At 40.3% G+C, this 258,796-nt stretch overlaps 3 protein-coding genes, 1 long non-coding RNA gene and 1 pseudogene across 13 annotated transcripts; 1 reads left to right on the top strand and 4 right to left on the bottom strand.

Annotated features, from left to right (window-relative positions):
* Window positions 1-30,969: 30,969 nt before the first annotated feature.
* TNFRSF11A (TNF receptor superfamily member 11a) lies at window positions 30,970-59,631 on the bottom strand. Its single transcript, XM_037381077.1, has 10 exons — window positions 59,306-59,631; window positions 46,721-46,802; window positions 46,140-46,265; window positions 45,444-45,587; window positions 44,229-44,322; window positions 43,763-43,857; window positions 42,783-42,890; window positions 40,817-40,869; window positions 38,412-39,240; window positions 30,970-34,233 (listed from the first exon to the last, which is right to left on the bottom strand). The coding sequence occupies exons 1-10, from the start codon at window positions 59,363-59,365 to the stop codon at window positions 33,854-33,856; spliced, it is 1,971 nt and encodes a 656-aa protein (XP_037236974.1). The 5' UTR covers window positions 59,366-59,631; the 3' UTR covers window positions 30,970-33,853.
* A 1,840-nt stretch (window positions 59,632-61,471) lies between these two features.
* Window positions 61,472-66,068, bottom strand: LOC119144130. Its single transcript, XR_005102969.1, has 2 exons — window positions 63,672-66,068; window positions 61,472-62,429 (listed from the first exon to the last, which is right to left on the bottom strand). It is a non-coding gene; the product is annotated as an uncharacterized LOC119144130 (long non-coding RNA).
* A 1,381-nt stretch (window positions 66,069-67,449) lies between these two features.
* On the bottom strand, window positions 67,450-146,481 carry RELCH (RAB11 binding and LisH domain, coiled-coil and HEAT repeat containing). 6 transcript variants are annotated; one of them, XM_037379055.1, is made up of 29 exons: window positions 145,782-146,479; window positions 130,801-130,890; window positions 122,531-122,602; window positions 122,367-122,422; window positions 122,135-122,248; window positions 120,111-120,314; window positions 119,928-120,019; window positions 118,622-118,930; window positions 114,171-114,246; window positions 113,701-113,796; window positions 106,181-106,293; window positions 102,081-102,171; window positions 99,087-99,158; window positions 98,134-98,274; window positions 97,288-97,452; window positions 96,268-96,415; window positions 93,388-93,544; window positions 92,707-92,830; window positions 91,589-91,637; window positions 91,075-91,154; window positions 90,199-90,305; window positions 89,516-89,615; window positions 85,062-85,144; window positions 84,071-84,134; window positions 82,315-82,453; window positions 81,229-81,345; window positions 80,161-80,249; window positions 75,619-75,689; window positions 67,450-69,252 (listed from the first exon to the last, which is right to left on the bottom strand). In XM_037379055.1, the coding sequence occupies exons 1-29, from the start codon at window positions 146,275-146,277 to the stop codon at window positions 69,132-69,134; spliced, it is 3,636 nt and encodes a 1,211-aa protein (XP_037234952.1). In that variant the 5' UTR covers window positions 146,278-146,479; the 3' UTR covers window positions 67,450-69,131. The 6 variants fall into 6 exon arrangements, 5 of the variants coding, with proteins under 5 accessions (XP_037234952.1, XP_037234953.1, XP_037234954.1 ...); XM_037379056.1 differs by lacking the exon at window positions 85,062-85,144 and adding an exon at window positions 84,317-84,399; XM_037379057.1 differs by lacking the exon at window positions 145,782-146,479 and adding an exon at window positions 131,140-131,384.
* A 197-nt stretch (window positions 146,482-146,678) lies between these two features.
* PIGN (phosphatidylinositol glycan anchor biosynthesis class N) lies at window positions 146,679-253,596 on the top strand. Of its 5 annotated transcripts, XR_005103152.1 has the most exons (30): window positions 146,679-146,752; window positions 162,466-162,725; window positions 166,660-166,781; window positions 167,951-168,049; window positions 172,835-172,941; window positions 178,899-179,023; window positions 180,254-180,384; window positions 184,197-184,313; window positions 189,013-189,053; window positions 190,977-191,036; window positions 192,113-192,205; window positions 194,081-194,136; window positions 208,312-208,390; window positions 210,658-210,840; window positions 214,147-214,283; window positions 215,312-215,411; window positions 215,541-215,633; window positions 217,023-217,114; window positions 222,608-222,719; window positions 228,675-228,783; window positions 232,427-232,529; window positions 234,998-235,100; window positions 236,627-236,713; window positions 239,303-239,358; window positions 239,831-239,906; window positions 241,218-241,291; window positions 244,204-244,246; window positions 245,891-245,943; window positions 250,573-252,833; window positions 253,193-253,262. XR_005103152.1 is itself a non-coding variant. In XM_037379974.1 (29 exons), the coding sequence occupies exons 2-29, from the start codon at window positions 162,499-162,501 to the stop codon at window positions 253,314-253,316; spliced, it is 2,802 nt and encodes a 933-aa protein (XP_037235871.1). In that variant the 5' UTR covers window positions 146,679-146,752; window positions 162,466-162,498; the 3' UTR covers window positions 253,317-253,596. The 5 variants fall into 5 exon arrangements, 4 of the variants coding, with proteins under 4 accessions (XP_037235871.1, XP_037235873.1, XP_037235872.1 ...); XM_037379974.1 differs by lacking the exon at window positions 250,573-252,833 and having other exon boundaries at window positions 253,193-253,596; XM_037379975.1 differs by lacking the exons at window positions 146,679-146,752; window positions 250,573-252,833 and adding an exon at window positions 146,801-146,819 and having other exon boundaries at window positions 253,193-253,596.
* LOC119145709 lies at window positions 209,824-209,971 on the bottom strand (annotated as a pseudogene).
* Window positions 253,597-258,796: the final 5,200 nt, after the last annotated feature.

Below are 258,796 nucleotides of genomic sequence, written 5' to 3'. Positions count from 1 at the left end.
GGTGTTTCACACTGGAGGAGTTCTGGCTTTCCACTTCTGAAGAATGAGTAGGTTGCCTTGAAATAATGACATTTGTGGAAGCTCTTTAAGTCTGATATGTATTTATTAGGATTTTATGGCATATAAGTGGGATGGCTTACAAACTGGGATATATGAGAAAAAGCATCACGAAATTTATTCTGTAAAAAAGAAGTAATTCAATGAATTAGTTGAGTGGATACCTCCTACAGAAAAAAAAAAAAGAAACCTACATAAGCTCTTTTTCCTACTGAAATTAATAGCCCCACTTCAGTGGTTTTTAAAGGACCAAGGCATCAAATTTGGTGTTTAAAGTCAAAATCTCAAACCCTGAGCAAACCTGAGGTAGGGGACCGTTGTACAGAAAATAGCTAAAGCATCTGCGGGCACTGAACACCAGTATGGATCCTTGGAGCTACTGGTGCAGCCCATGGGAGGGCAGCACTGCCCTCAGCTCAGCCAGGCTCCAGCCTCACCCCCTGGGGCATCGTAAATTCCCATGAAAGGCCTTCCTCTGGTTGGGTGCTGTGGTTATTTTGGTGGTAGTGCCCGGTCTCAGGAGCAGCTGTGTTTCCTTTTCGATAAGGAAGAAGAGTAATTTCTAAGTGGAGGATACAGAGCATCTTCTGTATGTCAGCGGGTGCTCACCTCATTCCCACTCCAGTTCAGCCAGGGCACTCCAGCATATGCCTAGCTTGAACTTGCATGTAAAAGTGATGATGTTTGTGCTTTGTTTAGCAAAGAGAGATGTTTCATCTGGCTGAAGCCAAAGCCTTTTTTATTTTATTATACTTTTTTTTATTTGTCCTCTGTTACAGGCTGTCCTTAGTAATTGAAGACAAGTGAAGGGTCACAAATTACCCCATTTCACCCTGCCTCCATTTCATCCCTACCTCAAGGGATGTTTTCAACAAGATATAATTACCATCCACAATCATCTACTAACTCCTGAAATAATAGTTAGCCATGCCTAGCTTTCTTTAGCATGTACGGAAAGAGCAATCAGTATTTGAAAGAGGAATACCCTTTCTTTCCCAGGAATCTGGAAAGTATTTCAGGCTCTGAAGAACTAAAAAGCCTGGCTGAAAAATCATCGGTAAAAGGCTGGTTTCTAATTTAATACATTTAAAAACTTTTCTGTCAAAAAACCTCTTAGCATCTTCTTCTCAATTAAGCAACTCCAGATTTACTGACTAATGCTTAATCCCATTTTTTCTCCTCTCTGTGCCATTTTATTCACAACTGCTCTTCCTCCTTAAATACTTGCCATTGGATATCAATGAGCTTCAGATGCCTTTTGATGACCTTTGAATGTCATTCTGTTAATAAAACTGCTCTTAGCCAAATGATGTTTTCTTGCTGTGACACGTGCCAAATCTCTAAGTCCCTCCACCTTGAGCCATACTTTCCACTTTTGCAACGTTGCCCAAACAAGGTTGCTCAGTGTCTTTTCTGAAGAGGTCCTAATATTGCCTGCTGCAAGCGAAGACATCACCTGTAGAAGTCAGGCTGCCTCAAGGACAACGTGGATGGAGCCTGGGGTGCCACCAAGATGGGCAGAGAAGATGCTTCCAGAGCTGGCTGGCATGGGACCAGTGTGGACTACCATGTTTCCCTCAGGTCTCTATTCAAGAACTCCCTTTTCTTCTATGCTAGACCTGAATCATCCATTTTAGTGATAAACTCATTTTACCATGACAAAGTCTTCCTCTGTATTTGTGCAGTGGCCAAGGCATTGATTGAAGCATCTAGAAAGTAATAAGATACATAATAAAATAGTAATTAGGAAATCCTCCTTTAGTCAGGGACACATGTTGCTTTCTATATGCCTGGTGTACTTTGAGATACTAAAAGAATAGCAAACTGTAACACTTTGAGTTTGCCTGAAGATGATGAAAAAGCCCCGGTGATAGAAGGCTTAAATTGGAAAACATTGTGAGCACACAGTCCACAATGCAGCATTCTTATCTATCTTGACAACCAGCTTTATCACCTCCCAGAGAAAAAGTAGCAAAATCAGTTAAATCAAATGAATTACTGTTGCAGCCTTTTGCAGGGTCCCTAAAAAGGCACTCCTGCTCCTTGGGAAAGGATGTGCTGTGCCTGCATTTTAAATCATGTCAAGAGTTTAACTTTTTACCAGTTTAGTTACTAGTCAGTGTCAGAAACCAGTTGCAAGTCCCTCCAGCTTGAGCCATCCCTTCCGCTCTTGCAACATTTTGCCCGATTTTTTTTTTCTCTTCCTTTGCCATTTTAAAGGATCTCTGGGGATTACCCTTCTTCAGTCCTGAACACCCTATTTAAATACTTATATAAACAAAAAATCTTTGAAATGCAAACATCTAGCTTGCATATGTAGCTTAAATCCAGTATCTAATGAATCCAAGGGGTTCCCAGCTCCCTCAGTTCCTATGGACATCAGACTCTGACTATTTAAAAATTCTATTGTCTTAGGAGCTCATGTTTTTTAAGCACTTAGAGAGCATAGAAATGAACACGGGAAAAGCCAAAGGAATGTCACAGAAACATGTATTTCAAACTGCAAGTGCCAAAAAAAGTGAACACTTCTTTTCCTTTTAAATAAGCTTGCAACTATAAGAAGTGGGGGGGGAAAATGTTGAAACCGATTTGAGACATGCAGTTAACAAAAGGTTTCCTCTCACTAGATCTCTGGAAATGCTTGGCCTTTTTTCCCCCATCTGCAAAGTGCTTTTCAAACATTGTTTACCTAATCTTAACCCTCTTCTGGAGGACTGACGGGAAATCACTGTGCTTTTTTTCAAGGTGTAGAAATTGAAACAAACATGGCTAAGCCTCAGCATTTAGGTATTTATTCCCAGTGGGTGTAATCTCTTCGGCAATTCCATCTTCAGGACTGATGGCTGGAGGCAGCAATTGGAGGGGACACGAACAGGGAAATTAGAAAGTTTCCAGAGGAAGGGATCTTTAACGGAGAACAGGGCTTGAGGGAGAAGGATATGTAAGCTGGAAAGATGCTCAGGAGTGGGAACAGTTATTTGGAAGCCCCATAAAATGTCTAAGAGGTAAAGTAATATACGTAGGCCTGGCAGAGCAGGGGGAGGTGAAGATGGTGCCTCAGAGGAGCATGCACGGGAAGGAAGGGAAGGGCGAGTTGGCTGTGGATTAACCCTCTCCTGTCTCTCTTCCTGTCTCTCATCTGTGAAATGGACCTAATATTTAGGCACATTTCCCCAGGGAGGGGATGAAAGCACTGTGAAAGCATTGAGCAAAGGAGGGCGTTTAACGACAGAAGTGAGAAACACAGCTGCACCTCATTGCCTCTGGTTAGCCAAACCCTGACCAAGCGCCATCTGCCATTGCAGCTGCAAAGACATATACACTTAGTACACCTTCTAGCACTGTCAGTTCTCTTGTTTTGTCGTATGCCAAAATATTTGTTCGCCATAAAGAGGCCTGCAGGTCAAGAAAACCTTAACAGCATATCTGAAGAATACACACTTAACCTGCTGTGCAATGTCATCAGAATAGTAGTGGTTTACTTGTTGGCTATAAAACCCGGTAGGCAAGGGCTAATAGCTTGCTTCCCACTGGCTCATCTCTCCTTGGCCACCTCAAAGCTTTAGCCTGAGAAGCATGGCAGAATTGCTCCACAGTGTGCAATTAATTGCAGATTAAAAATACAGCTTCAGGAACTTTGCCAATGAGATAATGTGAGACAACGCTCTTAGGTGCTCAAGTAGACTGATTTATCCCTAAGCAGTACCTGCCCTTTTAAAGATGATCAGAGCAGTCAGAACATTTGACTTTAAAAAAAAAAAAAAAAAAAGGAAACAAAAGCAAAGCTTTTGAAAATTATCCTGCATTGTATTCAGTATGCATTAGTGAACGATGTCAGACCTGAAAAGTATTGTTTTTCATAAACAATATTATTTACAATAAATACTCTGTCAAATTGTATTGTAAGGGGTGCAACAGAAGCAGGACATTATGTTAGGAGTTCACTATTCCTAACCCGCATTGCCTGACCATTTTACTGCACTGTAGCCATATAAAAAGGAGCTTAAAATGGAGGTGAGGTGATTGGAACCAATGAGAACATCCAACTAAATGAATTTGCATTGAAAAATGTTGTTTTGTCAAAGCTGAAATGGTTTGTAGGGATGCATTAGTTGTGATGAAATTCTTGATAGTCTCTGAAAACTAGCATTACCTTCTTTCTGCTGACCAGGACACAAACAGAAACAAAACATTCAATCTTGCAATAAATGCTTCAACACAATTTTTTTCTCTTGCATAAAAATTGTTTTGAAACCTAATGCAGCTTGATAACACATTTCCAAACAGTGGGAGGGAATTCATGTCCTGAGGCTAGCTACAAATTATAGTCATGTCTTCTTTAAAGCCCATTTACATGACTACAAGGGTACAAAATTGCTGTTGCATAAATGAGACTAACTCAGAACATGGGGAGTATCATCTCAAATGGAGCTTGCATATACACCCATAGTATAAGTCTTGTATACTGTTTGCTTTTATAGCTGTGGCTTTCTATAACAAGAAGCCTATAAAGAAGACCAGCATAGATGTCATTAAGGAACAGATAATAAAATGAGAAATAAAATGAAAGAAATAGACCCTGCCCCATCCTTTGGATCATCATTTTACATATCAGAACTCCTGTCCTTCTGGGAAGTCCATAGAAGTAGCAAATTCTGGATACTGTTTATTCTGCAAGTGTAATGGGCATGTATATTTTTGGTGGAAAATGCTGCCTATTAGCCTCATGCTGTCTTTTGCACAAGGGAGGGGAAAAGTCTTTCAAACTTGCATACCTCAGACTTCACCGGAGGGAAAAGTAGCTAACAGGAAAGTAGGTTGCACTTTCAGGAGGCAATTATGGAGAACGGAGTTGAAAAAAGTACAAAATGGCCAGGTTTCAGGCACACCGAGGGAGACAAGTTGGAAAGGCTGTGAAGGAGAGCAAGGTTAAGAAAAAAGCACAGGACCAGAAAGGCTGCCAACAAATTTCTAGTGCTCAGGAGAGGGGCCTGAGAACTGCTCCAATGTCTGACCCATCCACATTCCTCAACTGTGTAAGGGTGCAGGACGATGGTGTCAGCTGCTGGTATTTTCCTTATCCCACTGCAAACTGGTTCAGGCAGCTGAGTGAGCAAAAAGTTTTTAAAGTTTTTTTCAACTTGGTAATTTCAGTTTTATATCTGTTAATTTTCTGGTTTGCTCTTTGAACTGCCTCACCATCAGACAAACCTTGTGCTGGGACAAAGCGAGTGCCTGGCTGGATCTATGCTTGTTCCAGCTCTGATTTAGACCAGCTTAAACTGCCATGGAAATACACCCAAGAAGTTTTCTAAGACAGGCGTGAAATCTGCAGGCTTGGGTCAGCGTTAGTTGCTTTAGAGCTATTGTAGCTGTACACTGGGAATCTCTTCAAGTTCAAAACTTGGTTTTTGCAGAGACCACCAAGCAGACATCACAGACATAATAGTAATTAGATATCACATTTGAGCTTACTTAAACTAGCAAATGATTTGGCAGTGGCCTCATGCCCTATTACACACACTTTGAACTATTCAATCTCTATTTTCAATGTTCTTTGCTTAAATCTAAGCAAATCCAGAGTCTTTCCTGAATCCCAGCCCACCCATAATACTGAAAGATCCGAGAATTTTAAATATTTTTATTTTTGCTCCCTTTTCAGAGACATTAATGGAAGACCATGGATATATACCACATTTGTATGTGCCAATGTATGGGTAAGTTATCCTGCTGTACTTAAAGAGCTGCAAGAGGCAGAGTTACTTGATTTGGATGTTATGAACGCGTTGCCATTCCAAAAGGCATCCATTCCCTTTGGACTAGCACAGTAGAACTTATTGCATCCTTGTCTGAATAACCATTTTCATCCGCCAGCAGGCAGGGAAGAGGCAGCTCTGACACAGTAGTCCTCCAGTGGGACTCAAGAGCAATTGGTTGAAAGCAGGAATGCTCACAGATGTAGGAAGGCTGGCAGAAGCAGTCAGGATAAAGCGGTATGGATATGCATCAGAGAAAAGCATAGACTCGTTGAAAAAATTGGTGGAGGTAATGGATATAACCCATGGAGATGAAAAGTGAAAAAATACACAGGAAAGAGGGATGGGATACTATCACAAAGTTGTTCAGTCCTAATCACTGATTTTCACTCACATTTTAAGCAGTGCAATATGAGCACAAACTGGTTGGCACCACTCACGTTTGCTGGTTTTTACACTGATTATTGACTGGTGTAAACATAAGTGGCTACAAAAAATGCACGGCTAATCCACTAATAGCACCCAGAAAAAAAATAATTATGTCCCTACGAAACCTTCCGTCATAAGATCTTAAAACAAATTGCAAAAAGCAGTATGGGAAAGCTCAGAGCATCTAAGCCAGGCAGGCTTTTTTTCATCTCATGTTGCAGATAGCAAGTTGAGGTGCTGAGAGATGTTAAGTACCTGGTTCAAGCTGCAGAGTATGCACAACTCATACCAGTAACTCCCTACTTGGACTTAGCAAAATGAGAACCCTCCATCCCTGACATAACAGCTTGAAACAGGGAGCAAGAAAAGAAAGATGCTTTGACCAAATTTTAAGCTTAGTTTTAAGTTTGAGTGAGTGGCTAACGGGAATGTGAAGAAATGGATAATGAATGTGTCTGCATGTAGGGAAAGCAGCAAAGGAAGGTAGGCTAGGGAAAGGTGGTGGGATTAAACTGGTGAGGTGTTGCTCTACTAGCTGTGACAATAAACCATCCAGCAAAAGCATAAAGGAAACTACATGGTGTTACTGGAGCGTAAGCGTACGTGGGCTAGCTCTAATCCTGCAGCTCCAGGTAATGAGAGCAACAAAAATGCATCCGTGTGGACTAACAGAATGGACTAATTGGCAGAGACTTGTTGCCTTCCAATACATCTAATCCCACTTGGTACCTGAGGGGGTTCCACCGCACAGCTCTGGGTGGCAAAGTCAGCCGTGCATAGCTACCTTGCGGATCTCCGCGTGACACTTCATCGCCCAGCCGAGATGTGTTCTCAGAAATGGGCCCAGGCACTGATCTGGCCAGAGAAGTACTTCACTAGGCTGTGCTGATGAGAAAATCCAGACTTGCCAAGCAACAATTAAGAGAAATGAGTGGGTTTTTCCTGTCTTTGAGGAAGAATCCTGGCCTGTCATTTTTAATTAGCCAAATTATAGCTGCCATTGTGTTCTGCAGCTCATTAAATACTAGAAGCCTGCTTCAAGTATTGTAGGGAAATTAAAGAGACAGTCTTGATAAGTTCCCTTCTTTCCATCAGAAAAATTTTGACTTCTCTTCTTTCATGACACTTCACTGAATTAAGCCTTTGTTTCATCCAAGCTCATTTTCCCCGTGTTACACCTTTCTAGTAATATCTAAGGATTTCGATAGAGTGGTGGTGTTCTCAGGAAGAAAAGAAAAAAATAAAATAAAATTGATAGATGGACAGGCCTCTGCTACCAGCCATGCTGACCCCACTCTTACAGCCAGGGTGGTTGAATACTGCATAGCTTTCCCTCAAGATATCTTGCACATGTCTTCATATTCTTTTGCTAAAGACATACAACTACATACTCCTAAACTGGAATTTCCCCTCCCTTGCTGGATTTTGTGGAGTTTTGATTAGAAATGAGGCATACACAACTGTTGTAATTTTTTCCCTGCATAATGATTTATCTATCTACTGGAGGCAGCTGTTGTACAGGCTATAGTTCAAATATAGTGTATTACAGGAACACATTCTACCTTTCCACACTGATCATATTTTTTCTTGCTTTGCCATTGCTCTAAAGAAAATATAAATCCAAACCTACCCAGATTATAAATAATTCATATGAAAGCAAACATTTATATACAAAACACAGTGGAATAACCAACGAATAAAAGACTTCCATGTTTGAAATCTATATTAAAGTCTTACTTTAAAGCTGTAACAAGGGTTTGTAATGGATAGATTTCAACTGCTCTTACTCTTCTTAAATATTTGATTACAAAATCCCTTTGGGATCTCAGTTAAGGGTGTGGATCCCATTGGACTCAGCATAAATCCAGAACAAAAGGATGGCCAGTTTACAGCACAGATATAAGGCTAAATGCACTGGACAATAAATAGGAAAATGCATGGAACCTATGAAATAATACTGATCTGTGTGCGATGTCCTGGTCTCAGCACCCTGGTGGCTTAGCCCTTTTCTTTTCATCAGCACCGTCAAAAAGCAGGGTGCTTTAAGGTAGCTAGTGAAAGCAGTTAATAAAATAGCCTTGTGCACACTGTCAGTAAACTACATTGAAGTGGGAAAAGTGGCATCAAAGAAAACCTGACGGTGTTCATTCTATTAGCTGTTCAGAAAGTGTAGGTGGCAGTATCTAACAGAGACCAACTCAAGGAGCTGGCCCTTTGGATGGTGACAGGGATGGTGTTGCTCAGAGCACGGGCACAGGAGAAGGCAGAGAGAGAAAGAAATGAATCCAGAGTCAAACTCAAGGGGAAAGGCTAAGTGGAAGCAGTTAGAGAGGTGGAAGATGGACAACATATGGCAATAATATTGAAGGGAATGGAAATAAAACGCTGTGCTGTTTAATATTGGAAAAAGAGCACAGAGGAGAGAGGTCAGGTGGGGCAGACATTGAAAAGAAGCTCAACTCTTCCATTACATTTGAATCTAAAGAAAGGAAGATGCACAAGAAAATGCATGCAAGGACACTAATCAAGGATGCTCCTACATTGCATAAGGTCCTGGGACAGCATAGCTGTGTCTACGTGGGACACTCTCGCCCCCTGTATCTCTGGAGCTTTGCCCCTGTCCCAAGTATATTTCCAGGGTCTGTTATGAAAGACAAACATACTGTTTACTCTCTCTTTCGCTTAGAATTACCAAGTCACCCTGGGAAAATATAGTTAACTTTTATAAAATCATCAGCATGCCGCTTGGTAATTTTAGTCCCGTCTAACCTCTGCTATGCAGTTAAGAACTGCGCCACGTGCTTCCTGTTAAAGCAGAACATTGTGTCCCACCTTGAAAGACACACCACGTTCCCATGTCTGCATTTAATGGGCCAAAATAATAGGTCTGATGGGGCAGCAGATCTGAGCCTATACAACTCCAGCTACTTGTTTATCAGTCCTGCAATGTGCAAATAAGGTACAGGCTTGTCAATAAAATAGGTTTCAATTTAATTTTCTCCAAGGCAAAAAAATAAAAAAAAGAGACCCAGAAAATAAAAAAAAGATTTTTGGCGCCTAAATGTCTATCTGTTCGTTTTCAAAATCTGCTTTTATTTATCCTCTGGTTTTCATTGATCTCTGGTGGTAAACGTGCCAGCTGAGAGAACTTAGTTCTAACAGACAGTTTTTCTTCCCTCTGCCAAAAATGATCAGGTTTCCTCTGTCAGCTGTGCTTAGGAGCCTTCAGTCAACTTGAAATATATCTCAATTCAGCGGATTATAACCAAATTAAATACAGCTTTGCTCCAAAATATTTTTATTTTTTTTAAGGTCTTTGGAATGAATTTTCAATCCTTTTCTCTCTAAAACACACATGTTTATTGACAGCACGTGTCAGTTTCTGAAACCCAATGCAAGTTTCTTACTGCACCTTATTACAAATCCTTCCTCTCATCTTTCTTGGCCTAGCATCTCCCACCTGCCCGCTCTCTCCTTCCCCTCCGGTTTCCAGACCCAAACCCTCTGTCACCCTGGTGGGGTGGTCACCTCTGTCTCCAGCGTGGGGCAGGACTGCTCCGAGCATGCCTGCAAGGCCTTATCGCTGCATCACTCCACAGTGGTTTTCAGCTGGACTTTGCATGCTCCTTGGCCACCTCTGGGTTTGCTGTTCAGGGGCCTCCCAGCCCACCAGCAGTATGCAACTAAATGGAAAAAGGTGGAAAAGGCTTAAAACAAAACCACTTCCTCCTTGCTGCTGCCGATGAATCCCTTTTCCTAGGCTGTTTCCCCCAGCTTATTTCCTCCCGAGCCTCTCTGTGTGCATTTGAGCATTTTCTGACCGCAAGCATCTCAGTCAGCTCTGTCCTGTCCTAAAGAACTGAAAATCCCTTTTACGGCATAAGAGTTAATTCAGCAGCAAATCCCAAGGAGCAACTAATTTAAACATTGTTTAATTAAGAGAAAGTGCTTCCTTTAGCCTACGTTCCATGCATCCATATACCCCAAACATACACTCAGTGGTTGAAATGGCTTGCAATAGCATACAATAGCATGCCATATTTGCAGTGTGAGTACTGGCATTTCTCATGTAAAATGCTGGGAGTGGAAGACTCCATACGAGTGTTTCACCATCTGCATACCAACACTTCTGAGTCTTCACATGGGGACTTCTGAATTTCCCCTGTGACTGACATATATAAAGCATGGGTACATGCTGGAAAGAAGGCACACGTCAAGAACTTCAAGTGCTTCTACCAGTGCTTGCTCCACTTGGTCTCTGTTTTCTCCCCTATCCTTAAAGCTCCTAACCCATTTAAATCAGGAGGGTTACATTTTAATGGTTCAAATCAGCCAGCATGTAAAGCAATGGGTAAGCTGAACACTGATTGTGCTACAGTAAGTCAGGAGTTACTTGGAGGTAATTAACTATGACCTAGTCTTTACCACAAAGGGGAAAGAAACAGTTACATTAGCAGTTCTATTACCATTATGGTCTGGTTGGTTAATATTATTAGTAGCACAAATCAAATTAATTTTATTCGGTAATGGTGAAATAATGCCTCTATAAATAATGCTTAATACCTTATACAAAAATATTTAAAATTAAGAATAGGATGACACTTTACCTTTCCTAAAATTAAACTTCCTGCCATTACAGAAATTTTAACGTACTGTTGAAAGACAGCAAGAAAAGCAGTACAAGTATTGTTAATGTGTTAGTAAAAACTTCCGATGACACCACCAAATATTTCACTTTTGGGTGGGAAACATGTTCAGCTCACAACCTGACTGTCTGCATCTGGTTGTTTAACACCAGCAATCTAACATCCTTCGGTAGAGGCTAATGGGGCTTTCTGTATGCAAATCTCCGTGGTTCAAGTAAGAAAGTGAAAGTGATTTATAGTACATGCAGCCGGGTGCACTTGAGCATCACAGGTTGTCGAGGCGAGCTGAAGCCTGAAGCCTTGGCACCGGCAGAGCTGGGTGTGGAAGGGGTCCCTCACCCCTTGGCTAGCAGGGCTGATGAGCAGGACACCCCAATCCCGGCCTCATGGCAAGCGGTGGGAGGGCTGCTGCTCCCAAGGAGGAGGAGGATGTGGGACCAGACGGCGGTTGTTTAGCTTGGCTGTCCTCGCCTCCCACAGCGGCCACTCTTTCTGGCAGCATCCAGTCATTCCCACAGTAAGCCTGGTCTTAGCCTGGGATGGTTGTGTTCCATTATTACTTTGGATGTAGCTGAAGTTTTTCTGAGGGGCTCAAGCCACGGCACAGGAAACACATATTTCAGTTTGCAGCCCAGGACAGAGCAGAGCAGGATTTCTCTGGCAGGAGGAAGGCGGCAGTCATTTTGCCATGAGCCCATCTCCTGGCTGGATGGCGAGGGGCAGTGGCATTGCTCTGTGCAGGAGCCCACAGGAATCTCCTTATGGAAAGCCTTTGGCTGCCTGAGACCCCGGAGTCGAGCCAGGTCCCCTGGAAATGAAAACAACTGCTTAACAATTTTGTAGCCTTCCTTATGTTTATTTGTAAAGTACTTTGTGACAGGTGAGTTAACATTAACTGCGTTCCACAGAGAGCAGAAGCAGACAGAGGTGTCCAAGAGCACCTGGCAAATTAATGGCAAAAATGTAAAGAGAAGCTGGGGCTTCTCATTCAAAGGCCACGTTCAAAAAAAAAAAAAAAAAAAAAAAAAGGGAGGGGGAGGGGCAGTTGGGAAGAAAGAAATCCATAGAAGGCAAGAAAAGTACATTCATCTGTAAAAATGTTTTCATAGGAGCATTGTCTGAGCTGTGACTCCAGCTAAAGTTGTTTAAGTCTGCAAGCAGACAGCAACTTTGCAGTGGGCTTTCCTTCCCTGAGGAACCACATCAGGAAGAGCCATTTGGACAGAAGGAAACATGGCTTGGATGTTGACAACCTGACTTCATTTCTTATTTCCAGGTGACTTAAGCCTTCAGAGGTCTATAGCAATTGGCTCATAACTTGTTAATGATGTGGGTGGGAAGTCACCACATCTCCATTTTGTCTAAGAGATGTAGAAGACAAATTAATAGTCTGCTTCATTGTTCCTCGAAGAAAAAAAGAAGGGAGTATTTTTTTCCATTTAAAAAAATGGAGAGTCTCTTAAAGTAATATTTTATAAAATTTAAATAATGGGTAGAGTTATGTCCTTGCTTAAAGCCCCATAACAAACAGCACATACAACCCCCTCCCCTGCCAGAAAAAAACCTGCAAAAAAATGCAGCAACCAACCCAATGCAAAGTACCATCAGCAATGGCTCCAAATTGTCCAGGGAAGGGCTTGTCAGAATCACTCCTAGAACAAGAGTCTGTAGCTGCTCTGCTCTTTTTATTACCAGAGTCTGACAGCAGTAGAGCAAACCATGTTTTTATTACTTGTTGCACAGTTCCCCTGTGGCAGTTCTGTGTGTAGCCATCCTTGTTAATTTACTTGTGGAGATACCATGTCGTTCAGCTTAACTGCACCTTTGTAGTGCCAGAAATATGCCTGTAGAACCAAAAGAATAACTTCATTAGCTCAGCCAGCAGAGGGAACTGCTAATCAGCACTAATTGCTCATGCAGGCCTAACTTACACCCTACCGAGTTCAGTAAATACCCAGTAAGTGCTGGTACCTCGTGTTTTCTGCCCTGTGTCGGACTGCAGATCACCCGGCCTGTTCCAGCACCATGATCTCCTTCCACAACACTCCCCCAGGCCCCTGCCTCCCCTCACCTTGACCTTACGGCTTTCTCCTGGGAAGAGGAGAGTTCTGACACCGGTTTTGCACAACGGCATTTTTGTGTCTTTCTTACCAACTGAGTACTCAGCTGAGTTCAAATCCTGGCTAAAACACACAAAGTCTTGCCCCCACCGCCCCCTTATTCCCCTCTAGTTCCGCTCACATCCCAGATATATTCTGCTAAACAGCAGCAGCTCATATTTAGCTACAACCCAAAGCCAGAGGCAGGTTTGACCCACACTGACAGGCTTTGCAACTGCGCTGTGAGCAATGCCACAGCCAGTGCTCCAGCAGGTGCTGCTCCTCCAGAGCTCCCCTGGTAACTTCTCCCAGCTTCCCATGCAGGAAACACACATACAAAGTGAAAAATACTCTTTGCTGTTAGCATTGCTTACTAAGAGTCACTTGAGAAGCACCGTGGTTATTAACAGCTAGTCAAAGTATGGTTTGTTTGCATCCTCTTCCCTGCCTCACCCCAGGCTGAGCCAATGCACTTCACATCTTCCAACATAAAATACTTCCTAGTGATATTAATTTGCTTCCAAGAGGGCAAACCAGAGCAATTTCCTATGCCATTTGTGATAACAATCCAACTTGCTTTACCCAGTGCTCATACTGGTGTTTTACTTCCCTGCAACAGGTAAAATAAAAGGTGCTTGCAATACCTCCTCCCTGTCAACAGCTGTAGTTCCCATTCTGGCAGGAGCAGCCCAGTCACCAGCACAGTCACACCAGTTAGAGCAGGAAATGAAAAAGCCTCTATCAAACTCAGGCAGCCCAAAGGGCACCCATCAGCTCGAGAGCAAGGCAGGCACGCAGCAGAAATCTCATTAAGTAGCTTCTGATGATCTCAGATCTTGGAGTTCACCGAGCGACGAGAGGAGCTAAAGGCAGCTCTCTCTTACAGCAGCCACCTGCGGGCCACCAGCATCACTTTAATGGCCAAGGAGCAGCCAGCGCGGGCTGTGTCAGCCACACCTCAGCTAGAGAGGCCGTATAGAAACCCGTATGGCAGCTCCTGGACACCTCACCTCCTGCACCCTGAACAGCATAAGAAAAAAGCTTGGGGAGCTGAAGACCTGGCCTGCTGCATTCACGTAAAGTCAGCAGGGGAGTTTTGTTTGGAGGAATATAATGAATTAAACTGGAAGAGGTCCAGGATTCAAGTTACACTAATTACCGGTTTAAAATTAATGTAACATTAAACACCTGCTTCCTTCGATCCTGAGAAAGGTGTCTTAGAAGGGTGTTATGTCTAATTTGTGCTTTTACAACCTTGAGATGAAGGTGCTTTTACCATGTGAAATTAATTGCTTAGGAGCCCTCCCTGGGCCCTCACATGGAAATCAGAGCCTTTGAAAAAATGAAAGACTGAAAAGACAACAGCTGTAAGATGAAACTCATGACGGAATAAAGGCAGCACCTTACAGAATTAATTTTACTTTCCCCTGTAATACATCCATGGTTAGCTTAGCAGTTTTCCATCTGTTTAACCCTTCCTTTTCCATGACAATATATTTTTTTAAAAAAACAATTTTTTTCCAGCCTGACTTATTTTTCTTTTCCATGTTTGAAACAAAACTAATTTAGGCACACAAAAAGCTGTCAAAGCTTAGAGCTGACGAACCTCATCCAGCCTGCCCCAGTCTTGCACTCTTCAGGGGAGTGTTCCTCTGTCCTGGGGTACCTGTGTGGCACAGCACCCACCCTCCTCCTCCAGGCACAGCTGGCAGCAGCTAAGCAGCAGCCCTGCCTGCGTATGCTGCCTGGGAGCAGAGACACCTATGCAATGCTGCAGCTGAAGGAAAATTGTTTGGGAGGGTTGCGTGCTCTAAAAAGCCCTTTGAAGGTTTCTGGGGACACCTCTGCAGTCTGGTGGCACAGCTCCCACCCATGGTGTGGCAAAGCGCACGTTCCTCTCCTATGTGACCTGGCATGCAAGCGCCTCTCTGTCCATCACATGGCCCCATGGAAGGGCAGGGAGGGGAGACATAACCATTCCTGCACACAAGTCTTTAAAAGTTCTATGATCTGCACGCAGCCATAACACTTGGGAAATCAATTCCCTTTGGAACTGGCTTACAGGTTGTAAATATTGCCCACCCGGAGTAGTTATCCTAGAACAGTTATTTTGGGACATGTGTAGTTACTGTCAGTCTTATTTATTGCAGCTCGGGCTTCCTGCCTTTTCGATGCCTCCTGTGTGCTGCACTGCATCTACGGGGAGACTCATTCTGGTCTTCCAGCTTTTGGGGCAACATGGAGCAACTGCCATTTTACAAAGGAAAATAATGAAACGTAAGAAACATTTTACTTTTCTCTTTGCCAGCTCAGCAGTATCCTTAATCAGGTGGAAACAGGGACTAGCTGCCTAGTATTTTGAGTTTGACAAACTTAGCCCTGAAAATAGCAATATTGTTGACGTTTTAGAAGTCACTGGGTTCTCCATGGGTCAGTACTTAGAAAGTGGAAACCGTCTGACTGACTTGCAAGCATTTTCTTACTCCAGAAAAATGGATCATGAGATAAATCCTCCTCATTCTGCTCGTGAATTTTTCCCAAACTGAATAAAATCAGGTCATTATTTCCAGCTCTGTGCTAACTGTAAACCTCCCTTGCTTCCCACTGCTGCACCCTCAGTATGTTGGGGCCCCTGAAGTACCTCCTTGACAGAGAGGCCAAGCACCCCCCCAGCCATTGCTCCAGGGGAAGGGGAGCGGGGAATCACCCCCTCCCACCCCCAGACGCTGGGATGTCAGCAGCCCCACACAGGCCAATAGGTTCGATCAGAGGAGGTGGCAAATTACAGAGCTGAGAGGGAAACAGCCCCGAGTGGCTAAACTCAGGCAAAGTAGTTACAACACTTAATTTTTGCACTTGTTGATGATATTTCAGTGCTTTCGTCTGTAACATCTGGTTGCCTTAGATACATGAGGTAACTACGGCAACTAGATATTACAGGGAGAGGGATAAGAAATAGATCAGCATTACTGAATTTGGCAGGCTCTAAAATAGCTTTTCTGTAGAGGCAGGTGCAAAAGGTACAACAGCATTGTGGGGCAGTGAATGACAAAGGTGACCACGGCAGGAAGATACCCTAGCATTAGGCTCTGTAAACATCTGGGTGCATTACCCCGTTACATGTGCTTGCAGCAGGATTACTGGACAGACGGTATTAACAATATTTGTGATGCTCAAAGGGGGATGCTCAGTATTTGTATTGGAGCTATTTTCACAGTCAGCCATCCCATCCCATCCCATCCCATCCCATCCCATCCCATCCCATCCCATCCCATCCCATCCCATCCCATCCCATCCCATCCCCATCTTCCTACCACTCCCCCCTTAAAAAAAAAACAAAAGGAGGGAGCTACAAGTTGTCCTCCCCAGATATATGAGGTGAAAAGACTGTGGTAACCAGAATCACTGCGAGCCTGAACACACCCACATCCTAAATACCACTTTCATGGCACAAGTGACACCACGCCTTGGTGATGTAATGTACTGTGGTGCCACAAAACAGATCAGAAAATGGTGCACAGTTGTCATTTACTGATTATTTTGGTGCTTTTCAGAATAATTAGATAATCTGTTAGAAGGCGAGCAGCTTTCAAGCTGCGTATGGTGGGTTGTCATCCCTGTAGAAAGTCATTAAAGTGCACTGAAACAGCCCAGTGACCTCTTTGCTCTAGACAGTAGGGAGGAGTGGGTGTTCCCAGATTTGAAAGTGAACCATCCAAGACTGCCAGAAAGACATGTTTATGCCCTAAATGTCTGTCTGACTTTTTTTCTGGCTCGCAGGAAAAGCTGTGTTAATAAATCTGCATGAAAAGCTGGATCCGCATGCTGTCTGGCTATCCTTCACCAGGATTATTCCTACACAGAAATTTTCTCTAGATAGCTAGGGAAAAGCCATCATTTCTTATTTGACTCAAAACTACAGACATTTACAGAAGGAAGCCAGCACTACTGCTCCATCTGATGCATTTCATTAAAAATACCTGTAAGATCAGGGTGTTACAATAGCTAATGAGCCCCAGCTCTGCAAATGAAAGGCATCATTCATTAATCCTGGCAACATTGTCTTCCCGACCAGAAAGGGCGCTGCCTTATTATATTGCTTACATATGAATTTTGAGTGTCTAAACCAGAAGGTCCCCACCTTTTCACCTCAGCATGCTCCTGGAATGGAGTCTTCACAGAGGCTTGTTTTCCTTAGAATGTTTTCCTCATTAAATAGGCTAGTTGGTAACTAATGTAAGGCCATATTTTTCCCAGCAAATTGCCCTGTTGGAATTCTTCGCTATTTATCTTCAGAGACGTGCACTAGTTAGATGAACAGAAATGAAATTCAGTCTCAGTAAATGTAAAGTAATACACATTGGAGGAGTTGTGAGAGCATTTTCAAGTACCTTAAGGGCTCTAAATTAACTATCTCAATTTCATAAAGCGACCCAGGTGGCAATGCACAGCTCAGTGAAAATCATTGCTCAATATGCAATCAAAAATGCTCACAAGATATTGGGAAGTTTAAAGAATGGGCTGCAAGTTTAAAAAAAAATAAGTATTTTAAGACCATTTCAAATGACCAAGCACTGGGCAGACTCAGGTATAATATTGCGTGTTTACTGGTCAAAAGATTTCAGAAAGGTATTGCAAGGGTTTGGAGGAATTTCATAAAAATAGCAAATAAGAAACCTTTCCAATCAAAGGAGCGAGACTGTATTCTTCAGGAAGCAGAAAACTAGGAGGGGACCTGAGGGCAAGCATGGGAAATGAGAAATGACCTGGAGAAGAGAGAACAGCAGCTTCTCCTTTTCCTTCTTTGTAATACAAATAGGGAATATTCAGCAAATTAAAAGCTGGGAAGTGCACAACATAAAAAAAGGAAATACTGTTACACAGACTGTGCAATTCAAATCCCTGAGATTGCTGTGAAAGCAGTCTAAGAGGTTACTGCCTGGACACCCGTTCCTATTTTGTACCTACATTGCAGTTGCTTGAAGGACCATGTGCTGGATCCTTGGTCATCCTACATCACTGGCTGAAACTTTGGCTTGAAACCTGAATGAATGTGGCCACGTAGCAAGATGTATGAGGTCTGGCAGCTAGGAATTGGGATACGTGCTCCACTCCATTATGGGGTCGAAAGCCATCAACAGAGGGGTGGTAACAAGTATATGAAAATAAAGAGCTGCAGCTTCTGGCTCTGTGAATATAGGTCAGAGTTGCAAAACCTTAATCTACAGAGGAAGTATGAATATCAAAAACATAATGAGGTCCAAGCAGGATTACAAGTTGTGTGGGTTCTCTGAGAGCCCTCAGAGTTCACCTAAATTAACTGACAGAGAATTTAGCTCTTTCCATGTAGATGCAAATGGGACTAAGCAGCGAGACCTTCTGAAAACACAGTGACCTTGTTAGATGCTTTAGAAAATTTACAAACTTTTCCCACCCAATGGACAACGTATGGCCAGGACTTTTCAACAGTGCTGCAGCAAGCTCACCTCCACTGCCAGGCAATTGAGACACTATTAGCTGGGCAGTGTTTGAAATGAGAGGGTAGGTAGAGGAACGGGGTCACACCACGTCAGCTTGGCACAGAGGAGCAGTCACTGTTTTGGGAGAGGCAATGATAACAGTAGTGCATTGCTTTATGTTAAACAGTGATGTACATACGCAACACATCACTATGTGTTACACAGTGATGTATATATGATAAACAGTGAGCATCACTAGGTGTTAAACGGAAAACAGAGAAGCAATCTTAAGCCAGACAGAAATGTCTCAAAGTCAGTTGGCTTTTTACCTGTGAAGAAGTCCCCTTTTGACAGCCCAAACCCATCTTTTTTCTCCTGTAGAACTGCTGGAGGTGATTCCCTCACCACCACCAAATTGGCACGTTAATGTAGCCACTGAGGCAGCTGTAGACAGGTGAGGGCATAGTTCCTGCTGTGGGCAGGAGGGGTAGAAGGGCTGTTAGTAAAGCAGGTGTTTGGTGGAGGAGCAAAAATTTTGGGTGAGGAAACATGACTTTTACTCAGAAAGTAAAATACAGGCTTCAATTTTGTGAGGCCTTTACAAGAGCATTTCTCTTGACATGTGCCAAAATTCCTATGTGATCCAGTCACTTAAGCAGGGCTGCTAGGTGCAGAACACCTAATGGTTTCAAAAGGGAATGTCGTGTTTGGGCTGCTTGCATGTGCGTTGGGCTTGGCTGTGTGCATTGCACCTAACAACTTTGGTACTGTCAGCCTTAATAGGGGATAAGCTGCTCTAATCAGACACCTGTTTAGGGAAGGAAAAGACAGTGCTCTTTGCAGACACATGTCTTTTTCACTGTTAATCTGAAAAGCGACATTGATTCTTTTCTCCGTAGTGGAGCCATGATTACTTCATTTATATCTGCTGAGGTCTATGGCAACACCTTTTGTAAAAAGAACCATGAATTTTGACAGCTGACTTGAAAACTAGTATGGGGACAGACAGAAGATGACCTAAATCTACTCAAACCTCAGCAGACAAGGTAGTACCCTACTGGGATGAGGGTTTAAGACCTCTGTATGAGCTCTCTCTCAAGGCTATACACCCAAGATTAGGCTTTTTTCTTTATAGTGCCATACACGGTACTTTGAACACTGTACCCACCTTTGGTCACACCCTGATTATTCGGGACATTAAGCCTCTGCTTCAGCCTACAGGGGCAAAAGGCTTGCTGTGATGGGACCCAGTTTTTATAGAACTGACTTGAACATAAAGCCAACTGATTTTTTCTCTTTTAACCTACCAGGCATCAGCACAGAACTAAAAAAACCCTCCTAACGATTTCTTTTTATACAACTAAGTGTAGCAGTCTGCAGTGATCGCTGTATGGGCTCTGAACAAAACAGCCAGCGCATCAGAGGAGGAGTGTGGTGGTATCTCAGGCAGTGCCTACGTGGAGATCCCCCATGCTCCTCTGCCAGAGCAAGGGAGCCACTAAATGCTGCAAGGTGTGACTGGTTTGGTGAGTGATTTAGATGCTGATGGTTGGTTTAAAGGTGGCTTGCTGTGTAGGTAAGAAGGGGAAGTGAGAACATGCGCTCAAACCAAGTGTGGTGTAACCAGGCCGCACATTTACGTGTGCTGCCCAGTGTGCTCCTGCCCCGTGGAGGACACACCTGGAGACCCTCTGCTGGGCACAGCCATGCAGCTGAGAGGATGTGTTGCTACTGCACCCTCCAGTGAAGTTTCTCCTCTTTTGGCAGGCAGACTTCAGAAATGCTAGTCCTTCTCCAGCAGCACTGATCCTGAGGGCCATGTCAAACAGGGGCCTGAGCAACCGCCAAAGGCTGTGACAGCTTTGCTGGAGCCAGAGGAGCCCTTCTGGCCACACCCCTGACTCTCCACCTTCCTGGGCTGGTTCTCTTTGCCCTTTCTGACTCTGAGGCATGCTGCTGCATGTGACTTGACCATATAATCCACTGTATTTGGGCTGACTTCCTTCCCTCTTTGCTTCTTTCTCCAATAACTAATTCCTTGGCCTGTGTAGCCGGCAATCCTCAGCCTTTCATCTCTTCATCCATCAGGTATCTCACCTTTTCCTCTATAACACTGGGGGTATCTGATGCCTCTCCCTCTGTCTCACCATTTCTCCTTCTATTCTGCCAGAATCCTCCATGGCCATTAAGCATTTGAGGCTCAATAGCTTCCCATGAGACATCAAATACCTCACCCTGGGTGTCAAGGAGTTAGGAAATGAGAAAAGATCTTCAGCAAGGAAATATCTCTGGTGCCTTTGTAAATCTATATGCATGTAACCTTGGGGAAAACAGATGTTGTGGTTTAACCCAGGCCAGCAGCTAAGTACCACACAGCTGCTCCCTCACCCCCGCAGTGGGATGGGGAGAAGAATTGGAAAAAAGGTAAAACTTGTGGGTTGAGACAAGAACAATTCAATAATTGAAATAAAATAAAATATTATAATAATTATTATTATTATAAGGAAAAGGAGAGAGAAAGAGAGAGAACTAAAACCCAAAGGGGGGTGGGGGGGAAGTGATGCACAATACAATTGCTCGCCACCCACTAACTGATGCCCAGCCAGTTCCCAAGCAGCAATCAGCAGGCCCCAGCCAGCTCCCCCCAGTTCATACACCGAGCATGATGTTTCATGTTGTGGCATATTCCTTTGGCTAGTTCGGGTCAGCTGTCCTGGCTCTGCTCCCTCCCAGCTTCTTGTGCATCTGCTCACTGGCAGAGCATGGGAAACTTGAAAAGCCCTTGATTTAGAGTAAAAAATTTAGCAACAACTAAACCATCAGTGTGTTATCAACACTGTTTTCATACTAAATCAAAAAACCACAGCACTGTACCAGCTATTAAGAAGAAAATTAACTCTATCCCAAGCCGAGACTAGGACAACAGAGAAAAAGTTGCTTCAGAATGCATGCATGTTCTTTAGAGTTCAGTGCTATGTATGCTGTTATATTACTTATCAGCACTGCATCACAGCGTTCACTCTTTAACCAACAGTATGTAAAGCCTCTGCTTTGTTAAAAGCTGTCATACTCAAAACCAAGTCCTGCTTATCTGAACACATTGATACATATATACATAGATCTGAACACATAGACACATAGAATATCTGAATACAAATATTCTGTTTTTTAACAGTGTGTGATAGCTACTAGTGCAATGCAAGTCTATCAGGATATTACTAGGTTGCCAATATTTACTTTAAAAACGTTACTTTTTATAGTAGCTGTGTTACATTTCCATGCAATTTTTTGTCTCAATACACAGCCTTTGTTTATAAATCAATAATCTTACATTAATGCGTTCCTTTCTGGGGTATATGTGTACTCTTCACATATAAGCTAATTTTTATCCATACATTGCACTTTATAGAAATGGCAGTGGGAAAATACACACAAGTGTATTCCATCTTTAGTACAGTAAATGTCATCATTCAGACTCAAAAGTACAGAGGTTATAGTAGTTATAAATAGAATTGTTCTCTTTGTGTTGAGTTTTTTATACAGAACACAGTTCTCACTTCAGGGAAGTATGTCCAGGTTAGATTCAACAGGCAAAACCTACTTCCATGTCATAATTTTCAATACAGTAAATTTCACAGACTCTTTTTCTCTGTTAAGAAGGGTTTTTTCCCCAGAATTTCTAGTCTCTAAGGAAGCTCAGAAATGAGAAGGCTTTTAGGAAAGGATTTCAAATGGAGGCAACTCTTGCCCCAGTACAAGAGTCAGATAAGAAAGCTTTAATACTAGCTCAAAACAGTCTTTGACTTCAAAGGTTTCATTTCTAGCTGGCACAGGACTGATAAAACCAATCATTTCCTCTTTAGGTTTTGTTTTCTACTAATTGAATGTCTGTTCTTGCAAAGCATGTTAGTGAGCGAGCGGCACACAGTGCTGGCTGCAGCCCAGCTCGCTGAGCTCCTGAGTTTATCCATTTGATAAAATACATAATTATGTGCAGTGTGTGTGTGTGGCCCAAGGTCCCACTGACTTTGGCAGCTGATAAGATCTCATTTTAAGACCATCAGCATCTGTTCATAAGCTATTATTCCTCCTATTCTGATTTCAGTTACATTATTTGTGTCTGTTTATCCTCATTGGCTAAGGATTTCAAAGCAGCCTCAAGGATTTAGATAAATTTTCCATTTTGTGTCCATATTCTTTACACTTCCTTGAAGAATTCCAGTTACCCTATTTACAGACCTTTGTTAAGCTCAGTGACAGCAGCCTTTTGGGCTTATGGGACAAAACTGAAACATTTCACTAAGAGATCGGTCAATGGGTGAAGCAGATTAAAAAGGTGTAATTGAAGAATATGGGAATAATATATTCTCTGTGTATACAGTGGCCTGAAAACAAGAACGCAGGCTTGAACTGTGGCAGCGGTGACCTAATTTAGACATTCAGAAGAATTATTTAGCAATAGAGATAGTGGCACGTAGGAGTGTTGCTGTAGGATGCCGCAGTGTTTCCACCTTCAGACTACCGGCAAGGGCAGGTCGGGTTCCGCAGGGTGTTCTGCCTTGCTGTGGCTCTGCAGGACCCTCGGCCTTGGTGGCTCTGGGGGCCAGGCGAGGCGGGTGCTGCGGGGGGCGAGGGCAGGAGGTGGCGTCAGACCGGAGGGCTGGCGGCTCAGCTGGCAGCACCTCGCTGGCTCGCTGCGCAGAGAGCGAGCTCTGCCTCTGCGCCCGCTTGCCGAGGCGATATTAAAGAGCTAGGCTGGGAGGCCGGGAGCCTTCGGAGAGAGGGGTCGGACACCGAGCGGCCCAGCCCCGCTCCCCGCCTGCCGCCGCGCACAGGCCGCCGCGCACAGGCCGCCGCGCACAGGCCGCCGCGCACAGGCCGCCGCGCACAGGCCGCCGCGCACAGGCCGCCGCGCACAGGCCGCCGCGCACAGGCCGCCGCGCACAGGCCGCCGCGCACAGGCCGCCGCGCACAGGCCGCCGCGCACAGGCCGCCGCGCTCCCTCCGTGCAGGCCTTTCCCTGGGGCGCCACCTAGCGGCACCGCCTGCAGCTGCCGGGAGGGCAGAGGCGGGCGGGCGGACAGGGAAGGCAGGCGAAGCCAGGCAGGAGGGCAGAAGGCAGGCAGGCGGGCAGGCAGGAGGGCAGAAGGCGGCAGGCAGGAGGGCAGGAGAAGCCAGGCAGCTCCCAGCAGACTGGCAGGAGAAGCCAGGCAGCTGTCAACAGGCAGGCAGAAGGCGGCAGGCAAGCAGAGGAAGGCAGGCAGGAGGCCAGGAGAAGGCAGGTAGGCGGGCAGAAGATGGCAGGCAGGCGGGCAGGAGAAGGCACGCAAGTGCTGGTGGGTGGGCAGGAGAAGGCAGACAGCTCCCAGCAGGCAAGCAGGAGAAGGCAGGCAGGCGACCAGGACAAGGTAGGCAGGTGGCCAGGGCAAAGCGGGCAGGCAGGAGGAGACAGGCAGCTCCCAGCAGACTGGCAGGAGAAGGCAGGCAGACAGGAGGAGGCAGGCAGCTGTTAACCGGCAGGCAGAAGAAGGCATGCAGGCAAGCAGAAGGCAGACAGGAGGCCAGGAGAAGGCAGGTGGGAGGGCAGAAGAAGGCAGGCAGGTGGGTAGGAGGTGTCAGGCAGGTGCTGGTGGTTGGGCAGGGGAAGGCAGGCAGGTGGGCAGAAGGCAGGCAGCTCCCAGCAGGCGGGCAGGGGAAGGCAGGCAGGTGCCAGCAGGCGGGCAGGGGAAGGCAGGCAGCTGCCAGTGGGCACACAAGGCCTGCAGAGGCACCGGGCAGTGCAAAGGGAAGCAGTACGTTTCTGATGCATGCCTATCTAACACGTGAGAACAGCAGTAAACCTCACAGCTGCACAGAAGGGTGTATATGTTATGCTGACGTCAAAGGAGTTGGAGTTTTTCTGTGGTTTGGGGGTTTTCCTCTTGATGCCGTTCTCCTGCCTCAGAAACCAATGTAACTCTGTTTTACAGGTGGAGGCTGGAGAAACAGAAAGGTGCCAGGGCTAGCGTAGAAATCTCTCGTGACAGGGCAGGGGCAGCCAAGGGTGAGCTGGACCGGCACCTCTGGTGGCAGCAGCAGCTCCAGATTTAGGTCATTTTCAAATGGCTGGCTCCCAGGTGGACTGATCCAAATGCAAAGACTGGGCTCAGTGAGCCAGCAACAAGGTACTGCCTTTTCTGCCCCTGTGTCTTAAGAATCAGTCACCTTCACGCACTACAAGGATGGCCAAAGCCATAAGTATCACCACAGTGTGCTTCAGGAGGGATTGCTTGGCTGACTCTGAACTTGAGGCGTGATCTAAATGTTAGGCATAGTCTAATCTCCTATGTATACACATATACACAGCTGTTAAAGATGTTCCATGATCTACCCAATGGCAAAAAGTAATCTGCTTATTTCTCTGCAGCACATTTAGGAGAAAAGCATTTTTTTTGATCTCTCACACAGTCAGAAGTCCATAAGCAATCATACATGATACTGGCACTGCTCAGAATAGTTGGCATTCACAAAGGCATTTTTCATGCACGCTGGTTGCAGGGAATACACACCACACTGGGACTTTTAAGTTTCCATTTTAGTCACATTGCTTGAACATGAGAATGAGTCACCCACCATACTAAAAACCATGACCTTTGTATTTACACCAAGAAAAGGAATGATAATCTTAGGAGAGGGAAAGAAAACTAGAGAGAGAGAAAAAAAAAGAATCTGAACCCCAACCCAAGCATGTCTTTGCTGTTTGAAACATAGTCAGCTGCTGTCATTCAGATGCGAAGTAAAGACGTTGCTGCGATTGGGTCAGTGGCATTGCAGTCCCTTAAGCAGGCATATTGTGGTTACAATAAAGCAGGGCAAAGCTTTGTGTGTCTATCCATCCAGTAAAGGAACCATATGAGATTTCTAATTAGAAATAGACTCCATCTTCAATTTAGAGCAATCCTGCCCTCCAGCCATCTCCAGAAAAAAAAAAATATGCTGTGAGGGAACAAAATGGTGGCATGGAAGAGAAGAGCGTTTACTGTCAAAGTAAGCAAAACATGGAGATCCAAAAGCAAACAAGTCTTCAGGACTTTTTAAAATAGTTAATCAGACAGAAATCTTAAGTCTTTTTTTCTCATGTTCCACCTCCTCCTAAGGAAGAACAAAAAATACTTAACTAATTTCTAGTATTTTTCATCAATAAAGTACCATCTGTAACAGAGTAGATGAAAGTATAGTGTGGTAGACCTGAAAGGGACCTGACAAAAAACATGACTTTGATGAGAACAGACTTAAAAGTGTTTCAGCATTTAAATATAGTAGGGCAGCCTGAGTGACAAAACCTAAGTAAGCATTGAAGTGGATTTGTTTTTACATGCCTCCCTTTACCATACTCAGAGCATCCTTTCAGACAAAGGGGACAAAAGCCTTGCAATGATTATTTTTCTAAGTGAAGACAATGAACTGGACAGGCTTCTAATGTATCCATGAAGTGTTGCCCACTCAGCAGACAAGTTGGATCCACAGAGTGAGGATGAAAAGAACGGGGGTTGCAGGAAACATTTATGAGCAGCCTGCTGAGATGATCATTAGAGCCACTTGCATACATCCCATTCTTCGATACATTCAAAGGGTGTTCTCAGAAGGAAATCTGGCTGTGCACCAGCAGGCAGCTGCATTTTTAAGTGGACACCCCTATTAAAGAAAAATTTTCTGTGTTATACCATGAGCTCTACCATCTGTTGTCTAGCTCATTTATCACCAGCTAAGCTTGCGAAAGACCCAATGAGGAACTGAAATGATTCAAAAAGCAAATGTCCTTGGGGAAAGTGTTCTGTATTTCCCACAGGGAGCAAGAACTTGTGTGCTTTAGAAGTGCCTACAACACTAAAAGAGAGTGAAATAAATGTCAGAACTGATCAAAACCAGACAGAATAAAGCAAGCAAGCTGCTTCATAAAGGCTAAGTAATTGAGATCTGTAATGGCAGGCTTGCATGCTGAAAACCACCTTCTAAATCCTTATTTAAGGTGCTTCAAATAATTGAGATTTCATTTAAATAGCCTGCCATTAAAATCCAGTGAAGATCAATAGGAACAGCCTATTAGGGCAGCGGTTTCTGCATTTGAAATGGTTAGTCCTCATGTGCTGCCTATGGCCAATTTAACTTCATTTTGTATAGACTGATTTTTTTAAGACACACACAGGGCTGATGTCATCTCACAGAAACCCTGGCTCACTTGCTGGCTACTTCTTCCCCTGCAGGAGAGAGAGGACCAGGTCTCACTGGGTAACACCTGGTACCAAGCACCGGGGATGGCAAAGCCTCTGGGATTCTGCTGCCCGGCTTGCCTCCACCACAGGGGCAGGGGGCATCTTCAGCAGCAAGTTGCTGTCTCCTCTCACCATCCCCACAGGGCAGTGAGAAGATGGACCATCTCTCTTTCAGCCTCCTCTCCAGCCCTTGCCTCTCACCCTCTCCTTCCTACACGTGGGAAATCTGAAGGCCCATCTCCAGGCACAAGATAAAACTTTCAGACCTATAACCAGACAAAGGCATAACTCGCTGAAAGGTGGGGGTTTTTTCTGTCATTTTAGAAACTGGTTGAGGCAAAATAAAAGCTCTATTAGACAAAAGTGACAGCTTCCAAGCTTTTGAGGAAGGACAGAAAAGGTGGAAGAGAAGGAGGGGTTATGCTCTATGTAAAAAAGCGATTTGAGGACATGGGCAAGAGGACAGGTCAGCTGAGTGCCTTTGGGTCAAAATCAGAGATGTCACCATCAAGGGAGTGCTTGTGGTAGGCTGCTGTGGACAACCTGATAGGGGAAGAGAAACAGACAAGATCTTCTTGAGACCATCTGAAAGACTGACAATGGCAGCCTTGGCTGCAGTGATAAGACCGTAGAGTTTAACATCCTAAGGAGTGTGAAGAAGGTAAGTAGCAGAATAAAGCCCCAGAACTTCATAAGAGCAGTATCCCAAAAGAGTCTGGCTTGGAAGCCAAAGCTGTTCAGTATTGGGAGACTTTCAGAGACAGCCTTCTTCAAGCACAGTCCATCCACCTAAGCAGGAAAAGGAACCAGCATAGCAAGAAACCAGCCTAGTTAAACAGTGAGCTGCTGAGAGAACAGATGCAAAAAAGGAACATGAGAGAGATGGAAAAGGGAATAGGCTTCCAAAGCAGAATATAGAAATACTGCTCGGGTATGCAGAGATGCAGAGAGGAAGACTAAAGCCCAGCTGGAGCCCAAACTGTCAAGAGATGTCAAGAGTAGCAAGAAAGTACTTACATACTGTATGTACATTAACAAGCAGGCCAAGGAAAAGGTATGTCCACTGCTGAGTAGGGTTGGAAGTTAGTGACAAATGACAGAGGAAGACTCGACGATTTTCCTTCGTGCCTTCTTTACCTTGATAGTAAGGTCAGCCTCCCGAGACTCTATGGAAGCAATGTCAAAGCAAACAATGAGCTGCTGACAGTGTGAGAGCATTGAGTTAGCTAAGGTATGTGTTGGCTTCTCCCAGTTGCTGCCTTCTCCTTCATGCCTGGAAATAGCTTCCATGAGGACCTGTTCCATAATTTTTCAAGGGACTCAAGTGAGGCTGACTCATCTGTAATTTCCCAAATCTTTTTTTCCCCCTTTTTGTAGATGGGTGTAATATTTGACCTTTTCCAGTCACCTGGGACTTTCCCTGGACTCCATGACCTGTCAAAGATGTTAAAGTATGGCTTTGCAGTGAGGCCAACCTTCTTGGCAGCCTCAGAGGCATTCTGCCCAGTGCCATTCATTTGTATATGTCCAGCTTGTACAGGTGGTCCCCAACACTCCTGAGCTCCTTTGCTTTCCTTGGGAACCTTTCTAACAGTTTCCTGGGAAGCTGAATTCAGGAGCGATTTTGTGCATGTTCATCTGCAAATAATGTACAGAAATCTGAGACTGTCAATAGAAACATGATGCAACAGACCTGTTGACTTCGATGCAAGTAAAAGCTACCGCAATGCCCAAGGATCAATCAAATGGTCAGGCAGGCTAAGGAATGAGCCAGAAGGGCTGTGGTAATCCTCAGCCAAAATAAAGAAACCATAAGCCAGCTAACCAAAAGAAGAAGAAGAAAAGCAGTGATAAAACACAAATGATTGAACACTCTGGCACACTTATCTACCACAACATATTTCCTTAATGCTTTCTGTATGCTGCCATTGCCTTGTTCATAAGCCAGAGACAACAGTAACAATGCATTTTCCCCTATGTTCACGCTCATGTATGCTCACGTTTTACAGAAAAAAACACAACAGAAGTTTGAAAATGTGACAAGAGTGCTGGGCGGCCTGAAGGCAAGACCAGAGGGCTAGCAAATCTTGCTGCAGAGATGACAAATCACTTGGTGGCTACAACCAACTTTGATGCCTTGCAGAAGGAAAGAACAAGCAACTACACTTACTGAAGTGAGAGCAATGGCAAATGCAGGTACATGTTAGGGTTTGTCAAAGGGGGGGATCCTCATGTACCCCAAAGGTACAAACCTTCAAAGAGGCCTTTGAAGGTACATGTAAAAACTGCACATTGCCCATCTAGGATTGCAGCCTTGATTGCTGGATAGAATGGGTTTGAATAACATATTCAGCTCAAGTATTATTATTATCCCATACATGGTGAAAGTGGGAAGGAAATAAGAAGGTATAAAACCCCCTACAAGAATAGGAAAAAAGGAGAGAGAGGATTTTCTCCTGCACCATCTCCTCACGTAAGGACATCACATGGGATCAGCAGCACCACTAAACCCAGACATTCTGCCTCTGGATTTGCTGGGGGGAATGCTGCTTTTTAATTCCCCTTACAATATTTTGCTAACATGGATTCAGCAATCATATGTAAAGTAGTACCTTTTACCATGGAATTGGGTTAAGTAAATTGGGATGTTAAGGAGCTGTTTGTATGTGTTTTGTTTTCTGCTTCAACCTTCCCACTCAACAAGGTGATTAACACCGCAGCACAAAGGCAGAATAGACTCCAACGGCAGAGCTCTGAGAGAAAACCTTTATTGTATAGTAGGAATCACTCTTCATTCTGGAAATCAGGATAGCACCAGGCAAGAGGAAAAGAGGAGAAACACATTTCATGACAATCTTCCTGTCTGAAATGGGACTCATTCCCATCAGCACCTAGGATCGCATGCCCCTGGCTTCAGCAGTGACTGGGACTGCCACAAAATTACCAGTTTGATTTTTCCAGAGATAGCACTGCAACTCAGCCAAGGTGAACATGAATTGTTGGCTTTTAGCGTTGTGGGGAGCAGGGGCTGGGAATCCTCACAGGTCAAATATCGCCAGGCAGAGCTCTTGGGTACCCGCATCTCCAAGACAGAGTGCTGTAAAGCAGTGCTGCCAGCGTGTTGCCCTACCACGTCGCTTTCAGGTCAGCATCAAAGTATTCCTGATGGACTGAAAAAGGCAACAGCCATTTGGAAGGAGGTTTGAAAAAATAGCTTATGAGGTTTGGAGTCATTCAGCATTCCTTGCAAGAAACCCCAGACAACTTAAATATACTTCCAGTTTTCCAGTGACTGTTATTAAGTGTCTATTAATAGTATATATTACATACTCCAGAAATAACTTCTAAACATGAAGAATTTGCAGCCGTTTTACCATGTCCAGTATCATGTGCTGGCAGAAGTGAAGTATCTGACAGCTGTAGATGGTTTTTAACAGTGGTGGTGAGGGGGCACTGTTGCCTAATTTGAATGGAGACATATATATCTATGTATAAAATACCTGATTAGCACAAAGACATCCTTTGGCAGGGTTCTGTTTTATAATAGACACAGGGGTATAATTGCTTAGATACCATTGATATGATAAAAGGAAGGGAACCCGAATGGACAAGTAGAAATTATGACATTTTAAAGTGATGCTATTCCCAGGTATGCTGTATGCTTTGCATGGTGATTTCCAGTCTCTGTGTGAACATGTAACAAAGTACACAGATTAACAGCAGTTATTGTCTATATTGGTTTTTAATGCCATATTGTTTTCCATGGGGATAGGAAAGGCTGCTCCAGTGCCCTTGTGCAAAAAATTGCTCCTCATTTTTCTGTGGTTATATGCAGAATTACTGCTGTCCTCCCGGCCTTGAAGTAGCTGAGTTTCAAAAGCACCTAGTATATACGTCATGAGTAAAGCATGTTGTGATTCCTTAGGCTGAAAGACTTGTAAAAGCACATACTGTGCAGGAGGAGACTTCAGGAATGAATTGGAATCAATGCCCAGTTCTCAGCAGTAAAGCATGACCACACCGGATCTATGATTGTTCCTGTTCGGTTCCATGCGTGCATGTGAAGGTGCTTGTGCATTATTGTGGCATACTGAGGAAGAGAAGCACTTTTTGTTAAAACAATTCTACATATAAAAAATGTTACAAAAGCCTAACCAGGAATGTCTTTATATTCACATTTGATTATTTTTTTGGTCAAAGTAAGTATAGGCATACAATAATGTATTTGATTTTCTCTGTTAATTCAAATAAAATCTTCACTTTTTCTTAAGTAGATCTTTAAGACTTTTATTATCATTAATTATGTGTAATACAATAGCAGCCAGAAGCCTCCAAATTAGTGCCCAATGCACAGGGCCCTGTTGTACAAACAGATGTTAAAAAAAACCAGCCCCAGCTCCAAACTGATGACAAATGAAATCATGAGAATAAAGAAGTCCCTTTGGGGTTCATGTCTGAGCAGCTGGGCACAGACCCAGGGAACATGCAGCATGCTGATGAATGTGATATGGTTTCTTTGCTTTTGGGTAGATTCTGGAGGAAGGAAAAGAATCTCATCTGCTGGTGCATCGCATTTCCCATGAGGGAGCAGCCACAGCACTGAGATCATTATGACCCATTTCTTCACGCTTGCTGATGATTCTAGTTTCAATCTTTTCTCAGTAGGATCCTGAAATTCAGAAAGTGAAAAGCGTGTCCTTACTGAGGACACATAGTAAATGTCCATTGTCTTCTCTGAAATCAGGATTTTAAGTCTGCTCTCTGGTGGCGGACACAAATCATGGAAAGAAAGAAGCTGCAGAAGGAGAAGGAGAAAACAGCAGACTGGCAGACAGGTATTTACTCAGAGCTAAGCATAAAAATTCAGTTCCTCCTGCCTTGTAAATGGGGCTGTTGAATGCTCCCCAGTGGGGCTGAGGTCCTAGTTGAATGCTTTCCAAGAAAATATGACTGAAAAAATGAAGATGAAGGGAGAAAATATCTGCACCACCTTGCATGAAGGTGATGGTGGCTCTGCTTCCTTGTCCCTATTGCACCAATGTCTAGAGGATAGAGAAATAGGCCAGAAGAGGCTGGAAAGAGGTTGTAAAGGACAGGAGCAGGAACGACAAAATACCACAGATAAGAGATCCTCAGTTACACACCTTCAAAGAGGCAGAGGTAGCTTGGGCTGTCACTGAATGGGACCACCTGCCTGCCTGGATGAGTCTAGGTTAGGATGGTCTAGTTTTCTGAAGGCTATGCAAAGGTGAAATGGAGACTGGCTGTTCATGCACCCTTTATGCCAGGCACTCAAAAGAGAGTCTTGCACGTTTGTACTGTACTTTACATCACAGAATATAAATAAAGCAGAATTATTCTCCTGAGAGGTGAAGGTGGCTAAGCCCATTCTTTTGTTTTGTGGATGAGAAGCTCATCATGACACAGTGGTCACCTTGTCAGCTTTATAGGTGCTCTTCACCCACACAGCATTACTGTTGCAAACAGAGTAGCTACACAGTGAACCCCTCAGCTTTAAAACCTCCGCACGGAGGAGCCCTCCCTGCCAGAGACCTTTTCCATCTGGACAGATGAGATCACACTAGATAAGAGATCCCTTTGCTGTCTGGCAGGTAACACAGCACTGACCCTCCTGAAGGCTCAGACTGAAGATAGCCTCCTGCAGTGCTCACATGTGCAGGAGAATGTCAGAAAATTACCCCTTGTCAAGAAATCATTTAAAATATTATCTTTTCCTCTTGGGAGTTGCTTGAGATTCTGTTCCCTTCACCTTTCTTTCCGCAGTGACTACTGGAGGAGTCTGCAGGGTATGTGACCTGAACCAAAGCCAGCTGAGTAGCTGAGACTCCCTTCTAACTACAGCTACCATCATTCTTTAAATCTGAACCTTTGGTCCCATTGCTTATCAGCTCTCAGCGTGACAGTGGCTACACTTTGATTTCAGCTCAGACAGGCCGAGCTCTGGAAATAGCTTCATGCTACCTAAGTAAAGCTCTTCTTACTAATGAAAATATTGAAGGGAATGACAAAATTGTTTGGGCAGGTGAAGGAACATGTATGTGTTTGACCCTGACCACGTTCTCCATCTTTGGGTAACCCCTCCCTCACCTGTCACTCAGGAAACGTCCACAGTGGGTTATCATAGACTCTTCCTCTACCTGCTAGCAGCTCTGCGTCTTAAATTTCAGTGACGTTATTCGTGCAGCAGCATGCTGGGCACATGTCACTCATCTTAAGAGGTTTGACCTTCTCTAGTGAGGTGCAATAAGGCAGAGGTGAATCAGGGTCCAAAACAATAAATGCTGTTTGCTCAGGATTAATCTGATATGCTTTTAAGGCATATCAGCTTTATTTTGCCTGTTATTGTGTGCTTGGAGCACCATTACACCTGTTCATACCCATAAGCTAATAAGGGGCAGACCAGGATCTTTAGTCTGGTGCTGGTTTGAGACTGGAGTGTCTGCTCACTTGGGGAAAGATGGGAAGGGCTGGTGCCACCTGCCTGATCACCACAGGGAGGCAAAGGTCGGCAGTGGCACTAAGCTCAGCAGCAGAGGTGGCACCACTTCCTTCCATTACCTTTCCTTCCATCCCTTCCACCACCAGAGGCACTGAGGAAGCCCAAGACCCAGCAAAATGGGTGCAGCTTAGTCACAAAAGGAAACCCCCAAGGCAGAGCTCAGGGGTCCCCCTCTCAGTGTGGTCCTCCGCCATGTTGTTCCCTCTCTGGGAGCACCCTGCACACCCAGCAGCAATGCTCTCCTCCTCACAAAGTCCCCAGCCTGAAGGACTTCCTCAGCTCTCCTCTGCGGCTTGCTGGGGAGAGGTGCCAGGGAGTGGGGGGCAGGTGGGGAGCCCACTGCCCCGTGAGGGAGAGGAGAGAGCCCTGCCGCTGCTTCTGCGATGGGGGCAGCACACCCGGCCTCACACATGCGCCTCTCCCCACCAGTAACCTCCTCAGTGAGAGCACCACCACCAGCATGTGTGCCACAAGGGTCCTTTCCAGCTGTAAAATTTCCCCAGAGACAACCAGGGACAGCAACAGTCTCTGAATTTGTCACGACACCTGCGACTTCAAGAGTCCCACAGCCGCCCCAGGCCTCCTCGCAGGCTGCCTGTCGGCGCCCCGGCCCGCAGCAAGGACACCGGCTCGCCTCAGTTCAACACTTTCTCTGAGAAGTGTCCCAGCTTCCCTTCCTCCTGCACTGGCTGCGAGGCCTGGGCACAGCAGGGTGAGCCCTGCTCCTGGGCCAGGGGTCTGGCAGGCCACCGCGGTGCCCCGCTCCCCGCCAGCGGGCAGGCACCCTGCAGCTCCGCACACTTCTCCTTGTAGTGCTGGGTGTTGCCAGCAAAGGTCTCACAGCGGCTGAGGTTCTCCTCCTGCACCGGGCTGCCCACGTTCTCCTCGCTCAGCCCCGAGGCCGTGGCCCCCTCCTGGGAGTTTTGGCTAAGGTAGACAACAATGATGTCGCCCTTGAAATTCATTACTTGTCCACTTGAGATAAAGGTGGAGTTACTGTTTCCAGTCACATTTCCTGGGGAAGGAGGGGGGAGAAAAGAAGACACACGTGATTAATATTTTCCCCTCACGAGATGGATGCTTAGTGCAGTGGACTTAATCCACTGTGATGGCTTTACTCTTGTTCCATTATTTTTTTCCCTGTGACACGAGAATGATTTTATAATCAATGCCTTCCACTGGACCTTTTCATTATTTCCATTTTTGCCTCCTCAGGACGAAGCCTGTCATTCACAGGGAGCCTGTCTAGAAGGCTTGGAAACATTTTCTCTCTCAATCGTGTTCTGGGAAGCAAAGGAGAGCGCGACAATCTCATGGTACCTGTGCTGCCTGATGCACAAGCTGCACCCAAACTGCCTCTGCCTGCAGTTTGTGAGGAAATGGTCACTGTTTCCAACTATGAGGTTCTTTTTTTATTTTTTATTCCCAGTCATCACACTGGGGCTTTTTTCCCCTTTGGTAAACAATCAATCCTACTGTGTGGGCTAGGTAGCAGGCTTATTGAACAAATACTGAAAGACTTAATGTCAGATGTGCACTCACGTGGTGTCAAAATCACACAGAGCTCAGTGCCTCACGGATTTACTTGGATATACACTGACTCCGGTGAAGAGACTGAGTCTGTATTAGAGCAACCTAATGGAGTTACGGTTTAAGTCAGTCTGCCTGTGGTTAGAGATTTTGCAGTGCAAATTCAATCTTTCTGCCATTCAAGGACTGCGTCGCTGACTCAAGTGACAGCAGGACCAGGCTCTAGGGGTTAATAAACTTCCCTCAGAGCAGAAAGAAAACAACTGAGAGCAAACTTTCAACAACAAACTAACAAACTTGTTAGAGTTTGAAAATTAAACAAACCGAATCAACCAAGTAAAAAGAAAAAATCTTCCTAGCCTATGAACACGCTTCCTAAGAAATGTTTTTCCTGCTGTGCTTACTTAATCATTACTTGCAGACTGATCTGACACCTTTTAGACATTTTGTGCCTTTCCTTATTAAGTTCTTCAACACTTCAGACATTCCCGTTTTCATTGCAGCCAAGCATGGCCCAGACCAGAGAAATGCTGTTTTTCTAGCAGCCACGGGTGATGTTTGCACATCAGCAATGCACATTGGGCTCCAGCTGTGCCGAGTTAGGACCTGTGCTTGCTTGTAACCGAGTCTGGGTAGCACTGCAGTGTCCCTCTAATAGCCCCCCCTCAAGCAATCCTATTTATTTCAGCTAAACCACTGTATTGCTAACTCTTTGCTTTCTTTGCAAGTGTTGTTGATTAATGTGAGGTGTCAGTAAGAGTTTTCTCTGTGGGTGTTGTTTCCCTGCCAGTTTCTTCCCCTGTGTTCGATTCAGTTCGGCTGTTTGCCATCAACAAATCTCTTAGGCATAAGGGGAGTACAAAAATAACTGTTTGCCTTTATACAGATTGCCTGTCACTCACAAAAGGTACTGCAGAGAAGTTTACCAATGCTCAGTGTGATATCGAGCATTTAGAAATGTATGTGACAGTGGGGAGAGGAAAAAAAAGGGGGGGGAGGGTAGATTAACACACTTATAATATTTAGTTGTATGTGGCTGGAAAATCTTCACTGCTTTCTGAAGACACTGTGGTGAAACAAAAGGATAGTTGAGGCCCAAAAGCACAGAAGATTGACACAAGAGTTTCCTGGACTTGCACTAAGAAATGTGCTTCCAGCCTGGAAAGTATCAGAGGCACCTTCAGAGGATAAGTGAAGGCATCGTTCTCTGAAATGGTTCAGCCTTTTGATCTCTTCAGGCTACCTGATGATATTAATTACAATGACAGATTAATTTTTGTGGTAATTATTAATTAGGAACTGGAACAACACAGGCAATTAATTTTCTCTGAGCCATTTAATGGCCTCTAGGTGGTAAGAACTGTTTGTTGCTGCCAAAACTGGGCTGGTTTGGAATCTGAAGTTGAAAGGCTCTGCAAAACTGTTCCTAATCATGAGTCACCTAGGTTTTCCAGCACTCATGCTTATTCTGTAGACCTACACGACTTGAGGTGGTCATGAACCAACGCTTCATGTTCTGACTGCCTCCAGGCTTGTGGGTTTTGAAAGAGCACTTGAAGGCTTACCTCCACCTCTGGTGACTGGCCCTGTCAGTGGCACCTGTCCAGAGATTTACTTTGGTCTTCTGCGGTTGTTTCATAGGAGAGACAGAGTTTGCAATTTCTGTTGTCATTTTGAGTGTTAGGGAACTAAAACCACAACTTCACAGAATCACCCATGGCCTTTCTTCCCATTTGTCATCCACCCTCTTGTACCTTTCTGTCTTAGCATGACTGTGCGCAAAGCCTGGTAGCTTCAGTTGCTTTGAGAAGGTTTACAGAAAGTTGTTTTGCATAAACATTTGTTCCATCTGGGCATTTCACAAGGCCCAGCAAAATGGCTGATGCTGTTGCAGCTCCAAGCGCACCCCCAGCATGGCCGGGGTGCTTCAGTGTGGAATCTATGGCTAAGCCCTGTCTCACGCTTCTGCAACCAGGCATTACCAGTGGGCCATGGACATTCTGTGGATGGAAAAAATACCTCTGCCAGCAAGCCACATTGCCTACAGATTAACTAACCCACATTTACGTACTACCCATAGCTCAGTCAGTACCTTCCGGCAGTTTTGCCTTATAAAACAGCAAATCAGGAACACGGTATCTGTGCTCAGGTTTCACCAGATGGCACTATAGCATGCACATACCCGAAGGCACAGACACAATTAAAATCCCGTATCAAGAGTTATTCTGCAGATCTAAGATGGCACTTCCTAGCACATTGCTTAAATCCAAGCTCTTCTGTTTGCCCTGTTCTGTAGCATTTTCTCTTCCTCTTCATGTCAGATTTAGAAAGAACAGCAGTACTTCTGCACTTCCAAACACGACTTGACTTTCAGTTGTACCTCAGAGTCACCTTCCAACAATAAAAAGATCATCTATGTTGTCTTTACTACTGCCGAATTTTGTACAGACCAGGCAGTGAAACTGTGTCAGGATTTCAGGAAACTGAAGCAGCAGAAAGAGTATCTGCTCTTAGAAAGATGAGCACTACACACTCCCAGATTCCCACAGGGCATGCATGTTGAGAGAGGAAGGGCCTTCAAAAGTGTTGCTTTTGGGCTTTGGCAGACTGACAAGAATGTCTCCGTAAGAAACTTTAAGGCAACACATGGTTTCAAAGAAGGGCAACTGCTTATGACTGCTGTGTGTATTACAGTAATACTTAGATGTCCCAGTCAAAATTAAGGTCTCATTACACTTGGCAGTGCATTGGCATAAATAAAAATAGAGCATCTGACTTTAAGAGATTATAATCTAAAGTGACTAATAACACATGACAGGCGGATTGCAGACTTTTATACTGAAAAAAAGTCTGAGGGAGGGAGATTTCATCCAGAAAAGGCTCATCACTTCCCTTCTGCTAGTTTTGCTTCAGCGATTTTCCCCCCTGCTTTTATTTGACAATTTCGTTATGTATACTCAATTAGTAAATTGGTAGTCAATTAGTAAATTGGCGACAGTGTTTCAGAGTTGTTTAGAGGACAGAGCACTTGTGTATGGAGAAACAATGTCTGTATGAAATTATTTTTAGGTGAGTGCTTAGGTCCTAGCAAATTAAAGCAAAGAGAAAGAGCTAAAAGCAGAAAATTGAACATAATCTCTTAGACCCAGTTGTGGCCACCAGGTTACAGCTCCAGCTGAAGTTTCACTGACCACCATATAAATGTAACTGGACTTAAACCTAATGGCAAAAATGTGCCTTCAGACTGTTGAATGGAAATTTGTCTGTTGGAGCGTTGTGCAACCTTTCTTGACTCAGTCTCTAGGTCCCTACACTCTCCTCCTCCCAAGTTTTCTCCAGTACAGACACCTGCTGTCACCAAAATACTTCATTAACAGAACCGCCTGGCCTCTACAGTGACAGCCAGAAGATGGGTTCTGCATTGCTGGTTAGATCAGGGCAGGACAATGGTCCCTCACAGTGCTCATACTACTTGCAGACTTCACTGCAAACCAAATGTCGTTACTATTTCAGTTTTGTTTTTCAGATTAGCTTCAGAGCAATTAAGTGAAAAAGCATCATTTTGTTCTTCTCTCCTCCTAAATCACACTCTCCAAATAATACTGAGCTAGCACAGAGAACAATGACGTATGACTGTGTATGGGTCAGGCCTAATGGGCTTACCAGATGCTGGAGGAAAGTCTGAAGTGCTGCTGCTTGTCCCTGAAGTGCTTCTGTTTGTGTTCTGGTACTTCATGTTGGAACTATCTGAAGATGCACTTTCCATACTATGATCACTTGCTAGAGTGCTCTGACCCGCAGAGAGAAAATTCAAGCCACACGTGCACTGTGCATAGGATCCAGTCTCTGGGGAGGTGGAAGCACTGTCAGCCACAGCACAACAGGGTTTGCTCCACTTTCTGGGAGATTCCCTGTACGAAATGCCACACCTCACACAGATCTTCTCCAAGTCATAGTTTGTTGCAAAATTATCTGTGTCTTTGTTGCCTGTTTCCTTCAGGCAACTGTGGGCATGTTGGCAAGATTTCTGAAGAAGTTTGTCCATGGTGGGGTGTGCCCCATCTGTGCTGGAGGAAGGGTGAAAGCCTTGAGAGACTGATATGTCCTCTGTGCTCCCAATCCCTGAAAAATACTGATTTAGGCTGTCATTCTCCCCTGCCTCCATTGGTTCTGAAAATGATGAAATGGTTTTACTGGCAGTCCGACTCAATAAAGAATCAGCAGTATTGAGATCCTTATCCATGTATTCATCTTCCATGGGAACTGGTGGGAAGTGGTCATCATCAGTCTCAGTTACCACAGAAAACCCTTCGAGGTTCCCTCCTGCCTCACACGGTGCTGTGCTGGGGCTCCCGTTCCTGCAAGGAGCGTGACCACTGGTGCAGCACGAGTTTCCAGGGGCAGGCGAGCCAGTGGGGCCCAGGAGACCCATGACTTCAGGGACAGCAGCATTTGTGATGTTCACGGTAACAAAAGCATCTCTGGGGGGCTCCTGGAAGAAATTAAAAATAAAAGCTTGTTTAATAAGTAGATCAGCAGAAGGTTATTTTCCAGACAAAGAAGAAACAGGCAGATCTCACTTCTTCCTCAGTATGGAGCTGCTGAGGTTGAGCAGCACTGCTGTATTGGAGTCCTGAAGTGTAATTCTGTTCTGCTGTGAAACTGTGACCAACGATGCTGGGTTCAGCGGTGCTCAGACAAAAGTCTGGTGGCCTGGGTGGCAATAGTATTTAATTTTGGGAGATGACTATTACTAGTTCTTAAGAGGGCACTTAAGAGTTTATAAATCTAGAAGAGTTGCTGGATTCTGCTATTCCTTATGGACCATCAGTAAGACCTACCTAACTGCTTGTAAGGGTTTGGAACCCCCCCCACTTGTCTGAAGGGCTGTTCACCTGTGAAGGCCTTACTGGGAACAGAATCTTTTTTATCATTAATGACTGAAGAGAACTGGAGAACTGGGTTGATTCAGAGGGCTCAAGACAAGACAGAAAAAGGAAGTCCCATGGGTAAGGCTGCTTTAACCTGGAAAATGTTAAGACAACAAATGCAAAGCCCATGATGCCATGTTGCCAGTACTTGTCAAAGTAAAGCTAAATTTTTGGTTGCAGCTCCAAAAAAATTAAGACTGGGAAATACTTCAAGGGTTTACTTTCAGTTCATGCAAGCTGTGCTGTAGATGGGTATTTGGGAACTGGTATCTTTCACTTCCAGAATCTGTTCGGACCTTCCAGGACAGAAGAGAGAGTGTAAATGCTGCAAGCCTGTAGCTGCTGTTGATTCACTCCTCTGTCCTGGAGGATCTCAGCAGCTGCTGATGCGGGAAGTTGCATGAACACTTACGAGACAAAAGAACTGCCTGCTCAAAAAAGGTGGGTTGGTTTGGTATGTTTGTTTTGCAGCAATGGAATTTGAGTCTTTCAACAGCTAAGCTAGATAGGGTAGCAGGGAGAACAGACACCTGGGACACTTCAGCCCATGTCCACAGTGTGCAGCAGGCACTGCACATTAACTTGAACCTGTGTCCCTATTTGAGTGTTTCAAGCATGGGATCTGGTGTTCTTCCAGAGCAAAACCTCTTACTTCTTTCACATGTGAAGGCTCTGTGCTTAATGCCTTGCATGTCTGGCATTCTTGGCATTGCCCCAAAGCCAGGTTTCTCCCCTGTGAGCACTCTGGTATGTAAAAAGGTGCAAATTCAGCTGAAAGTTTTCCTGCTCTTATGATTTAGTAAGGCTTTCTCCTAGGCAGTCTCAGGCGTTCAGCAACCGGTGGGCTCATGTTTAACTTTCTCATCATAATTATTTAATCATCATGGAGGCTTTTACCACTGTTAAAACTGGCTGAAACCAGAGAGCAGGTTCAGAAGCTATTTGAGAACAGTGATTTCATATGTCTCAGATTTACAGAAAACCAGACTGAAAAAGCCAAAGTTGCGAACATTTGTTGAGGAACTCAAAACTTATTTTCTAGCCAAACATTAATGAGGAGTCTGCTTCAGGAGGGATGTCAGGAATGCCATGAGGAAATGTAAAACAATGAGAAAATGCTAGTGTCTTTGACTTTACCTTTGTTCCTTTTATTTGGCTGCACACTTCGTTAGCCCAATTCTGTAGATCTGCTGTAGGGAAAATATAAAGAGAGGCTGTAACATATAGCAGGCACTGAAGTTAGCCACAGACCTAAACACCCACAGTCATTCACAATCCGCAATATCAAATTAAATAGAAACCAGCGAGACTGTTTTTACTGACTGTTCAAGTGTCCCAGTGTTGGTCTAGCTGAGGATTCATTGTAACTGGAACAGGGATGTATTTCTGTGGAACAAATGTTTCCAAGCTCCTAAAATAGACCATGGTTAAACTGTGTTCCACATCAAATGGGGTTTCTTTCCTGGTCATATGTCACACCAAGCTATGACTGGCCCAATACCGTCCCGCTTGCAGCCATACGGTCTGTTTCAAGAGAAGTCACGTGGATGGCCCAAAGGCCGTTCTCAGACAGGAGTGAGGAGCCTAGAGAGAAGAGGGTAAGCCACTGAAACCATGGGATGGTAGGCTCAAACACAGCGTATTCCACTTAATCAGGGTGTACTTAATGGGGAAATGCACTTAATCAGAGTATGTCCCAAGGAAAAGCTTTAAGTCCAGCAATGCTTTATGGTAAAGACTGCCACTTAACGGAGTTAGCAATTCCTGTTTTGTCTTTATACTTTCAGGAGATTTTGTAGGGCTCAGGTCTCACGTACATTTGAAGCTTATCCTGGTTTTGTATGTCTGAAGATAGATCAGCTATGTAGCCACCGCCAGTTCCCAGCAATGACTCTCTTGCTCTGATGTTCAGCCTGCACATTTACCATCAGTCCCCACTGCAAGCTGGCAGAGCTTCTTCCTGAGCCTGCAAGTCTCTGGGCCTTTAACAGTAGGATTTAACATGCAAAGGCAATGAAGGACTGTCACTGCAGAGCAGCAGGGCAATAGAAATGTCAAATAAAGAGCATTCCCCCCTAACCTGCTTTGCATCGTAAGTATTTGGTTTGCAAGGAGAGTCACCGTTTCCTCCAGCCCATCCCAGGAATTCCAGATTTAGCACAACCCATGTTTAGTGTGGCAGAGGCAGCCCATTTCTAAAACACAGGCTGAAACATACTTTACAAGAGAGGGTTGCTGTCTTCCCCTCCGCAGCATCCAAAACATTTCATAAATTGCTAGGGCTTGGAAAGGTGATGACGGAAAAAGTACACTAGCAAAGGCTTTCCATGTTTAGAGGGGAGAAAATAAAAAACGAACAGAACAACATGGGTATGTCCTTAATTAAGGCTATCTAGGGCTTTAACACAGAATTGAGTAACTGTTGAAGGTATTTCTGTTGTATTAATAATATATTTAGTACTCCACTGTTATACAGTATGCCTTTGCTATAATTTTTCTAATTTTCTACTTTTACTGTTTATTCTATTTCCTTCTAGTATTTCTTCCTTCACACGTCAGAATTTTGGCCTTCAGGTAAAAAAAAATTGCCTCCATCATGTTTTCAAATACACATCAGGCCTTTGTCTTGAAATCCGTATCTTAACCTGTCCAGATGCAGGTTTCAGGGGAGGAGAGAAAGTGGGAGGAAGGAGACAGGAGGTGGCAAAAGCCCCCTGTGTGTGTCCCTGCTTCCCTTCCGCCAAGGGCCAAAGGGCCAGACGGTGCAGAGCAGCTGTGCTGCTATAAAGGGCCCAAGCACCAGCCCTCCTTCATCCACAGCTGCTGCATCCACCCCAAAAGTGGTCACCCCGTGGTCCGGGCTGCGGAAGGATACCAAGTGATATGCATTATGCATGTGTGTAATATGCTGCCTGCCTAGGGGAAAGAAATTTGAAGCCTGGATTTGCGCTGTTAAAGCATACCCATATGGAAGAACATAGGGATAGCACAGAACTTCCAGAATAACTCCTGAGTTTCTTAACCTGGTGGTTATCCATGAAATCAGAGTGCACAGAGTACCACGCAGTTGTCACATTCATGAATATCATTAGCTATCATGTACCTGTCAGCTTTTTTCCCTTATTCTTGTAGTATACGATGAAGATGACAATGCCAATTAGTGCCACAAAAAACAAGATGACAATCAACACGTATAAGATCCTGTTTGCTCCTGCAGGATGTAAAAAAGATAGTGCCATCAACATGCAGCGTGTAGTCAGCAGTATGACAATCCTTGTTCATTTTACCCACTTTTGACAGGAGAGGGTTTTTCTCCTGTTTGATTCTCAGTTTCTATAATCAGGACAACAGCTCTAGCACCCATGCTATTCTGTAACAAGCAGCCATACTGAAGGCACCTGGTACCAAGCCATCTCCATAAAAACCAGAGTCTTGGCGTCTCAGAGAGGTGTGATCCAGTGATGCCCCTCTGAAAGTCCCCTCGCAAGCTGCCAGCATCCCACGGGCTGTGCCTGCTCTCCCTCAGGGGTTGGAGGACATACGTCTCATGGACACTAGAGAATCCAGCTGGCAAAATTTGTCCATTATCTCAGGTTATGAATGATGACCGCATGCCAGGCAAGCAGCCTCCCTGGTATCATACCCATACTGGAGAAGGAAGTGGGCAGTGGGCGAGAAGGAAGAGCTACATTCAGCTGAGACTACATCCATAGCCATAAAATAGCAATGTAGACAAGCTGCTAGCCTTTATACAGATTAGTGAGTGTATGGAAATCAGCAGGCTGAAAAAACGAGAGAGCTGTAACTGTGATGGAGGTCATGGGTATCACAGCAGTGCTGCTTGCCATGCAGTTTCCGTGGGAAGGTGTAAAGCTCTGCTTAGCAGTGGACATGGGCCCTAGAGCTGCCAGCGTTAAAGTAATCTTTAGAGGTGGGATTTTCCAAGAGTTGTCTTGGTCTACAGCTGCTCCCCCTAGAGTCGCCCACAATGGGAATGAAGTTAAACCAGCCAAAATCCCTAGTAAACACATTCTTCCTCCTCCCTGCTACTTTTTAACAGATAATCTGTGCAAGGACACATACCATCTTCTGATGGCTCAGGCATCTTCCGTTCTGCGCAAACTGCATCTGACTTGTCAGTTCCAGGCACATTTTCTGCCATTCCTAGAGCTGTACAGCTAAAAGAGAAAGACAAAAGAGGCTAGGCTCTCAAAGAGGAAGCTTGTTGTGACTCCTACACTTATGCAGAGTAGTACTTTCTGTTGTAACATACAACATTTCTCCTGCATTTCTCCACACTCAAGAGCCTCAGATACCTTCTTTATTTTCAGCTGTGTCAGCTCAGCAGTTCTGTTGTTACCGCTCTCTTTTGCTCCCCCCAAGGAGATTTCAAGCTTCAGTGTGAGAATGCCTTTATCGCTGCACAGCCAACAGAGATACTCCGTGCACTCTGCAGAGAGCCTGAAACACCTCACTGAAAAATGCTTTCGCCCAAGCTTCTCCCTGCCTTCTGGCTAGTGGGGTCCTTTTACCATAGACAGGGACTTACTTGGTCCAGGATTTACACTCGTCGGTGGATGAAGCGACCTTTGAGAAGTAGCCTCTGGGACATGGTATGCACATTGTGTCCTTGTCTTGTTGCACTGTGTGTAGTAAAGGAAGAAAAACTTCATAGCTGAGTTTCCACATGTTCCTTTCAGATGAGGATAAGGTGATTATGCTCCCCATACCCCTGCTCCACACCCCTCCCCCAATCCCCCCAAAAGCTTGCCTGAAGAGAGAAAGATCTTAGATTACATTAAAGCAGCAATGACAGTCACATGTAAGCAGAAAGAAGTACGCTAGTCCCACATGAGCACTTCTCTACATGATCAAAAGAAGAAATGACCAGGAGCCATTTGCAGTTATTGTAAAATAACACACAGCTATAATATCCTCCTCTTTTCATTAATTTCCTCATATTGAAGCTATCACAGACAGCGACGCTAACTGGCATTGTCACTTCTATGAAGCCACAGTAAATAAAATGCTGTATCAGGGTTTGCTAGACTGGAGGAAAAACAGCACTGTGCTCCAGGCCCATGGAGCATTTCATCCTTCATTATTCTATTATGTGCTGCATTCTGGGGGTTCCTCATGCTTGGCACAGCTATTCCCAGTGTTTATTACAACTCTGAACTTCACTGTCTTCTATTTTCCACCCACAAAACACCTGCATCTTGTGTTTGATCAGACAAGACTAAATTAAATGTCTGTAATAAATCTTTGCAGTAGAAGTCATCTAAAACAGAATACTTGCACTACGTGAAATGTGTTAATCTTTTTTAACTTGCTTATAACATTATAAAATGGCAAAGTCATTGGACAAAAATGTATTTCAAATCTGACCTCAGGAACAATTCCCAATGGACTGCTTCTCTGAATACTGGAGCCATGTATGACCTAGTGACTCACAGCTAGACACCTCAGCAAACATCAGAAATGCACTGAACACCTTGCAACTCTTGCTACGTTCACGTGATATCTTGCAAAAGTCACTTGATCCAAGATACTATTTAAAAGATAGAGGCAGAAGCCTTCAGAATGCAAATAGTCCAGGAAGGTTATATGCAGTAGTAACAGCAACTCAGATACACATCTTCTGTTGACAGTCATCTGAGAGTCCAAAGTATCCTCTGTAATGTCACAACTCACACAATGCTGGCCTCATCCTGTTGGCCTGAGCTGGACTTTTCACTTTGTACGTCCCATTTCTGTATCTTACCAGGATGCTCAACTCCGAACCCTGGAGCACACACAGTATTTCGTTGACAGCAGTCACAGTCTTCGTTCCAGTGGTAGCCCATCGTACAAGCACACTGACGCTGGAATGTGCTGTTCCCAGGGTTCACTTCTCTCAAAGCTTTCCCTTAAAGAGAAAGCAGATGGGAGTAAAAATCTCTCTGATAGTAAGCTTCAAGTTTCTGAACCTCCTGCTCTACTTATTTGCTTTGCTTCAATGCCAGATGCAAAACAATTTATGCTAGAGGAAATGTTCTTTTTCAAGAAGCATGGGAGACACTTGACCAGCATGGGGCTCCTCACCGGTTGCACTCCTGAGCAGTATTTTTCCTTGTAGGTGCTGTAGAAAATAAACAGAGCTTTTGCCAGGGTGAGACAAACGTGTTAGGGGAAGTCAATGCACAGTACGCTGGGAAAAAGGACAACCTTTAAGATGCAACTGACAGGAGTGAATGGCTCCAGTGAAGATAATCATTATGAGCAGCACAGAGACCATGGTCCTGGTGCTCAGCACAGCACAGAATCTCTGCTGTCTGGCGACCTCCCTCTCTGCCAGGCTCTTCTGCAAGCCCAGCCTCCAGTGCTGGGCACCTGAACAAAGCAACTTCTCTAGATCCACTTTTCCAACTTCGTGCTTCACTAATTTGGATTAAAAGGTTCCTCAGTAAAAACAACTCACCTTGATCACATATTTTATGTAGTAAGCATTTATCTTCTTCATTCCAGACATCCATATACTCGTTTGGGCCACACGGTTGGCACACACTATCAGAAGTATCAGTGCATCTAGCAGACATATATTTTCCTGTGAATGAGAGAAGGACAAGTAGATCTTGCAAACCAACTGTCTAAAGAGCTTTGGGAAAATAACATGTTGGACTAATACTGCTGTACTGCTGTGGACAATCATTTATTCCTGCCACCTTTTCAGTTCCTCAGTCTGGCCCGCTTTTAGCATGGCACCAACACATCCATGAAGCTTACAGCCTGGAAGCAGTCCTGTCTACGCACATGAGAATCAAGCTGCTTTCTGCCTCCCACAGCAGTTGAGTGCTAACCCAACAAAATAGCTGCTAAGGCTTTTGCTGAGGTCAGCAGGACGACTCCTGCACTTGAAGGCGCTTTTAAGCCTGAAATCATGCACCTTCAAGGGTATGTGCCAATAGATTAGCAGAGTTGCAAAAGCAAGCTGCCTTACTGACCCACAAAACTGTTTCTAATGAGCTTTTGTGAAGCCGGTACAGCCCAGGGCTCACATACCTGGCTCACACTTTGTGCAGCACCGTCCAGAGTATTCATAGTGTTGTTCGCTTTCACACGGTGGAGTGATTTGTAGTGACAACTGGAGCAGAGAAGGAGAGAGAGGACATGAGAACCAATATACCTGGACACCTTCAGGACTACCTAGTCACAGTCCTGCAGAAAGGAGGAAATCTTCTCTTCTGTATAGCATTTTGGATAGCTAAGCAGTAAAAATTACACAACATTTATTACTTCAAAGGTGGTTTGTAGACTCACTAAGAATGTGTACTTGTTGCTGTACACACAGAGACTCGTACCACAGCCAGGTGATAAATAAATAACACAATCCTGTAATTTGTCATGAACTTTTGGCCTGCTATATAACCTTTTCTTACAGTGCTATATTATTTGAATTCTATGACTTGAAAACAATTGTACAGAAAAAGAATTGGCATAGAGATACTTCTGTAGTTTCTTCCTCAGACCAAGACCTGGGCAACCGACAGTTTTAACGTATAGTATTAAGCAAACGTAAAGTGAACAACTTATACTCCTAAAAAAAAAGTTCCCAGCTTCCCACTGGGATACACAATACTCCCAGCTAGCCCCGGAAAATATTGAACTTTAATTTTGTAGCTTTTTATGGCTCTCACTGTGTCCTGCAGAGGGGGTGTCATGGAACTGAGGCAGCCATCCAGAGAGATGATACAATTACGCCAACAGCTTTTTGCTTCTCAAAAAAAACAAAACAAAACTAAAACAAACCACCACCCCCAAACGACCTGAAACTGCTACATGAGAGGGCATCTGCAAAGCAGGTAGCAGTGCTGCCTCTAGCTCTGACGGGCCTTTGCATCCCCTCCCTGCTCCTGGCTGCCTGTAGACAGCGTGGTCCTGCCCGCAGCCCAGCACACACGGCTGCCTTGGCCAGGCTTCAGGGCACGGCTTGTGCTGGGGATCCTGGCCAGCCAGCCCCACGCTCAGCCCCTTGCTGATCACACTTCGGCTGCCCAGGAGTCTTGTGGCAGCGGTTTTCCAAACAAACACACCACCTTAAAACCAGTCGTTGATCTTGCGATAGAGAAGATGATATAAAATTTGGCCTGTACTTGGGAAAAGCTGCAATAAAGCTTCTGCTGCTGGTTAACGGGAGCTTTTGCCATTTAACAGCATATGATAGCCCTGTGCCTCCTGATACTGGTTTCCATTCCTCTGCTTAGTGTTCTCCCCTTGTTTCCCCCAAGTCTTTACTTCTCCTCTTTCCTCCTTTTTTTTAGTTTCAGCAATAGCAATCTCTTTAAATAGAAAATACTTTTCCCTAAGCACCTTGTCATCTTCTAATGCTCGGAAGGATCTTGTAACGCAAAGATGACAGAAAATCTTTTTCTTAAAACAGCACCTTTTGCCTTGGAGTTTGAGCCATGGGATACACACCAATGTGTTTATCAAAACTGCGCTAACTGTGTCTGGAACAGAATAAGTACCTCAAGTCAGAGGTCTTGCGTTTCTGTATTTTTTGCAGGTTATAAACAACTTGTAGCCATTTTTTATCATTACCACAATCTCAGATCAAATTAAGAGTCTGATCTTGCAAGAAATATTCTGTTGTGTCATTATTCCCTTGTCTTTTTCTTTGCCTTCATTAGCAGCACCTTTCTCGTGATCAGATTGTATGTTTTTTGGAACAAACATTGCATTTTGTGTTTGCACAGTGCCTCCCAGGAGGGGCACAGTGTAACGATCGGTGCTGGTGTGGCAAGAGGCAATCTAGGAAATGGAAAGTCAGGCCAGCCTGGCAGCTAACAGTGACAATACTCAGTGTCCCAGGGTAAAAGCTGAAAACACTTCTGTAATCGAAAGAGCTCATTTTCTGTAATGCACTTCACTTGGCATCTGCTAAAACACTAAGATGGCCAGCACAGGGTTGAGGTGATGTTGTGGGACTGAGCAGCAGAAAGGAGGTCTTGAGCAACTGATTCCCTATTCCCAGCCATCCAAAAAGGCAATAAAACTGATAAGGCCAACAGGTCCAGTCACTCGCTTTTTGTCACAGAATGTCCTCTTCTTCCTCGTTTGCTCCATTTTGATAGTTCCTCTTTAGAAAACAAGGCTAAAAAATTACTGAAGTGTCAAACAAGGGCAAAGTCATCCTTTTTAAGGAAGGATATGCAAATTTGCTAAAGAGCATTCAGCTTAAGGGTCTGGAATAATTTCTGAGAATTGCAACTCAGCCTGAGGAGAAGCAGCAATCCCCTCGTGCTGGGGCTAGGGGAGCCAGCCAATTGCTCAGCCACTTTTGGAAATTATTTCATACCTCCATGCTTTACTGTATAAAGAGGGCTATTGTTACAGTATAACTCACAGCTGCAGTTGCATAAATCCATGCCCTATGTCAATAAGCAGTCTCTTCTGGGACCATATCCTTCCCCTTTCCACATAAGCCAACGCATTCACAGAGCTGCAATACTCCCTCCTTTCATTTATGCTCAATGGTGTAAAGACACGTGCCCACATGAGTGCCTCACGTGAGCCCAGCCTCCTCGTGAAGGCAAGAGATTTTGGCCTGGTATGGACTGGCTGGACCTACCAAGCAGGAGAGCTGGAGGGAGAGAGGACAGAAAGGGAAACAAAAGCAACCTGGGGTTTTCTTAGGGTGGGAGCCAAACTTGGGCCTTTTTGCTAACACAGCCCTTTTGAAGTCGGGTTATCCCATGTTTAACCCTCTGCCAGGGGATTGCGCTTGTCATCATCAAAATGTACGTCAGCTTCCTTTGGGAGCTGAGCAGCAGTCGTGCTGCTGGCAGCACGATGACCTGACACTTCACCACCACCACCACCACCAATGCATTCCCACCACTGTGTCCTTCGGAGACGGGGAAGTGCAATGCATTTTGCAGATGAGGAACTCGCACCCGGAGGCTGGCTGGCTTTACAGAGGTGACAGGAAACCAAACCAAGTCTCAAGTTCACCCTGTAACCCCTGGAACATCCTTCCTCTCATCGGGTGCCGGCCAGTGGGTCAGAGTGATCTGGACATCACCAAGCTCTTATCTAGAGATAGAAGGGACCTTGATGAATGAGAAGGTGTGAACCTCCTCTGAAGTGATTAAATGATCAAAAGAAGAAAAAAGATGAAACCCAGCCTGGTCATTTCTTTAATGGTCTTTCTGTTGATGACGCTGCCCATTAAATCCCACCACTGTGCATAAATGAGTGCTTCAAAAAGCTCTAGGTATACCACGTAAATTAAATTTGTGACTTAAAAGGTGTGCAAAGCACACAGATTTGCACCAGTCCCTAAAAAAATCGTCACCTTTCCTGCTTGATTAACATTACCTCAGAACACGTATATCTGACAGGGGAAGAGTCCAGGGGACGAAAGACAAACCTCCTCTGGGCTTGGTGGAACCAGCGCAGTAAAGCACGCCAGCACCTGCTCACCTTTAAGCACATGAGTAACACCACTGACTTCTTTGTGAAAACAGGCATGCTCATGTCAAGGTTTGCAGGAGGACTGTGTTTTGGTGTCAAGCTGCAGACAGCTTTTTCAGCTTCTTTTGTTTTTTGCCTATTTGTTGAAAAGGACGCTAAGCAAGAGTGTGCTTGTAGGGTGGGAGAGCTTCGATGACTCAGAGCTACAAAGCACCACTGTGTTACTCAGAGCTTGAAAAAAACACACGCACACGCACACAGGTGCTTCTGAAGGGGAACCAGCAGTATTCAGATTCCTGTCTTCAGGCTTAAGGAAATATTTATTCTCGGTGCCGTTGAGCAATCGGATGGCAGCAGAAGCTGTGTGTCATGGATGCTAAAATTACTTTCTCGCTCAGATGAATATTCAGACAGACATTTTAGAGAAGATAGAGTTGCATGGGCCTCTTTCCTTTAAAAGAAAAAATCTGGAATAACAAGCTTGGGGGTTTCCACAGCCTTTTTCCCATGTCACTTCTGAACAAGAACCTGAGGCCTCAATGAGGATTGCTCAGCAGTGATAATCTTCGTTTTGCAAAAATTTAGATGTAAAGGGACACATCAAGGGGTAACTATCTTAAGATGACACCTTGTTCCTCAGTGTAGTTGTTTCTGGAAAGTATTCAAGTCATCTGTCTTAATTTCACTGAGCAAAGCACATTTTTTTTCATTTAGTATTACAGAACCAAAGTACCTATGGGAGAGACAGCTACGGTCTGTCCTACCTCCCACACTACTGGTTCTTTATACTCTGGAGCCTGAGTTTATTCAAACCGCTTCCTTTTGAGGTCCTTAGACTTGCCTCCTGTACAGCTGTAATATTCCTGTGGATTTGGGGCTTTATTTGCCTTCATCAAGAGGAGCGAGGTTTGACCAACATTTCCTGATCTGAAGCAGCCCATGCAAGCACAGCACCCCGGTATCCAGCTAGGACGGCCTTTGCCGTCATCTGCTGCTTTTTCTCCTTCAAATATGAGCCACTCCCTCTGCTCTCACAGGTACCAATTTTGGCCCTACATCCTTCCAGCTTCCCACCTGCTTTGGGTCAGAAGTATTGCTAAGAAATCTTCGATTTCTTCAGCTTGTTGCCAGTTTCAGGGGCTTGCCTAAAACGTTATTTAGGAATAAAAATAGAATCTGGCTCTTGATGGGCACTGCTCCATGGCTGGTGCTCCCAGGCACTCTACTGAGGTGCATAACAGCAATGTGCACAATGAACGGCTCTGGAAATTTTTACAATTGTGAGTTTATAAGGGGAAAGAGGAGTCTTATGTTAAAGATTTAATCATAATCACATGGATACTGAATGCAACAGTTCCTTCATAGACAGTATTCACTGTTGATAAAAACTCAATCAAAGCATGACAAAAGTCACAGCTTTACAATTCCAGTTATTTGCTTGCAGGTCTGCAATCCATCACAAAAATCTCAGATTGTGAATGAAATGCTTTTGGTGATGTCAACTTTCCAGTGACCAGTAAACCACATCACAGAACTACCACCACGTGGTAAAATACAGCCGGGAAATGGCAACAGCTAAAAACTAAATATTTTTTCACTCTTAAAAATAGGTCCTTGAAACCCTGCTAGAGCCTAAATACCTAAAGAGGCCAGAAAGAACACGAGGGATAAAACCAATAATAAAGAGGTCAAGAGAACAGTGTAACTTGCAGCCAGGAAGCGGGCAAGCAGTGGTAAATGCCCCATCCTGACCATTCTCCTTGCCCCTCCGTTTTAGCACGCAGCAAAAAGCCAACACCTGAGCAACTGGTGCTGCTCTGCCAAACCCAGCAGAGTTATTTCTAGCCAGCGGACTATGTGAAGGAGAAGTGCCACACTGACCGCTCTGGCAGCGGGGTGGTGGGGGTAAAGCGGAGAGGAACCTCAGGTATATCAGATGGGAGATGACGGAGGTGATAGATGGCAGGGCTGAAACAGCTGCTGACTGAACCTGTGAATCAGCCAGCTTTCTTCTGCGGACTGAAAACTTGCGATCACGTGCACAGCATTCATCATTCAGAGATAAAGTCATCTTCATACAACAGCCAGAAGGGTACATCTAACATTTTCGGTGACTGAGCAGTCAGTAGCGTGTGCGTGTTGCTGGCACTTTGGTGCAAAACCTCGTGCTTTAACCTGCATGTCCTCACTGCCACAGCCATCCAAAGACTAATAGCTACTAGGTAGAATATTTTAAAGATGAATCAGAGAGCAAAACCCAAAAGCTAACCAAACCAAAATATTTAACAAAAAGGCTTGACAGCAAGACAACAGTCCATAACAAGCAGAAATAAAACCTGCAGAATAACAACATTACAAAAACCAATACTTAGATGTGCTTGCACAAAGGCCTGCAAAGGCAAATCTCTTGTAGATTAAACAGGTGCAACAGCAGTACTCCATAGGAAAGTTTAGCAGTCTTGCCGCCCCCGGTACAGTCTTAACGACTTGATATGAATAACTCCACAGCTATTCATGCTTAATTAAAATAATAATAATAAAAAAGGCACTAAAAACACCGTCATTTATAGGGACCATGCTCCTCTTGCATTTTAGTTCAGCAGATTATTTTTCTATGCTTCATCAACTGAAGACAATCTTAACGAAGAAATGACCATGAGAGATTTCTTGGGCCGGGATATTTCTGGATGCCAGATTAGGAGTTCAGCGAGGACTTCCTATGCTCAAAAATCTGTATGTTTATGTACCCTTTCCTTCCAGCATGCTTCCAAAGTGGAACATAAGGTATTAGTCTCTTATGGTGTGAGACCCTGCAGTCCTAGCTGAGCTGCTGGGGAGGATGAGAAAGCTTGTAGAGAAGAGGGGAAGCCTGCTTTCACTGCCTGATGCTCTGCTTTGGCTTCATTCTTTTGGATTGTAGCATTGCACATGGAACAAACGCTGAATTTTCTGCAGGCAGAAATACAAAGGGCAGTGGTAGGGCTGTAGCCCGTACCTTGGATGATGGCCATATAGAGGGGGTGCATACAACACCCACAGACCATTCTGCCTTGGTGTGAGTTATAGTAAGAACTGCATGATCAGATCTGCACCTTTTCCAACATGAAGCAATTGCTTCCTTTATTAAAGGGTTCAGGATTGGACTAAAAATTCGTTCATTTACTCTTTAGGTGTCACCACAACGCACCAGCTCTGCTGGGGACTGTAGGCCAGTCAAGTCAGTGGAAATATTCCTCCCTGATTTGAATAGGCTTTGGATCATTTCCATAACCAGCCTGTTTTACTTCACATGGTATTGCAGGGGAGAATTTTTCTTCCTGTGAGAATAGATTCAAGGAATCATCTTATCCTTGCTACTGAACGATGAAAAGTTACTGAAGAACATGATGCTTGTAAGGCAAAAGTATTCGCTGTGGCAAAATAACATGCTCAAAATAGATTCCCTTGCATGCTACATAAGCAATTTTTAGGATTTCATATGAACCTAGTAGCACATTTTTCCCTATCTGTATTCCAGATTAATGGGTTGCCTAACAAAGCCTCACAGTATTTTTTTTTCCATACAAGACTTTTTTTCGTTTCCCTCAATTTTGACCACTGACTAAATATATTCTGGACCCATCTGCAGTCACAAATGTTGTTCTTTGTCATTCTTGAACAGATCCTATATACTTTTTTTTTTTCTTTTGGAGTAGCCGCAAAGTGGTGAGGGTGAGTGACCTCATTTTTTTTTTTCTTCCCCCTCCTTGGCTAATTGGTTCTTGCAGGGTGGATTAAACCAGCCAGCTTGGCTCTTCTACTGAACACTGCCTTTCCTGGTCTCTTTTATCTAGATTTTAAGAGGGGAGCAGCCAGCGGGTTCCGCAGAGCCGAGAGGCAGCTGAGGGTCTCAGCCCTCTGCCTGCCCATGGTGCTGCCATCCTCTGCCGCAGCCCCTGCTCCAGCCTCTCCTTCGGGGACTTCATGGGGAGCCACCACGAACACATTTGGCCAAATAGTGCAGGGAATGTGCTTCCACCTTGAGGATGCTGGTGGGGTTGTGGCCAGAAAAGGACCCTGGGAATAAGGGTAAGGGCTGGATGCTGCAGCCTGTGTGATGGCAGCTGGGCTAGGGGGGGACATATCCCCTCCCTCCCCGGGCCTGTGCAGGCCTCTCCTGTGACTTTGGTGGGAAAGGGATGGGGCTCTGTCCTGCAGTGATTAACGACTCTTTGGCTTTGTTTGCAGCCACGACATCCCAAGTGCTGTACAAACTCCAAAGAAAGCCAAGCCCTCTGCTCAGAGAACTCACGCCCTGAGAAGGCAAACAAACCAGGTAACCATGGGAAGCACTGTGAAGAGCAGTTGAGGTGGCTGCACAGGTATGGGACAAAAGCCAGGATGTCCTGGAGCACTGGGCGTAAGTCAGTGTCGTTCCTCTGGTGTGGTGCTAAGCTCTCTGTGAGACACCACATCACAAATATGATTGCACACTGCGGTGACACACAAACACAGAAAAATCAGGAAACTTGCATTTCCCCAGAGCTGAACTGTCACGCCAAAGCCTGCTGCTGTGGAGAAGACACAATGGCAGTCTGCCCTGGGTGCCAGCACAGCCTGCAGCCCAGGATTCCCCCCTGTAGCCCACCTGGCAGCTTTCAGCCGTTGCTGCTCATGGAGGTCCAACAACAGTCTTTCTTCTACTACATAAACTTTTGACCATTTTCAAAGAAGAATAATAAAAAGGGGCAAGTTCTTGCAGGTAGGCTATTGCGTTGTACAGACTGAGGCCTACCCAAGTCCATAGTGCAACCTAGTTAAACAGCCCTTAATTTTTATATTGCATTTATAACACACAAATATTTGCCCTTTTGCTTTCCATCAGTAATAATGAACCATTCTCAGAGCAGCTGCTTCTCCATGCAGGCAATGCTAACCAATGCATCCTTTAAACCAGGGGGTGAGCAGCTGCAGCAGAAGCCAGCACTGCCTGGCAAGTTGAGTTTCCATTGAAAGGAAGGGGGCAGTCTGTACAAGAAGTGCGCAGTTGCAGCTGATGTGATGAACCAGCCGCCCCTGTTTCCCTCTTCTCCCCACTGCCTGCCTCCAGTAAGCTAAACCAGCATCTGAAGCAACCGCCTCCTCCAAGTGTCCAGCAGCCCTCGCGCTGCAGAGCAGCCCCTTGCAGCGCAGGGCACTGGATGGAAGGAGGTGTGGATTCTGTGCTCACAGCATGTGGTGGCAGGAACCCTCCTGGATCTGGTTCCTGCAAACACCTCATACAGAGAGCAAGCTGGCAGGGAAGAGCAGGAGGAGGACAGCCTTGCAACACGCGTTACTTTTCTGTTGAGTCTACACGTGTACCTAGTACAGCAGGGTCTTCCACCAGTTGAACTCCAAAGGACAGATGGATAAACATAGCAAAGCGACTCAAATATACCTTTAAACAGTGTTAAAAGTATAAATGCCAGAGGGCACCACTTTGAGGTGTTAATGATTTTCTGTACTGTTGTTACACACGCATCCCTTTTAATGTCTGTTTAATGTCTGCACTGGTTCTTGCAAAGCGGTCAAATTAGAACCCACTTTTCTGAGTCTGAGGGTGCTTGGGATGACAGTAACAGGCACTTAGAGAGATTAACTGTGGCCCTAAGGATCTGTTTCTGTTTGACCTGCATTTTTTTTTCCTCCAGCACAGTATGAAGAAAGCCCTGTGCCGTAAATGACATAGGTCAGTACCCTCGAGATGGCTGATAAGCTTTGAATTCTACTGACTTGTGAAATGTGGTGAAGGTTTGTTTTGGTCCCGTTTGTGGGAAAGAAAAATTTGCATCAGGAAGATGATGCTTAACATGCAAAAAGAAGAAGCAGAGGTTTCTTAAACTGTAGATTGGTTCAGGTTATATGCATTATATTCCTTTTATACGAGGTGCTGTAAGATTTTTCACATGTTCTGGGGGAAACTGCAAAGCAATGAGAAACTTTCCAGTTTCTCTTGCAGATACTGTTCCCGCCAGGGCATTTTGACAAGTGAACCAACTGAATTACAATAACTTTGAAACCTATGCTGTATAACAGAATAAATCCAGGAGTTCAGATTACATACTGTAGAAGTTTTGCTCTACTGAGTGATTCCTGTGGCCCTGATCAGAGCAGGAATACCGGACCAGGAAGAACCCATGATATAGCACATCATGGACATTTTTATGCTCTTTTTTCCCCCTCTCTCCATAAAGACTGTGTATTATAGGAAGTTTAAAAATAATCTATTTTTTGGCCAAAATTTTTCTGTATTACAAAGAATTCCAGATGCTTGCAGTGAGAAAACTTTCCCTATGAAGTAAGTATTACGGGAAAACCCCAACCCATTGCCACACAAGGGAAGAAGAGTCCTTTGACATTAAACCAGGCAACTGCTTTATTGCATATTTACAAATGCACATTCTCACAGGCTTTAACTCCCACCTGACAGAAACACTTATGCCCTTCACCGATGACAAGCAAAAAAAGGGATATAGTGATTCCATACAAAGAAGCTGAGCAGATCATGCCTCAGAAAGCAAAATACCACGTCCTCTGACAGGCTCTCGGCCCTAATTTCCAAGGAAAGATCATCTTGCGGCTGAAGCACAAGACAAGGAGGGCTGAGCTCTGCTCCCAGCAGTTCTGCTCCATACTTGGTGTGTGACCTACAGCAAGTCACGAATTCTCTGTTCCTGTTTCCTCTTTGGTGAAAATGACGATGATAACCATGGTTATTCTCAGCAGAATTATGAGTACTCATTAATTTACATGTCCAAGTGTTTCTCATTCTTTGCAGGAAATACATTGCAAATACCACTACCCTATCACTACCCCATCATACTATTGACTCTAAACTAACACAAGTGCATCTGACAACTTCAGCCCTACCACACTTACTCTCATAATTCCTTCCACCAGAAAACAGCACTCTCATAAGAAACCACTGTTCAAATCAGCCAAGAAAGGGAGAACCTGAAAGGCTGGCTGGGAGCACTGTCTCTCCAGGTTTGCCTTGCTATCACATTCTTGACTCACAGGTTCTCCAGGTTCAACAGGCTCTTCGTCAAAGCATGGCTTATCCTATGTAAACTTACACTGTAACTTTCCTAGAGCTACTATTTTGTACTGCTACACGTCCAAAGCATTGGCTATGGAAAGTCGCACCCTGTGCAACCACTTACAGGCTCAGAATTAAGCACGTGTTGAATACAGTGGAAAGACTTTACACAACAGCCCCAAATAAATACAAGTTCCCTGTTTTGCATCCCCTGAGAGGCTATGAATTGGGAGGTGAGAATTAATGAGGAGCTCCTCCTGGCTCCTACATCAGGGTACCCAAAATGTGCTGGGAGCTATAGCATGGAAATTTGAATTGCCAAGGTTTGGCCAAGAGTCGCGCAGGTTCCAGGCAATGAGGATATTCCAAAGGGAACAACTAGCCCAAACCCAAAAGGCTCCAGAAGGAAGCCAATATGTAATGGTTAGTGACCTGAAGCAAAGGTATGAAGAACATTGAGGTCTGCTCATCATGCTGCACTGATCACAGTCCTGAACTCCGACAGGGGGAGGGAACAGACAGAGGATACTGAGGAATGGGACAAACCGCCTGAAAGCTGTGATGTAAAAATCACTTTTGAAATACACAGGCTTATTCATATATGTATGGAGGACACCTGGAAAGCACTAATTTAAAAGAAGCCTGAGGACCAAGGCTGGACAGAGTGAAACATATGTTTTAGAGGGGGAAAAAAGGCCTGTGTGGTTTTAGGCAACATATTTAGGACCAAGGATCCAGAGGAAAGGCTTTCAGGACTGTGCGGTCAGACATTAAATTGTAAGCTGTAGACAGCAGAGGGTTTTTGTTTTGTATTTTTTATCTTTCTTGAAGCTGCACCTTGCCCTCAGGGAACCCAGCTGTAGCCCAGTTATAGCACTCTGTTGAAGGAAGCCCTTAAAATGACACAACTAATCAAGAATAATGAGACACAGAGAAATATTAGCAGTTCAAATGAAATAAATACAAATGGTAGTGAGGCTGCCAAGCACTGATTAATGGAGGAAATAAAGTGCCTGTACATGGGATTTGCAAACAGCCTGCCAGTCTACAAGGGTCTAAATAACCCAAAGAGAGGAGAATAATTTTTAAGCTGTGTAATTAGAAAAAGCAAAGCACGATTCTGCAAATTTAAACCACTGGAGGAAACCTGGTTTATGCCATTCACAAGGGTCAGCAAGAGCTGACTGCAGAAAAAGTTCTTTCTGAAAATAGGGGAAGACCAGCAATGATCGAACTGTAAAACACACTGACCCTTAGCCACCTGGCATTACATGAAGCTGCAAAAAGAGCACGCTCTGTTTGCAAACAACCACAGAGCCAACCTCGCTCAGATCTTTCCCCTTGAGAGGAAAGGGCTGCCCTGCTGGCGCAGCTGACCTGGGACTGGGTCTGGTTCCTGACTCTGTCACGAGCAGCGTACAAACTTCCAAGCGAGTCACGTAGCTGTTCTGGGCCTCAGTCTTCCACCCGTGGACATGGGGTCACGATGCCGTCCCGCCTCCCAGGGCCACTCAGGGGCTGCCCGCACTTGGGGTGGCGGAGTGGTCGGAGCGGAGGGACAGCACCCCTCCAGGGCAGGCTGAGAAGCTGTAGCTGGGCTGTGAAGAACATACGCGCTCATCGCACGGTCTGAGGGACAAGTGTGCTCACGCTCTCTTGAATAAATCTGTTCGGTAGGGTGGAGTCTGCCTTATTTTTACTCTACATGCAAATTATATCCCTCAACAACCTCAGTGCAAATATTTTCTGGCTTCTCACACCCTGCCCTGGGCAGAAGCAGGCTGTTTTCCCTGCAGATTCTCTGGCTTCCTTTGGAGCTTTGGGTTTGGGTTATTTTGATTTTAAAGAACTGAGAGAAGCTTTGTGAGACGGGGTGAGTTGCAAGGAAAAACCAAAAACCAAACAACCAGAAAGAAAAAAAAAAACCAAAACCAATAGGCAGGCAAAGCTGTTCTTCTAAACCCCGCGCTGCCAGTGCCGGTGGTGCACGATGCCACGGGCTCTGACTTCGCCACCTCCTCGAGCGACAGGCAAAGAAACCAACCTCCCCGGGTGGGATGCGACGCCCGCCTTCACCCTCCTCCGGCTCAGCCCTGGCAGCGCAGCCTTACCTGTTTGCCAGCAGCAGTGAGGGAAAGGAGAAGGAGCCAGCAGCCTGACGGGACAGGCATGTCTGGGTGTCCGTCTCTGCCTCCTCCTGTGGCTTCTTTTCCTGCCACCAAAGAGAAACTAGATCCTTCCAGCCGAGCCCCCACGCCCCAGCAGCAGAGCGAGGCACATTTGCACTAGCTACTTCTCGTTCTTCCTTTCCTTCCTCTCAGCTACACGAGGGGAGAAAAGAGAAGAAGAGAGAGAGAAAAAAAAAAAAAATAGCGCCTGGCTGTAGTTCCCACAGCATTTCCTCAGACTTGACATGCAGTTGTGTTTTTTTTTTTCCCTTCTTCTTGTCCCTCCCTTTCCTTTCTCCACCCCCTTTTACAAGAAGTTTAGTCACCATGCCCACGTCCCTCCTCCTGCCCATGGGAACTGCTTCCCCGGCCCTTCTCTTCTCGGCAGGGCCACCCGTCCACCTGCCTCCCACCCTCTGCGCCCTCCCTTCCCAGCACCAGCCCTGGCTGCACACCTGCCCCAGAGCCAGCACCTTCTCCCCACCACCGCTGGACATCGCCCGTGCTGTCAGGAGCCTCCCACCGCACGCCCATCTGCCCTAGGACACCCACCCTCCTGCGCCACCCTCCTGCGGGCCCGTCCTGTCCTGTCCCACCCCGACCCCTACCCCATCCCTACTCCCACGCAAGAGCCCTGTGGGTGCCAGCCTCAGCATTTGGGCACAGCTCGAGCCCCCACCCCACCCCCACGCCCGCCAAGTACTTTGCTTTGGCTTATGGTGGGAGCTGGTGGGTGGGATTGCTGCCAAGGAAAAGAAAAACAGAAGATGCGCTTCCAGAGCTGTCCTAACCCACCCCCACCCCCCCCACCCCCCGCCATGCATGGGGCCAGTTCCTGTGGCCTGACCTGGGACAGGGTAAAGTGGCCTCTTGACCCCCAAAAGACTCGTTGCCAACACCACTGACCCCGCTGCAACCACGCTGGCTGGCAGCACGCCCTTCACACCCAGGCACGGCCCGTGGTGCCCCTCGCCCCACAGAGGGACCGTGGATGCTCTGTAGTGGGGCAGGGCAGGGCAGGGCAGCGCCGATTTCGGGGGGCTGAGATCCGGCAGAGCCAGCCGTGCGGTTGCACCACCTTCCCTGCCTCCCTGCGCTCACAGGCCGCCAAGCCGAGCGTGCTTCTGACTGAGCAAATAAGGAAGTTGTTCTTTCGCTTGTGTATTTAGATTTAACCCTTGACCAGGTATAACCCTTCACCTGTGCTGCTATGGTCTGTTTTCTGCCCAGAAGAGCGACCCTCAGAGCCAGGGAGCGTTCGGGACAGAAAGGCCTGCCAGGTTTCTCTCCTCCCTGCTAGGAGCTGCTGTGTGGTAAAACGAAGCTATGACATTCACTTCACCTCTACATAGTTCCCAGAGGCCATTAAGCCAGACCTTTTTAATCTTCCTAAAGTTCCTTTCAACATTTAAACCTTCAACGTTCTCTGCGAGTGTTGGGCCCTGCCCGAACTGTGCTCAGGCAGGTCTCCGTGCCCATTCCCCTGCCTGGTCTCCAACATGACATGGCTGCTGGAGCGCTGGTGGTCCCAACACGGGTTTGATGCTCCACAACAGGCCATGGGGCAAAACGACACCGCCTGATGTGCCTGCCCTGGGGCCAGCGGCTGCTCCTGCTGCCTGCTCACCTCATGAAGACCTAGGGCAAGGGACACGCTGATGGGTTTTAGCAAGCCACAGAGCTTGCAATTGCAGTGTCAGAGTCCTGTTGACCGGCCAGAGGAGCTGGGGGGTCTCGCCACGCTCGGGCTGGACAAGCTACAGCTCTAGTATCGAACAGACATCGATTTGAGGGGGGGTGGGGAGGGATGGCTGCAGCACTCAGCCTGCTTGGTAGGCAACATGTGCAAAGCTGACTTCACCCAGGGCTTTGCAAGGTAAGGCGTGAGGTGTGGGTGACATACGTGCCTGGCTGCTGGCAGCGGTGTTATTCCCTGTCGGTCCCGGTGGGATGGCGTGGCAGCGCTGGGTGGAGATCCTTCTGCCAGAGGCAAGTCCACCCACGGCTGAAAACTTGCAGCCCTGCGCAGGCTGGAGTGTTTTAAAATGCCGGTATTTAACGTACAAGGAAACGTTTCTTTTTGAACAGAACAGTCTGCTAAGTCTCTTCCCCTTTTCACATTTAGCACAATACCAAGGCTATAGGCTGTGTTTATTTACCAGCTGCTCATTTGAACCACACGTTTATGGGAGCAAACTCATACTGTCATGAGCAGTTAGATGTATTATCAGCTCGTTCTGAAGGTGTTGAGTAAAGGCTTTGAAGGCATTGGGTAAGGCCAAGTCCTGTTCAGCTCAGAAGAGCCCCAAACAGTTCAGTACTGCACGCTAGCTCGATCACTTTTGCATTCCCACCCCTTATATCCTGCCTGAAGTATTTCTTGTTTGGGCTGAAATTTCTCTTATTTTCTACCACTATGTGAAAACAGGCTCTTTTTGAAAACTCAGACGTTTTCCTCCAAGTTAAATCTTACGTTTCTGAGCCAAAACCCGCAGAAGCCACTACTGGGTGCTTTATAGTCTTAATTATGTATTGCAGTAGATTGTTAGAAACCGAAATGTGAGCGCTAGAAAATATGAGCTGGGGAACATATAGAAGAAAATGCTGTCAATGTTCTCACATTTATCGCGTATATCATTCTGTGTAGCACAAGAAAAACTAAACATTTACACCAAAACTGGTTTATCTCTTTTCATCTACAGAAAAGGTTTTTTTTTTCCTATTAGAGAACACTAATTTTTCAGCTACCTTTGCAAAGCGCCTATTTTGAATAAAATCAAAATGGTTGAAATCGGAAAGTTTCAAACTTATGGTGGCTTTTGAATGCCTTGCTTCTGTTCAGCACTGCAGCATACGAGGCTGAGCTGGACTGGTCTTTGGGATGCTCCTTCTAAAGAGGAGAGATGGAAAACTTTGTGCAGCCTCAGAGGTGCCACAGAACTTAAACTGTCCCCTGGAAAGTATCAGGATTCCTTCCTTGGTGAAGCCTGTCATAGAAAACAAACTGGGAGCTTGGCTGACCATTTAGCAGGCCTGCAGTCAGCGTGGATCTCTTCTGACCTCCTTCCTAGAGAGAGAAAAGTGGAAATTACATATTAAATAATATTTTAAAAGTAGTACAGTAGTCAATGAAATGCTGCAAGTTTTGTAACTGAAAATGAAACCACTTCAGCATCAGTGTAAAAATGTCTCTTTTCCAGGAGCTTGCATAAATGGCGACTAACTCCCAGGCAATCCCTGAATTTGACTCCCATCTTTCCAAAACTTTCAACCCAACAAGCAAAGGTAAGGAATGGTTTGGGGGATACACCAGTTGACTGGGCATCTGCACAGCACCTGCAAGCTCATGCTCACGGCCCCAACTATTCCTTCACATTCTCCACGCCACTGAACTCCCCTCTGCCACAGGACCCCAACCACTTGCGATGCCCCATTTTCCTGGAAAGGACAACTAGGAGGCTGCATGTTAAACCTGGGTCTTTGAAACGACACGAAGGAAACTTGGCCAGAGAAGCAAAACTGAAAGGCATGTGGTTGGACCCCAGGATGCCTTTTCCCAGCACACGGGAAGGCTGTGAAGGACCTTCCATTCCCCTGCCTCTCCCATCCTGCCAAGGGATACGGGATGAGATGAAGGGGTTTGATGTATGAACGTTAATGTTTTTCTTCCACTAAATATCATAGAGGTTGGTTGTGGTTTCTGACTCTGAATTAAATACAGGCTTAGTAGATAAGAGCACCTGTCTCCCAGCAGGTGAGCGAGAAGCCCAGTGCATGTGCAACATTAGAGCTCTAGGAAAAAGCCCTGGAAAATCGGGGGGATGCGCCGGGGGGGCAGGTGGGTCTCAGCACAACTTCTGGAGTACCAGCAACCCATGCACAGAATCCGTCACGGGGCCAAGGAGAAGGGACAGTTGGAGGCAGCTTGTCACCTGCCACGGGGGGAGGGCCCTAACATATGATCCAGTACATGGTGCTTTCTACACTGGGCTAAAGAGAAAAAAAAGTAGAAAAGGACCTGCACACTTTTAGTACAAGGGGCTCTGATTTTATTTGAGGTCTCTAGCTATTAAAATTAATCCATTTAAAATAATCTATTATTTAAAAATAAAATTAATGCACAAAACTATGCTATCAACTTCAAACTGTTTTCTTCCTGTGAATGCACGTTTCCATATCGGACTACTGCCTGATCTCTTTGAGATTTTCAGACGCACTATTTTTCATGACAGAGCAAATATAATGAAGCTCCTTAGTCACGTTGGTGTGGTTTACACAACACACCTTTTACAATCCCGCAAAAACATACCAGTGCTGAATATCTGTCAAGAATGTGAAGTTTGCACCATTCAAAAGAAAAAAGCTCACAACCAGCCACCGCTAATGTGCTGAATATTTGAAGTACGTGCAAGCAGACGCTGAACCGATAGGTTATCACCAGCCACCGTGGCAGTAACAACGCCTGCAGACTTCTGGAAGGAAATACAGTCATGGTGAATTTTTAACTGAATATTTGTTCATGCTTGTAAGAGATAGCAACCTGATGACCTCCAAGACTTCAGTCATATGTTCATCCTTAGGGCAAGAGCAATACCGGCACGAACTGGGGAGCCTGCGCTGCCCAGGATACACCTCAAGCTCTTTCCTGCCTGGAGATGAGCCTGTAAGGCTGGCAAACACCCACCACCCCCTCACAGCAGGAGGACTGACACCGTAACTCCTTTGAAACACCATGTAACACTCCAATACCAGTTCCACAGAGCCACCCTATTGTTTTATCTAACAGCACACACAATCATCTTGAAGTCCTCTGAAAACTCAGCAGAATATTGAGATGACTCATAGTTAGATCAATAAAGTGCATTCATCCCCCGGCAAAGGATCACATCTAAATGGAACTTTATTGCCCACTAAATGCTACAGCTGCTTCTTCCCTGTCCCCACTTCCCCATCCCCTTGCAGCATATTTAAAGGGAAGGTGTTACACGTGTGGCAGAATGACACACAACATCCCACGAGGCACGTGCTTCGCTACAGCTGTGGTAACTTCAGCAGGGCTCCATTGCAGTGCCTCCACCTCAGCTGCAACTGAAGCTGAAGAGGTTGCTCAGGTTTTAGAGAATGGGAAAAATCTCCGTTGAAGTACAGGACAAAAAGCAGCAGCACAGGACCACAATCACAGTAAAATCTGGGGAATGGCAACATCCAAATACGCTGCAAACAGCCCTATTTGTATGCGCACCGTATTTACATGGTAGAATAGAAAGGTATCTGCCTCTGTGGGATGGAAAATTGGAGGTTGGGGTACAGACCGGCCTGCAATACAGCGAACGAGGGATGCGGTGAGGAGCACATGCAATACCAGTGGCTGGGAAAGGACCCAGGCAGACCACTGCCATGGCGTTGGCCCTTTATGCCAACACCTTTTGAAGTCACTGACTTGTACAGTACAACTGCTCATGTTCCAAGTTTCTAGCAACTAGAAATCTTCAGTCTAAGGAAGTTTTCCATTACATTGGAAGTATGGAGGTTGAAGCTCAGCATGCAGTGCAGATACCTCCAAAGATACAGGCTGTTTACCGCTGACTCGCCTGTTATAAACCCTACAAGCAGAATCATCTTTTCTTACAGCTTACCTGTAAGCACAAAACCTGACCAGCATTAAACCTAAAGGCAGAACACTTCAGACGGTGCTTCTCTGGAAAATGATTACTCATTCATGGTTACTCATTAAGATGAGTTAACACATGATATATTACTGTACAGTACTAACATCCAGGACCTGATTAGCCTACTTATCCAACAACAGCACTCCTCCATGCCTTTGTTGACCAATTTTATAGTCTGAAACAGATTAGCTACGTATTTGAATGTGTTTGCTACAAATGCTAGCCAAATGCATTCAGTAAACCACCAAAGCAGTTTCCTTGAAGTCTTGTATGAAGTCCATACTGCAATCCTGTAATTCAGCCTGTAATTCACATCAAGAAATTCTGTGATTCTACTTAGGATCAGTGCCATGCTTATCAGCTTGCTGTACCAGCACTGTAATGAATTTCTGCTCCATGAAGTTTTGCTGGTACTCTGTGGTTTACTTAGACATCAACATCATTATGTTTCACACGGGAAATTACTTCAAACATTTTGAATGCATGATACCCACCTTTAGAAACTGCACTGAAATGTAGAGCCACTTACTCCTGGAACAGAAAAATGTCATTAACGCTGTCACAGACAGAACAGAAATATCCCACACTTCTGCTTTTTCTGCACCATTTTGAATCATCTTATCATCCATATGTAGCAATGAATTCCTACAGTATATTACAAAAACTCCTCCTTGTTCTTCACAACAGTTTTTTGTCATGGATAATTTTTATCTTTCAATCTTAAAGTTTAAATTTGCTAAAATCAGTTTCTTTAGCCCTGAATTCATTCAAATACTGCTTTTAGCTCTCCTACCAGAATACGCTTTTACGTGCAGCCTTTTTTCTCTTCTTGGTGTGAAATAGGAGTGGGAAGAGACTGACAGAAGAATGTGCAGCTTTTCTTAAGAAGCTCCCTTTATTCACCTTGGTTAGAAGACAGGAAAAGAGTAATTTGCCTCATTTACAGTTTCAGAACACAATCTCTTTGATACTATGCATACATTTTGCCCTGAGTCAGCCTTAAGTTTAATCTACAGAAAACATATTTAGATTGTGAACACTTACTCAAAGCAGCCACGTTTAGATTGTGAACACTTACTCAAAGCAGCCACGTACCTTCAGCCCACTGATCACCTTTGCTTAAGAGCACAAGAACCTTTTAAATAAAGATTCTGAAATTTCATTAGAGGCCACAGGAGACCGTCAATCTATCCCCCATTTAAAGCCAACAAGTTGTAGAGGTTCAGCCAGAATAATAAAGCCAACACCGGTAATTTTACAGAAACCTTACTTTGGCAAAGTCATAAGCGATTGAAGATAACCCTTCGGGGATGAGTTGCTTTCCCTGCTGGATATCCAACTGCCTTCTTTTAATGGAACATTTTTCTCTCAAAAATTTCACTGAACTTGTTTTGTATAATGGAAAAAATTTAAAATATCCTGGTAATTCTTTTAAAAACATTCCATCCCAATCCTGAATGCTACAGTGCCATAGCTAGGAAGAAAGAGAAGAAAAAACCCAAACAACCCCCAAACCCACAGAGAACAACTTCTTGCAATCTTCTTGAAAAACTGTCAATACACAGTAAACCAATAAACATTTTCTCAAACGCCTGCAACCAACATACACTAACAGAGACCTGAAATTTAGGAGGCAGAAGTCCTGAGAACAACCCGCATAAGGTTTGTTGCCTACACAGAAATTTTTTCACCTCAGTAGTTACTGTACTGGTCTTCCTGGGATTCTCACTCAAATTCCTCCTTGGATCAACTGGTATCAAGTAAAATGCTGGCTAGCAAAAGCTTAACCTTGCAAGAGGCTGGAGAGACCGCACCTAGCAGGGCAAAAGATGCTACATTTACACTAATGAACTAAAGAGCAAAAGATGCTCCATTTCTACTGACAAATTAAAGAGTCTCACCCCACAATCCTGCATAGTTAAACTGCTGTCACAGTGTTTTGCCTTGTGCCGATTAGCATGTTTGGCGATTAGATGTGCGGATTAGATGGCTGAAGTTCAGTCCAGGCTAGGAGCCTCTCTCACAGGCAGCCAGCCGCCCTGCTTTGGAAAGTAGAAGTTTAACCATAAAGTCATTTTGGTCTCAGGACTACAGAGCTATCTCTGCAACTGCAACTACTGGAACAGACACAGAAAAGAGAAAAGAACAAGGCAAAAAAAAAAAAAAAAAAAGAACAAGGCAAAAAAAAAAAGGGTGGCATAGGAATCCTGCATGAAAATGGCAATAAAGCCACATGACTAGAAGACAGAGTGAAAGAGGCATATCAAGATAGGAAATTTAGCAACTTCAGTCTATCATCTGCTATGTAAAAAAAGTTAAGGCTGAAGAATTTGTGTGCATTAGACCTCTCTCCTGTAACAGGTGTTTTGATACAATAATATTTTCTGGAGAAGACTAGAAGTAAAAAGACAAGGCAGGTATACAAAACTTTTTATTGACAACAGAACAATAGAGAGGAACATCACCACTTCCCATTCCTCAGGAATGTCTCCATTTCACAGTCAGTCTGCTAAAAGTATACTTTCATGGTAACAAGCAACACTACGCCAGGGAGCTGTCTGTAACCTCAAGAAAAATGTTTCATCAGTGCAAAGGGACTGACAGTGTGCAAGTGTGCAGCAGGCCCTGTCACAACACAAACATGGCAGGCAACTGTATGTGCAGAGCCAACAGGCATAGACACGGAGCAGCTGGAAGCCTCAAATTAGCTCCATTATTTCTAAGGGCAATACCTGAAGTGCTACTCCATCCATATTCTCTTTCAGAAGTAAATACTTTCTTCCCTCATTCCTTTTGCTTCCCCTGTCCTCAAAGACGTTAATACTTCCAACTGAATGGTACCGTGTCAGAGTGCCTGAGCTTTTGTATTTTACTACCTCATACCAGTTCATGCATGCACTTGAGTTTGCTTTCAGAAGCTTACATTGACATAAAGAACACACACACAAAAAAAGTGCTGTAAAAGAATAAAAATGTTTAGTTGTTAATGCTTCCTTACTAACAAAAATATTTGGTAGTTGTTTAATGTTCCTTGTAATGTCATTTTTTTAAAGTATGTGTGCAGTCTACTGAACATTTTAAAGAAACGGCATGTCAAACTCTCTTAAAACAATTTTAAATACCCTGAAATTAAATTTGAACTGAGATTCAATCTAAACAACAAAGTATCTTCATTTTTGCTTTCACAGTACACAGAACTGCACACCGAGCACAAAATGAAAGCACTCTTCCTTCTGCAAAGTTTCTTCTGCCTGCAGAACTCTACTGGGACCTGTGTGTAGTAGCTTATATATTTATTAACATTTATTAATTTATTATGTTTTTCCTTAGGGGATGTGCCTCTGGATGTGTAGACTGGTTGTTAAAGTGCTTTAAAATAAAACAAACATCCCAACAAAGGAAAACATCCCTCAACAAAACACAGTGGACGTGAGAATTCTATCTGAAGGACTTTGTACAGGATTTACAATGTCAGCATAAAGCATCTGAAATATGAGCATTCCCTGCAGACTGATGCAGTGCAAGCAGTCTCATACATTAGATACTGCAATTCCTCTGGATTCAAGATGCACAATACTTACAAAAACAACCCTAGAAGCACAGACAAATGCTGGTGGCTCTTCCTCTTCTTTTTAGAAACATAATAAAAAAATCTGCATTACTCTCTCATAATTTAAATACATAAGTAATCTCCACTTTTATTACTTCATGACAATGACTTCAAATTTACATTATTTTAAGTACCGTCATAATAGCTCCATGTATAATACAGATATTTGCTGATATCCTGTCAGAAAATAAAAAAAAAAAACCAAAACAACCCTTCCACTATATAAAAAAAAATATGCTGGAAAGACAAGAACACAGAACAGGGACTTGATACAGACTATGATTTCAGTTTTATATCAACCACAGTTAACCCAAAATTAACAGATACAACACAGCGATATTCAAAAGCAGTGCAAATATCTTTGGAGGTTAGAATAAAATAATACTACAAGAACATAAGACAGAAGAAATTAAAAGGCAAGTACTTCAAGTACAGGAACCAGTCTCTGTGAGGTCCATCTTAGTGTTAGCTGAGAGTTCCTTCTCCTATCTTACTTCTTCCTCTGAAACACATTAGCCAACATTGCACCTGATGTAGTCAGCTGGCCCATTTTGTTCAAAAACTTGGTCTTTGTATCTTCACTCACAAGGCTTGCTGCAATCGACATTGAGCTAGGAAAATAAGAAATTTACTGACGTAAGACTACAAAGAACACCATGTTATTTAATAAGCAACTGAACGTTTTGCATTTTAGAGGTTTCAACATTCAGTCCATCAAGTTCAGTCCATCAAGAAGAACTGAAAAACCATTACACCAGCAAGCACAAATATACACTGTTAAAACAATTATCATGTCCTCGCCATCCTAGAGAAAATTAGAGAAAATATTTTTTATGCACACTACTTTTTACTACCTTTGCAAGTCATTGCATTAGCACTGGCAATTGCTCTAGTGAAAAATACCTCTGTGAAAGATTGGCTTTACCTGCTCACCAGAAATGTCAATTCTTACGTTTATTTAGTATAACAACAGCAGCACTAGTTCAGACCAAGGATCTGTCTAGTCCAAGTATCCTGCCTCTGACAGTGATCATTAGCAGAGATGCAGGCAAAAATAAAAGCAAGATTAAGTACAAAACAGTGACCTCTCTCCTTAAATTTCCAGCTCTTTTGTTTTCCAACTATTTCCACCTGAGCAGAGTCCAAAATCAATGTGGGCTGTCATTCTAGTAACTCCCAATGAATCTTTTATTTTACATTACTTGTTCAGCTTTCTTTTGACCCACTTGTAAACCCTACCTTGTGGCACTGAGTCCTACTAGGTGTGCCCCTCGCTAGGTAAAGAGCTCTCTTCCTGCTTGTTGTGAATGTGACTCCTACTGCCTTTGCTTGAGTGTTCCTACTCCATACATACTACAGGAGACAATGGAGAGCCCACAATTTCCCCACAAACCGAACTAGAAGGACCAACCCAACCAATGCTGAACCTGCAGGATATGACTTTGAACATGTTAAAAAATTATCCCAATGCTGTAAAATTAACTGATTTTAAAAGAATTATTTATTTACAACATATCAGTGACCTCAACTTCAGATATATGTAACTATTTAGCATAATAGGTAACTGGTCTCAAGCCAGAGTGGAACGAGGCAAATGTATGACAGAAGGAATATTAATAAACATTCCATTCTTCCTATACTTGTAGTTAAATGGCAAACATTTTTCAACATTAGACAGGCCCAATTTTACAACACATTACCAGTGAAATTCTCCCTTGTGAGCTCAGTGTGAACTCTGCATTTCAAAACTATACCTAACATGACAAGATCTGCCTCACTGGCACAGGCTAGCTTCCAGGAACTGAACTTTTCAGCCTGCAAGGTTAGGAACTGTTCTGTCAGACAGTTTTGCATCAAGAGGTCAACTTGAAGTTAACTCCAAATTGCTCCAACAGAATTTGAATGGTCTCTTCAAAGGCAGCAGGGATGCGTTCAGTACTTTTCCCCATTTCACACCACAAAAAAGGTGCTTAGTGGTTATGAATTCTGGTTCTTTTTAAACAGAATACTTGAAAAAACAAAAAGGCAGGCTCTCACTAAAGCTGTACTGTGGTTTTAGAGATTGCTTAATCATATCGTAACTATATCACCTCAAATGTATACCCCATTCCTTCCACTTTTTAAGCTGAAGCGATTCCCTGTCTTCTGCATTTCCACAGTGCCTAATCGACCTAGATCCTTGAAAAGCCCTTCGGTTTGCCTCACGTAGCATACCTAAAGAGTATCACAAAGCATACTCTTAAGTATTATTTTCAGTACATCCCCCATTAATGGAACAAGTTATTCAAATCAATCATCTCATTTTAAATATTATTAGTTGGTATTTTCTGAAAGCTCTGTAAAGTTCCTCATTATCTAAATATTCAGTTTTTAAGCATCATTTCATTGAAAGTATGTAGTCTGAATTTTTAGTAGTTTAAAATTTTGAAAATTGTTCTCTGGTTATCTCTCTTTTTAGACAATCTGATTAAAATCAACATTTTAAAGATAATAATCTTTTATTCTAATTAGCAGCCAGCAGTGAAGATTTATAGCTGTTTTGAAATAATTTATAAACTTTTACAGTGAACTATTTAAGGCATAGTCACATAGCCAGACATCTTTGGCTTGATTACAGAGTCAACTAAGGAATCACATATTTCCAGTTAGCAGGTAAGATAGTACTACTGTAAGATGGCTGTCTTGTGCAATTCCCCTTAATTTCATGATAAAGCAAGGGCATAGGCATATACATTATGTAAATAACAGTTTATACTTGCTATCAGTTGGCTAATGACAAGAAGCTATTCCTGCCTATGATGTATCCTAGAGTTGTGTGTAACTATGGAAAATGATTTGGGAAATACAGTACATTCCAAGCATTAGCCATGTTAGAAAATAAAATTGCTCACTTCAGAAAAGAAAGCCTAGCAACGGGTTACAAACCTCTAGTTTTACACAAACTGTGCTGTCACTATTCTAAAGATCCTGAAAAAGGTTGAAAAGACCATGAAATGTTTAATTAACATTCGAAACAGTTTGGGGGGGGGGGGGGATATCAGTCATCTAATGTTAAAAATTAAAAATTGAGGACTGGAGTGTCTAGAAGTTCATGTTTTCTAATATTACATTACTGTAAATAGAAAGATAACGCAATACACTCAACATATTTAAAGTTTAAATATACCCCAAAAGTACTTCCATTACTATAGAAATTGAACATTCAAACATAATAATAAAAGCAATATGAAACCAAAGTTTCATTCTCATGTCTTTAAAAAGTAATCAGAGAACCCAACAAGCAACAATATATCTTGTTTAAAGCAAGCAGTCCTACAGAAAAGTCCTTGCATATACTCACTATTTAAAAAACAAAACAAAAACCAACCCACAAATAAACAAAAATATGTAAACAAAATTTTTAACCAGTGTCTAGATGAACTAACACTACACGGAGTTCTGCCTGATTTATGGGGAAGCTGTATGCCAAAACAAACATTCATGCTGGACATTTTATAAAAATTGGTTTGTAATGCAAGTTGTTACCCATGATTGAAACACCTTGTTAATTGCTAAAGAAAACGTTTAACAGAATGGTTATCCAATATTTAAAAAGACAGTTTCATTGATTTTTAAAAACTATTTCTGTGACACCATATTATTTGACCAGCCTTTTCTAACAGTTAGGGGCAAAGACGAGATAACCAACAGAATCTTATAATTGCTTTTACATTCAGTTTTGGTTTTGTGCATGCAGTCTTATACGGTTAACAAAAATCCATAATTTATCTCCTATTTGCATTTAAATCCTTCATCAAATATATATTTAACACTGAAAATAGGAACTGAAATTGGCAAGGGCTTAGCAAGAAAAAGGAGATATTTATGTGTCTGAAAAGGTCAATTCTTCAGTAGTAGAAATATTTCATGTTAATTTTGTACAGTAAAAAGTTGCAACCACAGCCTGATTTTGAACAAGGGGAAGGCTAATTAAAGAATGACAAAACACATTGAAAACTTCTCCTTTAAAAATCTTAGTTTTCAGCAGTTGTATTCTAAAAGAAAATACACTGGCTGTTGTATCACATTTGCATTTATCTGTTTCTGCAATGGCTTAATACGACTAACTGATTTTAAAACATTTTCACAAGAGGGATTGCAAGTAATACAGACTTCTTACATTTAGCTTAACATGTCTGCACTGATAAAAGCTAAAGCATGGAGAGTCTAAACACTACATGAAATAAAAGTTGATCGCTCAAACTCTAGCCACACAATGAACAGCTTTCATGAACTAAATAGGTTAAAACATTTGAGAGGCAAAAGCACACATCTAAATAAAAAAAATTTAAAAATTCTGTCCAACTGAAGAGCAACACTTAGGAACTAGGAAGAGCTCAGCCAAGGTATTTTCTTTCATAACCATAGGCTTCACAGTTCAGTTAATGCAGATAGGATAACAAACTTCAGGTTAGGGTTAATTATGTTCTTTAAAGAGACCAGTTAAATACTGTGTACATGTGCTGCATTCTGGGAGAGAAAAGAATGTTTGCCTAAGAAGCAATCAGTTTCGTATTTTCTAAAGATCTCTCCTGAAAGGCTGTCAAGAAGTTGCTCAAGAAGTGATAAATCTACTTCAAAAAACATTTATCAGATCTAAAAGTCTTATCTTACATATTTAGATACATACACTGCTTTTATTATTTTCTTTACGTAGTCAAAGTCTGAGGTGGTAGCTTTTTCATTGCACAAAGAATTAAAATGAAAATGGAAAAATAATATTGGTTAGTCTATAGATTAAAATAATAATAATAATAAAAAAGAGTCCATAAAATCCAGGCAGGGGAAATATTTGCAAAAATATTAAAATGCCCATGTATGCAACTGATTCTAATAAACCAACGTGTTAATCAAAATACTGTCATTGCTTATGTGGAGGGATGTCCTTGCACAGGCTGTTTGGTGAGAGCAATTGCTTAGCATCAGATCTGCAAAGGGCCTGGCTGTTACTTCTGCCTTACCACAATTACCTATTGGGAGCCTGCTGTGCAAGGTACATAGTGCAGGGCAGACCCTGATAAAACCAATGCTTACTTGCAAATAGCAGGATGAGCCTACTGGGGCAACTAGCATGTTTCTATCTTGCCAAGAATCATTATTGGTACGTTTTTTTCTGAGGAAATAGCTGGCTTGAAGCGCCAACCTTTAATACAGCTGAAGAGGCAACCTAAGCATTCACCATTCTTAAAAAATAAAACCCAAACACACAGCTGCTGGAGAATCTGAAGGACACAGGAAGGGGATGACCATTCGGAGCGTGACTGTTGGGGCCAACACCCAGGTATGCATGCCAGAAAGCTCCATTTAAGAGAAGGCAGAAAGGCTAAGGGCAAAAAGTACAAAGCTTGAGAAAGCTACGTAGTGAAGCCCTGGGAGAAAACAACAGCATGAATGCATTTTTTAGCTCTTGACTGACCAGCCATTTATGTTGCAAACACGGAATATGCCCACAGAATGATTAATAAACCTGTTCTTATTCTGTGAATAACCGATTTGTCAAAGAAATACCTATTTCATCATGAAAACTGCCACTCAATTGGAACACACTTAGTACAGTTCCTACTTCATAATATTGGTACATGAAACAGGAAAGAGCAAAGAAAGTGACTGACTCCAATCTTCAGATCTTAAAGGTTTTGTATTTCTTCTGCATTAGGCAGGACTTCTATATGACTAGACAGAACCAACTACCTTACTAGAACAGATACGCTATGGATTGTGAAGAACTTGGACATTTTTAGTTTTAAAATTACTTCACTTCCAAAGTCTAAAGTTCACTTCTAGTACACTTTTAAAATTGACCTGATGCTCATATCGCAAGTAGATTCAGTTCTTGCTACACTCCATTATCAACTACACCAGTAAACAGGCTAAACACCACTAGTAAGATGTGAGATACTTTATTTGGTGCATGACGGACTGATTTTTTTCCACACCATTTCAGTCATTCTCAAACGACTGGTTGCTTCCAGGATTTTGCCTGAGCTCTTTCAAGTTGTAAATTTATCAACTTGTTACAGATATGGAAGCACAATATAAACAAGTTTGGTTGTTTTTTTTTCAGATACCTACTGTTTCTTCTCCAACTCTTCCTGGCAATACTTCCAGGGATTTATTAAGTTATATAATAATCCATGAGAAGTTACGTGCTGGTATGCCATTCCAGGCAACATGCGGGCAAAAGGACACACAGAGGTCATCATAACAATGCTTACCTTTCCAAATCTGTGGGTCTGTCAGCCTGTGTTTTGTTATCAGTAGAGGGACACACAGAGATGTACCACATCTACCACATGAGGCAAATTGATGCATATACACCATGTGTCTGATGCCTCACTGGAGTGCTGGGCTTACTGTGCATTTGTAGAATGGGCGTTTTACTGAAGTACAACATAGATGACATTTTCCCAAAGCCAGTGTATTTACTAAACAGCATATTCACACAGGTAGGTCAGTTTATACACCGGAGAAACTATTCTTGTATGAACTAGTCACATGCAAGCAAAGACAGCAGCCTGGAGCAGGTCATTACCACAGTCAGAATAATTCCTTCAGCCTGCAGTCCACCCCCCCGAGACAGGGTTGCAAAGTGCACTGCTCTAAGCACTTAGCCCATGCACCCCCTGGTTTCTCAGATCCAGGATAGAAATTCAATTACTGCTTTAAATGAATAAAAAATTAAGAACAAAGTAACATGGGAAAACATCAATGTCATTGCTATGATTAAAAAAAAAAAAAAAAAAAAAAAAAGCATTGTCCTGTTTTACACTGGAGAAAGCAGCAACCACAAACTCAATTAAAATTTCTAAAATCTCTTTTCAAATACAGAATATGTCAGTGCAGGATTTCTGGTCACAAGCCTTAGACGTCATTATGGAATGACTCTTCAGAACATTACTCTGGAGGCACAGAAAATAAAAGAGAAGTGGTAATCTTACCCCTGTGGTTCTTGGACGGTCTTGTTTTCCACTTTCTGTTCACACTCTTTTATCATGGAGCTTAAAATAACCTAAGACACAGACAGAAGAGATATAAATGACATTTCTTCTTTTATGATGACGCTTCATACAAAATCTACTCTGCAACTAATTCTGACATTAGCAGAACTGTTTAAAAGGTTTCTCTGTTTTTCAAGTGCAATTAAATTCCAGCTATCTGCTAATGTCTTGTGGCTAGAAGCAACAAAGCCATTCAAAATACTTTAAGGAAGAAAATGCTTTTGAAATAGTTAAGGAGCTAAAGAATCCCTCCTGCTTCCCCTGTTTTTAAAAAATAGAGCTAAAGCAAACTCAATTCTGTGACACACCTCCTTACCTTCCCTTTTTCAAACAATGCTTTTATTTATTAGCAATAAACTTTGACATAGATTCATCTTACCTCTGTTTTCCTTTAAAGAGTTTTCAAGTACCTTTTAAAATTTGTATCTTTACCAACATTACGTATGAAAGAAAAAGCAAGGAAATAAAAGTGTGATAGCATCCCGAGATATCTTAATGGAAAAGAAGTGCTAAAGCAAACTTGGTATCATTTCATTGCTGTCTTCCAAGGTTCCTATGAATCAAGGGTTTTTTCCTTTACTTAAGCAATTGCAGTGTTAAAGGTTTCAGCAGAATATTTAAGATTAAACCCCCCCCCCACCCCCCACTGGTATTTTACATTTCTCCAGCATATCAAAAAATAAAGAAATTGTTCCAAATAGCAGGCTTTGAAAGAAATCATACAATTCATTGGACAGGTACAGAACTCCCTGCCCTGCCCACAACAGTACTGTTAAAACTCATTGAGACAGAAGCATCTGAAACACTTTGGCAAAATAGTTGCAATGCACAGTGTGAAACTATAAACATGTATATATATGTACCCACTGCATAAATGGAAACTTTCTGTGCTTACTTACAGTTTAAGAGAAAGCTAAGCACTTTCTTTGAGACATTAAACTTAAAATATCAGCGCTGCAAGCAACTAAAATTAGCAGTGTCTTACCAAAACATGAATATATATAATAAAGGAAAATAAGCTAATTTCAATCTCTAAAATACAGATCAGTTGCTAACAGTTACTACCAAGTGATAACTAATTTTGCATGTATTTATACACATTAAAAAGGTATTTATTATTATTAGACAGCTGCAGCACAAAATATCCTTTGAAACCATTTATTACACTAATAAGATGTGTCCTGGTCTGCAGATCTGTGCCACTGACACTCTATTTCTCCAAATCTAATACTTCAATGTTTGAAACAATTTGGATAGCAGGTGTTATATACCCTTGAATGTTTCAGAAAGCAGCATTCAAACCCAAACCTGTGTATGGGTCTAACAGGACTACAGCTCTGACTGCTAAATTTGCTGTCCTTTATTTGCATAAAATATTATGCAAGTACTTAAACGCAAAGAGTACAGAGGTACAAGACAAATGTGTTCAGAATTCCAGTGAAAAAGCAATATTTTCTTTCTGTATCAAAAGAAAACTGAATTTTCTAAGCCCAGCAACCATGATTTTTGTTACTTAGCATTTCCACCTGTGCATTGGAACACTTACACATTTTTTTATGTTTATCTGAAACTAGATGTTCCAAATATTGATAATATAACATCTTGATCAAGGGGAATAATAATTCAGCAAGGACTCGGAATCATTTGAATACTGGGATGGAGTTCCCATCCACTGCACAGCTCCTTCCAGGAAGGCTGCATAATTTTTGGATGATGTGGAGCAAATCTTCCCTCTTCTCCAAATTAATTTGTCTTAAAGTTTAGGGTAAAACAGGGGAAAACTATAAATATAGTATCATATAGCAATTTTACATTATGATACTTATTCTTACACTTATTCCTTTCGGTGCTCTTTGTTTGGTCACAGGACTGATAATGACATCATTTAGACCTCCTTTAAGAGACACATTTTAGAGATATAACTGTATTTAGAGACATTTAAGAGACATAACAGGTGCTTAGGTATTATAAACAATCCTGCAAATGGAAAAAATATTTTTATTAAGTATTGATCATATCTCACTATCATGTAACTCAAAATCCAATTATTTGGACAAGAAATAGAAGGAAATGGAAAGCAAATGGAGAAGGGAGAAGAAGGGACCTGACAGAGATGCTGGCAACGTATCTGAAATGTCTGCACGAGGTGAAACGTCTATTTTAAATATGAGAGGCCTGGCTTGAACACCCCAACTTGCACTTTTGTTTATATGAATGAAAGGAAAGCAAATATGAGGGATAAGTGGTAAATGCTGTCTGACAGAATCACAAGCCAATTCCACAAATGTTACATTTCCAAGATGAGCATTAACTTTGTACTGATGTTAAAGCCACAACAGCTAAGGCTTGTGAATGAGAAAATGTGGTTTTGTAACTGATATTCCACTTGAATTGTGAATAACACCACAGTGACCAAAATAATGAGAAATGGGTTAATTCTGTTTATGCAAATGTCTACATTTGAAACAGTAAATTACATTTACTTCAGAAAACATAATTTTAAGAAAGAAAGCTTGAAATACAGGCACTAGGTGGGCCTCAGAGGTCTCTCTCACGGTGCCTGCAAACATCCCATTGTAGCAAGGAGCTGATTAAGCACTGCATTTCCAGTTCTGTAGTAAAAGCTGTAGTGAGTTTTCTAACCCACTGGCACAGGAGTAAATATTTTTAAATTTATGTTTCTCTCTGGCTAAAAAACAAAGTACTTGGCATCACGCCCAAAGTCAATTAATCACAGTGATACAGAATGTGGTAAAGGAGGATTGAGAACTGTCTTTACTTATTTCTTTTTAATTCTATTTAAGCCCTCATTTCCTTCTCTGGCCACAAGACTCAAAGTCAATCAAATAAGCTCTTCTGTTCTAATTCAAGGCATCTTTTGTACTGACTAAGCCTTAAACCTTAGAAGTTGCACTAACTACTATAAAAAAATTAAGTATCAGTATTTTTATCAATTATCCCATTAGTGAATATGATAGAACAAAGAAAATTAAACTAAATCCAACTTTTGCCTACTGCAGCTTTCAGATATATTACTTCTCAAAACACAATACATCTCCCAGCTCTCGCTGAACACAGAGTATCATTGCCAGATCTCCTCCAGTGCTGCCTGCGGTAAGGAAGTACAATTCTGTCGCATTTGACTGATGCTCAGGTCACTACTGTCCCTTCTGACTCAGCCCTCTGAAGTCAGATGTGTTCCTTTTAGGGCCGAAAGTTCCTCAAATTAATTCACCTCCAGTTCCACATACTGTAAATTATATAAAATAATATAATAAAATACAGAAAATAAAAGCATGAGACTCTAGGCTATTAGACTTGAAAATATAACTGGAAGAAGGGACTTTGTTACCAAAAACTTAGAACTCCTAGAGAATATAGTTGTCTCAATTTAAGTCACTTCTGCAGACACAAGGAAAAGCAGTTACTTTTCTCTAGTACAAAGTAACCCATGAAAGTGCAGTATGAACCTTCAAAAATGAGAAAGATGTTCCTTTGCACCTTTTGACTGAATCTTGTCCTCTGTCACTTGAAGTGTTTGTACTTTCAAGATTTTCTCAACTTGCAACTAAATCATGTGTCTCATTTTCTGCAACTGACTTAATATCTATGTGTTTCAATCTCTGTTGCCCAGGACCATGTCCAGATGGCTTTTAAATATCTCCATGGATGGAGACTCCACAGCCTCTGTGGGAAATCTGTACCAGTACTCAGTCACCCTCACAGTACAGAAAGCATTTCCCGATATTCAGAGGGAGCCTGCTGTGTTTCAGTTTGTGCCTGTTGCCTCTGGGCACCACCGAGAAGAGCCTGGCTTTGTCCTCTTTGCACCCTCTCTTCAGGTATTCATATACACTCTTCATATACACTCATAAGATCACTCCTGAGCCTTCTCTTCTCCAAGCTGAATAGTACCAGCTCTCTCAGCCTCTCCTCCTATGAGAGGTGCTCCAGTCCCTTCATCATCTTTGCAGTCCTTCGCTGCACTCTCTCCAGCAGGTCCATGCTTCTGTACTGGGGAGCCCAGAACTAGACACAGTACTCCAGATATGAAGTGCATCCCATATATTTCAGGACTATACTTTCCTCATCCTTGCCTATCATTTCTCTCCAGTAGTACACCAATTTTCATCTGCATTTCCTTGGACATACTGTGGCCACTGATTTTAGTATGCTTTTGTTTTGATGAAAAAACACACGGTAAAAACATTTCCTTTTTCTTCAGTCTACAAAGATCAGTGTTCCTACATGCATTTCTGATAGTTGAACATTTCTCTGCAGAGGTCCTTGGCTTAGAAATACAATTTAAAAATAGTAAGTTCTTTTAAAATCATGTGAACCTATTCCTTATCAAAAAAACCCTCAAAGCTATGTTTTGATATCACTCATGAGTACCTCTCCTCAACTTTTGGTTTTAAATACCATTACACTTCAACTTTTGCTGCCACCTGTGTTTCGTAATTAGTAAACATAGCCACTCACCTCATGCTCTGGTGAGAGATGTTCCATGTCAGTTCGTAAACACTTAAGTCCTGGTAAAAAGTGATTGACCATTAAATCCTCCGAAATAACTAAAGACCAGGTTGTTAAGGTATTATAAGGATTGTCTTCTGAAATTATACAGTTTGTTTTCTGTCTTCTGATACTGTTATTCTACTGAACACAGGGACAAGCTACAGCAGCAAAACCCAAGAAAAAGAACAGCATCAGGCCCTTCACAACTAATAAAAAAGATGTTAAATATTTAACTTCACAGACTTCATATACCCATACCATTCTGTTCATATTTTCTCAATTTACTGGTTAAGACCAAGGGGGTTTTTTTGTAGCTTACTATCAGTTCCACTGTATTGGGTCTGACTGAGATGGAGTTAATTTTCCCCCCAGCAGCCCTCACAGTGCTCTGCTTGTATCGGTAACCAGAGAGGTGGTGGTAACACACCAGTGCTTCGGCTGGTGCTGAGCAGCGCTCGCACAGCATCAAGGCTGCCTCTTCAACATTCCCCCTCACCCAGCAGGCTGTAGGTGGGCAAGGTCTTGGGAGGGGACACTGACCAAAGAGATACTCCATACCATAGAACACCTGCTCAGCAATAAAAGCTAAAAGAAAGGCGGAGGCAGCGGGTCATTCATCATTGCAACATTTGTCTTCTGGACCAACTGCTCACATACTGAAGTTCTGCTTCCTGGGAAGGGGCTGGACATTGCCTGCTGATGGGAAGTGGACAATAACATCTTCTGTTTTCCTTTGCTTCCGCACATAGTTTTTGCTTTATTTAACTGCCTTTACCTTGGCACACAAGTATTTTTTCCATCTTATTACCCCTCTTCCCCTTCCCCTGCTGAGGAGGGGAATGATAGAGCAGCTTGGTGGGCACCTGGCATCCAGCCAGGGTCAACCCACCACATCCACCTTCTATGAAAACCTCTTCTTTATACTCGGCAGATCATGTTTTACATCACACACTCAAGGACAAACTTAGTCTCAACTATTAACCTTCTCCCCCCACCAGAGCATTAACAGCTAAACTTCCCCTACAAAAAGGATACAACAACAGGAAAGAGCACTGTAGGCTTCAAACAGGTGGGTAGCGATATCCAGTCTCTTTGAATCCACAGACTGCTGGTTGTTGACCAAGGCTAACTTGTGCAAGTGTGGAATAACAACTGTAAAAATAAATACTGGAATAAGTAATTTGAAATTGCTTTCCATAGAGTTGCTTAGTATTAAACCGGTGCTAAATGGCAACCGCAGGCATCTGAAGCATCACACATCAGTGTAGAATAAGAACTGCAATTCATGGCTTTTGAGGGGACTGCCCTTGTGGATTTAACTGATCAACTCAAACTTGAAATAAAACTCTGGTAACACCGCCTAAAATAAAAACATACATCTCAAAATAGTAACAATTTACAGAAAATACTTTGCAACATTATTACTGTCCCGCTGCAAAAAGCTGTCTAAAACATGCTTCTTTTCTATAAATACAGCTGATAAGCTAGTGACAGAGACATGCATGTCACGACAAATCTTCACTGACTATAGAGGAAGCCTACTTAACGATTTTAACCTGCTAAACTAGATGCCTGCAGTTGGGAGGCATGGTAGCTCCGTGTTTTGTTTACAAGTATCTTTAAGACAGTCCTAACAATCAGCTTCACTCTATGCACTTTACATTTCAGGGCCATGAAAAAACAAAAAAAAAAAGCTGTTTTGTTAATTGGGGATGCACTTCCATTTAAGACATGTGGAATGCTTGAAATTTATATGCCAGCACAGGGTGATGGAATGGGGGAGGAGGGGGGAGGAAAGCATTTTACATATCAAGTAATTTTAAAAAAACCCAACAAACACCACCAAAAAACCAAAAATCCACTTCAAATTTGCTCTGCAGCAAAGACCACTCCCCTCAAGCTCTGGAATCATTCATCACCATGTCCTGGTGTTCTATATACACACCAATGGTAGGCAAATTGAAAATTATACGAGCAAAGTCTTAAATACTGCGACATATCAAACTGAAACAACAGTCTTCAAACTTCTCGTAAAGAAAAAAAATAAATCAGTATAATCAGCATACTATTGGCTTTAGGACAGAAAGAGGAAGACTGCATCTTCCTGCTGATGCAACTTACATTCATCTCGAAATCTGGGCTCAGCATTAGGTCCAACTCTTCCAAATGTTTTTATTATTTCTGTATGTAGAGAATGTTGGTCTTGATATTGAGGGTCCTCCAGGAAAGATGCCAGCTGCATTTTCACTCTTTCCAGAAGCTTAAATATTTCCAGAGAAATAAAAAGTATACCAAAGAATGAAGATGCTAGAAACTGTTACGGTCAGTTTGGACTATGTCTATAATATTTAAGATAATAAATCCTGGACCTGTTAATTTACAGGTTTTTCTCTAACAGGATGTTCCAAACTCTTCAATGCAGCTCAACATTCTAAAGACTGTTAACAGTGTTTTAATTTGATCTATCTTTAACTATAAACAAGTGCTTACATATAGCTTGTCCTTCCTCCCTGAGGTTTCCTCGGTTTTGATACTCAAATTTTTTACCTGCTATTAAAATTTCCCTCATACTATTAATATCTTTGGAGTTTTCCTGTTTAATGAGAACTGAATTCTCATTATAAAAATATATATTTATAAATATAAAAATTATATATTTATAAAAATATATGATTTTTTTTTGCAATATTAGTATGCTCAAAAAGTTTCTGCAAAGGACAGAGATGCAAAAGTAATCATAAAATCATTGAATTAAAAAGATTTCTTCAACTAAAGGCTAGAAAAGCTGGAAATACAAATACATGTAAGATCACATAAGTATTCAATATGCATTCATCAAAGTTGTAAAAATAACATTTTTTATTAAATTTTGGAAGGTGATATCACCTCTGTACTCTAAGGCTTATTATAATTAGTGCAATGGATACAGTAATTTTTGTGGGGTAACAAAGCAGTATTCTTCCCAAACTGATTATAGGCATGCATTCCAAGCTGCAAAATTGTAACTTATCCATCTTCCAAGTACTTGTGAGTCATCACTGACTTACTCACATTTCCTCAAACACATTCTTTTAGAATATGTTGAAATTACAGGAAGAATGCAAGCTCTGCAAAAAGCTGCAAGGACTAAGAAGAGATTTGATTGTGCAGCTGTTAGACAAAAGACAGTATTTCTACTGCTTACAGCAGAATCCTAGGTGTATTTCTCAGACTTCTGATCTGTTAACGAGGTTCGTAATTTAAAAACAAGGAGGAACTGCATAGCTATATTATCCTCGAGGATTATTTCAGTTATGTTACTGTGATGACTTTTAATGCAATCTTAGACATCACAGGCTAAACCAGCAGATATGACAGGAACTACAATAGACTTGTGCCCTTCTAAAGTAGTTAGAAGCCAAGCATGATACCCCAGAGTATCTCAAATGGTACAATACACTTGTGTAGAGCTCACTGAATCCCACCATGACGTTTTGGTCACCATTTTAAAGTAATGCTATTTTATTTGGAATAACGGGACTTGGATTTCTCCACTGCATTGGAGAATGTTTTAAAGAACATTTTGAGCACGGGATTTCCCATCTTCTAGCCCAGGCCTCCCCCTCTACATACACATTTGTCTTTGTTTATGTTTGGTTTGATATTTAGAAGGAAATGTTTTCATTGGTTAAAAGAGGGTTGGTTTGTTTCCAAAAAAACCCAAGAGACCATTGTGAAACTGGAAAGCATTTTGGAAGAGGGTATAACAAAGGAAGAAATTATTTATAAGCTGTTTTTTTTCTCCACATTAATTAATAAATTACTGGATTTCTGGACTTACAAAAAAACATCCACTATTTATGCTACAAAACCAACAGCCTGATAACAGGTGTCTTACCTCTCTCTGAGTAACAGTTTCCATGATGGTCCCAAAAGCAGGAATTGTTGCAATCCTTACTGAACTAGAACAGAAAAATAGAGTCTTTAAGATGTATTAAACATTAAGAAGAAAATTAATTAAAAATAAAGCAAAATTTTAAAATTAGTACTTTAAGTTACATTAGTTCTAGCAATGACAAAACAAAACCAGCAGACCAGGAAAAAGACAGACAGGATTAACTCAAGGTCTCAATCTGAAACTCACAATTCAGGATCACTGGACAAGGTAACAAGGGCCGGAGCAACCCGCTTGTCAACTAATGCTTCACTCATGCCTCGAAGAGTCAGCTGTAAACCAGTCAACATGCAATAAAAAACGGTTTGGTAAACTTGAAGAACTGGGTTAGCTGTGACTGAGGATGGGCAGGCAGACGGGGGGTTTTTCTTGGTTTAGTCACCCACACAAGACATTGAAACAATTAAGACACTATTCATGCTGTAGCGTTTATTAGTAACAACCTGTTAGTGAAATTAGCAAAGCATCCCTCCTTCGCTTGAAAGAAATATCACATCAGGAACATCCAGAAAATTAAGTACTACGGTCACCTATCAGAAATTAGATACAGCCCAAACTGTTTTGCATTTCAGTAATGCAGATGGTACTTAATTTTGCAGTAGTAAAGCTGATAGCTTTACAGAACTTATTAATATCCAGCTTTCTACTAGAAATGATGAAAGCACATTTCAAACTGAGAATATGATTAAATATAAAACAGCAAAAAAATTAAATTACATTAAGTTATCTATTTAAAGTTCATCCAGTGGTTTTATCCAGTTTAGTTTTAGGTGTTGCAGTAAACCTATTTATTTACAATTAAATGATTAAGAAGTTACGTTTGGTTAAAAGTAATTCAATTTTTGTTGAGCTAGAATAAGAAACAGAACTGATGGTTATTTCTTCCTAAGTATTAAGAGGGATGCTATGTACATAAGACAGTCAGAAAACTTACATTTCAGGGTCACTGGAGAGAGTAATGAGAGCTGGAACAACTCTCTGAGCTACCAGAGTTTCATGTACCCCCTTCACCAACAGCTGAATGGTCAGAGCAGGGGGGTATCACAGGTGATGCACGGAAAGAGCGAGCACAGTATCATGGGAAGAGGAACGGCACAACCAAGAGAGAGAAAGAAAAAACACAAAAAGCAAACCAAAATTAGAAGCTAAGCAAATACTGTTACACTAGTGCTTCATATTTGCAAAGGCATGAAGAAAGCTGAAGTGGTCTGGCAATCAGCACAAACCTGACTATGAGGATGTTTTCTCTACTTTCAGCTATTTTAAAACCTGAACTCTCAAAATTTTAGGAAGTAATTCTGTATTATAATTCAAATACTAAAATAATTATGCATTATACTTACATATAATGATGTGTAATTAAATACTAAAGCAATGCCAATTTGAGTTTGACAGTTTAATCTAAATACTCTTCCTAACTCAATGGAATGGTATTTATTATAGTAGGTGGCTGTCACATACAAAATAGATGTCTTCAGCTAGGCCAAATGTGTGTAGTTTTCCCACACTGAGTGATACCTTGCAGACTTTTTACAACATGACAACAGCACCTTCCCAGATGCCACTAAGCTCTCCTCAAAGTCATTCAGGACTATTTTATATTTAACTGCCATCCAAGCAGTATGTATGCAAAACTTCCCAAGTTTCCCTTGCTGGTCTATGCAGGTAGAAAATGGAAAATCCTTGGGATTATCCATGAAATGTATCTCACCAAGCCTTTTTACAAACTAAGGAAGAGGTATATTTATTGCAATACATCCCAGCACAGTGAAATGTATTACCCATGAATATGTGGAAATTGTTTGAATTCTCAGGTGGTTTTTTTTTTTTGTTTTTTTTTTTTTTACATTGTGTACGTAGGTGTACATAAGCATGCATTTGCTGCATAGGTAGCAGATGCCTTTTCCATGTTTTCTACATATGAAAGCCTACTAATTTTGGAAAATGACAAGTTGCACACTTTCTTCATATTCGGCAAAACAGGTTTTTTTGTCTGCATTAATAAAAAAGGGAAAGCCTTGATATTTTCATTTTGTATCTCATGTAAGGAAGCCTGTGTGTATTTGCTGGTCCTAGGAGATAAACATAAAAAGCTTATTTCTGTAAGAAATTTGAATTTAAATTTTTTTTTAAATATTTAGCTGTATTCTAATTACTCAAATTACATCATCAACACAAATCAAATTCTATGCTTTTTCCCCCCAGCAGAATAACAAGAGAACACCTAAGATCCACAGGGCATGGGGTAAACAGTAGCTGTCAGTGTGTATCATACAGCACTAAGAGTAGGCAATATTTACACTCTCCAACTAGAGAAGGTTTTATATTGTGCTATTTGTTTGAGCATTCCTGCTCTACCAACTCTGAATAGAAAACAAAGTAAATTGTGAAAGATTGGAAGGAACCCGACTTTCCAGAAGCCTTCTATACAAAGCAGTAACTTTTATGAAGCAATACTTCTGCATGCATGTGCATGCACAGGTGCACATATGCACTGAACATATTGTGGCCTTACAGATAATAACTAGAGAAGGAAGAATGGGGAGAGAACTGTTAAGCTTTGTAAGAACATATGCATTATTCCTGCAAAGCATCTGGAGGGAGAAAGATGCAACTTCCTATACTTGTTATTGAGAAAGTATTAGGAACGTCAGTTCAACTACTACATTTTAACGTTAATACATTATATGATTATTTACAGTGGCAACAATTTAGAGTGCTGATGTGTTGAGTTTATGGGTACTCTTTAAAAACAGCTGTTAAGGACCAGCTCACTGCTTGACTATGATGATTTTTCTCTCATACACAGACGTACCTATGTTCCCATTGATCAAAATAGAAAATGCTTACTTCTTGCTTACTAGTTTCAATTCTGAACAAATAGGGACTTGAGTTTTCTTTACCAATCTTTTAAGAAATGACTAGAGGTGATGTAGTGCTTTGAAAAAAATGCTTTGGATTTGAATAATTAGCAATCAATTTAGAATGATCTCAGCTTCATGACTGTGTCGGCTGCCACACTACTAATTATGTTAAAGCATGGTAATCAGCATCGTTCTGCCTTACAGAAAATAAAATGTGCTTTACAGTTCAAGTGTCATTCTAAAAGTAACTGTTCCCAGCCTTGGACCTAAACAGACCAACAAAACTTACAACTCAGCTATGCGCTTCATGTTCAAACCAGCAGGAAATCCATTTGCATTAACATTCAGATGGGAAAGTATTGACTAAGAACATTCACGCAGGGACAACAGCAACAGCTGGATGGGCAAAGCCATGTAGCAGCACGTAAGGCCACAGTAAGAAAGACAACACAGATTTTTATCCTGTTTTGATTCCTCTAAATCAGTGTGTGATCACTACTTACGCATGCTACACCTTAAAAATGGTACCACAAAGCTTCTTGCCCCTGAAGGAGAGAAGGGGTAGAACGGCTCCAAATCACTTCTGCATCCTTCCAACCTTTCACAGACTGTAAAGGTTTGGTAATGCAGCCTGGCAGGTCCAAATCACGGCAGTCTCTGTGCTGCTGTACAGACTACTGCGCTGTTTGGAATCTTTATAGTTCTCATACAGCTGTCCTGCAGGTGATGTACTCTTTATTTTATTATCTAATCACTGGGCTTTGCCATTCAGCAGTCTCCAAGATGCCAGAAATCCCTTGAACGAAGGAATGAATCTTCCAAAAGCAAACCCAACTATTACCACCTCTTTACACAGGTGACTTCCAAAATTTACATACTGCCACATATAAATACACACGCAACGGCTATCAAGTGGCAATATGATACTATTTTCAAGCAAGAAAAGTCTGCAACAAAGTTGTCCATGCTTTAGTAAAAACTGAAGTATGCTAGGAAACAAGCAGTCAAATAGCATGCAGGACTGCCTAAAAATAATCAATGTGCAGTTGAATTTGAAAAGAAACTGCAACCAAAACAACAGCCAGTTGTAACAGAGGTCTTTCACATGTTTGGGTAATGCTTATAAAAAAGGATTTAAAATGCTTATTATTACAGATATGAAATATAAACAATCTTATTGGTAAAGAAAAAACCCAACTCAAACCCAAACAGCAACTCAAAAATATTTGAAGGGTGACCAAAAAATTGCCATGTCATTTTTAAAGTGACAGGATGCAAAAAAAAAAAAAAAAAAAAAAAAAAAAAAAAAAAAAAAAAAAAAAAAAAAAAAAAAAAAGGAGGGGTGGGGGGTGGGGCAAGGGGGTGGAAAGAGACAATGAGACAATGTTGGATGTTTTCAACTAAAGTCTCAGGTTATGTCTTAAAGTGGTTGTTTAGTGCTTTGTCTGCAATGACTTGCACAGTTGCAGTAAAGAACACTAATGGTTATGGTAAGTGCCCTTTTCTGCAAGGCAGTCTGTGTCCATTTGCAAAAACAAATCTCAAAGGTAGCAGGTTCAGCTAGAGATTCACTGAAAAGCTATCCTAATGACTCAAATGTCAAAGAAATAGAAAAAGAAACCTCAGAAACCAAACAAAAAGAAGTACTGTGATAGCGTGATTAGAAATACATCTTTCTAACATGTAATTTTAAAAAAAAGTAATCTCTTTGTTCAGCAAACGGAGTAAGTGGAGTATGTCTGCATGTCCCAGTTTTTGTAGATGCCTTTTTTAATTAACACTGGATGAAACAAGGGCATGATGTGGAAAGAAAAGCAAACTTACTAGTTAAATGTTTCACCCTGAACAAATTTATAGATGTTAAGAGAAAGATGAACCTGTCACCATGTGGCAAGTAAAGTCATCCTAAGTTATTTTAATTTTCACAAAAACTACAAAATCAGTTAAGTGTATGTTTTTACTGCCATATTTGGAAACAATGGAAACTAGTTTTAACTACAAGGCAAGTACATTGTGCAAGTATACACAAAAGTATTGAAAACCATTAACTCGTGAATTAGGCTACTGATGATGTGTTAAACAGCAGAAGTTACAACTCAGATTTGCTTATTTATGTTTATCTACAGACCTAAGCAAACACATTTGACAATGTATTTAATTATGGTTTGAACACAGTTTAGCAATGAAGAGTGTTTTCATAATTGGAAAATATTTTTCAGCATGCAACAATGAGAATGCAACAATGAAGTCAGCAGCAGATTAAAGAACACATACACAGTTACTACAGGAACATCTTGCAAGTGGCTAACGACAAATTGCTGAACCGAAGATGAGCTTCTGAACATAGAACAGATACAGAAACAACTGCACAACAACCTCCTGCTCCATCACACAGTACACAACTTATTTAAGCCATTTGTAATATTTCAGGATGTATCAATGTTATCTGAATCACTGCTTACAAAAATAAACTTACAAAAATAAAGCTTTAAAAAGGTTTAAAAAAAGTTTGGATAATACTTACCTCAAACATTCTAGCAGCTGTACATCGAACAAGAGCAGAAGTATGCACAACTCCATACCATAAGACTGTTAACAGCAGCTCATGGTAAGCTGGGTTTGCACTAAAAGAAAACAGTTGGGCAATCAAAAAAACCCAAACACAAAAACCAATCCCCAAAAAAACCCAACCCCCAAACACTGAAAATGTTCTTTGCCTACAAAGTATAGTCTCAAAAATCCATTAGTCAACAATGAAGGATACATAACATTCACCTCATTCTAAAGGACATGCAACATTTTGCTGTCTAGAAAATACGTTGCATTTTGAAATTCACGTAAAAAAAATTAAGAATAGAATTTCCAATAAAATATGACACTGAACTTAACGCAAATACTTATCTAGATCACAACATAATAGCATGGAAAATACAAAATTAATTTCCATTTTATTCTCAATGAGTGATTTTTGTGAGGTTTTTTGTTTATTTTTTGGTGTTTCTTTTTCACACTTCAGAATTTTTTTACCACAACTTATTTAATCTAGATATTAAAAGTTTAAACTTTGTGAAACACTAAGGGTAAAAGTAAGTATACCCTTTATTCACCCAAAGCATGACTGTTATTACAATTACAGCCAGATTAGTAGCCCTTAATAAAAACTTCTAATGTATTCAGATCTAGTCAACTCCAAGGTATATTCTTTACCCCAGCTCCACAAAGGAAGCTTTCAGGCTATCAAGAGGAGCATGGGATAGTGAAAGCATGGTCATTACGTCTTCTAAGAATCCAACTAACAGCTTGCGGTCTTCTTCCTGAAAGAAGAGCATACAGTGTTGAATGTAGCAGAAGTATTGGTGCAGTTGTGATGACCTACAGCTATGAAAGAGACAAGGTCAAACTAGATTTAGTCTTTAACAATCTTCTTATGAGCTTCAAAAATGTGGTTTAAGAACAAGAACGTACAAAGCAAACACAAGAAGAGACTATTTCTGTATTTTATCAACTAAGCACATCCTCACGCATAAATTACCCAAATTGTTTTACTAAAGAAACTTTAAGAAGAGTACTTAAGCACTTTCATGGCTCCTAACAGTTTTTGATTACTCACAGTTGACTAAACATTCCTGAGATGAAGTATTTATTAATTTTTCCTGCAAGCTGCGTACATTCCGGTCCATCACTGCTGGTTACTGGAGGATTTGTTTTAGTGTTTATGGAGTGTTTAATTCAGTACTAGGTAACACTACAATTGTAAGACTCCAACGATGTTCAAAATGTCAATTTACCTGCTTATCTGTTTCAGTAAATTTTATTGAATTAAATTATGGCTGCATGGGTCACAGCTAAATGGCCAAGAACCTATTTACGGAATAATATTAATATTTTTCATAGAGGCACAAGGCACTAAATGATCTGAATGTAGTAGACAACCGGACCAGAAAACTTTGCTTTTTACTGTTTACAGCTGCTGACTTAGTACCTATATTCAAAGCACTACAGCACTAAGTTTTCAAAGAAAAAATATATTTGTTTTAAAAAAGTTTTACTTATTATTATAAAGAAATAAAAAACCAAACCTACCTGAATATAACATGTAAGGACCCCTGTTGCATAGATGGGAACTGTGGCTTTTGTTAGCACTCCATTACCTGCTGTGGAATCTAATGAAACACAGTGAAGTATTTAGGTTTTTTATATACATATATGTCTCTATACGTGTGTGTAATATATATACGCTGTATATTATAAATATTGTAATACATATAAGGTAGACATGTGTATTACAAGTATTACAGATGTATTAACTTTTTAGATATACACGAAGAATTTGGATACATATGTATGTATATATACATGCACATGCTGTAAAATAATCCTCAAGTGGTATTTGGATTTGAGATTTTATTTGTACTTCACACACAAAATGTACAACTTCAGAGTGTTCCACCCAGATTAACATCAGATTTTCAATATTTCAGAAAGATGACAAATTTGAGAACTACAGACTGGAATGCTATTTGAACATGAGATTGATAATTTTTTTTCAGTTGCAGTTAAGATCCACTTTTATTCCTTTGAGTGAAAAGCTACTTACCTATGTTTTCCTCAGACAGTCTTAAGATTTCCTGGAACTGTGGTTTTACCTATATAAAGGATGATGAATCCCATGTAAGAAAACTTGTTACCAGTGTCAATTAACTTAGAAAAAAATTAAGAATAAAACCAAAACCACTACCAAAACAGGAAAAGGATATTTTTAAGGGAAAAAAAGAAAGAAAAATTTAAAAAGCATATCCAGCTTTTACAAAAATTGAAAGTGTGACATAAGAGTAAAAATTTCTATTGAGTACCCACACTGAGGTAGCAGTATTTAGCACTCATGATACTGAAAGCTGAAGCCTCTTGGCAGCATGCTTAGTTGGATTTTAGGGTTTATGGTTTTACAAAGCTATGTGTAAAAAAACCAAAAGCTTTTGTTTTACATCTCTGCTGTCCATGAAGTGCTCTCTTCCAAAATAAAGCTGTGATAATCAGTACCATAACAATTCTATAGAAGCAAGGGTTCTAAAGATGACTTACAGAAGGGGTTTTCAAAGACCAGAAACTAGTTTTAATCTCCTCTTTAGAGGCAGCACATAATGCTAACATTTGTTATTTTATCTTCAGATAATCCTCTGTGTTTCATAATCTGCTTTTAAAATATTTTTAATTATATTCAGAAATTATTTTGTAGAGAAATATGATGTTCTTCCTTGATAAAAATGTTTAGATTTCATCTATAGAAAATATTTTGGACAGGGAAAGCATAAATTTTACATGTCAAATCAAGTACAGGCTGTACTTATGTACACCAGACATTGAATAGTATGCTCTTCCGAAGAAAGAAAATTGTTAAATCGCTAGGAATTAGGATGACCTGTCCCACGCTCTATGCCATTCACAAAAAAAATATGAAGAATACAGTTAAAAAATTTCAAATCCTTCCTTGTTTGGCAAGATGAGAAGTTATTCCAAAACAGTCAAAAACAGAAATCAAAAGGATGCAAACAGAGGTTTAAAATCAGCAGGTTTAAATGTACTTATGGAAAAGCATCAGTGTGACCTGCAAATACAAATGGTCACACAAAGTGTGGGTATTCAGACACACCGTAAATATGGAGAATATATATTATCAAGGTACTATTGCACAGAATATTTAAGATAGTATCTTACCTTAGTGTTTGTAAAAATTTTCCCAAATGTCCTACAAAATCTCCAGAAAAATCTGGAGAACTCATGGACACAGGCAGTTGATGCTACATTGATCTTGCCAACTATTTCTATAAGCTGTGGTAGCCTAAAAAAATCAGTAAGCAAAAGTATATTAAACAGTACTCTGATCTTTTGTTTTTCTCCAGTTATATTTGCATAGATTTACTGTTTATATTAATATATATAGACACACAGAGCAGTATTGGTTCCACTAAAATTATCTACGTTCTGCACAATTCTTGACCCTTGAAGAAAGAAAGGGTGTAAGTGCCAGAGAAGCCTGACTTGTATTGTCAAACATCTGTTACTGCAGAACAATATATTTCATAAGATACTCAGAATACAATATTAAGTTCAACAGAGAATTAAGTATACCAGCGCAAAGATGAAAAAAATTTTTTTGCAGGAAGTAGTTACCGACACATTCTGCTAGAAGGCTGATATTTTCTGAATAAAATCAAAGTCAACTCAGTATGAAAATTAAAACGCCTAAAAAATTTCAGTCTTCTCCTCTTTAATAATTCCTAAACACAATCATAATAAAAATTCTTATGTTTCATAATTGTTAAACATAATCATATTAAGAACAATTAATGTTGAGGCATTTTAAAATTAGGAATCATAAGATAAAAATTAACTTACAGCTGATTGACTACCCATAGCAAAGTCTCCCAGCCTGTGGTACCCTCATGTTCCAGCTGATAGTCATACAGTTGCAACAACACTGCTAATTGTTCACGGCTTCCAATGATGATGGCCACATCCTGAAGAGGTGATACGGGTCGGGGAAATCTAGTGACTGTAACAGCAGAAGACAAGCGATCATGAACAAAAAAAAGATGAAAATACCTTGGAGGTGATGTCAGTAAGGTAGCTAAGAAAGTCTGAATATCTCTAGTGCCTTCTGTGTAAGGTTATCAAATTGCCTTTTAAAAACCATTGAGTTAAACCCACCTCTGAAAAGGTTACATAACCCTCACTATAAAAAGAGAAAATGCTGTCCCAGGGAGATGACGGGATTATCACCAGCATAGCTTCATCAACGGCAAATCTTGCCTGACCAACCTAGTGGCATTGTGTGATGAAGTGACTATATCAGGGGATGGATGCCACTTACCTGGACTTCTGTAAGGTCTCTGACACAGTCACCCACAGCTCTAAACTGGAGAAATATGAATTTGATGGATGGACGTTTTGGGGGATAAGGAATTGGCTGGATGATGTTCCAGATGGAACACCTCTCTATTGAGGACAGGCTGAGAGAATCAGGGTTGTTCAGCCTGGAGAAGAAAAAGCTCTAGGGAGACCTTACTGCAGCCCACTTTTTAGTAGGACCTGTTGCAACAGGACATGGGGTAATGGTTTTAAACTAAAAGAGGGTAGATTCAGACTAGATATAGAAGGAAAAAAAATTTTACAGTGGGGGTGGTGAAATACTTGAACAGGATGCCCGGAGAGTTTGTAGATGCTCCATCCCTGGAAGCATTCAAGGTCAGGTTGGACAGGGCTGTGAGCAACCTGATTAGTCAAAGATGTCCCTGCTCACTGCAGAAGGTTTGAACTAGATGACGTTTACAAGTCCCTTTGAATCCAAAACATTCTATGATCTCAAAGACCACACTGCAGATTTACAGTAGTGACTTGCAGACAAGGTTTCCTGACACTTGTTGCTACACTATTCGACTGTTCCAACTTTCATATATGAAGTAGATTTTGACAGTCCCCACTCCCTTTCCCAGCTTCTTAATTATCTGAATTACCAGAAGAGAGTAATTCACATGTAAAAAGACCACAAAAAAATTCTAGACCATTAAAATATGTGGGGATTGAAAGTCTGCCACACCAACATTGCTTTTATTATTTGCAATTCATGCCAAGCACATTCAGCAATAAAGTTAAGCAACAAGAACATCACCTTTCCTACTACAAAATTCAAAAAAGCAAGCCTGCACCTCCTGCAACACTACCAGACTAGTGAAAAGTACGTAAGATTTTTTTTCTTCCACTTTTATGGAAGAAGAAACTGTCAGACAAGGCTGAAGACTGAAGTTTTTGAAATTCCTTATTTTAGTAGTAGCCGCCCAGGGAAAAAGTGCTCATCTTCAAATGACTCAAGTCAGCTGGATGATTTTTACCACACCATGCTTAACATTTTCACATTTATATCATACAGTAACGTACCATTAGCTACTTTCCAAATTCTCCTTTAAAGTTTTTACCCTTTATTTATATCTCCACACACAGCACTATTATCATCATGTGCCAGGTATTACCAATATCTTTAAAAAGTGTTCGTAACAGGAGAAAACATTCTACAGGTTAGGATTGCTGATCCAAGTATAACTTCACTATGAGGTCATTCAGTCTGCTACTACATAGATACATAGCAGATGGTGAAGCTCCTGCTCTAGGCTGTGTTTTTCCCACTTCATAAAATTTGTTCTTTGTGAGAATATTAACTGAAACTGAAGCCAGCCCTTCTTGAACCATTATTAGCTATTAGTGGAAACAAATTCTTCAGAAACCTTTAGGAAGTCCTAAGGATTGCTTTGCTTTCTCAAAAGCTTCTTCTAAGATGTAGAGAGAAATAACTAGAGGTGAAATAAAAACTTTTTTGGTGATAATAAGGTCTCTCAAGCATAGGAATGAGTGGAAAAAGGAACCATTACTTAAGGACTTGCTAAGGAGACCAATATGAAAAAACATTTAAGAGGCAAATCAGAAGGCAACACTTTTTTTTTTTTTTTCCCTTTCACAATTTATGATGTATATTAGGAAAAAAAGTATTTCATTGCAAGACTCTCGGTGGATTACATAAAGCCATGTCAGGGCATGAAGTAACCATTTTGCCTGTAACACTGCTAAGTAAATACAGAAAAAAATTGTTCTCCTTTACTGGCAAGCATTTCATAAATATTCATGACTTACATATCCTTCTGCATCAATAAGTCAATACTTGTACTTAGTTAAATATCTGCTAAGGCTTCATGTCAGACTGATTTCCTTCATAGGAATGAAGTAGCAGCAGAGGGAGGAAACGAAGTGTAAAAATGTTTTCCCCAAAAGGGAAAAACAGAACAAAGAAAAACGTTATGACAAATCAAAACAAATTTTCATATACTGGAATCTGCCTTTAAAAAAATAAATTATTCTCTCTGTCAACTCAGCAACATTAAAGAAAGAAAATTCACAACACGACAGAGGTTCCTGGAACTCTTTTCTCTTTACTTGCTATATATGAAATACAAGATAAAGAACAGGTAGATTAGGGAAAAAAGGCTTGGGGACAATAAACTTAAATTATTATTGTACAGACAGTGTGCTATAAAAATCTAAAGTTTACACATATATTCTGCAACTTGTATTTATGCCGTAACCTTAAATACACACAAATCCCAAGTAACCATAGACTATGGACTACTTCCTAAAATTATTCTCTTGCAGTTAATATGGATTTGAGATTGGTCAGTGAATTATATTTAAGTTTATAAAAATTCCCCATACCAGAAATTAATCATTTACCTTCTATTTGTGGTACTTCTCCCTGAAGTTTAGCCTTGCTTGTGAAAGGTGCATTCTGTAGCACCAGTGCAAACAGTGAAGGAATCAACGACTGCAGAGCAGACAGATACATGTGGAGCTTATGTTCATCCAAGCCATGTTCTCCTTCCTGAAAAACAGGACATTTAAAATTTTTGGTTTGGATGATCTGTTGCTTAGGCATTTATTCCCTGGCAAGAGATCAACACATCTGTGATGAGCTTCTACACAAAGATTAATTACATAGTAATTTATCCAAACCACAAGCTTACTTTGTGTGACCATCAAAATCCCCTTAAGTCACTTCTACTCAAAAGATTCAAGCAATATAGCCTTTGGCATTTAGTAGTTCATAACAATGAATATACCAATATTCTGAAAGTACATTTTAAAGCATATTTTAGAAATGTGAATCCTTGGTCTCATAGACCAGTGAATCCAAAAACTGAATAAACTCGTCACCCGTACTCTGAAAGCATCTTGGTTAAGTGTGTTAGATTGTTACGAAATATCTGTAAAGTTTTGGAAAATACGGTATCTACCAAATGAAGCGTGCACACAAACTGGCTCATAATTGCAAACGACCTAACTAAACCATTTAATTCTACTTCTTTTTTTGGTTTGTTTTGATATGTTCGGTTTTTGATATTGCACATCATTAAAAACTACGCCATGTGATACTTAAAAAGTTTAAATATAGGGCAAATACACTCAGAATAACACGTATCAGGTCACAGCTCCAAGCAAGCATTTACTGAACTGCACTTTGATTACTGTGCTACAAAGCAAAACATCATTAAATTAGAATATGTTTCTTTTGAGGGGTTTTGTGTTCTTCCCCCCTTTTTCAAAGGACAAGTAAAAGTTATGGAAGTACAAGAAGAATCTCCTAAAATTTTTCCCCCATAGAAGTAGTAATTATTTACATTTTCGTATTTTTTAAAAAAGCCTGCATATATAATAAAGATACAAAGACAATTTGCCAAACAGCTGAACACATACCCTGAGCAATTTTTCAATTTTATTAAGCAGTGTAGGTATAAGATGGAATTGTAAATTTCCCAGTTCTGTTGTCCAGGCAGCATAAGCAGGTAAAAATACCTGATGTGTTGCACAAACTACACGTTCTGAAGGGTCTCCTAAAGCTGAAAGCAGCAGTTCAAAGCCCTGGTAGAAGACAAGAAATAACGTAATTTTCCTAGAGTTTATGCTAAAGTTTCCCACACAAACTGTGCAGAATAGAAAAAGATTATGATCCGCTTTTAAAATGCTACACTAACAAAAATAAAACAAGGTAGTACACGGAGCCCTTTCAACAGATACTCCCACCACATTTACAAAGGCAAACAGTGGGTGGTTCAATGACCCCGCTAGTATTTCTCTACAGTCATCAGAATCAATACAAACACATTTTACCACTCTGCCTTCAAGAACTCAAAGACAGGATTACAAGTTCATAATTTTCACTTACCTGAAACATTACTAGGCAGTATTAAATTGAACTACAAGTTGGCTTTGTTGCAGGAGACAAATCTCTGTTGGCAAGTGATGATATCATATCGGCTAAGAGTATCAGGTGGGCAATGAAGTGGTATGTTCTTGAAGGCAAACTATGAATTATTAGAGATGCTTCTGTATAAGGCTTACACCTGAGATTCTAGTTATACTTCTAAGTATATTTTTTCTTTTTTGTATTGGTGATACATTAAAAATCCATATTGATATAAACCATCAACATTTTTAAAAGTATCTGGAAGGATTTAATAATACATGAAACTATCTATCCCCCTATTAATGAAATAACTATAGAAGACATTTTATACATACAGATCCCAAACTAAATTATACCTGTTGATATTTGTCTGGATCATCAATATATCCCATAATGATGCCAAGGCTTTTGATCACAGCTTCTCGTACCAGATCTGCCTTATCTTCCATTAGCATTTGCTGCAGCATGGAAAGTACTAACGAACTACGAATTTCTTTCTGTTTGTAAACAAGAAACATACTTGTTAAATCAAATGAAACAAGACATGCAGGTTTATATCAATTTATATAAGTAGTTTACACTGTATTAGTGCTCACAAACAAAATTAGTTCCTCCAACTATAGATCCCTTTATGAATATTACACATTCAGTTTTCACAACAGAAGATGTATGTATTTAAAATGTCAGTAGCCTCACCAGAGAGCCTTTTTGTCCTACTAATCACAGAACTTATGGAACCACAAATAACTAACAGCAAAAAACTACTACAGGCCTAGACTTAAACCAGAATCTTTAATAACTGCATTACTAAATTGGAGAAGTGAGTTTTTAATTTGTCTTTTTTTCCCCTCTTTCTCTGAAGCTTCATATTCTAGTTTGCCACTGACTTAAATCTGCTGCTTCTTCTGACTGGCAGCACTCTTCATGTAACATTCCACAGTGTCCGAAGAATTACTGGATCATCATTAGATCAAAAAATTATTGCCAAGTATTTTTTCAGTGATTATTTCCTTAATTAGTCCTAACTAGCTTTACTTCAGCTTCACTGAAACAAAGATGATTTTTTCAGAAGATATTGTTTTTAGAGGCATTTTATAGCTATGTGGACCTGTATTCCTTTATAATAAGCCATGAATGCTTTAATGTGATTTATTGAAACTCACACATGTGATAGACAATGTGACTGTTTATGACTAACAAATGCACTTGGGAACATTTAAAATGATAAAGGATGTTTATGCAACAGATTTTCACATTGCTTTCACTAGCAAAATATTTAGAGTCAGTATTAATACACTGTTAAGCTTACTGGAAGGTAAGGTGCTAAAGCTCCACAGGATTCTGCTACCAGTAGCCGTCTCTCTGGGTATTTGTGGTTGATCTGGTAAAGAGAAACAGAATGGCTATTTACTTTGCAGTAACCAGTATTCAAAATGTGGTTCAAATGAACTCCAACCGAGGGATACATCTGCACCTCTTAGATAAACATTGACTGTGCCTGTAGAAGTTGCATATGGGTACTAAGCAGCCCCAGATTCTTGCGCTGAGGTATAAAGGCTAGGCAGATACAGCCTTCTCTAGTTGTCCTACAAAATAGAGCTTATAGTCAGAGAAGAATTAGAGAAGCGTATATGTATATGCAGTAAAAGAAGTGTGGAAAACAGTGTATGGGCTGCTGTACTCTGAAGAATATGAGTAACTTCAGAGCTGGCATGTCAAGAAATATTTTGTCCCTCCAGGAGTGCTGGTTCTCCAAGAACTACTCAAGTGCCCTCTAGTGCTCTGAGCCAACCAGTGTAGCATAGCTGCCTAAAGTCTTGCTGAGCAATCAGTCAAAAGACCCACACACTACGCTAAAAAGTATCTGCATGATACTGAAGTTCTGCTCTCAAACATGTCACGCCTCTAAAATGTGACTGAAAACATCTCCTATTCCCACGAACCTCTTGATCCTGTGCTACCTCCCCATTACCACTCATAGTCCGTTTGAAAATTCTGCCTTACAAATTTGATATTGACACTTTGGAACCCAGTTTGCATCCTGGTGAGGTCAGCTTTAACGGCCAGTGTAACGCTTGTACAAAGAAGTCTCAATATATGTTTCAATATACTTCGGGAATATAAAAAATATTTAGGGTAAAAAGGTGAGAGAGAAATATGAACAGTTTGATCCTGTCAGATAAAATAGGGTATGTGCGTGGTGCAACTATTTCTCTCTTGCTATGCAGTGTATAGCCTTGGTAAGACACCATCTTACCATGGAAAAGACCAAGCAACTCACTGCCTTCTTTGTCTCGGTCTCAGGCATGGAAGAATGTTCTTTGAGTGTGTTTATCATTATTTTTTATTCATCAGTAGGGCACCTGTGGTATTTTTAAGTATGGAGGTTTCATAGATGAGAACCATTACGGGCACGCAACAGGCTGCTTTAATACCTATAGTATCTTTGACTTATGTGCCATCTTTCCAAATGCAAATTCCCTACTGGTGAGAGAGATACACTTTCCTTTCTGGAGCTCTGCCTACCTGAGGGAAACAGCAAAGGCTAGTTTCAACTTTAGGTAGACCAGCAAGGCAATATAAATATCACCCCCGATACTGCAAAGATATACTAACACATTGGAGGAAAAAAGGACTCAAATTTCTGAAAGGTTTGCATTCAGGGAAGATTATTAGCCCTTGGAAACTTAACTGTAAAATGTTTACTACCACTTATTTTCCTTTTGTCTTTAATAAGCAGCAGTACAATTTTGAAAGCAAATAAACTGGTCACTAGTTCTGAGGGAACTTCCAGCATTCACAGATCATTGATCTAAACACCAGTGAGTCAGCTACTGAATTTTACCTGCAAAGAGCAGGTAGAAAGATCATATAGACTAGCTTTATAACTCTGCACTCCACAATGTGTGGATGAAAATGCTGAATCTTCTGAGTTCCCAATCCTCTGCATCTGTAAATAGACTCTGGTTGGAGACCAACTGCATGAATGCTTTCATGATTAAAGCATCTACTGAGAAAAGGCAGAAAATTATGTGTATTTTTGAGTTCCTTCTACAAATTCCATCTTGTGACAATGAGATTCAGCTGGTATTTTGCTGGAGAATAAAATGACCTGGTTTCAGTACTGCCAACAAAATCTAGCAAACTGCGTTAAATAAGTGCATGATGACATATGGCTTGGCAGCCTGATATGCTGTACTGTTACAGTTGGAATTGTTTCTTGCTTGCATCAGCAATTAGCAAGAAACTAGTATGATAAAGATGTGGTCTTACTGAGGTGAGACTTTTTGTTAAACAGTTTAGATTTCATGAGAAGGCCTAGAAAACAAGATGTGGTTTATTTTCTGTTCAACTATTGCCATGAGCCCTTCATTTAATCAATAGATATATCAGTCACACATATAAGCACAAATGCTGCATATACTATGTACTTCTACTGTCAGAAAGTATTAAGACTATTAAAGCTTGGACTTTATTGTGAAACACAGATGGTTGCATTATGCAAGAAACAGCTGACAATTATCAGACCAGAAAGACTGTGCCATGAAAGTAAGCATTACCAATCTGTCATGGCTTAGTTACTGATTTTTAGGCAATGACGAGCTCCCTTTTCTTCATTATGGTAGGAAAACACCATGCATTTTCACCTGTACTCACATTGTTCTGTTTCTATACCTCAGTAAGAGCATTTCAGTTTGGTCGTTCAGTTGTATCTATTAATTTAGGATACCTGTGGAAAAGGTCATCGTGATTCTAGAAGTCACATGCAAACTTCAGGCTGATCTTACAGGTATAAAATCATGCCCATCTATGGGGGTCTTATTTCTGACTACTTCGATCTTTAATTTTCTGTCTGTTTAAGAATTTAAACTAACTGAAGTGTGGATGCTGCTCCAGAGACTTATACAATATAAAAATCAGTGAATGAAAATGGATTTCCAACAGTCTGGAAATTGCAGTACAAAGTATAAAGGCACCTACCTGGCAACAGGTTAGGCAACATTGATGATGGACACACACATATCTACATTTCAACATAACAAACATCTAGAGGTGTATGCAGGCAACTAGAATCTCCAGATAGCCTTTGACAAATTTTATGCTTCTGAGCTCTTTTTAAAGTTATATAGAAGTATTTATATAGTGAGGACAAAGAACATCCAAATAGTTCTCTGAAAAACACTTTAAACTGCCATTCATTGAAAAAGAAAACCAAAACCAACTTCCCCCTCAAACAAATACAACTCAAAATTTATGAATTTCTAACTTATTTTGCAGTGTAAAGCACAACTTAATCAGTTACCTGTTCCCAACACTGTGGTAAAAGCTCAGCTTCTACACGTGTTGGTCCAACATGTCGGGCAAATGCCACACACCCAGTCAGTATCATCTGTCTGAAAACATAAACGCAAAGCTTTAATCTCTTTATAAGTCAAGTTCTATCATATGTAAAACATATTAAGTTAGGAAAAATAGATGCTGTCAGGCACTAGGTAATTGTCTACAGTCAAAATTCCACACCATACACACTGACTTAAAGGCTAAATCTTAAATTGAAAGCTGCACTATTGTCCCTGTTCATTGCAGGGGCGATTGGACTAGACGACCTTTAAAGATCCCTTCCAACTCAACTTACCTTGTTTTCTATTTAATATGCCTTTTCCAGAAACTTGCAAATCCTAAACTCCATGAACCAGACCCTGAGAATCTCTGATTTGTGAATGTCCGATTTCCTAATGTCTGAGATCAGGAATCTCTGACTAAACCTCTCATTTAATTCTTACTGAATACTATGATTCATCATGCAGTAAAAGGATCTAGATTACTTAATACTATCATACTATCAGTATTTTAGTCCAGTACACATTCTGCTTGTATTTATAGGCATTCGTGAGATTTAATGAACTTTGTTCAGAAGTAACTTCTTTTATGACATGGTTTCACAACATTCTAACATGCAAGCTTCTTTCATCTCTCCCAAAATACTGGACTTCAGTCTTGTCATAAATCTTCCAAAGCCCATTATCAAAGGGAAGCAATTAACCAATCAGTAGTATCTGCAATCACCTGAGTAATTTTTATTTATATTCTTGCCTTTTTTAACTTTCCTCAAAGTCTGCAAGAAGTCACTGGTTCCACCAATTTCATAGACACAGAGATGTTTTTAGAATTTCAATAAAACTGTACTTAATTGTCATTTGTTGCTTACTTAATGAGTGTTTATCTTTTAAAGATTTTTCACTTCTATTTTTCCTGTTAATAGGATTGGAATGATAGCAACTTTCCATGCAATTCACTAGTTCTATTTACTGCAGTGCCTGTATCTACAAATAACCAGTTTGAAACTGTAACACTGTAACTGTAACTGGACATAAGACTTTCATTTTATCACCTTCACAGTAAGATTAGGACACCACTAAGAATTTATTCATTATTATTTTGTGCAAAGTAAGCCAGAATTAATTTGTTACCATTTTAGTGTCATGTCTGAACTCCTAATTATTTACTGCAGCTAATAGTATGCCCTTAAGGTTGAAAGGCAGCGATTCTGCTGGTTATTTCTTAATCAGTTATACAATACATTCCCATTAAAAAAACCCAACAAACAGAACCCCAAAAACCCCTCATTCACTTTCAGAATCTTCTCAAGGAGAAATAGTCTATCAGAAAGATATTTTTTTCCTCTCTACCATGTACAAAGAACTAGACCTTTGCTCAAGGTAAAAAGGTTGGGGGAAAACAAAAATGCAGTGATTAGGTGAGAATCAAGCAATCAACAGCTGATATGTGATAGCAATACGGAGCCAAAAGCCTGTGGCAGTTCCGAGTTCTACAACAAAGAAAATGGTTATCTGAATAGCTGTCTTGGGTTCTACATGCTGCACCTAATCACAGAACAGGGCAACAGAATATACTTTTATAAGATATTAAAAAAGTGAATAGCAGAACACAGTAATTGCTTGAAGTCTTCTGCATCAGAAACTGGGAAAGCCAAAATATATACTTTTTAAAAAAAATTAAACCTTCCCTTCTCAAAACAGTTCCATGAAATCTCAAAATTAACTTGGATTTCCTTTTGACTTGCCTATAAAATAGGGAACTTTAAGGTATTGCAAAAATATTAAAAATTAACGTTTTGAATATTTTATTGTAACCATCTTAAAATTATATGACAAGAGTCAGTATTTCAGTGGAAGGAAAGGTTGTAAGGATCTCAACAGGTCATTGAAACAAAAGATGTTAACACTAAGTTGCTGCAAAAATTGCAGTCAAGGCTGGATATGGGAAAAACTTTTTTCTACTTATTGTCATAATGATCTCTTTTGTTAACAAGATCCTTGGAATGCTTTCCTCAAAGAGCTCTTCCCAGGTTATACACTTATGACCACTCAGGCAGGAACGCAAAGCAAATCAGTATGATTCAGCAGAGCACTAGTTTGCTTCACCAGTACAGAAACCACAGCGAAACCAAGAAGCAGACTAGAGGAACAAGGCAGAAGTTAAGAGAACAGACATAATTTAACACTTCTAAGCTCTTTGCAGAGGTTTTAGAAAGTGACTGATGCACTGGTATGCAATTCAATCTTATATTACACAGTTCAAGGTTCAAGTTGCTCCTGAAGGTTGTATTTAAAAACTTCTAGAGTTTTTCTTAATGTATCAGCAAGTTATGTGTGTTCTCTAAGAAGTGATATCACAACACCAACGAAAAGGCATACTAGATACACTAAGCTTAATGTATTTTAGCTTCTTTTCATTAAGAGGGCTGCTTCTGGGTACTTTGCTTGGAAATCTTCAAGAGTTCACATTCTGAACTATGTTTTAACCTTGTCCTAAAGGACCCCAATGTTAATCTGACTTCTTCATGGCTCCTTAGCTTCCAAAATCAACATAACTGCCCAGAAAGAAGTTTAAGTAAAGCTAACACATATTTGTTTCTTTGCAGAAGAAAATCTGGTAAACGTTCTGAAAAGTTGAACAGTATCTTAAGAAGCAAAGCCTTGAATATAAAAGTGGCCTTGTTAAACATAATGTTAGTATACAAGTCTATAGCAACATGCTTATCTGCGTGCACCAAAAAGCCTTTCACATGGGCAACAAGTATTATGCGGAAAGCCTGTACGATTGTTAACATACTTTAAAAGGTGAAATGCTTTAAATAAAATACTTATTTTAATGGGTTCATTATTAGAAACACAATGTCACATTTCAGCCTCTTGCATTTACCAAATTTAAAAAGCCAACTTGTTATCAACTGCTACTTTAATGTATAATTAGGCATGTACCGTATAGCAGTAGGTAAACAACATATGAGATAATACCATTGTTCTGGTGACTAAGCTGAATGTCTTTGCTTTCTTCATATCGCACAAAACAGGACTGCATCTTATTTTGATTTCAATCTGCATGGTGCCACTGTGCTACAAGTTCCTTTTATTTATGCACTTTTTTTTGTCTCCAAAGCCGTGCCTTACAATTGTACCTCATCTCTAAATTTTACCATGGGAACTATTTAGAAAGACACCAGAAGAATTTAGAATGACTTCCGTTCAGAGAATCATCAGGAGAAATGCTTTCCACCTATTTCATAAAGCTTACTTTGCCTGAAGACAGAATAGAGCAACGATAGATACAGATGCTTTACAAAACATCTCTAATGAAAATAATGGCAGAGCTACAGATAAAATATGAAAAATCTTTCCACAGTCAGAGAAGGAAACATACCAGCTAGGGTACTGTCTTTCAACCTTAAGGATATTCTTATCAAGAAACGTACAAAGTCAGATTTCCTGAGTACTAAGGAAGAACTAATTTTATAAAACAAAATAAAAAGTATTTTTAGACTTTGTTTTAGACTTTTAAGACTTTGTCTCAAAGTCCTAAAATAAAACAAAGATCTTAAGGCTTGCCAGAACGAAATCACTGCTTCAGTCTTCTGAATTTTTTATTGCTACCATAGTACTGAACAATAAGTAGGAAGAGTACCATTTCCTCATGCTATTTTCCCCAACTGAACACTAACTTAAAAACACAGAGATCACTAAGATACACTGACAGAGGTTTAAAAAAAGCTGCTCTCATTTCTGTATCAGTCATTGCTAAGAATTATCATCTTAAAGCTCATTTTAATGAAGCATTTCAATTCATCTTTAACCAAAATGGAACTGGAATGTTACACTATAGCTTACCAAATGCATTCTTACATTCTAGTAACTAGAAAGTACAAGTCATGGAAATGGAAAATCCCGAAGTCCACATACATTTGTCAACGCTATACCAGCAAATTATCAGCTAAAGTGAAACTTGGTTAAAATCATGCAATAATAGCCAGTTTCTATCAGTTCTACTTCTTTGACAAAGAAAAAAGTTCCTTCTTGTCCCGCAACACAAACGCAAACACACCTTTGCTCATCATCTGGTCGTTTGATCAAATTGAACAGTATGTGTAGAAGCTGATCTCTCTCTTTGGGTTCAGGATGGAGGCAGGCTGTACACAGTATGAGTGGGATCAATTCCTAAAAAGTTGTGGGTAGCGGAAAATCAAACAAGGTAAAAATGCTTTGGGCATATATTCATTAATGGCAAAAGAACCTAAGAAGTTAAATCTAGCCACATAACATCAAAACAGAGAGGATGTTTTAGGATCTTGATCTCTTATTAAATGACCTGAAAAAAGCGAAGGACTACAAAAGTTAGAATTATTTTCCTGCTAGGAAGGATCAGGGGAGAGAACCAGCACATAAAACAAAAAACTCTGCAAAGATTACAAATAACATACGCAGGTCACCTGTAACCAGAATTAGGGGACAACCATGGTTTAAATTTTCTTCGCTACCTACTGAACTGAAACAAGCTCTACAGATATCTATGGAACAAAGCTCCTGAAGAAAAAGCTATTTCTGATGCCACAGAGTTAAAGATTAAAATTTCCAATTTAGCATGCACACAGTTTTGTGCACAAGTTTGAACTGAGAAACATGTATCGGTAAAGGTGACTGCAGCCAGGTATCCTGTATTTTGCGTTGACTGAGAACGATATGGTTTTAAAAAACTTTTTTTTTTTCTAATAAAGAGGCAATACCTGAAGCTGAATTTTCTTTTTAGAGCAATTCAATTTCCTTAAAGAACAAACTACCAAGCAAATACTGTGTAAAACATTAACTGAAAGAACATACACTGCTGTTCACAACAGTGAGGACCTCCTCCTTCCTAAATATGCCTTCAAAGCTTATGGTATTCATTCCCAGAAGAAACAAACATTTCTAACACATGGACTGGAAGTCCCTTTCCTTGACCTTATTGACACAAGCCTTCACTCCAACTGAATTTGGAACCCATACAATTTCTAAGTGGTTTAATATCCTGGGGACAGAAACATCACACTTGGGAGGTCAGGGGAAAAGAACAAGACAAACCTGGGTGTCTGCAGAGAACACATGGGCAACCAACCTGGAGACTTTCTCTCCCACCTGCGACATACTTTCAAGCCCCTTTCATGAGACAAGCTTTGTGACAAACAAGCAGATGACAGTGGGAAACACTTCTGGAGTTACTAGGAAAGACTATACAAAACCTGGAAAAATCTATAGTTATTTGTAATAACTTTGCAGGGAGGTGCCAATTTCTTGCAGAGATTCGAAGTGACCTATTCATGATATTCTTGTGAGTAAGCCTCTTAAATAAGGTGGACGTTTGGAAACAACAGTAAAGACACCCTCACTGTTCAATTTGCGTTTTCCTGAACAGCAAGTGCTAAGTTTATTTTAAACATAGAACAATACTCTATTTCAGAGCGCTGCCTAAAACAGTCAACTCCCAATATGCTTTTGTTTTCATTCTACAAGAATTCTACTCAGTGTACTATTTTCCCCCCCTGAATATGGACTGAGACATCCTAAAATGTATTTTAAGATTCTGACAGATATTTTGGCAATATTTAACCCAATTATGGTACAGATTAGGGAATATATGACAAGACAGTAGAATGAATGTGGAAATACCCTACCCACCACATAAAAATCTGATAGCACAGAAGGAGAAATAAGAAACAAGTTCGAACAATTTGGACATTTCTACTTCTCAATATTTTGACGTGAGACAGTTTTGGGGTTTGTTTTTAAATAAGTGTAGCATAATGTAAAATAATGTGAATGGAAAACCTGTATTAAAGAAACTTAACAAATTCATCACACAAATAGCTAAATATCTTCTTTCAGATGAAAGCTCCTTTTCATCTACAATTTGCATGTTGAATTTTATTTTTCAGATAGTTAACATTGAGGTTTTGCCCACTTAAAAGTTCTGAGAAGGTGGAGGGCTTAGCCTATTTTACTCTTTTCTTCATACTTCACAGAAGTGTCTTCTCTCCTGGGAACACTGTTTTAACTCAAAAATTTTTTAAAAACTATTATATAAAAATAAAAAAAACCTCTACCACTCTAAATATCCCTAATTATACAGCTTTTTTAAAGGCAGAATCAGATTGCAATTTGTAGATGCATAGCAGAAGTACTTCACCAAAAAGAATACAGCTCACAGAAAAACCTTCAAATAAATAAAAAGTGTTACTTCACCAGGTTCTAACTTTTTGAAATCTACTCTAAGTTCACATTATCCAACTGCTCGCTCTTGCAGTTATTCTTAAGTACTCCTTAGAGAGTTGTTTTTTTTAAAATAATATACCCCATGAAATGGGCCATCTATGGTTTTTTATGATCGAGGGTTTTTGTTTGATCTGTTGAAACATAACACTGACTTCACTTTCCTAGTATGTTTGAGTACTTACTCAAAAATATCAACTACTCACTCCAAACCTACTGCTAGATTTGAAAACAGTGCCATGAGCTTTATTTTTTTTTTAATGCTTCTTTTCAGATTTAAGAAAGTTAAAAAGTTGTCTTTTTCCAGCTAAGTCTGTATGAAAGGAAAGTAGCTCTGAACGTTTACCTAGATACTACTACTACCTTGTGTGTAAGGCTAATGAGTAACCTAACACTGTTGACGTGGGGCAGATACAAGGCTGGTTCTTTACCTTGCAGAAAGCTGGTTATTACAGCTGACGGAATTAGCTGTATTCTCTTGTCCATTGGTCACATTCTTTCATGCATACTATGGGAGAAGAGTGTTCTCTGCATCGCTGCATCAGTGCTTCTACAGTTCCTTCTATTAAGGGGAGTGGAGAAACAGTGAGAAGTCTTGAACAGTGTTTTATGTGCTCCCTATACACTTAATGGACAGGAAAGTAAAACTGGAGGTGAAGGGGACTTTCTGTGGGACCAGAAGGACAAAACTGGTCTCATAGATGGACAAAACAGGTCAAGTGAAGTCTGCCAAAGACTTTAAAGGGGACAGATTCTTCTCGGGATATCCAGGATGATTAAGAACAAAAACAGGTTCAACCTCATGCCTTTCCTGTGGCTAAAGGCCATGCCTTAGAACTATAGACTTGTTTAATAAATCTCCGATTTTTCATTCTCAAAAACAGCACAGAAGTGCTGTAGAAAGTGGTAATTTTCCAATAAGATCCAGTAATATTAGCATTTGGCTGTTTAAATTCAAGAGGAAAATTGATATCATTGTTATGGAGACAATATTAATAATCAAGGAGAGGACTTCCAGTGCTATCTGAAACACTCTGCCTTCCTTGGGAAGGAATACCACTTGTGCTGACAGTCATAGAGCAAGAACAAAAGTTTTTAAAAAACCAATAACTCACTCTCTATTTAATTTGGGATCCTTCCTAAACGTCCTGTTCATTCCCGAGTCTTTTTTGCCTCTGGCTTAGGAAAACCAACTAGTTTACATTGCTGTTAGTCAACAATACCAGCACCGATTTTCAGGAGTGCGATAGTGTTTTCCTGTTGGATGCCAAGCAGACTAACACTGTAACATTGTCAGCACTTGCAACTTGACGAAATAAAACATCAGGTGTTAGAGGTCTCACCTCTACTACTGAAAAGGCAAGTTCATATCTGAGGCACTTCATCTGTGAGCTACCCAGATGTAGAATAGAGAGAAAAAAGTTATTTTGTTTTTACTGTGACATAAGCTATGTACAGGTGAACAACAGGCAAGGCGATGAGGCTGACCTAATGCTTCGTGCTGAACTGAAGCGGCCCATCTTCTCTCTGTTCTACTGCATAACTGTCCATGCAGGTGTCTCCAAAGAAAAACTCCCAAACAAAAACAGCCCCACCTCGCCCCCCCAACCGAAACCAACACCCTACACAAACCAGAAGTGAACAGCAAACAGGCTGTGGTCAACACTACCCCTATCTTTTCAAAAGAATCTATAGAAGCCTACCACAATCTATGTTTTACAGAGTAACAGAAAGCATTTTAATTGTTCATTTAAATTTTTCTATTCTTCCCTGTTCTGTGAAACAGAAACAGTCATTTAAAGATACCGATAGCTGACAGTTTTCGTGCCCAGGAATTCAAACCTATATACCTTTATCCATTTCCAACCACAAAGACATCTGCTTGACACAGTTACTGGAAACATCCACTTAAATGTACTGCCAAGCTCTGACACAGCATTCTTTCACATTTTTTAACAAAGCCAATACTTTAAGGCTTTTAAAGAATGACTGAGATGAAAATCTGTAGTAAGATATTCAGCTCTACTGTGTTTTAAGAGACAGCTACATACAAAAAGTGCCAGAGAACAAAAGTGCCTCGGTGATGCCTATGTATAGTTACTACACGTGAACGTGAACAACTTGAAATCTACATTACTTTCTTTTAGCTGAGTCAAGAATGGCAGCCATTCAGAGTCTGCAGATTCAGCATTTTCTCTGCTTTAGCTTTACAACGGAAAAAAAGAAAAACTTTATTCTTAACATATTGAACACTGTATCAATAATAGTTTCTCAGTATAAAAATTTAACTGTGCACATTACTACCATGGTTTTGCTAAGTTTGCATAACATAAATGAAAGTTACAGAAACTAACCTTGGAATAATAGGTGCGATGAAAGGTATAAATAATTAAGGAAAAGTGTTTCTTGGTTAAGAACAAGATTAACAAGATCCTGATATTAAGTAGAAAAGTTTACTCTGGCCCAAACTCCATTAAAGGTTGAAGTTGTACATACAAACAAGGTTACACCTGTTACCTGACAAAAAGATACTCATTTTTACATCTTAGAAAGGGTGAGAAACCAGTTCTGCCTGATCAGTTATTGCAAAAACTTTAAAAGATTGCTTTTCTCCAATTAACAGTTTAGCCAAAAGAATCTTTTTATGGTGTACGTCTTTACAAATGGAAGGTAACTGATTTTATCATTTTTAGCCTTAAATGTGTTTTAGTTTTAAGTGGTAAAAGCAAAACTGAGGAAGCAGATTCCAATGCAGATTTTATGAACTCAAGTTGGTTATCTGCAAAAAGCATTATCATAGATTGTGTACCCAGCCAAAGGGCTTTTTTATTTGAAGAACAGGTTTTTAGCATTTTGTTACTGTTCATTCCAATAACTATTTGGCTTGCAGTATCTCTTTTGTTTCTAAGTGTATTTTCAGATACAAATCTAAACATTGATATACATGTTTTCAAGCAGTTAGGATAACCTTGACACTTGGAGTAAAAACAAAATTAAATTTGTATGTTAACATATTGTATTTTAAATTATTATTTCAGGAATTTAATCTATATTACAAATTATTGATTTTACCCAGTTGAAGTGCTCTCTTTAGAAACAACTATCTCCTCAGTTACCCTACTCAATACTGTTTTTCCTTCTTTCTTATCTTCCATCAGACCCTAAAGTACAGACATTGAAGAATAATGAAAACTGCACTAATACACAAAAATAACATCTATTTCAGAAATGTGTCAGACATTCTGACACTAACTGGTCACTCAGATGTCAACTATAGTATTTACAGGACCACTTATGACCAAATAAAGCAGGCTGCTATTGACCTTAACAGGGTTAAAATCATTGCTGAAATGGCTTCTGAATCTCTGATAAAGGACAGTATCTACTAAGAGACTGTCAATCTCCACAAACTCAGTTTCTCCAAAATGAAAACATGTGGCACAACATTTTCAGTTTAAGATTTTGCAACCAATTTCAATATAATGGAGGCTTAAAGAACAAAGATAGGTCCTTTAGGGCATCATCACAGAATTGTGTTTAATTCTTATGTGTCACACACACAGACAGTGTAAGACTTTAAATATTACCACTACCTTTTCAGAGCAGGCTGGTGATCACTTCACATTATAACCTGAAGCTGTTATGAACATTTCTTAAATTAGTGATCTTTTGGTGTATGTTACACCATTCTCTGTAAAACTGTGCTAAGACTCTCTCATGGTAAAGTTGGTTTTGGACAAGACCCAAAACAGTACCTTGCTGAAGAGAGTTTATTAGGTTAGCTCGTCATAATATTGATATTAATAGATACTAACAGATGGTATACCCAAGTTTTCCTTCAAATTCCACAACTACATCTGAAAGAACATTACAATAGTTATAACAACAGGTGGTAACTAAGAAAAGCTATTTTTAAAGCAAATTTCAATTCTTGGAACATTAAGCAACCCATGCAATCCAGTTACACAATCCTCACTTGTGGATTTTTCAAATTGAAACAGATGAATCATTTAAGGCAAAAATATATGTAATCAAATATAACTTCAACTGTAAAACCAAGTAAGTAGGGAATAGCCTAAAAGGTCACCAAAATATTAAATTCGTTACACAGATTATGCTACAAGCTGTGAAAAGAAGCCAAAATACTACATCCTGCCAAGCAGAGGGAAGGAAAGAAATAAATAAAAAATCAGAAATTAAGCACTGATCCAGGAACATTCACAGAATTATTCTGAAAGACTATCAACAGAACCATTTCCAAAGCACCCAGTTAACACCCCTCAACCCTCAGAAAAAACCCCAACCTTTTTATTAAGTCTGAGTCTTTCAAAACATGGTACATCTCAAACTCGCCATGTGAACAGCTGATAATTACTTGTATGCTATAAAATTCAAGATTATAGGATCAGTACGAATTTCTTGAGGATTTTTCAAAGCTTTAGAATGAACTTATGCAAAACGCACTACTAAGTCTACCATACTGTAGGTCCCCTCAACAAGGACTTAAATTTACTCAATGAGCTATGCTACTTCAAACCCTTTAGTTTGGTGTCAACTATAAGGCTGCTGGATTTTTGTTTGCTATGTTTTCTTATTTAAATTTTTTACACATTTGGTAATGTGCAATATTTACAACAAAGCAATATAAAAACAGTATTTTTTTTCATCTTCAATCAGTCTTCCTTTTTACACTCTATATAGTATGAATGATTATGCAAAATACCATCTTCATTTACATTCAAAATAAACATTACATTTTCATAATTTTATTTAGCTTCATTTAAAATTTAAGGACAACATATCAGCAAGATTGCTAGTTTTCTTATGAAGGGGTCTTTTTGATGAACCTGTCTCGGCTAATACATGGAGCCTTCTAGAAAAAGATGGTAAAATAATTTTTTTGTTGAAGTACATAGTGCTGAAAGAGAACCTGAAGATTAATCCTTATAAAAACCGATAGATAAAATCAACCAAATTTGATGTTTGAACTTATATCCTCTGCTATTTATAACACAAATTAACCATGGTCTTCTCTAACAAAAACATTTGTGCTACCACAAACAGATGGACCTACAGTAACAGTTAGTGCTGCTGAATGCTAATGGGTGCCTTAAGCAAAGGAAGAATTATTAGGATACCATGCAGCTTTACTGAACTCACCTGACAGAGGTGTAAAACCATTTTCTAGGAGCAGAGATGCATGCACAAAAGTAAGAACATAATTGCAAGTAACAGACTTTCATGAAATTAGACATATCATCTTCAAAATGAACAAGAAAACATCCTGGTAAGAATAAAAAGAAAAGTTTCAGGGTTCCTCACCTCTCGCTTTGCAAGCAGCACATTAGGAACAATATGAGGCAGGCAGCGTCCCAACATTAACATGACACTTTTTTCACTGTCTGCAATCCGAGATACCTAGAAAACAAAGTTATTTGTTTGCTTTTTTCAAATGAAGCAGAGGAACAGAAAAATATCCTTTCAAAAGAATAGTAAGAATTGCAGCAGGCTGATCACTTACCAGAAAATACTTAAATTACTCACACACATTAAGCCTTATCTGGCAGTATCTTCAAAAGCATGAATCCACTTGTAGAGACTCAAAACTTCCCAGTAATTACATATTTATCACTAGGTTTCATATTTAAGCTAAAATCTGAAAGCACATCCTTAAGTTTCATGCAAATTAATTTCTCCGTGTAAGTCTTGTTTCAAAGCAGTTCTTGCTTGTTTAACTATTGCTGCCATGCAGAATAAAGGATCTTCTAGTTTAGGTCAACTGGGAAATATACCTCTGATCCCAAACGGCTGTCTGCTGACATCCGACAGAATGACAGTAGTGCCTGATGGAAAGCTGGTGACAATTTCCTGAAACACCGTCAAAAAAGGAGAGGGGGGGAAAAAAGCATAGATCAGAATGTGACTGAACAAGTCCGTTCACTCTGGCTTTACCAGCTAGAAAAAATGACATTCAGAAAGCATGTTTTAAGTGAAGCATACTGCAGAAGTTTTTGTTTAAAATTATCTTTGACTTTTAGGGTGTTTAGTTTGTAGCAAGAAAAAAGTGGGTGTCCTAGTTAAGAAGTTACTTTCACTTACAAAAAAATGTAACATGTTTCATACTGCTGCACAGACAAAAATAGGACTAAAGCATAAAGAAAAGGAAGCTTTAGCAATACAAGAGGAAGCATATAATTATGCAAACTGGTGTGTGTGTGGGGGGGGGGTGTGCAGAAATCACAAGAAACAGTATTTTTGCTTAATGCTCTAATTCTGCGCATTGTATAAATACAAGTTTTAGGATTAAATACAGATTGCTCAACTGCCACTTCGGGATCTAAATGTTGCATTCAAACCTATAGCGAGAACCTCAAAACTAACCCTAAATTGTGGCTTAATCCCTAATCTAGATGTGTGTCACTGCCTCATAGCCATGCACAGCACCAGCCAACACAGCCAAACTACTCAAAGCCTTAAGCATACATATAAACCCTGATAAGAGTCTCAAAACAACCTTGTCCAAGGTGGATAATTTAGCAGAAATGTTCTCAGAAAACAATTACTAGGCTGACCGTTACATAAAAGAGACAAGCAGCAGCATCTTATTTTCCCCATAACAATTCCCTCTGCCTTATATGAGGCCTGTATTTAGATACTAATCTAACACTGCCTCATCCACTATGCTGAAAGAGGGAAAAAACCCCATTTGTCTTCCAAAACAAGCACAGAAACCATCTCATCCTGTATCATCATCTGCTGTTTGAATCCTCTAATGGCATTAGAGGCAAGTCCTATTTCTTACGTGGAAAGTGGTATCACCTTCCAACTCAAAGATGGTATTTTGTGCACCTGAGCACACAAAATCCTATGCATGTGCAATTATTTGTATGGACATACGTATTTTTATCTAATAGACTGAAAAACTACACCGTTTATAATAGTAAATACATAATCATTCACCATTTTCTAACCAAAGAAGGCACATTAAGAATCTAAGTTCCTATTTATAATTGTTTAAACCAATCCAGGATGATAGAAGATGAACATAGCAGAGTAGTCTTCCTCTTCTGTTTACAAAGTATGATAAATAAGAATTTATGTTTACTACTTTAAATCCAGTTTCTTTCTTGACAGCACGGGCTTTTAAAACACGATTTAGATTTTAATGAAATAAGGTTGGTTTAATTCCAGTCAGCTTGATTTTGTGCAAGGTTTTACTTTAAAATAAAGTTACTAAATGACTCAGCTGGCAGTGAGTTATAAAGCACCTCTGTTTAACAATGTTAACCCTTATTCTGTAAAATTATTCTTGAATGACAGATTTAGAGGATCTACTCAAGCCTTTAAGGTTTATTTACACTGGGGGAACAGGAGCAAATATTGCAAAGCAGCAGCTTAACATTAAGAGAATGGCAGGGTTTGGGCCAGCCCTTTGCCCAGGCTGTCCTTCACCTCAGTGTCTGCGATGCAGAACATCAGATCCTTCCCTGTTTGAAACCTTAATTAAAATCCTACATAAGGGCAAAGTTTTATCCCCATTTTGCAGAGACTCAAAACTAAGTATGACAATGTGTCACTGAATTTCCCAATGGGTTAATTAACAGCGAACTCTGGGCAGCTTGGATCCTATTACGATTGCTGGCTATATTCAGAGTAAAGAAACCTCCTTCCCTTTGATGAAGCCTAGTAAAATTCTTGATAGCTATGCTGGGCAGAAATGACGACAGACCCAGGCCTGTTGCACACAAGTCAGTGGAAAGTCTTGTCAAGGACCAACAGATGCCAGTATTGAAGATGTTCAAATACAATAAAGTATGATGAATAGAAAACCCAAACACTGCTATTCTGTTCCATATAACACTGGGATAAGAGTCAGTCTACTGAAAAAGCCAGGAGTGACTGCTATATACAGAAAACACCTTGTATTTCGTGCAAACTACCAAACACCTAAAATTAGTTGAATAAATACATGTGGTGCAGTTTAAATAAAACTGCTGCTAGTACTTTCTACTGCAATCTGTTAGACGAGGCAGTTTTCCAATGATGGCCATGTCCTCGTTTGCAGACATGCACACACAGCTGCTCTGAGTGCAGTCACACAAAGCAGGCTCACTTATTTTTCCATCCTCTCTTCCCATCTGGGCAAGATTTATGCCAAGAATCCACTCCCTAAGTGCAATAGTAACAATCCTGCCTTTCAAGATAGAGTCTTAGGTCTTAATACCTTTCAATACATTCTGAATAAATTATAGTAATTGTCTTCTACAAGTAACTAGCCCTGGACTGAAATAAATATCCAGCACTTCTCTCACAGATCTCAAATACTTAACAAGTAATAGAGTTCTTAATGAAAAAAAAAAATGTACTGTGTAATTACAAACCAGATGCATAATCCAGGAAGCAAATTTAGCGATATGGATCGATAAAACACTGTATCAAATATGGTTTCCTTTGACCCTTCACTGACATGTTAAGCCCAAAGAACTAGCTACTTATTACACATGCACTACTTATTTCTGCAGCGAACTGCTTTTGAAGGGACTTCTAAGGTAAACTCAATGGAGATTCAAGGCTTTATTCAACTACTTTTCAAATAAATCCACGTGCAGTTACCTAAGAGCTGTGAGCAGCAAATAAATTCTGTTTTTCTAGGGACTGCTTTCAGAAATCCTACTGGAGATACTCTTAATTCCTTCCTCAATCAGTGATCTCATCCTATTTTGATACCCATCCTCACTATCCCCAAACCATCAATCCAATATTCATGCACTTAATGCCTCCCAACACTCGCAATTACTCCAAGCAAAAAGAAACTTGCAACAAACCACACATGAAGGTAGGTAGACAAGCTTATAGCAATCAGCTATATGTTTTGATTATTACATAGTCCAGATACTCAGCTTGGATATGAAAGTATTAAAAAGATAAAAATCTGGAAAGCTTAAATGGAGTCACCGCAAAAGTTCCAGAAAAAAAATATCTAAGTTGTATTACTTTCCTGTTTAGCACTAGTACACTCCACATGAAAAGGTGAGATTTGTAGTAAGACTCTACCGTATGGTATTCAGAAATCAGAAATCTTTCCTCCTGTTCAATTCTAAAGTTAAGATATTGCTGAAAAAGTGCCCCTGCCCCTAAGACTCAGTGCATGAAGTCCAGGAAACCCAGAGAAAACAGAATACTTAGGGTTTGCAAGAAAAGTTAATTACTAGCAGAGGTAGCAACTCCTTTTTATTTCTTCTTCTTCTCCTCCCTGCCCCCTCCAGTTTGTACTGATTTTCCATCTGCACAGAGTATCACACAAACTTCTACTTGGTATTTTCTGATGGAAGACCGTTCTAGAAACATTACCGTATCAACATCAGCACAAGAATGCTAAGGGAACAGAAAAAATATAAAGCTGAATGGCTACCTAGGAATACGAATGGTAAGACCATAAGGTGAGCTACTTGGGCATATATGTCCACAATGCTAATTTTAGAAGTTGTACAGACCCTTATTAAGTTTGTGGTCTGTGTTACTCTTAATGGCTACACAGTGGTTTATCTGTTACTTAATGAACATGTTACTTCTGCTCTTTCCTATAATCCTTAAAAAGACTGTATAGATCAAAGAACACTCAGACACACAAACTCAGTCTTCATGTAATAACACATCACAAATACCCTATCTTAATTAAAAGAATAATAGTCAGCCAGTGAGACTTGTCCCAAATACAAAACTCAAAAATCAGAATGTCATCGGATACACTTTCTGATTACTAAAAAAAAACCCCTCATACAGCATTCTTACATACTCTAAGGGAGTTATACATATCAACATAGGAGAAGTAAAATTTTGTGGTTTGCTTGAAAAGCAGTTGGGAGAGATTTTGTTATGAAATTAAAATTTAAAAGAGAGTGCACATATCCTATCTTCCCATTCCCCATTTTGATTTTAGCTTTTTTTGTTGTTGTTGCAAATAACAGGGCTGGTTTTAGAAACAAGTAGGAGGTGAAAAGAAACCCTTGAATTTAATACTAAAACTATAGGTTTGTCAAATGCACTCCTTCCTAAAAAGATTAGGAACATCAGCAGATATTAGAAAATATCAGCACTGCACCTAAAGATATGTTAAATCTTTTATTTGCATTCAAAACACAAATGATCTATGCATTCTGCAGAATTCCACTGTTAGAAAAATATCTATCCATTTTACAAGAATTCCTAATAAAAGCATTCCAGTTTAAAACTTATCACCAACCTATTAGGTTTATCGAAGTAGACTGCAGCTTTAGTTGACGGAGCACAAGAGGACAGCTTCTGTGTTTCTTTACAGGGCACAGAATTTAACTTATCGTCTTTAGAAGTCCTTGAATCCACCTCAACCGATAAAGAAAAGCTCGTTTCCTCAGTGTTTCCATGCTTATTGTCATTCTCAGAGCTCTTGATATCCAAGTACCGTCCATTGTCCTCTGAGACTGTGAGAGGCACTTGTTTTAAAGAAGGATGGGGAGCTACACCATAAACTGTTGACACAGCAAAGTTTTCATTCTTGAGCAAATCTATTTCACTAAAAGAGGAAAAGCAAAATATGAAATATTTTTGTAGTTTTCATGAAAAGGTTGTTGGAATCACAAGACTGCAATACAGAAACAAAGACAACATACTGAAGAGCTCCCTCTTCAATTCCAGTATGCTCAAAAATTCTTTTAATAAAGTAACTTCTATCACACAAGCTATTCAAATGAGCACTGGCTTAATGGAGTCCTTTAGTCAATAATTAGTAGTAGGAAAAAAGTTGCACTCAGTGAGTGAATCAATAAAATAAGTAATGATAGTGTTATCTGTTTCTGGCTGAAATATGAGCACCGAGACACAAATTGTCACGAGAAAGAACTATGTGGGATGCAAAACTTAAAATACTGTAGTGGTGAATTATTACATACTATCCCACCTGGTTTTGAATTGGTAAATAAGCAAGTCAATAAAGCCACTTAAAAATTATGCACTTGCCCATATGTTGTATTGGTTCACTATGAGGAATCTGTACATGTAAGAGGAATGGCACCTTACAGCTTACAGAATGATATACTTTGACCAAACTTTTAAAGTCTCTGTTTTTTGTGGTTACTAAAGATACTGTCATTTCTACTAGTCTTGTTCTGCAGAAAGAAAAACTGTGTTGGAGTCATTCAAACAAACATCTTTCTAACAGTGTTTGAAGCTCTCCACACCATTGTAATGAGGAGGGAAATAAAGTTGACTGAAGAGAAAACCTATACAAAACCCATCATAACTAATTCTGTTTTCAAATAAATAAATTAAGAAGTTACACTGAAAGAACAAAACAGATTACAAAATTAAGTGATGTAGGTAATAAAAGGGAATTAGTTTGAAATCTCTTCCTTTTTCTAAATCAAATACCACATATTACAAAGGAAACACTGCCCTGCTTTGAAGAACTCCTAGTAATTTTATAGGCTGTATGTTTTCACATATATGCTAGAAAAACATTGACAAGTTATTCCAACATTTATCAGCAGTCAAGCAGATTGATAAGTACATACCTCTCAAGTCTTTGGATTTGTTCCATCAAACACCATTTCTCATTGTTTAACACACTAATTTGATCTTCTAATTTTTGCACTATTAAACATTGCTAAATACAAGATAGAAACAAAACAGTTTAGTACAATAAAGTTAAGTAGTACTGCAAACAGCTGAAACGCTCCTTCTATACAAACTCTTACTTCTATTGACTGTGGCGTTGTTTCAAATACGGGGACGCTCCCAAGTACAGGAGTAGCAGTCTCTAGCTCATCATCTTCCACACCAACTGACACATCTACCACATCTCTTGCAGTAACATGATGGTTTCCAAAGTCACGATAGAGTTGTAACAGGTCAGGAGGTTTTGGAATGTTCAATCCTACATCATCCCAAAGTTCAAAGTCCTTCAAAGGAATAGAAGAAACTAAAGCATACAATATACTTCATTTTCATTTCTCTTCCACATTTAACTGCAGGTCACACAACAGCAAAACAATCGTGTCAAGATTGCACTGCAGTAAAGGACATGAAAGCTTAAGTCAGATAGCAGGAAACAAAAGTACAAAAAGGATCTGTTTCAAGACCCAACACATTTCCACCCTAAAGGCAGCTCTAGGTAATACACTAAAACTTCCAAAAACACACAGATCACAGATTTCCTTTTTTCTAGTACATAAACACTTTTGACAATCAGATATAAAGCTAAACAAATTCTAGCAGAAGCCAGTGCAGCTGACAGAAGGCTTTCTACTGATAAGGGTATTGTTTTGTTTCAGTCTCATTCACAAGTACTGGTGTAATTTTCCAGAAGCAAATAGCTCTGTAGATGACCAATAGACAGGGTGCATGTTCTCAGTGAAATGTAGGCATAACTGTATTAATTATGTAGAGGTGTAAACAAAACTCGGGCCTCCTGTCTCAAACCATCACTGTATCTCCTTCCTTTTCTCATTGACATGTTACCATCCTATATTATTACAAGATTATTTCATGTCTGTATATATAAATAAGCATGTGCACTGTTGTACAGAAATTGCGATTGTCTCTTGAACGACAGTAAATATTTTAATTCCCCCCTGCCCCTCCCCACACTGTTCACAATTTTCCCTGTAATTTTCCCAGTCTGGTTACAAACACGTATTTGAAGAAAGATTCTATTCTGAAAGAATTATATGAATAATCTAGAAAAAAAAAGTGCATTCTATATGTTAATTGTACTATGTTTATACTTCTTAGAATTAAGAATTTTACCAAGGTTTCTTGCTAATTTATCTCATGACATAAAAGATCTTCAGTTAAGAATATATAAAAGGTAAGGCTAAATTATTCCTCTTTTCAGGGCTGTATCCACACAAGTATTTGTATGAAACCTAGCATTGTTGAAGTCAAATCTTAAGTGGATGATTCAGAAATTTTATTTAACAACCCATTTTCTTTACAGATTATGACACAAATTGTAGGAAAAACATAGGAAGACTAGTTATAGATAGAACTGGTTGATATTCAATATTTAATTCTTCTGGTAATATTCCAGTTTTGTGCTGAATATATTATATTGCCTGTTGATGTTACTGGTTGTTTTATTCACCTAGAAACAGTGAGAATGTAACATTTGAAGAACTTTTTTCCCATGAAATGCAACTTGACAGAGACAGAAAACTGATCATCTTAAGAAAAATGCATCAAAGCACAGATATGTTTGGAAATATCTAAGGTAACACCTTATTACCAAGAGCTTCTCTAATACTGTGTTTAATGCCACAGTATGATTAAGTAAACTCATACGCATATATTTGCTCAGGAGATGACAACCAATGAGTATATTGTACATCCTGCACAAATCAACTAACCATGATTTAAGGAAAATATTACATTCGAAGTTTTACTATATCCAGATCCTGAAGTGTAAATGAAAAGGTGTCCATCAGAATCCAGGAAAGTCTCTAAGTACCTATAACTCACAATATTTTTCTTCTTGTTTTGCTTCCTTCAAAGAATTCTGCATTCTGCCTCCTTCCTATAAATTTTGGGAAAATAATCCTCAAAGTGCTGTGTTTGCAAACCCTGCTTCATATATGCAAATGCTAACCCATTTGACTCTTAGAATACTCATATGTAAGAAGTGAACAACGTGCACAAGAAATACCATTTAAGTTCACTTCAGCTTATGACAGAATCACAATAGGGAAAGTAGCAATGTAAAAATCCCACAAGAAAACTTTACCTGATCATGATTTTCATCTGAAAATGTTATTGATGTGAGCTTGTAACTATTCTTCAATAAAAATTCATTAACTAGGAAGTTTAGAGCTCTTTTCTCAAGAGGTCTGATTGGCTCCTGGAAAAAAAAAACAAACCAAAACAATACACTACATCGTTGATTCATCCTCCTTCCAGCTATGAAAGCATATCTTTCTTAAAGTCCATGCAAAGCTCAGTTATCACCAGCCACCTACCTGAATTTCAGGACTTGATTTATAATTTTTTCGTTCCTGCAAAGGAACTTCATTTTCTGGGGAGGAAAAAAAAGTAACTAAATTTTACTCTTTCACACAGGATAAGCTCAGCTACTTCTACATTGTTCAAAGTAGAGACTTAAGAAAAGGTTTATGTACACCACCTGCAGCCTGAGTCAGGTTGGCTCGGAGGGCCTGTATGGTCTCCTTGGCTTTCCGTAGTTCAAACTCCAGGACTGGACAGGGATTTGGATTAAACACACACAGGCATCCAACCAAGGCAAGGGAAACAAAAATAAAATATAAAAAGCAAGGATGGGTGTGAAAAAAAATATACAGTTTGTATTAAACTGAAAGCATGCAATCTTTATGGAACTTATGAACACATGCAGCAGAGTTGGTCTGAAAGCAAACTGGTGAACATTTTCCATAGTTTCATTTGCCTTAAGTTACCTAAAGCAAAATTTCAAGCTGTCTGACAAGGACTCGCTGGAGGGTTTCGGGGTCTCCTTTTCTGTTTTTTGCTTGCTTTTAACTTTACACATTACTGGGAAACGCTTGTTATTTCTTCCCCACTCTCACAATCAGTGGATACTGTCAAATATTTTGATTTCTTAGGGCAAAGAGAGTATGTGGGCAACATACGACAGATCTAAATGAAGCAAATACATGCTAGCAGCAGAGGAAGCTGTCTCCATGTAGCAAAACTTAAACCATGAAGTGAATGTATGGTCCCATTGAGACTACAGATTGTTTTTAAAAACTGAAATTTTAGTAGTTTAAATGGCAGAGCTTGAAACATGCTTTATTTTACTGCTAAGGATAATTTCATTTTAAATCTCTATTTTAAAATAGTGGAGTTTTGAGTATACCCTAGAGTTGATTATTATTTTGAATTTAGTTGAATGCATTTAAGAGATGCACAAGACAAAAAAAAAAAGCAAAATAAGCAGCTCTACTATAGTACTTAGAGAGAAGCTTGAAACAGAAGTCTTTGCTCCATTTTTCTTAAAAGTTTCCAGTGATTCTAGACTATACAACACTTTTAATGATTTAAAGTCAGCTTTGGAGATCAAAGAACATGTAATTCTAGCTGCTGTTACCACCTACTCTAGCTGCTCTACCTCCCCATGTCCCTGGTCACTGTTATGTGCTTCTCATGTTCCAATGTTTGCTCCAAAAAGGGCCAGCAGTGCTTTGTTCACACTCAAATTTCATGTGCTTTGGTGTTGAGGTCGTATGTATACTGTGGCTTCAAATTTTAAAACCCTGTACCTTTACAAAACATATAGTAATTATTCTTTCTATAGCTATAGCCACTTACAGTTAGAGCATCTAAGGGCACCTATTTAAGGAATTACCAGATAATTACACGCATTTCATTAATTCTCAGATTAATCTAATCACAGTTACATATACAGTCACCAGAAGGAACGATTCTTGTACTTAACCAGAAGAGACAACCACAGAAAAGCTACCATACTGAACTGTTAAACTATTCTAAATAGATTATCTAATGTTTACTTTATTCCCATGCAAAAGTAAAAATGTTGTAGCTGCTTTTAATAAGAAAATGTTAATGTGATTTTTAATCATCACTGGAAACAGTTTAACGTGGCATTTTGAAATATTTACACAGAGGACAATGCATGGCAGAACCACTGCATTGGCTCTTGCTTGTAAGAAATGCTACTGAAGACTGCACATAAAACAGTTTCCTCTTTTGCACATCTGTTACAAAGAATCTTTTGATAATCAGCATGCATGGAAAAACAGATTCACTCAGTTTGCATTTATTCATAAAAACTAGGGTACACCACATTGGCTACATGAAAGTAACTTGTTTGATGCACAGAATTTTACTGCAGCAATACAAAAGCGCAACTGAGGATACAATGAAGAAAATATGTAAAATCTCTCTAGTATTCAGCAATGCTGATCTGCAAATACTTCTGTGCAACAAAGTTAGAAAATGCTCTTGTAGTAAAATATCTAATCATTTTAGCACTTCCTTGCGTTTGAGTTACTAATTCACAGTTAGGATTCTAAGTTGTAAGCTACTAATTTTTTAGGTTTTGAAAATTGTAAAGAATTCAAATTAAGTAATTCTTCTGATGCAAATGACTGTATGTTAACATTTTATTCTTGTAAAATACTTTCAGAGACCAGAACAGTTGCAGATCAGGAGTGCCCTGCACTAGAATGATATAAATAATGAAAAAAGGTTAGAAAAACAACACAAACTAGAAAAACTCAGGAATCCCATTAAGGAAAATAGGAATAAGACATGTCTGAAGGCATAGAAAGCCAAAAAACTCATGTCAGACAAACCCATGTCAGACGGCAAGAATTACTTTTTAGTGAACTGTCATGATGCTGAAAATTCTTAGAAGCCATTAGGACTTTATCCATTCAACCTTAAAAGTAGATTACTCTGCTGCATGTTTCTCTGTATACAGTGGAAGATTCTGGACACAGTATATCTGAGAAGTTGTCACCTTGCAGCATGTCACAACAGCTACATAATTCTACTACAACACAGCATTGTTACAGTTACACCTCATCTCCTAGCCTTACTAACGCCACCATTGTAATTGCCACCACAGAAACCTTGATGTATCTGAGTCAGTCACAAATTTAGCTTTTATTTGAAGAAGTTTGTTTGCAGGTTTATTTTATAAAAGCATAAATACTTGTAAATAGCTACAACATGATTTCACCCAAATTTTAAGTTACGATTAAAAGCTTTTTACTTTAGAGGCTATACTAAAATGCAATCTTCTGCCAGAATACATAATGATTTTTAACTCAACACGTGTACTAATGAAATCAAGACCAGAAATCCCCATCTGTTGATGATACACAACATTCTCTGAAATAAAAAAGCGATCCTTTCCTTATAACCATTATCAAGTACTGACTTTTAAAATAAGTGACCTGATCTCTCTCTCTCCCAGTCTCCTGTTGTAAAGCTTTTGTAACTTAGAGAAGTTAAGCCTTCAAAAGCATTGATAAAGCCAGCTGAAGTTTAACTGCATGCTTGACTGAACTGATAACATGTATAACTCATAGAACTTGGTGAAAGGAGCTGACACGCCTTAAGAATGATCCACAGAAAAGTTTTGCTGCAGACAGCCTAGGAAAGGGAAGAACCAAATTGATTCTTCTTTACATCAGCAAAGCAAAGAACAGAAACTTAGAACTCTGAGGTTCAGTAATCTTCCTGCAAGGAAAAGGCATTTCTGAACAATCTGTTTTGCCTTAGGGGAGAAAACTTTCAAATTTAAGTAAAGTCTCTTGCTTTTTCTTTTTATAAAGAGCTCAAATCACTACAGCTACCATTCTGAAAAAAAAAAAAAAAAAAAAATTCCTTAGACTTACTTAAAAGAGCTGCACATTTCAAGCAAGTAACTAAGCGTCAGACCAAGATTTTCAGATTATCAATTCTTAAATGTTTCAGTTTTCATGCAGCTAATCTAATGCACTTATCATTTAAGGTGTATATGAGGAGTGGGTAGCTTGTTTGCTCAGCTTTGAAATTTAAAAATGAAGGTTTTTCAGGGAACTTATTCTATTCACTCACATTTATTAATGACTTCATAAATTACTGAACCATAGATTAAGAAGTTAGCTATAAAGATTACAAATTGCAATTTGAGATCTCTGCTTGTTCAATATCCACGTGAACAGCAGTCTTGTTGGGTCAAAGCCAAAAAGCTGAAGAAATAAACAGTAATTCTAAAAATTTTCAGTCCTTGCTTTTGTATAAGAAGTATTTTTTTCAAGTATACTAGAATTTTACATTCTACATCTGAATTATCTTGTCAGACTTTTGTGTACTTCAGACAAGAGCAGAAAGGTAGTTCTATGTTGTGAAGCCACTATATGACATTTTGACATTTTCTATTAAAAGCAATTCTCCTTTGAAGTATCAAGGGCCACTGTGCTTACCTACCTTTCCTCATATTCAGATATAACTGACAATTTTTATTTGTTTCTTAACTGTCATCTCAATTTCTTCCTCCTTGTAAAGTACCAAATGTCCTAAATTATGCCCTCTAAAACACGTATGACATCTCATTACGTTTGATGGATTTGTTGCATACATTTTTGAGTCAATGGGAAGAAATTTAAATTCTCTGACTACAGTTGCAACAAAGCTACTGTCACAACATACTTCAAGACCTGATGTTTCCCCATTCCCACTTCCCTGACACAAGCCCTAAGAAGAAGTGACCATAGTTAGTCAGCGTGAAACACTTCAGGACGTAACGCAAATAGACCTGAACCAGAAAGTTGTACTACAGCACGAGAGATGACTATCAAGCTACAAAAATTATGATCAGCAAGAGAGTTTATGAGCAAACTAACAGAAAACTTGTTATCATTCTAATAGTTGGAAGCCAACACTTGACTCATTAGCCTCATTAAAGCCTTTAAGTTAATGAGACAGGACCAGCTACAAAGAAGACCTGAACTACAGCACACTCATCTTCAGGTTCAACCCTTGAAGACTACTGACCTGGAAGGAAATTATGGAGGCTAACAACTGCTTAATAGGGGTTAAGACAGGAGATGAGAAGACAAAACCAGATTCACTTCCAGGATGAAGAAATGTTAGCAAGTGGTTGTTGTATTACAAATGTCTGTTGTGTTTTGGTATTTTGTTTGTTGTTTTTTTAAGACTCTCCTCTGATTTTGATTGCACAAAAGTAATAGTACTTATTAAAACACATAAACAAAAAGGCTCTATAAAAAGCAGAAAACTGTCAACCTAAGCCTAGATAGATGAAATCCTCAAAAATAATCAAATGTTTTTTGAACTTGTCTCTTCCCTTAAAATCCTGACAGGGACAGTATTTTATTCTGCTAATCAGAGATACATAGTCTAGCCAGAAATCAATGCTAATGCAGGGAGACCTAAGAACACAAATTATTTAAATGGTTATGAGAATTTTATGATCATTGAAAACTCAACATTGCGTTTTCAAAAATTACCAGGTTCTCAGAACAGTAGGTGTCAAAGGCAGGTTCGCAATACTAAGTATTTTGAATTATGGAAAGTAGGGGGTTTAGATCACAAACATACTTGCGCACACAGTCAATTTAAGATGTGGCAGAAGATTCAGTTCCTTAGATTGAATGTCAGATGACCTATTTACCAACCAAATGTTGTGGGTAGTTGACTTCAAGTTAGGCATATCCCTATTCCACAGGAATAGAACAGGTTTTTCGCTCTTCTTTTTATGAAAATGAGTATTTAGATGTTTACTAAGCCTAATAAATCCTTCAGTACTGAATTTCTCTTAGCGCCAACTGTTTTGTTTCAGCATGTAATACATGAATTCAGATGCAAGACTTATTAGTCTTATAGAACAAGTTGTTTCCATCTAGCAAATTGCAAGCTTTAAGGACACATTTATTTTTTGAAACTTTACAGATTATATATGTATTATACGACTAGTTACACAGCGCTCTACATTTACGTTAAGATCAGGAGATACAGGAGAAAACATGTTTTCTGAATTGCAGTTAGGTTTGTCATGCTCATTGACAACCTGACTGGCTTTTATGACTTGCACCTTTTCAATCAAGCTGATAATATTATAGAAGAGACTGACTTAGCTTCCTTAGACCAGATTTCACAAGTGACAAGTTCACACCAACTCTTCAAAACACGTTTGCTTCCAGGCCAGATTTTGATTGTAACACCAGATGGACTGAACTGGGCTAAGAGATCTGAAATACTGAAATTAATTTCAAATGAGTCTTTCTAGTTATTTCCAGGGATTTCTGGATTGGTAAAATAAAAAAAATATAGCAGCGAAGTCTAACACCATCCATAACAACAAAATATGATGGCTTTGGATGGTATACATGCAGTTTTTGATTTGGTACTTTCTAACATTGCCATGGCATAAAAGTATTTGTAACTGTATGTGTTATAACTTCAGTTTTAAAGACCTTCTGACTTGGGACCAGCTTCTTTTAGTGACTGATGTGCATCTATTTCCTATCCTTCATTTGACTAGGGAATTGATATGGAAATCATGGATTCTGTCCAAACAGTAAAAAACAAAGATAAGAGCATGAGAAAGGCATTTATAAAAAGAAACTATTCAAACTGCACTCTGAGAACTATCAAAAGAAAAATACAACTATCAGATCATGGCCTCATGCTTTCACAAAGATTACAAATTTATCTCCGAAGCATCAAAGCTCTTTGCTGAAAGACTGAGAAGAAATAAGCAGGATGGACTACAGTTACGTTTCAAAGAGCATTTGCAGCTAAGAACTACTTCAAAAGCAGAAATTATAAGCCAAAGTTTGTTCAAAGGAGGAACTGGATATGAAAAGGTTTTAAAACCTCTACTGACTTTTTTTAATGTGCAAATTAAATACTTATCAGTTTTATGAAGTTTATTCTCAGGTAGATGGTTTTAAACAGAATTGAGGCAAAAGATTTTAAGCAACTCTAACTGAACCAGAATTTTAAGAGTAGAAATAGGATATTCTGGAAAACTTCAAGTATTTACAAACATCCAGAAATATTATCTGGTCTTGCTTTGTTCAAGTTCTTACATCACTTTAACAACTTTTCGAAAAAACTCTAAAGGAACACAGAAATTTAATGTAAATATCATGCCATATGATTTGTTTGTCTATTACATATGACAGTGGTCAATTAATATACTGTAATCTTCAAAAACCTGTATTTATTTTTGGATTTACTTAATTGAATGTAGTATTTAATTTTAGAATATATTCATTTCATACTGCAAGTAATCCATATTTTGTCATTAATGTTCCATCAGAAGATTAATGGTTCTACTGGATGTCAATTCTGACTGGTCTTTATTTTCTATAGGCATCTTTAATCCAACTCAGTTCCTTAAGACAGCTCCAAGCAAAGATCAGACTAGCTCTCTCAGTAATACTACTGCCAAGAAAGATTGACTAGAAACAGGAAAAGTCTACCAAGATGATGAAAAAATTAAAATTTTCAGAATTTGCTTGTTTCCTCCAGGACACAATTCAGAAATACTTGGGGTTCCTTAAACACATGTTTCTTAGAAGATTAGCTGTGTATTTACAACTATTGCCTCCTTGAAACCGACTACGTATATTGAAAAAGACAGCAATTACATAGTAACAAGAATCCAGAAGTTTCCATATAAATTGAAGAACAGTAAGTACCTATAGTTCCATACCAGAGTACCAAAATACCTGAATCTCCTTCATGTTCATGAATTTAATCCAGTCCTTGTAACCTCAGAAACACTGACCGGGTAAGAAAAACAGACTTTTCCCAACACTTTTGTTTCTTCTCTCTGGGTCAATACTGATTGCCATTTCAGACTGATCAAGAGAGGAAATTTTAGAATCAAGATCCTTTTCAGAACTGTGTTTCACCAGCCTTTTCTTTGCATAAGAACATGACAGTGTTTCTGCTAGGATGAACCATGGTGGTTCAGAGCAGAGACAACAGCATGGAACAGAGACATAGCAGCTTGCATCACCTCAGGTTTCATAAAGCTGAACTATGTGAACAAAGGTCACAGCATGGACAACCTTCATGTGCTCATGATATTAAACACCATTAACTGACAAGAACTGAACAGTTTTATGTGGCAGTTTCTAGAGAGCTTTTATGGGTTTCTCTACAGCAGCTGTGAATAACAATCTCTGAATTTAGAAAAAAGCCTGGATTAGAGAAACATGGCTCACATACAAAAGAGATTATAACAAGAATCTCAAATATAAGAGAAAAGCAGTCTCTGCCTTTAGTGAGGTAATCATAAATCCTGAAATTATAAATGCCACAGGTTCCTAAGTTCAGAACAATGGCAAGAGTAAAAAACCACTGTCACATCTTTGAAAGAATCTTCTATAATCAAGAAGTCAAATGGGAGAGAGAAAAAGCTCTGCTCTACAATTAAGATGTGTAGCAAAGACTCTTTATGGAACTAAGAAAATCTCAAATTTACTCTGGGTTTGGTAATGCTCATTTGATGTACACATAAGCTATAATTACGAGGTGACTTGATAAAGATCTTTAAATCAGAAAGCTATCACCCATGTAGAAGTCACAGACTGCTACACAGAATATTTTAGCATATGTTTCAACTTAACAGTAGTAGTCAGTAAGCAATACCAAGATACCGTTCTATTGTCAAAAACTGGGCACAATCTTCAAGTATACTGCTTGCTTCTACCTTGGTGGCATCTGGAATCATGCAGAAGTATACCTGCCTGCTATTACTGATGTAAATATTCAAAGTGTCTGAAACACAATTATATTGTTAAGTGACTAGTTAAACAACCACAGTGAAATCTTAGCTTCAGCAATGTTCATTTAAATATACTTATGCTAGAAACAAGTGAAACTGTGAAGTTAGCAATCTATGATTCCTAAATCATACAAAACACTTACCTGCTACTCTTTCATCTGTTTCCCTATTGCCATCATCAGAGTATCTTGCAAAATCTAAGGAATCAAGAGTACTGATGCTTCCGGTACGATCTTAAGGGGGACAAAAAAAAAAAGAAAAAAAAAAAAAATCAGAAAAAATCCTGAAGAGTTGACTGGCTTTGATAAAGTCAAAACATGTAATTTCAGAAACTGTTAATCAAAGTCTAAGTTAAGTGTTCTGCAAGACTGAAATTCTACTGCATTTTGTAAGTCTGCCCCTTTTAAGTAAAAAGTATGTCAAGAGTACTGAAAAAAACACAGCATTCAGCAAGTTCAGTGAATAGACACTAAAAAATTCACCCTTGCTCCCCACAAAAGGCAGCATTTCTACCCTGTCCACAGCAGATGAGGAGCAGTGGCAGTGGAGCACTTTGCTTTTCAACAAGAGCTGAAGACCTTTGCTTAGACACGGTGGTGGATGTTGGTGAGCACGCACAAGAAACCAGACAGATACAAACTGTTCTGCAAAAAAAAAATCAGGCAGTTCTGTTCCCATTTTACAGCAACCTGTAAAGTACCTCAAATATGCAAACTCCTTTTCCCTTTTTTAGTATTTTAATTGATGTTAACATGACCAAATACTTCTACATATTTCCTGATCTAGCTATCAACATCAGTACATACCCATTTAATACATTGTTTACTAAGGAATGCATTACTTCACAAAACTAAAGCAAATTAAGTACAGCTTATGCTATTGCAGGTATCATTTTCACACTCCAGAATTAAGTTGTTAACAACAAAAAAAAATATTCAATAAATTCAGTAACCAGCGTAAGTTTTTGATCTGACCTTGATACCTTTCATTTCAGGAAGGGGAAAAAAAATTAAAAATGCAATTATTATAAATTCAGGTCTGTTGAAGCACACATTCACCTTTTGTTAGAAAAATGTGCAAAAAAGTTACCCAATGACAGAGCCCAAAGTACATAGAACACCTTCCTAACACATGCTGAAATTATATTAAGTAACTTAGTATCTATCCCCTCCTTTTGAAATTAATTTCTATGCAGGACTTCAGAAATAATTTTAATTAGAGCTGTTGTCATATTAACAAAGAACAAATTCCATAGGGCTGTCAAAAAGCCTTGTAACTGTTGGTGGAAATAGAAGCAATTTCATCACTTGTCAATCAAATTCTGTTCTGACTAACATCACAGAAAGTATTTAAATCCCCTCCCAATTCTGCATTATGTGGGGGAAAAAAAATTAATCTATTAACGAGTTCCTTTTTTGTACATTTCAGCCAAAGCTCTCCCTTAAGGTATTGTGACATCCTCTCTACATACAGGCCACATAAGAACACCTGGACTGAGACTGATGAAAGCATCTACACTCACCTGAAAAGCCACACAGTACTAAATTCTAGCTAGCTGACTCTAGCTCAGTTACACAGTACCAAAATTAAAGTGCCTGGAAACCCTAACTTGCCTGTTTTATGGACATCAAGTATATGATAGTATACAGTTTATATTTAATCACATTCTTTTTCCCCCGTAACTATGTTTGGTCATCCAGGCAATGAAACAGACTGTTGCTCCTCAATGAGTCTCTACTCGGTACTTAGTTTTAAAACTCACTGTTCATTTGCAGGTTCTGGTCTTACCTACTGCATTTTTTCCAGACATTAATCTGATTTAATAAGTCTCTCTAGGCTATTCTATAGCACTTAGCAGCTTAGTACAAACTCTTATTTTTACAGCATCTTTGCAAAATGGACTGTTGTGAAAATAAACCAGATTTTATACATGGGAAACCACATTTAGAGTGGTTAAGTTCAAAACTAAACATGAATTTTACATGCACAGCGTGAAAGCCTTCAGAGCTGAATTTTCAAAACACCTGACATCGTGTTCAGTAAGTATTGCTCAAATTTATTTCATTGGGAGCTGTAACATCATTTTTTGAAATCAAATTCAAGACTAAAGTTAAAGAAACAGACAACATTCAAACAGAGATCTCAATGAAAAGCTGATGTTTAATAAAAGTGACCCAGTCTCGTATATGGCATTACCATAGCAAAAGCAGAAAACAACTGTTTCTTCCTGCAGTCTTGCCATGTTTGCAGATCATTTTTATATTTCTTTTATGAAGCAGGTAACATTAGAGAAACAAAGCCCAAATTTTTCAGGTGAAGTCAACCACATCATAATTGTTGAAGCATCAAATCCATAAACACCAAAACTTTTTTCATGTGATTAGTGGCATATTTTAGAGGCAAATGCTCTCCCCCCACAACTGATAAAACAAACCCAGCCATAAACCGCAAGCTTATTTGCCAAAGCAATCAGAAACTTCTTGAAAAAAAAACAGTTGTCTCAAAAAAAGCTTGGGGTAATCAAAGTCTGTATCAGGATGTACACAACAGAAGCCATGTAAAATCGTACCAGCAGCTATAAATCCAACACTTCACAGACCCTAACCAGTGAACATCCATCAGTTTTACAACCTTAACGGTCCTTACAGAAACTAAGTAAAACCAAGGGGGTTTATGATATTAACGCCCAGAAACTGCCTCAAGCACAACATCTACATGCACAGCAGCAGTTCATAGGGTTGAAACTTGTACATTCATCATTCAGATTTCTCCTTATCATTACAATGTTCATGATAACAGCAAACATCTGACACACTACATACAGGTTTGCATTATAAAGAGACACAAATACCTGGATTGAGATTGATTAAACCAAACAAAAATGTGCTGAGGAACACCAGCCTCGTGGTCTGTTTCTTGCTGCCAGTATTTCCCTCTCTCAATAATGCTGATCCTCCTTCCCATTACAAAGGTACCTGCCCCAGTTATCACCATCCCCCAAGCATGCTGTCATTACTAAACCAAGCCATTTTGGGTGCTAGAAGTCATTATGTCCACAGTGTTAAATCTGAAGATAAGGTTAAAAATGAGAACTGTCTTTATGTAGCGCATAGGTGGAACCTGAACCTACGCACAGAACTGCGTACAGCTCTCCAAATAAACACAATGGAACTGTAACAGAGACAACTGTATATGCACGCAGGCTGAACAGCATCTTCTAGTTGAGTGTCCCACTAGATGATAAATACTGCAGAACTCAAGCTGGGAAATCATACCTTCCATAACACAACTCAACTAAATGGTTAGCTGGAATAATGTAACAAGGCTTCTACTACTACTTTGCTATAGGCTACTGCCTTTAAAATATGTGGTACAGCTGCAGAAGTGGCTCCTGCTGCCAAGGTAAGAGCCACCCATGCTGAAGCACTTCAGCTGAGATGTCTCCTGGCCAGACAGGGTCAACAGGCATCAATGAATCATCGGTGCTAAGGTTATACTCTGCCAAGTCCCAGCTATGGGGAAGGCAGAAAGCCCAGTCACAGACACTGTTGCACTGCCACAGCTCCCACTGAAGCAGGGATTTCAAGCAGCAGGGAAGGAAGCTACGTGGGAACTGCTCCCTCTGCCTTCAGTGCTGGTGCAGCTATTTGTTTCTGCTGCCCACATGGAAAGATGAGCTTCCACCTCAGCCAGGCGCGGTGAGGTCCAAATGGCAGCTCCCCCCCTTGCACTCATACTGCAAAGCTTGTAGTGCCACACGGCCCGTGCCTGGGCTACACCAGAGTCTCTGCCCCAAGGCACAGCTGCTGTGGAGCCAAGGCTGAGAGGAAAATGGATAAAGGGACCTGCTGCTTCTATCAGCTGCCACAGCAGCTCTAGTGACCTGAATCTTGCCCTGCTGGGACTAGGCGAGATGAATTCTGGAGCCATTACTGCACAACATATTGACATTTCTCAAGGAACAGTTAAGCGCTGCACAGGAACTGAGACAGTGAGCTTAAACAGCAAAGAGGGATTTCTGGCAGAGCGTACTAAGGTATCAGCCATGGGATAACAAGGTGAGAAGAGAAAGCTAAATGAGACAGTTGACTGAAAATATCACCCAGGAAGGTGAGGGTTGGCAAACCTGCCAGATATATCAACAGTAGAGTCATGGCACACATGTGCTGCCTGGCAGGGCTGTGCTGAAGGCTGCCCAAAGCTGAACAGTGGCAGCCCCCCCATCACTTCACCTACCTAAAATGCCACTGTGGGGGTAACTATATCTGTTGCCTTACTCCTTACCACTGTCTTCATAGGCAGTCATCAGCAGAGGTTTATCTCCTAAGACTAATGCCACAATCCAGACAATTATGGAATAACATAACCTCCAACGTTATGCTTCCATAATGGATGTACCTGCTCAGCAAAAGATCAGAGGGTGAAAATGGTACCTCCCTGGTGGCAATGCAACAGCCTCATTCACCAGGAGAATGAGCAGGGCCGTTTGAAGGACAGTAACTGGCAACGGAAGGGCTGTGCTCAGCCATGTAGCTCACCCGAGGAATGTGAAACCACCATCTTTCTGAAGCACAAATGGTTGTACTCCAGTACAATGAGTGGAAGTATTTCAACTAAAGTCTTCAGAAAAGAGAACTACTTTCTGAACTGAAAGGGGAAAAGAAAAATGCTATTTTTTTACAGAAAACAATGTATATTTCTTCACTTTTATTTTTATCAATAAAAATCATAAATCTTAGGTTTGAGTTATTTGGCAAGGAATAACAAAGCAGAATCTTGCATGGGGAAACCGCCGAAAAGGAAGTATACTTTGGCTGAATTCTGTTCCTTTTCTAGAAAAAAACCTCGATGTGACACACCAGTGGGAAGGTATTTTGATGTCATGACATGCACATTCTTATCAACAGTCTTCTGTGCATGGATTTTATACCTTCTCTAGCATTTCTGAATTAAAACATTTTTCTTTTTAATCAGCAATTCCTTTCTGTAAAAGCTTTCATAGTGAATAGTGAAAAAATAATGCTGTCCATTTCATGTCTCAGAAATTGTAAAACACCACAAGAACAATTTTGACAATCAGGTGTAAACAACTCCAGAAAGGCATCACTGCAATATGGAAGAAGAGGGTGCCATAGGTGCACAGAAAACAAGTGAAATAGGCTTAGGCTTTTTGTAGTTCATACTAGTGAAATGCCAGGAGACAGACTGGAATAGCAAAGGAGAGACTACGTATAGTTCTTGTCTCTGACCTCTACCACTGGAAGAGCATTAAAAAAATCAGAAAGTTAAGATTCATATTATATACAAAAAGCTAAGAAGCTTTTTAATCAATTTTTTGGAAAATGCAATGTTTTTAATTTCATTTGTGAAGTTAGAAATCAAGTTCATCACCATGTTTTGCTTATTAACTTATAAAATCTTTTAAAATATTGCTTCACTCCAGAAGAAAGGTTTAATTCTTTTATTATTCCTAGAACTGTCACCTGTATAACATGCAGATTTCTGCTGACAGCTTCTGTTCCCTAGGCATATTCAGCTTTAACTATATAAGGAGGAAAATGTAAAATAATTTAAAAAACCCCTGATAAATCCCTTCTACTGACATACGGTTAAGTTTCATTCATTCTGATGGTAAAAGCAGTTTATTTTTATCAGCTTACCTAAAGGGACACCAAGAGGGATCACATTCACCATAGTTTTACAGTACATGAATTAAGCAGAAATAAGTTTCAGTCTTATACAAAAAAAATTATTAAATGATCTTCACATAAGCATAACATCTACACTGATTTTAAAACTATTAGTTGGTAAAGCAGCCAGTTAGTTGTCGTATTTTCACCAAGATCACAGGAAACCATCATCATGTACTAACAATTAACCAAATGGTGCATACAAAGCCCAAGCACTCTATCTTTTTCCTTGACATTCAAGGAGAAGTAATAATGATACTACCCTTCTACAAAACAAATTCATTTTGCATCTCTAACTAAGTGTTTACTTGTACCGAAAAATACCTGTAACCCTGAAACAAGACTGTTGCTGTATTTTAAGCTGAGGAGCGAAATAGCTGGCTAACCACATTTTAAACTCATCAAATAATTGGCTACTGGAAATCTGGTTTTGATTAATATCCATATGGAGTAAGAAGCAGTGCAAAGTGAATCCCTCCCAAACAAGATCAGAGCAGCTTTCCACCAGATATTCCATATACTAGGACAAAATCTTTCCCAGTTTAAGCCAGGCTTTACATGAATTGTATGGTTATATGCAGGAAGAAACAGCTGTAAGCAGACCTTGTTTAGCAACTGCAAGTGCCTCTTTTGCTCTCCCCCAGATATTCTTACCCAATGAGACCTGCTGAATTTTCAAAGTTGGCAGGTTCTGAAAAGTAGTCCTCAGAGCATCATCAAATGAAAAGGAAACTAAGTTAAGAGTAACATTAACTTTTAAGCTGTCAGAACAATCCACTTACCAATTACCTAGAACGGGCATTCAAGACTACCAGATAATACCAGTCCATGGCGGGCAATCCAAATCAGATTGAAAACAGATGATCAATACATTTGTCTACTTCATATTACTAACAAGCTATGAAAATTCATAGAAAGTATATGAGGGTAAAAACCCTAAAGCTACTTGGAGAAAACTAACCTATGCTTGCTGGCCAAGAACAGCAGGGGAAAAAAGGAAAAAACCCAAACCCCAACAATCACCAGATATGTAAAACAAATACTTTGCAGATACATCGCAGCAAAAAGATAACCTTCTGTCCCATGACAGGAACACAGCAGATGCTCATGAGAAAGATTAAAGTACATGTAGAAAACAGATCTTGCATCCTAGTATAGAAATAACCCAATTCAGTGACTGTGTGTTAAAATACAGATGCACCTGAGCCGATACCATGAAAAGCCATACCAACAACACACTGCTTTTGTGGGGGGCTTACTGCATAGACAGCCTCAGGCAGTATCCAGATTAGCCAGTCCTACACAAAGGCATTTGAATGTTACTGCAGTGAATGCTGAGGTCCAGGGGTACACGACCTTGGGGAAAGCATCAAACCCAGCCTTGCTCCATACATATCTGCTGCAGTGTGCTTGAGCTACCAGAGCTTCCCAAAATAAAAAAAGTTAAGGGAGAAACATGGTATAGAGGTACATCTTCCAGCTCAAGACTCCAGCTGGCTTCAGCAGAAATCAGAAAGCATCAATGCCATCAAAGTCACTCCATATGCTTGAAGATGCAGCACTGCATTTCCCAAAATGTATCAATTAACTTTCATTACAAGGATCTTTCCATTTTCCACAGTAATCCAGCTTTCTTTTATACTCCCTGACATCAAGCAAAATTGTATCAATCTAATCCTTAAATGGCTGTCTTTGCTGAGGGACTACTTAAAAGTGTATAGATAATACCCATCTTAATTCTGAGGCATTGTATTCTCTCAGTTTTCTTCATATTTCAATTCTAGTCTGCTCCTCTTTCTATGATTTCTATATTTATCTCAGGATAGCATTAAATTTTCCAGTTAAGTGTCCTGATTTTGGCTGGGATAGAGTTAATTTTCTTACTAGTCACTGGTACAGTGCTGTCTTTTGGATTTAGGATGAGCATAATGTTGATAACACACTGATGTTCTTAGCTGTTGCTAAGTAGTGTTTATATGAAGTCAAGGCCTTTCCAGCTTCTCAGGCCCTGCCAGTGAGAAGGCTGGAGGGGCACAACAAGCTGGAAGGGGACACAGCCAGGACAGTTGGCCCAAATTGGCCAAAGGGATATTCTGTACCATATGATATCATGCTCAGTATATAAACTGGGGAAAAGCTGGCCGGGGGTTGCTGCTTGTGAACTGGCTGGGCATCAGTCAGCGAATAGCAAGCAACTGCATTGTGCACCACTTGTTTTGTGTATTCTAATTCTTTTATAATTATTATCATTGTTATCCTCATTATTATTATTTTCTTTCTTTTCTGTCTCATTAAACTGCCTTTATCTCAACCCATGAGTTTTCTGGTTTCCACTCTTCTGATTCTCTCCCCCATCCTGCTGTGGGGGGCAGCGAGCAAGTGGCTGTGCGGTGCCTAGCTGCCAGCTGGGTTTAAACCATGACATTAAGTTTTAACAATGTGTGTCCACATGGATTCTGTAAAGAATTAAAAAATTACTAAAAGGAAAAAAAATTAAAACTAGCAACTGGAGACCATAGCATCTCTCCCATAAGCAGAAGCTGAGAAAGCTGGGGCTGCTGAGCCTGGAGAAGAGCAGGCTCAGGGGACATGTCATGAATGTGTATGGATACCTGAAGAGAGAGCACAAAGAGAACGGAGCCAGGCTCTTCTCAGTGGTGCCCTCTGACAGGCCCAGAGGCAACGGGCACAAACTGGAACACAGGGTGCTCCCTCTGAATGTCAGGAAACGCTTTTTCTACTGTGAGGGTGACAGAGCACCGGCACAGGTTGCTCAGAGGGGTTGTGGAGTCTCCATCCCTGGAGATACTTAAAAGCCACCTGGACACAGTCCTGGGCATCCAGCTGTAGGTGACCCTGCTTCAGCAGGGGGATTGGACCAGACACCTCCAAAGGCCCCTTCCCACCTCAATCATGCTGTAATTCTGTGACAGTTTTTGCCATAATTTCTCTTACTACAACAGTTTTGTCAAACAACAAACAAACCAGCTGATAGCACACTTTCCCCTCCAATTTCAAACCACGATGAAAAAGTAGGTGTTATGTAAATACAAAATTCTTATTCTGGGAGTTTTTACGTAAGAGTATTTCCTTTAATTCAACAGCAAACCAATCAGTTGCGTCACCATCATGCAGCATTATATTGCAGGAAGGGAGGAAGTAAATTGCTTCTCCCCTACAGCGCACCAGGGTAAAGAGTTCGGTATTTCTCAAAGGCTTTTTCAGCTTGGTCTTAAAAAAAAAACCCACCAACACCTCCCTCACACCCGCCCCAAACTTTAAATTATTTTTTTGTTTAATTTTTCATCCAACAAAGTCAATATACTTCGTGCTATGTCTCAGGCACATGCATCATAAATAAAAATACAAGGCCTACAACCTTTACTGAATCACTCAAAGTTTTAGCTTATGCTCAAGGAGAGTTCAACTCAGTTTCTCAAACCTGAATCTTTACAATACACTAGAAAATCAAAGACAATACATTGAAGATAAAGAGTTATAACTTTGAACATACAACAGCATATGGTTTTACGACCTGTCTTTATATACTGACAGGAAAAAGACTTCTCATGATATATTTTAAATAGTTCCATATACATAGCTACCTAATTCAGAATTTGTAACAAATCTTAGTTTGAAAGTATGAGAACTTCCTGAAGAAGATTTTTTTCCCACACTTCCAGTAATTCTGGGTTTATATAACACAGAAGTCCAGTATTTACAAATTTTAAATTAACAGAGATGATGGCCTGCACAGCTTCCAACACAGCTGATACCAATACCTTCTTGATCACAACTTCCTTGCAAACACCAGACAAATCTTCTTATATCGGGTAATGAAGCTCATGTAAATTCTGCTCAGCTGAGAGAGTGCTTGCTGGAAATTTTACAAGTCACATCTCCAGTCAAAAAAAAAGATCATTTTCAGAGGAATAAAAGCAATAGGAAACTCAGTATAACATATATGGAACTGAAATTATAAACAGGGGAGCTTAAAGAAGCTTTCAGTGGTTGATTCTGAAATGCAAAGCTCTAGCTAACCTTATTGCTGTTTTCCTTTTTGTCTCCCTTCCCTCAAAAAAACTTCTCCTTTTCCTAACAGCAATACCGTCAGAAGGAAATGTGTGCTTCAGCATAAAGCCTGCTTGCTTTGCTGAAGCTTTCAACCAAGCCATGGTTGAACTCACCCATAGTAACTGCAATGCCTATATACAGTTTCACTTCTGCCTTCCCCAACATAGAAAAGTAACAGTAACTAGCCCAGGGGCAGAACAGCAAGTCAGGACTAAAAGGCAGCTAAATTCCCATAGCATATCTGCAAACATTCTAGGAGAACAACAACATGCAAGTAACATTACAAGGTAAACTATGGTACACTTGGTACTCAGTAATAACTTGATATTTGCCTGCCTAGTAGTAGTGGCTACTAGTCTGTCCTCCTTTGCCCATCAACGTCATGCTTACCTCATGCTACCTTATCTTGTTATTTCTTTGTGTAGTTATACCCTTACAGGGGGGGGTCTAACCTGTCTTCCGAAGTATCTACCATTATATCCCAAATCACCCCAACACAGATAGCAGCCAAAGCTTAAGCTATCCACTTATCCATCAGAAACAGCTTCCAGCAGACCTGGTTTCATTCATCTGACAACTCCAACAGTTGCAGAAGTCTTTAAAACACTCTTAAGCTATGAAGCACATCTCACTGAAAACTTTTCAGAAATACCCGTCAGTGAAACGGAGAAGGGTTTACAGCAGTCACAACTGAAGAAAGTTCACGTGGCTTCTCTATCAGTAAAGCCAACATCAGAGCACTATGAAACCTCTCAGGTCTCATCCAGGCATTAGTGTTTTCTGTCAGGTCTGCAAGGAACTCAGCTGCCCTTCAGCATTACATACAAACCTATTACTTTCTAACTGTTTTCTGTACTTTTAACGAGACAATATTCAGTCTTTCCCATCTGCCGACACCAGCAGCATTGATTACCTATTTAACTGCACCTTTCCATCCTGTCCTTACTAAGAGGAGCACCTTTCCCAAACTGGGTAGTAAAACCAGTGTCTTACGCGCAAGTTGTCATTCCATGTCACAACATCTGGAAAGGCAGCCAAGACAAGTATACATTTTTTGCTTACCTTTAAAAAGCAGCAAACAAAAGAGTTGAACTGACAACAAAACACCTAACAAAGAAAGAACTAGCCATTACAACAACAGAGGTTATCTGTCTTCCAGTTTCCTATATTTCTTAGAATGATATTTATTGAGGTAGCTCTGTTCTGCTATATATTCAAACAAAACAAAAATCTGGTGAAAGACTGGTCATGACAAGGGCCTACATATAGCTACAGTGTCTGCAACTCAGGATTGAGAGCTGTCACCAAGACACCCCTTTATCACAAAGGCATAATCAATACAGTCTTCCCACATGGCTTTTCTGAATTTGAAAGGTTACAAACAAAACCAGAGATACTTCACAATATCTGAAACAAACAAAAATTATCTCACAGTGTAAGCAAAGCCAGGAGCTTACTATGAAGAAGTAGCAACAATTTATTATATTTTTGTACTCACAGATTAGCTTAATATAACTGGAATCAAGTTCCCAGAAAGTTATAAGCAACTTATTTTGGAAATAACTAGAAACAAATCAACTCCTGAAAAATGTAAATGCAACTTAAATATTCAAGCCCCTTCTTTATGATTTTCATTAAAGCTATTTAAATCTTTGAGAATGTTGAACTTTTGTAGCCATGAAGGCACATTTTAAGACTAAAGCTAGTTATGTGTAAGCTGCTCCCTTCAGTAAAGGCATTTGCCAAGCATAGCAATCAAAGACATAAAAAAAACCCCCAAAAAACAACCCAAAACCAAAAAGGTTTCTTCACCCACAATGTCCAAGCTTGAATTCTAGTCATACGTATATACAGGAAAACATCTGAGGTTCAGGAACGAGGATGAGACATTTGAGCCAGTTTTATTTCTAAATTTCAAGTGTCTCAATTTGTATTGTACTTTCTTATGCAAAGATGATACGCAAGGGGACACAAATTCAAGTTTAATATGTAGGTCCTAACCAAAGCCTTGTAAAAGATATGGAACACTGTATGAAGGAGAGACTTCCAAACCATACCAAAATGGTCTCGCAGATGTGGAGGGCACTGCTATTGAAACCAATGGAAGAAGCTGTCATAGAAGTTTGTGAAGATCTAGCAGAGATACTGAACATGAAGGATGACTACACAAGCTCTGTGCATCTAAAGGCACAGTGCTGACTCCACAATAAGAATTTGCTTCAGGCTAGAAGAGCAAAGTTGCTAGATACAATATACATTTCCATATTTTACATTACAGTATATCTTAATCTCTGTTCGCAGGAGTGACATTACCACTGCTGGAAAATGGATGGGTGTTTTTGCAAAAAACTAAGAAATCCTAGCCATCTATCGTTTGCTTTTGTAACCAAGTGCTCTGAAACATGGTTCAAAGACAAACCAGCTTCTAAGTCACTAGCTGACCACATGATGCTAGTTGTTTTAAATCCTATGAAACTTCATTTGAATCTCTTCATAGCAGTCTATAAAGAGAAAGACAAAAAAAAAAAAGAAATAGCAGCATGCACTCATAGTTTAGCTTGCCTAAAAGGATTCTGAGAAGTGCCAATGAACACTTGCACTGAAATTCTCCCATTCTGTATAGGAATGCAGAGTATGAAAGCTTTCTATTGCTCTGTGGAAATCCTCAGGCGGCATTCCAAACATACTTCACATTCAATAAGAATTGACAGTCATACTTTTTCTCCATCCACTCAGATTATTAAAAACCTCAGTGTAAAACCCACAGAAATTCATCTAACTTTGGGACAGGGAAGAGCAGGTACAAAGCTCGTGCCAAGAAGAAATTCTGACTTTAGGTATCAACAGAAATAAAAAGCTGCTTCTTTTTTAATCTGACCACATTAAGAATTTTTATTCACTGAAGCATAACATTCTACTGACCTTGAAGTGACAATCATTCCAAACTCTGCTACTTTCTACATCAATAGTTTCTATGAAGAAACCTATTGGTTTATTCTCAGATACCTTCTGGCACATAAAAGCGAGAGAAGGTACCTGAACTACTCATATATATTTCTCCACAAGTCTTCATGTGAGGATCTACAAATGTGAGCACAACAGACTGGACCTCTCAACAAAACTGAACTTTTTAACCACCTTCAGAAACTATCCAAACTTACTTTTCCATCTGACCGGTGCCTTAGTCTTCTACCTAAATCCAACAATACCAGATGCTTAAGAGGGAAAAAGAGATGAATTCTTTCAAAGACCATATAATTGTCAGCCTATCAAGAGTCTTCTGCAATCTGTTTTTTAACATTTGGAAATTAGCATAAATTCAGAGGCATAAGACCATCATCTCTTGCTGACATTAACCAGAAGCAGGCTGAACAGCACTGTCACAATTGATAGTTCAGTGCTAGACTCCAGACTGCAAGAAAGTCTGACGGCAGTAAGTTAAAAAAAAATATAAATCTACTTGAGCTATAGAAAAAATCTTTTTTTCATTGTTCTCGATCTGTCACCTTTCAATGTCACTCAACGTGAACTGCCTTTTGAATCCTTGTTGAGACAAAAAAATCCTTTGAAAAGCATTCTCTAACCTTGTACACATCAGATTTCACGACACTTAACCTTTAACCTAACGTCTAGCATGATATTTAACACATGACATTGTTAAACTGCTCCAAAATAAGTTCTAGTGCCCCCTCACACATCTCTTCCCACTGCCTCCTCCCCCCTTTTTTTTAACAGTGATGTCCCATCACTATCTATCATTCAGCAAGTCAGGACAATAATCATTACTATGCTCTCACAGAAGCATACATTGGCCATTTTTTTTGCATGCACAACACCAGTTACACAGGTTGCAGTTTTTTAATTCTACTGGAGTACACACATTATCAATAAGTGGAAACAATTTATCATGTTAACAAAGAAAAGAGAATGTTTAATCAATCAGATGAATTGATTGGAATCCCCAAGGAAGCTGCTTTTAATGAAACAGAAATTTGTATCAGTTTGAAGCCTTGAAGAACGAGTTTTTGCAACATTCACCAATCTTATCATAAAGATGGCCACACCGAAGATCTCAGCTGGACAAAACCAAGTATGAAATTCTAGGCGTTCATAACCAAGATAACCAGAATATAAATAAAACAGCATGAATTATTAAAAAAAAAATCCATACCATTTTTAAAAGATGTTGAAAACCAATAACAAGTAGAAAGCTTAGATACAGTCTATTATCCCAGCCATCTAGATACTACTAGTTCTTTCCAAATTTTAAGTCTAACTGCATGGCTTCGCAACACTAGAAACATTTTTTAAAACAAACAAAAATACGGGACTGCTTACAAAATAACTTTAGGTGTCTTAGAATACACATAAATAGTCTTTCAACTGTCCACTAACCACAACAACTTTCATTTCAATACCTTCCCATTAGTTCATTAAATCCTCAAAAGTCAGGTGGCTGGCCAGCTTCTCTGTCTCAATGCCACTTCCACAAGCTGCCTCCTCTTCAGAACTCTACATTTCTTGACATTAACGTTGATAAGACACACAAGTGATTTTACTGTAAGTCATCTGATACTAAAACTCAAAAGCTCTTAGGGCCAGCTACGTGACTATTTTCCTAATATCTGTACCACTTTTTCTCCCAAAAGCTATACTAACTCAGTATATGTACTGCTCCCCAACTCCAAATCCCAAAATGGTTAGCCAAAGCCTGCAGACACTTAGTAAACATGCCAGCACTAATTATAGGAAACATTGTGTTAATTGTGCATGACCTACGAAACTCAGACCCATCCCTGGATGACATAACCATTCCAGTGCATCAGCAGAAATAACACGCTGGCTCCTGACAGCCCGTTTTTGCCAGTTTTCAGACTTTTACATTTAGCAGCCATGCCTTAACACCCAGCTCTTTCTCCTAACAGCACACAACATCTCTCTTGACCGTAGGCACTGAAGAAGGCACAAGAAACCCCAACACAACTAAAAAGTAAGGCTGAAATTTCCACCCCTGATGTTTCTCCCACGTTTGGCACACACGTGACCTTCACAGGAAGGCTGAGGCTCCATAAGGTACGTGAGCGGGACCAAGGTAACATCTGTCCTAGCACCCCATCTCCCCAGCCCCCGGCTGCCCCGCTCCCACGCACCCCCCAGGCCCACACGCAGGGGACAGCAAACAAAAAGCGACGCCAGACGCTCTCCCCGCCCGCCCAAATGCCCTACCGACACGCACCGGCGAGGGCTGCGCCGTGAGGCGCCCCTGCCCAGCTCCAGCGGCGGCTGCCGCTCCTCCCCAGGCCCCCGGCCCGCACCGCCCGCCGCCCCCGGCCCGACACTCCCTCCCCCGAGCCACTTACTGAGCTGCCCGGAGCCGGGCTCCCTGCCGCCTGCTCCCCCCAGCGCGCTGCCGCCCAGGGCCCCGCCGGCGGGCGGCGTGCCGCTCTGCCGCTCGAAGTTGCCGGGGTTGGAGAAGAAATCGCGGAGCCGGGGCAGCTCCCGGCCGCTCTCCAGCAGCTCCGTATGCAGCTCCAGCGCCGTCAGCAAGAACTGGTCCCGCAGAAGCTGCGCTGCTATCGCGTCCATCGACAGCCGCGGCGGCTCCCCCGCGCCGACCCCGCCGCCCGCCCCCGCACCGCCGCCGGCATCGCCCGGCGCCGCCGCACGCAAACCCGGCAGCTCCTCGGGGCTCCCCGCGGCTGCCGCCGCCTCCTGCTGCTGCTGCGGGTATGCCGGCCCGCCCGGCTCGTTGCTGCTGCTGCTGCCGCCGCCGCCGGGCCTGGACTCCTCGGGCTCGTCCTCTTCAGAGTCGCTGAGGAAGGGGTTCACGCTGCTGCCGCCGCCCGCCGCCGCCATCTTACGGCGCGACCACTGCCGAGGCGCTACCTCGGCAAAGCCTGCGCGGAACCGCCACCGGCGCAGCCACCTCTGACAGGGCCGGGGCCAGGGCCGTTGCCAGGGCCGTTGCCAGCCCCCCTCGCCGCTGCGGGCGCTGCCGCCGGCAGCAACAGCGACTCCCTCCCACCACCGTCACCGCCGCCTCCTCAGCCGCCTCCCACCGGCCTCACTACCGCTTCCGGGTCCCAACTCTCGCGAGAGTTCCCCCCGCCAACCCCGAGCAGCGCCCCAGCACTCAGCCCCTTCCCGTCCAGGCCTCGCGCCCGCCCCCTGCACGCGAGAGACGGGCGGGGTCTCGGGGCGGGGCCCGAGGGAGCAGGAGGTGCCTTGCGAGGGGCGGGGCTCGCGTGTGGCGCCAGGGCAGGGGTGTGGCCGAGGAGCGGGAAGGGACAGGCGGAAGCGGAAGCCATTGGGCTCGCGGCAGAGGAGAGGAGTGAGTCTTGGCGCCTGCGCACTGAGCGCGGGCCGCGGGTGCCCCGGTGGGGGTGGGCTGCGGCCGGGTGGGTTTCTCGGCATCCGGTTTCTGCTTGTGGGGGCAGGTGCAGGCGCAGGCCTGCCCCTCTGGCCTCCGGAGAGCTTTGGCTGGGCTAGTGGCCTGGCAGCGGTGGTCCGCCCGGTGGCGTAAGGGCGGTGGTGGGGTGTGGGACTCGGCTGCAGCGCCCGGGTAGGGCCCAGCTCCCCGTCACCCTGGGTTGGTTGGTTGGGCCGGTGTGGGGTTGCCTGGAGAGGGCAGCGCTGAGCGGGGTGTCCCGGGCCGGGCCGGTGCTTGGGCGGCCTGGGCTCCGTGCCCCCGGCAGGGGTGAGCCATAGTCCAGCAGGAAGTGTGCCTGGTAGGCCTGAAACTGGGAAGTGTGGGGGCACGGGTGGTCATGAGTTACTGCTGCTAAAAAGACGATGTGAAGCTGTTAACCTTGTGTGTTACCTGGCAAGAAACTCAAATTGAATCTTGAGTGTAGCAATAGGCACTGTTAGCTAACCAAGGAAGTTCAGCTTACTAGACATGATGAAGAACAAGATCAGCATTGGTTTCTGTTCTGGTTTTTTATATATATATGTAAATCGTGCCCCGTTCCTATTAATAGGAGCGCTGTTTGCATCAAGTTGATTCACTAGGAGTTATTTGCTTTACTGAGAGCAGAATATTGCTGAAATCTTGGCAATAAAATAGTGGCAACATGTTGCGGTAATACAGAAGTCTAGAAGCAATATTCAGTACTATGACGACAAACTATTCTGTTCATATCATGATAGTATGCTATAAAAGACTGGCTTTCCGTCTCTTGTTAATTTGTGTAAATTTGTAAATAGTGTATTCAATTTTGCATTCTGTCCTACAATAAAATTTGAATTCTTTCGTTAACGTACTGGTTTATGTTACTGATACACAAAAATAGAGTAACTAGTGGAGTGTGAACTGGTTGTAGCATAAGGTAAAATGGCATTATATTGAAAATGCTTTAAAATTTGACTCAGACCCCAATAAAAATGCGAGTAAAAAAATCTTACTGTTGCTGCTCCGGTGGGATTAGGAACCCTTGAAGAAATCTTGTGTACTTTCATTTCTGGGGAGTTAAAGCATGTTTAGCATGAGTTTGTTAAGAGTTGATGGGCTGGTGTTCTGCCGCTTCCCTTAAAATGGAGGGAAATGCTTACGGGTGTCCTGTAGCGGCCCCTAGTGGCGATCGGTAGCGGTTACATGTGGCTTAAAGTTTAAAGGTCGTTCAAACCCTAGATTCTGCCTTTCTTAATTTTGAGAGACTCATTTTTGCCGACTTCTGTGTGCAGTTACAGTAAGGACTATTTTTTTCAATGTTCTTCGCCTGAAATAATGTAAATGTTTTTCTCTGTTTTGGTATTTCAAAAGAGGTTTGTTGGGGTTTATGAAACTAACTGAAATATTTACAGCTGTCACTCAAAATAATTTATGGATGGCTGGGATAAAGTTAACACGGCTAAAATGTGTGTTCCAGAGCTGAAAAATGTGCTTTTAAAATTTAAATTTAAATTAAACTAAAATTTTAAAATTTAAAATTAAAAAATTCTCCAGAGCTGGAGAAAAATGTGCTTTTAAAAATATGCTTAAAAGTAGTTTCTTATGGTATACCGAAGGGATGTTATTTTGAGGCACCTGAGAAGAAAACCTGATAAAAGTATAGTATCTTGGAGGATGTGCAAGGCAGAAAAAGATGCATGAGTTCTAGAAATAAAGCAATATATAGGCCTAGTTAAGGCTGACAGCTACAAACTAATTTTTTTCTTAAATTATTCAGTAGTCATTCTGAGAGGCAAGTTGTTCAAGCTGCTTTGTCTCTTACTGGAGTTAGTGTTTCTTCTAACTTTTAAAGCACTGAAGAACAGTATGCCTAAATACATCTTGGAAGGCTTGATGGCTAAAAACAGGTCTGTCAAGCTTAGTACCCAAAATAGAAGTGGCTTGTAGAAAAAAGATCTTCAGAATTTTTTTGAGCTGGAGGTATATAAATAATTTTTTCAGTCTATGCATGTTTTTTCATCAACTTTTAAACTTTCACTTCTGGAGATGGAAAATAAGTAGCAAAAATTCAGTCATTGCTTTTACTGTGTTGATTTTGGTAGGAGTGTTAAATCTTGACTTAGTGCTTCAGAGTTTAATGAACTCAAACATATGACCAGTTTCAGGTTCCCTCTCTGCTGTTTGGTGGGGTCGTGTGAGTGTAAATTATGTTTTCTTTCTGTGCTACTCTGGTGTGGTGTCAATTGCTCTCACACTGAGTGAATGCTTTATTTAAGTCACACTATAAGGGTTTTTGTGTTTCAGCTTCTACAGATAAGATTATTGTTTAAAAACAAAATTAACCTCATTAGGCCCATATCAAGTTTTTCTGTGCTGAATACTTGAAATGTATTATTGTGTTCTAGTGAGTCCTGCAGTGAAGCAGAGTAGCTTTTTTTATCTGATTGGAGTCCCAATCAAGGCAAAGGGAACAAAATAATGGAAAATCTGAAACAAAACTGATCTCTACTTTAAAATAATGCAGATATGTGAGTTCTGCCAACTCTTGCTGAAGTAGTCTTCTAAAATTGAGCTGCCTGAAAGAATCTTTGTCTGTGTATGTTTAAGACTAACTTTTAGCCCCTTTCAAAAGAAACTTTACAGAAGTTATGATTGTTAAGTTTATTTTCAGACCTTACAAAAAAAATAATTTCAATATTTTGTAAACACTGTAACCTCAAAAATGCTTTTATATTCTGCAGGAGCTGAATAATGCAGATGTTGAGACTCATAATATTGGTAGTTTGTGCTTAAAGATCTCTGCCATTTCTCTGAAACTCTATCTGTCCCTTGCAGTTTTAAGGGCATAGTTTCTAAATGAGAATAGCTTGTATCAGTAGTTATTTGTCTGTTAAGTATAGGCTAGCTTTACCTGGAGAAACCGATTTTGGGAAGTGTTTGTTAAATTGGGATTTGAAATAAATGTAGTGCAGCACTGTGAAGGGGTTCTTGAAAATATTTTCAGCCTCACCAAAAATGTGATAATGTCCTATGAAGTCAGATGAGGACCTGAATTAAACAAAACAACCCCCCAAAATCGCTTTGAATTGAAGTTTGGCTGTGTTTTTCTACCTCTAAAATTGTTTTGAGGCATTACTGTGAACAGTGAGTATTTGAAAGCCTGCCATCAAAAATACAGCGAGCAAACACACTCAGAGCCCAAGGAGTATTTTAGAAAACTTGTTCAAGCTTCATGATGTGTGTATTATGGTTTTGTGAGAATGAATAGATAGGAGAAAATACTGTTAACAGTTGAGTGAGGAGACATAATTTGAGAATAAGAGATACGACCTTTTATGGCTCTACAAACACTAGAGTACTGAATTGCTTGGGCTTTCTTCACCCTGGTCTAGAAGATAGAGTGTATTGCCTGGAAAGTGTAGGCTACACAGAAAGCTGTCACTCTATGGTGTGCTTTACCATGCCTCACCAGGGTGAAGTACAGTGTAGATGGGGAAGGGAAACGGTGCACTGAAGTATGAAAATGATAATTTTCAAGTCATTCTTGAATTCTGAGGTCTGAAGGACTAAATTCAAACAAAAAGCTGTTTTGCCTGAATTTAAGGTCTCTTTTATTGAAGCTTTGTGGAGGTCAAGGCGATTAAGGCTTGATAATTGAAAAGGTCTCAGTTATTCCTGTCACTGCAGAAGCATGGGCCAACTTGCAGAGATATTGCTGTGCAGACTTCATGCTGCTGCCCTGTGTTTTTGAGGGTTGCCTGCTTCACCTTATTCCTCTTCCAGTTTAGTATTTGCACAGTTTTTTTTTTTTAAAAAAAAACAAACCCACCCTTATATTTTCCATATAAAGCCTGCTGCTTTTCAGTCATGTTCAAATATAAGGGGGAAATATGATAAGAGAGACTTAAGACTGCCTGTGGGGGAGGTCATGCAGTAAACTATGGTGTTAAAAGGAATACAGCTAGTGTGACATGCAGGCTTCTGAGAACAAAGTAGGAGTCTTAGGGCTTGCTTTGAACATGCTGAGTTAACACTGTTGTCAGGAGGAGATGCAGTCCTGTCCTGGTGCCAACACAGAGGTCTGTTTTGGGAATTAGATTGGGGAACTAAACTACAGCAAAGTTATCTTTACTCTTCCTTCCTTTTTTTTTTTTTTTTTTTTTTTATTCGCTTGAGTTTACTTTCATTTGCATTCATTTTCCAGTCTGCTTGACTATGCAGTTGTACAGATGGCTGTGCCAGCCCAAGGAATAAGTTTGGCAAGAGGGTAAGCAGCAGGAGCAGAGGAGGGCAGAACAGCCCTCTGGAGCTGTTACTGGCTGTGTTTTTCTTGCAGTATTTGTGACTGTGAAGACCTTGTATTCTTTGAACTGCTACTACCACAGGAGCCATTTTTTTATAAAATACCTGATAAAATATATTTGTCTTTCTGGTCTGAAATATTTCAGATAACATACTTTTAATTACAAGCAGGTGTCTACAGATGGTAGGGTACAGGTGAATAACTGCTACACAGAAGTGCATAACAGACTTTTTTCTGTCATCTCAAAACTAGCATATACTAACATAGGTAAGCTTTGCCTTTGTGTGCTTGATATGAAACTGTATTTGGTGTCTGTCTCATAACAGTAATTATAATATCTTTGGAATCTTCTACCTACCAGTGTTTTATTGCTCCCTTCTTGCCAGCAAGAGAGATCAGGAAACTACAAATGATTCTCCAGTTTGGGAAGATGATGTAATTTGAGAAGTGGGGAGATGTTGCCCATCTGTGTCCTCTGGGTCTCTGTCCAACAGTTTTTGTCTTGTTCTCTGCGTTGTGTGGTTTTTTTTGTTTTTGTTTGTTGGTTTTTTTTCTACAATGAAGCTACTGCTGGTTTTTTTGCCAAAAAAGTTTGGGTGATGGGGAGCTTTCATTTTAAATCAGTAGTGCCCCATATTGCAAAGAGGCAGAATACAGGTTGTTTCCAGAAACCATTTATTGTCTCTATTAATTATTAGAGCCAGTCAGCAACTGACAAATAAAGGTGACTTATAGAAAATGAAAAGTTGCTTGGTTTTGCCTTAAAAACAAATGTAAGCTTACAGCGTTTCAATAGGGGGCATTTACAAGTTGATATATCAAGATGATAATGAATGTTAATTCTTTGTGAGTAGAGATCGCTCTAGGAGCAAAAAGAAGTATTCTAAAGCGAGTGTAAGTATTGCAGGCTGCAGAAACTGATAATTTGAGTGGGTTTGATGTCTTATGCACGTTTAGGAAAGTGCCTTTCGATGTGAACAACTTGCAACTATGGTTGGTAGTGGAGGAGTTAAAGAGGAGGTGACTCCTTTGTGTAAAGATTGATTATTACTCCTCAGAGTAGCCTTGGGACAGATATTGTATATGCTTACTACTTGAGACCTTGAGTGCTGTCTTGAAAGTGATACAATCCATCCTTTTAGCGTTTTGCTGCACTTTACAGCTTGGCTGTTGCAATTCTTAGTTAAATCCTTTGTTTCATTTGGTGATTGAAGGAGTTGGGGGTGTGCGTGGTGGAGCAGCACGGTCAGGGTGGGGTTTCCCGGGGCGCGACGGGCGGGGCCGGGAGCGCTGCAGGACCCTGGAGAGCGCCCGACCTCCGCGGGGGGGGGGCGGGGCCGCCGCCCCCCGCCGGGCAGGGCTGCGGTGCTCGCCGCTGCCTTGTGTCCTGTAACGCCTCTCCGGTTTGGGTTGCTTTCCTTATGTATGCTCGCCTCGGGCTTTAAAGGAGGTTTTTTTCTCAGTGGGAAACGTGACTTGCCTCTGTGTCGAGGTGGAACTGTTGGCTGTGGGCTGAAGTTTGGTAGGTAAATGTATATAAAATATTGATTATGCTAGCCAGTGAAATAGTATTCAGTTATACATTATATTCAACTGGCTAGCATAATTAAGTAGTACTTTTGAACTCAAAAGCTCCAAAGTCCTTTTTTAAAAAAAAACAAAAACAAATAACCCCCCCCAACTTTGGAAAGGGTGGGAACCTACAAATCGATCATTTGACTTCTGTATTCCTTTTATTTAAAGTGTTACTTTGTGCTTAGAAGGTTGTCTTGCAGTCCGTTTTTTCCTTCAGTCTGAAGCTATTGGAAAATTGGCATTCAGAGGCTTATGTGCAAGATCCAACAGATGTGGCTTGTTACTATTTGACATCATTCTTCTTTATATGTAGTGGTTGATATTGGTAAGAAAACGTGACTTAAAAGCTGACAGAAGTTACGTTTTATTAAGCCTTCCTTAGTCGTACCAGCTTCTCTGGAACATACTTTAAGGACTGTTTAGTGTTTTGGGTTTTTTTTTGTCAGGGTGCTTTCTTCTCTGCGTGCATACAGAATACATGTGCAAGCTGGTTTTGCAAAGCTTGATGCAGCTGAAAGTTGTTCTTTCCCTCCTTTTCCCTGTGTGTGCTATGTTAATATTTTCTGTATGACTTTAAAAGAGTTTGATCCTTGTCCCTTTTATTGCTAAAGGGAAGAACTGTGCTGCTTGTACTGGTGCATGTGCTTTATTGCATAATCTTATTGCACATCTCTTTAAAAATATCTCAGGGGGCCTTCAGCCTTGGATTGCTATGGAGGGCTCCAATGAGACAAGAAGACTGCTGTGGCAAGCTGTCTTCCAGGCACGTGCATTTGCTTAAGTGTCATTTGTCCCTTGGCCCTAGCAACCATGGATGTCAGTCGGCTGGGTTCTGTTAGACACTGTCAGACTGACATTCTTTCTCCAAAACTATCCCATAAAACTTGCAAAATGAAAAATCTGTCTACAAGATCTCCAAACCGAGCAAGGGAAAACCATGACGGGGGGTGGAAAAATTATTTTTTGCAAGAATAGAGAAATCTGAGTAATGCAAAACACTCTTGGCAGCACAAAAAAATTAAAAAGTCTGTATTGAGATGAAAACACAATGTTAAGCTGTAGAACAGTGGTACCTGAAGAAGACTTGCTGATGGGGTAATTGCTCAGAAGTCAAGAAATACCCAAGAGGATTTGCAGATACCTCCTGAAAACAGGTGCAGGCCCCCCAAATGCTGTGGCCCAGTGAAACAGCTGATTCGCAGCAAAGCCACTCAGGTTTTATTGTTATTGGGTTTTGCTTTTTCCATGTTCTGAATTTCTATCTGCCTGCATACTGAGCAGATATAGAGCTGATTTTCTACTCTTGGGTTTTTTCCGCTTAGCTAACAAGTGTTACCAAAGGGTGATGCTTGTTTTCTCTTTCATGCCTCAAAGCAGTCATCGTTTCTTCAAGAATATCCTTGTTCTCTTTGCCAATGTTGTCCTGTTGGTCAGTTCTCAAGTATGTTTTTATGCATGGGAAACTTGTGGATACAATTTCCCGTGTTTACAGGATAATTCAGAGGAAATTGCACAGGCTGACATTGGGATAACTGATTTGCAGTACATTCATATATTAGGACATGATGTTTTATTGGCACCTTGCAGGCCATAGTCAAATTTCTCCTTGAAAAGTTTTGGCAAAAGAGACTTTTCCAGGCAGGCAGGGTAATTTTTATTATCAAGTGATGTTAAAAAGAAAATTAAATATTCTTTGAACTCTTTGCCTCAGGTTTGGATGTGCCTTACTGAACCACATGTAAAATTTAAAACAGATGTCATTTGTTATTATAAACCCTAAGATGCTCAGTGAAGATGTAGAACAGAAAATAATTTTAAACAGATGGTTTGAATTACAAAAGCTTCTTCAGTACAAGAGCAAGTGGAAACACTGTAGTTGCAGTTTCATTGTTTGGCAGAGCATGTATGCCTCAACAGAGAAAGAAAATTAAATTTTGGAAAAGAGGAAAAGGGACTTTATTATTATGCCACTTCTGTTCATATTACGATTATATGATGAAGTCAGGATGATGGGTTTGGGTTTCCTATGTTTAAGTATTGTGTAAAGATACGAGAGAAAGTTACTCTGAGACTGGCTGATAAGTCTCTTGTATAAATTTGTGCGGTTAATAGTATGGGCAGGAATTACTTGATTGCATTTCTTGACTAGTGTAACTCTTTAAAAATCTAAATTAATAAAAGAACAGGGCAGGGACTGCTAGTACCATCTTAGATGATGTATAACTGCCATACTATGTGAAATACAGTCAGTTAGACCACACAGCTTCCACTTTGCTCGCCTGCCCTAAGCAAAAGGATCATTTTTTATGTACGAACAAACGGTACAGTCACCACTTTGACAGTTTAAATTACAAAATACACAACACTGTTTAGTTGAAAAACTTATTAGTCAGCCAGAAACATAGAGCAGATGTTCCTGTCTTATTTCTTTTTTTTTTTTTTCTGTAAAATATACTTACCAAGGCCATTGATGCTTTTTGAAAACACATTTTCAATGGATTTTCTTCATCTTAACCAACAGGCTTGACAGTATTAGTGAAGCATGGCCCCTCTAAAATAACTTACTAATGTATTTTGAGCTCCCTGTCTTGACACTGTTATCCTTAAAAAAAAAAATACTTCTGCCAATGGGGCATATTGCATGTAGTATTTTGTGTTTGTTTTATTGCATATGTGAAGAGAGAAAAATATAAAAGGGAAATGTTACATTTTTCACAAAGAACTATATTGTGTTGCGGTACAATTACAGTTTTCTTTACCTTATAAATAATGCTGAGAGATTATAACTTCAGGGGGAATGCAGCTTAAATGTAGATTACTTTGGGAAAATGAGGACTGCATTTAATTATGTCAGCTTTCCTGTTAAGCACTCAGGGACCTGATCCAGCTTGAGGCTATGGATGTAGCTTCTGTGGCATGAGTCAAAAAAAGTAAAAAAAAAAAAAAAAAAAAAAGTCTTGTCAGCAAGTTATGGATCAACTTGAAAAAAAGGAAAAGTTCATGTGAAATAGACTGTCTGCCTCTTGTCTCTGATGGTTGGTTTGTTAACAGCTGGCTTGATCCACTGCCACCATCACAGCATGGGTATTCTAGTCCTCGGACTGACGTGACTTTTGGTAAGGAACTTGCAGCTAATAGCAAGATTTTTTTGTATTGTTTTGATAGGTGCAAGTACAAAAAAAATACAAAGAAAGAGAAGGGTCTCTTCATCCCATCTGCGACCAGCTGGGAGCTGAACTTTCTCTCTGAGGATTCTAAAAAAAAAAAAAACAAAACCACAAAAAAACCCCCAACAAACTCCAACCAAAAACCCCTTCTCTAATCTGTGTGAATCACTTTATTCTGGAAAAATAATTAATTGCAATCAGGAGGTCCCTTGCTGCTTTCCTTTCTTTAATCTCCTAGACTTTCAAGAAAGGTCCGTGGGTTCTGCCTCATTGTCTCAGAACAATTGCTCTCCTGCATCTGCTTGCTCTCTTCTCTGCTTGTGTACAACATCCAATAAAGTGAGAAGCTGTCAAGTCTGCTCAAGTCCCTGGCACAGCCAGGGCAGTGCTAATTTTCTATTTGCTCTGTTCACGTGGACAACTTGTATTTAACAAGCAGCGAGTAGCTTGGTGGATCTTAAATACTTTTCTGCTAAGGATCAAAAAAGGGTCTTTATTTAAGAATCCATACCAGCTTTGTATTGTTGGCTCCAAACTGTTTGAACCAAAAATACCTTATTGGGGTAGTTTAAATTCTGACATGCTGGAGGTTGGACAGTGTCATTATTGGCTCTGTATTTTGTCTAGGAGGTGGTGACAGAAAGAGAAAAAATATAGAAAGAGTAGATCTGGATCTGATACATAGTTTACTCATTGGACTGAGTCTGTAGAGGAGGTGAACTGGCTGTCTGAACTGTATTTTAACAAGTGATATGTTTGGATGGACAGTAAAGAAATGGCATGTGGCAAATAGGTTGCAACATGCTCCTCTGTATACAAGACTAGAAGCTTCTGTCTCTCCTGTTTGTGTGATAGGCAATGACTTAACAGAGTATAGTAGAATAATGTAGTCAGGATTTAGGCAAAGCTCACATTTTGCTTTGTGAAAAAAAGGACTGTAGAAGGTAGCACGCTAAGTCACTTGTTAAGGGATTGCCTGGGAAAGTATCAGAGGACACAAAAAATGCTGTGATATCCTTGGCTTAAGTTTTCTTGACAGAAAGATGTAAGATATATTTTCAAGTGACAGTCTGTTTATCCACTTTTTGGATGGCCAGGCACCCGAGGGCAGAGATGTTTTTGCACTAGTAATAAATACTTAGATCTGGCGCCTTGTCCTCCAAAGTGTATGTGTTTAATATACTTCTGTTTTTCTTCTGTTGACAGGCTGTGGCTTTTGCTTTTTCTTATAAGCTAGTGCTTAATCCACATTTCTCCTTTTATCCTTGTTATTTCTTCCTTTTAGCATGCCTTGTGAGGTTTCTGCCTTGAACTGTCAAGCACCAGGCTCTATGGAGAAAGTTGCTTATGGTGACCTCTGTAATGGAGGGGAGAAAACTAAAGGACTTGGCAGGGTTGGTGTTTTTTTCTCTCTTCTCCTTTGTGTGGTATCCCATAGAAGCTAGATTTAATTTTTGTATCTCATGTGCGATACAGAGAAATACTGTGTAGATAAGCATGTTTCCTACTAGGGCAGGTGCATACACAGCGCTAGCTCTGTGCCTAAAAGGCATGAGAGTAGACACTATAGGTTTGAGGCATGTCTGAGCGCTCAAATTTTACTGGGTTATCTACTTTCTCCTCTTCCCGCCAGAAAAGCATGTCAGAAGGCTTCTGGGCACCAGGAGTTTGCTACTGATGCTTCCATTTGCAGTTCCTCCTGATGCTGACAGGCCTGTCAGAACATCTATGAGACCCTGTTCAGCCTCTGGTTCCCCCATTGGACCTGCAGATTCATAATGGCTTTTGAACCCTCCTGTCAAACGGTGATGCAAAAGCACAAAAGGGGAGGAAAAGAGGAGTGGAAGAGATCTCTGGATGGCAGAGGACTTGGATGGGTGAAGATCTGTGCATTGTCAAATTTAGAGGTGCTGTCAGCTAGTTCCAGCTGTTCTTGTGTCGGTTGTGTGGGAGCTGTATTGACTGCTAAGTGATGTTCTCTCCTTGGACTTGGAGTCTGAGACCTTACATTGCATCTTTGAGAACACAGATCAACTGATTATTCCACTCTTCTTGGAAACGGGTGGGGGGAAAAAAGGGTGTAATGCTAGAGCATACCATAGGGAGAAAAACCCCAGGTGTCCCAGGAGATCTACTCTGAAGTTTTTCCACATCTCTTGTTTTTCCTAGATCTCCTTTTTCTGACTCATAAAGATCGTGTCCAGATCTTGTAAGGAAAAGGGTATTTTCAAGATAAATATTTAGCTTTCCTTCTCCATGTCAATGGCCCCTCATGCAAGAGTGCAACAGAGGAGAGATGACCACAACTCTCCAATTTATACCTGAAGTGGGATCCATCTTCTTTTTCTGTTCATGCCACAAATGTTTGTAGCTGCAATTACACAGCATAAATGCTATTTAGCATGGATCCTCCTTTCCTACAGAGGTCTATTCACAAATCCCAGAGGTCCATCTTTTACCTTCACTGTCTTCCTTGATGGTTTACCTTTCATGGCTCAGTGATTCATGGTAATTACCTTTCATGGCTCAGTGATCCACGGTAAATCAACTTTCAATAGTAGGGTTCCGAGGGGTGGGTGGGTGGTCCAAGAAGACATGTCTTTTTCTTTGTTGCCTTAACATCATAACATAATGCCTTAACAACATAATTGAACTAAAGACTTCATATCAAGTAGCTAGAAATGCATGGACAACTTATCTTGTTCCACAATAAAAAGAAAGGTTCCTAGGTTTAAGAAGCTCACATACCTGCAAATGTGAATTCAAGTGACTTTGGCATTCCAAATTAGGGAAGAGGGTTGTCCTCTGATTTGCAGGATATACGTTCTAAGACTTGAAATCCAGAAGTTTACAATCAAATGTTGATAGCAAAATGCTGGTGATCTGGCTTTGTTAGTGCTGTCAGCCTTAACCTATTTTGCACCCTCATTTTTCTTGCCTGCGTAGGTGCAAACTGATAAAGACTTCTGAATAAACCAGCTGATTTTGATTTCTTTGACTTCCTGTCTTGCTGGCTTTTTTTCATTAAAAGAACTGTGTGAGGTACCAGTTGGTAGCAATTCAGGTAAAAAAACCATTATCAGCTGAGACCTGGTTCTTCACAGTGATGGATCATTTAGACAAGCTCTTTCTCAAAATGCAAACTGTTTTTTATATGGGAATGGGGCCATTTCAGCCTGTCATTCAGCTGTCTTCCACCTGTATCGTAGACCAGGGTACTTGTAAATTCCGAGGAGTCTAGTGAAGGCCTTTCTAAAAAAGGGAATACTTCATTAATATCTGTGTCTGTCTGTTTCCAGATGTTAATATTTGTCAGGCTTCTGATAAGTAATTTTGTAATTCAGTTAATCTGAACAACTGAATGTGTTATATTTGTTACAGTTCTGTCTGCAGTAGGGTGCCTCGGAACCTGGTCCATACATACGGCGGTTGCAGTGTCTGTCACAAGCAGCATGCCTAGGGGATCCCTCTGGCTGTCTTCATCCCTAGGAAGAACTTTCTGGAAAACTAACTTGCCCATTTTGATTCATGTTGCCATAACTTCTAAGCAAACAAATGTTTCCACATCATGGGTGAAAACAGAAACTTAATGCTGCACTTGAGGACCCAAGCCTTGCTCTTCCCCTGAGCATCATCTCTGTTTGATAGGACTAAGTGCACAGTCGTTCTTTTCTGATACAGTCTCATTGCTCTGCTTTGTCAGATCTCTCCCGCTTGCCTTGTTCATCTCTTAAGGGGGATCTCTGCAAAAAATGTCATCCATGTGCCAGCTTGCTTTTCTTTTGCCTTTCTCAATGGTCAAATATGTATCAGTATTGCAGGCTGAGAAGAAATGGGGATGTGCTCCAGGTGGCATAGCATATGCTGAGAGAAAGTAACACTGAGATGGGCATAGATGGGCCTGTGGAAAGTTGGGTCCAAAAAAGCCTGGTCTTGGAGGACTAGAATGGGTGCTTTGGATTGGAAGTCCCAGAGAAACACAGACAGTGATAAAGAATTTCCTTTCCCAATGAAAATCAGTTACTCAAAATGCTTTGTTCTTTGATACTTCGGATGTTTGAAGAGGATGTATTTCACAAATCAGCTGTCTTAAGTGAACTTCAGGCACTTTGGGCTGACAAAGACCAAGTTTAGTTGTAACTTGATCAAGATGAAGATGTGTACAAGGTCACTGGTACCTCTCTGGAGTTGCTGTTGACTGTATTTAAACTTTGTTCTTTGAGTTGGAGCCTTCCCTAACCACAGACGAGTGCCTGTTTGCAACACCTTACTCAATAGTTTAGTAGTTTGAAAGCAAGACTGCTGTTCAGAAAGGGTACCAGGTGCCATTCTGGCATTCAGCTGAGATGCACTTATACCTGTGGGAAAGTATTTGTAAGCCTGAGGATAGGATAATCTTCACAATTCTATGTCACAGTGATGATGCACAAAGTCATGCGTTAAAGGAGCAATGTAAGCTAAGCTAGGGGCAGTAGGAGGGGCTATGAGGGATGTGGCAGAAGCAGGTGCTCTGGGAGCTGCCTGTCTTGAAATCATCTGATGGTGATGGACAGTTGAATATGTTGTGCCCAGATGAATAGTCTAGAGTAGTGTAGTCAAACTGTGGTTGCAAAAGGAAGTGTGATTAAAAAAATAAATTAATTCTGTAGATCACTATGGTCTAAGATGGCATTAAATTTGAATTGTGTTGATTGCACTCTGCTGCAAGAAAGAGCTCAGGCCCGGAGAGAGTTAAAGCAAAGAGAAATAGCTAGTACTGAAAAAAGATTAGGTTACTACTACTTTAATTAGAATTTAGAATATGTTAAGCTATAAATTGGAGCACTGGGAGTATACAACAGCAAGTATCTGATCGAAGTAACTGCTTTGTTTAGTAGGTTGTTTAGCCACATCAGTTCAAGGCATGAATATTTTGGATTCTCTCATCAAACACAACAACATCAAAAGAAAAAGCCCTATGGAAAATAAAACTGATTAGATAAAATGAGGTCTGGCATCGAACTTAATGGTATTTCTGTGACTGTTTTCATGTATTTAAATTCATGCAGGAACCCTGGGTGCTTAAAAATAAAAAATAAAAATACTGATGTTTACAAATACTGCAAGTGTTAGAATCTCACTTGTAGACATAGAAGCTTGTAAATTCCTTATTAATGAAAAGTTTTTCTTTGATCACTTAAGTATGACTACTATGTGTCTCTTTGAAATGTTGTATTTAGTTATCTCTATCTTGTTATGTGATTTTTCTCTCCAAATCTATAAAATGAGCAATTACTATATTCATGTTTCTGATTATGATTTGTTGCATCTGTAGGGAAAATGGGTGGAATTGGAAGTTATGGTTAAGTTGCATACAGATCTAACTTTTCTTTGGGTTAGTAAGGGGTGTGTGTGTGGGTTCTTTGATTTTCCTAGCCCTTTAAATTTTTTATTTTAAAAAATATCTTTCAGAGTTTTGATCAAAGTTAAGGTTATGTTGTAGTGAAACCTTCTTTCTTTATTTGATATGAATAATAGTCTTACTGCATGGTGGCTGTCTCTGTCCGGCTACTGGAATTCTCAAAGGAACAGGATATACTTATATATTGTCATTTAGAAGCGCTATCTAGGTTCTGAAACTAAAGAGTGTGTGTTTACATAGGTAATTGAATATCTGAACCTTCCAGTCTGTTAGGAACATCTGTTGCTAAATTGGTGAGTGGAGGTGTTTTGTTAAGGTTGGTAATTACCTAATATTTAAATAACTAATCCAGCAGCCTGGACAGCACTAAGTACTTTGTCAGAACTGAGCCTCTCTGTCTCACATCCCACACTTACCTACTATATGTGTTTGTGTTGCCTTCAGCAGACATCATACGAGGCCCTCAGTACACACGGCAGACACATAAATTTCCAGTGTACCTGTTATTAAGCATGTTTTTTTATCTAACCTGACTTCAGAGGATGACAGGGTAAAAAAAGCATTCGGAAAGGGAGTATCGTTGTTCATGAAACATAGTTCTTCAGCTGTTGTGCTTTTGTCACTTGTTTTGTCACAGAGGAATAGTATTTTGCACTCAGCAGAGCATCTTTATTCCTTTAAAAGAAATTTTCTGTCTCTAGGCAGAATACGATGAGCCCAGACTTGATAGTAAATTTAGGAAAAGCAACTTGGGTTGGATGTCTGCTATAGGATGGCTTTCCCTAGCTGTGTTTGGCTTGCGTTTGCTGACACAGACCTCAGCACTGTCAGGCAATCAGCCGGTAGAGGGTAGTATGTTCACAGAGACGTTACATTGTCAGAGTCTTCTGTCACTGATGTAGGTAACAAAAACCTGCTGAATATGAGACAAACTGGCTTGATTCAAAGGTCTTTTGAAGCCATCTGATACCCCACTAAATATTAGAGATGAGTTGCGGAGACATAATGACTATCTAAAAGTCTGAATTAGTCATGCAGTGACTTTTTTGACAAAAACTGCTGGGAAAAAGCTTGTTGAAAGCAGAGATTGGGTATGGATCCTGGGTAATGACTGTGACTGCGGTACTCCCATTCTATTACAAATGAAATAAATACCGTTTCTGGCAAATCTCATCTGCCTAACTTTATTCTTCTCATTCCTTCTCAGTGTTGGACTTTGCCTTGCCACCCTGGTGTTACCATGGCTATACCAGTCTTCATACTCGCTGGTCTCCTTGTGCATTGTGTGTTCTTGGTCTCCATTTTTGACATCTACTTCAGCTCTCCCCTGGTTCATGGTATGACTCCTCAGCGGACTCCACTGCCACCTCCGGCAAAACGTCTTGTACTCTTTGTTGCTGATGGTCTGCGGGCAGATTCATTGTACGAATTAAACAGCAACGGTACACCACAAGCACCTTACCTGCGGTAAGTCAGTCTGAAAACACTACTGATCCAGAAGTTTTTGCTTCTGGAGGCAGCTCTATAGACATAATGTTGGAAAGAGAACAAGAGGAACAACAGCAGCTGTAGAAATGCCTGAATTTGAGTTGGTGGTCAACCATGAACAGAGTAAATTCAATCGATGTTGTCCTCTGAAAACTACAGCTAGCCAGTTATTGAGAGGAGTGTGAACTTCCTCCATTCACATCAGCATGGTATCAATTCTGAAGCCTAACAGAGTCGTTAATTTAAACTGCTTCCTGGATGTTCAGATTTGGAGTAGTAGTTCATTAATGTGCTTGTTTTATAATTCTGAGCTACTGATGAAGCCTTCTAAGGAGTGATTAAAGAAGATGGCCTGAATGGATTTAACAGCAGGCTGCCACTTTGTATTTGTTCCACCCTTCCTGCACGCGTGACCCTGCTGCCTCGTTGTGCTCTCTAGTGTGTGTCTGATTGCTTAATGGAATGATTTGGTGTAAGATTGTGAAAAACTAATCCTGTCAAAAAAGAATGTTAAAAGTCATATCCTTGAGTGCTTAAAACTAATTTTCACCAACCTTCCCTGTTTCCTTATATCAAGATAATTATTTCATCATAAGACAAATAATTTCTTAGACTAAAAAAAGTGGACAGTATTAAATAAGAGTATTTTAGTATAATAGCTCTGGTCTGGCTTGAATGTCAGAGCAAACCCAGATAATCAATCATCTGAAGCCATTAGGGTGTTTGCAGTCTGCTACAGAAATCTGAGGAGTCCTTGCTACAGCACTTGGCAGTTTATATGTGATTATTTGTACCCGCTTCCCCTGTTGTTAGTGTTTTTGTAAGGTGCTATCTGCCACTGGCAGATGTCTGCCACATCAGTGTGAGTTTTGCATGTTGTCTTTTAGCAGTGGACTTCACACTTCCTCCAGAGCAGATTCTTCTAGCAGTAAAACTGTTGGTCTCTTGCACCATGAACAAAGTGTGAATGCTGTAATGGCCCCATCACTAGAAGCAGCGGTGGGTAGTGGCCAGGAAGCTACTAATGGATATTTTTGCCATTAAGTGATACGAGGTTTTCGGTTTCAGCCATTCAGCGTTATCACACCTATCTAGAAATAAAAAGTTAAACCATGTGTTAGCTTGGCCAGTGTTGGGAAGTTTACACTTTTGCTGTCTCTGTTTTACCTTGTTTTTGGAATTACAAACCTCATATTTCAAAATCTGTAGAAGTAAAACATGGTCACCTGCACTGAAAGGACCTGAGTGAATGGAGGGGAACTCCCACGTAACAAGCAAAGGTGCTTGTAGGTCACCTAGTGAAATACAATGCCAGTAGAGGTTTGAAGTGCCATCTGTATTTCTGTCATTGTCTTTCATTCCGCATATAAATACATAAGTGTGTGAACGTGTGTAAGTGAGAGATGATGAAAAGAAAAAACGCGGCATGTCATACCCTCTGAAACGTGGGAGTGTCAAGCAGCCCAGGGCCTGTCTGCAGGTCTATTACATGTACTGCTGCAATTTTGAAGGAAAAGACTTAGTGCGTTGTCACTAACTCTTTGAGCTACACAACTTCTGCCAGTTAAACTTATAAACAGGTCAACAAGATGAGATGTTGGTTGCTGGAAACTTTTTATTCCACAAAGTTAATTTTTGAGGTTTCCTTTTTCAGTAATATTAACCCAAAGTATATGCAGTTTAATGTAAAGTTCATTTTTTTGCACATTGATTCCTAAGGGACTGAACAGTTGGCACTTAACTGTTTTATAGTTTTTCTCATCCAGGTGGAGCACTTTGGGAACTACTGTGGTGTTAACAAGGAAAGATTATCATTAAATGAGCAAGAACCATTCTTGTAGCAATGTGCTATAAATAAGGCAAAGTTTTAGTAGGTATGTAAAATTAATAGTAAATATCCATTAGGCTTAGAGCAGATTTCTGGCTGATGTATGCTAAGTACCTAGTCTCTTCTCTTACACAGACTTTTTTCAAGAATATTTGTTTCAGCAGTGTTGTGATAGTTGTGAGGGATGGTAGGTGGTCTGAATTGCTGTGGTGGTGGTGCTGATTTTGGGGAAGATGTTTTCTTCATTGCCTGTCATGTTTCAGCTGTATTACTATATCATATTCATATTCATCATTGTTATTATGGGTAGCTAATGTTTATACTTTCAAGGAAATTAGTTTTTTTTAATGGTTCTTCTGAGTAAAAGGCTTTGAAATAATGCAAAATAGCTAAGTGAATTTTGAACGGGTAAATGACAATATCTAGCTATATTTTTTTCTGCTTGGTATGTATTATTGCTGACTTCAGATCCTGCAGTATAGCCCCACAAAAGAAAAGGTAAAGGATTACTTTCCAACTCAATAGAAATCAAACTCTAATTAAAAAAATTTCCTACCTGCTTTGACAATTAAGTGTGAGGGCCAAAAGTGTTTTGGTTTTGTCTTAAATCCTCCACTAACGCTGGTGGAGAAATACATTTTGATCAGTGTCTTCATTGAGAATAAATTAGAAATCATCTTAATACTTAAATTCTCTTTTCAAATTAATGCTTTAAGTACAACTTGTCTTAAAACCTAATGGAGATGAGAGCTAGAAATAATTTGTAAGAGTGTTATATCACCTTTTATATTTTTCACTGCAATATTTGGGCTATTCCAGATACACCTGTGAGCTTTGAAGTAGGCCTGACAATGTGAGATCTAGGGTGAGTTAAAAAACCCCAAACAAGTAGCAAACTGAATCTGGCAAGCTTAGAGTGGAGCCTGACATTTTAGGTTGTGGTTTGATTCTTACTTCATTAGTGAGAAATATATTTAGAGCTGAGTGTACAGATCTTGTAATTAACAGCTGTATAAAATCTCTGTTAAAGTTACAAAGCATGAACTTGGGCTAAAACACATCTGATATAAGCTACAAAATTTGCTGTATTTTTATAATGGACAACAAAAATACAGTTTCCCAGTAATTTGTATCTTAAAAAACGCTTTGAATTTGTTCAGAAGATTCTGCTGCTTTTTTCCTAAACATTAGTATAAGGTATGTCCTGGCGTGTTTTGGGTTGTGTTTTTTCTTTATTTCTCCCCTTGCTCTGGCAGTGGGCAGTGAATTTCAGAAGATGGAGACAAGAAAACAGCATATGGTAATGCTCACCACTTGCTCTCCGACAGGCTCCAGCTGTTCATATCTTTAGCAGATGAGAGTAGTTTATGAGGCTGTTTCTTACCCTTGGGCTTTGTCCTCTGTTTTCTTTGCTTTTTATCTGCTATAACTATTGTATGTGCATAATCCCTAGACAATTTCTGTGTATGTGGTGAGAAGGCATTCTCCTTCACTTTGGTGTGATTGCAAAAGATGCAAGGTTTACTTAAATTTTCTCCATGTTGCTGAAATGATTTGCACCTTAGATTTATGTGGTTTTTAAATTCTCTTAGTGCTGGCTTCCAATATTCAGCACAGATAAAGGTAGGCATGTTCACAAGACCTAATTATAATTGAGCATATTTAATGAGTAAAGAAGATTGAACTAGATACTTTTAAGCTAAATGGAAAGAAGAAGGAAAAGTAACACCATGCAGAAACAATCTGTTAGGAGAGAAAAAATTATAGCAGAAAGCAGCAGAAAAAAATGGTATGTTAATTTTAAGTGTATTAGAACACGAGCTAAACTCATCTGTTAGTAGTGCTGATGGGCCACAATACTAATGTTCTCTGTGGGGCATTACAATATAGAACTACTTGCAGGTTAATGTTCCGCTTGTTTTGCTGCACAGCAGGTGGTAGTGAAAATCTGGTTTAGCCTGTTGTTTTGTTGTGGTGGGGTTTTTTGCATTTCCTGCCTCACGTCTACCTGTCACACTTTTTATCTGCAATTCATTGTACTTTCAAGAAGTCATAAGCATTAACTGCCTTGTATCCTGTTTTCAGGGGTATTCTAGAGAATAATGGCAGCTGGGGAATCTCTCACACCCGGGTCCCAACAGAATCCAGGCCAGGGCATGTTGCGCTTATAGCTGGATTTTATGAAGATGTCAGTGCAGTTGCTAAAGGTATGCTGGTCCTAAAGCTTTGAACACTGTCGTCCACAGTAAGGTGTTCTGGTGATGTGCTGGGTTTCTAGATAATTCCTTATAGATATCTGCATAGTGGTTTGTATACTGAGATTATATGGGGGGAAAAAAAAATTAGGATGAATTTCCCACTCATTATTGATAGCTGTGAAAATAGCTTATGCAAATTAGTGTGTTGTAACATGGTAGAATTTAGCACCCTGAGTGTAAAAGCAGAAGTATTTTATGGATTGACATCTTCATGCAACAGAGTTTTTAACTATCATTTGGGATGTAATGGGAGATGGCTAAGTAGATGCTGCAAACAGAAGTGAACTGCAGTGTCTTAGCTGAACCATTGCTAGATTAAGCTGGAGAATCAGTAGCAAAATAACCCAAGTATGCTCTTTGTCCAGAGCTCACTGTGTCCTGTGTGCTTGGTGGTTAATAAAGTGGAATGAGCCTTTGTTTTACTGATTTGGTCTTTTGTGTGGTCCTCTTCCTCTGGCCAGGCTTCCAGGCCCAAAGACTTGTGATGCTGTGTGTTGGTTTGGGGTGGGGGGGGGGTGGGGGGGGGGGGTGTAAGAGGAATTTACTTGGTCTTATCCATGTTCCTAATCAAAAGGTTCTTCTTTCTAACATCTGCTACAAATGCAGCATTGGCAGGAATTGCTGTTAAGAGCATCTCTATTTTTCTGTCAGCTGCCTTGTCATGGAAATGGAAGATCTTGAAGGTTTTATTGTGATGAGGTGGAACATGACTGCTGGACATAGGATATATGAGTGTGTAATTTACTGCTTAAAATGCTAAAAGCTGAGTTCAGACAATAGGGGTTTTAGAATTCAGGATAATTTTAGCTGTTTAGAAGGTAAACCAGCTGTGTGTTTTGTCTGTTTGAATCCCTGCATAATGAGTTTGGCCTAAGTTTTCAGCTCGCTTCTTAATGGATGGGGGACTAATTGCAAACAGCTTGAAATGGAGGTAAAACCAAGACTTGCAAAGTGGTGTTCATTGTGAAATAATGTAAGGAAAGCTTAAAACCAAAAAGAACCCCAAAAACCAAACAAACAAAAACTCTAAAGAAACCATTTTGCATGGACTATCACACTTAGCAGTCAATGAGATCTTCTGGCAACCTCATTTAAATCCAGGTGTGTTTGTTTAACAGGATGGAAGGAGAATCCAGTGGAATTTGACTCTGTCTTCAATGAAAGTAAATATACTTGGAGCTGGGGAAGCCCAGATATTTTGCCAATGTTTGCAAAAGGTAAGCTTTAAATTTTGTGAATTTGTAACGCATAGTTATCAGGTAGTAAAATTAAGACACTTAAAATTTTTGAGTTTAGGAAGAAGGTGATTCAAGTATTTCCAGTTTGTATGTTTGCGTATACCTGATTCCTAGTTTGTGAATTCAAGACTGGCTGGAGAGAAAGAAGCACGCTTTTAAAGAGGTTATCCCTATCTGTTACTCATCCATTTAAACAGGACTTACCTAATTCTATCAGCGTGCTGAAGGATGCGTGCTGTTGGTTAAAAGGACCTAATATTTTTTCTTTAGCTGAAGTTTAAATTAAAGCTCTTGTTTGCAAGCCTGCAGCTGGGGTTTTTCTTCCTCTACATGCAACTCCCAGTGAGTTGGGTGATAGAACTGCAGCCATGCTTTTTGAGTGTCTGAGCTGGAGAAGTAGATTTGGCGGGTTATCCTGCTTCCACTCCAGAACAATGATGTGTAAAAACAAGAACTGTATGCAAGTAGGGACTGCCTGGTACTATTCATGAAGATGAGGTCTTTTCCTATCGTGTGCAGTGTGTTAGTCTTGTCACCCCAGTGCAATTGGTCTTTGAGCATGCAGAGGCTGCTGAGCAACACCTGAAACATTTAAAGGGCCTCCAAGTTTATTTTTGTTTTGTTCTTGGAAGAATGAGGGCATATACACGCTTTCCCATAATCTTGGAATAAAACAGTCTGAAGTGAAAAGGTGACAAGCTAGGGGCATAAGCTGCTGTTCTGTTCTAAGTATTGGCACTGGTGAATCAGAGAAATGTGATAGGGTAGGAGTAGAATCTATACTGGTTTAGGAAAAGTGTAGATCATATTTCTCATGATGATTCTTGAACTTTTTCTGAACTCCAATCTGAACTTCTCCCCTCCTCCTGATAGTCCTTCCCCTGTGCCCCCGTTTTCTGTTCTTTGCTTGAGCCTCGTGAGTTTGTAGTAAGATGTAAAAATATCTCTTGATAATTTCCCATGACCTCAGATTACAGCTTGTATTTGGGAATATTGTGATGGTGACTGGGGAGAGGGGAAAGGTAGTACACTGCCCTTGCACAGATTATTTACATTTTTGGAGATATGTTCTTGGGAAAATATTTGAGGAATTTAAGAATTTCCCAGAGCCCTGTCCTTCTACTAGTTTTGTTTGAGTAAGAAGATAAGCAGAGGACTTGGAATCAGCTTTGATGTTATCTGGAGGGATGTGCAAGGGTAACATCATACTCTTGTTGTGTGTTTTGATATGGTTTGTTCTAAGTAGCATCAACAATGGAGCTTTCTTTTGCAGGGGGAGGGAAATCCCCAGAACTGAGAAAGGTTTGGTGCAGCACTGTATCCAAGAAGTAGATGCTGTATGGGAAAATGAGTCGTAGTTTCTCATGATGGAAAGGTAGATTAACTTCCTGCAGTAGAAAAAGGTGTTCCCCCTTCTTCCAAAGAAGAGAAGTTTTATAATACAGAAGGGAATGGAATCAAGTGTTTGTTCTTTGCTTTTACAAAAAAAGCCAAAAAGGAGATAGGGGAGCATAGCTTAATTTCTGTTGCTCTTTCCATGTTGTAAATTAGTGAGGTCACAGGCTCTTCTTTTATCAATTCTTCCAAGAACAAAACAAAAATAAACTTGGAGGCCCTTTAAATGTTTCAGGTGTTGCTCAGCAGCCTCTGCATGCTCAAAGACCAAAAAGAAGTTTATCATGCCAAAATGTTCAGAACTGTATTAACTGTTTCACTGCTTCCATCAGATGATGCATAAAGAGTATATAATACTTGCTGGGTTTTGGGAAGGAGAGAAAAATCCTGTCATTGTCTATGTTCTTCAGGTCTTTTTCTTGTCACAAAAGAAATATTTCAGTGAAATGTTTGAGGATTCTATAGAGAGGGTAAATAAAATGCTCACAGTTCTCTTTCAATATCAAAATAGGTATGCATGAAATCTAAATTTATCAGGCATCTCAGTGACTGTGTGATTAGCGTTTTAGTCTGAGAAAATGTCCGAAGTGCCTTTGGAACTGGTGTGCAATTTACTGAAGTCTTAAGCAAGGTTAAAAAGAGTTAGTTTCTAATAGTTGAACTTACTTAAGTTACACAAGTTCAGTGTGCTAATTTTAACCTTATTTTCTTCAATATTTTTAGATTATGACATTGAAATTAACTGAAAATAATGTACTTTGAAAACGCCTCTTTTCTTTCCAGAATGCTCCTTAAAATTTTGAGGTTTGCTTCGAGGCTTGCCAGAATTTGAGATTTGATGTGAGCAGTCCAGTTCACATTTGTCATGGGTGTAGGCTGGAGTATAATCCAGTGTTGAATGCCATGCTGAGAAAGGAGCTGAGGCTGTTGCTTCTGTTAACGGAGGTAGATATTAGTCCATTGCACCCAGGTTGCCATTTGTTCCACAGGTTCCCTTTCTCTGTCATTTTAACTAGCAGCAAGGCTAGGGTTTAGCTTGAGTATGAAGAAGGGTATTGTCAAGACCATGGGAACAACAGGACAAACTTTTGCCAGGGTTATTCTGGACAGACAGATGGCTTGGTCTCCTCTTGTTCCTACAGCACACCAAGAAAAATGCAGAATTTCTCACATTCCTCAGCTGGCTGTGTTTGATGACAGTTCTCTGATGCCTGTACTCTGTCAGCTCGGTGTCTGACTGTTCTCGGCCTTCATTCTTTCCCCCCACCCCGCTTTTTTGCCTGCAAAATTTGCTAGCAAAGGTCTCCTGCTGGTCTTGGCTTTGATCCATGAAAGACTTGTCAGACGGGACCTGCCTCACTACCAGAGTGAGAGCTTTACTTTCCACGGGATGTAAATCTTACTGTAAGAGGGTGATAACTTGGTCCCTGATCCTAATATTTGAATAATGATTCTGAGGGTGGGATGATGTGCCAGACGGGTATGCAGTAGGAATAGGTTGTATCTGGTGTATGAGTTTCTGGCACCTCCAGTTATTTTCCTTAGCCTAATGGCAGCACTAAACCCAGTAGAGCTCTGTGCTCACTTCTGAAGGTTTTCATCTCTGGGTTCCTTCTACTTCTCTGTCCCATCTTTGCTTCCTCATTCACAGACTTAAAGTATTGGGAATACTGTTGTCTACCACCTCTCATACAACAGAAATCATATTTTGTAACAGTTTGCAAAGTAGGGTTTCTTATTAAAAAAAAAAATTACAGGCTATGCAGGTGCTCTAAAACTTTCATAGTGTGGCTTCATTTTGCCATTGTTTCTTTTTATAGCAGTGCAGGGTTGGGTGGGTTGGTTTCTTTTTGCTCTGGTAGAAATTAGAAATGGGTAAATAGTAGGTATGTTCCTTTGCCTGGTCTGCAAACTGCATGCTTTCATTTGGCTTCTTTGCTGTGGCACCTCTCAAAGACAGGTCTTCTTGGGTTTGCTGTGACACTGCAGAAAAACAGCACAGCAGCCTACCTTCTTAGACCATCAGTCATCCTGACAGTGATAGCCAGGGCTTATTTCTTCTTTTGAACTCATATATCCACCAGCTGGAACTCCTGAATTCACTTTTTAATGCCTGGAAATATTTGCTTTTCTTTCAGACTGTGAGAGTGCAGTGAGTATTCTGGGTTATAAGTAGTAGTAACATCTCCTGGGGGACAGTGGGGAGTCGCACCAGAAAATCTGTGCCAGCTTTCATCTTCCTGGCCTGAAATACCTGCATTCCTTGTGTGGGTTTGGACGTAATCATGGTTAAACAGCTCCCTTATACTGGGGTGTTAGTTCATTCACAAGCCTGGAAGCTTACAAAACTGCGTTATGTAATTGCGACATCCAGCAAATTGGTTATAGTCTCCCTAGCCATCAACTGATTGAAGAACATTTTCTCCTCTGGGAGTTTACATAGTCACAGTAGAATCCCTGAGCTGTAACAGCTCAGTCATTGACTAAATTATTTCATTAAACCCCGCTGAACTTCAGATCTTTCCAGGACTTCAGAAGTTTACTTTCTTCTGGGTCTTCATCTCCGCCCCACCCCCTTGTCTGCTTTGCTCTCTTGACAGTGCGTGCAGAATGGAATTGCCTTGTCCAGATGCTGTGTTTTCATGTCAGTGGCCCTTGTGTTGTACTTGATGCCTGAACATAGTCCAGTAGTTTTCCCTTTTATATTTTGAATCCATGTTTTAAAGGTGCAGACTTTGAATATTGTCTTTCTGAAGTTGTCTGCTTGGCTTTCAATACTGTGCCTCTAGGACTGATGTACAGTAACCAAGTTACATCCCTCCTGTTGCCTTTCTTATGTGTCATATATGATATCTTCCTGTTTAAAAGGTCTCATTGATAGGGCGTTATCTTGTATGATTCAGTTTGGCAACCAAAAGCTAAATACATTTTCTTAAACAAGACACACCCCCCCCAAAACACGTGTTCAAACAAGGCTCTTAATGTGTAGCTTCCTCTGTTACAAGTTGCTCAGTGAAATTCCTTGTTTCAAAACTAAATTCTATTTAATTTGCTTTCACTGGGATTTGTTCTACTCCTGTCTGCTTTTTCCATACTTTATTTCTTCACCTGGGCATACTGAATAACATTGTTCCCCATTCATCTGGGGTGCTGATAAGCTAAATGTGTTAAAATGGTATCCAGGCTTCAGAAAAACATAAATTATGGGGAAGTTTAAAATAAGGAGAGAACTTCTTTGACTTCTCTCAGGATTGTCATTCTTGATAGGCCATTCTACTACTCCGGTGCATTAATATTACTGTATTTTTGACTATGAGAAAGGCAAGAAAACTTCCCTCTGTTTCCTATTCCATCTGTATTTTTTTGCAGGTGCTACTGGGGATCATGTTTATACATTTTGTTATGCAGCGGAAAGTGAAGACTTCGGAGCGCAAGATGCAGCCAAGCTTGACATGTGGGTTTTTGATCATGTTAAGGTGAGCAGAGAATCTCTGTATGCTACCTGTGTATAAAAAAGCACAGCTGGATGTTAACTTTATCATAGAACTAGAAAGTAAGAAATTTTTTGAAAGACACATTGCTTGGGGTCATTATTAAAAATTGCTTGAATCAATTGCCATGACTAGTGTAATGGAAGCTTAGAGGAAGTATTTGTCATTCAATGCTAATAAAAGCCCCAACATTTATAAAGTACCCATGAAAACATTCTTGGCTTTTCTTTATCTTAAATTTGCATATAATCTGAAACCCCTCTAGGAGTACTACAGACCGTTTAAAATCTTGAATATGATTAGTTAAGGATTTTATAACAAGTATTACGGCGTGGCAGAAATGGTAAGTCTTCATTATGAGGAAGAAATAGACAATATTAATGACTTAAAATTTGTCAGGCTTGTACCCGCCATAATTACACAGTGTGGCAGGTTCTGATGCACGTAGCTGATGGCTCATTATCTACTGTGGGTCATGCTGTCTATGCTGTGACGGCTGGAGGAATTATGGCTGGTTTTGGGGTGGGAGGCAGCTTAGGCCCTGAAGCGATGTAACTTGTTCATGTGGTGCTGTGCTCAGCTGACTCAGGTCTGTGCTGGCTCATGACCGCTGTTTTCTGTGCCACTGTCACTGTGAGTATTAATAGTCCAAGGCACACAGTTTCTGATTATTCACATTATTCCATGCTACCTCGCTTGTCTTGGATTAAGAAGTGCTGATAGTGAGTATTGGTGTATAAATATCTGTATCAGTGGAGCAATTAGGTGAGCTACTTTTTGGATCTCATAACAATGTTAATGGAGTTTAGGACTTAATAAAACTTCTTCCACAAGATCTCTGCTCTCTGTGCATTAACATTAGCATAAATCAGATTAAACCAAATATAAAGCCAAATAAATCGATAAACAAAATCAGTATATATATTAGGAAGCCAGGCGTGGATCTGCTTTGAACAGTGACATAGGGTGGAAAAGTTCATTTTAGTTTGCTTATTTTCTAAGAAAGTGATTTGCAGGTGAAAAGATGTACTTTTTTTAACTGCTATGCTTTCCCTGAATGTGTGAGTTTACCAGGTTTTGTGTTGTAATGTACACGAATAATGCAAATCAAATTAGGTTGTCAATTGCACTTAAGTAGCTGTTGTCTTAAGGTTGACCTGCTGTCATTTGGAGCTGCACAGGTATATAAGGGTGGTACTATATTTCTTTTACTTCGAAACACCTAATGGCATTTCTTCTTTCAGACTATAATGGTACATCTAATATATATGTCATTACTGATGACTTTTTTTTCCTTGGAGCCAGCACCATTATTTTAAAGGCTTATTTTGCCGGTCTAAATTTCATACTGTGAATGGATAGGACTTGATTGACTGGTGTAAAAACACCTATTCCATTAATCATCTCTTCACTTACACATCAATGGTTGCTTCAGGAGCATGAAACTTGAGTCATTCTGCTATTATAACCCAAACAACTCTCAGCTATACTGGTGAGTTTATATAGAACTAACAATGTCAATTTGCTGAAATCTAAATTCTGCTTTGTCTGCATTTTTTTTCTTCCTCGGAGTTTTATCTCAAATATTTAACAATATATCATTTAACTCTATTGGGCAGGGTGGTCCCTGGATTTCTGCCTCTTAAGGAAGTAAAAGACACTAACATGTACTCCCTCTCTACTGTGAAGTCAGCAGGTCCCAAGCATCATGAAGGCCACTTGTCGCTTCCTCTGCCCCAAAAAAGATGGGGATAAAACAGAGAATAGCTAACTAATGTTTGTGCTACTAGTGCTGCCACCCTGAAGTTGCTCATTCTCTTAAAAAGCACTAACTAATGATAACTCAGTGGGTCAGGAGATAGGAAACTGACGAGTTTTTATTTGTATGGATCAGAAGCAGATTGCTTAAATCATGAGTAGATATCATGTGTGTGATATTAGGTAATTCCTGTCATGTCTGCTCGTGGTGCAAGGTGATCCTAGTTCTTTCTTGGGAACTTAGAATAAACTCAGTATAAACTAGGCTGGATGGGGTTTATATCTGCAGCTGGGTTAAAAGTCAGTGATTTTAATGTGTGGTAATAGCTTGGGAGTGGCTTGGAGATCCAGATGGGTATGGAGCTGATTGATTATGGGTTTTTTTCTGGTTTTTGGTTCTGTTTTGGTTTTGGGTTTTTTAGAAGCCTTCAGAATAGTTAAGGGGCTGAGTGTAAATTAGTGTGATGTGGCCTAATGATCCTCAGTTAAATAACCTTTACCTAGATCATACTTTGAGTCGGTGCTAAAGAAAAATTAGGGAGCAAAATACTGGGAGTCTAGGTTAAGTAACAGGAAAAATATGGTCTTTTTTAATTTTTTTAATGCATTTCTGGTTTTTTAAGTATTAGAAGACATATATATATTTATAAAGAAGAACTCTTTGTTGTTTGGGTTTCTTTTTTCTTTTTTTGTTTGGTGGGTAAAATTATTAAAGTTCTAGGAACTTAAGTAGTCTTGGAGGTGAGTCCCAGTAATGGTCTAACCACAACTTATTATGACCACAGGTTAGGATATGCTCAAGATAATCAGTTGATGCCTTCTGATTTAAATGGATATGTAGGTGCAGATGGCATGCTTTTTTTTTTTTTTTTCTTTTTCTTTTTTTCATTTTGAACACAGTACTTCATTCTTCCTTTGGCCCCGTTCAGACTCTCCCTTCTGTGCAGGCTGGGGGCTGGAGTCCAAAACTGATGTTAAACTTTGAAGCTCTGCAGACACTGCCACAACGTGATGTTTATTTCTGCCAATGGATTTCAATACGGATAGCTCCGCTCTAACTGGCAGCACAATGGTTGAATGATTTATTTTAGATTCTTAGTGTAGGAGTCTTGTGCATGAGCATGCTCAGTTGATATAAACCTGGCATATATATGTTTATCATGCCTTTTTACATTTATTTTACATCTATAAAGTGGCATAAATATTTAAACTTTTTCATCGGCACAAATCAGCTTTAATCAACCAATTTAACTAAATTGTCCAGGGTTTATGTATGAAGGAGTTTTGTGAAAGGAGAAAGTTTATTTGGTTTCTTTCTTCCTGTACATCCATGCATCAGCAACCGTTTATCAGATCTACTAAAGGATTGTGCTTCCATGGAGGGCTTTATTTGGGGGAACAAACAGTCCCCAACAATGTATGTTAAACATCTATGGAGTCCATATTTTGTTCAGACATTGGCAAATCATTATTTTGCTAGACCTTCTAGGTAGTCTTTTTTTTTTTTTCTCCATTGCTTTCTCCCATCCAAGGAGTGAGAAGATACTGAAAGATTTCACATAGTTGTAACCAAACTTTTCTTGTAGTATTTTAGTTAGTATTACATTATAATTAACTTCACAGGTAACTATGAATGTTTTAATGGGAAACTTATTGCTGATCTTAGTAAATTGCTTATCAGTTGTAGCCAGGGAATTATTTGTTATTAGTTGCCAGAAAATCATAGAAAAGTTGCCAGAATCATAGAAAAAGAAGGTTGGAAGAAAGCTGTAGTGGTCATTGAGTCCAACTACCTGCATGAAGGAGGTCCAGTTAGAGCAGCCTGCCCAGTCAAGTTTTGAGCATCTTCAAGGGCAAAAATTCAGAAATTCAACAACTTCTTGAGCACCTGTTCTGGTATCTGGCTACAGTCATGGTTTAAAATTTTTTCAGAAGCCTATTTTACTGTAGTTTCCCACATTTCAAACTGAGTTTCCCCTTTTCGCATCACCAAGGGCCTCTGGTTCAATCTTCTCTTCACCCTGCCAGTAGCAGATGGTTGTAGACAGTAATGAGATCTCTCCTAAGCTGTCTTTTCTTGAGACTGGATAAACTGAGTTCTCTCAGCCTCTTTGTTGTTTACTCCTGTCTCTGAAACTTCTTGGAGGCGTTCAGCTTAAATATACAAAGGAGGTAATATTACTAAATAGAGCAAATAAAAGGGAAACAAAAATGGAGAGAGAAAGATATAGCTAACATATAATGGTGGCTTGGAAACAAACTAGTGTTGAGTGGCAGCAGGTCTCAAATTTTTTGAATACTGTGTACCAAAAAGAAGAGGCCTTTAGCTGGTTATGAAGAGATACAAGGATAGTGCTGGGCAGATGGTTCAGCAATCTCCAGAGCAAAGCCAAGTGGGTTTTGCCCCTGCTGTTTGATGTCCTGCTCACCACCTTTATCAGCGAAAGATAACTCCTTGTGGTGACCTTCCTATTTGTGGGTTTTTTTAGTAAACCGTTTTAAAAAATGTTCCATGGGATAAAGTTTACTATTTGCTTTGGGAAAAGATGCCACATCTTAGTTACACTTGTCTTTTATCATCTCGTTCTTAATTAGCCACAGGTTGGGCAAGCTCCTCTGGCTGCTGCTGCTCTGGGTTACGAGGTGGCTGGGGCTGGGCGAGTGGGGTGGTTTTGGGGTGTTGTGGGGACTCCTTGGGTGGGAGAGGAAAAGCTCAGGCTTTGCCTTCTTTACAACAGTTTCATTTGCTAATCAGTCCACAGTAGAAAAATATCTATCTTCTAATGTTTATCTACATTTTAGGATTTAATTTCGGGACTTTCCTGTTCGTCTGTTTTGATATGTTGTTTCTTTTTATTTAATTAAAAATAAGAAAACATAATTATACTGTATCCTGCAAATTACTGGTGTGCTCTGGAAGGCTTCTTCAGTCTGTGGTCAAATATGTGCAGGTGGACAGACCCCTGTGGGACATGGAAATCTCCATAAAAATAATTATAGTGCTATTGAATGTGATCAGACTTTTTTTCTTGTATCTTTGTTTAAAATATCTCTGGACTTTGGTTATGATTTTGTTTGGACAAGAGCTGAAGCTGTGAGTGTGCAAACATTAGTCCATTTGGCTTGTGCATATTCAAGGGGAATAAAAGGTGGGATTGTGTACTGCCATGGTTTCCTGACACAGTTTAGTGTGATACACTTGCTGCCAGTTTAGTCTTCCTCTGGGTACAGTGACTTTTGTTTACACAAGGTTTGAGCTTTAGTTTTTAAGAGCTCCATTGCTGTCACAGGTATCTGGTGGACTGCTCTGCCCTTTGGTGGCAGAAATGGTTCGCTGGCTCTACCAGCATTTTCCCTGGACTCCTGTGTGAAATTCAAAGACATTTTCCTTTATATTAGTGTACTGAAGGCTTCTCTGGATGCTCTTTGAACTAAAGCCCTACCCAACTTTGTTCCCTTGAGCAGTGCTGTTACTAAGGAGATCATGTTGGAATAGCTGTCTGCCTGCATTTTGCATTGCTCTAATGTGGCTGGTCTAACACAGAGTAGCCATGTCAAGACTTATTCAATCTGAGGGGAAAATCCTCCCCTGGCATCTGCCTCAGGGATGCTTAAGTAGGACATGTGCAAGGCAGATGTATGGTCTGTAGTTCATGTATTTGTAAAGCGTATCTTGACTTGTTCTGGTTTAATTTCGTTTCTGCAAACAAGTTGTAGTTGCAGCTCAGTCCTGCAGAACCTGCTTCCAAAGCAAGGTTGAGACCTTTGCTTCTGGCTTGAATTTGATAAATCAATGGAAATGTAAAGTGCTAGTGGTGCTTAGGAGTGCTTCATCGTTGCGATTATACAGGAGGCAAAGAAGGGGTGATATGCATTTATCTGGTATTTCTGTCTAAAGAAACTCAAAAATCCAAAGAAAAACAAAACAACCCCCCCAAACCCCAACAAAAATAGCCTACAACTTCAAGAGTGTTGCCTTAGATAAGTTGAAACTTTGAACTGACTATACTGATGGTAGTTATCCTCCTAAGTAGTAAATCAGGAAGTAATTAATCTTTCTCTTTTGTTAACTGATAACTACTGGTATTTTGACATGAAAACAGCTGCATTTCAGTTTTAATAGGCTGCCCATTGTCTTTTTCCATTGTGTACAGTTTAATATCTTAATGGCTTATTCCATACAGAGCTTCTTTAATTCTTCCAGAAGTAATCAAACATTGTTCTCTGCACTGAATGAAGAGAAAGTGGTTCTATTCCTGCATTTGCTAGGCATAGACACAAATGGACATGCTCATCGGCCAAACTCGAGGTAATTGAGAGATTAAGCATATCTTTCTCATGACTTTTAAATGCATACATTAACTTCTTTATCAATGCTATTTATCGAGCCTGAAACAAGACTTGCAGTCTTGAGGGTTTCTACAATAGGTCATATATGTCACCATGATTACCTATGTTCTGAATTTTGTGGGATTTTCTGTTTTTCAGGTCTCGCCTGTAGAAGTGACAGATTTTTGCTCTGGTTATACTCCTGTACTCAAGTCTGATTTCTGGCAGATTGTCTTAGTTATAGTCAACATATAATCTAGAGGATATGTAAGAAATTAGAGTTTTAAATGTAAAATGAAAACAGTTCTTGGATTCCTTGTAGCTGAAATGGTATGGTTGAATATAAATTCAGTAAGCTCAGGAATAGTGGCTGCAAGTTCCAGAATTATGTCTTAGCTTTCCTTGAACAAAGAGAAGAGTTTAGATTAATAGTACTCATCACCAATTCATCTTGAAGTGTGTTATTTGAAAACTTTTTTTCATTTCTTTGTATGCTTTAATGTAGGATGTCTTTCTCTTGATCCTTGCATACTTTTTAAAATCTTTCCTTTGATTTCCCACATCATTCCAAAGTTCATACTTGCCTTATGTGTCATTCATTTTGTTATGATTTTTTGAAGATAGACTTCTTAAACTGACTTTAGCACCAGCAATAAATAGAAAATTAGTTGGCTGAAAGTTTATCATGGTCACTTTTTCTAAAAAAAATACAGATTTTTGGTTTAGCCTCTGTTCAACAATGCTCTGAGAATCATCTCAAAACAGTCTGTGCATGGTGAGATCTTTCTTTGCTATCTAGTTACTGGCTTAATTTTTGAATTAAATTTAAATTTTTGAAACTTACAATTTAAGGCATTTAAGTTTTTCCAGAGTTCATTAGTTTTGATACTCTCCTTAACTTGCCTGATAGCTGTATATGATTACAGTCTTCAGCCAAGGACAGGTCAGATTTGAAATAAAAATAAACATCCATTTGAGACTGTAGTTTCAGGAACCTTCGAAGTGTGCTGTGGCAATTTAGTATCTCACAGAAGACTTAGAGGAGGAGATATTTTACATCTAGGATTCATTTTGTTATCTTAAGGTTCTCTAGAGGATAAAGCTGTCTATAACCAAAGGACTGGGCATTCTATGACTATTGATAACTTGCTTTATACCGAGTGAGAGAGCCACTTTGAATCTGACAACATTTTTTTTCATATTCTCCTAGGGAATACAAGGAGAATATTAAAAAAGTTGATGAGGGTATAAAAGAAATTGCTTCAGTGATTGACAGTTTTTATGGAAATGATGGGAAAACTGCATTTATTTTAACTTCTGATCATGGAATGACAGATTGGGGTGAGTATTTTTAAATCTTGAGTCAGCTGAGTTTATAGGTGAGTATCTGGAGTATAATTAAAGCTCTGTCCCATTGGAAGCTTCGGAGCCCCTGCTTTGATTTGATATCTTAAGTGTTGCTTGTATGTAAAACCCACGCAAATTAGGAAATGGTTAATTGGCTGCAGGGACCCTCATCAGCCCTGTGACAGCTAAGTTGCATAGCTGGACAGAAAAAAGAAAATTGAGTAAAGCTTAACTCCCTTAGTGGCTGCTAGTAGCGATAAAAAGACCTGAATACTACCTCTGTCAGAGCCTTCCTGCAGAAAACCAGCTCAAGGAAGAGGAGATTGTGTTATTTGGCTGCCAACAGCAGAGTTTGTCTTGTTCCAGCCCATGTGGGAGATACAGTTTTCATTTTGGTGCTCTGGAGCACCTGGGAAAGGTGGCAAATCTGTTCAGGAGCTGGTGAAAAACTTTGGAGGGGGAATCTTTTTGCTTATTTTAGCCTTTTATGCCCAGCAGAAAGGATAGGACTGCTGTGTGCTCTTTCTAGAGGACACTGGTGCTGGAAACTAGGCAGAGCAGCTGAGAGTGCAGGAAAGGAGAGCGAGTCAGGTGGCCAGCAAGGCTGGTACCCACAGAATGCATTTGCAAAGGGCATGAGCACAGTGGCCAAATGACTTGGGACAATTTTGGTGTAACTAGATTCAGGGCAGATGAGTTTACAGCAGTGAACTAATTTAGACCATCTTTTTTCCTTCTTTTTTCAAGAATTTTAAGAACACTCCTGTCCTTTTGTGCAGCCAATGAAAGTGTTAAGTCCCTCTTCCAATGCTGTGCATGTGTTTGTAACTCCTAACTGATACTTTTGAACTAAGGATGCTTCAGGCATGGGCTTGGCAAAATTCAGCTTCTTATTCTGTGTGTGAAATCCTAAACTTTTTAAATGCTAGGGATGCAAACTTTTTCTGTCATCAGAGATGACAAAAATATTCATGTATTTATTCAAAATGAGCCTAATTACCATCTGCTCATTTGCAAAATAGTCTGGTGTTTGGTTTTTTTTTGTTTACTGTTTTTGTTTACTGTTGAGCTGACTGCCATTTGCAATAAAATTTTAATTCTGGCAATTTTTTTTTTCTGTTTCAAGTAATCATTTCATAATTTTTTTATAAGTGAGGAGTGCTTATAGGTACATATTTTTTATATATATGATAGACACCTCTGGAGCTCTGACCACCTACCCAAAGCAGGATTAAATTTGGGATGAAACACAGTTGCTTGGGCTTTATCCAGCAGGGCCTTTAAAACCTCAAAGGGTGGAGCTTTACACAGCCCCTTTGGGCAGCCTGCTCTGCTGCTTGCCTGCCCTCACAGAGAGGAAAAGGTTTTCTTTATCTGCAATCTGAACCTCCTTTGTTTCAATTTACGAACGGCAGTGAGGCCCTGGCTCCGTCCTCTTTCAAATTCCCTTGCAGAGGGGTACAGGCACGATGCTCTGTTACGCACTCCTCAAAGCCCTTTCTTCTCCAGGCTGAACAAGTCCCAGTCCCTCAGCCTCTCCTCACAAGACAAGTGCTCCTTTGACCAATTTCCATCCCCCTCAAGTTCATTCCAGATGGTTCATATCTTTCCTGTACTGGAGGGGCCCAAAACTGGATCCAGTGTCTAGAAGTTGTCTTGCAGGTACTAAGTAGAGGAGGATAATCCCTTTGCTGGACAGTGCTCCTGTTGACACATCCCAGGGTGCTGTTGATCTTCCTTGTTTCCAGCGTGAGCTGTCGGGGTGTTCTCATGTACTGGATCCTTTGAAGGGGGAGTAAAAGGTGATAGGAGTAACTCTTCAGGCTTCGAGAACCACTGGTCTGTCATAGTTTTCTCTTGGCTTTCTGTCTCAAAGAAAAAGCTTGATCTTCTGCCAGAAGTGTTAATAACTTTAAAGTTGGCTTTAGTGAGTCCAGGAGCAAACCCAGAGATAATGCTCAGGCCTGTAGCCAGCAGTCTGAAGGCTAGTGCAGTAGCTTTTATTTGACCTTGTAGTATCAGCAACTGCTGCAGTCTTTCAGCAATTATTTGCAGAATGGGATGTGCACCAGTTTTAAAACACATAAGAAATGAAAACGGCTGGGAGAACCTACTGGGGAAGAGAACATGTTCTGAACTTGACATAATCAAAGAAACTGTGCCAACAACCGCAAAGACCAATAAACCCACTTGCTTTCTCAGTCTGACTCCATGATTTTGCTTTAAGCTGATCTCGGGTGGAACTGCTGACCACCAACATAAGTGGTCCCACACCCACCCTCATCTTGGCCACTTGTTCCTGCTACTATCCTGGCACAAGTCCTGCTGTGTGGTAGGTGGGACCAGAGAACAGGAAATTAAGCAGCATCCTTTCCCTCCTTTCCCCTGAAAAGGTGTGTTTGGAGGGTGCTGAGAGGTGGAACAGGAGAACTGACCTAGCTGAATACCAAATTACACACACACACCACCACCCCTTATAGTTCAGATCAGGCTGAATACCAGGGGGAGGGTGGATACAGCTGCCTCTGTCAGCTTTATCTGCCTTTAGGTATTCATGGAGGCAGAGTCTCGGTGAAATGCTGATGGCACTGGTGGCTCTGCTAAAATGAGAGCTCATGAAAAATTGCTCTTTCCTCCTGCATGCAGTAGAAAGAAGTAGCTGACGCCTGGAAGATGGAGGAAGCACTGTCTCAGTCTGCTCTGTTCCCAAGCTCTGCAAAGAAAAGCAGTTGTTGCTGCTTTTGAGCCCAGAGAGTGCCTTTCAAGGGATTTCTGAACACCGGGTATCTTATTCCCAGACCTGTATGTTTTTAAGCTTAGGGCTGTTTAAAGAAAGCAAAGCTGGCTTTTCAGGTCTGCCATAGTGATTGTTGGACAGCCTCAGTGCTATTCCTAATTTTATACCCAATTCCAGTTTGTGGTTTGTTTGGGTTTGTTTAAGAAAAAAATGTCCTTAAAACAACGTGTTATTCTCTGTCCTGCATATTTATTATAATATATACACACACAGAGGGAAGAGTGTGTGTCTATGCAAATACAAGGAAAATGTATAATCAGTGCAGTAACTGACGTAGAGTTTGTATAACAATGTCATTCCCTTTGAGACGGGGTTATCTCACTGCTGTGGTACCTCACCCACGGAGTTCAGTGGCTAGCGTTTCTTTGAAGCTTGTGTGGTTTTTGCTTAAATGCAGCTCCTCTTGAGACATTATATTTTTAAAGCTTCCTCCTTTTGGCTGCTGATAGGTTAATTTGGAGGGAATTAATTTCCCTGGGGAAGGAAGTAATGGTTTATCAATTTTTAAGGGGTGTGTTACCAGGCTTTAAAACCTTAAAAATAAAATTGTATCACTGGGGAAAGAATGACAGTTGCAATGCATATTGTCTCCTGGTTTTGAAAAGGAAGTCTAATCCTTATTTGGGGTTCAGAGATCAGTTCCGTGTATTTTGGGCACATGACTAATTTTACCCCAAACATCCCTTGTTTCCATGGGATGCTCTGGTTAAGCATGTGTGTGTGTTTTGAGCAGATAAGTCCTCTACACCTTGAGGCTTTCATGTTACCAGTTTGGGGTTTTTATTACACAAAGCTATGTCTTTGTGGGCCTGACTTAAATGGTACAGATTTCCCAACTTGCAGCTTGAATTTAGCCTTTATTGTTAGGAGTGTAAAAAAAGCATATAAATAAATTGAAATAGGTTGTCTGTAACAGGATTTTAGTATGTATATTTTTAACAAGAACGTAGTACATGTTTGTATATTCATGTCTTAAATTTTACACTTCTTTTGGTATGATGTATCTTAGGATCCCATGGAGCTGGTCATCCCTCAGAAACTTTAACACCACTGATTGTTTGGGGTGCTGGCGTGAATTATCCACAGAAAGTCACATCCCAATTCTTTGAAGACAACTTTTTGCAAGGTAGGTAAAGCATAACACTTAAGTAGAAGATTTTGGTGGGAAGGGAGGTGTTTAACCATTACACCTGTTGATCTTCACTGACTTCTGTTCCATTACAGTAAATATGACTTGCTTCGTATGGTGTGGAAAGAAAAGGTGACAGGGCATGCCTATGGAGGATATTGCAAAATTGGGTAGATAATGTCAGAGTTGATTTTATTTTCTAATCGTGGAATTGGAGACCTTCTTTCTTTGGGTACAGGAGGCTATTCACACTTTCTTAGGAAGACTTAGAGGTTAAAAGCTATTTGTACAGAAACGTGATAAGTTGACGTATCTTAAGAGTCTTTACTGGTTTCGCACTATAACCATGGGGACTTTCCAGGGGCTGTCTTGTCTCACTTGCATCCTTGCAGCTGCTGTGGAAATGTAAACAATTCTAATGAAAAACTGACTCTTTAGAGTTATCTTTCCACTTTATAATTTATTTAAGAAGAGTAAACTTTTTTAAAAAGAATTAATTTTTAATATTTCAAATACATAATGTTATAAATACGGGCTTACTGAAATGTCAATGGATTTCTAGAACCGTGTGTGGTTAAAGTGTGCAAGCTCTTCCTTTTTCACGTGCCCCATTCTTGTAGCCTGCTCTGTTTAAGATGCATTGAATCTCTTGGGTTGTTACTCGGGATCAATGAGGTAATGACTTTCTATTTTATTGGATCATTTGTCAAGCTACATTAGAGAAGACAGCACAGCAAAAATTACTTCAGCCCTGAGGTTTTAACCCCACCTTGCTCTCGAGAAGGTATTTGGTAACAGATTAAACAAACAGGACTTCTCGGATACAGACCATGCTAATATTTTACTCTTTTGTGATTAACTGCTGCTATAAAACTATGATATCTCTGATAAAAATTAAAATTAATTGTAGAATAAAAAATAGAAAATGGAGTAAAACCAACTGATTTTGTGTCTGTGATGACTGATCTGCTAGACTTGTAAGGACACTTGATGTCTCTAAGGGCTGATCTGTAGTAGTTGATTTTTGCAGCTGTCAGGTTTCCTTGATTCTCACCAGCTTTAGTGCAAACCTTGGCATTTGACTTCAAGTAATGATGGAAATGGTTTGAGAGCATTTCAGAAAAGATGAGTGCTGAGCTGACTTCCAGGTACACAAAACAGCAAGCTTTTTGACTGTGATCTGTTAGGAAATGTGTATTTTATTAAAAGACAGACTCAGACTGTGTCTGCACCCTTCTGTGCTCCCTTCATATTTTCCTTCTGATGGTTTAAAACCAAACAAACACCACCACAAAACCAAACCAACAACCAGACAAAAAAACCAAACACCCCAAAGCAAAAATCAGGAACACCTCCCTTTGTTCTGCCTGTGCACTGTAGCTTTCCGGCTGTCAAGCATGTTGTTGGTCTGTTTAGACACTATCTTTACAGGTTCTTAATTGCTAGGGGTAATCTCTGTTGGAGGTTTAAGTCTCTCTGAGTATCTTGGGAGTTTGAATCTCTATTTGAGTAATAAGTATCTTCTTAAAAAGTGACTGTTATCTCTGTGGTAGTACATTATAGCTTCTAGTAGACTGTGTAGCTGAAAAGTAAATTAAAAAGTGTTGTTGAAACTTGGCACTTTTGCAGGTCAGTACAATTTAGCTACTCTATTAAGCTGTAATTCCAGATATTTTCACAAAGCTAACATATGAAAGAAAAGATGCTTAAAAGAGATCTCTTGAAAAGGTCTTTGAATTTGCCTTTCATGCTCCATACAAATGCAGCTGAGACTGTGCAGGAGAGTGATTTCCAAACTGATGTATGTGGGTATCTGACTTATATTTGTTTGAGTTTGCATGCACCAATGTTCAAGTTCTTGCACCTACTGACAATCCTTTCTAATTTCTCTGAGTTGAAAGTTCATGGAAACAGCAGAATATTTCTAATGCTGACAAACCTCTTATGCTCTGTTCAGTGCAAGAAGGCTGTAGGCAGCCAGTGAATTGTTTCTCTTCTCATCATTGCTGCCGAGGGTTGATACCCCCAAAGGTGGTGCCACCAGGCAGGACTTAGTCTGTCCAAATTGTCAGGGAAATATTAATATGCTCCTTGGATGGCCAGAAAGGCACAGTGTCTGCTCTGGGATGACAGCCTTCTCATCAGTTCCTTCACCTGTGCTCTAGCTTCCCTCGGGCCTGCCCATGCGATGATCTCGGAAAGATTTGCGATGGCAGCCCTGCATCTGTGGGCAGCGTAGTATTACCCATTTGACTGTTGTCTTGACCCTTCTTAGGAAAGAAAGAATACGGAGCTGCTCTGCATCTCCTCAGCGCAGGCCCCGCTGGGTGGCCTTGGGGCACAAGTCCAGAGAAGCTTTTAAGTGAAGGCATGGCCTTCTGCAGCAGGAGGGTGTGGGGTGCTTGTTTCCATCTGTGCACACTCCTGTTATGGAGGGGGCTTAGCCTGCCTTGCTGGAGCTGGAGCTGAGGGAGCTCAGTGTTACTGCTTCTGTGAGGTTTTATGTGAGATTTTCTTTGGTTCGTGTGGCCTCATCTTCAGCCTCTTCTTGACCCGGTGCTTCCCTGCTGTTTCCCCTGATCTGTTTACATCTGACTGCCCAGCGGGCTGCAGGATAAAGAAAAGAAGCCTATCGAGCAGCTGGAAAACTGTGGTGAGGCACTGTATCAGAAACCTAGATAGTCAGCTGGAATTGTAAACCAGTGTGGGCAGCACGTGCACCCAAGGCACGTCACTCCTGGGAGTACAGCCTGGGCTGGCCAGTCTGCAGGTGGATCCCAGTCCCTGGGAGCTCCTGGGCTCGGTGTCCTGCAGCTCCTGGTCCAAGGTGGACATTTTCAGCTCTGCCTTTTGGGTTTATCAGCGTAGGGAAAGGGGGATGTAAAAGCTTCTGACAAATCTAGACGTTTCTTTAGCAGACCTACAGTTTCTTCCTACTTCAAGCATATTGTGTGTGTATAGACAGTTTTCCAACACTTTTCATAGGAAAATGTTACTTAATGCATTGTTTGTTTTCCTTTTGTATAAGAGAAATATGAGTGAGAGTCTATATCTCTAGAAATATAAACCCGTTTCCTTTTCTGGGAAGCAAAAGGAAGCAAACTTGTTCATTTTTGTGTGAGTTTAACACAATTCATGATTAATGCTGATAATGCTGCCCCTGTGTTGCCATGGGAACTTGCTGTAAGTATATGTCTTGCTGCTGTTAAGGTACGTGGCTGCTCTTCAGGGTTCTGTTGGGACCAAATAACAGTGGGCCTGCGCTCAGACCCCCAGAGTTAGCAGTGGTGTGAACAATTTGCTAAAAGCGCGTTTGGTACGTGCAATACTGCAAATGTGGATGTTTCCTGTCTCAGGCTGTTTTCAGCTGAGACGGGTTTGGGGCTGGCACAGACAGCGTGTATCAAAAGGTGGAGGAAGAGTGGTGTGGTCTTAGGATTTGAACGCCTGTTTGGAGAAAATAATTGATGTTGAGCCAGGCCTCTGAATGATGGTTTACCTGTATTTTTCATGAAGCCTGTTTCTGCTGTATTTAAACTTCCACTTCACATGAAGCCAAAGGATATTTTGGGTAACATGGCTACACTGTGGATGGTCTGAAGTGCTAGGCAGACCCTTGCTTTGGTCCGTGCTGTTTCAGCAGCGTTGTTCTGGCAAGCAGCGTTAGCAGGGTGGTGAGCGCCCCGGTTAGCTTTCCATGTGTACTGAGGAAAGTGGCTATACCCCTGTGGCTAACGTTAAGTTTGGTTCCTAAGTTGAGGGTAGGTGCCCCCAATGATTTTACTGCTGTACTGAGTGAGATCTGTCCTAGGTAGGCCATCAACAGGATGTTAAGTACTGTAGCAGCAAGTTTGTTTCAGCCCCTGTTGTGTTTTCCTGTGTGTCATCTTCTTTGGATCTTTGGGGTTTTCTTGTTGTATTTTTTTCCTGCTTATCTTTGTGGGTAGTGGGGCAGTGAATTTAAACATTAGGAAAAGACATAAAAAAAACCAAAGTGCAAACTCTGCTAAACTCTGTTTTTAAATAACTCTCCACCCCCAGACAAAAACCAGGCAATTTCCTCATTATTTCCTTAGAGGCTAGTGGAGAGCGGGAAAATACAGTTTTGAACCAGCTTTTTATATGATACACCATAGCTTTAGGGGCTTGTATATTTGTTTGTCTCTGCTTTCATTGTAGTAGTTCTGGCTGCCAAATTGTTGAACTTTTCCCTTGAGTTCGCTCTTGGCAGGTATTGCTTATGGCAGACCTGAAGTATGTTTGTACCACTCTGTATCAGTATATTTGGGACCTTGGGTTAACCTTTTTTAAAAACTATTGAAGAGATTCAACAGCCCTTCTCCTAAACCTAGTTTTGAATCCTTTGGTTGGCACAGGAGGTAATATATCACTTCCTATACTGTGCTAAAAAAATAAAAACCTTGGACTTCCTTCAACTGATCTGGGTCACAATTGCAGGCAGTAATTTATTCTGATGGATAAAAGAAAATGTGAACTGAAATGAATGCATTTTATTGTTTCTGCCTGTTGAGTTCCATCTATAACCCTTCTTGAGCTAGCATCCTAAAGCCAAATTATAATTTTCTTTAGTAACAACACTTTACAGAAAATGGCAACAAGACGTTAAATGTCAACTGAATTATCTCTTTCAAATCTGTGTAGGTTAGCTGTTCATTTGCTCTGTTATTTCTTGCAGAATGGAAACTGGAGAACTTGAAGAGGCTGGATGTCAATCAGGTAGCAAACATACCTAATTTAATAGCACATTATTTTTCACCTTAAATTGAGTCTTGTGTGATTTAAAATAAATTATGGAATTCGAATGAATTATCACAGTGATGTAGCATTTTCCTGGAATGTGTTAGAGAGTTATAGGAATCACACCCATACCCAACCTAATATGAAAAAGTTTAAATTGCTTGTTAACACCTGTGACAGCTACGTACAACTTCTCCTCCTGAAGGTACATTATCACACCATTTTTGGTTAGTGATCATAAAGAGTGTGGTACGTTGTGCCAGGTGCTCCTCACTACTCAAACTCAGTGCCAGGTACCCAAAAATAACTTATCTAGCATGTTTTCAGAGTGGGTTTTGTTCTTGCAAACTTTTAGAAGTAACTTGTGATGCTTTCCCTCTTTCTGATTTGAAAATGTTCTGGAGCTGAGTTTACACCTTCGAATTATCTTTGATGAAGGTGTCCAGTGAAACACAGAGGAAGCATGGTCTGATGACCATGTTTCCCAAGTTTGTGAGCACCTTCTATATGCTTTTTGCTACTCTTAAGATAGCCATGTGAATGTTCAGTGTAATTTTTAAGAGCCATCTATTTCAATGTCTGTATTTTGTCACTTTTTCCAGAAGTTGCTGTCATTACTGAATCAAAACTAATTCTTGCTATACTGTTAAACTGTGTGTTTTTCCCACAGGGTCTGTGATTATGGCCCAACCACTTAACAATTTAGACAATTTGTACAGTAAAGGAAGAAAAAAAAAAAAAAAAGGATGACTTAATCCTTGATAGTAAATCAGCAAAGCTTTTTTTTAAAATCATGATGATAACACGTACATGTGTACACCTGAAGCTTGTTTGCTTCTTACTTCCTATTGTCCTGTGAAGCCCAATATGTGAATAGCAGACTCCAAACCTGCTCAGACAAGGGAAATAAATTTATGCTGGAAGTTTAAAGTTGGGAATGTTCTGGATCAACTGCTTTCAGAAAAGCCCTGGTACAAAATTAGAGATCAGTGTACCTCTCAAGGGCGGCAGGAATTATGGAGAAGTAATTTTAAGACACTATAGAAGAGCCTCAAGTGTTGCTTTGTTCTGGGTAATGGCGTCCCCAAAGACAGAGCTTTTATCCTGTAGTACCTGTGGGATTATGAGTAAAAATAGCAAACTAGACTTCTGATTACTGTTACACTACATATACATTGTCCTCTACAAATAATGGTTCGGCATCTGCTTCTGCACAGTAGATCTGAGGCTGGAGCAGTGCCTGTGGTTTCAGTGTAGTTTCTTCAGACTTATGCTGGAGAACCAAAGAATTTTGGTGCATAGTTTTATAATAAAGGAAAATATACACCTGGTAAGAGGCAGTGTTTATTATCACAAGCAGAAGGTAATGGTACTTTATTTTATGAGATGCCTTAGTGTAGATTGAAGGGCCCTTCCTGAGAGCTGACTGGACGCAAAAGTGCAGAATCCCCCTCTGAAGGGGAGAAGGTGAATAATTGGCACTGTGGATAAGGAGTGCTGTGAAGAGTAGTATATTTTGTGTACTGCTTAAAACTGTAAATATGAAATTAATTCTTTTTGTGGTATAAATAATCATAAAAAGTGATGTGCCTCTCTGAGTGCCGTGAAGGAGCTACTGAATTCCTGTGAATAAATACTGTGGATGTTTTTATTTGCTTTTTGAACTAAATGTATTTTTGAAGTTTTACCAGTAGTAGCCTCACATTTTGAATCTAATCATGCCATGATGACTACTAGAAACTAAAAAAAAAAAAAAAATAAAAAAAGTAGAGTTGTATGTTATAACTTCATGGTATTATATACCATTTACTTTTGCAGATGCAGATATATTAAAATTAAACTAAATTTATTAGCTCTAGAGGCTGCAATTATATTAAAATGGGAATGCTTCTGTTTACACAGGCTGATATAGCACCACTGATGGCTTCCCTTATCGGTGTGCCTTTCCCGCTGAATTCTGTGGTAAGGAGTACAAACATTTTTCCATGTTACAGGAATCTGCTCACCATAGGGGAAAAGGTGTTGAGGCATGTGAGGGGAAAGATTATAGATTTGGAAAAGTGCTATAGGGTATGGAGACTGCTTATAGTTTTAGCTTTATGTGCATGTGTCTTCTGTTTAGAGTATAAACTCAATCTTTTTTGTATATTGTATAGTGCTTTCAGTTGGAAAGGCAGCTGATCCTTTTATAAACTGCAACCTCATACTCTTGAGCTGCATAAAAGTTTTTTGTTACTTTGTTTTTTAGGGATGGTAAAAATATAATGTGGTTTGAATAACACTTGGTTTTGATCATGAAAGCTGAGTCTGTAAACAAGCTGGTTCCTGCAGTTTAATGTTTAATTATTTCTTGTTTAAATCGGCGTACTTTCTTCAGATGGTATTTTGTGCCTCTAATTTAGTGAGCAGTGAGTGCCCTCACTTGTCAGATGGCTTTTTCTTTGAATTTCTTTCTTATATTATGACATAGTCCAAAGGTTCTCTCATAAATATCTAATTGACAGTTAGCATTATATTAGTGTGCTGTCATGCTGCTGGTTTCACGTTTACAGAGCACTTACAGAAATATGTCTTCTGGACACTTTCCCCAAGTTCTATCCCCTTGTCCTACACTCATTGCTGTTCATGTGAGCAAAGCTGCCCAACACAGGGTGGTGGGAACTGCTTGCTTTCCCATCACGAGCAGTGGGCGAGTCAAGCCCAGGCAAGGCTTTGGATAGAAGACTTTTAGGTATTTCCAAAATGGCTTCTGATTAGGGGTTGAGGTTGTATTACTACGTAGTATATAGATTAATAACAACTTCTGTTATTTACTTTTTTTGCATTTCTGTACAAACTGGGATATTGTAAACAGCTCCTGTGATGTTTAGAAATGATTTGAGAAGAGTATTTTCAAAGGAGTTACAGTAGTTATTTCAGAAGTCATTTGACGTATTCTTACTGCTCATATGGCCTGTGATTCTGTTAAGAGAAATTCCTGTGTCTTCATTTAAATTTATATTTTTTTATATATGTGTGTGTGTATTTTTCTTCTCCAGGGAACTCTGCCTCTGGAGTATCTGAACAATAGTGATCATTTCAAAGCGGAGAGCATGTTTACCAATGCTGTTCAGATTCTTGAGCAATTTAAGGTAACTATACATAGGGTAAAGAAAAATATTTCTGTGGCTAATAATTGTTGCTATGTGTAAAGTAATTATACTAGGACATAATGCTATGTATAGCATGCTGTAATTCAAAGGACTAAAAATTAATACGGATGCTGGGTGAAGTCAATTGACTGGCTGTGGGCCCTATCTGAAGGAGTTTGAAAGACTTTAATATAAATGCCTTTTTTGTAAGAAGCATGAGTAACTTCTCTTGATTCTTAACATAAATGCTGATGTTTATTGTTGTTAATGTAAACCTACTTGCAGTATGTAGGTAGAATCTGAGTGCTGATAACTGAAAAGGGAGATAGTACCTTTCAACAGGGTCTGGGAGATAAGGCTCTAAGCCAGGATCAGTACACTAACAGATCAAAAAGGTAACAGGCACCTGTCCATTAAAGAAATTAAATTAGTGGCCTAATTCACTTTTAGGTAATGCTGTTGGTTTGCTTTGTATGTTTTTTATCTCTGGTTTCTCTGTCTTGATTCATCTAATGCTGGATATTATTACATTATGAGAACACATATGCGGTCCAATCAAAAAAACATTCTGTTTCACTAGACGGTAGAATACAAAACAGTCCAAAATCCCCAAATCACAGTTTTGGCAAGACATAGAAATGCTCTGGGGGAGAACCATCCTCTCCACAGACAGAAAGCTGAGCCATGCAAGAACTGTTGCCCTGTCAGGAAATTCATGTGACGATAGTGGAACAATGGACTGTCATGGGATCACCTGCCAGAGATGAGTACTTTCAGTACCTTCTGTCCCTTGAATGCCAGGTTCCTAAATGTGTGGATACCAGGTTGGCAGTGTCAGGAGCAGGGTTGCTTCCAAATCTGTGGTGGAAAACTGATATGTAGCGGGGAAAGTGGCTGGTGGGCTAAATGTGAAGTTGAAGCATGCTGATAGAACCTCCAGAGTTGGAAGACTTCTGCTCTAAGAATTAAGGATGTGACTCAGGTCTTTTTCAGTATTTAACTGGTGCCTGGGGGATTATTTGAACAAAGTTCTGCCCCCCCCCCCCCCCTTCTTATTTTTATTCTGTCATTTTTTAGTGCTAAATTATCCATTTCCTTGATGGCTGGTTTGTTTCTGGCATTGTTTTGGAATGATTGTGTATGAAGTTTCTTTGCTGAAGCAGTAGCAACACATTGGCTACACACAGAGTTGCTTTTTACTTTTCCTGTGATGGACTGACCTGACCACAGTTTGCACTCCCCGGAGAGGACGTTGCCTTGGATGGATAGGATGAGACATGTGGGTTGCTACTTCAAGCTGTCAGGTTTTGGGAGCAATGTGCTTGGAAAATTCTTATTTGCACTTTAGGCTGACAGTCAAACTTAAGTCAGGCTGCTGCAGAAGACCTTAAAGATGTTTTGATGGGCCTTGGGCAAAGTGGCTCTGACTGCATCAAAGCCTTCTATTTTTATCCATGTGCAGGTTAATCGATCTAACAGCATTGCTTCAGCAGTGTTGTCACAGTGTACTAGTTCCTGTCTGGCATAAATAATACTGGTTTTATCAAGGAAGGTTGTCACTGAAATCTGGTAGCACTTCTGGCTATATCTTCCCTTTATCTTGCAACCTGTAGAAGTCCTTCTATGAAAATCAGTGGCTGGGGAGTGGTTTATTTTACCTATTCTAGAGCAGGTCTGGGTTTCCATGAACTCAGAGGAGTTACACATATGGGAGTATAACACCCAGTTTCCTGGACAGTATATTAATAGCGTGATTTCATTCCTTTTCCAAAGTCTTAGAACTTCTCTGTAGTTTTTAGTTTAATTCCTGATACATTTTTTAGTCTTATTGCAACTTGCATATAATGGTTTAATGTTGTGGGGTTTTTTATGCAGGTTAAGATGAGTCAGAAAAAGGAAACCACACTGTCATTTCTGTTCACACCATTCAAGTAAGTGTCTAACAGCTATATATATTTTACCTGATTTGTCTTACCACTTTGGTATTTCACTGAGATACAACAACAGAAATTAGTCCATTCAGTCTTTTTAAATTATGGTGTTTATCTGACTGTGAAACTTTGCGCTAGAACTCTATGCAGTTAAGTTCTACTTAAAAATTCTCTTTAGAAGTAGATTTTTTTTAAAAAAAGTAAATCTATTCCTTACATTTAGTTTTCAGTTAAGGGTTATCTGCCTAAGCTTTTTGACAATATAGCTATATAGAGACTGCGTAACAGTTTTCACTTTTTCTTTTTTCCTATGTTCCTTTTGAATTCCTTGGGAGATGTAAGTCCCTGTAGGGTCAGGAAATAAAATCTGTTCTTGTTTATATGTATATAATCATTGAACTAAATTGTTTCTTCTGTGATATAAGTTCTAATTAAAAACAAACAAAAGGCCTTTCATCCAGAAAAGAAGATCAAAATCTTAAGAATTTGTGCTACCTAGTAGTGTTTCCAGGGCTGTGAAGGAGTCTCTGTAGTGACTTTTGTACCTGCCAGCTCTGTGTTCTAGTGTATGCAGCTGTTACTGACCTGCTCACCCTTCAGTATTATCCAATTAAAGCTGCTTTTTCCTTTTTCTTTCGCCCTAAAGGTTTTGAAAGCTTTGCTATGAGTGCACCTGTACTGTTCAGTTCTGCTTTCAGTTTGTGGAGTGCTCCAAAAATGCTTTCTCACAGAGAGTAGCGGTTTTCCTTTGGGAAGTAGAAAGATGTTAATTAAGGTCTTTAAATCATAGCAGTAGTAAAAAATACTTGAAACTCTTCCTGAGAAGTATGTTTAATCGCTAAACAAGATTGCTGTTTTTCTGAACAGAGATTTACTGTGTGATTTTTATACCACTAGCTTCTTCAAAAGGAAAGGACCAAGACAGTCTGAGACACAAGTCAAGTCAATCTTGGACACGTAATGAGTGTGTTAGATCAAATTCTGATTAAGAATGATAGGTGCATTATCAAAGAATTTCCTGATCTGTATGGAATGAAAATGCCATATAGAAGGGATGGTCAGTCATCTTTGATTCTGTGGGAAAGACTATTAGTCTGATTTCACAGCTCTTACTTCAGTTTTACCTTTCCCCAAGAAAGATTGATTCTGTAAAATAGGATGTGTTTTTTCTTAATGCTAAATTAAGTGTTATTTGTTGCCTTACAGACTGAATCTTTCTTTTCAAACAATCCAACATATGATAAAATGTGGAAATATCTGAGACATATTACTTTGAAAATATGATTAAAACTTGGTATGAACATGTTGTTACTTTGGTATGGTCCATTGCAAAAATAAATCTATTTCACTTTCTTTAGGTATTCTTAAAAGTTTTCTGAATCAGACTTTGGGTTAATGGTCCTTCCAGGAAAGGTTTTGATATGAAACCAAAATAATTCCTTGGATGTGTGAATTACCATACAAAAGGTGTCTCTGCTTGCATGTTGCATCTTCACTCTAACAAAACAGAAAAAGACGCATACAACAGCTGGTCAGACATTAATGCAAATACTCAACTACAGTGTGCTGGGTGGGAGGGGAGTTTGGCCAGTTCTGATTAGTCTCCACAGCTCTCCTTGACTTTCAAACCTTGGCCCATGTCTGGGAAGCTACCAAGGTGCATTGTCTAGCCAGTAACTGATAGCTGGGATGAAATGGTGGAACACCAACTTATTTTTAAGCAGACGAGTAACTTCCTAGTGTCCCAGTTTGCAGGAACTGAAGGAAAACCTGAGGTAGCTGTCTACAGATGTATCTCCTCCTCGTGGTGGTGACTGAATGTGTGTCAGTCACAAGCCGGAGCTTCAGCTGCAGGTCATGTTCTGATACATTAGTGTAAGGCCACCCTCGTTGGCTCTTCAAACAAATTTTGCCTGAATTAGACTGAGATACTGAAGGAAAGGCATGTATCCCCTTCTGTTGGCTTTACCGTAACACTTTCATTGGTGGTAGGTAACTGTACCCTTCTATACCCTTTTATTTACCTTTTTCAGGAGAAGCTAAAAAGCAGAGTTGGTGACAGCTTGCTCCTGTGTATGGAGCAAGAGATCTCTTGGAATACTGTGTTACATTTCAGAGTAATTGGTAATGGTACGGAGATTGCATTTCTGCTATATGCTATTGCGACTGGTCAGCCGAGGTTTAAGGGCAGGTTTATCCACTAATTTGTGTTAATCTATGATTGGCCCTCTCTGCTGCTGCCGAGTACAGTTCTATGTTGTGTTTCCCTTAGGCACCACTGCTCTTTCATTCAGACAAATAGCTTCTTCCACCACTGTTCGTTGATTTCAGTTGTATAAAGGACTTACATCCTTTTTAATCCCTCTGGTGCCTGAAATCTGTAACTTGAAGCTCAGAAAATGTGTGCTCCAGCATAATGCTTTATTCCTTCCTAGTTTATTGGAGGTTAGTGAAGTGTAATTCACGTCTGAACTGCTTTGAGACCATCAAGTTACATAGAAATAATAATAAAAAAAAATTTGTTTTGGAACATCATAGATTTTATGTATATTTCAGTATCTTGATAACCTGAAAATTAACAAAGATATAGACAAGAACTGCTTTTCTTAAATTACTTAAATTATATAATATAATAAAGTCTATGTAACAGAAATGTGGTTATCAGTTCGAGAAGAAACCTGAATCTAAAATTTCAGACTGAGACATTCTGGTTCCAGAGAAGTTGATACAATTACTACTGAAGGTGTATTTATCTGGGGAGGGGAGAATATGTTCACAAATAACATGTTCTGTAGAAACTGCAATTAACAAAAACCTCAACTTAATTTTTCAGCCAGAAATACCATTTAAAAGTTTGTTTTAATATTCTGAGGGGGAAATCCTGTTTCCAAGCTTGTATTTCAGGTATTTTGTTACCAAGTGACTAGAAAACTGTTCATAACCTTCAGATGTAATGACTTAAAAACCAGTGTTTAAGTTTTATGTTGAATATATTGCACTGAAAGCATTAAGCTAGTTCATATACATATGTATGTGTATAGTTAACAAGCCTATTTTGACTCCTTATTTACACAATGTTGGCAACAGAGAAAGTATGTTGAATTGATATAAGGCTTCTGATTTCTATGGGGAATCTCATCCCTAGAAGTGTGGCTGGCACAATGGACAGGAAATGAAGGAGGCCATTAGTCATTTGCCTTTCCTCCTTGGATCTAAATTGCATCTTTTGCTGAAATCCACCTGTCAGGTGTGTAATGATGAGGACGAGGATGGAGCTGATCATTGTGGTGTGTGATAGAAACTTCAATAGTGTCTGCTTGACCAGGTTTGATGCAGGTTAGAATCTGGAGAGCTCTATCTATTAATAAGGATGTGTCTGGCTGCCAGTAATGCCATTTTCATTTTGTCAAAGTGCCTTCATCAAGGAACAAATCTATGTAAAAGCATATCTTGAGACTACCTATGAAACTGTGGAGAATACATTTTGGAAAGAACTCAGCTGCAAGTGTCTGCTGATTCTGCAAGGCAAGGTGCACAACCTGCTCTGAGGGGAATGAATGCACGAGAGCAGAACAGTGGCCCTTACTGATATCAAATACTTGATTAGAATGCTTATCTGCAGTTCCAGTTGGATACCTGAAGGGATTTGCTGTCTGAAATTAGTTTCCTTCCCATTTCCTTCCACTTCCTACCTTTTTTTTTTTCCCCAGCCATGAAAGACATGTTTTCAAAAATTATTTACTTAGCAAAATTAGAGGCTTTTCTTAGCAGGATTCTGAGACATAGGCACAATTCTTTGACCTTTATGTGTAAGAAAAGCAGATACCAAGATGCCAGATGCTTTGAAGGAGGAGTGAGTGCAAATCTGAAGGTTGCTGACTGAGGAAAACTGATGTCCAGAATAGTGAACTATCTTATTAGCTTTCTGACCATTTGATGGACCCTAAGGCAACTGCCAAACTGGCACAGTTCAAAGAGTAGCATGCCAAGGGGCCAGATGTTACTGTTGTAAAAGCATTCCCAAAGCTGGCATCTCTGGGCTGTGAAAGTAATCCTACAAGGAGTAGCAGGAGGACAGTGTAGTAAGGTGACTAGATTGGACATCAGTGTTGCACTAAAATCCTCTTAACCAGCTAATGCAATTTGATTATCTCAACAGGTACAAGAGATTTAAGATATTAAATTACACAAAAGCACACGAGTCCTTTTGTGTATGCCTGGTGTATACGGTACTTTCAGGGAAGACTGTGCTTCCAGCTGTTCAGTTTCTGGTGCCTCACAGTAGGATGGCAGGAGGGAGCAGTAGTTTAAGAGCCACCATGTACAAAAAACCCAGAGATGAGCAGCTGAATTATAATCAGTGCTTGCTTTCCACTAACTGTGCTTTTATATTGAATGTCTTGAAGTTTATATCAATAAGAGTTTTTTTGGGAGGAAACAGCTTAAGTATCTTATTTAAAGTCAAGTTTGTATCTTCTCATATGAAAAATCCCATACCATCTTGATGCTGCATTTGTAAAGTAACTTCATGGTTCGAATGCTGCATTTTAGTCATCTCAAATACTTATTTTTGGTGTATAATCAAGCTGGAACTTGCATAGGTGTGTAGAAAGTCACTGTATTTTTAATGTGCAGTGTACAGCTGTTAAGTAAAAATGTGCCTTTCCCTCACTGTATGAAAATGTAACTCCCTTTGCCCTCCAATATGAATTGAGGTATAACTCCTTTAAACGTTTGCATGGATTTGGTGCAAAGAAGTATCAATCATGTAGATTGAGTCTTTCAACATAATTACGCATCATGTATTTGTCGTGATGATAGAAAATGGCTCTTTCGTAACATAGAGTGTCTTTGAAGATGTACAGCAACTTCAAAGAAATGCCATGTGCACAAGAACCTCTCTTTTCTTCCTTTCTCTGATGACTGGAGGTACAGCACTACATTGTTCCCTCTGTCTGATGGCCTTTCAAGACTTAAATAATAGGTATTTCCATAAAATTGACATTTTGGAGCAAAGTGAAACAAGTGATTGCTCTTCCACCCTTAAGTGGGGTGGGATTCCTTAAGATGTCAGCAAACAAACATAGTATATCCTTTGAAGCATCCTGTTCTTGTTTTGTTTAAATAAAATGGCATTTATTTAAATAAATGGTAGTATGCGAGATATTTGTGATACATGTGATAATGCATTAGAAGAGCAAACATTAAGGATTGAATGTCAGGAGGAAAGAGTGAAGCTACTGCAGTAAGGAAGGGTATTTCTGACAGTGGTTACTTTCCCTGTCCGTTTGTCAGAATACTTTGTGTCTGCAGAGGAACTTTGATTTAGCGAAAGCACTGGTTTATCTGGGAAGACATTTCTGCCCCTTTATCCTGTGGTCAAGAATGAGGGGACAGCAGCTTCTGTCAATCTCTAGTGGAACCCTGGAAAGGCAGCCAGCTTTTTCCTTTCCCCACTTCAGTCCCCACTGTGTCATCAGGTGGGAATCTAGGCATCAGCCTGCTTCTGGGGCAGCTGGTACGAGCAGGCCAGCATGGGCACCTTTAGCCTGGTGGTGTCAGAGAGGCAGACTGGCAGCCCTCTCCCCTCCACCTTTGGCTTTAGGAACCTGCATGTATACATGTGAACAAAAAGCCAAAATGCAGTGCTGTAGAGACAAAAGTGCTCAAATGGAAATAATGGCTTTATATTAAAAAAACCAACCAACCAAACACCGATAAACAAAAACAACCAAACCACACAAAACTGATTGTATAGTAGATTATTATCTCTTTAGGGAGAAATCAATGCCTGTGCTATAAAATGCATGTTCTTTGACAAAAATGTCACTTTCTCTTTCACTGAATGGGCTTTGTCTGAAGCGCTCTCTTAAATGCTACTCAGGGAGGATTCAATCCTCTTAGAAATCAGGCATCCCACTGGTCTTGAGTTTCAGCAGCATGCTCAGGAGCCTTTAGTCTGTACATAAAAGGCTTACCCCACACTTCTGCATGGGATGACTGGGCATAATTGGATTTACTATCAAGTAGGTAAGGCCTTTAGAAGGAGCTAAGAGGCTAATGTCTAAGATAAAGTATCAGAAGTTTTATGCATATTTCTCCATTTCCTTGTATAAATCCCTTTGGCTTTTTCTTGGAACTTGTAGGCTTCATGCAGTGAGGGTGAGTGGGGGTATGCAGGCAGGTGATGGGATGGCATGGGCAGAGGATGATTGCACTGAAGCGTGGTGTAAGAGAGGCAGTGCGTGGCCCCTTCTGGATCTTGATAAGAGAGGCCCAATAACAAATAGCTTAATAAACCAGCTGTTTTAATCAGATAGAAATAAGAATATAGATAGCAAGTAAATGGTATGTCCCTTCAGGTGCTGGGTACCCTGCATTTGTGCAGCCTCAGATGAAGCTCAGATGGGTTTTCCCATGATGCTGCACAGATCCTGTCTGTGGAGAGGTTCCCTCTTTTTGGTCATTCAAGCTGTTATATGATTTTCTTGCAAGAAATCAACTCTAGTGATCACTTCTACTGTTAAACAGAAGGGAGGTTCACGTGAGAACTTCCTGCTGTGCTTCTAGATAAATACGAGGGTGGGTAGGCAGCATAATCGCTGGTATGGAGTGGGAGATGCTTGCAGGCTCCTCAGTTACTATAAGCTTTTGTAGTACAAAAGGGTTTACTACAAGGGTTTGTCCGGCAGCCAAGGTATTTGTGTAGCACAGCCTGAAGCCACACTGGTCAGGCCAGGCCTTTTAACCTACTCAGGTTAACTGTCACGTGGACCACTGACTTCTTGATGGACGATGGTCTCCTGGTCAGGACGGGTGCGGAGGGCCTGCCCAAATGTGTTTTAGTGGCCGTGGGGCCCCGCTGTGAGGTACCCCGCCCAAACACAGCACAAGCTGCCTGCTCCAGATGCAGCTGGTTGCAAAATGGTCACTATGGTTTAGGTTTGGCACGTTGGATTGTGGAGCAGAAGAGGACCTGTGGCACAACATTACGTAGTCACAACACTGCAGAGATCCAGATCTGGCTCGATGTATGACATAAGTCATCGCACATTTTGCAGAGTTGAGGGTTAACTTACATAGGTATGTCATTGTTTAGAGTCAGCACATCCTCCTGCAGTACTAAAACAGAACAGACTTTTAAAATGGTGCGTTTCCTTTCCTTCCAGGATCTTCATCTTCCCTATTTAGCAGTTTCCCTTTCCAAGGCTGCTGCATGGTGTCCTGCTGGCCCTTCAGGCAAAACCCCAGCCCCTGCTAGATCCCTGCGCCTAGCTTCTCGGTTCCTCTGAGCAGGATCGAGGGACTGCTTCAGAGCTGACCTCCTCCCTCCTGGCCTCTGGTTGTCTGCAGCTCGTGCCATAGTAGTTTGCATGCAAAATCCGCTGTGTGCAGCCCAGTTATCTTAATTGTTTCTCTGTTCAGTGAACTGGCAGCTGGCAGTTAGCTTGCCCCCCTCCTTTCTCTCTCATCTCTGCTATCTAAAGGATTTACATAAATATCCTAAGGCCCTTTGCTGTTGAATATGCGAATATGCTGCATCAGGGACACTGATTTTTGAAAATTAAAATGCTATTTTAATTCCTAGGACTTGACAGTCCAGGATTAGGCCATTAGCAGTCAGACCACTTCCAGTGGTTTCACTGATGTCCTGCTGTTTTCCTCCTTTGCATGTCTGTGAATCTGAGTACAAAAGCATACATGTACTAGTGTGGGGTTTTGCAATGTGTCAGTAAAGATGCTTTTCGCTGTCTTTGGTCTGCAGATGTGTGTGTCCCCTCCCTTCATTTCATTGTGCTTTAAAAAACAAACCCCTCGAACTTAAACCAGGAACTTTCTTTCTCCTTTTCTTTCTTTTGGAGTGCCTGATACATGCAGTGGCACTTTTAAATGGTTCTTAAAAGCAAAAACATTGCAAAGATAACAGAGTACAACCCTACAGCTAGATTGACTGGTTGACAGTCTAACATGGTATTCAGAAAATCCAGAAACACAGAAACCCACTGAAATCTAGACACTCCAGAACGAAAACTCCTGGCAGTGGAACAGCAGGAGAAAAGAGTAGATCAGGTTGGGAGAGGGAATATTGAGGGTCCTGGGCTATAAGAAAACATAATAAAACCTTTAATGTAGGTTTTTGCGGAGTACCTTTTCTTAAATAAAATAAAAAAAAAAAAAAACTACACAAAAAAACCCCAAACCAGCTTTAGGACACTAAAAACATCGCTGTAATGTTTTTTTATCTGTAAACTGCATGCATCTTGCTTATGAATTATGAAAATTGGGTTTTGTAGGACTTGCCTGTTTTAGTAGCTTACCTGAAAATATTTTTGTAAACAATTAAAAGTCAGGCCATCTAAATAGGTTAAGGATCACTGAGTTACCCACCAAATTGTTCAATCTTTGAAATGTCACTCTGATAAAAAATAAAACATATGCGAAGGACTGTCTTTACATCTCGTAGTATGTGTTTTCAGTCTGTCTTTGGCAGATGCAGTAAAAATTCTTTCTTTTGAGTAGGCGCATCTAAAGAACTGGAATTGAACACGTTTTGCAAATGGGAAAAATCAGCTTTGTCTATTAAAGTTCATGTAAATATGTAATGTGATAAAGTCTGTAGAACCGTAACACATTTTTTTCCTGATCGTTGCCCCCAGTAGCATCACATACTCTGTACTGCACCATCAAGTTCAACAGAAAGTAAACATCATGGTTCCAGACTCCGATTTTTGAAATATTTATTTGATGGATTTTGCCACGTTTTGCTGGATGAACTCATGACTTTACATCACTTAGATTCACTTTCTGGTGATTCTCTGTTGTTGATGGAGAACTGGGAAGGTTTTAGATTGTCATTTCATTCTGCTCCTACAAGGCTGTGCACTGAACTTCCAGAAGAAAAGATAGAATGACAAAATTGGGCTAGTTTGTGATTGTGCTGTGATTAATACCGAGCCTCTGCACTCATAGGTTGCTAACCGGGATAAATTTGGTGTGGAGCAGGAAGAAGCATGCAGTCATATTTCTGCTAAACGAATAGTGTTCAATGCAGGGTCTGTGTGTCTACTTCGCTGTTACCCACCTGGCGCTTCCTGAGGTGCTGCTTCTGTTGTATGCTGCGAATGTTTGAAGAAGGCAGCTCTCATGGGAGACTGACTTTGTTTTTGAAACCTGTTTCTACTCTGAAAAAAAGTTTTGGAAAAGTGTTGTTTGATTACTGGTGTAACTTCTGAGTAGCAGCCCTGCAAAAACATCAGGCCAGTCTTACATCTGCATTTTCAAGATGATATTTTGCTGGCAGCAGTGATGTGGATCAAAGCAGTAGTAGTGCATCCTGGAAGTACTGAGCGTTTCAGCTGACTGCAGAGTTGCTGGACTGGAAGCCATCGTTCCAGCCTCATACGACCCTCTCACAGAGGGATGGGTGACAACAGAGTTTAAACATGCTCAGCTGCTTCTGCTGTTGGCAGTTTTCTCCCGTGGTGACAGCAGAGGCACCGGTGCCTGCCCCCTTCAGTGTCCAAGGGGTGGGAGGACGTGGGTTGGTGGCAAAGCCCTGGGCTCTGGGGGATGATGCCAGTGGAAGAGCTTCGTGGCGAGAGGAGCAATGTTGACCTGGGGGATTTCTTTCAGGCTGCAAGTCACTAAGGTGCCAGAGTTCTTATTTCTGGAGAAGAGGACAAGAACCTGTGATTGCTCAGCCTTTTGGCAGATGAAGTTGCTGGAGTTGTTTGTACAGTGGCAGTCTGATGCCTCTTTTACTAACGATTTTGGAATTAAAAATTTTATAGCAAAGCAAGTGAGAAGGTCTGCCTTTTATGTGGTGTTCTGGAGAAAGTAATCCATACAAAATCTAGCAGGCTTTATTCAGGTGGTCTTGCTTCATCTTGGGACTGTCATGAGGATAAGGATATACATCCCTTGAACCTCTAGCTTTTTTAGTTTTGCATTGACAGGAGTTGTTCCTTTTCTTCCCATCCCCAAGACAGCCAATATGAAAAGTCAGAAGACTGAAATCTGAGCAGCTGCTTCTGATTTGCTGCTGGATATGGGTCATAGAAAAGTCATCACTGTGTCTTCTTCAAATCTTGCCACTCCTAAAGGGTTGTAGGATGCACAGTACTTTTCTTGTGTGATGTGTGAACAGGCAGTGATAGATGGGTGTAGATGTGCATGAGGTGGCAATAATAAGTATCAAACTACTACAGGTCCTAGAGGGTTACTTTTTATACTAGAATTCTGGAAAATTTGCTGTATGATAAAATGACTATAAATCATTGCCCAAATAACCAGGCATAATAACATTTAAGAAATTAGCAGTGGTGGATACAGATTTATTTGCAAGCCATCTCCTTCTGTTCCAAGATTTTTATTTCATGGTGTGACTACAGCATGCTACCTATGCCATTGGGGATGGTAATTTGTGTAGTGTGATGACAAACAAGTCTCGTTGGCCAAGGAGAGGTCCCCTTGACATTGCTGTGGTGAGCGTACTTCATCACAGCCTTGTTGTTAGTGCTGTCAAATAGCTTAGCTTATATGAAGCGTAAATGATGTGCTGGAAAGATTAATTTTGTCAGGTATACTTATGACAAGGGTAGCTAACATCTCAGAAGGGATAGTTAACAAGCACTTGCATGATTAGCCCAATTATTTTTTTTTCATAATTAATTATATTTATTCATGGATGAAGCTGTGATTTCTGTCTGGAATGAGAAAGTTGATCTCTGATAGCCATCGTGGAAAAAGAAATTACTGTACTTGAACCACCACCGTTTTCTGTGAGGAATTGTAATCTTAAGTCTTTGGAATTCTGATGATACTGTGAATGCATGTCTGTTTATAATATATGTGACCATAGAGCTCTTGTTTTTTCTTTTAAGTTAAACCTCAGGGTACTACACTTTACGGTGCATGTGTTTTGCAGTACTTTCAAGAAATGACTGTGTGGACAGAGTTCAGAACTCTGACAGTTCTCTTTGTGTATGTTTATTCATTAACAGGACAGGTATTTTTGTGCTATGGAAAAATACTTGTGATTTTACTAGTCAAGAGTATTCATCCTGAATTTGGTAGATTGGTGATGGATAGCTGAGGAGAGCTTGTACATACATACCTTAGTTTTCTTTATAGAGTTCAGCATCTTTCTGATAACGTAAATTCACTTCATTACTATTAATACTAATTGCATGGATGTGTGCATTAAGTGCCACACTAGTATTGCCTCTAGCATGTTGCATACTAAACCAGAGGGAAATAACTGATCAGTTTATTCATTTCTAACACTACCTGTCTTGTGTTCATAACTTTTTAATGAATTTAAGTTAAAATTTAAGTGGTACCAAGAATAGTTCAAGTTTCAGCTTCTCAGACTGAAATTTTCCTTGTGATTTTGTTGTTTGGTGAGTCTTGTAGGTTTTATAGAATCACCATTTCTAAAGTTCCTGGTTTCTTTCTTTAGGCAACTTTCTGCTTCTCATGGCTCAGCTTTGTCTTTTTACTCTTACTGCTACACCTAGCAAGGGGCTCTTTTTAAATCTCCTGTCTACTGTGTCAGCTTTAGGAAGTGAATTAGTCCTCAGTGGGTGATAAACTGCTTATGGCAAACTATACCCATTGCCTAACCAAGAGATAACCAGCGTATTTGGTAACTCTCTTTTTTTCTAGTCTGATGTGAGGTATAAAAATTTCTCTGTTCACTTCTTTGAGGTTTTTTGCTTAATACAGGTACAAGAAATACCTTAAGATGATGATTAGCCCTTGCATTCAGGATGGCATTTGCATTTTGATATGAACAGTCATTAGTTTCTGGTGGAATTCATAAATTTTGCAAAAACAATCTGTAGCCAATTGTAAATTCAGCATCTTGAAAAACATGGATAAGGAAGTAAGGTAAAATTTGTGGTACGGTATTAGCTATTGAAAATTAACAATGCACCTGCTAATGGTAACCTCATTTGATGAAATAATTGCCTCCTGCATTTGACTTACTGAAGCCTTACTGTTTAAAAACCCCATTTATTCTGTTATACCATCCATGTACAGAGATCCCAGGTGCTGTCATCTAAGAAGGAATAGGTAAAACCTATTGTTCATTAATAATAAAATGATTCATAGAGAGTAAAAAGATAATTAAGGGGTTTATAGCTAAATGACTAAAGATATAAAGCAAAAGATAATTTTAGCCTGGTAAAGATTTGCTTTGAGTGTGACAAGAATAAAATCCACAGAAAATAGTATGTGTAAAACAGTAAAAATGGGACAGTGAGCACAGGAACATCTTGGGTGTATTTATGTTCTAAATAAAGCTGCTTAGTATTTATTCCCAAAACTAAGATACTTTTTTGTCCTCATTGATCTCCACAACATGGTGAAAACTCCCACTTTGGTTTCGTGTTTTGATCCCTTTCCTCTGCCAAAAAAATTAGCAAACTTGAGGGTTACAAGTTTCCTGGTGACAGTACTTGGCTCTGGTTCACCTACTTGAAGAATTGATTCTAATTTGAGTCATCACCAGCCTCGGGGTGCACTTGCTGGCTGCATGCTGGTAGCCCTTGGTCTGTGGAGCTGTAAGGTTGCCTCTCATAGGGACGTGTCATGACAGCGCAGGAACAACCAACATTCACTCTGTTATTTTTCAGCTCTGTTTTTTAAAATCCTCTGTTCATCACCCAAAGTTAAGGTGATCAAACACCATTACCTTGTCATCATCTTTTTCTTCCTTCATTTTTGACAGGACCTCTCTCTTCCTACCTGTTTATAGATACCATCCATTGATTCTTTTCTAGATTGAAGAGAATCAAACATTTTTTAATACTGTTATTTCATGTACTCTTCTTCAAAAGAAAGACATTGCCGCTGCTATTATCCTATGTTTTAGAAGACTTTTCTATAATACTGCTGTGTTCTGAACTCAAGGAAACAGTGTCAAAATACGCCAGGATGTTGTTATTAATAAAAATTCATGCTGTTCAGGCACAGAATCCTTTTAATATGTTTCAGGGCTTAAAAGATTGTATTGTTGATGTATCAGCTGCCTCTGGGTTGTAGGCAGAAGTGGTTCCCAAGTGTTTGGGAACTGCAGGAACGAGCATTTCCATGCTGTAGTTGCCTAAGATCAAGACATGCCCCTGTGGTTCACCTGAGTGACTGCTCAGGTGATTCCTTTTGATTTTAAATAATAGGTGACCCCAGGGCTGGTCCTGATTTGGCACAGCCTGAGACATGAAGTTGATGGTTGTGTATGAGGCATGTGAAGGAGCATGTGTGAGGGAAGCGGTGGTGGGGAGGCATCATGTGCTGGGGATGCTGAGCAGATGGTGCTGTGCTACAGCGGTGTTGTGGAAGGCGTGAAGGAAAACTGCTGTTCATCAGCTATCAGAAAGTTGTGACCTATTGATAGTTTGCCTGTGGTGCCTAGAGTGACAGTAACTGTGTTGTGGCTTATAACTTGCCCAAGGTAAGCCTGGGATCCCCTGGCGTGCTGTCTTCCTTGGAAAACAAAATAGTACAGGAAAAATGCCTTCTTCTCCCTTTGGTGGAGGTTGGTTGACTGGCTTGTTTCTCTGCGTTGCTACTTTCTGTAAGGGAAGAATTGTAGCAATTCTTTAGGTTGATCATCAAATTCATTAATATGAAGGAGATTTTTATCACTGACCTTGGTGTAGCCAGGTATCTGCATTATCCCCTGCTCTGGGGACTCTGCTAACAACTCCCTGTGGAACAGGAGACAAGCTTATTTTTCAAGAGAAGATTGTTAGGCATCATTTACTGTTAGTGTGGAACCTGTACAATTCATCCTATGCTGACAGCCTTATGAACTGCTTACAGTCATTTATCAAATCAGTTAAATTGCTTAATTATTTTATGTGCAGTGCTTCTTGTCCAGAGTGATGGTCAATAATAATGCACAAGCGAGATGACTTTCAGCAGTATTAGATGGGAACACCTACATAAATGTCTCTTAACGCAACAATCTTGGGATAAGTTAGACAACAGCAGTGTTGACAGAAGTGTGAAGATAAATGTAGAGGAATGGATTAGTTCCAATTACCTAATTACCTCTAATAAACTTCAGAATATTTTGTATGTTTCATTCCAGAGTAATTTGTTTATTACAAAGTTATTTTTTTCTGATTGTGAAAAGAAATGTTATCTCTTTATATTGTTGTGCAGACCACTTTCTGATTCTGAACAGATCAACTTTTTAAAGAAAGCAAGACTATATATTCAGCAGCAGAAGTACGATCAAGCGGTAAGTCTGTTTTTGCTATATGCCTTCTAGAAACTTCTTACAGAAACTTCTATTATATGTAAATATTTAATTTGGTTGACTTGAAATGAAATGGGAAAATAAAACTTTTTTCCTTACTAGTGATGCACATCTCTAACACAAATAAAATCCCACTGTAAATATAAAATTTTTCATTTTGACATCAATTCTAATGAATAATACTGGCTTGCTGTATTTTTTTCTCATGCTTCTTAAACTGCTTGTTACTGTTCCATGGTATACTAACACACAGCGTTATGTTTTTATTTTCCACTGTAGATAAGGGTAAATTGAGAGAGAAACTATGGAATGTAGCTCACGTTCACACTTCTTAGGCTGCTAGTGGCATGAAAAAAAGTACGATGTCTTGCTCCACCAGCTAGACCATTCTTTATTTTCTTCTTTTACCTGAACCAGCTGTTCTTGTTTTTAATTTCACATTTCAGTTTGTCAGTGACTGGAAGTCATATGTGAAATTGTTCTGTGCTTCCCAGTTCCAGTATTACTTTCCTAAGCATTTGCTACCACTCACTGCGTAACAGGGCACTCGATGGGTGTAGTTCACCAGTGCTTGTATTCTGACATTCACAGAAATAATTTGTAGAGCTAAATGATACAAAGTCGTCTTTCATTTTAACAGGTTTAGTTTGGTCACTGACTTTTGTGTTAAAAACTACATGAAAAAGTTGAATATGTTTGATTGCATTTAACCTGCCAGATGCATCAAAGAATAATTCCATTATATGTTGGGGTTCAGCTTTTCTTTTTCCCTAATATGTTTCTCAAGGTAATAAATTACTATTTTATGCACAGGACAGCTGAGTCTATTTTATACCTCATGCCTTTTTATTTACCTCATTGTAAATTGGAAATAGCCCAGTTCAAACCAATGGATCTGTTTTGCTGTGGGAGCAGGTTTTCTTTTTAGTCTCCTCATACTACTGTTTGACTGTCACACATTTACTTATAGGAGATATTTTATACATTTCAGCAGTAGAATCTGCAAGTTTGTGTTGCTGGTTATGTATAGATTTTACCCCTTGTTCACTTGAGTGCCCTATGTGTTCAAGTTCACTCTTGGATCACTAACAGAGGGCTTGTGCCCTGGTTATCCTCACCTTCCTATATCGCAACGCAGAAAGGTCGGTGCCTTACCAACTGTTGAAGTATAGATGAGTCTTTGCCTCCTCAACTCCACAGCTCTTTGTATTGCAAATATGCATAATTGTTATCCTCAGGAATGATGTGATTTTGGATGAGTTTGCTCATTGACAGACTTTTGTTCTCTTCTGTAGCTGACACATCTTTTTCTGTTATTTTTTTCTAAGTCCCACCTAGATACCTGGACGTATGAAGAACCATTGTCTCACATGTTCGACTTCTTATTATACTCTACCTTACAGATCTTTTAATCACCAGAGAATCTTCTGTGACCACAAATTACACAGCTGAGCTTCCCATTTTTGGGTAAATCACAGGGGTCAGCCCACCTCTGTGTAAGGAAAGACACTGATGATGGGAAAGCCCACTGTCTTTATCATGGTGTCTCCCCAGTGGAGGTACTAAGTAAGGGGACCCGTGATTAAACTGCGTACAGCCCTTCTTGTGTCCAGATGATTTGCATCCTGAGCCCCAAGCAGCTGCTTTGTGAATGAAACTGGGGCTCTGCTTCAGTCTCTTAATTCACCTCTGGTGCTTAGGCAGAAAGCTGGGGATATCAGGTAGTACTGAAGTGGAGGACATCGAACACCAGCAAGAGAGGGTGTTTCAGGCTGTGGAGTGTGACAGCGTTTCAGGTGCATCCATAGCTGTCTTCCTGTGTAAATGTTGTAACCCTCCAGAAGCACATGACTGGGGTTTTGGGGGGTCACTTATACTGTAATTTATATATGTGTATATATATATATATTAAAAAAAATATATAAAGATGGTCAAATGCTTGTGGGAAACAATGTGGTGTGCAGTCATGTTCAAGGTGTGCTATCTGTGTAGCTTTCACCATCTGACCACTGTCACGGCCAGGGAAGATGGTGAAGGAGCCAAGTGATGGCTGACTTTATGTCCAGCAGCAGTCCAAAGCAGTGTGTTTGCCAGCAGTTGGTGCTGGCCACACCAGTATACCTGAGTGCAGAGAAGATGCGCGTGCCTGGAGTGGCGGAATTGCTTGAGCTCCTGTTAGGTCAGTTTGCGGAATGGAGCTCTACACTGTTCTAAACTGTTGCTTGCATGTTTTGTCTGTCTGCCTCTAGGTATCTCTGTGCAAAACCGTGATTAACCTTTCTCTGGAAGGCTTGTTGTATTACCATACTTATGATAGATTGTTCCTGGGTCTAAGTATTGCAACGAGTTTTGTGGGCTGGACAACTTACGTGATTTTGGTGATTATCAAGACCCATACCAATTTGACCAAGACTGTCCAGACTCATAATAAGGTAGGTCACAAAAATGCAATGAATTTTTTTTCTATCAGTTTTCAGCATTACGTGTATGCTCAGTCTCTCTGTCCAGGACAAATTGCACACTTTCCACTTCTTTTGACTACATGTAGAAACTGGCAAGCTGTGGAGTTGTCTAGCTAATGTAATCCTACACAGTGTTACTGTTTGGTCCATTTATTAGGATCAGTATTCCTAAGCTGTGTAAGTCTGAGTATGCAATACTGCTTTCTCGGTTTCTTCCTTCCTATAGCTTTGCATTTTACTAGATGCTAATGCAAGTGTAAGCATACACAAGGATTTAAAACTATTAGAGGATCTGTCTTTAAACAGAAGTCAGTTTTCAGCATTAATTGTAGTAAGTCAGCAGTCTGTTGTAATAATACTTATTTGGAAGAATACAGACTTCAAGGTTCCATTTTGATTTTTGTTCTTTACTGTAGGGCCCCCAAAACATGAGCGTGTAATTTATTTTATTCCTGTCCTCTTTGACATGGTGAAGTCAGTTTTCAGAAGCTGTGCAGTCCAATCATGGCATTTTTAAAACATATAACCTGTTTTAATAGAAAGGTGAGCTGTGGTTTCAGAGGTCAGCTTGCTTTCTTGCTCTGTGTGATTTGTAAGGGTGCAACAGTAGATGTCAAAGATGAAGGAAGCTCTTTTTGACAAGATATCATGGCTTGATTTTTCACAAAGTACAAAACCATGGGAAATTCATTTACTTTCAGTCATTCATCAGGAAAAGAGATACCTCAAAAAGCTGAACAGGCAAAAAGCTAGCATTTCAATAGAGAAGGATTAAAGCCTTGTGGGGTGTGTGTGTGTGTGTGTGTGTGTGTGGGAAAGCTCCCAAACTTCAAGAATTTGTTTCAGAATAAAAGGAATTGTTTCATTTGGTAATATAGAGGAGAGTGAGCCCTCACTTAGTATCTTTACTGGCTTCACTATATTAATCTGAGAAAATTCCTATCATACTATCTTGAGGTTTTTACTACTCACTGAAATGAGATAGTCTTGGCCTTAAATGATCAAACAAAATTGAAATGGAAAATATTCATAAGTGCTGTACTACATGATTTACGTTTTCTTTAATCAAATAACTGAGAAGAAATAATCCAAGATACAAGTTGTGTTAGATATGGACAAAATAGTTACAATAAGTAGATGGAATATCAGGCATATTAGTAACAAAATTAAGCAAAATCTTCACATTTTTAGTTGACATCACATTCTCATTTGGTATATTGATTTTGCTTGTTGAAGACAAATTTTATGCTAGTCACACTGGTAGAAAAATAATTGGGCTTCTTAGTTCTTTGTTTATAGACTTTCTTTCCTCAGTTTTAGTAAGAGGCCTTTTTCTGTAGAAACCTTTTTTAGTGTTCCTAAATACTTAGGGAATCGCGGTGTGAGGCTAGTGCTTCAACTATGGAAGTTATTTGGATTATACCTAATATTTGAGCTGCTTAAAGAATTTTGCTGAGAAACCAATCTACCATTGACAAATAGTCTTCTGCAAAGCACAGCCTTATAAAATCTGAAAGGAGCCTCTGAAAAATGAAACTGCATATCCTGTATCTATCATCTTCAAAAGTTTTTGGCTGCTTATCCTGCATATGAATATTCTTTTTCTTTTAGAGTAGTGTGGTGTTTTGCTTAGCAAGCAGCCTAACCTTTTAATCTATTTTTAAACAACCACAGCAAATGCAAATCTGGTTTCCGTTTTGAGTGCATGACCAACTTTATTGGACTCTAATATTTATGTCTCTATACAGAATGAAATATTGATTGTATGTGCTTACTCATTCAATGATAAATTATATTGTGTGCGTATCATATCTATGCATATTCATTCTTTCTATATGTCAGCAAATATAAAATTTAAAACTAATAAAACCAATAAAAACAAATTGCATTAGGTCAGCTTTGTATGTGACACTTTTTTTCTTTAATGGCGTATCAGCATAAATTCTATTTAAAAAATCATTTGGAACTTGCATTTGCTGTCAGTTTAGATCAAGGCAGTTGTATGTCAGTTATGAGGAGGGGAGAAAAAATGTTAACCTGTTTATGTGAATGTCTTTTTGAATTGAATGTCTTTTGCTTCTCAGCATATTTAACATAGTCACATATCTGTCTATATAACTCCTTCAAAGAAACAGACGTTCATATAGAGCCGTGTCTTCAGTCATTACCTACACAATACACTAAAGACTGCTCAGTCACTGAAGCTGCCTTTGTTTAAAATTTGTACATAATCTTCCCTTAGCAGTAATTCTAATAATTGAATGTCCCTAAATAAGGAAGAGTAGTTCAGTGACCAAGTGAAAGGCAAATGCAGAGTGACTGTTCAGTACTCCTCCTTGCACAAACAAGAGATTGCTGCTACGTGATGATTAAGGACTAGCCTACCTGGCTGAGATTGCCCATTTTAAATATTTCCTTTCTCTCTTTGAGGTTCCTCCTTAAAGTTTTCTCAGTCTGAGAACATATTTCTTTGAGTACATGGTAGGGAGAATGTTCTAATCTCATATCTTTATTTATCTATTTTTCCTTTTTAGAAAAGCCTAAAGCTGGTGTTGTAGGTTGGGATTAAATATAATAATAGTCCTAGCTATGCTGGGAGCCTCTTAGTGCTATGCAACAATAGCCCTCTCTTGTATTTTGGAATTGTAGGTTATTTGAGTAAGGACGTCTTTCCTGTGGAAGGTTGATTGCAAGTCTGCTTCAGTAACTGACCCTAGATTCTGAAGATTTGTATTTTCCCGATAGGAGTTAATGCTTTATCTTTTAATTTAATTGGTTCTTTTACAAATGTTTGGAGGAAGAGGGAGAAACATGTGCTAATGGAATTTTCATTAAATGTTTTGATGCTGTAAACTTGAACTCAAAAGGTTACCATCGAAGTATTTTCTTAGAATCTAAATTTGAGTTCTTTTTCCCAAGACCCTTAGCGTATCTGATTTCCAATGGATTTCAAGTACCCATTGAACATAAAAAACACTGCGTGCATTGGACTTCCAGATTGTACAAGTGTGCCTTGCCTGTGCAGATTTTACTGCAGGACCTTATGTAGAGACATACTTAGAATTAGATCTTCAAATCCCACTGTTGGTTGTTTTTTATTTTTTTCCTCTGGCTGGAAACAGCAGCCAGAGTTGTGTAAATAGGTACAAGACAGCTTGAGTGGCTGTGTTAAAATAACATTTGCTTTACTGTGTAACTAACAAATGGAAAATAGTGTGTAGTTTGAAACATTTTATTGCTGTTTCAGGAATGTTTGTCCAACCATTTGTTTTTCAGGAATCTACTGTTCTTTTCTACGGTTTTGCCTTTGTTGGAATGATAATAGCTTTTTTCCTGTTGATTCAAACATGTCCTTGGACTTACTACATATACTGTCTCTTGCCAGTACCAGTATGGTATGCAGTTGTGAAAGAGTAAGTAAAGAATAAATTTTACAAAAAAAATTTTATAAAACCAGGTCTGTGCTTCCTTTTTGTTGATAATTAATTTTTTCCTATAAGTTTGGGAGAAAGATTTAGATATAATTTTATTAACCTTCCTAAGACATTCCAGAGGACTCTGGTTTATATTTCACTTGACATAGTTTCCAGCCTGACTGATACAGCTGCCTATTCTAGAAGGTATTTTTTCTATTAGCGAAAATAAATTAATGTCTTTCCTAGACAAAATGTTTTAGTACTCTTGGAACTGTAGCAAAAGGGTGCTAAAATCTTGGGCAAAAACCTGTAGGAGCTGACTTCTTTTGTAAGATGGGACAGACTGTTCCTTTGCTTCAGTAATTTTGAAGTAGTCTGATCCTGCAAAGTGTCAGGTACGCTGAACTCCAGCTGCTTTTGGAGAACATGCGCTAATCATGTTGAAGATTGTGCTCTGATACTGAGACAAATCTGTCTTGTTTGGGTCTCCTTTTACTCCAAATCCAAAAATACTTGTAACCTTCTGATTTCCTGTAACTTACCTGATCTACTGGCAATTCTGTAGATACCATACTCTGTATTATTCAGAGAAAGTGGGACCAACTGCAGCTGGATAATGAGCTGCCTCGTAAAACACTGGAAAAGCTAACTGGGGATTTTTTCCTCTCACAAGCTTTGAATGTTTCATCAGTTATGACAGACATTAAGCACAGCATAACCAAAAATGTTCATAAACTCAGAGTCAATTTAGATAAAGAATAATCTGACACTTGTCCAAATAATGGCAATGATGTGCCAGAAATGGGAGGGAAGAACCTGGAGGGTTTTATTGTAGGTTTTATATCAAGTAAAGCTGGGCAGAAGGAGCCTCAGGCCATCACCCGCTTTATTTCGGAACAGCAGGCAGGATCAGCCACATCTGAAACATTTCTTATGCTCTGACCCCCTCCTTGCCCTTCAGTGGTAAAGTCCTGCGTTTCTGTTTTTTTAAAATAATCATTATCTTGTTCCATCATTTTGAACAGACTTCCAGTTATTCAAGGCCTTGCCGCAAATCTCTTGTCACTTCATGTTGGTCGGTCTATAGGATTCTTCTTGGTTTGTACACTGGGAATTGAAATACTCGTAAGTATTTTATCCATAATGTATCAACAGGGTATCTCATTTGCTAGCATTCAACCTGTTTGGGGAATTTTAAGCTTTATTAACGTGCTTATTTTTCAGTCTTCTGTTGGATTTTTTCTTTTGTATCAGGTCTTCAGCTTTTTCTACCGCTCTACACTTACTGTTGGTCTTCTTGTCTTTGCTGGCTGGCCAGTGGTCACGCAGCTGTGGGTTCAAGCAAAGGTACTGTATTGCTTTTTTTAAAAAGAGCATTTATGAAGGCTAATAGCTGATTGCATCTTAGGATGTTAGAGCTGGTCTCTTTGGAATGCTGCTTTAGATTATTGTTCACTTATGCTTTATTCTAATCTCTGTCTTAAGCATCATGTAGCAAGGCAAGGCAGTTTAATATGATATGGATAGATCTCTTATACAAGATAAGTAATATGACGACTTAAGAATTTGGGGTAGCTATGAGTTAGCTATCAGTTTTCTGTTGTTACTGATAACTAAAAAAATATTGACTTAAAATCATATGAAATGCACGTCATTTATCAAATTGTCAGTGACGTAAGTGTTGACATGCATAGTTGGTGAAAGTGCTACCATTTAAGTAATATGATCATTTATTGAAAAAAAAATTGAAGATAACTGAAAAACACTTCTCAATTCATTATTGTCTGCAATCAGCTGGCACACATTGTTCCTCAGAGTTACCTTTCTGTATTATTTTTCCTAGGAAAAAACTTCACTTTTGTAGATATGGATGTGAAGTGGCACAACCTTTAATATAAGAGACATTTCTTGCATTAGTTTATTCAAACATCTCTTATTTCACAGGATACCTAAAACCTAGAGTTCTGGGGTAACGTTAACATTTTAATTAAAAAAAAAAAAAAAAGTGAGTAAAATTGCTAAGTCTTGCATATAGAGGCTTGTATTTGTTTGTTTAAATTTTTTTAAAATTCTATTTGAGTAATCAAGTAACTTGTCTTAAAGCTAATTATACACAGAAGATGTTTTGTAGCACTGAAAATTTCCTTTCAGGAATCTGAATCTGACTTGAGCTTGAAAACTTCAAGTTATATAGCTTTTAATGTGTTTAGAATAAACTACCTGGGATAGGTTTGGGTTTTTTCCTCCTAGCAAAGAATTTAGAGAACTACTTAAACAGTTACAGTGGTTAAATCAAATAGCATTCAGATTCAAAGACTGGAAAATGTTACCATATTGCCAGAGAGCAGGTGTTAGTTAGCTGCTGCAGACTTCTGATGAGATTAGTTTTATTCCTTTCCTCCATAAGGTTACTTATCATCTTCCTGGTGACTGCAACATCTGTGAAAGCCAGGCTTTGAAAAAGTACTTTTAAGTATAAGCTTAGCTTTAACTCTCGTTGTCTTTGATAGGATTTTGACAGCTGTGTAAATGAGATTTTCTTTATTAAAGTGGTGTAATACCAATGGCCCTGTGCTCTTCAGTTAATTTTACTCTTGATAGATGCAGGGTTTTTTTTGCCTGTGGGAGATGCTAGTAGCTGTTAGTAATTCACTGAAGTATTTTTTTCTGATTAGACAATTGTCTGTCCATGTGACCTCCAAAAAAAATCCCATTTGTTTGTTGTTCTTCTTTTAGACAAGAGCATTGATCTGGACTCTTCTTTGTGTGTTCCTGGCAATATTTCCTTTAATGCCTGTTGTAGGAAGAGAACCAAACATTCCTCTGGTGTAAGAATCTCATTTTGTTCCTTAATTTTTTTATTTCCCTCTTTGATATTCAAAATTTAGGCTGCCTTTTGATGTATAGATATGAGTAATTGGTATTATTGAAGTCTGGCTGGGACAGGTATTGAAATTCAGAATTTAAATAACATGATTATAAAGACCTCTGTTATTCACTAATGTGACTTTTAATTCTTTTGCCACATCCGTTTGCTCTTTGTGTTATTCTGTAATTTCTTTTTGAGAGAGACATTTCTCAGAATAACAAATTTGCAAATTTTACGTGAAAATAAAGGTCATAATTAAAGGAGGAGCGTCACTGGGTTGAATACATGTTAAATAGCACTGACATGTATGAATAAGAACATTTATTCAAAAGCAGTTTTCTTTGACAGCACCTTTCTGAATTCCTCCATCTAACTTTAAATAGTCTGCCTTTGAATAGCACTTTGCACCTAGAGATATTAAGGAAAACAGAACAAATAGAACAGGCAGATCTCTCTTCTTCCTTGGCATCTCTTTTTGTCTCTTCTTTTTCGACTTCCACTTCTCTGTTCTGCATTTTCTGGTGTTGCTTGTCTGATTTCCTACAGTTGTTGATGTGCATCTTTATCATCTGTCCCTCTCCTCTTGTGAGCTACCCTTTCATTATACAAGCATCCTCTGATATCTGGATGCAATCCGGGTGGTTAGCCTGAAGGCGCTGGGCTTGTGTTCTCATTGTAGTTACTGCAGAGGGAGACTTGACCTAGACTGCAACGGCTCTTGCTGCTGCCTGGTGTGCCCCATCAGAGCCAGGGTACCTGATCCTCAGTAAAATCTGGGATTTGAGCAGTAATATATGATTGCTGGTAGAATTATGAGCCCTAGTATTTCCAAAATTGTTGACATTCTGCCTCAATATTTTCCACTGTGATTTAAATCTAGCTATTGAAAACCCTTCTTAGTCTTGATGCTTGGGCATGTTAGAAATATTAGGACATACTTGCTTTGACTGTATTACAGCCTCTCAGCTGTATATCAACTGTATATGCACGTGTATATATTTCTGCTGGTCCAAACTGCATTCTTTTTATTATTTAGAACATTTTAGCACAGCTTAGAAATAAAAATGGAATTAAATTACCTTGAGATCTTCCTCCCTGACACTTCTTTACATTCACCTTAACCAAGCTGCACATCTTTCTCTTTGTTTTTCTAATAAAACATTGTACCTCTGGAACAGTTTGTGCCTGTCTGAATCTTGGCAAGGGACTTCTGACGCTAAAAAGTTTTGAAGGAACAATTAAAATATATGTATATGTGACGCTTCAGGATATTGAAGATGAGGAGGTGCTGGGACAGAAGATACAGGAGGAAGAGTTTAGAGTGCCAGTGAGAAATGGATGCATTTATTAAATCTGTTCTTGAGCTGTGGCACTGTATGTCACATCAAGGCTTCTTCATCACATTAATAAAACTTGTATGGTACAAACAGGGAGCCTCTGATTCAACTCAGTCATAAAAAGGAAGCATATAGGAGGTGAAAGCAGGGTCAGATGCCCCAGGAGCAACATAGAGACACTGTCTGAATATGCAGGATAGGTTAGGAAATCCAAAGCTCTCTTGGAGTTGAATCTGGTATGGGATGTAAAGTGCAACAATACAGCGTGCAGCAGCAAAAGGAAGACTAGGGAAAATATAGCCCTGCTGTTGATGGGGACAGGAACCTGGTGATAAAGGACTGAGGCTTTCGTTTGTTTCCATCTTTACTGGTGAGACTGGCCATCAGGAATCCCACCCTTCAGACTGCTGAGACCTGCGGGAAAGCCTGGAGCAAAGAAGACATAAACTTAGAGGAAGAGGATCAGGTTAGGGAACACTTAAATGAATTGGATATGCATGAGTCTGTGGGCCCTGATGGGATACACTCAGGAATGCTGAGGGAGCTGACCAGTGTCACTGATAATCTGAAGAGTTGTGTCAATGGCTGGTGGGAGAGGATCCTGAGGACTGGAAGAAAGCAGATGTTGTCATTGCTATTTTCAGGAAGGGCAAGAGGATCCAGGAGACTACAGGCCAGTAAGCCTCACCGCAATCCTTGGAAAGCTACTTTAGCAACTAATCGTGGAAGCAAACCATTTCTAAATATGAAGGACAAGAAGGTGATTGGGAGTAGTCAGCTTGAATTTATGAAGAGGAAATTATACTTTGCCGTCCTGGTAGCTTTCTAAGACAAGGAGACTGGCCCAGTGAGGGGAGAGCAGGGAATATTGTTTATTTTGACTTCAGCAAGGATTTTGATACATTCTCTGTCATGAACAAGTGGTTTAGGTTAAGTCACTTAGAAAATCCATCAAAGGTACGAGCAAAATGGTTTTAATAGGAATTTGTGGGAGTGCGACTTCACAAAGTTCAATGCAACGTTTACTCTGTTACTTAGTATATAGATAAACCACACAAAGAAGAGTCGAGTTAAAATTAAGCTGGAATGATTTACACTGAGTAAAGATGTAAAAGGGCAAGGGAGACCCTCCCATTGAGTCATGAGGTTCAGAGCAGACCCCCTTGCTTTCTAAATTCTTGACAGAGCTTAGGTGCAGCTAGATCCAATCCTAATCTCAGCCTTGATCAGCAGTTTATGCCTAAAAGATATAAGGAATATTCACAATTTAAGGATGATCATAGGATTTTAGCAGCACTTAATCATTTACTTATTTATCATTTATAAAGTGAATCAAATAGGATTTACTTAAATTATAGAAGTGGTTTAACTATGGATTCAATGGTAATACTTTTATTATACTTAATATCAGGTTACTAAATTCATACACACATGCACACAGACAAAGGAATAGAAGTATAGAGATATATGTACAAAGGTATATATACCTGTTAAAAGTTTCCCTCAGGTTCAGTGAAATATATCGAATGCCTTTGCCTTTCTCAACGGCCAAAGGGTTGAGCCTTGAGAGGCAGGAAAATCAGCTCAAGCTCTATTGTCAGCTTCTGGTGACAGTCCTCCTGGTATCGCAGACTTGGGAGTTTGTGAGCTCTGAGAGGCATCCCGCTTAGAGGCAGATGCTGTTTGCAGCCCACTGCAGGAGAACTCAAAGGGCCTCACTTACAACTGCTGCTTGTAGGTTCGAACATGGTTGGCTTTAGTCATCAGTAACTTTCTGTCCTGGCTGCAGTCAGAGTTGGTAATTAATGGAGGGTTTTTTTTAAATTCCACTGACAGTGGTATCGTACCACTCACAGTCATAATAAAGAGCATTCTCAAACTTGTTAAGGGATGTTCAAGGTTGTCAGGTGTTGGTGGTGTGCAGATAAGGAACGCTTCTCGTACAGCCGATAGTTTCCCACCTCGGCGTGCTAGTTACTAGTACGGTTCAGGGATGCTTTACTGCCCAGCTCGTAACACACAGCCTAAGGCCTAATGGGGATTCCTGAGAGCATAGAGCAGCCCAGGGAAAGGAGTGAGATAGACCACCATGGTCTTCCATAACATTTTCGTACACAAAATGATGATGTAAAGGCTAGATCAGTGGACAGTGAGGTAGACTGGAAACAGGCTCAACTGTCAAGTTCAAAAGATTGTAATCAGTGGCACAGGGTCCAGCTGGAGACCAGTCACTAGTGGTGTACAGCAGGGGTTGGTACAGGGGCCAATACTATTTTAACGTCTTCATTGCTGGCTAGATGATGGGACAGAATGCACCCTCAAGAAGTTTGTAGGTGATACAAAACTGGGAGAAGTCGTTGATGCAGCTGGTGGACATGCAGCCCTTCAAGAGGACCTCAACAGGCTGGAGAAATGGGCAGACGGGAAGGTCATGAAGTTCAAGAAAGGGAAGTGCAAAGTCCTATGCCTGAGCAGAAATAATTTCCGTGCACCAGGACAGGCTGGGACCAACTGGTTTGCCCATAAGCCAACAATGTGCCCCTTGCAGGAAAGGCTGGTGGTATCCTTGGCATTACCAGGGTGATGATGAAGGTGATTATTTTTCTCTACTCAGCCCTGATGAGATGCGTCTGAAAGTGCTGTGTCCGGTTCTGGGCTGTCCAGAAAAAGAGATGTGGGCATACTGGACCGAGTCCAGAGAATGGCCACTAACATGAGTAAGGGATTAGAGCATCTGTCACAGAAGAGCAAGCAAGAGCTGGGGCTGCTTATCCTGGAGGAGAGATTGAGTGAGCTGGAACTGGTTATTCTAGAGGAGACTCAGGAGGATTTTATCAATGTATACATTTTTTGGGGAGAGTAGTAAAGAAAACACATTCTTCTCAGTGTCCAGTGAAGAGACAAGAAATGGGCAAAAGTTCAGATACAGGAAATTCCATTTAAATATAAGAAAAGACCTTTCTTTATAATGAGGGAGGTCAAGCACTGGAACGGGTTCCCCAGAGAGGCTGTGGAGTCTCTGTCAGTGGAATTACTCAATGCCCAGTTAGACATGGCCCTGAGCATCCTGCTCTGAGCAGGTGGTTGGACTAGACTGATCTCCAGAGATACCTTCCAGCCTTCATTCTGTGAGTAGCCTGCAACCGTGTTCCTATGTTGGTTAGGTCACTACTTGAAAATTACTATTGAGATACACTTATATAGCCTTATTTTACTGAATATGTGGTATTGGCGCGTTTTTGCGTTATGTCTGAGAAAACACGAGTGGAGTAGTTACAAATAGATATTTTTGTTAGTAGTCTCTCAATGGCGGTGCCAAGGGACAAGTGGAAGCAAGAACTGGGTGGTTTGACTGCTTCCATATCAAGGTTGTAGCGTGGCAGAGAAATACACACAAAAACTGCTGATGCCTTTACAGTCCCTCTGCTTGCTTGATGACTGAAGGGAGACAACTGGAGGTGATACTAGTATTGAACTTCCAGGGAATCTTGTCTATTATTTTGGAACAGTGTCATAATTAGCAATTTACTCAATAATGCCAAGCAGGCATTCTTTTCCTGCGTTTGTGATGAGTAACAGTCTTCTTGTTAGTCTTGCTGTTGCATTTAACCAAAGCTATGTATTTGATAGCAGTGGTGATGCAATTACCCTGTTAGATGAAAAACCTGACGGACCTTGAAGCCACTAACTTTAGATCACTGTTCACTGTTACTGTTTTGTTCATAATATCATTTGGAGGTCATTGAAAGTACCTAAAAATAATGGGCGACAGATCAGACAATTGGCCAAAATGGAGACTTTTTTCTTTTTGCCACTGTCATGAAAAGAGCATAACTGCATATGTGGATGGCAAGCTTATATAAAACAAACAAAACAAAACAAACCCAACACCACTAACACCCCGCAAAAAAAAACCCAAAACAAAACAAAAACAAACTAAAACCACCCACACTTGATTCTGGATTGGATTTCTAAAGCTAGATGTTGAATTTTCCTTAATGTATGAAGTCTTGACACTGTAATGATTTAATCTTTGTGAAGAGCATTTCTACGAAAGTTTCTTGAACCTTTTCATATTTCCTGGGATTTTATTGTTCTTTTGTTTGTTTTTACAGAATAGCAACTGGTTTGCTGACTCTCTTGATCTCTTGCTTCTCATTGACATCTCTTTGTAAAAGTGGAAATAAGTACAAAAATAATGAAGATCTGAAAGTACATTTTTATCAGGTCAGTTGCTACTTTTCAGTAATTCTGAATGTTAGAGGGTTTTTACATGCAAATTTTTACATACTTTCTAAGAATGTGTTCCTACTAAGGCCACAATTTTCAAGAGGAAAATGATTGTTCCTAAGAGTTTTCCTCTTGACCATTTCAGGAGGACCATGTGCTCATAGTAATACGCATTTTTAAATGTCATCATCATATGTTCCCAAAAACTCATCCTGTGCATATTTATGTGTATTGAGACATAGACATGCATACACATTTTGATGCTCTACTTAGTTTGTCCTGTGTTCAGTCTGTGTATGTAACTTCCAGTGATGTTTGCAGGAATTGTACATGCATGCTAAAGAACAGGCTAGCTGGTTCAGAGGGTTCTTTCCAGTTTCTGGTTGTTCCAGTGGTAGTGCCCAGTGACAGGGTAAGGGGCAACAGGCACAAGCTGCAACACAAGAAAGTTCTTCTGAATGTGAGAAAGAGCTTCTTTACCTTGAGGGTGACAGAGCAGTGGTACAGGCTGCCCAGAGAGACTGTGGGGTCTCCTGCTCTGGAGACATTCAAAAGCCACCTGGACATGATTCGGTGCAACCTGCTTTAGCAGGGGGTTGGACCAGATGATCTCCAGAAGTCACTTCCAACCCCAACCGTTCTGTGATTCTGTGAATAACAATGTGAGATTGATACTGTGCTGCTTTTCTGTTGGTTAGATCTTCTTTCAGATGAAAGATGAGAATTTTTATAGCTTCATGAAGTAGGTAGATCTTTTCATAGTAGGTGCTAATTAAGTTCTAGAGAGCTCTTAAGATTCTAATAATACCTTGCATGTCTGCCGTCCTCTTTTTTTTTTTTTTTTTTTTTAACTTATTACAAGATAATGGTTTTATTTTGGGACTGGCTTTATTGGTTGTGACTTAGTAAGTGCTGGAATTTCTTATTGAGCCAAGCAATGTATTCATTATATTAGTGATTCAGGCATGGAGCTCAAATTGGTTAAAAGGAGGAGGGGAAAGAATAATGAATGCTGAAAGAATAATGAATACCTGAGCATGCATGCATGTATAGCGTGGTGGTGATTTCTCTTAACTTTTCCAGCTTACACGTGGAAAAGATGTATCAGTTCCTTTCCTAAGCATTCAGGACAGGTATTTCCAGCATATACTCAGCAGTAGATTTCTCACTGGAATGCCTGAAAACAACTTGAACTGGATGGGGGAGTGAGAGAGCAGCTGGGTGGGCAGCTGGGCAACGTCAGCTCACCACACAACTGCTGCAGCATCTCAGGTGGTGTGACTTTGTGGAGAAGCTCACAAATGATCACAATAATGAAATAGGTCTGTATTCAAAAAGTAATGCTGGATTATTCTTGAGCCAACTTTAGAGAATCAGGAAATTCACACACAGAGTCCTGAGATACTTAATTAGATGAAAATGTTCTGCTTGCTTGTTCAGGGAATAAGGTCTTTGTTTTTCTCCCAACATTTAAGATCGTAAAGCTCCTCAAATTGCTCCTTAATCAGAAAATATTTTGCCATAGTGACATCATATTAGACTTTTATTTCGGAAGCTTACTTGGGAATGGAAAACATGGGATCCACCATTCATGCTCTGAGTCAGGAAAAGATTGGTAGGGGACATTATTAAAGAACATTGCAGAGGTATTACACGTGTTTCTAAATAAATAACTTGTTTTGAGATTAGGTTGGTTGCATTTAGTTAGTTTGAAACAGGAATACAAAAGGGAAATGTTTGTCAGAAGACTAGTATTTCTAGGCAACGGAAGTCTCTTATTCTCCTTTTGCTTTTTCTTTTGAGTTGGAATTTTCAGTGGGGACAGGGAAGGGGGTAATCTTAAGAGATGCTGGTTTGGAGCAATTTGAGTGCATCAGTTTTGATTTACAACTCCCAGGCAGTTTTAAGGGTGAGATGAATCCTCTAGTCAGATGAAACGAAACATACCAATTTTGCAGTGACAGACAGCGATCAGGGCACTGACAGTCATATACACAAGCACACACTGTCAGGTTCCTGCTTTACATCTGACAAGGGATTTCTTGAAAGCAGGTTTTGCAGCTCCCCTCCACGTAAGCTTTCTTTACATTGTTCCTTTGTAGGCAGGAAACTAAGACTGGTTAACGGTTCTTCATTTTGGGGAATAAGGAGATAGGTTAATTTGCTACAGGTCTGTTGTCTTTGTGTGCCACTTTCCTCTCAAGCATTGACTGAAATGGAAGGGAAAATGTGGTGTCCTTTCCTCACACTCTTTAGTTATGGTTTGCCTTGGGGATTCCCTTAGCCACTCTGCTAATGTCATTTATAGGTTCAGCTCTGGCTAAAAGCCTTTGAATTACACAATGGAGGACTAGCTGGTGTTTCTAATTTGTTACCTCTTAGCCTACTGATCTGGCCAAGCTTCTCTGATCTCTGACTGGGATTCCTTGACTTGTATTTCTTTTTTCTTCTTTTTTTTTTAAATCCTTTTCCTCTTTGTTTTGATAGTGTCTGTGTGCAAGAACCCTCTTTTAAATCTTCTATTTCAGTTCACATCAAATTTTTGCATCTGGTCATTTGGGATGAGATCCATTTTCATACAGGAAATCAAATAATATATCCCAAAGGTTCAAGTAGTTCTTATTTCCCTGAGTCGTTCTTCACAAGTTATTTTGGAATTGCATATGAATAATGACACTTCCCATTTCAGTTTTCTTCCTATTTCAGTCACAGAAAAAGAAGGATTCAGCATCACCTAGGCTTTTCTTTGTCCTTCCGATGAATCTTTTTTTCTCTTCTGAAGATAACTTTCTTTATTGTCCAAGTGAGCTTCCTTTTCCATCTGGGAATTAGCCTGTAGAGAAGATATCATGCTTGGTAAGGAACAAAGCTTGTTCCATTACATTAATTGCTCTCCTTTTGGTCAAAAAGAAACCAGAATTATTAGAGACCATTGGAGCAGGCAAAAAAGCTACCAGTTTGCATGTAGTCCCTCACAGAAAAGGTAATTTCCCTCTCATCCAATCCTGAACTATGTATTTTTGTGTTGGTTTCTCCACGGATGGGACAGAGTGTACACCTTAGCAAACGAGTACGAACCACATACCTGTATGGATCTGAGAGGCCATTTACAGGCTACTCATTTATTCACTGATTTTGTACCTACACACTACATATTCCAACATGGGCATTAGCCTTAAAGAAACAAAAAAGTCCCAGACAACCAAACAGCACGATAAAAAAGATTTTTTTGCAAAAGTATATAAATAAAGACAATTTAAAAAGTAAACATGCAAGCTTGAGTAACTTGTAGCAGAATTTACATTTCTGCTACAAAACCTTCAGTTATGTTTAGACCTAATTTTGAATTTTTGATACATGTACTGTTTGCCTGAGGCAGGCAATACTAATCAACACCCTCAGTTTCTGAAAACTGTAAAAACTTTCTCAGGTTTTCTCTTGTTATCATTAAATCAGGAATAACACTTTTTTCAGTATTTTGTTTGCTATGGCAAGGAGAGAATTGTCTTTTGGTTAATGCTAATTCTGTCCTCTGGCGAGGTGGGCATTGGTCTCTTTTCCCAAGTAACAAGTGATAGGATGAGAGGAAATGGCTTCAAGTTGAGGCAAGGGAGGTTTAGTTTGAATATTAGGAAATATTTCTTCACTGAGAGGGTTGTCAAGAATTGGAGCAGGCTGCCCAGGGCAGTGGTTAAGTCACCATCCCTGGAGATATTTAAAAGACATGTAGATGTGGTTCTTAGGGACATGGTTTAGTGGTGGACTTGGCAGGGCTGGCTTAATGGTTGAACTCCACGATCGTAAAGGTCTTTTCCAACCTAAATAATCTGATGATCTTCAAGAAGTTATTAAGGCTTCAGGAATAGTGAAAACAGGATGAACGTAATCAGTCTATCAGCTAGACTGATGCAGTACTTACTGTACAACTTAATGTTTTTGCTGGAGCAAACACCAGTTTCTCTTTGCTATCAGTTTCGTAGGTGAAGCCCAGTTTCTGCTGCACTACTGAAAACACCGTGGTTTCCATTGGTTGATAGGGTTGGACCACGTTATGCCCAGGAGACTTGAACTTCGTGTGGATCCAAGGTGGTCAGATTATTAGTTTTCCTCTCAGAATTTGGAGGAGAAATAAACAGTAGGAATCCATGTCATATTAGTGGAAGTAGCAGACAGGAAGAATGCTTTCAGCCAGCCTTGTATAGGGTCCAGCCTGTGATGCTGGTTCTCCTGCTGTTCTCTCTATGGGTGGCTACATTAGATGCTTAGGAGGGCAGCCAAAGCTGCTGGTGAAAAGGTGTTGGGACTGCAGATGTCAGTCTTGGTTTCCTCTTGTAGCTGTGACCTATGGATGAGTGTTTCTCAGAGGCCTGTTCTTAATGTGTTTTAAGAACAATCTCTTCAAATAAGAGATTTTAACTTCGAAGAAGGTTGTGAAGGGGGAAAGAAGACAGATTCTTAGCTGAAGACCTCAGTTTGCATCCCCGAGTTACTTCTGTGCTTTTCCACAGTCCTGGAGTTGTTGGTGAAAGCTGAGAACAGTTTGAACATTAATTAAACTATGAACACGGGAGTCTCGAAAGCAGATGCTGAGCCCTTCCTTCCCTGGAAATTAACATAAATCTTTAAGAAGTAACTTGGGTCTACTAATGTGCCCAGGTCATCACAAGTCTTCCAAGGCACAAGGTGTATTATGGGAGACGACACAAGGTGAGTGCAGAGTGACTTCTCCAGTGACCAAGGGATAGCAGGAGGGATTACCAGAGCTCATGATACTTAAAGACATTGAAAAGATGTATCAAAGAGGAGAGTTCTGGCCTGAATACAACAAAAGCATCACAAAGAGACCTGATCAGAGATCTGAAGGAAGCAATTCCCTGAGCTTTTGGAGGCTTAATGCTTTCACCTATCTTACTGATGTCACGCAGAAATACCGGTGACAAGTTCCTGTGGCCTGAAATTAAATAGAAGCAGCAGACACTGAACACTTGTGAAACTGGGCCAAAAGAGGATGCTGACTGCTAAGTATATCCTCTGAGCAGGTACCGCTAGGTATCACTTCATCTGGCAGGGGAATGGCAGCTATTCATGTGGTAAAAAGTGATGGATGTGAACAGTGTAGCTTCTTTGCACTCAAAAAGCCACAACAGCAATTATGTCTTCTAATGGCAAAGTACTTGTGCATGCTTGATTTGCCTTTTAGTGGAACTGCGGAGTTGTGAATAAATAGCAGTAATTGGAAGCTTGACTCAAGTATTTTCTTGGATAATTGTAATCTTTCAAAAATAACTAAGGTAATTTTCCTAAGGTTTTTTGCACCCATTTGATGTCTGAATGGTGTCTCTTGAATTAGTCAAGAAAAAAGGACTGCTTCTCCAAGGCAGAGGGCCTTGCTTGAGGTGGTTCAGACATTTTCATTTGAACAGTCTGCTAAGACTGCGATTTCTTTCCATCTTTCAAAATCCACCTCCAGTCTGCTCTGCTGCTGCTGTCTTTTCTTACAGGAGCTGTTCTGCCCATGCAAAGCTCTTGCCTTACCTACTCCCCCTCCACCCTGTACCTGATCCTGCAGCAAAGCCAGAGGTTCTGCTAGTTCTTGGTGGCTGCTGTTTGAGGACCAGTGCAACATATGTTTTCTGTGGTTTACTCAAGCATTTTAGTAGTTACTCTTGACAAAGAGCCTGTCATGTCAAATCAGTGATCCAGGGCACTTGTTTAAACTGTTTAAAAATAGCACAAATAAACAGTAAGAATAATAAAAATAAAAGCATAGAAGGAAGTTTTAAAAAGCCTAAATTGTAAAAAACTAAAAACACTCAACACTACATATCAGACTTCCTTTCTTATGTTGATTCAGATGAGGTGTTTATACAACTCTAAAGCATATTTACATATTTAGTATGAGCTGGCAGAGATCCATACATTGTGTTTCATTGTCTGATTTCTTCTTTCTAGATGTTGAGTATTGCGCTTTCAACATATGTTGTGAGCAGTACCCATGACAGTCTGAAGAGCAAACAGGGGTTGCCTATATTGAATCAGATTACTAGCTGGATGACTCTAGGTGAGAACATCTTCCCTCCTGAACTTGTATGCTGATAGTTTGTGGGGTTCGGGGATGGGTGGGAGTGATGACACGTCTTTTATTTGACTAATAGTTCTTCAGTGACTTCACTATTTTTTCCGAAGTGAGGATTTTTGAGGAATGTGTGAGAAAGTCTTCTAAAGTAAGTTTGTAATAGAATGCAAACAACCTTGATTTACAAGTAGCTTTATCTTTTGGGTTTGGGTATTCTGGAAGACCCCTTTTAGGGATGTAGTGGTATAAATTCCCTTTTTGTTTCACTTGGAGCCAGATAAGGGTGATGTGAGATGTCCTGCAAGCAATCCAGTTAAGCATAGGGAAGTGAGGAAAGGTTGTTGCTGTATTTCAATAGAAACTTGAAGTTGCAGCTGATGGCAGAGACCGTTGGGGTATGGCAGTGTTCTTCAGAGCTGCTTTGCAAAATACCTGTGAGCTAATAATGCTAATGTTATGTTTTATATGTGTTATAACCTAATTATTAAAGGGAAAAAACAATCCATAAATCTATGGATTGTTCACCACACTAGAATTAAAATCTTAGGATGATTAAACAGAGCAAATGTAATTACTACTGCGCTTGTGGAATACAGTAAACCAATACCTTTCATATCTCAGCTGTAAAATAATTTCTGTAGGGTTCCATTAGAAAATATTAAGCATTATTTATCCCTGAGTGATCTGGAACGTGGGATTTGTTCTGGAGCTAAATGTATCCCATGCAAAGATTGATGGCAGCTCTTTGTTTAAATTCCTGGTCTTTACTTCTAGCATAGCTTAATGGAAGAATTATGACTCTTCTTATCTAGTTGCTGGATGTCTTGTGCAGACCTGGACTGGTGACATTGTTTTAACTCAAGCCAGTCTTGTCAGTTTTAGAATGCTGCTTCAGTTTGAGGAAATGGATTCAAGATTAATACAACTGATTGTGATCAGTGCGTGTGTGAGCAGTGCTGTCTTTGTAATGCAGGTGTCTTCGGAGCATTTTACTTTCCATCGTGCTTTTCTAAACTCTTTGTAGGCTACTAAGCTAAGTGGGGATCTCTGTGTGATGAATTCTTTGTAGTTGTAAAGTCGATGAAATCAATGATGTCCTGCTTGGCTTACTGGAGCAGGAATTGAGGGTAAAGGTTATCTTTCTCTCCTGTGTAAGGGTGAGAAAAAAACATTTTTCATCTAAGATGATTTGGGCAGTCAGAGAGGTCTAAAGTTATGAGGAAAAAGTATATTAGAAATTCTCGTTGCTGTGGGTGATGTTTCTATGATGAAAAATAAAGCTAACAGTGAAGTAAACTGTATATACCCAGAAAGTCTACTTGCTGCCACAGTAGTATTGAATATTTTAGCAAAGTCTTTCAGACTGGAAGTAATCATTTTAAGTGAATGTGATATACAGGGTAGGAGCTTTATGTACTTGCTGAAGTTGCTCTAAATAATTAAACACAGAACTAAGCAAGTAAAAAGCTAAGGCATCCAAAAACATTTCCTCAGTACTCCTGTTGGAGAGAAGTGCCATGTCACTACCATAACCACAACCAGCATCTGCCTTGTCACTAGTGTGTACCACAAATATGGCACCATAAGAACTAAGGTACCAAGCTTTACTGTAGCTTTTCCAAGTTGGTGGCATTACAGGTGGTCAAACTCCTCTTTTTTTTGCTTAGTTCTGGAAGAATGGCACTGTTGCTTACTGAACTCTCATTACGCACTTCTGTGTGTATTCATATAACCAGAAACACACAGTTATCAGTATTTATATATCATAACAAATAATTATTGACAATAATAGATAATTAGTGATGGGTAAGTTTCTGCAGGCCTGTGTCCAGCTGGCTTTAGGTGTTACACAGTGTGGTTCATGCACTGGATGTTAAGCACAAACGTAGAGGTAAAACCAGGAGGCATAAAGTTAGTCCAGCTTCTTCCCATGTTCTTCAGAACCATCTTTATGTTAAGAGATATTTCTAAATAAATGTTTATTAGATTTCCACTGATCTAAACTTTAAAACATATCATAGCAACCTGCCAAATTTTGAGGAATTTAGTGTCACAACTGGGTGGGAGGGACACATAGAAATTTGTATAGGTCAGCCAGAAACCTGCAGGCCTTTTGATAGTTAATACCTGATGTGTCACATCAGAGATGGAGGGGAAAGGCTAATTATTACCTACCAGCCACTCATCTGTTCTCATCTGTGATTGCGCTCAGAAAGTGATAAACTTCTGATATGCTGAGTGTCATTCACAGAGGCCAGTTGCCATGCTGAATTGCTTTCTAGCCGTTCTGACTTGCAGTGACATCCCTGGAGTTCCTGCTTGAGCTGGGCCCTCAAGCCTCAAGTAGAGAAAGCTACAGGTGATGCTGAAAGGCTGGAGCACCCTTGAAACGAAGTCACTTGTTCTGTAATTGTAGCAGTGACCAAGGCTGAAAGCCAGGAAGTAAAACATACTAACCACGGATTTTAGAAACAGACTCATCTCTCTTGCATGATATGCTTACTATAAATATTAATTTCTACTGTGACAGTAAGCACAAGTGAGCACTTTCCATATATTATAGTTTCATTTCTGTTCCTTAATAGAGTGATTAATAATTATGACTTGCTGTTGATGGAGTCTTTGAATGATTCAGTAATGAGGGCGCTATACTACAACGAAGAATCACACCAATGTTATTTGTCAGCGCACTTCTTTATAAACACATACAAAATTCATATTAAAAAAATTGGGTTTAAAGACTAATTCACAACAATGCTTTTCCTTCTCCCTTTCCTCGCCTCAAGCACTGGCCACTTTTCCTCTGCTTTTCTTCCTCTTTACTCCCTCTTCCAGTAGCCCATTTCCTCTCTTTCCGATTTTCCTTACCTCCTGCAAACTGTTGGGCCCTGTCCTCACCTGCAGAAGTTTCCTAGCTGGAGTCATCTCTTTAGGGGCAACACAGACTCTACTAACTGGGGCTGACCGGACAGTTGAGCAATGGACTGCACTAAGGAGCAGCATGTAACTCTTAAGAATCCCACACCTGTGTCAGAGAGATGCATTACGCATTGAAGTCAAGAGGCACGAATCATCACATATAGGTCCCCTGTAGTTCCTTAAACATTCCTGTTTTAAAACTTTCAAGTAGAGAAGCTAATAAGTTGATAGTTTCTGTACTTTACTTAGCAGTGTTTTCAGTTACACCTCAAAATGTTGCAGGTTTCCTAATCTAATCCAATGGAGCAGTGGCTCTGTAACTGTGGTAACTGATGGCCAGAGGTCATCAGGGCCATAGTAAGTGGTTCTCAGAGTAGTATTAAACAGTCAAACTTGACTATTTTTTGGGGTAGTGCTTCTGCATCTTCTGAAGGACTTACTGACATCAGTTCATGAGAAATTGTAAAGGCTGTGAGGTAGAAAGCCAGGGAATTAAAATGATAGACAACTGAAATTACTTTTGATAAATATTAAGCATTCCAAACATTGGGTTTTCTTTAGCAAAAGTGACTTCTGAAAACAGAAGGGCATATATGACCGGTATTGAGTTTCTGTACAAAAAGTGTCAAGATTTGAAGAATGTTGTCTTGTTACTAAGGTCGAAATGTTTTGCACGTAGTGACCAATGGATCTTTTTTTTTTATTGCAGTTTCTTCCTCGGTGCTGCCATTACTGAGCCCCACGTTTCTCTTCCAGCGACTGTTCAGCATAGTGCTCTCCCTGATGTCTACCTACCTGCTCCTCAGCACAGGGTACTTCTCTCTTATTCTGTTTGATTGGTCTGACAGATGGAAATCAAAGGCTAAACATCAAACTGCTGAATCTCATGAACATTTTTGTTAAAAGTGTAATGTGCTTCCAACTGTAGTCTCACCATTTATCTCTTTGCTTAGTTTCCTAAATAAAATTTATGGGGTATTTCCATATTCCTCCTTGTATTATAAACACTGGTTTTTTCACATTCCTTTCAGCTAGACCAAACTGTGACTGGAAGGGTTTGTATTCAATCTTGCACCAGAGTAACACAATGGTTAAGTTTGTTTTATGTTGTTTCAGCATTTGCTTTTCTGCTTGCAAACAAAAGGAAATAACTTCTTTCCCAGCTGCTCAGCGCTGATATCTAGTTATGGCTAAAATGCCATGTGACAGGAAACAGGTAGCCCTAAAATGAGGGGGAAATTTATTCACAGAGATTTTCATGAACATAATTTTTTTCAAAGGGATGCTAGTCCTTATAAACAGTAGGGCTTGCTTCTTTTTGGATGAAAGACAACTCCTCAGAGCTTGTAAATGAAGAAAACGCTGTCAGCCAACCATTTTTTTTCCTACACTCAGTATCTCTTAAGAGCATACTTAATGAGGAATATAGGAACCATTCCTTCCGCCTCCCCTCCCACTTATTCTCTGGATTTAATTACACTGGAAAATTTAGTGGTATAAAATATGTTGCAGCAGACATTTTGCAATCGCTGCCTCTTGCGGATACTCTCATTTTGGATGAAGCACATTTTTTAATTTTTATTTTTATTTTAAATATCCTGCCTCCCCTTCCCTCTTCCCCACTAAGATTTTGATCTTAATTTTACTTCTGTCCACACACACACTATTACATTCAACCTTCTTAGTCCTGGCTATTGGATAAAGTATGAATGTTGTTCTCTCTGAGGCTGGCAACCTCCCTGTTTGTATTTTGGCCCTGGACCAGACCATTTAAACACTGACAGCTCTCTACTGTCTTCCTACAATGATCAGAGACACCCAACAAATTTTGGAACAATTCTTTCGAAACAAAACAAACAAAAGCCACACACACACAAAAAAAAAACCAAAAAACCAACAAACCCCAAAACAACCAATCATTGCAAAAACAAGGCGCTCCATGCCAGGAGTATCCAGTGTTTCTGTCTTCAGTGCTCTGTTATACCATGTAATGATAACTTACTGTGCTGCACACATAATTACAGCACCTCTCTGGGTGCAATTAAGTGGAAGTGTTGATGCCAGCTGAAGAGCGTGGTTGCATACAGCCATTTGTCACTGACTCAGTTGAAGACATTAAATTTATAGGCAAGTGTAGAGTGTTGTGAGAATTGCAGGTCCTTTCATTAGAGACAACCCAACCATTGTTGTCTTCGTGTTTAACTGCTTGTCATTCTGATAATTAAGGCAGAAATGTCTATCCAAAATGTATCATTCCAGTTTGAAACTGCTTTGTAGCTACACTGTTGGGGAGGCACAACAGAAACACTACCAAGATTAACTGCAATGGTTTTCTCAGTTTAAGACAAGTAAAGTAAGTGTGTGTCCACGGGGAGAGGGGGGAAGGCAAAAATTTAAAGTCTTGTCACTATTAGTGTCACAGTCAGTGTCAATGTTATAATTTTACCCTGAAAGGAAAAAAAACCCAAAACTGAGAGGCACTGTGAATTGCAACTGAGATGTAGAGACAAGGAAAAATTAGTATTATTCAATGACAATCTACACCCCTAAGTTATCTAAGGGTTTTAATCTCTCACATAAGTACACTCATAGTTTGCTCTGTCTGAGTGCTGTTGGAGCCAGAAGTACTCCTCTGAGACAGGGGGTGTAGCTAGCACAGTTTAGCAGCCTTGGTTAGAGTGTGCCTTGGTGCTGCTATTGCAATGAATTGCTATATAATGAAGAAAAGGACTCTTCAGTGAAATGCAACGTTCTTTGTATTTAACAGATTCCTCTCTCCTTGGAACTAGACTGAGATCACCAGAATGAGCTTGATTAGGACCTAAAGAAACACAAGTCACTGCCTAGGCTGGACTGTAACCCCTCAGTTCCAAGTAGCTCTTATAAAATTTTCCATTTTGCAGAAAATGGGTGCCAAATATGATTCTTTTTTTTTCCCGTGCTTCTTTTTAGTTTTATCCCAGTTTTGTTAAAGTTAATCATGACACAGAGGGCCCTCATCCATTTTTGTGGTAGCCATCAAGTGAGAAAATGGGTGTGCAACATGACAAAGCTGATGCAGCCTCTGTTTCTCCTACTTTTACTATGTAATTACTGTATGACTTCAAATTTTGGCCAGCCAACTGTGGGTGCTCCTTAGAAATGGGGAGAGAAGGGTGAGAATGCCACTAAGTCTTTACTATATAATTTGTGTGAAGAAAAAAGTAAAGAAGCATGTCAGTATTTGATGTTAAATAGTTGTTAGTGACTGCACTGACTATGATTATTATGCACTCTTCAGGTATGAAGCTCTGTTTCCACTGGTGCTGTCTAGTTTGATGTTTGTGTGGATAAATATGGAGCAAGAAGCACTTCAGCACTATGGTCTTTCAGGCAAATCAAAGGTAACAGCTCCAGATAGCTATATCAGGTTAATGATCAACTTTATCTCTTTTTTTCCTTGAGGGTGTAATAAATATTCTGAGTGGTTTTCACAGAACAACACTTTGCATTCCTTTAAGTTTGGGAAGCCAGTATCAGATATTTTATGAAATAGGAATATGACCTTGTAAGAGACATTTATGTTATTGAAGATATTTCACATCAGAGCCATTTCTAGAAATGCAGGAAATCAGTTTGACTTAGCGGTATGTTCTGTAGGCTACAAAACTCTGTTACCAAGTGTAGTGCTAATTCAACGTAAGGCATGGTAGCTCTTCAGAATAAATACAACGTCACTGTACTTTTTTTATTCTGATGGCAGAACCATGAGTGAGAGGCTGAAAAGAAATAATTTTATTTCTGAAATAACCCATAGGAAATACCAGAAATCTGAAGTTTGACTTTGTCCTGCCATTCCTTCTTCAAGGACAGAGTTTTAGTTCTGATTAGAGAAACAACAAGCCAGAGATTAGCTTGGAACTAGCACCTTCTCGGATTTGCCTGGAGAGGGAGTTTTGTCATCACCGCAACTTCTTTCCCCTTAAAATTTAGTATCTTGTCAGCAATTTTCAAAGCCCATGCTGCTCACACTGCTATTATTTAGCATTTAGATTAGGTGAAGGGTTTAACAAACTCTGGCTATGCCATTGATTCGGTTAGATCCGAAGTGCTGGTTGCAGAGCTGCCTGGGTGCTCAGAGCCAGGCAGGTGTGCTGCACAACTCGCTCCTGATTCTCCCAAATGTGCTGTCCGTGGTGCAGGTCACAGAGAACCTTGGTACAGATGCATGGAGGTGGCCAGAGGAACAATAACGCTTATCCCTGCTTCCCGTTTTTCGGATAGAAAGATCGTCTCTAGGATGCCCGTTAACATATGCCACAAAGTAAATGTTGTATTACAAAATCCAGCTCAGTTCTCTGTAAGATTATTTTTAATTAATGTTGTCAGTGTTGAATGTCTGTTACTTGGATCTTTTCCCTGGTGAAAAGGAGTTCATTGACCTCTTAAACTCCATGAAGACAATTTCTCTTCAGGTCAAGTGATACTGTGCTGAGAACTGAGTGAAGGAGATGAATGTCTTGGTGTTCTCACTTACTACATAAGTCAGCTGAGGATAATTACAGTCTTTGTATTTCTGTGGGTCTTTATCCACGTGCTCATGTGAGCAGTGAAAGTGCATGTGTGTAGGAGGAATATTTATGATGAAAGAAGATGATGGTAAGTCTAAGGCACAGAGGTTCATTTTTAGTGTAGATAACAGTGGAAGCTCCAGTGTTCATTGGATCATCTCACTTGTACAATATTCCAGCAGATTCATTAAAGTATCATGAAAATATGGGAAAGGTTTGCAGTCCTCATCATAATACTACTCTAATAACAGCTGATAGGGAAGTAGGTTTATTTCCCATTCACGGCAGTAAAAATATGGTGGCTCTATCAAAGTAAATCAGTTGATAGTCAGTATTAATTTCTTCTGCTGTCTTTCCAGCTTGCTGTTTTCAACTTTGCCTATGCCACTGATATAACTCGGTTTCGACAGCTCCACCTAGATGACGTCCGCAGATCATACTTCTTTGTATCCTTTTGCCGGTTGCTGTATTCCAGGGAAAAGATGGGTTTGTTTCAAAAGGCCCTGCAATCAAAATTTGTAGCCTGGTAGCCACTGGAAAGCGGGAGCTGGTGAAGATGATTTGACTAATTTTGCTCAAAAGGCAATGGTCTTGTACATTATGTTTTTTTGATAAAGTAGTAAAAAATTCAGTATAAACTGCACTGTTTTAGAATCTGGTTCCTTGGCCCCTTTTCAAAATTTGGTCTCTTATGACCATTACAGCTGAGGTAGACTTCCTTCTGAAACGTCCTGTTTTCAGTTTGGTTTTGTTGTATTACATTTTGGCTGGAGGGAACTCATTCAAGCTTCACAAATCAGTTAGAAAAGGTGATACTGACTGAAGTTATTCTCATGTTCTCATTTTTAAAGTATGGCAGCGTGTTAGGAAGATTATGTTAGGGGGCAAGCATTGGCCATGGCCAGGCAGATAAGGAGAGTTCCAGTAGACTCTTAGTGAAATGTGTTCCCAGTATCTGACTTAGAATTATTTATATCACACATGGTTTCTGCTGTTAGAAATTATATGGGCTTGTAGGGAAGAGTTGTTTGTTCATTAACATAGCAGTTACTTTGCATTACTATAACTGAAACTACAGCTGATTATTTTTTATAACACTGTACAGACTTAGTGATGGTGTCATTTTTCTCCTCCATCATGGGACTGCAGCTAAGTGAGATGTATTTGGCAGCAAGGGTGATGGGTATGCAAGTGGGAGAGAAATTATGACCCAGTCTGGGACATGCAGGTTTCTAGTGCAGGTGGATTACTGTAGCTGGAGCTAGGGAGGGAGTCTGTCAATACTGGTTCCTGCAAAAGCAGGCATTGTAGTTTGTAGAATAACTAAAGCTGAGAGGGTGGAACACAGTCGCAGAGTTTGTGCTGTTGGAATTTGGGACAATGCTGTTGGATGCTGGGAATCTGCAGCAGAGGAAGTGTGGCAGATCCCTCATTAAGAAGACAGTTCAGCGCTAAGGAAGGAGGCAGAACAATTTGCCAGGAGTTGAATGTTTGTGTGTTTCCTTTAGAAAAACAGATGAGACCCCTTGCAGTAAATTTATTTCATTTGCTATTTTGCCAAAAAATAAGCTAACTTTTGGTAAAGCTGCTGCTGTCTGTCAGGTGCTAAAAATTAGCCAAAACAAAAATCAAACGATCTAATTGTATTTTTTTAACACTCCAACACAGTACCACTTCAATCTAACACTTGAATGTAGCATTACTTTAATCTCAACTTAATCTGAAACACTTTGATGTATTTTGTTCAGCTCCTGAAAAAATACACAATTTCACATTTAGAAATAGTAGTATTAGAAGAGAAACCTTTTCTGGTAGAGCAGTCACATTGCAACTATGACCTTGTCAGCTATATATCTTAAGATTGTCTCTAGGTTCCTATGCAGGGCCCCAGAGTCAGCATGTGCTGAGACCTTATACCCTGATCTTCCAGAAGAAGATTCGCGTTGCTTACGCTTAGCATTTTGATTAGACCTATGTGCTACTGGCTTTTTTTGTTTGCTTTTATGGCAGAACTGTTGTTCTTATAAACCTTAACTGGCAGAACTGCGCTGTGCTGTTAGACTGCTGTGTTACTAAACTTGAAATGATGTGATACTCTTGGGAAGCATAATTTCTTTAGTTATGCTGACCTAATCCTTCCAAAAGATTGCATGTGGAATCCCAATGATTCTGCTAAACAGTTGGTAGCAAGTTGTTTATGCAGGAGCTCTAACAGGAGTGGAAGGACCAGAGGGGGCTCTGGCAACAGCAGCCATCATCACTGACTAACCCTCTGCGTGATGCAAAAAAAGCAGTTAAAAACCATTTTTGTCCAAAGAGTTGGGAGCTACAGGGAGCCCCAAGGAGCTCAGGACATAGAATAATATCTTTCATGTGCCCATAGAGCAGCAAGTGTTGTACCTAGATGGAAAGGGTAGGGTTTATCCAAAACCTTCCAGCTATACAGGTACTGCAAGTGTTGTCCTCCTTCCCTCAAGTAAGGAAAAAAACCTGGGAGTCCCGTGTTGGAGTGGATAGACTTGCCATAACCTTTGGACAACAAACCTATGGGCGGGATAGCCTAGGAACCTTTAGGCTTCTTTCATAGCCAATTACCTCTTCCACAGTCAGTCCCTCAATAAAGCCATCTCTTTTGGTGTGCAGTACACATGCATTGTCGTTACTTTCTGCAAGAGCATGTGTGTTTAAATGTGCAGCTGGGATTGTGGTCCAGGGATGTTCCTATCTTGCTGCTGAGGGGCCAAGAAAAAAAAAGCTGCACCTTTCTGGTGGGACCTCAGGACAGGCTCTAAGATCTTATCCAGGCAGTCTCTGTCTTTTAAAAACTTAAGAGATTGGTGTAGTCGTGTGTGAAATCTTGGGTAGAGCTAGACAATGCCTCAGGGTTCTTAATGCAGTGTAAAGCTGTAATAGCGGGTCAGCTTCTTGTAGTTTCATGATAGGATTTGGAAAGTAAATTGGAATGAAGCGGGGAAACTGCGGCATTTGTCTTACTGCAACCATTTCTGTCATGTATTTTCCTTAAATACATCTAGGTTTTCTTCATAGTGACAGCCTTTTTTGGCACTGGAAACATAGCTTCTGTTAACAGGTAAATTTTATTCATTGATTTGAGATACAGGGTATAAAACACAGGGTTCTTCCTGCAGTTAGTGTACTAAACATGAATTTAGTTAGAAAAATCACAGCAGCAGAATTAAAGCAATAGTCAGTAGAATAACGATAACTGACTTTGTTTCCACTCTCTGTAACATGTTCCTTAAGAGCCTGTGCTTGTTGGTTACGAGGTTGTCTCAATTTCCATTAGAAGTTATTGGCAGCATGAGCAGAGAGAGCTCGGCTGCTCACCAGCAGTGTGGCATCTCGCAAGACAGGAGCAGAGAAAAACTGTTGAGAAAGAAAAGTGAGGTATGCAGTTCCTGCTAATTTAATATTTGAGTGAGAGAAGAGAAAGTTAGAAGCCTTGTTTAAAAATGTGTATACGCCCGCTGTGTTACAGTGGTTTCTTTAATGGGAAATGCCATTTCAATGATACGTTGTAATTTCTTTTCATGTTTCTCTAGTTTTGATCCTGCTTCTGTCTATTGTTTCTTGACTGTGTTCAGTCCCTTCATAATGGGAGGCTTGCTTGTGCTGAAGGTTAGTAATCTTACCTTAGTGAAATTTGCTCAAAGAACTGTTTAATAAATAATGTATCGCACACGCAGTTGTTCCTTTGCAATTTACAAAAACATATATATGTATCTGAGCTTCATTAGCCACCCAACCATGTGTGAAGCTTTCAGCCATTGTAGTGTTTCTAGAGACAGATCCTTCTGCTTCCCAAAAGAGAGAAGCTGAAGTGCATGGAAGTATAATGTAACTGCATTAGATCAGTTTATTGTATTAAAATGCCAATTTTTAATGTTGAAAAGACTTAAATTATTTTTGAAATTATAAGCTTTCCCTATAGTGTAATATCTACAGAAACATTGAGGATATATTTATTCTATTAGCTCCATCTTCATTACATTAAGTACAGGCTTTGAATGCTCTACTGATTAGGTTATCATTGTATGATTAATGTTATTTTTTATATTTTTTAATAATCTGTCAAAGGTTGGATTGCACTTGTTTGCAGTCAAGGTGTAGGAGCTCTTTTCTAAGATTTGAGTAAAGGGTCTGCCAGAGGGGTAAAGAGGCAAACAGGTAGGGAGATGTGGAATTTATGGATTATTGCTAAAATAAGCAGTATTTCCTCTGCCTTTCTGCTTGTGCCCCAGAGAAAGCAGATTTAAGTTACAGGTATACTGTGTTATACTGCAGGACATAAGTTGATAATGCAGACCTTCTGGATGTGAGAAACCAGGTTTTAGCAATGCATTTACACTACTAATTTAAGGATTACAAGTCAACTTTGGAAAGAGAAAAAGGCAACATTCCTGTTTCTAACTTGTTTGTTTGTTTTGTTCTTAATTTACTGAATTTTTTACATTTGCTTGACTTGCCCTGGGGGGGGGGGCAGTATGATCCTTGTTTTAATGAATATATTCTATATTCAGATTTTTCTGTGGTTGAGGTGACATTGTCCCATTACACTTGGAGCTCTGCAACATGTCACTTGAGATACTGGACCTGAATTGTTCTGTCTTCTAGCCTTGTTGAAGCATTTATCACTAGTGCTAAACTGGATAAATGAAGTGAGGATCATTAATGTGTTTTAATTATAGTTTTCTGTGTTGCCTCATGGCTTATTTCACTGCAGTTCAGCTATGACCATGGAAGGGGGTTTTTATTCATTTAGTAAGTGTGCTTCCTGCAAAATGAGTTTCTACCCTTTCTTGCCAATATTTTATTTTTGTAAAACACACATTCTGTGTTAATTTCAAAAGCAGGAAAATGTTTCTACAACCTGCCAGGTTGTTTTGTAAATATGGCTATAAACCAAAATGTAGCTTGTGTTTTGAACAGGTTGTAATCCCATTTGTTCTGGTATCGTGTGCTTTTGAAGCTGTTCAAGTCACAACACAGTTATCTTCTAAGAGGTACAGTAAATGCTATGTTTCTGGTATTAGTAAGGGTTTCAAATGTATTTTGCAAGAACTCAGAGTTGTCAGATCTTAATCAAAATTTTTTTTAAAAGTAGATCAAATTGTTACTTTTGTTATTAAATTTTGAGGTTTTTTTGCAAGCTCAGGACTTCTTTTCTAAGTGATAAATGAATATAAATGGAAGCATTGGCCCTGTCTGAAACAATCAGATATTTAATATTCTTTGTTGACAATACACAGGAGCACTTTTTCCTTCATAATGTAGAAAAATGAGCAGAATTTAAAGCCTGATTTTTGTTTTATATTGCATCTTTACCTACAGTATATTATTTTTAAAATAACCCATTTATAATGTAACCAATTTATAGCTTTGTAGCACTGACCTCACCACAAATAGCATTTGAAAAAAAAAAAAAAAACAGGCTAGATGCCCTTCCACTGCAGTTGTTCCTGCATGTCTTCAGTATTACAGATTTTTTGCAGTAGGACTAGATGGCTGCCAGTCCTTTCCACATCTCTAAAGACTTCTCAGAGAAGATGTGGGATGGGTGCCCAGCCTTGCAGGCTGCTGTATCCAGATTTGAAACGCCCTCACGCTTTTCACTGTCTCAGGGTTTTTATTTTTTTTAACTGTTAGCACTCCCTACTCCCTACCCCTTTCAGTGGACCCAGTGCACATGACTGAATCCTCTGCTCATCGTGTGAGATTATAGATGGTGCTGAGACAGAGCAGGTCCCAGTCAGCCACACGATTTTGAGTCTGTCACTGTGGGATGTTGTGTGGGGTAGACCAAAAGTCTTGCTGTTGGTGGCAGGAGGATCGCAGGGACTCTGTCCTGCATATTGCTCAACTGAGCAGGAGGAAGCTGCCCTTGCTCCATGTGTTGCCCTCTGCCTTTCTGTTTGCTTTCATCCTGCCTGTTGTCTCCTTACACACCGCTACCCAGTACTAGCAAGGGACAGGGCAGCCCCAAATCTGTTGTCTTGTTTGAGGAGCAGCACAAGGGACACCATCCCTTTTACCTTCTCTGCCTTGGCTTGTGTGCAGCATGCTTTGGGCTGTCCCTGCACCCCCAAGGGAGGGTATTTGTCCACCTTGCTAAGGCTTATACAAGAGCAGGGCTGCATTGAGGAATTGGGGTTGCTCAGAAGACCAGCTAGTGACTTCCATTTCTAGGGCTTGGACATCATAAAGGTCAGCATTTCCCAACTTGTGAATGCTTGCCTTGGCAGTGCTGGTGATATTGCAAGCTTTTATGGAACGTGCATCTGAGTGGGGAAATGGTATCAACTTCTTAAACCAGGGGACACGAGTACATCTGTGCTGCTTTTATGAGGCTGTGGTTGAAACTCAAGCTGGTGTTTCTGCCGCCTTCATTTAGCTGTGCTGAGGTAACAATAGCAGTGATGCTGCCACAGTATCAGCCTGGGAACAAGGCAGAAACCACAAGATGCTCCCAGGATCCCTGGAGAGGTTGTGCTCTGATTGTCAGCGCATCCTGAAGTCTGTGCTGCACTGTTTATTGCTCTTGCTGCCCCTGCTAAATAAAATAAGCCATCACAAGGGACAATCTTGTCTTTGCAGTGTACAAATGTGCTCTGAAATTAGTGTTGTCCTTCTCCTGTGAAAGGCTTCCTGCAGTGCAGAAGGGCAAAAAGTAGATTCTTGTGATTTGGACAAATTGGTCCTAAACTCTCCATTTCTAGATTGAAGACTTAAGTATTTTTTTTTTTTGCTGTTTGTGGGGAATGTTCTGTCAGAATATGTTCTTGGAGTTTACCTGTGAGAATAGCCCTCTGGTTGAGTGCCTCCTAGGCACTACAAGATTTGCAGCATCCTGTCTGAGCCATAGGCAAGTGGAGAAGCCTTTCAGTGCACCTGAGATACAGTTGGTTTGTTGCATCCTTATTTACTAATGGAGTATAGTTGAAGTAGGTAATATCAGAAACTTCCTCATCAGGAGGCATTGGTATGGGTGTCCCCGCAGTACATGCTTGCGCAATGCAGCAGCAGGACTTTTTCCAAAAAAACCTTCATGGGTTTATGATGGTAGTACTGATAAATTAACTGTATTCTAGTTAAAGACTTTTCTGTTAATGGGTCAGCTGTTTGCAACATTGCTTCTGTGTCATTAACTTAGAAACTAGTTTTAACCAGTTCTAGCAATGGCTTTCATGTAATTTAGGATTTAGTTTAATGAAAAGAAGATTAGGTTAATGGGGGGAAAAAATAGCTCTGCAAGCTGCACTCTGGTTCCTTTTACTGGCTGCAGCCTACTTCCCAGAAGTAACCTGCCACCTGATGGAGAGGCCTGTGGGTTCGGGAGCATGCCATCAAAATGCTGGGTGTTCCCAGAGCAGCTTACAGGCACCCAGAGATCTGGAAGCCAGGGGCGAGCACCTCCTTTAGTAGCCTCCCTACCCAGCAGAGTGGTTATCAGGATAGAACTGATGGGCTCAGGTATCTGTCTGCCTGTGTCACACAGCTTTGCTCACTCTTGAGTCCATCTTGAAGCTTCTAAACCAGCTTTATATATTGGTCTAACTGGCACATGAGCTCCCAGTATCAGGAATTGGCAGGTGCTGTTTGTAAGATGCTCTTGTTCTCCAAGAAGTGACTCGCTTTAGGTTTCTCTGCTGCAAAATTGAAACTCTGTTAATGTGAAATGTCTTTTTTCATGTCATATTTCAGGGTGGGATTACAAGTGGCAGGTTTCCTAGTTGTGTATTTTAACTGTTCTCTAATACGTTGAAATGTATCTAAACGATTGAAAAGCAAGTGCAAGAAATCATATCTTATTTTAATGTCTTTATGGGGGTTTTAATAAACTTTGTAAATATGTCCATAAATAAAAGTTGATGGTCTGGTGTTGGTTTCCCCCCCCCCCCCCCCTTCTTCTTTGCAGCCTCCTCCTCATTGTTCTTGTGATTTCAGACATTATGGCTTTGGTAAGTTGTTGTTGCACATTCTCTTCAAGTAAGATCAAGAAGCAGAGGGTTCTCCTAATTCCATCTAGAGAGATCTGAATTTGGTTCAGACTTCAAAGTTTTTCTAACTAGGGCAGTGAATTGGATTGAAATCCTAGCATAATTTAGAGATAAAACTCCTCCAATCGCTACTCTTTGAATTTCATGTAATTAATGCTTCTGAAGAAGCAATATTCTCTTAATAATAAGAGAAAAAAATGAAGCAGTAAGTTATGATTCTGAGTTTTTCATGTCCTTTCCGATCAAATTCCTGGGAAGAATTTAAATGAGAATCTCAGTTTTAGCTATGTGCAGGGTTTAGTTAATTTTTCAGGGATTTTGAACATTTTATTCACCCCACCTTCCCTTGAAAAAGAGAGGAAAAGGAGAAATGTGTTACCCTCCAGTGCTGTTAAAGTTGTCAGAATCCAGGAGACCAACAACATCTGAAAAGTCACTTTGTGCCCTTTGTAGTAAGCTGTTAGGAATCGCTGTTTTCAGAAGGCTTGTGTCCACAGACCAAACTAGCTGAAACAACCCGAAGCTGAATGATACCCCAACATAATTTTTACAGATCAAAAATACATTTTCATTGCCCCCTCAAACTGTTTTCAATTCAGCAAGCAATGCCACTGGGTATCACAAGGTAAACAAACCTTTTCAAAGCAACATGTAGAGCTGGTGTTCTTACTTCATACACTCTGTTTTAGTTTCATCCCTTTGGAGTAAGCATTCCTAATGTGATTTCCTTGTACGGTGTGATCTGTGGATCTCACCTGATAGGAGAAACAGTGAATAAATAAAGACTAATTTGTCTGTAGAGTGAGAAATGGAGAAGGTATAGTTTTCAGTTGTTTCTTTTGATAACTTCCACAGGAAGAGGATTAAAAAACCAATAAACCACATTCATAACATTTCACTAATAAAGTCAGTCTAACCCCAGCATATCTCTTACAGCTCATGTATTCTCCTATTTTGGTCTAAATATTTTAAAACAATTAGCAAATACATACTTGGTGTACAAAACAAAATATTACCAAGGGGGTTTGATTTGCAGGAGCTGTGTGTATATATCAAGAGATGAGAAAGTTGTCAGGAAAAAAAAAAAAAGAGAATTGGTTTGTGGTTGTGAGTCAGTGTGGCCACCCGCTAGAATTTGGGACATCCATTAACAGACAAGTGCTGTCTTCTCTCAACATTATTCCCATTTTATGGGTACGGAACTGTCGAAGCTGCCCAAAGAAGTTTGTGTTGGAATTCCATGAAAACAATATGCAGCCTTCTCTTTGGCACTAGGCGTTATTTGGGTTCCCATTATTTCAGACAATAAGGTGGCTTGGTTTTTCTTATTGAAAATGTTCTCTGCTGGTCATCTGTTTCCTGCAAGCCCAGCTTGACAGAACTTAGTCCATCTTTAGCTGTTTATGTTTGAAACTTCTTAAATCTGTTTCTGGCTCCTACACTATTCTTTACTTTGGTCCAAATGAGCATTCCTAGAAAGGTCTTGCCTTTGTTCTACTTGAAGAACTAGAAACTTCAATTAAACAACCTGAAACCATGGTTTTTAATTTTGTGTTTCAAATTGTGCGATGCTGATGTACTAATGAAAGTTGGTTTCTCTCCTAGCACTTTTTCTTTTTGGTTAAAGATCATGGAAGCTGGCTGGATATTGGAACAAGGTACAGTATTTTTTTGCCTTCGTTGCATTTTTAAAAAGCTCATAGGTTAATGTTGTTGTTTACCTACTCTTATAATTTTTTCCAGTTAGGCTCTGTAATGTTTCACTGATGTTCCATGTACTCACAACATGTGTGCACACACATGTATATGTGTATATCCATCCTAAGCCAAAACTTGTGTCTTAAAATCTGTGTCAGAACAACATGGAGGAATGAATCTAGCATGGCAAGAAATACAGTTAGCAGGATTTGATTTCTAAAAAACATTAATTACACCAAAAAAATTTAATTATTCTTTTGCATTTGAATTTGTTGTAATTGCTGTTAAAATAGTGATCTATCAAAATTGTTAATTGTCTTGAATCTAGTTAAGCCCCTGTATACAGCCCCCTGTGAATTAATGAACTTTGTGCAAATGTGTTAGTAGCTACCAAGAGCTGTGCATTTATCCTTCCCCTACTTAGGGAAGACTAAATCTGTAGCATTTAAACATAGAAATCACAGCTAAAATGAGAATATTTGTTTTGCCTTATGAGCCATACAGGCGTCCGCAGCATACATCATGGAGTAGGTGCAGTCTTATTTGTGAATAGTCTAGAAATAACAAATACAAGGAATACACATTTCAGATTTACATTCTCTGAGTTGTGGAAATAGATAATGTGCTGTAATAAGCTTAGCAGGGAATGTGTTGTTAGTAATCCAGCCAGTCTGGTCACTTGACACTGTTATTTAAACAGAAGTTGAATAGTGACCCACTGTTAATATTCTGTTTAGTCTATATTTACTCTGTGCTTTGCTGAGCTGTGCTGTTCCCTCCAGTGTATGCATGCATGTACACACACGCACACATGTATTCTGTCTGTTTTCTTTGCAGGTTCAAATTCCTGCTTGTAGCTACATTTTGAAGGTTCCTAATGGGGAGAGATACAGTTAGATCAAATGGTGGAAGCGATACTTTAACATCACACTTCCTTGCTGTGGTCAGTTTACGATAAATCAGGTGGCCTGATCCTTTGGCATGAGTTCCTGTGCAGGTTAATAAGGATATTAAAGGCCTCAGAAAAGCTCTGTTTAGCTGGGCAAGAAGCTTTCTAATTGGGAGTTAGCAAGCAAAAATATAAACTGTTACAAGTACCCAGAAACTTCCTCTGTGATATATATGATCTTCATAGCATAGAGATCTACAATGGTGATAGATCATTGGATTCATTTCAGCTGGAAATGTGCCTTATCCTGAAGAGTTTAGGGGAGTTCATTATGTACAACCGTAATTCTGCCTCTCCATGTGTGTTTTGAGCACTGAAGAAAGCACTGAAAAAAGCACAGAAAAAATCCTTTCACAAGAGTAATTTGTGATTAGTTTTTAACGTGATGGTGCATAATGCTCAGGCAGCCTTAAATCTGTCATTACTTCGCTTTTGAGCACCTTGCCACCTACATTGTTTTATTGTAGTCTCTTTATATGTTTTCTGTATATGTGTGTATATGCACGTAAGATAAAATGACTAGGTTGCATAAGAAAATAGATGAAGCCATAGGCACAGAGCTGCAGTGGTCCTTATTTTATCTATCATGAGCAATATTTTGGCACCTGAACCTTCTCCTCTGAGCAGATTTCTAATGGTGTGATCCCCAAGCCTGGCAAAATTAGCAAGCAACAGCAGAGCATTTTTTTGTTTGTTTATTCCTGAAAGGGAAGATGAGCTTCATGGGGTTTTGGGCGATTCCCAAAACCAGTGGGAGAGAGATACTAACATGGCTCTTTCCTGTCCTCCTGTTGCAACTGCAGTGACAGCTCTGTGGCATGCCCATTGCAGCGTCGTCTGCTGTTCCTTTGACAAGCAAGGTCTGAAAATATATTTTAGGTGTTGCTAAAGTTTTCCCAAGAAGACTGAGTCAGTTAAGGAAATAACGGTTCTGTTTTTTTCCAGCTGTTTGTATCTCAACAAAACCTGTGTAGGATTTCACAGAACGAATAGGTGTACCCTTAGGGACAGCTTTTCTCTTTTTTTTTTTGGTGACACTGATAGGAAGTGTGTGTGCACGCTTAATTACCAGGGTTTGTTTTATATTACTAGTTACCACATCATTGAAATCACAGGTGCAAAAGCAGCTATTTAATTGCTCCATGAAGATTAATTCCTCTAAAGTCTGTCAAGAGTCTGGGGGTATATGTGCCACATTTGCAAAGCTTCTGATGTATATTTCCGTACTCGTTCTTTCTTGTGGTGATAGCTTTCTATGGATTCTAATTACCACACTTCAAAACTTTTTTCTGTCCTCTCTCTTACTAAGAATGTGCAGGTTCAGTAGGAAACTCTCATTAGGCGATACTTGGGTTTTCCAGTAGCAGTGCTCAGAAGTTTCACGTGTAAGAGCTGGTTTTAAATCCCTTGCAATAAAACCCAGACCTTCACTGCTTTTTTCGTGGTAATGTTTTTTTTTCCTAATGGATCTCTCTCATTGTCTGGAAATAGGGTTTGTTTACTGAACTAACATATTTCATTTTTTTGTTTTTATTTCACCCCTAACTCCTGGCTTTTATGTCTCATTCTACCATGCCTTAACTACGTTACATGTCGTTTTACTGCCATCATGTCTGCCAATGTGATGTCTTTATTCTCCCTGCTGAATTCAACACGCCGCTTAAGTATTGTCTTTGAATGTAAAGAGATTTCTACTTTTCCCACTCTTCCAGATTATTAATGAAATGCTGAGCAACATCAGATCCAACATACAGTCCTGTATTACTACATTCAGCAAATTATCAATGCACCATTGATTCCCTCCTCTCAGTGAATTATCAATTACCATAAATATTTATGGCTTCTTATAAAGTTTTAAAGCCCCTTTTCTTTTAATGGTCATGCCAAAATCAATGTGAACTTGTTTTTCAGAGAGTGCTTTTCATTGTTTTGATACAATAACACGATAATAATCTTGCAGTGAATGCAGAAGTCAAGCAGTGGCTTATGCAAGCTTCTGAGATCTGCTAACCTTACCCTCTACCTGCATATCTTGAGGTCACCCTAAATTGCATCATATGCCCTAGAAGAATACATCATTACATTTCGTAAAAATAATAATGCAGTTTTCCTACTATTTTTGATGTATCAGTATGTATTACATGATCATGAGAAGTTTGTTCTGACAGATTCTTTTATTCTTGAATAACAGACAAATGGAATAGCTGGCTTTCTGGCTTCTTTGTCACTAAAATGATTTCTTTATGGCTTAAAAGGTTCGTTTATCTCTATAGATAGAGAGATATAGCCTTTAAAGCCTACTGTATCTCTACAGTATATGCAATTTGTAAATAGCTGTATATTCAGATAGTCAAGATAAACCCTGAAGCTTCTTTCTATGATAGTATTATATCATTTTATACAGACACATACTGTACTACTTCCTTTCTCTTTTTGTAGCAGTCTCTGGAAGATAAAAGATACAGTCTTAACTACCCTGCAGTTTCAAAGTTCAGGGGACATAGATAAAGCATAGGAGACTGATTTTTTTTAGGTTTTAGGATAACAGAATCAATTTCACATTTGGGATTCTGAGGCTTCTAGGTCTGACTGTTAAAACCAAGATTTGTAACCAGGAGGAAAACAGTGTTTGCCAACAATTTCTAAAACAGGAGCCAGGAGTGATGTGCTTTGTGATTTGTGTTGTGTAAAACAGAGGGGAGAGCATGTGGGATCCTGGCTGGAAATGCAGGAGCCTTCAAACTCATAATCTAAATTCAGGGTCTCAGTGCATGCTTGGGAACAATCCCACAGTTCAAAGTCGCATGTCACATAGAAATAAGGTCCTTGGACTCTTCTGGAGTGTGTTCTTCCAAGTCCTTGCACGAGTAGTTTTTGTTCTGCTTGTTTTATTTCAAGTTTCTTAATTGCTTTGGTAACTTACTCCATCTTCCTGTCTTCTCAGCTTCTAATCAGGTCTGCCTGCCATCTTAAAAATTAGGCTGTCTTAAGAGAAAGCCACGTTTTGGAGCAAGATTGATTCCTCCTACCACCCCCACCCCCACCCCTCATTTTTTACTGGTCTTTGATTCTTCTTGTCTTTGATTAGTATTTCCCACCAATGTACATTGTCACAAGCAAAGACAGGAGATGGTGGTACCTCATATGTTCTCCTTTTGGTTCCTCGCCACTGAAACAGGTGTCTTCGTCCCTGATAAAAAATTTTTGTAGCACCAGCTTTGCCTGTTAACCTTGGCCTATATATAGGGCACTCACCTTTCTGTTGAACAGTGCAGCCTCACCTTAGATCATCCATCATCCTCTACACCAGCTACCTCTTCTCTACCGTTACCTGTCCCTGCCTATCTCATCCTTTATAAGCATTGCTCCACTGTGCCCTACTGTGCTCTTCTCTTGTATCTGTTTGATGTCTCTTCTTCCTCCACATGGATCTAACTTGCTTGGAACCTAGTCTCGCTCCTTTCTCTTGTCAGCTCAGGTTTGCCTTCTGATGGAGGAGGCTTGTTTTGAGAATTGCCTACTTCACTGTAACTGCAGATCCAGTCAAGGGTACAGTTCTGGGCTGTATAGGGATCAAGATTTTCCCACTGCTGTTGTGGCATATACCTCTAAGAGTCTTGCTTGCTTTGTTTAATTACAGCATTGCCCCAGCCTGAGAACTAATTTACGAAGCAGAGCTGCCTACAGGTACTGCAGTACCAGTTGCCGATAGCCCCAGAGATGCTGGCTGTTTGTAATTGTGACATGTAGACTGAAGTTGTTTTTAATTGTGCTCCTATCGCATTTTATTTTTTTATATTTTGTTTCTTTACTCCGAATATCTGATGTTTTAATAAAGGAGTGTAACTATTCAGCCTTTTGCGCTATACCAATGCAGGAATGTGTGCAGCACTCTCTTCTTTACAGTAGTACAGAAGACCCTGTTCCTCGACTGGTAGGTGGCTAAGCAGAGTTTGTAGAGACTTTTTTCCTTTGAGAAAGCCCCTCTCTATGCCCCCCAAATCATTGATTAGCACCCACATCTGGAAAAGCTCCTTTTGGCGTAGACAGGAACTGAGATGCCTAAGGACCATGTTGATGGTAGCAAGTTGCTAATCCTCTGGTGACTGTCTCAGGGTGTTTGTAGGAATAAAGGCAGGGTCTTGATCTGGCTTCTGATTTTCAGATTTCTCATTCAAGCTTTCTTTGAAAGCTAGAAGAAAAGTGGTGTTGCTACTTATATGAAAAACAATACATTTCTGGTGCCTGGTGAGGAGGAAAACTGGGATGTTGCCAGTAATGCATGAGACGTTCAGCCATCCACCCATTTACCAGAGTGGCTGTTCCCTAAGAGCCACACAAACTTCTGTACCTGTGGTGTGTGTACAGTCCCCAGGGGCATGTTATGCCATGAAGATAACTGCAGCAAGGGTTTGACTTTCAGTTGGCAACATGTTCTTTCCCATGGGGAACTGAAACTGAACCTGTAACACACCCAGCTGGACTTTCAAGGGCAGATCTTAAGGGAGTTGTTTTATCTTTGTTATTGTATATATGCCATGAACTATGGAGTCTGAAGTGCACTGACCAGGTGAAAGTAGGTTTTGTGCCTGACTTCAGGTCCTCGCTGTGTCATCTTACACCTTCCCCACAGAAACAGGGCAGGAATATGGCTCTCATGGGCATGCTGCTCTGCTTAGCTAGAGCTGGAGGGGGGAGATGCTTATAGGAAAGACACATAGGAAAGATGGTTCCTGTCAGATATTTTAAACCATGAGTTGTTCACATTAGAATTGATTTCTTAAAACGATGTATTTTGAGCAAGGTATTGTGAGAAGGTTTAGTCAGACTAAGAAACAGAAAAATCATGTAGCTTGAGTCAAGTCCCTTTCAGTGTTCTTCATCTGTTTTGGTTAGACCTCAGCTCCTTTGGTTGCTGGTATCCAGCTGTGGAAGAGCTCCTGCTCATTAGTGAACTTTTTGGATTACTTTTACTGTCTCGCGTTGGTTTGTGGCCCAGGTTTGTTAAGAGCTGGTGCTTCTGCACTTCACAGAGCTAAGCTGTGGTAGGCTAGCACCAGGATTCTCACAGTCTCAGGGTTGTGAGGATTGATAGCGTCAGCATTATGAGCTTTACTGTTGTTCCATGGCTAAACTTTCAATCTGAATGAGTCCTCTGGCAGAAATTCTAGGTCATTAAACTGGCAGGTGCTCTTTGCAATCCTTTTTTGTGACTAAATTCAGACTTCATAGGTCTGAAATTACGCTACTTGTCCTAAAGAGCCATCTGCTTTGAAACAGTGAGTACTGGTGCATGGGGAGATACGGGTACCTCTCGTGTCAGAATGCCAATATTTTCAGTAGTCCCAGGAAAATAACAAACAGCCACACTGGATACACGATGGACACGGGTGCAGCAGTGTTTCGTCTGCAACTCTAGCCTGAAATGTCACTGGATTTGGAAAAATTCTGATTTCTTAATGGCTAGTGGCTTACATTAACAGCAGTTTGATTCAGACATTTAACACAGGGTGCTGTATATCCTAGGTCAAATCTCAGTCTGACCCTAAATAGCCCATCTCTAACACTAGTGGACATGGGGTACCACAATTTGAGCAAGTGGAGAACAAGCTCTCTGCTTATTATCCTTTTAATCATTAATGACTTAAGGACTTCCTAACTCAGAACCTGCATCTTTATGTTGTGTTTATTAGCCACTCTTGAACTCATTTGTTTAATCTCTTTGAAACCATGTGTTACTACAGCAGAGAAATCCTCAATTTTTAGAAATGTCGAGTGAAAAAGTAGAGTTGGGGTTTTTTTCTTAAAGCTGCTCATCACCTGACTAGTGTTTTCTCTAGAAAATTGCACTTCAGCTGACATATCTGAGTTGTCTTACTACCAACAAATGTCTACCTGATGGTGAGTTCTCCCTAGTTTCTGCATTATCAGTCCACAGCAGACAGAAGTTTTGCAATGGTTTCAGTCACATACATTGAATTACCCCCCTGAATGAAAAATACACCCAGTACCTCTTACTTCGTGTATGCCCAGTTGTGCTTTCTGTTGACCCCACCATTTTATTTTGCCACAGACTTTGGTTTTGACACGATAGTGCTGCTATAATGGTTGTCTTTCAGGAACAGCATATGTAAAATGGCAAATAATTAGGCCTAGTTAAAAAGAAAAAAAAATATTCAAGGGGTTGTTTGTCAGAGGGTTTTTTTACTCTGCAAATTTGCATTTTTCTCTCACTTCTTTTATCTCTCTCTTTCTTGCAGCATTAGCCACTATGTGCTGGTGATGTCATTGACCATATTTATGATGCTGATGAATGGACTGGCCCAGCTGCTAACTACACGGAGACTTGAACTTTCCAGAAGGACTAAGCACCATTCCACGTGATAAAGTGATAAATGTTCCTGCCTTGTTCCCATCCTCAGGCTTCCTCTGAACTAACCTCCACCTCTGAAATGTAAATACAGGTTAATGGACAAGAGTGCCAAAATCCCATCCAGGGGTTAGAGTGCTCTGCTTATACAGATTAAATGCTGTCCTATGACTGAAATTTGCATTTGGAGATTGCCACTTAGACATCAGTGGGGCTAAAAAACCCTCAGCCTTACTCTTCAAGTGCACGTATTCCTTGAAAATAAAAGCAGCAACAAAATTATTTTAAAAATAATTAGGCAACTATCTTTGGGTTTTTTTTTTCTTGTTATAATTTGTCTGCCAGCTTGTCTCACACATGCTCACTCTCATTAGGAGTCTGCAAAGTCCTAGCTTCATTTCATGTCTCATATAAGCATCTCGCAGACTAAAAGCACAAATGAAATCAGTCTGGGCAGATTACTGATTTGTATGTAGCCGACGAGGCATACACATTTGAATATCTCTGAAACTGGCCATGGTTTTTGCAAGCTGTGTCGGTGCGCATGTGAGACTATGCTGAGGCAGGTTAAGACTGGTGTGCTGGGAGGCTGGTGCTGTAAGACAACAGCTTTTAGGTAACCTCAGTGCGAATTGCTGCTACTGACCACCCTCTCCTCCTGCCTCCTGTGCTTGGGTGGGCTGAACAGTATACCAGCTTAAGTAATTGATCTCAATGAAAAGCAACCTGATTAAAGAACTATAAAATAGCATTCAGATTCCCTTATCTGGCTCAGGGCAGGCAGGAAGGCTAGAGCCGATTGTGTCAGTGGCAGCCCAGAGTTGGGTCAGCATAAAGAGGTCGTGAAACTGCAGCTGGAGTTGGTGGTTTGCATAGAGTGATGCCACTCAGAGGCTTTTTTTCCTTTTATTTCCTTGTTTGCCTTTCCAGTTGTGTTCTGCTTCTGATTACAAGCATCAGCCTGGGTAATGGCTGCACCACGAATCAAACCTAGACACAAATCCCCTGGTTATACGCCGATTACAAGTGAGAGCAAAGAGCCAGGGTACTTGAGAGGCTCTGTCTGCTGTTGTGTGCTCCCCGGGGGACCTAGTAACTAAATCCATTGCATGAGGCTCTGAGACAGACTTGTAACTTTGTAGCCCTTCCAACAACAAGCAGCAGCTTCCGTACCACCAGCTCGCGGCTGATGAAGTAGCACAAATTACAGTACCCACCTACACCTCAAAGCTTCATCGTTCCCTGAAGTCATCTCTTTCCAGAATTACACAAAAATTGTATTTCCTGCTCAGCCGAAGGCCTGCACGGAGCTAGGTGTCCTGCCTTTGAAACAGCTTTTTCCATCTACACCATCAATAAAAAGGGCCTTTTGAAGTAGAACCGTTTGCACAGTGAAGGAAGTGACTGAAAGAAAAAAATTTCTTCTTTCTACCCTGTTGTATGATAGCATCACTAAAACTTGTGCTGTGTAATATCCCTGTGACTCACACCCAACATGCAGACAGGCCTTGCTATCTGGGAGCTGATACATACGGTACGTGATGCTGCCAGCCAAGGTTAGACATTCATCATGAGGGCTGTTCCAATACTCTTTCCAGCCATCTGGCATTTGGCTGTGGTCACAAGTCTGTTTAACGCTCTGGAAACTAGTCATCCCTCCGCAGGAAGTTTGGCTGAGAGAAACCAGTCACAAACCTCCATCTGCTTGTTGAGTGCTAGAAAAATACCATATCATGGGCTTGTAGTCATCTGTGCAGCTTTAGAGTACCTCTTGAGAGTGTCTGAGTGCTGGAGAGGGAGTCATTTTTCCACTAGGTAGTGGTCTGGTGGTCCTACTGGGCATGTTGCTAGCACAGCTGGTCTCAGTCGCAGAAGATATTTCACATTTGTTACAGGGCTATACCCGCAGACTTGCATGCCAGAAGGGTGGGCATGTGTCCACTGCTGGTAGTCATACTGTACAGCCAAGGCAAGGAGCAGCTATGAGCAGGTGGAAAGTTGCTGCTACAGCAGAAACTGTGCGTAGGCACGGGAATCTGCTGCACTTGTTCTTAGATCCAGTGGTTCTCTGCTGTGGAGAGTGATTGATCCCCACCTCCACCCCAGTCTACAAGTATCGATGGTGTACTGTGTCATTGTCAGGTCCTGTATAATCAGCTTTGTGTTAACTAGCTGATGTCTTGAGACCTCTGTCTAAACCACAATAATTTCAGTACACACAACTATAGGCAGCTGTACCATTGAGCATCCCAACCTCCATTGCTAGAGTGATTTCTTTGCAAACTATTGTTTGTAGAGCAAATTCACTGATGGGAGCAGCTGAACAGCTGGTATTGGTGTGATGTGATGTGAAGGAACTGACTGAAAAAATAGGAACGTGGAGCCCACAGGGCTGCCACCCTGAAGGCACATCTTCTACAAGTGTGTCAAAACTGCTTGTTATCTATGATGAGACCAAGTGGATGTCCTACCTACTAAGTGAACACACTGGAGGTATGTACTGTCTGGTGCTGCAGGCTGCCCAGGAGAATGCAGAGGAGCTCAAGCCTCATGTTTTATTACCAGCTCCCTGTGGTAAGACAGCATCTCACCCCACTGCAGCTGGTGCTGCTCATCTATGGTAGTAGGAATAATCCACATACTCTGGTATGCAGGCAAGTGGAAATGGCATCCCAAAGTACAACCTGCATCAATTACTCTTCCTGCTTATGGCTTCTGCAGTGTCTTTCTACAGTCTAGGCTTTGTTTTTTGCATCCATTCTTGTAAGAGCAGAAAGGGGACAATGAGCATGGGAGAACACTTGCAACGCATGTATTCTTGTTTCCCCAGTGCTGCTCTGCAGACGTGTGTTCTGGTTTGCTGTTTGCTTTGGTTGGGCCATAGTGGTAGCAACCTTAGATGACCTTTCTCTTTCCCCCGCTGGTCCCTCTGTGCCATTTGTGAATTCAGTTTCTAGCCGAGGCCGCAGGAGTGCTGGAGAGCAGCTCTCATGGAGAGGCAGGATTGGCTGTGCTATTCCCGTGTCTCCCCAGGGGAGGCTCTTGCCAGAGTCTTGGCCAAAACTTTTGGGTTTACTCCAGCACAGGGAGGTGTCAAAAATTCTCCCACTCAGCTACTTTATGCAGCCCCATGGGGTGTGTGACAAAGTCAGCTCTTCCTCCCACGATGCATGTTCCTTTCCTTTCCAGAAACAAATGTCATCAGCAATAAAAAGTCCTGCCCAACCTTAGGAGCTAAAGTAAGGAATAAAATTTTGTACTCAGTTGAGTTAAGCTTAAGCTTTCCTTTCCTCTGCTTGTGGGTCTTCAAGCATTATGTCTGCTCACGAGGTCCAGACAGCACACGGACCATAGAAAAGGGGGAGGCTCTGAGCCAGCAGAGCCTTGCAGGCCAGTGCAGGTATCACCCAGCCCCTGTGTTTTCTGCTGAGGGCAAGAAGGCAGAGTTACCCCAAGCCCTCTTGTCTAACTTCTTGCGCCTGTAGCAGAGTTGCAGACTCTGACTGCTAGACCAGGTGAGGCTCCAGATAGTGAAAATCTCAGGCAGGGAAAGGCAGGTAGATCAATATTGTTATTTATGCCATGGGCTGCACAATTTTTTTTAGCTATACTCATAGTGTAAAAACCTCTGCAAAGCTTATATCTTCTTGCTTTCAGAGCCAGGGACCCCCAAAGAGCTAACCTGGAGTGCCCATCAGGTGCTGTAATTCAGGAGAAGCCGTACTGAAGAGCAGATGATACAAAAATCTTGTAATGTTCAGCACTAAGAATCGTTCTCTGCTACTGTGTTATCAAGGCTGTACACCGCAGCCTTTTGACATCCATCCAGGGAGTGAGCTGTTTCTTCAAAGGTGATGAAGCTTAGATTGTATCAAGACCTCTTGTGACTCAAACTAAATGACTTCCCCTTCCCCCTCACAGATTAATTCAGATTTCACAAGCTTTGGCAATTTCAGTACATGCTGTGTCTGTCGTAAGGCTGCTACAGCCTTCATGTTCTTGAATGAGAACAAAGATACGAATGAACATTCATGGTCTTACCCAAACCTTGCTCTCTAGCATTGCCTTTGAACCGCAGTGTCTGGTTTGGCCAAGCTAGAACACAGAAGACGTTTCAGCTCCACCACCCCAGCTAACTGGTAGGGGCACGATGCTCATCGCTTTTCAAAATGCATGAATCCTGCAGTCCCTTTTCCTGTGTCTTTGGGGTGATGAGGGTACTTCTCTCGGATGCCTTTGGCAAAGAGGATGGGAGCATGGAGGGTGCCAGGCTTGTTGCTGCATCCTGATAGATGTGAGGTGTGTGAGCAGGAGCCAGCTGGAGAGAATACTCGGGGGGAGTACAGTTGTGGTGGGGAAAGGAGAACATCTTTGTGTTGCACCTGCTCTGGGGTGTGCTCTGTGTCACAGGGGTGGGGCAGCTCCAGGTGCCCCTTTCTCCATCATCACATGGCTTCATGTAGCCTGAAGTCAAGAAACTTTTTCCCCCCTGTGTATTGTCTTTGGGCAGCTACTTTGTGAGCTGCCACGGCTGGGGGAGGTTTGAGAACCTATCTTGCAGTGCTGCCACGTGTGTGGGGGACAGCCCCAGGTCAGCCCTAGTTGTTCATGAGACAGGGCTTGTGGTGAGCTGGAACTGACTGTCACAGTGGCTGGTGATCCCCAAATTATTTACAGCTCTCTCCTCAATTAGTCTTTCCTGGACTGGTTGTGTTAATAAGGACGGGCAGGGCTGAATTCAGTTCATCAGCTTAAAGAGGCTTTGAATTCAACTGGTTCCTGCAAGGGCTCCCTCCTTGTCCTGGGGCAGGACACACAGTTTTAGCATTTGAGGAGGAATGAAAAGAGGAAGAAGGCCGAAGGCATGGCACTACCCTCTTCCCGTGACCTTTGAAATCAAGTTTGTTGATATTTTATTTAATTCATTTGTTTGTTTATTGACTTCTACTTGGCAGCAAGCTTCATAACTTTCTAACTTTGAAGGTAGATAATATCAAGTGGAAACAGAGGACGACACACCTTATTTTGTTTGCATTTTCTTTTCCATCTGAGTTGTAAGAGCAAATGCCTTTTTTCTTTTTATTTCCTTTAATGTTATATAAGGTGAAGCTGACATATGGGTTCACCTTTCACTCAGATCAGGACTGCTGACAAACCTGTTAATGGCTGGGTATCATCCAGTGCATTCTCAGAGAGAAAAAGCACTGCACCAAGATCCCCAGCTGAATGTGTTTGCAATGGGAAACAACTAGTGATGGAGCCCACTAACACTCTGAATTTTTTTGCCATCTACAGCCCTGCTTCTTGAGGTGTCACCTCCACTGCAAGGAGGTCCTTCCTGACCTGAATTGCCCTGTGATCCACCATACAGGCTGCCAAGTCCTGCACACCCTGTGCTTGGGCCAGTGGCTGAGCAAGGAACAAGATAGTGCAGAGTCAGGCCTGGGGAATTTAAGTCACTGCAACTGCAATCACACCCACGTCCACCTTTTTT

This window comes from Falco rusticolus, chromosome 3, assembly GCF_015220075.1.
Source record: "Falco rusticolus isolate bFalRus1 chromosome 3, bFalRus1.pri, whole genome shotgun sequence".
In the NCBI taxonomy this organism is placed as follows: Eukaryota; Metazoa; Chordata; class Aves; order Falconiformes; family Falconidae; genus Falco; species Falco rusticolus.
The sequence above is the reverse complement of the archived record's forward strand: the minus strand, read 5'-3'. Positions and strand labels throughout refer to the sequence as shown.

Excerpts from the sequence above, each read along its gene's own strand:
- TNFRSF11A (XM_037381077.1), bottom strand. The coding sequence starts at position 59,365 with ATGCCTGTCCCGTCAGGCTGCTGGCTCCTTCTCCTTTCCCTCACTGCT. Across the intron at positions 46,803-59,305 it reads TCACTGCTGCTGGCAAACAG|TTGTCACTACAAATCACTCC; the intron begins GTAAGGCTGCGC and ends TCTCTGCTCCAG. Across the intron at positions 44,323-45,443 it reads GTTCGGAGTTGAGCATCCTG|TGCAACAAGACAAGGACACA; the intron begins GTAAGATACAGA and ends TACTACACACAG.
- RELCH (XM_037379055.1), bottom strand. The coding sequence starts at position 146,277 with ATGGCGGCGGCGGGCGGCGGCAGCAGCGTGAACCCCTTCCTCAGCGAC. Across the intron at positions 98,275-99,086 it reads CTTTAGCACCTTACCTTCCA|AAAGAAATTCGTAGTTCGTT; the intron begins GTAAGCTTAACA and ends GTTTACAAACAG. Across the intron at positions 82,454-84,070 it reads AAACTGTTACTCAGAGAGAG|CTTCTGGAAAGAGTGAAAAT; the intron begins GTAAGACACCTG and ends GAAATATTTAAG.
- PIGN (XM_037379974.1), top strand. The coding sequence starts at position 162,499 with ATGGCTATACCAGTCTTCATACTCGCTGGTCTCCTTGTGCATTGTGTG. Across the intron at positions 210,841-214,146 it reads CTGTCCAGACTCATAATAAG|GAATCTACTGTTCTTTTCTA; the intron begins GTAGGTCACAAA and ends TTTGTTTTTCAG. Across the intron at positions 241,292-244,203 it reads ACACAGTTATCTTCTAAGAG|CCTCCTCCTCATTGTTCTTG; the intron begins GTACAGTAAATG and ends TCTTCTTTGCAG.